Source organism: Anastrepha obliqua, chromosome 1 (assembly GCF_027943255.1).
Source record: "Anastrepha obliqua isolate idAnaObli1 chromosome 1, idAnaObli1_1.0, whole genome shotgun sequence".
Classification (NCBI taxonomy): Eukaryota; Metazoa; Arthropoda; class Insecta; order Diptera; family Tephritidae; genus Anastrepha; species Anastrepha obliqua.
This window is the reverse complement of record NC_072892.1, coordinates 74,890,278-75,092,769: the sequence shown is the minus strand read 5'-3', so window position 1 is coordinate 75,092,769 and position 202,492 is coordinate 74,890,278. Positions and strand designations below refer to the sequence as shown.

At 38.3% G+C, this 202,492-nt stretch overlaps 7 protein-coding genes and 1 long non-coding RNA gene across 17 annotated transcripts; 3 read left to right on the top strand and 5 right to left on the bottom strand.

Moving 5' to 3' along the window:
• Nucleotides 1-10,017: 10,017 nt before the first annotated feature.
• Nucleotides 10,018-10,414, top strand: LOC129247204 (molybdopterin synthase sulfur carrier subunit). Its single transcript, XM_054886219.1, has one exon. The coding sequence runs from the start codon at nucleotides 10,136-10,138 to the stop codon at nucleotides 10,412-10,414; it is 279 nt and encodes a 92-aa protein (XP_054742194.1). The 5' UTR covers nucleotides 10,018-10,135.
• Nucleotides 10,415-10,420: 6 nt separating this feature from the next.
• LOC129247195 (molybdopterin synthase catalytic subunit) lies at nucleotides 10,421-30,127 on the top strand. Its single transcript, XM_054886207.1, has 5 exons — nucleotides 10,421-10,552; nucleotides 10,606-10,897; nucleotides 22,069-22,374; nucleotides 22,533-22,819; nucleotides 29,826-30,127. Exons 1-5 carry the CDS (start codon nucleotides 10,421-10,423, stop codon nucleotides 30,000-30,002), a joined length of 1,194 nt encoding a protein of 397 aa, XP_054742182.1. The 3' UTR covers nucleotides 30,003-30,127.
• Nucleotides 11,410-11,904, bottom strand: LOC129247210 (uncharacterized). The gene is made up of 2 exons (XR_008582543.1): nucleotides 11,740-11,904; nucleotides 11,410-11,663 (listed from the first exon to the last, which is right to left on the bottom strand). It is a non-coding gene; the product is annotated as an uncharacterized LOC129247210 (long non-coding RNA).
• Nucleotides 30,128-33,856: 3,729 nt separating the features above from the next.
• Nucleotides 33,857-40,637, bottom strand: LOC129235396 (putative nuclease HARBI1). The gene is made up of 3 exons (XM_054869215.1): nucleotides 40,422-40,637; nucleotides 34,497-34,889; nucleotides 33,857-34,438 (listed from the first exon to the last, which is right to left on the bottom strand). Exons 1-3 carry the CDS (start codon nucleotides 40,635-40,637, stop codon nucleotides 33,857-33,859), a joined length of 1,191 nt encoding a protein of 396 aa, XP_054725190.1.
• Nucleotides 40,638-51,580: 10,943 nt separating this feature from the next.
• Nucleotides 51,581-152,042, bottom strand: LOC129242202 (tubulin polyglutamylase TTLL5). Of its 10 annotated transcripts, XM_054878964.1 has the most exons (6): nucleotides 116,794-116,919; nucleotides 116,514-116,720; nucleotides 89,195-89,242; nucleotides 70,068-70,838; nucleotides 69,801-70,014; nucleotides 51,581-53,678 (listed from the first exon to the last, which is right to left on the bottom strand). In XM_054878964.1, exons 3-6 carry the CDS (start codon nucleotides 89,233-89,235, stop codon nucleotides 51,912-51,914), a joined length of 2,793 nt encoding a protein of 930 aa, XP_054734939.1. In that variant the 5' UTR covers nucleotides 89,236-89,242; nucleotides 116,514-116,720; nucleotides 116,794-116,919; the 3' UTR covers nucleotides 51,581-51,911. The 10 variants fall into 10 exon arrangements, 9 of the variants coding, with proteins under 9 accessions (XP_054734939.1, XP_054734795.1, XP_054735090.1 ...); XM_054878820.1 differs by lacking the exons at nucleotides 116,514-116,720; nucleotides 116,794-116,919 and adding an exon at nucleotides 151,934-152,042; XM_054879115.1 differs by lacking the exons at nucleotides 116,514-116,720; nucleotides 116,794-116,919 and adding an exon at nucleotides 118,468-118,519.
• LOC129242725 (uncharacterized protein CG7065) lies at nucleotides 119,762-122,547 on the bottom strand. Its single transcript, XM_054879561.1, has one exon. The coding sequence runs from the start codon at nucleotides 122,507-122,509 to the stop codon at nucleotides 119,918-119,920; it is 2,592 nt and encodes an 863-aa protein (XP_054735536.1). The 5' UTR covers nucleotides 122,510-122,547; the 3' UTR covers nucleotides 119,762-119,917.
• Nucleotides 152,043-156,225: 4,183 nt separating the features above from the next.
• Nucleotides 156,226-193,102, top strand: LOC129246120 (protein diaphanous). The gene is made up of 5 exons (XM_054884675.1): nucleotides 156,226-156,344; nucleotides 160,767-161,077; nucleotides 174,978-176,182; nucleotides 181,317-182,571; nucleotides 191,609-193,102. Exons 2-5 carry the CDS (start codon nucleotides 160,774-160,776, stop codon nucleotides 192,085-192,087), a joined length of 3,243 nt encoding a protein of 1,080 aa, XP_054740650.1. The 5' UTR covers nucleotides 156,226-156,344; nucleotides 160,767-160,773; the 3' UTR covers nucleotides 192,088-193,102.
• Nucleotides 193,103-198,803: 5,701 nt separating this feature from the next.
• LOC129235642 (protein Peter pan) lies at nucleotides 198,804-200,554 on the bottom strand. Its single transcript, XM_054869587.1, has 5 exons — nucleotides 200,026-200,554; nucleotides 199,785-199,964; nucleotides 199,538-199,722; nucleotides 199,025-199,476; nucleotides 198,804-198,952 (listed from the first exon to the last, which is right to left on the bottom strand). Exons 1-5 carry the CDS (start codon nucleotides 200,356-200,358, stop codon nucleotides 198,849-198,851), a joined length of 1,254 nt encoding a protein of 417 aa, XP_054725562.1. The 5' UTR covers nucleotides 200,359-200,554; the 3' UTR covers nucleotides 198,804-198,848.
• Between the last annotated feature and the right edge of the window lie 1,938 nt (nucleotides 200,555-202,492).

Genomic DNA, 202,492 nt, shown 5'->3' with positions numbered 1-202,492 from the left:
GAAAATGAAATCAGAATTTGAAAATTCAAAATGGCGGACCCAAAATGGCGGACATTTTTCGCGAAAAGTGTTCAGATTTTACTAAAATTCACATTACCAAGGTTTTTGGGGTCGCTGATTGTGAATATGAGATCAGAATTTCAAAATTCAAAATGGCGGACCCAAAATGGCGGACAGTTTTTGCGAAAAGTTTTCAGATTTTACTGAAATTCACATTACCAAGGTTTTTGGGGTCGCTGATTCCGACAGTAGACGTACGATTTTCAAAAGAATATGCCACATTAAAAGGAGGGAAAATATATCTTGAAAAATAATACACTTAAACTGAAAGTGACGTATCATACATTTATTTATTTCAACGCAGCCAGCATACTTACTTACTTGCCGCAAGGATTAGCAGACGCGTCAATATAAAGGGGGATTTTTTAAGAGCTATAGGAAAGTTTTTCAAAAAAACACACGTAAAATTCAGAAAAATACATGACATTTTTATTTAAATCGATAGTACAGTACAGTCCATATAATTTAATATTTGAAGATTATTTTATGCAAATGTTGACCGCGACTGCGCTTAAAAGGGTCCATCCGCTTAGTCCAATTTTGGCATACTCTTTCCAATGTTTCGGCCGGTATCTCACATATAAATGCTTTAATGCTGTCTTCCAATGCGTTAATTGAAGCAGACTTGTCTAAATAGACATGAGCTTGAACATAGCCCCACAGAAAATAATCTAAAGGCGTTATATCGCACGATCTGGGTGGCCAATTGACAGGTCCCGAACGTGAAATAAAATGTTCACCGAACTCGCCTCTCAACAAGTCCATTGTTACGCGTGCTGTGTGGCATGTGGTAACGTCTTGCTGAAACCACATGTCATACAAGTCAAGCTCTTGCATTTTGGGCAAAAAAGGTTGGATATCATTTCACGGTAGCGCTCACCATTCACAGATACGTTACGATTCGCAGCATCCTTGAAGAAGTACGGTCCAATGATACCTCCAGCCCATAAACCGCACCAAACTGTGACCTTTTCTGGATACATTGGTAGCTGTTGCAATTCTTCTGGCTGATCTTCACTCCAAAATCGACAATTCTGCTTATTTATGTACCCATTGATCCAAAAATGAGCTTCGTCGCTGAACACAATTTTTCGCCTTTAAACTTTCTTAACAGAACACGCATTTTTATAATAAAATTTAATGATTTGCAAGCGTTGTTCGTTTGTAAGACAATTCATGGTTAAATTATAGACCAAACTGAAGATGTTTGACAGTGAAACAAAACACGAATTTTTAAAAAGATAAAGCTAAAAAATCACCCTTTAGATGAAAATATTTAATTCATCACGAGTTAACCAATTTAAATATTATCTATTTGGAGTAAATATTTTTTTTTTTCTCCTGCGACCCTTTTTTTAATTTTAAATATATATTTTTTCAAACACTGAAAATTTGGAATAAAAGCGCGCGATTTTTGTTTCGAAATGTACATACATATATACATGTTACAAAGAAAAAATATTTATTTTATAAAATGTGCGATTTTTTATTCCAACTTTTCGCTTGCACGAGAAAGAAACGACGGGCGCAAATATCATTTTTTTTCGCAGAGATATCGCATTTTGAAATTTTCATGTTTCTAAATTTTCCTACACCTGAAAACCGAAGTGGTTAGCCCACTTGTGTTGTGAGATATCTAGATAAATAGGACTTATTCTAAAAAAAAATGCGAGTAAGCGCTGTCCCCAGGGTTAAGTGGGTTAGCCTGCTTGCGGTATGATAGGGGTGGTTTCTAGGGGTTAGGGCTGTGTGTGACTCGGTACCCAAAGGTTAGATAGTGTAGGGGTGTGGTGAGTCAGCACACTTATGGTATGAGACAAAATTTTAAGAAAAATAAGACTCAATTCAAGAAAGTTAGTAATCGACTATATCATGTCTATGTTATCTTAATCGATTTTCAGGTGTAGGAAAATTTAGAAACATGAAAATGTCAAAATGCGATATCTCTGCGAAAAAAAATGATATTTGAGCAAACTCAACGCCATTTGAAAAAAGAAGGCTTGTATTTAAAGATGTCATCCTTGTCTGGTTTCTGGGTCTGAATGTTGGTTAAATTTTGTCGGCCTGTGTTATCAATATAAGAAACCCATAAATTGCTAAAAATATATACAAGTTACAATTGAGACATGAGGCAACATACTAAACAAATGAGTAATAAGATAAAGGATCAAAAGATTTGGCGAAGGTTTTTTGGTACTTATTTATAATCCGCAAAAGATGAGAGGAGATTCTCCAAAGCTGCATCCCGGAAAGTTCCGTATAGGGTGATTAAAAGATTGCATGATGCAGTGTATCATATACAGCAATGCAAAACTGGGCAGAGGAAAGTCAAAGTAGTTCACCTCGAAGGATTGGATCCATTGTAATCAGACTTAAGCGGAGAGCATGCAGAACACGAAAGTTCCCGAACCGACTTGTAAAAACCATTTCTCCTAAATATCAAGGACCTCTTTGCGCACCCTAGTTACAAATGTTGGTGTATTGCCAACATTAAAACTTTCTAATGGATTATAAAGGATAAGTTAAAGAAGGTACTCACCCCGCTTGCTAGTTTCCCTGCTTTCCCATGCCTCGTTTTGCGTACTGACCTTGCTTCCAAATATTAAAGACAACGTCCTATACCCGCTGTATCCTACCAGTTTGCGGATTCAATTAGGTGATACCTGAGTTTCATAGCTTAGTAAGTACGCTGATGTCCTACTAGATAATTGGCTTTGAGAGACGGCTTTGGTATGGGGAAGATTTATTTGGGCGATTATTGCCATCACTTTTTATACTTCTTCGGCTACCTTTCCTACTATCTTTCTTGCTATGTCATCTGCTATTTTAATCCCGGTGTTGACATCGGATTGATTGCTGCTGGATTTTTAGCTCAGGCTTTCGTTATTACCCGTCTTTGTGTATATTCTTGTTCTAGTATCAGGTCGGTCCATAAGTTCGGGCGTATTTTACCCATAACTTCACTTTTGTACGCTTTTTGCATACAAAAAATTATTCACGGAATATAACGGAACTATCATATTTATATTTTCTTTGATATATTGTGCATTCAACAAGTGATTTTAATCGCGGATAGAAGCACGTGTTGTTAAAAAATAAAATGGAATCTTCTTTTTTTTTACAAAAGCGGTAAAAATGCAACAACTGCTGCTGCAGAAATAAACACTGTTCTCGGAGAGGATACCGTGAGTGTAAGGACTGCGCAAAAGTGGTTTTCAAAATTCCGAAGTGATAACTGCGACGTGGAGGATGCCCCGTGCGCTGGTCGTACAGAAGTCTTTAACTCCGACGCCCTGCTCGAACTCGTGGAAGCTGAGCCAAATTTTACAATCTATGTAACAATTCACAGGCACCTGGTTCAGTTGGAAAGGTTTTGCTGCAACGGGTTGGAAATGAAAGTTTTTTGAACCGTATCGTTACTGGTGATAAAAAATTGGTCCTTTACAATAATCCTGTTCGCAAACGACAATGGTTTGATAAAGATGAAACAACAGAACCGACCTCTAGAGATGGCCTTCACCCCAAGAAGATTCTCCTGTCTATTTGGTGGGATATGGCCGGTATTGTTTATTATGAACTTTTGAAACCAAACCAGACGATAACTGCTGATTATTACTCCCATCCTGATTATTAATCCCATATCAAACCTGAATGAGGCACTTAACAAAAATCGACCGTCTTTAGTGAATAGACGCAAAATTTTTTTCACCACGACAACGCAAGACCTCATACCGCAAGGCAAACATTAGGCAAGCTGAACGAGCTCGGATGGGAGCTAATGCCGCATCCACCATACGCGCAGGATATTGCACCTTGTGATTCTCATCTTTTCCGTGGACTCCAATCCCATATGAGTAACAAGAATTACTCATCAAAAGAAGCTATAAAAAAGGATCTCGAAGCGTATTTTGCCTCCAAGGACAAACAATTTTTTGATCAGGGAATTAAAAATTTGCCTAAACGTTGGGAAGACATTGTAAATAATGAAGGAAAATATATTAGGTAGGGTGGTTGTCATAAGACGCACTTAGACCTTCCGCAGGTCCATTGTGAAGGAAAATATATTATTGAATAATAAATACTTTAAACATCTTTTTTATTCATTTTAAAACCACCATTAAAAACCGCACGAACTTATGGACTGATCTGATATATCCTATAGTTCTTCCCGTAGTTGTTTTTATTGACTAGTCGATTCCTATAGTTTAAAGTTTCCAAATCTTCAACTGCTTCCTGCTGAATACTTTCCACAGTGTGTGCATAGATGTCTGGGTGATTATGAAGGTCCAAGGCGAATTTATTATAGGTGACATCAACCACATATGAGTAAAACCCTACATGTATTTGTTGTTGCGTTTGGTCCAAGCATCACATCAAAATCAGCTGTTCATTTTCAGTGTGATTTGCTTGTGAAACGTACGCTGGAAATAGTCACAAAATAAAAAGTCGCCACATTTTTCACAGTTCATAGAAGATTTCGTATGTAGCTTATGTGCAAGGTGGATTTATTATGTGTGAATTGTAAGTAATTGTGGATATGAAAGAAATTATTTGAGCTTGCGGTATTTTAATTATTAATACATACATATTTCAGAATTTGCCACGGGCATGCATAAGGTGAAATTGAATTTAGAGAGTGAAGTTTGGACGCGAAAAAGTCTAAAATAGAGAAACATAACGCAAACAAACTTCGAAACAAGGGCAAAATTAAAATCTCATTGCGTACAGAAAGTAATTTCATTTCATTTCATTTATTGCCCAAAATCATTTTAACATAGGAGTTTACAGAAAGTAATGCATCTAATATTGAGCTCAATTGTATTTGAATCACATTTTTAATTTGCAATTTTTACATACATAGGTAATTCTATATCCTCATCCTTGGCTGCTAATGACTATGTTGACTTCATACTAAATACTGTTGAGATTGAGAATATTGCATAAAAATGTTTGTTTCATGTTTTTTGTGGAAAATCAATCGCTATGATTTACATTTAAAACTGAACAGTTAAAAATTCTGGATAACAAATTTGTAACATGCTTGTGAATTCATTTTATATAGTTCAACTTTATTGATGTTTATAGCTTGTGTTTAGAACATAAGTTCTTGAGCATTGAAAAATTGATTAAAAATAAATTATCTAATTTAATTAAATTTATATTAATTTTATTTCATCTATTTGGATATTTTATTTACTGTGCGCTGTGTGTTATCGTCCTCTAAATTTGTGAGCTCCTATGATATAGGAAACAAATTATTATTTATGCCGATTATTCGAATTGCACTAGTCTACAAGGAAAAGTATCCGAAATAATTTAAACTAATATCTGCTTCTCTGTCCATGCAAAATTCGAATTGATAACTAAAATTAATTTATTAGTTTGAGTTTTTACGATAATCGTATCTTTCGTGTTTAATGGAACTAGCCCGACAAAATTTAACCAACATTCAGACCCAGAAACCAGACTATATATTTCCGAAGGTTTATGATGCGCTGAATCCAAATCTGGCCTCAGAATTGCTCTATCAGCTCTGGTTTTCGAGATATCCTAACCTAAAAGTGCAAAAAACACCATTTTTGCCCATGAAAATTTCAAAATGCGATATCTCTGCGAAAAAAAATGATATTTGAGCAAACAAAACGCCATTTGAAAAAAGAAGGATTGTATTTAAAGATGTCATCCTTTAATTTTGGTGAAAGAAAACATCTGCAAGGCTACATAACCTCAAATATGGGCAAAAATGGGGTTTTTTGCACTTTTAGGTTAGGATATCTCGAAAACCAGAGCTGATAGAGCAATTCTAAGGCCAGATTTGGATTCAGTGCATCATAAACCTTCGGAAATATATAGTCTGGTTTCTGGGTCTGAATGTTGGTTTAATTTTGTCGGCCTGTGTTATTACACAGGTCAACAACGTTTTGTTCTAGGAAAGTGTAGGGTCATTTTCGAAGTAATTTTTTGCGTAGAATCCGAATCCAGGGTTTAAATTGCTCTATCACGTCAGGATTTTGAGATATCCTAACCTAAAAGTGCAAAAACGCTGTTTTCCCCATTTTTGAGGTTATGTAGCTACGCAGATTTTGCTCTTCATAAAAAAGTAAACATAGTATTTTAAAGTATAAGTCTTCCTCTTTTAAATGCCGTTGAGTTTGCTTAAATATCTTTATTTCTCACTGAGATATCGCATTACTTCGGAAATGACACTACACTTTTATAGAACATTTCGAACCCATTTTTTGCAGACCTGTGTTATTATGCATACCTGTTATACTCGATATCTGAAACTGAGTATTCGTTTCTAGCTTCCAACAGTGCATGTGGTAATTCGGCAGCTTCAATTAAGGGATTATGTTTGACGAACAAATACAATAGCTCTGGACAATTCGCCAACTGTTGGTATGCATGTTTTTAATAAATTACGTCAAACGTTTTTATAGCAAATTTCATCCCTTGTAGTCATCATATAGTCATTGCGGTATAAAAGCGTTGAGACTTAGCAGCTTGTTTGCTATATATTTACGTAAGCTAGTAGACTTTTCTAACTCATAATCATAAATGAGTTTTTGTAACGGTAACCGGTCCATATTAGTTGCTTTATTGCGATGAGGCAAATCTAAATTATAGAAAAAATCATATAGCAAAGAAAATGAAAGAAACTTATTCTCACCAGCCATTTAATTTTCTTGTAACCACGACCATGCTTCATTAGCGCCTTCCTTGTTACTGCGGTGTACCCACATGGGAAGAGGTGATAATCCGAAACCAGAAAGCAGCTTCAATGCAGCAGTATATAAACCACAACCAAATAAAATTATTGCCAATTCTTGTGGACCTTTGTACGTCTTTTCGATAAGAAGCGAGTCGAACCAGTGCTTTGTATGATTCACCACGGTCTAGCAATGATACAGCCACAATAAAATGTTCTAAAATTTTAAATGAATTAAATTAAAGGACAACTGCGAGTCAATAAATTGGCAAACGTGAATAAATGTTCCATTTGCACCAATAGCTCAGTAAGCATAAATGTAAACATATGTATGAATGTAAACATACCAATACAAACAAAGCATATCATTTTGACGTAAGCCATATCCACGTCGAAAAATTCAGCTGGGTGAATGCTGTCACCTATAATAAATCCACCTTGTGAAGATCCAAAATCTATGTCAACTGCTCGTAAACGAATTGGTTAGAGAGCGAATGACATGTTGCGAAACCCAGCAAGAATGATGGCAAACAAAATTTTGTCTTCCGAATTCGCTGTGAGGTCATGCCTGGAAAATATACAAACAAAATGAAGTAAAATAACTTGTTTGATAAGAGGAAGAATAAAATAACAGAGTGCGAAAGAAAGACAAAGAAAGAGGAAGAGACCCGAGAGACCCGAGAGAGAATGAGAGAGAGAGGGAGCGAAAAAAAGAATATATATCTAAATAATTTCCCATCATTTGCTGAGAATACAAATAGACAAAATTTACAAAAAACTTCAAGAAATTATTGCAGACACGCACATTCGTGCCACGGCGTCGTAGGCAAAAAAATTGCATTTGGAAGCTGTATATTAATTTGCGCTTTCACAATTGAACACGCGGCAATTCATTTTCATTATTGTCAAATCTTTAAATTACAGTATTACCACTGCTATTAATTGAATAAGTTATTTACAAAGACGTAATTGCTCTCCCTCTGTTTGTTTTATTAATTTTTTTATAGTTATAATTCATCCGTCGGTTATATATATTACGACAAATAAAGTAGCGGTTTTCAGAAAGCGACACCCTCTGAATTTTATTCGCCTTGTATCGCACCGCGGTTTTCCGATGTATTTAGAGCAAAATATCGATGTCTTCTGCAACGATGTTCTTTTGACTTCTCTATTTGCTTGTGAAAAGATTTTTAAAGGTGCCTTTGTAATAGGCCGTTATTCGGCTCTGAGTGAATTTGAGAATCGGCCTACGGGCTTATGTCACTTAGTTTGTGTTAGTGATATAGAAATAACATGGCATGAACATTGTCTGTGTTGATTTTTGCGTATATCACTAACGTAAGCTAAATTTCGATAAATATATCCCAAGTGACGTGACAGCTAAAATTCCCCTCAAGCATTTGTTTTTCACCATAGCTATCAGGCAAACCTTGTGTTGTTGGTATTCTGCTTTCGGCGGTCAAATCTCTCTCTCGTTACTGCAGTTTTGCTTACCTTTGGATATAATAATTCACTAAAATACCCATTTAAAGAAAATAAAACACCAAATTTTTATCCAATTACTTAAAGAACTTTGTATGCGTGACAAATTGTCTGTAGAATGTGCGTTTTTGTTTTTAATAAATGTGTTATGCTTATGTACAATTTAATTTATGAGTTTTTTTTTTAAGCGAGACTCTTTTGTTAAGGGACAGACTTATTTGCTGTATTTGAGGTTATGTAACTAGATAAGTACTCTTTTTGTAAAAATGTCAGTATGGTTTCTTTAGTATTTTCTGGTATTTTTTGCTTATTTTTACTATGAATACACTTCTTAGTGCCCTATGTCCCACTAAGGATTGATGGCCGGAAGAAACGATTACACCCCTATGGTTTTAATCCGCATTCAGTAAATTCAAACGCCTTTTAAAATGTGAAAGAAGGTTTTCAGTCTTAAGAAGAGTTGAGAGAGGGACATTTAATATTCTTGCGTAACCTTAAAAGGAGCAAAAAATTAAATTCACACTTTCAAAATATCAATTTTTATAAGAACCAACTTATTTTCATTAACACTGAAATCTTCTCAGAGTGGCCTTTTTTAACCTTCTTGTGTATAATAATACAGTTTGTTTTAACTTAAAGTTTCGGTAGCTTTAAATTAAAAAAAAATAAACAAAAACGAAACTTCAAAATTTTCGTATTTTTGGTATAAAAAAGCACTAAGTTTATTGCGAAGAGCAAATGGTTGGCAATACTGCACAACTCAGAAAAACGTGACGTCACGCACTCTTGATGGGCGCAACCTTCCTTCTATCATTCTTGCTTAAAATCTATCATCATTGGTGAAATTATTAAGCTAAATACACACCAGGCAACCGTTGAAGCAACGGTTGCAGCAACGTGTTGCCTTTGTTTAAGAAACACGTTGCGACCGTTGCTTCAATCTCAGTATTGTGTATAACTGTGGTGCAGGAAAGGTACGAGCGGAAGATACGTAAAATAAAATTTTTTAAATGATCGAGGAAATACGTAAAATTACTTCTCTTATTATAATTCACGAACTTTTGTATGAAAATGAGGAAGAAGAAATGCAAAAAAAGAAGAGAAAGAAAATTTGGTCCAAAAATTGGCTTTTAAAAAAAATCGAATTTTCGAACGAGAGGCTGCTGAAAGAACTGAAGGAAAATGAACCAGCGGACTATAAAAATTACATGAGGATGGACGAAGCCCTGTTTAGAAAATTGTTGGACTTCGTAAAGGCCAAAATAACGAAACAAGATACCATAATGAGAGAGGCAATATCAGCAGAAATTAGACTGGCAATAACTTTGCGGTATCTTGCAACAGGAAACGCTTTTGCGGACTTGAAATTTTTATCAATTTTATTGTATTCATTTTTTAATTGTTCGTATGATTTTTTTCTAAAATTTTTTTTTTTTATATTTTTCACTACTTATATCCCACAGCTCTCTCAAATTTTTATATTCGTTAATAAAATTAACATAATTTTCATTATTTTCAATTGCCATTTTTTCCTTTTTCACTTTATTTTACTCCGCACGAACCTTCTTCTTTGCTTGTGTTCAACGAACTGAACGAGTAAAAGCAGTAAACAATGATACACACGAAGCAACGGTTGCAGCAACCTATCCCAAAAATCAAATTTATTTGATATTTCAGGCAACGGTTGCAGCAACACGAAAATCGATTGGCTACACAGCTACACACGAGGCAACGGTTGCTTCAACATGGCCGTGTTGCTGCAACGGTTGCCTGGTGTGTATTTAGCTTTATTGTGCAAAGATAGTCGTGGATTCGGTCATCCGTCGCCAAAAATTTTAAGTGCAAGCAATTTTTAGCTTTTATTACGTACATTATAAAGCACTAATGAGCGAAAATTATAGGGAAGATTTCGTAAGCATTAAGATCTTGTTTTTTGCTAAAGCACGCGAATTGTCCGGTACGGGTTCTGCAACATTTTTGATAAAACGCCAAATACTTGCATCTGAACTAGCGAACGAGATCTGCAATAGCTTCAATCTACATTCTATCAGACATAGTTTTATAATCGCTATTAACGAAATATACTGTGAAGATTTAACGGAAAGTTTAGAACTTCATTCAGGGGACGAAATTGCAATTATTCCACCAATAAGTGGTGGCTAAGAGATAATGGCAAATTTCTTGGTAATAACTCGAGAGACTTTGGATGTTGGAGCGATTAGCACTTTAGTCGCGAATGAGAAGTGCGGTGCCATTTCTTTATTTGTAGGAACAACTCGGGATTCGTTTGAGGGAAAGAACGTATGTACCTGGAAGCGTAGCTTTTGTCACAATTAATAAAATTTCTGTCGTAGGTTCACTTCCTGGAGTATGAGGCTTATGAATCAATGGCTAAAAAAGAGTTGCAAAAGTTGTGTGATACGTTACGTTCTCGCTGGCAAGATGTATTAAATATAGCAATTTATCATCGTCTTGGTTTAGTTGCACCCAAAGAAGCAAGTGTTGTCATAGCAATTTCATCTCCACATCGACAGGATTCTCTTGATGCAGTATCATATGCGATTGACGAATTGAAGAAAAAAGTGCCAATTTGGAAAAAAGAATTATACCACAACGGTGATTCAGATTGGAAACAAAATAAAGAGTGTCAGTGGGTTAAGTAAATATAAACATTATAATGTGTCCTTTACACTTTAATGAGTAAAACTGCGCATTAATTCCTATGAGCGAAAAAAAAAAAATAAAAGAACTTTCTATAACATATTTTTAAATATAAATTTTGGAGTTAAGCCGAAGGCCCTGGCAGCCAGCGCTTAGTACTTACGTGTGACAGTTATTTATAATTGTTACTCTTGTAAAAATAAATAAATAATAATAAATTTTGGAGTTGGCTCGCCATTGTTACCAAGATAAATTTGCTTATAATGTCTAAGTGCGTGGATCGAATTTATTTATTCAGTTATTACGGTCTTAAGACCTAATTTATTCCATTATGTGCTAAATAGCACAATAATAATATTCCTACATAGATATATGTGTGCAATAAAATAAATTATAATTTAAAATAGTGAATGTAATGCATATTCCCATGGCTTGGAAAGGAAGGGTCTAGTTTCTATCTAATCGGCAACGTTTTATAGTGATTAAATAGCCGCCTCTTGAAAGTGCTCATGTTAACAGAATTTTTTATTTGAGTTGGTAGCTCTTTAAAACATTTTAATCATTTATAAAATATATTTTTCTTATCAACTTCTGTTCTAAACAGTGGTAGTCTAAAATTATTACTTTCCATGAAAGTTCTAAAATTCAAGTCTAATCATTTCTTGTATGGATGTATCATAACGCTTATTCAAAATGAATCGCATGGCTCTGTTTTGCATTTTTTGTACTTCTTTTCTCAACTTTTGTGTCGCTAGCAATGAAAAAAAATGGTTAAACAGTATATAAAACACGGCTCGACTATTGATCTATAAACCAAACTTGTATACCTCTTTTCTATGTACTTGCATGATCTTTTCACGAGGCCAATTTTTTTCGCAATCTTATTAACTGTATATTCAACGTGCTCCTCAAATTTTAACTTATCAATATAAATTCCAAGATATTCAATGACTTTTACTTTTCAATTCTCTCAATTTTTATCTAAAAGCTGTGTTTCCTGAAGCGGGCACTTATTGTTCTAGAAAAAATCATAAACTTTGTTTATGTCACATATAGTTTAAGTTTATTTACGCACAACCAATTGTATAAAGAGTCAAGATCTTCTTGCATTGTAAGCCTAATTTCGACTCCTACCTTTCTTGACATAGATGAATCTATAAGCGTTTGTTGCTTTCGATTTGACAAGAAACTACGGAACCATTTAAGTTCAGTGGTCTCTACACAATATATTCCAATTTTTTTTTACATTATTTCCCGGTCAATTGTCTCTTTTAATGTCAATAAACACTTCATTTTGGAATTGAGGTCTTCCTTCCACTGCAATAGTACCACGTTAAGTGCAGTTTCTCATGAATCCTTTGCCCTGAAACCGGATTGCTCCTTTAGGAAAATATTATTGGACTCAATATAGAGTATATTAGTTGGTTTTTAACCACCGTTTTCCAAATTAGGAAGGGTGTTTATAGGTCTAAGTTCCTTCGCTTTAATATTATTGAATTATATTTTTCAATTTCTTTACTGGTACCATGATGGAAGTTTTCCATTCCATAGGTATTGTTCTTGACCTAAAACTACTATTTACTAGTGTGGCATTGAATCCTTAATTACCCCTTCGGATAATAAGTTGTTTCCACCCAATTACAATATGAACGATATCATCTGTGCTTATTTCTTCAAATTTAAACGTAGTTGAGGTTTTCCTGCCTTATCAATTCATAATCAATATTTTCTATGTTACTATTTATGTCGATAATACTATCCATTTAAAAATTATAACACACAAATGTAGTCACTATATCGGCCTTTTGATTTATAGTACTTTTTATGAATTACCATTAAGAATTAAAAATGCCTAATTTTTGCATATACAGTAGGTTCTGTTTTTATGCGGTAGATACGTTCCGCAAGAAGCAGCATAAAAAAAAAACAGCATAAAAAAAGCTACTAGTTCTATAGTAAAACTATAGATACGTTTCAAATGCTAAAACCGCATAAATCTGAAATAATGTAATAAAATCGCATAAAAAAGGGCACTAGTCCCATATTATTACTATAGATACGTTCCATAGACCGCATGAATCTGAAATAATTAAATAAAATCGCATAAACAAAATATTGTATTTTTGAAAATTATATCTTTATATATCTTCCAAACTTGTAGGGTTAGCATTTCTGATGTAATCTGTGATGAGTTTTTGCTTAGCTGGTTTAGAATCTTGTTTATATGTACAATTCCCGATAGGTCGACATGCATTTTGTAATTTAAAAAAAAACCGCACTATTTCAAAACCGCATAAAAAAAAGCCGCATAAAAACAGAACCTACTGTACTTGAAAAAATTCCCCTGTTTACAGACGCTTATTTTACTTAAATACAAACACAGAAAAATAACAATATTCACTTATAAATATTCTTTATTAATTCAAGATTTGATTTAAAGCTATTTTTACCCAATAAGACTACGAATTTTATTAAAATTCTATTAGTACAAATGTTCTTCTAACGTTCGTAATGTCGTGCAAAGCAAATGTGAAGGACGTACTGTCGAAGGAACCATAGTGAGAAGAGAATAAAGCGAAAGCTGTACCTTGACATTTTAAGGTGCTGCCCCTGCGGTCGAGGGCTTCGTCGATGAGACGATACCGCACTGTGTGGTGGATTATAAACCACTGTCTCGCTCGCCATCCTTTCTGTGCACGTTATAGCCATCCTTGGTTATCAGGGAGGGATCAGCTATTTTGATTCCATTTCAGCTCATGAAGTCTACTATCACCTAAACTGTCCTCTGACAGCCTTCTTTCACTTTTTTAATGTTTTCATCAGTTTTCGATGTTGACGGCCTACCACTACGTTCGTCAGTCTCGATGGACTCACAATCTCTTCCACAGCATTCATGACATTCGTAAAAGGATGTTTTCGTTAGAGTATTATTAGCCATTCCAGGATCTTTTTGATCAAGGTAGTATTTAAATGAAATGGCGAAATTAGTCAATAACCATGCCCACCTCTATATAACTGTTATAAATTTGCTGAGTGATAAACAAACAAACAAAAAATACGATGATGTACAATGCGTGGACCTCGATATCGGCTTCATACATTTTACTGAAATATACGCATAAAATATAATAACATAAACTAAACGACCGCCGGAGCCGAATAGGTAGGTACGTGACTACCATTCGGAGAACTTAGGCTCGAAGCACCAAGATGAAGAAAAAGTTGTTTCTAATAGCGGTCGGCCCTCGGCAGGCAATGACAAATCTCCGAGTGTATTTTTGTCATGACAAAGCTCCTCAAAAAATATCTGCCGTTCGGAGTTGGCTTAAAACTGTATGCCCCTCCTTTGTGCAACAACATCAAGACGCACGCCACAAATAGGAGAAGGAGCTCGGCCAAAACACCCAAAGGAGGTTAAGCGCCCCATGCTACTGCTTTTCAAAGCATTGCTCCCAAAGTATTGCAAATAATAATAATTTATAATAAAAAGATCCCCACTTATGTTGTTGTTGTTGTAGCAGTACCTTTGCTCTGTCAGTGTATCGTAATCACCGGTCGTCTTTGTCTAGCTCATCTAACGGAGGCCCAGGAAACTAGCTGTTTCGACGGGTTGGGTCCAGAGGGAGAGGGGTGTTAGATGAATGGGTTTAATGGGGCATGTGAAAAGGTGGTTAGTGTCGTGCGGGGTGCCTTCACATGCTGAACATATGTTTAGTATGTCGGGGTCGATTCTGAATAAGTAGGAGTCTAACCTGCTACAATATCCAGAACGTAATTGTGCCAAGATTACGCGGGACTCTCGGGGAAATTGGAGCTCCTCGTCTGCCATTGGTGGTGGTTGGACTCCGATAACGGCATTCGGGGGTCGGGAGGTTAAGAAGGTGGTGAGAGTCTCCCGATGAATGTCGTTTATGGCCTGTCTGTACACTGCCCGATCCAGTAACTGTCTGTTTGGTTTGTCTGAGATCTCGTCCGCGTAGTTGAAGAAATGCCTCCTGATGTGCCTGGGAGGTGGGTCAGGCTCGAGCAGGTGTCTGCATGGGTGAGGCCTACGGTAACACCCTAGCAGAAACTGCTTACTGAGCAGTTTGTTGTGCTCCTTAACAGGCAGCATTTGGGCCTCGTTATGCAGATGTTGTATAAGTGACATCAGAAGGCATCCTGTCACGGTCCTTAAAGCAGTGTTTTGGCAGGTCTGAAGCTTCGTCCACTGCGAATCACAGGCGAAGCATAGTTTAGAACCGGTCGGCCTATTGCTTTAAAAGTCGACTGCACCATTTTCTTGTCTTTGCCCCAAGTGCTGCCGACGAGCGACTTGAGAACCTTGTTGCGATTCCATACTTTAGTTGCAATAGCGGTTGTATGCGCTGAGAAGGGGAGCAAGCTGTCAAAGGTAACTCCCAAAATTTTGGGGTTGTTAACCGTCGGAATTGGTGTATCATCGACTTTCACTTTGAGGTGTAGCTTGACCTCCTTTGTCCAGGTGGTGAAAAGCGTCGTCGTGGATTTAGTGGGGGAGAGTTGTAAATTCCTCGCAGTGAAGAAGCGGGAAAGGTAGTCGTTTACTTTGGCGCACAGGCTATCAATGTCATTGCCCGACGCCATTATCGTGCAGTCGTCGGCGTATGAGACCAGGGAGACTCCCTCTGGTGGCTGGGGGAGTTTCGAGATCTAGAAGTTGAAAAGCAATGGTGAAAGGACACCACCCTGCGGTACACCTTCTTTATTTTCCTCCATGGTAGCCGGTTCTACGTTACCGGAATGACTCGGGTTTTTCCCGACCAAGGGCTGCCGCCCCAGTAAACTAGCCCTGTCTAGTGTACCGTATCCCTACTTATACGTGGAGACACTGGTCTAAGCATATCGCTCACGAGCTAAGGGGCCATAAGGGAAGTCGCCTAATCCTCGATTTTACATAAAATTTGTTTGATTGGCCGAATTCTTTAGGGAGGTATGATGTGGTGAATCGAAAGCTGAAATTATATATATATTATTAAGCAATAAAGTTGGACAAAAGTTTTTTTTTGCGACATGTGACGAGGTCGAAGACGCTTGGCCGTTTCCACGACAGTCGGTTCTACGTTACCGAAACGACCCGGATTTATATCCGGCCAAGGACTGTCACTCCAGCAGCATTCACCGTACGTATGTAAGTATGGGGAATGTTTATGCTGCTACAACAACAACAACAACAAAACGCTTGGCCGTTGATCATCCAATGACGGGATGAAACCATTTGGCATACTTACATATATTGGGTGGGCCATGTAAAATTTGCTTTTTGAATCGGCTATAAAAAAAACTGATCAAGATTTTTTTAAACTTTTTTTTTTTTATTTTGAAGATTGAACATTGTCATTTATGAATAAAAAATAATATCGTTGAAATTAAATACTACCACGACTGGCTTTACAGTAGGCCATTCGATCAACCCAATTTTTAAGCACATTTTCGATTGTTTGGGCTCCAATTTCATGAATGGGAAGTTCGATTTCGTGTTTTAAAGTATCAATCGTCTCTGGATGGTTCGCATAGCATTTATCCTTAACGGCTCCCCACAAAAAATAGTCCAACGGGCTTAAATCACAGCTCCGAGGCGGCCAATTGATATCGGAATTTCAGCTGATTATTCGGTTTTCAAAAACGGTAGCCAAAAGTTCGAGTGTAACTTTGGCAGTGTGACAAGTTGCACCGTCCTGTTGAAACCAAATGTCGTCCATGTCATCCTCTTCAATTTTTGGAAACAAAAACTCGTTGAGTTTATCACGGTAACGCTCGCCATTTACTGTAACCACGGCTCCTCGCTCATTTTCGAAAAAAAATGGCCTGATGATGCCGCCAGACGAAAAACAGCACCAAACAGTGACTCGTTATGAATGCATTTGCTTCTGTACAGTATTTGTGGTGTGCGCCTTGATGTTCTTCCACAAATTTCAAGCCGACTCCGAGCGGCAGATATTTTTATGAGGAGCTTTTTCATGGCAGAAATACACTCGGAGGTTTACCATTGACTGCCGAGGGGCGACGGCTATTAGAAAAATGTTTTTATTAATTTTAGTGTTCTCACCGAGATTCGAACCGACGTTCTCTCTGTGAATTCCATATGATAGTCGCGCACCAACCCATTCGGCTACGGCGGCAGCATGTTATAATAAAAGAAAATTTTCGCCTGCGGCGCTATTTTATTTCGAAACGTACATATATACATACATGTTACAAAGAAAAAATATTTATTTTATAAAATGTGCGATTTTTTATTCCAACTTTTCGCTTGCGCGAGAAAGAAACGACTGGCGCGCGTGGCCAACCACCACCTACAGCAAATGAAGACCTCCAGCTTCCCCGTGAGACCCGCGTAACCTTCGCCCCATTACGTTTTGCATACAGTAGCTGGTTAAACTCCTAAACATATGTCCAGCATGTAAAGGTGCCTAACACCCCTTTCACTCTAAACACCCCTTCACTCTCGAAACAGGAAGTTTCCTAGGTCTTCCGTTAGATGAGCTAGTCGAAGATGACCGGTGATATACATAAAACTAACAGGGATAAGTATACTGCAACAACAACGAGACGTGATTTTATGAGCACGATACGCAATCCAGATATCAGAGGAGTGAGTGGAGAGCTCCGAATGAACCAAGACCGTTAAAAGAAAAGCGATGTTCGCGGTATTTATGGATTACAGCTTTCGTGTACACCACGAATTTTTGCCAGAAAGTCAGACAGTTCATAAGAACTTTTGATCGAGCGTGATTAGACATTTACGTGAAGCAATTCGCCAAAAAAGAAATGATTGGTAGGATAACTACTCTTGGATTTTGCTCCATGATAATGTACCGTCACATAGGGCCATCATTAGCGGTGAATTTTTGATCAAAACGAATACCATCCAATAGCCATCGAATTCACTTCATATGGCTCCCTCGATAAACAGCCGAAAGGAACTAATGGAAAAATCGAAGACGACTTTGATGGCTATAGCGAAAATAGAGTTCTTGAGCAGGATCAAACGCTGGCATAAGTGGTTTTCAGTTGATGGAGAGTACTTTGAAGGTGATATCACTTTTATGGAATAAACATCTATTTTTAAATTTCTGAATATATTCCGAAGTGGTATACTATTTTTTGCTCGAGTTATCGTACGTACGGACGGACAGGCATGGCTGAATTAACTCCTCTCATTTTTTCATAGGTATCTGGTTATTTATTTAAGTAAGCGTGGTGCAGTTAAGATGGTACTACGGACTGTTGCAAAGGGTTGTACCAGATCAAGATTAAGAAAATTGTTTGTCTCTAATATAGTTCTTGGTGAAGGTATAATTTTATGGTAATAGGCATCGGATGCCGCCGTATGTATGTACAGTATGTGTTAGAAGAAAACCGGTTTTTTTTCTTGTAACTTCAAGATATTTTTCGTCTTGCCTTTTGCTGCTTAATAGTCCCACTCAAGGGCTACGACGCCAGTGTTAACTCAGGTTAGGGTCGTTCGAAACTTTTTCGTAAACGGAACCAAACAAAATATAGTAAGAAGTACGCGAAGCGTTTTGAGTCGGTATTTTTATGCACGCATTCGAAAGGGCCGAAATTATCTTTCGCCGCGGCTGCGAAAGTTATTAAAAAAAGTTTTTTTGTGATGTGGAATCAGCTATAAAGTGTACAAAAATGTTGATGACTTTCACAAGCGTGCTTTAAAGCGAGTGACGACAAAAAAGCAGGGTAAAGTGATCGTCCAACTTTTTATGTGGGACCCTTCTTTGTGACTACGCCAAGCACGCACAATTCTTGCTAATAAGGGAATAGATGTGAGTATCAACACCATCGAATGACGACTGAGAAGGTGAACATATCCTATCGTCCCACATCATTAAAACTACTGCTCTCAGAAAAACACATTGAGAAACAACAAAACAAGAAAATGACGTCAAAGTAATGGACTGGCCTTCCCAGTCCTAAGACGCCAACCCCATTGAAAATATGTGGGAAATTATGAAAACGCATCTTTGCGAAAGCCAGTCCACGATTTAAAGCAACTCGTGCGTCAAAGTCACAAAATCTAGTTCTCTTTGTCGACGAGTTACGCAGAAAAGCTGGTTCAAAGCATGCCGAGAAAATGCCAGACTACGAGTATACTCGACAGCTATAGAGACTACACGGATTATTGAGTAATTGCGACTCGTAATAGGAGCATTCCATGGAAAATGGTAAATTTCGACCGCCGAACAAATTGCATTTCCGGATGATTATATTAGTGTTAATGTATTTAAAATATATCAATCTTCATTATAAACATCGACCTTTTACTTGACCTCAGTTTGAAGTATCTTTTTTTACAACAAAAACCACTCATAAAAATTTTATTTTCTTCTATCGAAATTTGGTCAAGTTTAAGCGCTTAGTTCTCATTATGTGTGACATATAGCGTGAAACTGATAATTGGTGTTAAAAGAACAAACTTTTACGTTTTGAAACGTAATATTAAAAAAAAAGTTTATTTATGAACAACGCAGATATGCTCTTTTAAAAAAATGGTTCGAAGATGTCCCGTACGAACGCACTTAACACTGTACAGTTATTTTGTGCTCATCCGAGTAACTTATTTGTTTCGATTACTTTACATTTAAAGCAAACTACTGGTGCTCTTTTTACTTATAAACCATTGATTTCAGTTTGCATCGCAAATAAGTTCAATATTCAGTCATTAAATTTTGTCCCGTACGAACACGGCATATAAGTTTTTCTTTTAACTAAAAAATGGAGAAAATTAGTGAAAATAATAACAACCATAGCGTGTCAAGTTATAAAAAATGGAGAGACGAGAAACGAAAGAAAGGTCCAGATTTCAAAAACAACGAAAAAGAAAGAGTGAAACAGTGGAGGAAAAGAAAAACTGAAGCCATGACCCAGGAAGAAATACAGAAGAGGAAGAAGTACGAAAAAGAAAAAAGAGAGTCCAAAGAGCTAAAAAGTTGATCCAAACCCAAGACAGGGAGGCTGGTTCAAATATTGTTGGTGATTGCGAATCTGAATGTTTTCCATACAAATGTAAGCGAACGTATGCGAAGTCTACCCAGTTCACCCACTAAGAAAAGGCTGTTGTAGCGGTCGTGGCAAAAAAACTGGACTTAGTATTGATAGCGTTAGGAATAAATCTATAAATGAACCAATTAACGATGACGAAACTACCAAAATGGTGAAAGATTTTTACTTTCGTCCAGATATTGTTTATACATGCCCGGGCATGAACGACACAATGGTCTGTTGGACTAACGGTAACAAACTTACATTACAAAATCACTACCTCACCGTATTTTTAAAAGAAGCTTTTTATATATTTAAGGAAGAGTTTCCGAACATAAAAATAGAGTTTTCTAGATTTTGTGCACTACGACCGAAAAATGTTTTGTTATTAACAGACACGCCATCAGAACAGTGCAAATGTATGATTCACGAGAATTTTATTCTGAAATTGAAGTGTTTGAAAATTTGATACGGCCCTTGATTCAAGCTGTTGGAGAAATGTGTGCGATACATGTAAAAATGGAAGTAAAATAGTAATACCTTATGACCCAGGAAAAAATATAATTTATAAGCAATGGAAAAAAGGAGACGATCAACGAGTAAAACTGAAGACAGAAGAAATTGGTTGTGGAGAGTTACACGAAAACCTTATATCCGACTTACCATATGTCATGTATCACATAAATATAAAAAGAGTACAAGCACAAGCATTCCAAAGCGATAAAAAAAAATGAACATGCAAGAATACTTCAAATTGATTTTGCTATGTCTTATTCTTACGCATATCAAAACGAGGTGCAGTCAGCTTTATGGAGCAGGGAAAGCGTTACTCTTTTTACCGCTGCTTCATTTTTCATGGCACAATGTAAATCTTTTGTGATATGCTCTGATACAAAGCAAAAAGATAAAGACAGTATATTCGCCTTCGTGACATATTTGCATGATAAAATTTTTGCAGCAGATCATGGCGAAAGAATTAAAGAAGTTATATGGAGTGATGGTCCTTCTTCCGAATTCCAAAATCGTTATATGGTCTCGTTATTGTTATTATATTTTGCCACTACCCATGGTAAGGGAGTTGTAGACGGCAATATAAAAAGACTTGTTAATCAAAAAGCCCGTAGCTAAGGAAGCAATACTGTAATCCAAAACGGAAATGATTTCGCAAAAGTTGCTGCAACATTAGTTCCTTCAACATCCATTTTTTATATTTCTGCATCCGAAATAGCTGACAAAATTCGGATTGTTCGTCCCTGGGAATCGTCCAAGCCTATACCCGGAATATCCAAATTTCACGAAATGTTAGCAAATGGGCGCGAAGTTATATGTAAAAGCCATGCTCAAGATAACAACAGCATCGTTAAAATCAAAATTTAAGAGCTGAATTTCGTACGCGTCCCGTACGAACACATTTTGTCCCGTACGAACATTTTCATTTTTACACTATAAGTCATTTAAACTAAATATGTTTTAAATGTTTTTGTTGTGTTAATAAACTCTAATACAATCACAATCAAATGTCATTTTCGTTTTCTTGTTAATATTATTAGTTTCGCTGAAATTTAACTTAATTCACTATAACTGAGAGTAGTGGTAGACTGGAGCTGTCCCGTACGAACATATAATTTTTTTTTGATTTTGCAAAGATATGCGAATATTTTAAAGCACGTTTATAGGTTTCATTTAGAAAACTACCACACAGTATTAGTGCCCTAAATAACTCGTTTTAAAAAGTTATGTTTTGTCTATAATTAAGGTTGTAAACTGTAAAAATTCGTACGATCTGTCCCGTACGAACCATGGAATGCTCCAATACTTTTGTACATACTTTCATGTAAAAAAAATATTAAATATATACCTTTAATACTTCATCAATAATCACGGTGCCTCTTTTCTGACACAGACTATGTATCTATCTCGATTCCTTTGTACTGTTAAATACAAGTGTGCGAGCGTACAAGAAGTAAGTATTTTCTACTGTGTTTCACGTTTGTGATGGAAATAGGTTATACTCGTATTATTCGTTTTGATTATATGTACTTATCCGCAATTCATTTCATCTTATGTTTATTTAAATTGGAAATTAATTTGGAAAAAATTCTTTATGAAGTATAAATTTCTCTTTTTATGTATTACAGTATATGGCAATTACATAGAAAAAGGAAAATTTAATATTTCAAAAGCTAAGTTACATACCGAAATTTCTGTGCCAAAGGAGCTAGTGCAAATAACAGCGGAAGAAAGTGAAATTTGGAATCGTGTAGTATGTTTTCTTAAAAAGAAACGCAAGGAGATTGATCAAGGCAACATTATTGACTACGTTAATACAGGAAGGCTTTCGAAAATCAAGGAAGAATCAGTACAAAGTTGTATACTTGGGGATACTTGCGCTAGAGTTAGCAGCACGATTGTAAAACAAGATAGCTCCAAATGTCTTTTAAAAGGTATGTAAAATTTGTCGGAGTTACACTGGAGAAGTATTTATTTTAAAAATGAGCTCTGTTGTGCGCAATTTGTCGACATTTTTTATATAACCATAAGTAGCACACATTTTAATAACTGGGTTTTATACGTTATTAAATCAAATATCATTATATTTCAGTTTCCCGAGTAAAAAACATCATCGGCCCCCAAACACGACCAAATTACTTCAAGACTTTAGATAAGCTAATAGCTCATGAACCATCAATGCATCTCAATTTCAAAAAGAAAGAAAAAAGTGGCAAATGCAAAAATATATCAACTGCAGCATGCAAGAGGCTAGAGGCTATGGAACAGCATTTGTTTTATTCACCAAAAAATTATTTACCAATAAACGTGCGGCTCAAACAAATTGAAGATAAGATATTACATTTGGAATCTATATCACCTGAGTACTGGCATTTCATGGTAATTACGATCGTTTTTTTATAAGTATAATGATTAAAACGAGGTTTTTTTAAAAATTATTAAATCTTGGAAAGGGCAAGGTATTTCCTGTATTTCTGGAAATAATCTCGAACTCTAGAAAATTTAGTAGTTTAACTCGGTTTTTCTTTTCTGATACAACGCAAATATTTTTACAATTGATTATCTTCTAGATAGAGCTCATGTTATAGAGTTTAGATATTTCATTTGGATGTTTTGAAGATTATATAAAGTTTGTGAATAGGTTTTTATTTTGTTCTAAATCCCACTTAATTGAAACAAAAAGCAGAAAAACCAAAGCTTGGAAGAAAAAAAATTTTGAAAGCTAAAAGCTGTTATTAAAAAATTTCCATTTACTTTTACGGTTAAAACTAAGAATTAAAATTTTAATTTCGATCAAATCGTTATTGATTGAAAAATGTATGACCTTCCTATTTAACGTTAAAAATGCTTATTTTTTTGCATAAGTTTCAAAAATGTTCTTTACACACACTTATTTTACTTAAATACAAATACCGAAAAGGAACGATATTCACTTATAAACACTCTTTATTGATTGAACATTCAATTTAAAGCTAAATAACACTTCATTATTTTATTAAAATTCTACTATTACAAATATTCTTATAAACGTTTGTTATACAATGCAAATTAAATCTGACAGTCATCCCTGTCAAAGAAACGATAATGAGAAAATAATAAAACATTCCCAGGGCAGCTGGTTCTACGTTAGCAGAATGACTCGGGTTTTTCCCAACCAAGGGCTGCCGCCACAGTAGCCTAGCCCTGTCTAGTGTACTGTATCCAACCCCAAATCTATCGTCACAGGATCTATCCCACGCAGCATGTTTGCTCCAAATAATTATCTTCAGGGCTTATATTGAACCCAACCAAGAACCAGAAGTTTCTATTGCTGCATATGCCACTCACAGCTCCACCCGAACTCCACCTTGGATAGGTGCTATAAGTGCAACGGTCTTAAGACACACAGGGAGTGGTCCACACGGTATACGGCCACGTGTTGGTCCCGCCACCAGACGACCCCTGCCTCAACTTCTACATCGTCGAATGTGCCGGCACGTCAAACTGCCGCCACTAATCAAACCTCAACGGTTAGGAACCCGTCGGTGCTCCAATCTTAGTGCGGGGACAAACCAGCAGCTATTGGTCCCCCGCACAGTCTGTTCCGTGTGTCAGACCAGAGTTCCTCGGAACGTAACAGTCAAGTGCAATTCTTGTAATGGCTGGTATCACTTTCGGAGATGATCTGGGCTGCGCACCACCCGTGAGTGGAGACGCGACTTTGTTGCCCCTTGCTGCAGAGCTCTGACTCGGCAACCGTCAACATCAGGCCACAACAACTACTGGGGAACGTACAGCAGGACCAACGCAGACAACCTCACGTGACCCTCACACCCCGTGTTACGACTATACTCCCGAGGAGCTTCAAGATCCTTCAACTGAACTGTAATGGGCTTATGAGCAAGATAGACGAGATAGTCGACTTCATGAGCCGTCATGGAATCAAGATATCTGCGGTCCAAGAGACAACACTGCACGCTAGCTCCTCCCTGATCACCAGGGATGGCTACAATGTGCACAGAAAGGATTGCAAGTGAGACAACGGTGGAGGCCTAGCGTTCACAGTCCACCATACAAAGCAGTATCGTCTCATCGATGAAGGCATCGACCGCAGGGACAGCACCTTAGAAAGTCAAGGTATAGCTGTCCGGTCAGGCGATGCCGAGCTCTAAATTTTTAATATATATATAACCCCTGTCACTGTGCGCTCATCAGGGTGAAAACCGATTGGTAGTAGGTGACTTCAATGCGCATCACGATCTTTGGCAAATGATCGTAGGGGGCATCAATAGATCAGGTGAGCACAGCTGCCCGGCTTGCTCATAACTGCCGGAAGGATCCGGGACATACGCTCCAATTTCCCAGCAAAAGTAGCTGTTCTGGCACACGAGCGTGACCACCTACGCCAGGCCGATCCCGGGGATTTCGCATAAAGGATCTCAATTTGGAGATCCGGCAACTGGTAACTTAACACACTCTAAGTGGGAACAGCACTTGAAGTCCTGCGACTTCACCTCTGATGTGAGTAAGCTCTGGTCCACCGGAAGGTCCCTGTCGAACCCGACGAAGTACAACGACACGGTGGATATCACCTTCAACGGTTGTTATTCGTCGGATCCGAAGAGATGCGCGAGCTATTTCAGCCGGCAATTCATACTGCATCCTTCGGTCAACAGATCCAAGCGTAGTGCCACCAGACGGCTGCACAAACTTCCGATCAACCGTGCGCCACTTGTTTTCTCCAGCGATGAGGTTCAGGGGGCCAGCAACCATATGAAATCTTCTAAAGCCATTGGCCCTGACGGACTAAACATGCTGATGTTGAAAAAGATGCGTCCGTTGGGAGTAGAGTATCTCACGAGGGTCTTCAATAGGTCTATGGTCACTCTCATTATTTCTGGCAAGTGGAAATCGGGGAGAGTGGTCCCACTACTGAAGCGAGGGAAACCCGCCAACCAAGGGGAGTCTTATCGTCCGATAACTCTCCTTTCCCCAGTAGTGAAGACTCTTGAAGCCCTTCTACTCCCACTCTACACGAAACATATGACCCCAGCCTCACACCAACGTGGCTTCCGACGAGCGCACAGTACCACCACAGCCCTTACCGTCATTAACACTCAGATAAACCGCGGGCTCCACCAAAACCGCCCCTCTAGTAGTGTTGGGCCTAAACAAGGCTTTCGATACAGTCAGTCATGCCTCGCTACTAGCTGATATTTAACAGTCGACACTCCCACAGGGCTGAAGATGTGGACCGCAAACTACTTGAGTGGTCGTTATTCGTCGGTGTTATTTCGATACCAAATCTCAAAACAGAGGAAAATGAAGCAAGGAGTTCCTCAGGGTGGTGTTCTTTCATTTTTGCTTTTTAACTTCTATATCACGAATCTCAATCAGCCACCAGAAGGAGTCTCTCTGGTCTCATACGCCGTCGGGCAATAACATTGATGGCCTGTGCGCCAAGGTAAACGACTACCTCACCTACCTTTCTCGCTTCTTCACTGTGAGGAACCTACAACTTTCGCCCCAAATAGACCACGGCGACCCTCTTTACCACCTGGGCAAAGGAGGTCAAACTGCCTCTCAAAGTAAAAGTCTCCCAGAATCTTGGGAGTTACCTTCGACAGTTTGCTATCCTTCTCAGCGCATACAACCGCTATTGCCACTAAAGTCCAGAATCGCAACAAGGTCCTCAAATCACTTGCCGGCAGCACAAAGAAAAGTTGCTATCGACATTTAAGGCAATAGGCCAGGCCGGCCGGTTCTACGGGCATAGCGATTAATCATATAATAATGCCATCAGCCTGCATACATACATTGTCTATGGTATTTTTAGCTACGTTATTGTAGGGACTTGTTCAGCGGCTTAAGCGGTTTACATGTTTCGCTATGTACGTATGTATATGAACACGATCAAGTGTTAGGAGTAACAACCTAGTACTACTAAACTTAACATGAGGAATTTACATAGAAAACCCAACAAGCCCAACATTGACCACTAAGTAACAACGGGGGTGACGTTAAGTCGAACAATATATATATGTATATATATTATATATTTTTTTTTTTTATCAACCACAACTATCATACAGTAACTGAAGCAGTATACAGGCAGACGATAGAAATGTCTAATGTAGAGTATATACTAGATTTAGATTAGATTAGATTTGTGGATGGCTGGACAAGTCCAAGCACTCAGTCAATAGACCATTGTACTACACCCGGATAGATATCAGTAGAAGGAATAGAGATAGGAAAGATAAAAGGTGGATGGTAAAAACGGATAAATTAGTTTGAGGGCGCTCTTCCACAAATCTCATTCATTGATGAACTTTAAGAGATCCGGAAGAGGAAGAGTATGAACTTTGTCCATAGTCAGTGTATCGCAACCAAATATCCTAAGTCTGATTCCCAGAAATTGCAGGACAGCTAAAGAAAAAATGCTCTTCAGTGTCGTCATCTTCAAGACAGAATAGGCATATCGGGCGGTCCACGACCCCCATGGTAGCCATATGCCGACCACAGACGTAGTGCTCTGTGATTACACCCACCAGTACTCTCAGACCCTTCCTGCTGAGCTTTCGGAGAAAGGTCGCTGTTTTCCTGTTTGGTTCTTTCACAAAGCACTTGGCAACTCTGCACGAGTTCAACTCAGACCAACGACCTCTGTGGGTAGGCCTCATGAAGACCTCAATCCATAGTTGAATCGATGCAGAATTGACACCTAGAACAGGTTCAGGGCCTAGTGGCATACTTGCAGAGCCTTCATTTGCCAATTGATCAGCCAACTCGTTCCCTGCAATACCACAATGTCCAGGCACCCAAATAAGCCTAACTTTGTTGTGTTTTGCAACACTGTTCAGTTCACTCTGAACTCGTTGAAAAATCGGAAGCGACAAGTACGTCATTGAGGTAAGGAAAACAAAAATGGCAGTCATTTATGGTTTCCTCGATGAAACGCTGGAAGGTTTGCGGGACGTTTTAAGACCAAAAGTCATATACTTGAACTCAAATAAACCAAACGGTGTGAATATAACTGTTTTCGGAATATCTCCAACGGAATTTAGTAGTTCGCTTTCTTGCAATTGATCACGGAAAAATGCTTTTGCCATACAAGTCACCATCGAAGTCTTGAATATGGCGAACCGGGTAGTTATAAGATACGGTCTTTGTATTCAGCCTTCTATAGTCGCAACACGGTTGCCATCTCTCGTTGGATTTTTTTACCATATGTAATGAACCGGCGCACTGGTTTTTCGAACGTTGGCAAATCCCTCGGTCCAGCAAATGCTCAAATTCTTTTTTAGCACACTCCGACGGCGAACTTTTTGTACTAAGGGTGCTCCTTTCGTCTTGATAAAATGTTGAACGTCCGTTACGGTTTTCCTAGCTTTCTTCCAATCATTTGCATGATCACCGCCACGATTGTATTTCTTCTGCCGTGCGCTACGACGGTTATTAAACTCCAATCGATCTAATCTGATCTCCAATTCTGTTCCACGTTACTATTCGTTTTTGAGCTTCCATTTTATTGTCAGCCTTCCTAGCTAACTCTTCAATATTGTCTTCAAACATTGTTAAAATCTATTGCATATGCACAGGCAAGCGTCGTAGCCAAAGCGATCTTAAAATTTCTTTGCCCAAGCGCTGGTTCGCTAGGTCTTTTATCTCACGTAGTAATGGTGGTGCCTTTTCCCCCTAATTCACATGCTTTGAACGAACGTTTTAGCCTTTTTTCATTTGATTTCACAATTAGTCGCTTCTTTAATGTGTCGTACTGGCCGCCAGCGGGAGGAGCGCCAATTCTATCTTAATACTAACTGCTCGAAATATACATTTTGCTGGGGAAACTGTAATGACGTGTCCGCTCGTCTTGTCGGCAAGTAAGTGAAGCTGGATGCGTTGAGCCGAAGTGACGTTTTTCTCTCGTTCTATTCGTTTACGCGCCTTTTTGGGTGTTTGGCCGGGCTCCTCCTCCTATTTGTGGTGTGCGTCTTGATGTTGTTCCAGAAATGGTTTCAAGCCGAGTCCGAACGGCAAATATTTTTATGAGGAGTTTTTTCATGGCAGAAATACACTCGGAGGTTTGCCAATGCCTGCCGAGGGGCGACCGCTATTAGAAAAATGTTTTTCTTAATTTGGTGTTCCACCGAGATTCGAACCAACGTTCTCTCTATGAATTCCGAATGGTAATCACGCACCAACCCATTCGGCTACGGCGGCCGCCTGGATAAGACCAGGATAATTAGATCATCTCAATGACATTCATTCTCTCAATTACAATGCTCCTGCGGTTTACAAAACTTGGTCTACAAAGGCTTTCTGGCTCTGAATTTTACTCTTAGTCTACCATTTACCTGATTTTATTGGAGCTTCTCTTTATTGATAATGTTGTCAGATAGTCATATCTAAGAGAATCCGTCACATGAAAGATTGCCACCTACATCACCAGTTAAAACTCTTCCAATATATTTGGTGAAACATTCTAAATGTCTTTTATATTGGTTTGTCAAGGTACACACAAGCACAATGCGACAGGGTTTCGAGAAAGAGCAATTTGATTTTATTAAAAGGTGGTTGAATTTCAAGGGCCGGTGTTGATTTTCAATAAAATACAATTTTTTTTGGGAAATTATTGTCATTTCTCTTTATTATGATAATATTGGTATAGCTCAATTACTTATGCAACAAAATATTGGCCAAATGGCCGCCGCGGCCTCGGCGGCACACGTCCATCCGATGGTCCAAATTTTCGATGACGCTGAGGCATAATTGAGGTGCTATGCCATTAATGTGCCAAATTATCTCATCCTTTAGCTTTTGAATTGTTGCTGGCTTATCGATGTACACCTTTTCTTTCAAATAACCCCGAAGAAAGAAGTCCAACGGTGTTGTTGACGTTTAGGTGTGGTTCACATTTAATAAATTTAACCCCCCTTTATAAAAAAACAAATTTTTGCATTGAAGATTTGCTCTCAGAAGAGGGTTTGTTTTTCGTAGTTCCTTTTGTTTAACCCGACGGTTGCTTTTGAGGTTTGCTCCTATCGGAATGGTACCTCCGTAAGACGTAGGCATGCTTTTTCTCTCTTTTTTTGCTGTCAGAGAAGCGTAATTCTATCAAAGTTTGCAGCAAGAGTTTTCACAACCCTCTTCCTCTCTTGACTGCTTTTGTCGAGTTGTGGTAGGATGCATAGGTCTTGGAACCGAAACTGCCCAGGTATCACAGATGGGTTATTCCATCTTCTTGATTTATTGAATTTTGCGCCCCATGAAAGAACAGTAGTTTAACACGGAGGCTTGTCTGAAATGTCTGACACTTTCTCTAACTAAATGTCCTTAATGCCCTCCACTTATTTGCTTTGCATGTAAAATTTCAGTTGAATATTAATAACGATTTTAATTTCAGGTTGATGCTAACAACTCTCCAACAACTTCAGGTAAAAGAACCACGAGCATGCCGGATAAAGCCATGACAAACGTAAACTATAAATCTTCTGTTAACTATAAGGCGTATACTGTCGAGGAATTAGTCCTTTTAATGCAGCAACTACATAATTGTAAATATAAGGAAGGTTTTAAATAAATCTGAATAGCGTTCCTAACTGATAGTTTATATGTGGGATAAACGTATGATCTTTAAAATGTCAATAATATAAAATCATAAATATATGGTATGTGCCTAAATAAAGCTTCCATTATATCAAGCAATGCAGCCTAAAACCACCACAGACAAGAAATTAACGCTTTGCATGGACCAACAATAACCTTTACAAAATAAGAGGTGGTAATGTATTTATGCCTATTATGGAAAAAATTCGTCAATGCAAGTAAAAGTAGGTATAATTTTTAATGTAACTATTATATTTAAAGACTTCAGGTGTGTGGGAAAGCCAATTACTAAGAACGCGAGCGGATTAAAAGCAACAGAGTATAACTGACCAAGTGACAAATCTATCACACCCCTCGCTATCTTTGCGCCCTTTTGGTGGAGCAGCTGTTGATGAAGGAGTACTTTGAGGCTAATACTCCCATCTCTATTTAGTGGTTTAAGTGCACCGTTAAGTTTTAATGAGTGGCTACACAGCCCAGTAGTACCACAAAGTTTCGACGATTTTCCGTTGTCAAGTTCACCTAGCCCGGCAGCTCTGCAAAGTCCGGGTCAGAAAAACGAGCAATTCGACGTCCAAAGTTCGAAAAAGTTTACAAAATGCTCTTAGAGAAGATACAAGTGAGAGAGACGTAGGAAAAGTTACGTGATGCCCAAACTCAAAAAATTATAGAACTTTTGCAACAATTAACTGTTGACTTTATTAAAATATAAATAGATTGTACTATTCCATATCTAACAAATACCATGCGATTCAAAAATTCAAACATTGTACGAAACGTATAAAAAATCGGCAAATTCATTAATTCATGTATAACATCAACGAGAGAGAGAAATTTGTTTTTATTTTTAATACTTTTAAAGGTTCGACAATATCGGTTTCTTGTTCTAGCATTTCGTTGGTAAATTGTTGTTTTCATTTCAATCATCTTCTATTGCAGTCTCCGCCGCACAGGATTTTGCCATTATATTGTGCAAAATCACACAAGATTCAATTACATACATATATCACTAGCAGTCTTGTGAGAGTAATGCAGCACTCGTTGTTTGAGTGTCTTCAGAATACCAAACGCACTCTCTATACAATTTCGTGCACCAGCGTGCATTTATTATATTTGATTTCTTGCGGAATATTTGGATTCCAAAAAATAACCTTGGTCTCCTATTAACCGATTTTCTTGCATATTGTTTGATCTGTCAATATGACTACATATGAGATGCGATCGAATGTCAGATATACTCCATAGTCCGGAGGCATGCGTTGCACCAAGAAAGTTCTTGTAGACCTAGAAAATAAGGGCATGATTATTACATGCAGTTTTTACATATATCGATTTAAAATACTATGTCTTACAACTTCTACAAAAATACTCTAGAACACTTTTTTGTTAATATAAATATATTATATATTCAAAGGCCGTTTGGCCAAACTGATTAAAAAACTACAGGACGGAAAATATTAAGTAAGACCAGTAGGAGCCGGCTTGAAACTGTAGGCCCTCCATTTGTGGAACAACATCAAGAGACACACCACAAATAGGAGGAGAAGCTCGGCCAAACACCCAAAAAGGTTGTACGCACCAATTATATATTATATATATATATATATATATATATTTATGAGTCAAACCACGTCAAGTGGGCCCCGAATTTTCCATCAAATTCCCGATTTTAAAATCAAATGCATTTTTGGATAGAGAATTTGTCACATAATAATTGCTGTTAATAGTTTTTTTTTATTTCGCTTTTTGTTTATGTTATTAACAATTGAATTTTTTTGCATGATATTCTTGTAAAATCAATATCTCAGAAACTACAATTGATATTTTGATGAAATTTATTTCGGTTACCGAAAAATGTTTACTCTACCGATTTAACGTCCAAAGACTGTGTATTTGTTGAAACAATAATTTTTAACAATGATTTTTATGAAAAATCGCAATTATTTTTGCGTTCTTCACGCCCTAAATGGACAATATTACAGTCAGATTAAGCGTACAATGCTCACCTTTAATAATCTGTAAAAAAAACTTTGTTCATCCAATCCGTTCTGAAGATATCGAATTTTTTGTCAAACTGTGTAAAGTTTTGATGCGCAGGATATTTGACCGACGAGCCGCCAAGGTGCGCGTGGAACGGGCCACAGTAGTCCAGTTCAGTTCAATAAAATGGAGGATCAACATGTACTCTAGAACCAGGAAGGGAAGCCATCTATCTGTTGGTGCTGACTTATCTTCTGGTAACGATGGTATATCGATGTACTTCCATGTATCCATTTCGACGACCAGTGTTGATTTTGAATAAAATACAAATTTTTTAAGAAATTATTGTCATTTCTCTTTATTATGATAATACTGGTATAGCTCAATTAAGTATGGAACAAAATATCGACCAAATGGCGCCGCGGCCTCAGCGGTACACCTTCATCCGATGGTCCAAATTTTCGATGACGCTGAGGCATAATTGAGTTTCTATGCCATTAATGTGCCAAATTATCTCATCCTTTAGCTTTTGAATTGTTGCTGGCTTATCGACGTACACCTTTTCTTTCAAATAAGCCCAAAGAAAGAAGTCCAACGGTGTCGTTGACGTTAAGGTGTGGTTCGCATTCAACATCGGGCCTTGAATATTAACCACCCTTTATAACACGTCAACAACAAGACACTGGTTATATGATAGGCTGTGTTCGTAAATGCAACATGACGCGCAAACTACAATTGCATAACAAACAGAACGTTCAGAAATGCCAATATGGCAGCACTGCAATAATCAAGCGTTCAAAAAGACATCAATTCTATCAGTTGTCACTCATAATTTCTATCAAAAAATTGTTTACTGCATTTAACTACGATGTCTGATGAAAAGTAAGTGCAAAATTGTTTTATTTTAATTTTTGTATTGAAATTTAGTTAAATTATGTTAATAATAATTGTATAAATTATTATTTTTAAATTTTTAGTGAAAATCTCAGTAATGCGGAGACACAGTTATTGCTGTGAGTACGGTTGAATATGGAGGACGAGTTTAAATCGGGTAGAAGGAAAAAAATGTATTGTGGAAGAAAGTTGTGACCGAAGTTAAAAATGTAAATCCCAATATAAGACTGGACAGCACCACAGCACAGAGAAAATTCTTAAATCTCTTGGTAACGTACAAGCGCATTAAGAAAAGAAATAATTCTTCCGGTAGAGAAGCTACATCCTGGAGGTATTTTGAGGACTTCGACGAAGTTTATGGTACAAGGCACTCAATGACTCCTCCAACAGCAAATTTGCAAGCCTCTTTGGATTTGGTACTGTCAAGGTCGTCCACATCTTCAAGTGAAATAAATAATGAGTCGCCAAATTCTCCACCGACTACCACTGAAACGGCCGCCAGTACTCGAACGACTTCGAATAACGAGCCACAACAACAGCAGCAGCCACCAGATTCTCCACCGACTAGCAGTCAGAGAGCCACTCGTCCTCGAGCGACGTCTAACAAAGACATTTTAAAGCTTTTGGAAGCAGACGCGGTTAAAGAAGAAGTTCGACATAACGAGGTCATGGCTTTGGAGAGGGAAAAGCTGTCGCTAGAAAAAGAAAGAATAAAAGCTCTACTAGACATGAAATCGGTGTTGGCAGATTATTAAAAAAAAATAGTGTTAATATAAATGGATAAGTAGTTGGTCTGTGGTAGAGAAATGAAATGTACCTTTTTATTTTTTAAATGTGTAAGAAGCTCGCCATATTTTTTTTATTGAAACTAGGTTAAGTTAAATAAATGTTTTTTCTTTTAAATGAAAACAATAAAAATTAAAATGAAGTTCATCAGAAAAAGTAATCAAAAAATTATTCAAATAAATGAAGGTGAGCTAAAGTAAATTTTTTATGATGAAAACATAGTTGTAAAATAGTTTCTTCTCCATTGATATCATCTGAATCAGCACGGCGAATGGGGGCATCTTGAATTCCTCCGATTTCATTGTTGGTTTCCATATCGGAATGTGTTATTGTATCGTTAATATGTTCAAAATAACCTCCCCTATTTATGATAAAATTGTGCAAGATAGCGCAAGCGAATATCACATTAGATGTGGCTTTAATGCTCGAAGCTTCAATATAATTTAAAATTTTAAACTTTTTCTTAAAAATCCCGAAAGCTTGTTCTATAAATACTCGCGTTGAGCTTAAACGGGCATTGAAAGTCTTCTGTTCCCTACTGAGATGCCCATTGTCTCTGTGAGGTATTATTAGAAATTGCGATATGGGGTACGCAGATTCCCCCAATATAACAGCACTTGGTGCCAGCTGTAACTCGCCAGATGTTATTGCTTGAAATATTGGACTATTTATCGAAACATTGGCATCGTGGCAGCTCCCTGGATATCCAATAAACACATCTAGGAAACGATATTGGCTGTCGCATATAGCCTGGAAGATAATAAATTAAAGTGATAAAAATAATGAGGTGGAAGCATGTAAATCAAACCTGCATGGATACTGAGTGGTTTCCTTTGCGATCATAATAACTAATCGCATCTACACTTGGGGTAGGTATGTTAAAATGCGTTCCATCTAAACATCCTATAACAAAAGGAAAGGGGCTTTCTCTGCTATTTTCAAAATTTGTCATGACCTCTTGCTGACGGTCAACAGATGGCCATTCTATTTCGCTTTTAAGATTACAAATGGCTTGGATTGTTTTGTTAAATACTCGGTGTGATGTTCCTTTTGCAATGTTGAAGCGATCCGAAAGCTGTCGGAACGTCACCCTGCTATTGCATAGCTTCCATAATGTCATGTACAGACAGTTCTCTAACGAATGACCATCACGGCCAAGCCTTGCAGTTACCCAGTGTGGAGGCAAAGCCTTTTCCAAAGCCTAATTAAAGTGAAACTATAAATTATTAATTTTCATAAAACTTATAAAACCTTACTTTAAAAGTGGCCTAATTCATTCTGAAATGGGAATAGAAAATGTCCTCGGGAAACGACTTTATTGTTTTAATAAACGATTCGTTTTTAGGTATTTTTCTTTTTAAAGACAAACATTTGTACCTAAACATTTTTCTCTTTGACTTCAAAAGCCTTCTTTTTCTTAAATTTAAAGAAAATCTATCTTTTCTTTGCTCACAAATTTCGTCTAGTGTTAGATTCAGCAAAATTTCCATTTTTGTACGCGTTCAAAAATGCAAACAAACGTATTTGCAATTTGTCAAAAAATGTATAAGAAGTATCAAATGTCAAACTTGCAGTGTTGCCACTGATGCTTATGCTGCAAGTCATGTTGCATTTACGAACACAGCCATAGTTGCGCAAGTTCCAGGCGTCCCCCTACGCATAGAATTCTATTTTCCAGAAAAGTTTAAAGAGAGAAGCTTGCTTCATGAATGGACGTTAAGGAGAATCGAGCGAATTTAGTTGGACTAATCCATTACGAAAAGTACGCCACAATTCTATCAAATTAGCTGGAAATGGTGCGTCCCAACACAGTTCTTGTATGAACAACACGCTTAGCACAACACTTTTAGCAAATTTTACCTGGTCTCGTCTACACGGAATAATGTATGACACTCATTCAAATCAATTTCTAAGGCGGACACCGCAAAGTCATTAAGAGCCTTCAAAACTTCTGCGCTATTGGAATTCCACTTACATAACTTTCATCAAAACATCATAAACGTCTCGACATCGAATCACTGTTTCGTATGTATCATCTCAACTATCCAAGTAGTAATATACGTAGAAATTGTGTGATATAGTGTTTTGTGGCGCTGCTGCCCGACTAGCATCAGTAATTATTTCGTAATTATCAGTCGTCAGGAGACTCCTTTCAAAGAATTTGGTAAAATTTGGTGCCCAACGCGAACGCTGAGATCTACTTCAACCTGTCGAAACATATTTTTGATATAACCAGTCATCGCCATTGTTATTTGCCGAAATCGGTGTAAAATGTCATCAAGGTTTTCGTGGAGTTGGGGATCAACAAAGTGTACATATATCGTTTAGAGATAGATATAATATTAGCATTGTGACTCATCGGTATCGAATATGATTCAGTGCCTCATATTCTCGCATGAATTTCACATGCCTCTTATGAATGCTGTACCATCCGTCGGGTCTACGCATGACAATTCTCATGAAGATGCGTTCACACTCGTATTCTGGAGAATTTTTTGATCCAAGTAAGCTATTTATTCCTCTCAAAACATCTGCAAAAAATCATCGAGTTGTTGTTCATTGCAGAGAAGTATATTAGACGTATATGCGCGTGCTGTTGGTTGGTTTGAGTTTGAGTATTGGCTGTTGTTTGACCGCTTACGATTCAACCGAGGCGATTGACTAACTTTTAACGATTCGACAATTTTATTTTGTCTACAGTATTTGCCGTTTGCACTAACGATTTTGCTATTCACAAACTTATGTTAACTATCACTAAACTGGCTGTCTTCTTCTTTTTATTCAAACTGATAGTGGCATCATTGTCAAAATGAGCAAATGAACGTGAATAAAAATAACAAAAACACAAACTAAAGCTGTTAAAGTCGAATTTTGATTTTTTTTTTAATCATATTTGCTCAAAGTAAGTAAAATGAAATAACTGTTTATTTGAAATTAATATTTACTTAATACTTTTTATATATATAATGCTTTAGTATATCATCGACAGCTTTAAAAGGAGCCGCGCCTCAATTCGATGAAAAATTTCTTTTGCCACTTATCGCTCCACGTATATCATCACTTTTGCGCAAAACATGGAGCGGTTGATTGCATCTGTTACGCGATGTATGCTAACGCTAACGGACGACTGGCTCAAGGATATTCCCCATTGCTCAACTACGGGCAGAGCCTAGAAGTAAAATTAAGGCAACCTAGCAATATTAAGGCAGAGTATAGAATTACCTTCAAGGATTTACCTGTTATTCTGCAACCTTGGAGATTACTGTTAAGCTGAGAAATTAGGTCAGTAGGTCGTAGTTATTGGAACATCGCTGCGGCCAAATGGAAAGAATTGTCAACATCTCGGAGCAAACGTCGATTCACTGTTTTAGAGCCCACTACCTCCCTTCGACGCGATGATTCATAAGCCAAATACTCGAAACGCATATTAACGTTGTTTTAATAAGCTATTGTACAACTTCACAATCTTATTTCAAACTATTAATTCTTGTTTTTTCGGTTATCAACTTCCGTGGCAAACGTTTTACTCTCGACGCACTAGAATGATAGCGGAGAGATATGCGAGAATACCAACAATGTAATCTCAAAATGCAACTGAAACTATTATTTGATTTGAACAAGAAAAGGGTAACCATATATGGGTTACGTGGGTACCACGGAAGCATGCCCGTAACCCAAGTACGGGTTGCGCGGGATGGAATGTGTTAATTTAACCACAACGAAATTGTTGTCGTTTAGTTTGCGATAATCGACTGGTTAACCTAACGGCTGATTTTGTTTTATCGATTACACGGTGTGACAAAAAAAAAAATTAAATATACTTTTATGGAGACCTAGCACGATTTGTGGCTATAGAAAAACTAAAAAAAATGGTATAGGAGAAATTTCCAATACACCCCCAAAATCTCATTTTATGGCCATAAAACCGTTTTTCAGTAGGTTGATGTGAAGAATCACTCCTAACTTCGCCAATTTCCATCCGATTTCGAATTTGTTTTTTTAGTTCGAAAGAACAAAAACAAGCCTTTTTGACAGTGTGTTGACAATTTTTCTGAAATGACAACTGACGAGACTGTAGACGGAAGTATTCGGAATTTTTTTATTTTTTCTCTATTTTTTCAACTTTGACATCATTTTTGCGATATTATCCGATATTGAGGATGTTTTTTAGTACACTACTGTTATAGTGAATTTAATTCTGCGTCGAATGAGCTATATTTGACTGTAATTGAATTAAAATTCATAAAGTTGTGCGAGTTGTGCGAGTTTTAAGATTTTATTTTTTTTACTAATTTTATAGCAAGTGTCAGTATAAACACATCATCAGTACGAAACAGTACCCTTGCTATCTTTGTGAGTGGGATAGCCGTGCCCCGAATCGCTATGCAAAATCTGAATGGCCAACACGTCAACTCTACAAAATTGGTCAAAAAAATGTTTTGAACCCTCCACTTGTCCGACCAGAAAATGTTATCTTGCCACCACTGCACCTGAAACTTGGGTATGCGAAGCAGTTTTTGAAAAAAACTAAAAGTCGATGGCGAAGCGTTCCGTCACCTGAAAGAAGTTGCATTCCCTAAAGTCAGCGATGCAAAGCTAAAAGGAGGTAACACATTATTCTCATATTTGTTAATAGTAGTAGTTGGCGGCCGCCGTAGCCGAATGTGTTGGGGCGTGATCACCATTCGGAATTCACTGAGAGGTCGTTGGTTCGAATCTCGGTGAAAGCAAAATTAATAAACACATTTTTCTAATAGCGGTCGCGCCTCGGCAGGCAATGGCAAACCTCCGAGTGTATTTCTGCCATGAAAAAGCTCCTCATAAAAATATCTGCCGTTCGGAGTCGGCTTGAAACTGTAGGTCCCTCCATTTGTGGAACAACATCAAGACGCACACCACAAATAGCTCGGCCAAACACCTAACAGAAGTGTACGCGCCAATTATTTATTTTTTTTTTTTTTTTAGTTTACAGTTTATTACAATTTTAGGGATCCTTTTCGGGCCTCAGATTCGAAAACTCATGCGAGATGAGAAATTTACGAGTAAGCTCAGTGCAGTGGAAAGACGGGCATGGGAAAGTTTTAAATCATTGTGTGAGAAGTTCCTTGGAAATAAAGAGAGCTCTGATTATGTTGAAGTCGTCAAAGAGTTTTTGAGTGCGTACGAAAAAATGGAATGCAATATGTCCATCAAGATACACTTCCTGCACTCACATTTGAATTTTTTCTCGGAAAACCTGGGCCAGATGAGCGATGAACAGGGTGAACGAGTAAGGAGATAGGAGTAATCCAAAAACGTTTTCAAGGGAAGAACTCCATCAACATGCTTGCTGATTACTGCTGGTCCTTGAAACGTAAAACAAGTGATGACTCTTATAAACGGAGCAGGTCTAGCAAACATTTTTGAAATGAAGATTAGTTTTTCCCGACATCTTTTAAAATTTTAAACCTGTACTGTTCGTACTGATGATGTGTTTATACTGACACTTGCTATAAAATTAGTAAAAAAAATAAAATCTTAAAACTCGCACAACTCGCACAACTTTATGAATTTTAATTCAATTACAGTCAAATACAGCTCATTCGACGCAGAACTAAATTCACTATAACAGTAGTGTACTAAAAAACATCCTCAATATCGGATAATATCGCAAAAATGATGTCAAAGTTGAAAAAATAGAGAAAAAATAAAAAAATTCCGAATACTTCCGTCTACAGTCTCGTCAGTTGTCATTTCAGAAAAATTGTCAACACACTGTCAAAAAGGCTTGTTTTTGTTCTTTCGAACTAAAAAAACAAATTCGAAATCGGATGGAAATTGGCGAAGTTAGGAGTGATTGTTCACATCAACCTACTGAAAAACGGTTTTATGGCCATAAAATGAGATTTTGGGGGTGTATTGGAAATTTCTCCTATACCATGTTTCTTAGTTTTACTATACCTACAAGTTGTACTAGGTCTCTATAAAAGTATAATTTCACTGTCGCACAGTGTTATCGTTAAGAAAAACAAAATCGTTAAAATTGTGGTTAAGGGAAGAAAACAACGCGAATATCGTTGAAATGTGTTAGTGAATTGCACTAGAGCTGTGTCAAATGTGGGATAGGCAAGTCGTAATTGATGTTTCCGGCGCTGGAGACGTAATTGTACACAAAACGTATAAATCTAAGTGGATCTCTAGGTTTTCGTTGACCATGGAATTTAACCTTATGATAGTTATGCCCTTGGTGTAAGCTGATGGAGTTCTTCCAATGCCCTGAACCTGCTCCTCGCAGGTGCGTAAATTCAGCGTATTAATCATTGACTCAGTTATAAGACTAACCTGAGATCCCATACCATATGGCGGTCAGTTATCCGTACATTACGAGCAACATAATACGATGACGATGGATGATGAAAAACTGAACGTTTTCGAATAGTCATTGACTCCGAGGCAACATTTGAGGGGGTGCATTGGTTGGAGTTATCATTTACGTTGAAGCGTTTGGTGAGACTTCTGCCGATGAAGTAATATCAGTCAAAATTGGTGTTCCTTATCTCCGTCGCGCAAAGTAGAGTGTTGTGCTTACGTTCTCACATAGTGCATAAAGCTGACGGAGAGTCATTTGACCCGTGCCCTGACTGAAAACAATTAAAACATTGACTTACTGTCGTCCAGCGGTCACTTACGATAGACTGTTAGAAACATGTACTGTTAATATAGAAACACGATATGACTGTTAGAAGGTTAATACTGTTGGTGTGCTCAGATGAACCTTCGCTAGCCGCTGAGGAGTTCGACGAGGCGTTGCTGCAACATAACAAGCATTGGCTGTGATCAGAATATTGTTAACATGGTGATCTGAGAACATCAGTAAGACCTCAAACTTTGGAATGCCTGTTGTAGGCAAACTCGTGCTCCATTCGTACTTGGTAGCATCCGGCAGCCTTGGTAGTACAACCGGAACCATGATAGCGTCACACTCATGAACACAAAACGTTTGATGTGTCAGCTAGATTGTTAGGTAATACGCTATATGTGAATTTGCGGCAGTAACATAGGGTTACCACAACGGCGTTTAAGCTCCGACCATATTTCTGCATAACCACCAATGTACAGTCCGCCGCTCAGGGGAACCTTTTCGGCCTTTGCATATAGGTGCAACTCACCAAGTTTATATATTGGATCGATGTCAATACGGTTAAGCACAGGGCTCTCATACATGCCCTTGAACATCAGCCGTTTCGACAGATGACCATCAATTTCTGGTATTGAAATAGGTTCTATCTCAAATCGCATGTGCATTGATGTGTAGAAACGACTTCTGTAACGCGCTCGGGTATCAGCTAAGGACGCAAAGACGAAGACAAGCCAATTTTGGACGATGCTTACTTCGTTATAGCCGGTCCCTGTCAACATTTTGGCGAAATTAATGCAGAGAAAGTACTTAAGGTTATCCGAGCACGAAGGTAGAGCAAATCGTAAAAATATTGCAGAAGAACGGCGTCGTACGATCGCCCACTGGCAAAACCGGTGGAACAGATCACCGAAAGGTAGATGGACGCATGGGCTAATACCCATTCTTACGACGTGGTTAGAAAGGAACCATGGGGAAACAAGCTTCCATCTAACCCAATTTCTTCCAGGGCACGGAGTGTTTCGAAAATACCTCCATAGGTATGGTAGTTCACCAAACTGCCCAATCTGCAAGGAGAGGGAAGAAGAGGGTGATCACGTCTTGTTTCAATGCCCACACTATGTTCCCGAATCCTGTAACATATAAAACGGAGAGAATATCATAGATTTTATGCTAAAATCGGGTGATAACTGGGAGCGAATATGCGCGTGTAAAATTTATTCACAATGAATTAAGACTCGCGGAGGTTCGTAGATGAAATAACTAGAAGCCTATGAGCTAAACAGCCCTGTGAGGTAATTCCTTTTTTGGACTGTTCCGCGGGGAGAGTCGTAGATGGTGAGGTGTTTAGTACGTAGGTGTAGCTGTGAGGCTACAAGTCGTGCATACTGCTGTGCCGGTATAACAGTACTCATAAGAGCTTCCTCTTCAAGGGCGTAATCCCGGAAAAGCCCTAGTGAACCTCTCTTCCGTCTCTGCGAATAGCTCATCGTGCACTTCTACCTCAGTAGGTACCTATGCCTATATTATAATGGTGTTCAACAAAACGGTCCCAATATTGCTCCAGAATTTGACTAGTACAGAATTTGACAAAAATCTGCCGCACCATACCCAGTGCGCGGGTGCTTGATGCTCGGGTGATTAATATTTAAAAATAACAACACAAAATGAAATCAGTCCTTACAAGAGGCACCAAATCTATGCGCAGTGGGAAAAACAACTGGTTTTGCAAGTGAATTTATTAATGCAGAAGCCGAACTGCTCTACCAATGTTCATCAATAACTGTCATATATGTACATATTTATGCACAAATATAATGGGTTGTTCAATAGGTGCGCTTCAACTTTTTTCCGATAGGGAGGGCGAACGACGCAATATTTTTTATTTTTCGCTTGTCATTTGTAAACTTCATTAGTATACACTTCATCATGGAGCGCTACACACTTGAGCAACGATTGCAAATCGTGCAAATTTTTTATGAAAATAATCGTTCTGTTGCTGCTACTTTAAGAGCATTACGGCCATTTTACGGTCCATTTAACAAGCCGTCCCGTTTTGGGGTTATGTGAAGTCATTGGTCTACAGTAACAAGTCGGCGGACTTCGTAAAACGTGCACGCAGTGGTCATGCAAAAGAAATCGAATTTCATACTTAAATGTATATGTTCAAACTCGATAATAAAAAAAAAATAGTTAAAAAAGTCAAACCGTTTGTGTTTTATTCAAAAAAGTTCAAAAGTTGAAGCGCTCTTACTGAAAAACCCTATACATATTCTACCTTAAACTGTGTAGCAGTAACTCAAACTCATCACGCGTTATATTGCCAAAGTGGGCATATCTGATTTTTATGCACATATAGTACTTATGATGCTTGTACGTACATACTATGTAGATGTAGAAGAGTAGAGAAACCATAACCCTCAGCGCATGTTGCGCGTAACATACATGTATTCGAGTAAGAGGGTGCTTCACAAGAACTCTGAACATTGTCAACGCACTATTAAGTTTAGTTTCACAAACCGGTTCAAAGAAAACTACTCCAAAAAGCAGAGCTCAAAAGAAGAGAGGTAATGCCTAAATTATGTTGTTGATTCTATGCCACCAATGGAGTCACATTAATAAAAATATATGCTGGCAGAGTGGCGTTTAAAAAAGAAGCTTTACGACTTTTATCTAAAAGAAAGAACTATACGAAACCTAAAAAAGACCAGTGCGATACATGTACTTGGTTTTCTATCGAAACCTTTCGTAAGAAGAATATACTATTCACCAAAAAATAAAGTAGAGGCCAGAAATGAAAAGAACAAAGCGCGGGATGAAGATACTAATTTTTCCACAGTAGATTTAATGTACTCAAAATCTCAATTCAGCAGCTTCTAATACGTTCACATATGCATTAATCACCTATAAATCCACCAAATTAATCTACCCGTTCACATATGGCAGATTACCTGCAAAATTTACAATCAGCTGTCAATACTGCTTTGAGATGTTTTTCTTCATATAAATTATTTTGGTGGAATATTTTGGTGTTTTTGGTTTCTTTAATTATTAATCTCGATATGAAAAAAATACAAGGAGGAGGAATAATATATTAATAGTAATTGGCTGCTAATAATAAACAGTTGGAGGAAGTCCGTATGCGACGTTTACTGAGGTTGCAAAAAATTATAGCATTTTATAATAAGTAATAAGAGGACAAAAGGTTTATGGACACACGCTTTTTTCTGTAAAATTAGTCCCTAATTAATAACATGACGCTTTTAAACACGCCAGTCATAGACCTTGCCTACGTCGATAGATCCACGGAAACTAGCGTGAAGTGACATATTTCAAGCATGTACACCCATAGTGATCACCATGCAATCATAATGGACCTGTACACAACTCGCATACCCAAGCCGACAAGAAAAGTACAAAGAATTTCTTGGAAGAGGAATGCTTTTGAAGCAGAATTTTTCCTAGCGACCTGGAGCGGGGCGTACTGTGCTGCTGAACCTGCAGAACAGGAAAGCGATTGGAAGAAGCCTGCGATGCAGCGATGCTGAACGGTATCTGATGATGCAATTTGCGCGATTGCGGGAAAAATTTCCCTGGATATCCGAGCACGTGAACTAAACCGTCTCTAACGAAGGCAAGGTGCAAAACTTACAAGGGACCAAAAGTTGAAACAGCGAATGGCGTCACTTGACGAATCGCAGCGAAGATGGGGTCATTCTTCTAAAGGCCGCTGGACGCACGAACTTATCCCTAACCTTAACACGTGGTTACGGCGAGGACACGTAGAAGTGGATGAGGGGACACGGGTGCTTTCAGTATTATCTGCATAGATTTGGTCTCTCCGATTCACCACTCTGCCCTACCTGCCCAGAGAATGTTTCTACTGTCCAAAATTTGCAAGAGAATGTGAGGAGTTAGCCACTATCCTTGGAAGACAGCCAAGTGAGACTCATTTAACTGGCAGTATGTGCATTTCAAAACATTGCTGGGATGCTGCATGCAAGTTTTCCAAGCAAGTATTGCGTACGCTACACAAGCAGGACGAAGAAAGGCGAACAATAGAGCTGTTTTAGTACCGGCAGCTAGAGCAAAATAATATTAGCGCCTTGTGCTGCGCCTGATCACACCGAACTTCCCGACAAGTGCTAAAACTAACATGAAGCAGTTTTCCAGAGGAGGTCGACTCAGACATACCGAGAACAATTACGGACGCTTGAGTTAATGACTCACGACCATATCATACGCAGACAAGACGGTAATGCACACAACATTACCGCACACTTTCGAAGTTCCATTTACTTCTTAATGGAGTAATGGAGACTATCACCGACGTCAACATTGTGTAGATACAACCAAACACATACACACACAAACCTGATGTATTGTGTAAATATGAAACTAAAAGAATGCAGTTGTTCTCTACGGGATGAGTTTTACTCAATTTTGTGCTCTCTCGGGGCTGCGGTAAGGGACTGCGTACGTCGGTGACTGTTTCCAGCATACATATGTCGTCGTAAAGCTCATTCAGCTCATTTTTCCATCGAATGCGATGTTCGCTGTGCAAAGGTTCAAAAATCTTTCCCTCTAACACTCCAAGTGATGCCTCATCGGACATTGTCATCGTCCAAGTTTCTGCGCCATACGTTAGGACGGGCATGGTGGTGTTACAAGGGTGTTAGTTTTGTTCGTTGAGAGAGGACTTTACTACTCAATTGCCTACTTAGTCCAAAGTAACACTTATTGGCAAGAGAGATTTCACATATTTATTCTATACTAGCAAACCCGGCCCCCTTCGCTGGGCACACTAAAATAGAATAGATATGGTTTAGAACAGAAAATATATGGTTTTCATATTATTTATTTCTTGATTCTTTATTCAAGCGCTTTGGCATAAACAATATTTTTTGTTTTTCTATTTGTTTTTGAGTAAATATAAAATATAAATTGAAAATCAGGAAAAAAGATTGTTTTTAAATTTCAAATCAACGCATATGAATAAACAATCGTCTTTTTCCCTGATCATCCATGAATTTTTCGTTTCAATTTATATGTTTTATTAAGCATTGGAGCTTTTTTAACCATTATCCATTTATATTTTTCAAAAAACAAAAAAACGAAAAAAATTGTTTTTTCCACGAACACATAATTTCATTCAGATTTCACATTAAATTCTCAAATTTCGTAAGAAATTATTCACTGTTCCAAAATCCACTTCAAAAAAACTCACAAAAAATGTTTACACTTTGCACTTACGTTTTTTCCTTATGGCATCCAAATCAGAAAGAAATATTGACACATTGTAACTCACACTGTCAATTTGACAGTTCAGTTCCGCCCCAAGCGTTAAAAAAGTAAGCGACATTATGGCTGGCTCAAAAGAACGATGTACCCGTTCCCACTGCTCCGAATTACAACCAAACTTTACGAAACCCATTTTCAATACTTACTTAACAATGTGCATAAGTTTGGTTTAATTCGGTGCAAAGACACGGCGGGTCCACGTTTTGGCATATATTTCGAGACCCTAGTCATCAATAGGTATGAAAATTACCCCGTATTAAAGCACTTATCAACAGCTTTCATTTGATACCCATATTGTACATACACAACCAAAGGTTACCCGGGTCCACGTTTGACCTATATCTCGAGACCCCAGTCACGTAGCGGCATGAAAAATACTCTGTACTAAGGCATTCACCAACAGCTTCAATTTGATATCCATATTGTACAAACACATTCTAGGCTCCACGTTTTGGTCTCTATCTCGAGACCCTAGTCACGGAGCGGCATGAAAAATACTCTGAACTAAAGCATTCACCAACAGCTTCCATTTGATACCCATATTGTACATACACGTCCGAAGGTTACCCGGGTCCACGTTTTGACCTATATCTCGAGACCCTATCTACCAATAGGTATTCAAACTATACGGAAATCATCTTCAATACCTACTTAACAATGTGTGTAAGTTTGGTTTAATTCGGTGCAAAGACACGGCGGGTCCACGTTTTGGCATATATTTCGAGACCCTAGTCATCAATAGGTATGAAAATTACCCCGTATTAAAGCACTTATCAACAGCTTTCATTTGATATCCATATTGTACAAACACATTCTAGGTTCCACGTTTTGGTCTCTATCTCGAGACCCTAGTCACGGAGCGGCATGAAAAATACTCTGAACTAAAGCATTCATCAACAGCTTCCCTTTGATACCCATATTGTACATACACATCCGAAGGTTACCCGGGTCCACGTTTTGACCTATATCTCGAGCCCTATCCACCAATAGGTATCCAAACTATACGGAAACTATCTTCAATACCTTCTTAACAATGTGTGTAAGTTTGGTTTAATTCGGTGCAGACACGGCCGGTTAGCGAACACACACAAAAAGTTGACTTTATTTTATATATAAGATTTTTTTCAGTTTGTGTTCGAAAAATCCAAATATCTTACGGAACCCTATTTTTTCCAAAATAAAATGTACTCCATGTTATTCGTGGATAATGTAGTTTTCGAATAGTGAAAGAATTTTTAAAATCGGTCCAGTAGTTTTTGAGCCTATTCGTTACAAACAAACAAACAAACAAAGTTTTCCTCTTTATAATATTAGTATAGATGTGTAAGATGACATGCTGCGTGCCTGTGTGTAAGTTTTTATGCATATATTGTATAATTACGTATTTTTGTATGTTATGTTTTTTTCGTGCTTGTATGAGGCATTTTTATATGAAGGAATTACTTTGATTTAGTTGAAGGAATTTAGCACTTATAATATTGTAACGAACATTTTAACTAATTACACAGTTGATATATTTTTGGATGATTAGCTCTTTAATAGCCACTACAGAATTTAGAATACTTGTTTTTCATGCTATTTTTATATTTGATTGACTAAGTAATGAAATGTGAAATAATTCAAAAAGAAAGATTTGCAAATGAAATGAGAAGTAAATAAAAAATAAATAATTAGCGCGCACATTCTGTAAGGTTTTTGTTGGGCTCCTCCTATTTGTTGTGTACGCCTTGATGTTGTTTCACAAACTTCCGAACGGCAAATGATTTGTATAGGAGCTTTTTCATGGCACAAGTAGATTATGAAAAGTAAATAGAAAAAATTCAAATAAATATTTAATACCAAGAATTTTACTAAACTGCTATTAAATTTGACCAGCTGAGTTAACTTTTTTTTAAATGCTTTTACTCGTTTGTATATTATTGCTTTGAACAACGAAATAGCGCAGTTCTATTTCAGTTATTAGTCAAGATAGTTAAAGCTGAAAAAGCTTACCGAAAATGTAAATTCTTGTTTTTATAATTGCAAATATATTTGTTTCGTTACTGGGCACGAAAATAGGAAGAGGACCTCACTGCTCACTTAACAGGAAGAACATTATTTGGCACCTTTTCGAAAAAGTTACTAAAATATTGATATATAGTATAAAATGAAATGGTATGCAATATAAGAGAACGTTGATTAGAGAAGGTTCAGGAAGGAATGGGCATGTTATATGCCAAATGCTAACAAAAACGCGCATACGAAATGTTTATTATTCTAACACGACGGGGCAAAACAACTACAAGAAAAAAATATATAATATTTATATATTTATAGGCGCAGCCGTGGCGGTCATTCTTTTGTAGTGACGGCAGCCCCGTCATAACAGTCTAACATATTTCACAACAAAAACAAATTCATTCATAAATTCTCTACTCATATTTCTAGAAAAAAAATACTTTCATTCATAAAATGAAGTGCTTGATCTGCCCATATGCCATATGCGTCTTGTATTTGCAAGGATGTTGATGGGCTCAGAAAAAGTGGTGCGAGACGAAATTTTTTAACGACTTTATCGAACACATTGGTCCTTGCGAACACCGATAATCCTATGAATAATCCAGCCGTTATTTCGCAATTCAATTTTCTAACAAACCAATTACTACACCTGGGAATATTGTAGTCAACTAACCAACTGGAGCCGATACACTCACAGCGAAGATATATTGCCGTCTCGTTGTCTAATATTGACAAATATTTCTATATTGACTATTTTCGAATCGTCGTCAGTGATTTCATCAATCTTTATTTAAATTTTTTGGTATATTTGCGGCTTAAGCGCGATCGTTTTATGAATGAAAGTATTTTGCTTTTAGAAATATGAGCTCGAACTTATGAATTAATTTGGTTTTGTTGTGCTGTACAATATTTGAAACTGTTCAGCGTCGTCGCGGCTAAAATAATCACGGCCGTTCCGGCTGCGCCTATGAATGTAATGGCCAAATGCAGGGTGGCTTTGCTTGCTGTACTTGTTTTGCTTGGCTTTAAAAACTTGTATGCACGCTTTTAACGCTATCATAACAATCAGACGGTTCGTAAAAGGAAACAAAGATCTTAACAATACTCAATAATACATAATACATTTTTGAATCATGATATTAATTTGAAACTGTGAAATTATATTGCGAATTTTCATCTCGCGCTGGGGCCAACTTATGGTGTCCAGCAATGAGGTCCGTTTTTTTGCTGTATTTGGCTGAAGAGCAACCCGAAGCCATTCTAGAACAGCCAGTACATCCATTGACAACAACCGTTTGGTGTGGCCTTTGGGCTGGAGGCTGATTGCAATGCAACAGTGAATGTCGAACGCTATCGTGTCATAATAAACGACTTTTGATGCCGAAAATCGAAGCCCGTGCTCTTCACAAGGTTTGGTTCCATCAAAACGGCCCTACTTGGCATACAGAGCGTGAAACAATTGGTTTGCTGCGTCGTCGTTTCGGTGAGAAATCTATCTCTCGTCCCGGACCAGTGGATTGGCCACCAAGATCGTGTGATATCACACTTTTGAACTTTTACGAAGTCTAAATGCTTTGTTGATAAACCAGCTTCGATTGAGGCAGATTATGGCCGATTGAGGAAGCCAACACCACTACAGTTATTCACGAGATACCAACCGAAGTCCTCCAGCAAGCCATTAAAAATTGGTATTTGCGGGTGGCGAATTACGGCGAAGTTGCGGTCAAGATTTGAAAGGGATTATATTTAAAAATATAAATGTCCTTAACGGTTCTACACAAAAATCATAAAGACTGTCCAATCAATTTGAATTTTAGTTGTTTTATTTCTATTTAAAATCCGATACCTCTAGAATAGTCATCCTTTATTTCTATATTATATGTACATATGTATATGTATGTACAGTTACTCACACCTTACTTAATGCAGATACAATGTTTTTTAAATATTTCATAACATTTTGCGAAAGTGGAAAAACACAGTTTGCAGATGTTTTACTTATGTGGTATGCTATGGTGCTAATAATACTTAAATTAAGGAATATACTTGTGCAAAAATAAGTGTTTTATTATGTATCCAGTAAAAATAATTATTATATATTATAAAGCATAACAATATACACGACTAGTAACCTCACAGTTACACTTACGTACTAAACACCTCTTCACAATCTACCACTCTCCTCGTGGAACTGTCAAAAAGGTATTACCTCACGAGGCTGATTAGTTCATGTCTACGAAGCTCCGCGCGCCTTAAATTATTATGAATGAATGAATGTTTTGCATGCTCGCAGATTCGCTTACAGTTATCAGTTGTTATGTTAAAGGTTTCGGGAGCATAGCGTGGGCATTGGAACAAGACGTGATCAATGTCATCTTCCCTCTCCGTCCAGATTGGGTAGTTCGGGGAACTTTCATAGCCGAATCTATGGGGTATTTTCGAGATACACCGTATTCTGAAAGGAATTGGGTTAGGCGGAAGTTTGTTTCCCCATTGTTTCTTTCTAACCACGTCGCTACAATGGCTATCAACCCATGCGTCCATGTACCATTCGGTGATCTGTTCCGCCGGTCTTGCCAGTTGGCGATCGAATGACGCCCTTATTATTCTGCAATATCTTTACGCCTTACTCTACTATCGTGTTTGGATAACCTTATATACACTCTCTGCATTTCTATCGCCAATGTCTACCGGGATTAGTCCTGCAATAACGAAGGAAGCGTTATCTGAAATTGTGCGGAGCAATAATTATTGATTTATCTGAATAATTCTCATTGGCTTTCATTTGTTGAATCTCCCTTGAATTCTGAGCACCTATAGCTCCCGGTAATATGATAGTATTCTCCTTCTGTCGGTATCGCAAAGTACACATTTTGGGCTATTTTTACAATCCTTGGCGAACTGAACATCAACACCACATTTCCTGCACTGTTTAGATCTAGTAAATACTCTAACGCAGTTACGCAGTAACGAGACGCATTCTCGGAAACGACAGAGGACCTAAATAATTTTGATTTGCCCATCTCTAACAATTTCTTCGCTTTCAGAGTGGCAGGATGATGGTCGCCGCTGGAGTGCCATCAGTGGTAAAGGGCGTTATTTCTCTGTTCAAAACTGTCTGTGCCTATGTATGTATGTACACGTTTACCATACGCTTAGTCAGTGCTTGAGGGAAGGCAAATCCCGTTGTATCGCACAGTGCTTTCTGAGCGAGTCAAATCAGTGGCCGTATTAAAAATAAGTTCGAAAAAAAGTTTAGCGGAGCGTCCAATTGGAGCAATCGATTACATCAAGGTTTTCATAAATAAAACTCATGAGAATCTTTGGTGCAGTACCGACCCCTGCAAAATAACTTAGACTTTCCTAAAAATTTCTGGGTAGTAGCAAAATTTCATCAAAATTTGGCAGTTCGAAGCAAAATTGTGAGAGATGAGAGTAACTTTGGCCGACCTCTGTTGTGAACGAACCGTCTGCATTCCTTCAAATTCGATGAGAACCGAATAACGGTTTGATGTTGGCCACACTTTTTTTATTCTGTACATCGTGTAATAGGGTTGATTATGGGGCACCATAAGAATCATTGACGATTCGCTGTATTCATCTTGTACAAAGTATTTTCTCTGCCGCTTTGAGATCTTGTCCGACATAGATGATACAATTTTGGCTCGTATATATTGAGAATGAGTGAGCTTCATTCTCTTTCCCTCTGCAAGCTGCTAAGATTCACAAAAAAGATTGGGAAGTTTGAAGAGTGGCAACGAACCTAATTGCCTTTCCCTATCCTTTAAATAAAAAATAATAGATCTCCAGCAGAGCGGAGCCTCTGGGAAAAGTATATGATTTTATACTTTTGCTATTATAATAAAATTTTTTAGTCAATCTCAATTATATACATATATATCAAAATATATCAAAATATAAATGTATTAAATTAAAACTACATTATAGTAGATATTATAAAACAATTTCAAACACAATTGAGTAAATATTATGTTTTATTTTATTTTAATTATAATGCCGTTGAAGCCATAAGAATAAGGTAGCACAATATACAAAATCAATAATTTGAGTAAATTTAGTTATTTAAAGATAAAATTTGTAATCGTTATTAGTATTAGCATATATAATTTTATAGAATAAGGTACCCACTATCTTAAAGAAAAACAAAGGTAGTATTTAAAGAGTGTTGGGACTTTCAATTCAAGTATTTCTCCCTTATTGCGCTTGCTTATAAATATTAAATAGGATGCAGATAGCGTAAATTGATCCAACCAACACTCTTTTCTTAAAAAATAATAACCAAATTATCTACCTACCAGGAAATTTTTTGTTAGTTGATACTTCAGGCAATTTTTCACTTTTAAGGGCAGGCAAATTCTTTTCGTTGCTCTTGTAATATCCATCACACTTGTTAAAATCTCTTGCAACTGAGCCAGTAAGCACCATAGCTGGCAAAGCTTTTAAAAAACCATGTAATCCTGATGGAATAGGAGGTGTTTGAGGTACAGATAACCCGAGTCTATTATATAAATACGGCATGTTTCCAGTCACATTTGTATGGAGTGATAGAACAGCCTCAAAATCTCCCTCTTGGGCTTGAGATAAGAAATCGCTAAATAAACTACTGGGTATCATACCAAAATGATCAAAAGCATCCACATAAGCTTCCGTATCGCGGTTATATTGCTCAAGAAAATCTCCTAATAGTTTCGCTACCATAGCCGATCGCGCTTTGCTGTTAACGCGAAAATTTTGTGGATTACGAAAAAATACTGGTGTTTTAACAGGCCCACCTACCCTATTTAAAAATTTTAAAATTATTTTTTCATGGAAATCTCTTGGCTCCTGTGAAAGCCGATGTAAAATTGCTTCTAGGTATAATGAAAAAGTTTGTCTCGCTTGAAGTTGTGTTAATTCTGAACCATTGTCAATCAATCTCAGAATCTGTTTGCGCAAACGCTTACCTTCTTCTATACATTTTGATTTGAGACCTGTTCCACTGAATAAAACTATAGTCCCAACTGGCAGAGCGCGTTCGTATTGATACATTCTTTCTATAGGAGAGTTACCTTCTTTTTTGCCATTAGCTGGGCCATATAAGAAATTAAATAGTACTTGGTTATAATTATGTGGTAGAATCATTGAGTAAGACATTTGGCCTTGTACTACAGGAGTAGATATTGGTATACCTGTAGAAATGTCAAGGAAGTTTCCATAACGTTGCATGCTATCATCAGTAGGAAAAATTCGAACAAAACCACCGCGTCGAGCATTTTGTAATCGAGCATTTCTCACAATTCTCTGTTCTTCCATTGTCAGCGATTGTTGTGTTGGAGCTAAACGTCGTACTCCGTTGCCGCTGCCGCTAACATTGGAGTCCGCTAATAACAGCCTTCGAGCAGAGTTTCTGTTACGAAATCGTGTCCATCTGTTGTCATACTGGGCGCGCATATCTATTGTATACGCTGGAATGCCAACGCATGTTAAGAGGTCAGTAATTAGACACGCTTTTACTTTTGAGTCCAAAGGGCTATCAACACCCATAGATGGCGACAAATTAACTTCTAAAAGCCAGGGTTTAAGACCTTCATCTATTAAGATATCAAATCCGTATAGTTCAAAACAATTGTTACCACTAGGAACAAACATCCGGCATGCTGATATAATAGTTTGAGCACAAGAAAATATCGATTTTATAATCAAATCTTCAATGTTCGCCATAAGTTGATGAGTATTACATCCTTGCGACTTTAAATGCCGGAGGAGGGCGGAAAGTGTCCACTTATGACCAACATCCTCTACCTCAGCATCTCGTGGCTTTATATAATCCGAATGGTACTTATTTATACTATAGTTACAAAGATGCATACAGGGGTTCCAGAGATTTTCAGCACCGCGATCATATTTTACAGTGGCTAATCGAACCAAGCCTTCCTCATATATATAAATAATTAATGGGTCAAATGATGTCACCAGTACATATACACGTAAATCGCATTTATGACCATCGATGCATAATGGATCTAAAACGTACTTGCAAACCAGCACTTGCTCATCTTGTGGTATTTGATCTGGCTGTAAGCAAAAAAAGATATTAATTGCAATCTTTAGGCATTATTACTGCATAATAATAATTATTGCTATAGAAAATTGGAGGAAAATTTAATATAATGTAACATTCCTTGCAAAAAAGGTTGTAAGGGAGGGATAGAGGGGTGTATCCCCATCTAAAATCTGAAAACCGTACCCTCCGGAGGCTTATAGTTTTTAAGTAATTTATTGTTAAAGTTGTGTAATTTAGCGAAAAATTGGTGTTGCCAGACACCAGAAATAAGAACGACGGACACGTTCAGTTTGTAAATCTGCAGTATTTTTGGCTTTAGTTTCGAATTGAAAAACATTTTCGAAAATATAAACACATAAAATTGAATTTTACGTAACTTTTGTAACGTAACTTTTTTGCGTAAACTTTTGTAAATTTGTAGATTTTTTGCTTAGAACTTTTTTCGAGTGGGCGGCCCACGGCTGGGCTTCAAAAAATATCTCTCATCAATCCAACTCCGGCTACGCAATCCACAGTATTTTTCCACAGAACTCCTTTCCACGTTGCGGCCTTCGGCCGCGCTTAAATAAAATTACCCTCACCAGTCCAACTCCGGCTACGCATGCACAGTATTTTTGTATAGAACTCCGTTCTGCTTCAAGAAATAACCCTCATCAGTCCAAATCCAGCTACGCCATCTACAGTATTACATAGAACTCCTTCCCACGTCAAAACCATTGGCATAATAACCCCATCATCAACACTGAACTGAAATACCTCATTTTTGTTTTTATTTTTATTTTCATTTCCAGACATCCGACAACACTAACTGTATCAATTCCAATTAATTCTTATTCGCGTATAAAATTGGAAAGTGATGATATGGGTAAATTGCATTTAATTTTCATTGAAATATTTCGAATACAAGTATAAAAATAAGTAAAAATACGCGTGAGAGTGTATATTTTATGAATTTAAGTGAAGTTTAGAAAAACACAGTCTGTGTCAGAAGAAAAGAACAGGTTTTTTCCAGTAACTTCAAGATATATTTCGTTGTTAGTCCAGTCAAAAGAAGATTTAACTTAGTAATTTTAGGAGCATGCGAGTTTATGGTTTTATTATGTAAAGCCCATCACTGTGAACTTAAGTTTGAGTTTTCGGGGTCGGGGGTTGTGTCCCGCGGCCGCCATCTTGGAAATAAGGGTGCAACTGGTTTTTTGCGTTTATCTCGTGAATTCCGAAAGTTACGAACATTTTGTAAAATACTTTTTTATAGATAATAATATTATCTACAACTTTCATTCAAAACTTTTTATTGTAAAATTAATCATAAAGAAGTTATAAACCAAATTACGCGAAAAATTAAGGGATGAATTTTTTTCAAGAGTAATAACTTTTTTTTATTGATTTTATGGAAAATATACATCAAAGCTTTTTTATAGAGCATTCTTTTGTGAACATTTTTGTCTATAAGTTTTTTTCGCTATCTTCATTTAATCTTATGATTTTGAGCTGCTAAGCGGAGCAACCAATACATAAGCGAAGCCTATAAGCGTATGCGAATATCATATACATTGCATTTATCTACTTTTCTTAGTGATGTTATTATGTTATTATTGTATTGTTAATTTTGTACGCAATTATATTTATATTTTATATAAATTACACTGTGGTACAAAAAAAAAAGTTGCAAAAAAACTTTGGATCGGACATGGTGAGGGTTGTAGCTTATGAAAAACTGAAAATAATGGTATAGTTGAAATTTCCAATACACCCCCAAAATCTCATTTTATGGCCATAAAACCGTTTTTCAGTAGGTTGATATGAACAATCACTCCTAACTTCGCCAATTTCCATCCGATTTCGAATTTGCTTTTTTAGTTCGAAAGAACAAAAACAAGCCTTTTTGACAGTGTGTTGACAATTTTTCTGAAATGACTACTGACGAGACTGTAGACGGAAGTATTTGGAATTTTTTTATTTTTTCTCTATTTTTTCAACTTTGACATAATTTTTACGATATTATCCGATATTGGCGATATTTTTTTAGTACCCTACTGTTATAGTATATTAAATTTAATTTTGCGTCAAATGAGCTATATTTGACTGTAATTGAATTAAAATTAATAGAGTTGTGTGAGTTTTAAGATTTTATTTTTTTTTACCAATTTGGTATGTAGGTACATTATAACTTACGATAAATGGGAATAAGGACGTGTTTTGATGCGTTATTATAGATACGTAATATTTATTTGAGTGTATATGTATACATAAGAGTACATTGTACTGCATACAACAGAACTGGTTAGAACTTACGAAAATATCTGACATATTATAGCACATTTTTTTCAATAGAAATATGGAAAAGCTCCCAAGTGTGCCAAAGTTCACACTGTACATTGATTAACAAAAGAAGTTTGTTATTATAATTTAACCTTATTAAAACGTCAAAGTTTTATTGTTTGTTTCATTGAAATTCAAAAGATATAAATCAAAACGTTGCCAGAAAAGTCAAATTTCTCAATATTCTCCGATGATATGGCATCATCAGCCTTATCATAAACCAGATGATTGTTATTTTTGTAAAACGGACGTAAACGGTCATCATTATAAAACTCGAAAGCACATAAAGTAGATATGCTGATGTTGCAACTGTTAAGAACCCCGTAGTCTTGGACGATATGATTGACTCAACTGCAGGTCATGAAGTGAAGGAAGTGCAACTCATTGCTGATGATGATCAAACTGATAACAATAAACCTGATGATGAAGAGTACTTTCCGTCTGGTTCTAAGTCTTCAGAACGACACATTGTATCAAATTCAGATTTTTAGGATATTTCTCGTGATTTACTTCTCTCGGGAAGACCATCTGAAACGCTCGCTTCTCGATTTAAACAATGGAATTTAGTTGATCACGACTTCAGATGAATGATGATGATCGAATTTCTTACAGAGAAGTATTCAAAACTGATGAAGAAATGACAAATGTACCGTACCATACTAAACTCCAAAGGGCCGTTTCCAATGCATTTTTAAGTTTGGAACCAGTGCCGTTGTGTACTGCACCGTACCATACCGTACAGTGCTGCACTGCACAATACTCCAATAAATATTATGCGTTTATAATGACACTTGTTATTATTTTCATGCTTCGAAACGCATACCAAATCTCGTAGTAAAAAAAGAAAAAATCTTAAAACCCACACAACTCTATTAATTTTAATTCAATTACAGTCAAATATAGCTCATTCGACGCAAAATTAAATTTACTATAACAGTAGTGTACTAAAAAAAATCCTCAATATCGGATAATATCGTAAAAATTATGTCAAAGTCGAAAAAATAGAGAAAAAATAAAAAAATTGCAAATACTTCCGTCTACAGTCTCGTCAGTTGTCATTTCAGAAAAAATGTTAACACACTGTCAAAAAGGCTTGTTTTTGTTCTTTCAAACTAAAAAAGCAAATTCGAAATCGGATGGAAATTGGCGAAGTTAGGAGTGATTGTTCATATCAACCTACTGAAAAACGGTTTTATGGCCATAAAATGAGATTTTGGGGGTGTATTGGAAATTTCAACTATACCATTATTTTCAGTTTTTCATAAGCTACAACCCTCACCATGTCCAATCCAAAGTTTTTTTGCAACTTTTTTTTTTGTACCACAGTGTTATTGATACACCTTTTCAACTGAGAGATGAGAGATCGCCAATTAAAGCTCGAACATATAATGAAAGTGAAATTATTTCTAAAAGCTATAAACGCCAACAAAAATATTGATGCATAAAACAACTTTAATTCTAATCTTGAGAACACTTAACTTAACTTATTCAATGAAATGTTAATTTGAATCCCTCTACTTTGGCGGAGATGGAGTAAATCCTCTGCTACTGCAAACAGAAATCTCTCACGTGAACCAAGATCCTGTATACTGGAAAGATCCTGCCGGAAAGCTTTGGCTTATGTCGGCCTATATGGCGCATGAGGACGATGTTAAGCCAGCTCCGATGATTCTGAGGGAAACCCTAGCTGAAGCAAGGCGCAGGAAAACCGGCGCAATTATAGGGACGGACGAAAACTCCCACCACATCTGGTGGTGAAGTTCGTATAAACGCGAGAGGGTAGTCTCTTTTTGACTTAATTTTAAACGAATACTTCTTTATTTGCAACAGGGCCTAGGGCCCCACTTTTATTACTGTACTCAGGAAAGAGGTGATGGAACTCACTTTGGCCTCTTCTTCAAAGTTACACCGAATATCCGATTGAAGGGTGCTTAGTATACTCACTCTTCTTCGGACCATAGGTATATTCAATTCTCTCTCATTGAAACACGTTACGAATCCAGTATCTAATGGGTGATTTTTTAGCTATTATCTTTTTAAACAGTTGGTTTAAGCAGCTGACGCAAGTTTCGTGTTTTGTTTCACTGTCAAACATCTTCAGTTTGGTCTATAATTTGACCATGAATCGTCTTACAAACGAACAACGCTTGCAAATCATTGAATTTTATTATAGAAATGCGTGTTCTGTTGAGAAAGTTTATAGCGCGCTTCTTCCATTTTATGGTCAGTTTAATCGACCCACTGAAGCAGCTATTCGAGCTATTGTGACTAAATTTAGAACCAAACTTACATTATTGGACATCAAACCACCAACACGCTTACGTAGAGTGCGAACTGAAGAAAATATCGCAGCTGTATCAGCCAGTGTTGATGATGACCATCAATTATCGATTCGTCGCCGTTCGCAGCAATTGGGCCTCTGTTACTCAACAACGTGGGAAATTTTGCGAAAGGATTTAGGTGTGAGGCCTTTCAAAATACAGCTGGTGCAAGAATTGAATCCGAACGACCTACCGCAACGCAGAATTTTTGGTGAATGGGCTCTTGGAAAGTTGGCAGAAGATCCACTTTTTTATCGAAAAATTGTGTTCAGCGAAAACTTCCAAAGTTGAGGATAACACAGCCAATGTGCTGAATGTTATATCAGTTGTCGATACAACCAATCATTTAGACATTCAAATTGTTCTTCTTGCTTTAATAGTAGCAATTTCGGCAGCAAATTTATTAATCAAAATTTACTTAATGTACAAACGTACTTTAAAAAAACGGTATCTAAGCCGTGCAAACGACTTAGATAAAGTCTAAAATTCATTTTACTGATTTAATTTTTTTTCCAAATTCAAAATATATTAATTCATTGCTGTCAACAATAGTTTTGGTAAAGTTGTATCGCTAAGAGTGATGGAATGGAAAGAATTAGCAAAACAAATTAATTCAATTAAGGAAAAATTTGAAAAATCTTATAAATGTATTAACAAAGATACAACAATAAGTGTAAATACGCTAATCCACCATACAACCATTCTAGTAGCTGAATATAACAATATCAGTCAATTAGCATCCTCTTACAAATACAAGATATCAAGTTTACATGTAGATCAATGTCTTAAAATATTACGCTCATTACAAACAAGATTGGAAAATGTAAGTGTAAGACACAAAATTACCTTACAAATACCAACAAATCCCTACTATCAAATTGAGTTTGACCCAAATCAATTCCAAAATTTGGACGAATCAAAACCAATAATTGAAGTAGAGGGTAAAGCGGAAAGCGACATTGATACACTTGAAGAAAGCGAAACAACAATAGCAATGGCACAAACAATTGTGGAATTCCTTAAGCTAGCCTCATCACTTATACCTGAGTTTGATGGAAAGGCCGAAAACCTACAAAGTTTCATAGATGCGCTGAATCTAGTAGATTCCCTTAAAGGCACACATGAAGCAGCAGCTATAAGTCTAATAAAGACAAAGCTCAAAGGCCATGCTAGAAACTTGATTAGTAATGAAGACACAGTAGCTGCAATAGTTGCGCAACTGTCAAAAGTAGTGAAAGGAGAATCGGTAGAAGTAATATCTGCCAAACTTCTAAATCTGCAACAAAAAAGTAAAACAGCTAATCAGTATACCCAGGAGGTAGAAAAATTAACTAAATCTCTTGAGGGAGCTTATATCAGTGATGGATTGTCACCTGAATTAGCCACTAAATACAGCACAACGCTTGCTGTCAAGGCCATACACAGAACTGCGCTTTAGATAAGGTAAAACTTATCATGCAGGCAGGCACATTCAATAATATGAATGATGCCATATCCAAGTTTGTGAACAGCTGTACCGAAGCAACAGGACAGTCAAATACTGTACTGCACTTCCAACAGCGCCAAAATGGATATTATCGAGGTAACCGAGGTAATTACCGAGGAAGAGGTAATTACCAAAACAACGGTTATAATAATAACAATAACAGATATAACAATAGAGGAGGTCGAGGTAATAACAGAGGTAGAAATTATTCTAACAGAGGCAACGACCAAAACAGAAATAATTATAATAACAATAATGTCCGAGTTGCCCAAAATACTTCGGGAAACTCCCAGACACCTCCAGATACACGAAATTAAATAATAAAATATATACTGTTAACTTAAGTCTCAACAATTTCGTATCATTCAAAAATGTTGCAACAAATAAAAAGATAACATTTTTGATTGATACAGGTGCAGACATTTCAATTATAAAAGAAAATTCTGATGTCTTTCATGACATCCAAATCAATAGAATTATAGACATTCGAGGCATAGGAGAAGGAGTAATAAACTCCAAAGGACTAGTCTCGATGGAATTACAAACAGACAAATACATTATTCCATACAAATTTCATCTACTTCATTCAGATTTCGCAATCCCCTGCGATGGAATAATAGGATTAGATTTCATAAAAAGATTTAATTGCCAATTAGATTACAATAGTTCAGAGGATTGGTTTATAATTAGACCGCAAAACCTAACGTATCCTGTCTACGTCCCAATAACATTTAGTTCTGGTACTAACTCGACACTTCTACCAGCAAGATCCCAAGTGATACGCAAAATAGAGTTGTCTTCAGCAGAAGAAAACATTTTAATTCCAAATCAGGAAATTAAACCGGGTGTTTATGTTGCAAACACTATTGCAACAGCCCAAAATACTTTTGTCCGATGCTTAAATACCACAGATACATGCCAAGTAGTAGGCATTAACAACTTAAAATTTGAATCACTTTCGAACTACGATTTAGTTCGAAATCCAAAAGAAAAGAGAAAGGAGTCTGTAATTAATAAATTAAAGAAAAAATTTCCAGTTTTGTTTAAGAAACAACTTGAAGAAATATGCACCCAGTATAGTGATGTGTTCGGACTTGAAACCGAACCAATCACAACAAACAATTTTTATAAGCAAAAATTGAGACTTAAGGATGATGAGCCAGTATACGTAAAAAATTATCGATGTCCGCATAGCCAAATAGAAGAAATCCAGCATCAAGTTGGAAAATTAATTGAACAAAATATTGTTGAACCGTCTGTCTCACCATACAATAGCCCACTTTTGTTAGTCCCAAAGAAAGCTCTTCCAGGCTCTAAAGAGAAAAAATGGCGATTAGTAATTGATTATCGCCAAATAAATAAAAAATTGCTGTCAGATAAATTTCCACTCCCCAGAATTGACGATATTCTCGATCAATTGGGTAGAGCTAAATATTTTTCATGCCTTGACTTAATGTCAGGTTTCCACCAAATTGAACTTGAGGAAAACTCAAGAAACATAACGTCTTTTTCAACAAGCAATGGTTCATATCGCTTCACGCGATTACCATTTGGTTTAAAAATAGCGCCTAACTCATTTCAGAGAATGATGACAATAGCATTCTCAGGCCTAGAGCCTTCACAAGCATTCCTTTATATGGATGATTTAATCGTCATTGGCTGTTCTGAACAACATATGATTATAAATTTAACAGATGTTTTTAAACTTTGTAGAAAAAACAATCTAAAATTGCATCCAGAAAAATGTTCATTTTTCATGCACGAGGTGACGTTTTTAGGTCACAGATGCACAGATAAAGGAATCCTACCAGATGACAAAAAATTTGATGTTATCAATAATTATCCTGTCCCTACGGACGCAGATAGCGCTAGAAGATTCGTTGCATTTTGCAATTATTACCGACGTTTCATTAAAAACTTCGCCGATTATTCACGGCACATAACTAGATTATGTAAAAAGAACGTTCCTTTCGAATGGACTGCGGAATGCCAAAATGCATTCCAGTACTTAAAAAATAAACTTGTTCAACCAAATTTATTACAGTACCCAGATTTTAGCAAAGAATTTTGCATAATCACAGATGCAAGCAAACAAGCATGTGGAGCAGTTTTAACTCAAAACTATAATGGACTCCAACTCCCAGTCGCATATGCATCTAGAGCATTCACTAAAGGTGAAAGCAATAAGAGTACTACAGAACAAGAACTAGCAGCAATACATTGGGCAATAACACATTTTCGACCATATATATATGGCAAACATTTTAAAGTTAGAACTAATCACAGACCTTTAACATATTTATTTTCTATGGTAAATCCAAGTTCAAAACTAACACGCATGCGACTCGAATTGGAAGAGTATGATTTTACAGTAGAGTATCTGAGAGGGAAAGATAATTTCGTGGCAGACGCCTTATCAAGGATAACAATATCCGAACTAATTGACATGAACCGAAAAGTCCTGAAAGTCACTACCAAGCAACAATATAGACAGAAAAATTCCTGCGCAGGAAATGTACAAGTAGATTTGCCTACGCAAACTCTTGACAACGCTTCTAAGCCCAACGTATATGAAGTCATTTGTAATGACGAAGTACGAAAAGTAGTGGCCTTGCTAATAAAAAATCAGATATGTTTTTTGAAACGTGGAAGAACAATTATAGCAAGAATTGATGTTAGCGATCTGTACACCAATGGAAAACTTGACTTAGGTCAGTTCTTCCAAAGGCTTGAAATGCAAGCCGGTATACTTAAGATTAGCCAACTCAAAGTGGCACCGAGCGAAAAGATCTTTGAATTAGTTTTAATTGAATCTTTTAAAAATATGGGCAATAAAATTCTGAATATTTTAAGAGTAGCGCTACTCAAGCCGGTGACCCTAATAGATAAAGAAAAAGATCAAGAAGCGATACTGTCTAAATTTCATGACAATCCAATTCAAGGAGGTCATAATGGCATTACAAGAACACTAGCTAAAATAAAAAGACATTACTACTGGAAAAACATGACTCGTTATGTCAAAGAGTACGTACGTAAATGTCCAAAATGCCAAAAATCCAAAACAACAAAACATATAAAGACCCCATTGACATTAACTGAAACACCAATTATAGCTTTTGATAGGGTAATTGTAGATAATATAGGTCCATTACCACTATCAGAGAATGGCAATGAATATGCAGTTACGCTAATATGCGATCTAACAAAGTATTTAGTAACCATTCCAATTTCAAACAAAAGTGCAACAACTGTTGCCAAAGCTATATTTGAAAACGTTATTCTAAAGTACGGTCCAATGAAGACGTTCATTACGGACATGGGAACAGAATATAAGAATTCAATAATAAATGATTTGTGCAAATATTTAAAGATAGATAACATAACGTCTACCGCACATCATCACCAGACTTTAGGAACAGTAGAACGAAGTCATAGAACATTTAATGAATACGTTCGTTCTTACATATCAACAGACAAAACCGATTGGGATGTTTGGATACAATATTTTACATACTGTTTCAACACAACACCCTCGGTAACACACGGCTATTGTCCATACGAACTAGTATTTGGAAGATTACCAAGACAGTTCACAGATTTTAATAATACAACTAGAATAGAACCATTATATAATGAAGAGGATTACGCTAAAGAAATTAAGTTTAGATTAGAAATAGCATATAAAAGAGCAAGAATAGCACTAGAGAATAGTAAAGCCAGAAATAAAAAATTTTATGACAATAAAATATCAGATGTAAGCATAGAAATAGGAAATAAAGTTTGGTTAAAAAATGAAGCAGGACACAAACTAGATTCTTCATATATAGGACCATTTGAGGTCATAGATATAGATAATAAAGATAATATAACAATAAGAAATAACAAAAATAAAGAACAGAAAGTTCATAAAGATAGGTTAAAATTGTTTAATAAATAAATAAAGACAAGAAAAAGGTCTGATCAACCAAAAAAAAAAAAAAAGAAAGTTAAATAAAAAAAAAAAGAAAATATATATATATATATACAAATAATATTTCCACTAATTTATAATACTAAATAAAATTAAAAATTTACATACATATATTTATAAAATTAAATAACTCCATAATATTACGCTATTTTTTTAAAAAGGGAGGTGTAGTATGTTGTATGCCTAATAAGCATATGCCCACAGTATTGTAGAGTATACAATACATCAAGTGGTCATATGCCATACTCACAACATAGCGACACTTTGTTGCTATGTTTATACAATCAAATATATAAGTGCAGCAATATGATCCGTCACTTATGCGGACTGGCCTGCAGCGTGGGATCTGCAGTGCAAGCACTTTGGCGCTTCGACCGCTAGCTCCAAGATCTTGGAGGGTCCTGAGGGATGTCTAAAGACAGGCCGGAGTTTACATGTTTCCAATAGGGATAATTGGTGCGTACACGCTTTTTGCGTGTTTGGCCAAGCTCGTCTTCCTACAGGGTGGGCCATATAGCGTTTACTTTTTGAACCACCTATTTTTTTGAGAATGGTAACACAAATGGAACGCTATACGCTTGAACAAAATTGGGAAATATTGAAAACCTATTTCCAAAGTGGTGAGTCTTCTTCTTCTTCCGCGGATACCGAAACGTTGCCGAATTTTCTTATATTCTCCGATGATATGGCATCATCAGCCTTATCATAAAGTCAAAGTTAAAAAAATTGAGAAAAAAACAAAAACTTCCAAAAACTTACAACTACAGTCTCGTCAGCTTTCAATTTAAAAAAATTACGAACATACTGTCAAAAAGGCTTGGTTTTGTTCTTTCGAACTAAAAAAAACAAATTATAAATCGGATGAAAAAAGTGGCGAAGTTAGGAGTGATTGTTCACTTCAACCTACTGAAGAACGGTTTTTTGGCCATAAAGTGAGATTTTGGGGGTGTATCGGAAATTTCTCCTATACCATTTTTCTTAGTTTTACTATACCTACAAGTTGTGCTAGGTCTCCATAGAAGTATATTTAGTTTTTTTTTGTTACACAGTGTAATCTTTGGTCTATGGCCTAATCGTTTGAAGGCTTGTGTAAAGGCGTGCACGCCTTTTATCAAGAAGAGTTCGATAATTGCAAAATTGAATTTGTTTTTAAATTTTATTTTTTATATGTTTTTACTTATAGATTGGATTTTCACTGCGCACTAATTTTAGTTTTTTTAATAAAAATGAACTGTTTTTGTTTTATAAATACTTATGTATGTAATATGGATTTCATTATTACTTCTATTGCATGGATTTATGGGAAAATATTTAGTGCTTTATCGTACACGATTTTTTAAAGTTGTAGAACACATCCATTAACCATATGTAGCATGTATTTCTTTACACAATTTTTTTTTTTTGCACGCTTTCCTAAGGAACGTATCTACCGTATAAAACGTCAGTTGGGTGTAAACAGTTAAGTCTCTTTTCGGAGATGCATCCCCAAACATGAACTTTAACTGAATACTTAACAGTTTGTTCAAGTTTTCGATTATCAGTAGTATACTAGGACCGACGTACGCAACTATTGGCTCAAAACTAATATTACGTTTACCCAATTCAGTTCTAAATTTACCTTAGCCCATTCAAGAGGTTTATGTGGCAGGTCCCAAACCCAGCGCATAACCAGCTATCCTGGGATGCTTCGCCTTCTCACGTTGGCTCGCTCGAGTGTTTGGAAGCTACCCAGAGAATACTTGGGCTAATCCTGGAAGTTGTGAGCTGCTTGAACCATATGTAGAAGAATCTTCCTGACCACCCCCAAGTGAATAAGTGAATGGCGATCAGTAACTTTCCCCACTTGCGTGGACTTCTACATATGAATCCATCCGGGCAGATCTACGTTAACGAATTGAGCTGCCTTTACGGAGGATTGTTTGAATACATTTCAAAAGGGTTTCTAAATGGATGCAATCTATATAGATTTTCCTAAGGCTTTTGATAGGGGATCTCACCCAATATTAATAGCTAAACTAGAGCCTTGCGGGTTTCACTCTCAATTTCTTAATTGGTTAATTGCCCATCTTAATAATAGGCACTGTGCCTTTCGACTTGATAATGTATTGTCTTATTCTTTTGTTGCTTCATGTGGTGCCCCTCAAGGTAGTGTCCTAGGCCCGCTACTATTTACGCTCTTCATTAACGATATTTCCTCCAGTTTTTCAATGTGTAATTTTCTTCTATACGCGGATGATCTGAAAATCTATTATGATATTAAATGTCCAGAAGATTCATCCTATCTCAAATGTGAGTTGAATAACTTATATAGTTGGTGTGTGCGTAATCGTTTGTTCCTTAACATTCATAAATATCACTATACTTCGTATCCGAAAGTCAACTTCACCATCCACATAAACTATATTCTTTCTAAATCATTCGCAATGTTAGCCTTTATTCGTCAAAATAGTTCTTCGATTTCTGATCCCTATATTCTGAAACTATTGTACTCGCCCTTAGTTCGTGCAGTCTATTGCTTACCAATAAATCTAATGTTCTTCTATATGTCTCGTATTTGATATTTGTCCGTATCTGCTCAATAAAATAAATTTTAATGTTCGATGACGCATTTTCCGTTAATGAATTGTTTTTTATGGATATTGCTAAAACTGTTTATGTAATGAATGCTCATTTTAGAAGGACGCTAGCTCAATTTAATGCTTATTTTTATTCCTCAGACATTGATTTCTCTTACCTTAAATTTACTTTTAAGACGTTACTTATAAGACTCTTGGCATAAGATCTTGTTTGCTGATGGAATAAATAAATATATCAGAAAAACTCCCATCTATATTATTATAAAATATATATATATATAAAGAGGAGTTTAGTAAAAAAAAGTGATTGTTCAGTTTAACGCTGCTATCTTTATATGAAACAATATCTGAAATATAACAAAATAGTACAGTATTAACAAAATACATATTTTTATACAAGACCCAAAGACAAGCAATTCATGGTACAAACTACTCACAAGAAATAAATGAGAAAGGAAAGTAGGACTCTTCAGTTGAAGTTATATTTAGACAACTCTTACAAAAATGTTAGCAATTTCAACAATTATAAGAAAAATGGTTGGAAATTTCCCAAAATGTAATATTTACATTCAAAGTCAGTGATCTTCACTAAACTTCTTTCCCAAATAACGTTTGCACATTTCTCAAAATTCTTCGATTGAGATTATAGTACTCAAATATCCATATGTAGAAGTCCACGCAAGTGGGGAAATTACTGATCGCCATTCACTTGGGACGATTATTCTGCATATGGTTCAAGCAGGTCACAACTTCCGAGATTAGCCCAAGTATTCCCTGGGTAGCTTCCAAACACCTGTCCGAGAGCGAGCCAATGTGAGAAGACGAAGTAACACAGAAAAGCTGTTTGTGCACTGGGTTTTGGACCCGCCACTTAAATATCCCCCCAATGAAAACACGAACAAAGCCTCGGATGGGAACTTTTTATACTGATGACGACCACTGCAAACGAATTAAGGTCTATGATTTTGGAGCATGCACCCGGAATGTCCGGTCCCTTATTGAGGAAGGTGCCTCTGCCCGGCTGGTTGATGTCCTCGTGAGAATAAAGGATGGCATCAATGCCATTCAAGAGATGCGATGGACGGGACAAGGCAAGAAAAACTTAGGGCCTTGCGACGTCTACTACAGCTGCCATGTAAAGGAGCACAAATTCGGAGTTGGATTTGTTGTGGGAGAGAGACTTCGTCTCCAGGTACTGTCCTTACCTTTGGTGGACGAGCGTCTTGCATTAATGCGCTCATTTGCGCCCAACGCGAGCCATGTGGGCTCGCTACCGCGAGCTAAGAAAGGAAGAGATACATATTACCAGAAATCTCGAGGGTTTACAGAATGTTTTAAGACCGGGGCGTTTTCCTGTAAGAACAAACACAGCGATCTGACGACGGAACGGTCGTTTCGCTACCCGACCATGTGAGACTAGCGACAACGCGGTTAGAGAACAACAAAGCCGCGGGCGCCGACGGACGACGAGCTGTTCAAACAAAATATGGTCGGATGAAAGCATGGTTACAGATTGGAATTTAAGTGTGCTCTGCCCAATCCATAAGAAAGGTGATCCTGCAATCGGTGCCAATTATCGCGGAATTAGTCTTCTAAATATTGCCTATAAGGTTCTAGCGAATATATTGTGTGAAAGGCGGAAGCCCACCACCAACCAACTGATTGGACCTTATCAGTATGCCTTTAGACCTGGAAAGTCCACAATCGACCAGATATTCACAATGCGCCAAGTCTTGGAAAATACCCATGAAAGGAGAATCGACACACACTATCTTTTCGTCGACTTAAAAGCTGTATTCGACAGAAAAGAAGTTACCTATATTCCGCGATGTCTGAATTTGGTATCCCCGTAAAAGTAATACGGCTATGCAAGATAACATTTCTCAATACCAGCAGCGCCATCAGAATAGGAAAGGACCTCTCCAAGCCATTTGGTACGAAACTAGGCTTCAGACAGGGCGGCAGGGTGGCATTTTTAACCTGATGCTGGAAAGGATCGTGCTAGCCGCAGAACTTAATCGCTCAGGCACATTTTTTTATAAGAGCGTATAATTGTTGGTGTATACCGATGATATAATATTAAGATCATCGGCCTTAACAACCATGCTGTTAGTTCTGCCTTTTCCAAACTGGATAAAGAAGCAAAGCGAATGAGGCTGGTGGTGAACGAGGACAAAACGAAGTACCTTTTGTCATCAAACAAACAGTCGTCGCTCTCGCGTTGTAAAAGGCTTCGTTTATTTAGGAACCAGCATTAACACCAATAACAATATCAGCCGGCAAATCCAACGTAGAATCTATCTTGCCAACAAGTGCCACTTCGGACTAAGTAGGCAACTGAGTAGTAAAATTCTCTCTCGACGAACAAAACAAGGCTTTCATCATGCATGTCGTATGGCGCAAAAGGTTCGACGATGACAATATCCGATGAACCGTCCCTTGGAGTGTTTGAGAGAAGGATTCTGCGGATGGAACGATGAGCTGTGTGAGCTTTACGATGACATAGGCAGAGGACAGCGAATAAAGATCCAGCGGCTATGTTGGGTGGGTCATGTCGTCCAAATGGAAATAAACGCTCCGGCTCTGAAAGTATTCGATGCGGTACCAGCTGGTGGTAGCAGAGGAAGGGTTAGGCTTGCTCTGCGTTGGAAAGATCAGGTGGAGAAAATCTTGACCTCACTTGGTGTGTCCAACTGGCGCCGGTTAGCACGAGAAAGAAACGACTGGTGCATTTTGCTAAGCTCGGTTAAAAGTAAGGTAAGCGGTTATCGCGCCAATTAAGAAGAAGAAGAAAAAGAATTGCTTACAATTTTTTCGCTTCGCCGGTGATTTGGTTATTAAGAATTGTATTTCTAAGCCAGAATTTGAAATGTGCTGGAAGTTTGTCATACATTTGTTTCCACCTTTGATGCTACGAATACCCTCTGGGAGGCAAATCCTGAAACGGATGTAAGAAGTAAAATGTACTCATGCTGTTACTCATCCCAACTCATCAAGAGCGAAATACTAAACGGCTCAGTAGATACATCATGTAGCAAAATAACAGCGAATTTCGGATGAACACGACGAATCATTTCATTGGCTAAAAAAATTCGGTTTGAATGTTATATTAAGAGTATTTTGGGGCATTTGGTTTTCTCGGGGACGACGAGGCACAACTTCTGAAGAATCAAGTGCGATGGTTTCATAGTTGGATTTGGGTGCAAAGCCTAAAAGTGTGAGACAGATTTGTTTTCACTATGTGCAACGGTATTAGTCAGGAGACTTTTGTCGATTTCTCCTCATATTTGATCCTGACCATCGTTTCCCTAATCGGAATATGTTAAAAAGATACGAAAGCAAACATAGGTATGTTATTAGTTGTTAAAAATTAATAACTTTGTTTAAGTCACTATTCTTGCATGGAATCTATTTTAATCACGGTTATTAGAGTAAAGGTGAAAATCAATATCACTTACTGTATTAACAATAAAAATACCGCGCCCTCGACTAGAGGCAGCTGGTTTTACTATCCACGGCCCGCGATTTTTATTGTGAGCTGATACTAACTCCTTGTATTCAATTGGCAGAATAAATGATTGCGGCACGATGTCAAAATGTTTTATGCCTCGCAGATGTTGCATCTTTTCGATATTTTTATATAAACGATCTTTGCGTGTTAATTCGTAGGATCTATAAAAGTAAATTAAATTTGTATCAAAATTCAACGAAAAAAGACTTCTTACCTTGGGAAATGATTGACGCGTTGATAAGGCGCAAGATTTCTTAATATATCCGGTTTCACGTGTATTCCCGTCCAAAGGATGCTGAAATTTTCATCATCTTTTGCCTCCGACAAACCATGACCAATAAAAATTTTTCTTAAAAGCTTTGTTTCAGTTTGTATAAATTTATACTTTATTTTCATTTTAAGAGCTGGCATATTAGGTGAATGTACAACATCTTTTTGATCATCATCATCACTAAAGTCATTTAGTTCATCCACACCTTCAAGAGTATTGGCGTGTCTCACATTACTTTTGCTATCCATTAGACTCAGCTTGCTATCACCTACTTCAAATTCATCAACAACAAATATTGAGCTATCTAAATGCTTATTTGTTTTGGACTGTTCTTTTTGCAGTGCATTTTGTGTAAAATGTTTCTGTATCGCTATATTTTTTTTAACATTTTCTTTTATGGAAGGTAGGCCTTTGTTATAATTTTTTGTTTTATTTTCTAATTGATTTGGTGATGGATTTTTGGTTTTTGTGTTCCCCGATATTTGAGCAGACTGCGGTAATATTTTAGATGTGGACATGTATTCGTTATCGCATAGATCTTTAGCGTGTTCCATATTCGAATGGATATCTGAAGTTTCTGCTTGATTTGACAATGAATTTTCTGTAGACTTCTGCTCCAAAAGACTTGGACGGAACATAAGCACGGCATCTCGAGATCCAATACTCCCACTAGTAATCCATTTACTATCCACATATATCTCATTATCTCCAAGCCTGCATTGAATAATAATTTGTGTTATTTGGCGTTGACTTACACATTTAAAATGGAAATGCGAAGCTAATCAAATTATATAATTTCGGCAAAATAAATTATTGTCACGTAAATCTTAGCATGAATTTATTCTAAAATAAATATGGCAGTACACATTTTGATATATAGCAATTGCCATGGGGTGACCGAAATGTATTAACTAAGGTGTGATTGATAACTCAGTGTGACTCTTTTAGGGGTATATAATGTTAAAAAATTGAAACAAACGAATTTAACCAGGTAAACTTTTTTCAATTTGCAATTATAGAATGGGCTTATTCGAAGCCTGTATTAAAAGCGAAAGTTTTGCATTTATAAATGTTTGCACCCCTATTGCAAATGATAAGCTGATACTACTGTGATGTTCGACACTTATTTTAGATATATAGGTGAAAGTTAATACGAGTACGTAAAAAGAAATAATGAAGTTTCATTTAGTCTTTAATGAAATACTATAACCTGCTTTTTCGATGAGTTTCTATGTATTTAAAAGGAATTTATGGAATTTACGTTATTATTTTCAAACATTTTATACTTTGCAACAATGTGATTTTTTTAAATATTCGTTGATAATTTCAGAAAGAAAAGGTGTATTTTTAATTTATAACAATATGTGAAAAGTGACAAAATACCAAAATCTAGCTGTGCAATTTTCTCGAAAATATGGACTGTTGACGCACTCCATTCATGTATATGTGTATATGTGAAGTGGAAGTAGTGACAGTGTGTCTCCACTTGGTGTAAGCAGATTTTTCCGAATCAACACAAACCTGATCCATTTTCATTTCAAATATATAAATATATAATTGGCGGTACATTCTTTGTTGGTTGTTAGGGCGAGGAGCTCCTCCTCCATTTAATGATGTGCATTTTAATATTGTTCCACAATTGAGGGGGACTAGCGCTTTACTACGCTTATACGAATGACAGATACTTTTGTATGTTGTATGAAGATCTTTTTTCCATAGCCTGTCGAGGCGCAGACCAATATTAAAAGCTATATTTTGATGTATTGTACTCATGATTCAATTATTAAAGATTTGCTCACTAGTGACATTCGATTTTTGGCACTCCCTTACAAAAGGTTGTATTTAAGAAGGTGAATAAAGTGGAACAACTTAAATACTTTTTGGTAAAAATGGTAGCAAAAAAGTTTTTTCTTACTTAAATGGAAACAAACTGCGAACAACTTAAAAAATTAATTTCAAGTAATATTTGAATGTAAATAATGCTACAAATAGAAGTTATTAGCGGAAATTTCCAAGTCTAATATTAAAACAAGAAATTATTTCACTTAATCCAAGACTTTATTTTGTGTATTAATTATTAAATTTAAAACCGATCGCCAATATGAAACTATTTTGTTAAAAATAAATAAATAATTGGCACGTACAATTCTGTTAGTTGTTTGGTGAGATCCTCCTCCTATTTGTACCGCGTGTTTGATGTTGTTTCGCAAATGAAAGGATCTACAGTTTTAAGCCCATTCTGGCAGATGGAGCCTTTTCATGCTGGTACTGTACTTTGCTAAGCCTCCTCTGGACATTTCATCCATCCATGGTAAGGTGGGCTCATTGGGAACAAGTTCCGTCAATCCCAACTTTTTTATAATGAGGTATGAAATGTTATAGGTCGCGTCGATACTATCCAATTATTCTCCCTGTCGTGACTCTTGGGGAAATGCTAGCTCCTTGCAAAACATGAATTACTTCTAAATCAACGCATCACAAGAATTAAAGCTTTGTAAATTCTCCACTCATCGATTACGTCAAATACTCTATCATGTCCTGACTTAAGCGGTATGTATTCCATGTCATACTACCATAGTCCTGAACATACCGATGAATACTCTTCAGCGAGTTGTTGCTCGTAAGCAGACCATTTTGAAAATGAAATGTTTTTTCTACACATTTTACTTTTCCTCCACTTTTACTCAAAATTTCTAGAGCGCTAGCAACCCAGGGTCTTGCTAAGGGAGCCAATTTGTCAAGACAGAACGAGAAAGCTGCAAACTGAGCAAACCTTTTATCATTGAATCATGTATTGTACTCATTCTGTAAAAAATTTTACAATGCATACGGCGTGAACAAATTCGAAGAAAAAAGTTCCGTTATTTTTGCTTTTGTTCGAATGCATTGTCACTCATAAATTATACTCAGTTTCGAGGCAATTTTCCTTTGTTAGCAAACGAGTGGGGAGTTAAAGAAAATCGCATTGCAGTGTGGTAAAAGTGCAAGTGAGTTTTACGAATTGATGAAAAAACCTAATATTTCGAGAATATTTGTTTACCTCCCGATCAATGGTTTTTCCCAAACGTCTGAAGTGACAGACAGAAACAGAAGTGGTCATCCTCGCGATTTTGGAACCAGTGCAGCCATAAAAGCTGTTTGAGAAAGAATTTGCAGAAATCCCCTTAGAAAGCAGATAATCATGCCCAGGGAAATTAATTTATCGACCAGATCCATGGCAAGACTAATTGGAGATGATCTCCACATGAAAAGCATCCGTCGCTCAACTGCTCATCTTTTGACAAAGCGCTTGAATAAACGCTCGACAGATTCAAGCAGCTTCTTCGGTGGCACACGCAAAACGACAAAATCTATGATAAAACTTCTAAAGACGCAAAAAATGTTGTTCCAAGGGTTCATTGTGGTCTCCAACCAGCCATTTTATTTCTGTGAAAAAGTGGTTAAGACCGGGGCAAAAGTGTACCGGGCGAATGTCTTAGAAGACGTGTTGAAGCAGTTGAGCAGTACTCTCTTCAATGTAGAGAGTGGGATCTTGCAGGAAGATTCCTCTCCAGCCCATAAGGCAAAAACGACCTAGCAGTGGTTAAAACCCATATTTCTGAGTTCATAGTCGCAGAAGATTGGCCGTCTGGAAGTTCAGATCTAAATTCTATTGCGCTGCAGTTTGTGTTCAGAATTGGAGAACATGGCCTGTCGAAGACCTCAAAAGAATTTTGGATAGTTTCAAATAATCTTTGGTTCGAACAACGGCGCCGTGGAAACCATGCGAGCTACAATAGCTGAATGGCTTAATCGTTTGAAGACTTGTGTAAAAGCCTTTAATGTTAAAAACGTTAAAGAAATAACCAAAATCGAAGTCAACGTCATAGCAAGCAACCAATCGAGCGCCGACATTCACATTGGTTCAGTATGTAGAAGGCAGCGAAACTTATCACCAGCAAATGTTAAAGGGCTAGCAATTTTTGACGGAGGTCGGATCAACCAGTTTTAAGGACGAGCCAGTGACAACAGGTTGCAGTCAATTCATAGGAGTCCATGAATTAAGACTATCATGTTTTACTGTGCTGAATTAATTTCAAGCGAAGACGCGTATTTACGACATACGATGGACTGTCGACGCAAAACCGGTTTTCAGCCAAATATTGGATTCACCGTGCGCGTTGGCTGAACGATTATCAGGAAATTCAGTGTTCATGCTTACTTTATAATGTCAAAACAACAGGGGAGTTTTCGCTTTTTGCTTAATTTTAATAACTTTAAACCGGTTCGGCATGACGCACATATACGACATTAACTAAAAAATGAACTTTTGAAATTGACGCATATATACGGCATAATCACTTAACAGGTTAACTGAAGTGGCAAATATTGATTGAATAAATTAATAATGCAGTATAAGCCAGTTATTTTTTAAGTTTAAATTTGTATCGTTTGGATAGAGTTTTCTTAACTAATTTGTTTGATATTTACACTATTTTGAAGCAAATCAAAATGATTTGTACACAAAAAATAAAAATATAATAAATAGATATCAAAACTCGATTAAGTATTTTATTAATCCCATGTCGTTGGCACCTTAATCACATGTCGATGTCGTGTCCGGCAAATTCGTCGAAGCATGAGTTTTTTATGAAACTACTGCACGGTGCATGTTTCATAACATTTTTTTATGATAAAATATTATTAAAATAAAAAACTTTGAAAAAATTTCTTCGGATATGTTTAGTTAAAGCTTAGAAGATACCTTATGATTTTTTTCTAAGGAAGGACCCATCGACAAAGGGAACGTCATGGTATTACATATATAGTATGTATTATATATTGTATACATACATATATAATTAGCACGTGCACCCGTTTTGGGTGTTTAATCGAGCTCCTCCTCCTAATTGTGGCGTGCGTCTTGATGTTGTTCCACAAATGGAGGGACCTACAGTTTCAAACCCGCGCCGAACGGCAGATATTTTTATGAGGACTTGTGATTAGGGTTAAGTAATTCACTTATAAAATATGAAATTGATTTGAATATTACTTAATTACTTACTATTATATTGTACTTGATATTGTAAAGGACATCGACATGGACATGGACGAAATTTTAGAACTGAATTTGAAAAGTCTCAAGAAAAATCTCATAGTTTTGGGGTTACCGACTAGGGGCAGAAAGGTGATTTTCAGGATGCTCTTTCAGAACACTTCGGCCACTCCAGAGATGGAGGCGCTGATGTAAGATTAGATTCGGGTAAGGATTGTGAAAATAGATGAGCTAATGCACAAAATCCAGTGCGGAATTATTTTAGTATTCGCGATTTCGAAGATCAATTATCATCATTCTCGGGGTGTGGGCAACTTGTCGTTAATTAGTGGTTGCAGCTGTCATCAACTGGAATGAATTGCAAAAACTTATCTACGGAAAACAGTATTTAGGAAAGCGGCAAAAATATTCGTGAGAAGTCAGAGAGTAGTCAAAAATCCTTAATTCGGGGTTAATTTTAACGCAAACGAAACTAATAGTAGACTAAAGAATAGGCGTAAGCGAATAAATGAAAGTTTATTGGAGTAACTATACTCATTCATGGAGATTCCCAGCCAGATCAGTATGGACGAGCGCAGATGATACCGCGAGCAGAAGGGAAGGACGAAAAAAAAGAGTAAATGTAGCAATCGATGGTGAAGAAGAACCCAAAGCGATGTCAGCGTTAAAAGATACGTCCCTATTCCGCAGATAAACGGTTATAGGTTATAGGTTTTCAGCATTATTAGTTACGGGTAGTGATATCTGCATTGCCAGATATGACACCCTACTTAATATTGGAAACGTCGTAATATTCTTCTTCTTGATTGGCGCGATAACCGCTTTACGATTTTGGCCGAACTTAACAAAGCGCACCAGCCGTTTCTTTCTCGTGCTAACCGGTGCCAGTTAGTAACACCAAGTGAAGCCAAGTACTTCTCCACCGAATACTTCCAACGTATAGGAGGATTTCCTCATCCTCTGCTACCACCAGCTGATACCGCATCAAATACTTTCAGCGCCGAAGCGTATGTTTCCATTCGGACGACATGACCCAGCCAACGATTCCACCGGATCTGTATTCGCTGTCCTATGCCTATGTCGTCGTAAAGCAACGCCTGCCATACTCGCCATCACCAACCTGTAAAGGTTCAAAGATCTTCCGCAGAATCTTTCTCTCAAACACTCCAAGGTACGCTTCATGGAATGTTGTTTTCTTACAAACTTTTGCGCCATACGATGCGACTGGCATGAAGAGAGCCTTATAGAATATTAGTTTTGTACGTCGAGAGAGGACTTTACTACTCAGTTGCTTACTTAGTCCAAAGTGGCACTTGTAGGCAAGAGAGATTTTACGTTAGATTTCCCCGTTGATATTGTAATCGATGTTAATGCTGGTTCCTAAATAAACGAAGTCTTTTACAACCTCGAAATCATAACTGTCAATGGTGATGTAGGTGCCGATATGCGAATGCGACGACTGTTTGTTTGATGACAGAAGGTACTATGGTGTGGCAGAAAGACTTAATCATACCATCGTTGAAAAAGTACGTTTTATGTTAATATATTCGCGACTAAAAAATAAATTTTGGGCTGAAGCCGCAAACACCGCAGCGTACTTACTAAATCATGTGCCGTTCGGTTCAAACGTGAAAAGTCCAGAAGAAATGTGGACGAATAAAACACCAAGTCTAAAGCATCTTAGGGTGCTCGGTGTAAAGCCATGGTACACGTGCCGCGTGAAAAGCGTAGAAAATTCGACGCGAAATCGGTTGAATGCATCATGCTTGGATATTGCACGGCCTCGAAAGCATATCGCTATTTAATCCTAAAACTCAAAATATTATGATAAGCCCTCATGTTGTTTTTGACGAAACGCAAAATGCTAATTCGGAACAAAAAGATTGTTCATTCAAAAAGCCGATGGTATGCGACATAAATAACAATCTCGATTCAGGTAGGCAACAATGTAGTAAATCGAACGTAAAGAAAGAGCATGTTACTCCTGAGCGGCAGATCGAAAGTGATTGCAACAATTCATCAAACATTCAGAAAGCAGAACAAAACTACTCGTCGGACCATGAAAAACAAGTCCATCGTCTACTGATTATGTAAGTGAAAGTGATTCCGAGGAACTTGAAGCAGTAGGCTAGAAAGTTATGAGGCGCTCAAAGAGAATTGAAGGTAATAAGGGGGATTACAAGTATTGTGTAACAGACTTCATTTCAGACGACCTCAAACTCTTATAGAAGCAATCAGCAGTGCATATGCAGACGAATGGAAAAATGCCGTTAACGAAGAAATAAGTTCTCTATGCGAAAATAAACATGGTTATCGGCCAGACATAATTTGTTCATCCACCAAATGGATGCAGTTACTGCTTTTCTTAACGCTGAGCGGAAAGACGAAATATATATGACTTAACCAGAAGTGTTCGACGATAATTCGGGTCGCGTGTGTAAACTTATACGGATTAAAGCAATCAAGCCGATTGTGGAACGATAACTTCAACAAAGTCCTCATTAGCATTGGTTTTACGCGCAGTGAGGTGGATCCATGTGTATATTATCGAACCTCAGGCAACGACCTGTTGTTTGTGGCAATTTATGTTCACAACGAATTGTTATTCGCAAGTAATATGGAAAGCTTGAACGAACTAAAAGCGCAGCTGTCATCGCGATTTAAGATGAAAGATATTGGTGTAGTTTCATCTGTTCTTGGCATACGCATAACAAGAGACAAATTCAATGGCATAATATCCCCTCGGCAGGCAATGGCAAACCTCCGAGTGTATTTCTGCCATGAAAAAGCTCCTCATAAAAATATCTGCCGTTCGGAGTCGGCTGGAAACTGTAGGTCCCTCCATTTGTGGAACAACATCCACACGCATACCACAAATAGGAGGAGGAGCTCGGCCAAGCACCTAACAGAAGTGTACGCGCCAATTATTTATTTATTTTTTTTTTAATATCAATCGATCAATCACAATATATTGAGGACATGCTGAAGCGTTTTAGCATGGCTGACTGCAATCCTGTGTCGACTCCAATAGATCTAAATCAAAATTTGAGCTCTAATATGTGTCCAACTGACGAAGGCGAACAACGAGAGATGGCGAAAGTACCATATATGCAAGCGATTGGGTGTTTACAGTTTGTTTCTCAAATTACGCGTCCTGACATATGTATGTTTCGTTGTGAATTTATTAAGTCGTTTTTCTGCCAAACCTGGTAAAGCCCATTGGCCCGCAATGTGCTTTCATCAACTGAAGCCGAGTTCTTATCTTTGACTGCAGGAATTCAAGAAGCGAGCCATGGAACGATTACAACATGAGCTGATTCCAAATGCAACTAAAAAGATCGTACTTCATTCCGACAATAAAAGGGCTATACAAGTTGCAGTAAATAATTCGTACTCAGCTCGTACCGAACATGTAGACATAAAGAGCAAATTCATTCGTCAAAACCTGGAGAGTGGTATGATAAAGTTGTCTTATGTACCAACCACTGCTGGCTGGCAAATATTTTGACAAAAGGCGTTCCTAAAGCTAAACATATTTTTCATTCAGAAGAATTTTGTTTATTAAATATTAACTAGCATTAGTTTGTTCCTTTAAATTTTCCTCAACTCATAATTAATGATATTGTATTGTTTTTGCTATAAGTACTTTGAAATTTTTGAATTTGATCTACTTTATATTAAAATGTTGTTCAGGAGAGTGTTGAGGTTAAACATTGAACAACCTTTATGTAATCCATTTAAATGCAACTCTGCTTATAATATTATATTCACTTCCGTTGTGGTATACATAATTCTTAGTTCTTATAAAGAGATGGTTCTAATAAAAAGATAATTCTAATAATAACCCTACTCGGTGGCAATCAACTGGTTCTGGTTATGGTGGCACTCCCAGCTGAGAGAACAAACCTAACTTTTCCATTTGCCGCCACTGGAATTAGCTAAGCAGCTAAGGCCATACATCTCGAACCCGTAAGCAATCTTACGACACAAGCTTTCATGGCCGCATTTGCAAGTTTCATTTCCAGGCTAGATTATCCCGCCGATCTCTACTCGGAAAACGGAACAAACTTCGTAGGAGCTTCCCAACTATTACTCAAAGATCGCCGAGAATTTCTTAAAACGCTACAAACCAAAGTAATAGCTAATTTTGGACACCAAAACATTAATTGGCATTTCAACCGCCCAGGAGGCGGGGCGGGGGGCGTTCACGTCTGGACAATGGAAGGCAGGAGTAAAAAGTTTCAAACCCCAAATAAAAAGGTATCACAAACCCCATCCTTTCGAGGAACAGGCTACTATATTAATCTGCATATAACGTTGCTTGAATTCTCGTCCATTAAGCCGTCAAATGACCCAACAAATTTAGAACCATAATAGGTACGCCATTATTAACACCCGCCGAACCCAATTTATAAGATACTAATCTAGGGATCATAAATAGATGGAAAAAATTAAAGGCCATCAACATTTCTCCAAAAGATGGAAAAAAATAATACCTCAAAATACTCCACAAGCGATATAAGTGGAAACTCAACGCAACCTCGAAGTTGATGATTAATTCGCCATCAGAAACGAAAATCTGCCCCCAAACGAGTGGAAATTAGGCCGAATAAAAAGGTGTACTTCAGTTCAGATAATAGACCTCCAGTGGTTACCATTGGTACCGTCCAATGCACAAAAACTCCTCCCATAACAAAAGAAGTCTATTACCCAGTAATTAAAAAGATTATTTCTCATAGGACAATAGCCCCCAAAACTCCAAAGAGGAAAAGCAGTTTATCGGTCAACAGGATTCGCCGAAGCAGCCCAACATTGAACATTCACTCCTTCAGCACGACCAGCAGTATGTCACCGCTCTCGGAGGAAAGAGCTTTAGGTTGGTTTAACAAACGATTTAATAGTAAGCGTCTTATTTTCAGTGCCTTATTGCAAAACATTCGCGTGGTTCTCAGGTGAAAAATATTGTAGAAATACTAATCATGGTAGAAAATCATTTATTGCCACTAACGTTTCAAGCATTGGCTGTGTTTTTCGTGACAGAAGATACCACGCTATGTATGCATGCACTCGTTTCTTGAGGAGGTCAAAAGCTTGCTTTGTGCTTAAACTGTCACAGAAAAGGTCATCGGTTTCGAACGTGCAATGCTGGTTTATGCCGTACATGTGGAGCCAAGCACCATATTCTGTTACATATTGACTCCTCTAAATCACAAGTAGCACCGCAAGACAATTTGCAAATCGTTTCAACTTCAGACGCATATCACTCCTTGGCTGTAATCTCACAAACACCGTCAACCGCATTATTTGCTCATAATCTCAGTCCTGAGGTTATGCTCCTGTCTTGCCATATTTGCAGTCGCAGATACATATTATTATATCTCGTCTAGCTCAGCAACTGCAGTTGTGCAAAACCAAGACTTCTACCGGATCTGGGTAATGTCAACCTCGCCTCTGATGGTATTACTGTCAATATTACTAAACCCTCACAAGACTCGAAGTATTATACTTGCATTACAACGTTGGTTGCTCCTAACATAACGGATATTCAACCACGTGTGGAATATTTCTTTGGTAGAGACTTCTTCAAATATCAAGGAATAGCCATGCTTATTGGAGGCTGGTTCCATGCCTTCTATGAACTTCTATGTATTGGACAAATAAAATTAGCTCATAGTCTAGCGAGCCTACAGAAAACTAGATTAGAGTGGGTTGTAACAAGGAAAGAATCATAGCGGCACTTCGAACTGTACAAATGTGATGGTATATGTAAATATCAGCTGCTTGTGGATATGGCACCAATAATAGATAACATATAGATCGTTATGGTTAAAGTAATGGTGCTATGGTATGGCACTTCTACTTTGAGCTCACATCGCACTATAAGTATGTTTTGTTACCCGCTCTGTTCACTTAGACTCGTCAGCGACCTGGCCACAGATGCATCCTTGGCTGCATTGAGGCGCTTTTTCTCACAGGAAGGATATTGCTCCCACATGTGCAACGTTTGCGTTACTACAGTTGAAAGCGGCAGCTCGATTTATTGATGTCGGAGGTTTTTCCTGGTGCTTCCTATTACCAAGATCTCCGAATTTCGGCGCCATATAAAAGCAAAATACCGTTTGAAATGCGTCATTGGGCGCGCAACGCTAACTTTTGAAGAATTCTTTACTGTTCTTAAGCAAGTGGAGGCAGCACTAAACTGCAGGCCTTTGAGTGCCTTAACTCAAGTGACTTAACGACACTTACTCCCGGCCACTTTTTGGTGGGTAGTCCACTTACCGCGATCCCGAAACCTCTAAATCTACACTAATCCGCTTAAGCGTTGAAAACTGTTGCAGCAAATATAGCAGGCTGTTTAGAGACTTTGGAGTAGCGAATATCTGCCACATTTAACATACAAGTGAGCTGCATTTAGTTTTACTTTGTCATGAACGCACCTTTCCTTTGCAGCGGTCTCTCGATCGAGTTGTAGCCATACACTCAGGAATTAATTAACACCTGATGGTCATTATATGCACTGTCAAGGAGAATGACATTGAAGCGAGTCCGAGTTGGTCGCCTTGTCTATCGATGGTGACATTGATTCACTCGGTAGATGGATCTCACTGGAACATATCGATGCACAAGATTTACGAGGTGGGCGGAATGTTAAAGATATATGCAACTCAGCAGCCTTAACTGCACAGCACTCTAAATAGACACATATTTTGATAGTGCTAACGTTGCCTGCGTTTTGTGCGTATTACTCGCTCTTGCGAGCTTTGTTGCGCTAACAGCTGGGTTAAGCCTAGTAGGCACATAGCGCCATTGCCTTCCCGCAACCAACTCCTGTGTAGTAAGTATGTGATTAGCTGTAAAGATTTTAAATCTTGATGGTTCGTCGTGGATCCAGAATAAAACTAATGCTGAATGAGACCAACAATAATATCGGCAGAGAAAAGTTTGAGTTACTTGATACACGAGTTACATAAAACGGCAGCCTTGAAACCGTACGAGATTTTAAGGGTGCGATACGACACTTTGAGCTTCACATACCCTGGTCAGCTGGATTGATAAACGAGAAAAGTTTAGTTGCGGTATGTGGCTAAGATCCGCACACAAACTAAGCCACGATGAATGTAATAATGAATACAAACTTTCATCCCAGTCTATTGAACGCTCGCAGTGTTTTGATGAAGGCTGCAATGGTGAAAACACGAAAAATGTCAATCTGACACGGGATCCCAAGTTAGGCCGAGTGTCTTAGTGGATTCAATCAGGATTATTGGAGCACCACTTTCTCAGCTTAAAACCTCTGTAAATTGTTTGTTCATAAATGGCTAATCGATGCATTGAACGAATTGAGAGAAATGATGCTTGTCTTGTACCATAAGCAACTGTATCAAGTTTGAAGACTTAATCCGGTTGCTGTGGTGAGTCATGTCAAGATGCACTGCAAATAACTATCGAGTTCTGAGCCCCGCAAACATCACACATATCGCCCGTACAACGACTGAAAAGGTTCTAAATCAAATCAATGTGTTGAAGAACTTAGGTTGTATGGTGGGTCCTGATGCGAATATTGGATTTGTATCCTATATCAAGTGTATATCCTTCTTATAGCAGAAGGATTTGGAGAATGCTCACATGCAGAAAGAAATCGCGCACTCCGTAGTCGTCCATTCAGTCGAAGGATACCATCTTCATCAAATTTGTTTGCTCTTCTTGCTCATCTTATTCATGCGCAGACACCTCAATTCATCATTAAGATGTGTGTGTTGAACATACCAATTCACCTGAAGAACACCATGGGGTATTTTCAACACCGCCGCTATGAACCGTTGCATAAATGTGAAAACTGCCAAAAATTTGCTAAGGTTTGAATACTCAGAGAGGAGAATGACGAGAAGCGACGGTGGTTGATTTGATGGCATTGTGGGTAACGAGATAACAGTTGTTTCAGTATGCATTGGCCTAATGAGAGGTTGTGTGGGCCATTAATAATATTGACAATGCAGCTGTAGTTGTGTAACGAACAAATAAAAAGCTCCATCAGTTGCGATGGCATAAATGCTGCGTCTTCAGTGTTGTTTGTCATTGCCACATACACAAGCCCAAGAATCAACAGAAGTATGTGCTTGAATTTTGCAGAATATAGCAAACAGATTTCAGCTCCACGTTTTCAACTACATATATACTTTCACCATGTGCCCTAAGGCTAAGTACTATGCCAGGAAATTTCGGGGTCATTTCGAAGCCTAGCTTGTTTAGACTAAAAAAGTTTATTTGCGTCAGGTTTGCTGGCTCGCTGAACAGCGGTTTTGAAAACTCCTTGCCTTGTGCCATTTTAGATTTAGGAGGAATATCATCAAATTCATGGGATTTCCACAATTGCTGAACGGAGCTGCTCAACTCATCAGTGGCTAGTGGCTAGCCAAGAAACATATTTACTACACACACTAGCAGAAAGAACATAGAAAGTCGACATAGAGTTTTGGATTGACATGCTTCAGTGGCAATAGGTTTCCAAAACTTGGTAAAATGAGCGCAGAGCAACTGAAACTGAAGTCAGATTCAGTAGGTGACCATAGAGCGAATATCATTACACCCTTTGATTCACCAATGCTGTGACCATTAAGGCCGGTAATGGAAATGTACAAACGGCTTATGCGAAGCCTTAATTGTTGAACAGCATACTCGCTTATGAAGGATGGTTGCAACCCGCTACCGAGTAATGCTTGCGTGTAATGTCCAATCAAAGACGGACCTTTAGTATATGCCGTAGCTAGCAAATCAACTGTAAGGCAGGTTTTAACATCGTTGGTGATTTGATCAACGCAGTGGTATGGACGTATGAAATGCAGCGACGCTACTACGTTGAGATGACAAGCTGTCATATGCGGTGCTTCTGTGAATAGCTCCAGCAGGTGTAAGATGATCGGCACTCATATGTAAAATGATTTGCTTTGAAACAATGTTTACATAGTTTGAATTTTAAATTTAGTTCAACCTTCATTGTTGGTTATTTTTTTTTTAAATCAGCGCAATACATTATAGCATGCTTACCTAAGCAGCACAGGCAACGACCTAAATTGGTCTAATGACTGTGAATGAGAGTAAGAGCTGTTGTTTTATTATTATTATTGTTGTTGTTGTAGCAGTTAACTTTGCCCTGTCAATGTAGTATAAATCACCGGTCATCTTCGTCTAGCTCATTTACCGAAACTCGCTGTTTCGACAGGTTTCGTCCAGAGGGAGAGCGGTGTTAGAGGGGTTTAGTGGGGTATGTGAAAAGATGGTTAGTCTCCATCCTGTTGGACATATGTTAAGTATGTCTGGGTTGATTCTGGATAAGTAGGAGATGAACCTGCTACAGTATCCAGAACGTAATTGTGTCAAGGTTACGCGGGTCTTTCGGGGTAGCTGGAGCTCCTCATCTGCTATGAGTGGGGGTTGGATCCGACAACGGCATTTGGAGGTCGGTAGCTTAAGAAGGTGGGTGTCTCCCGATGAATGTCGTTAATTGTCTGTCTGTACATTGTACGGTCCAGTAATTGTCGGTCTGTTTTGTCCTGGATCTCGCCTGCGTAATTGAGGAGGTGCCTTCTGACGTGCCTGGGAAGCATCTCAGGTTCAAGCAGGTGTCTGCATGGGTGGGACCTGCGGTTACACCCTAACAGAAACAGCTTGCTGATCAGTTTGTTGTGCTCCTTCACAGGTAGCATATGGGCCTCGTCGTGTAGGTATTGTAGTGATGACATCAAAAGGCATCCTGTCGCTATCCGGATGGCAGAGTTTGGCAAGTCTGAAGACAGAAGCAGCGTTGAGATTTTGGACTTAAGTGGCAATTGCGACTGTGTGCGCAAATAAGGAGAGAAAACTGTCGAAGGTAACTCTCACGATTTTGGGGTTGTAAACAGTCGATATGGCAGTGTCGTTGACTTTTACCTTAAGTTGCAGCTTGACATCCTTTGTCCAAGTAGTGAAGAGGATCGCCGGGGACTTTGTGAGGCGAAAGTTTGAGCTTCTTCGCAGTGAAGAAGCGAGAAAGGTAGTCGTTTACTTTGGCTCACAGGCTATCAATGTCATTGCCCGACGCCATTATCGTGCATTCGTCGGCGTAGGAGACCAGGGAAACTCCCTCTGGTGGCTGGATACAGAAGTTAAAAAACAATGGTGAACGAACACCACCCTGCGAAACTCCTTGCTTTATTTTTCTCCGTTTAGAGATTTGGTATCGAAATAGCACCGACGAATGAGATCACTCAGATAGTTCGCGGACCACCTCTTTACTCTTTACGGCGCTAGCAATTGCTATGTCGGGCGAGCTCCTGCAATTTCCACCTACCCTGGTAGGGGCAACGTCGTTCACTGTGCTGAATGTCGAATCGTCGATCTGCTCTGCCAATTGATGTCCCATACGATCGTTTGGCAGGCTTGAATGCCAAAGATCGTGATGCGTATTAAAGTCAGGGGGTATATATATGTTATAAATTTCGAGCTCGGCATCTGCTGACCGGACAGCTATACCTTAACATTCTAAGGTGTAGTCCCTGCGGTCGATGCCTGTATCGATGATACGATACAGCACTGTGTGGTGGACTATAAACGCTACGCCTCCACCGTTGTCTCGCTCGCGATCCTTTCTGTGCACGTTGTATCCATTCCTGGTGATCAGGGGGGAGCTAACGTGCAGTTTTGTCTCTTGGACCGCAGATATCTATATTTCGTGAGTCTATTTTGCTCATGAGTGCGTTGCAGTTGAGTTGGAGTAACTTGAAGCTCCTCGGGAGTATTGTCGTAACTCGGGGTGTGAAGGGCATGTGAGGTTGTCTGCGTTGATCCTGCTGTCTGTTCCGCAGTAGTTGTTGCAGCCTCATGTAGTCGGGAGGCCGCGCCACAAGAGGCGGTTGCGGATGCAGAGCTCTGGGCAACGAAGTCGCGCATCCACTCACGGGTGGTGCGCAGGCCAAGGCACCTCCGAAAGTGGCACCAGCCATTGCAGGGATTGCACATGACTGATGTAAGGTTTTCTGATTTGACATACGGGACAGACTGTACGGGGGACCAAGAGCTGCTGGTTTGTCCCCGCACTGGGATTGGAGCAGGAAGATTGTGGATCAGAGAGGCAGTTGTGTTGGACCAGTAGCTCCTAACCGTTGAGACTTCTCTTCTTGCTTGTTAGGAGACAGAATCCTAACACTAAGATAATTATTATCCATTTTCACATGCGCAACTTTCAAGCTAGTCCTCGCTATCTACTAGCATACATTAAGCTGCAGTATTTGCCTATTGGTGGAAGAAAAATTTTTTCAAGTGTTGTAGGAAATGCACTCTGTGCTATCGAGCTAAACCGCGCTTAGCGGAGCACATTATGGCTAACCTTTCCGAAGATGGGGTAAATTCATTTTATGCATTTATTGTCACAGGCGTTGATTATTGTGGCCGATTCCTTTATAAAGCTAAAATACATATCAAACAATCACTAAAATGTTACACCTGCATATTCAGATACTTCGTCACAAAGGCTGTGCACATGAAACTTGTAGCGCACTTATCAGCGAAGCCATTCTTAAATGCAGTAAAGCGAATCATCCGAACGCTTTGCAACTAATTTTATTTTTTTGTTCATGAAATTTATCTTGCCAATGCCATATATTGGCTCTTATCCACCTCGCTCTCCAAACTTTGGTGGACTTTGGAAAGTGGCCGTTAAAACTCCAAAATACCATTTTATCGTTCCGTCGGCTCGTCGTTGTTAAACTTCGTTGAATTGCGCATTTGCAGCAACCACAACTCAAGACCTTTGTTTCCACTTTCAGAGAATCCGGCCGCTAGACGTCTTAACGTCAGTGCACTTCAATGGCACTGCTACTATCTCTGCTTATATTGAAACGCATATCACGAAGATTAACTTTAACCGTTTGGGTCAATGGCAGCAGCGCTCAAAGTGGCGTACCCAGAAATTCGAAATCTGCGTCAACGAAAGACGGGAATCTTCCCCTTCTCAATTGGCAGCAAGCAAGATTCACCCACCTAATATATGGATCAGATCGAGTTTCACGTGTCACTGTACTAAAGATTGCAAACGGAATCATCCGAAAGCTATGCCCATTGTCAAAGCAGGATGAGGTTGAAAGCCCGAGTCTTCCAACGGGAGCAAGATATCTGGTTGTAGAAGCGTAAGCAATATAAGCGCTGCACTTGCTATATGCACTCCGATACATATACATGCTAAATTGTAAATTCCTCTTAGCAGCAATCAAAACAAGCTCCACCGAGGGGGGCATTAACTTTCTTATCACATAGCAGACCGCGCGGGCTATTTCGAGCTCGCCTACATCCCTTTTGAGTTCATTTGAACTGAAACTTGATACCTTTTTTTCTAATAAAACAGTCAACGGAAAGTATCTTTGACAACACAATAACTATATTGTATACTGCTCTTTAACTCCTAAACTATTGCACCCAAATTAATTATATTAACTATTACCATTAGAATAATTTTGCAATGAAGTTTTAAAATACAGTTTTTTTGATACTTATAATTAATGATTGTGTGAATAATTTTGTCGGTGTGTGTATACTCTTATGTCTCTTGGAGTTGCCGCGCAGTTGAAGCTTCTGAGTTCCATTCATCTTTAACCTCTAGCGACTTCTCTAACTCGCTTCATGGGCAGGAAGCTGCCTTACTTTCAAGTCAATCAACTCCCAGAAGTGCGAAAAAAGGTGTTATTTGCGACATCTGAGTACATTGATATAACGCTCAGGTGTAAATGTATAAACTCATTCCAAAAATTGCATGTCTTTGATTACATTACAGTATACCGTTCCATTCGAAAAACATCTATTTCAGTGTTCTCGGAACCAGTTTTACACTTACATACATATATTTAAACCACGTTTTGCGGTACTGAAATAAAACATATTTTATGACTTGCTTAATTACCGTAGCTTCTGTAGTTTCCAGATATTACCAGGAAAATATAAACAAAAATATCTTCCTCAGACAAATGCACCTCATAGAATTCATAGAAACAATAGAATACATAACATCCGGATGTTCCACATCGACCACAAAAAACGACATAATACAGTAGCAAAATAATATATCGAGAATTAATCAACATACAAAACTTGCAAATAAACAAAGACCCATATCAACTAAAAATCATTCTTGTAAGCAGTACATATAAGGTACATAGGAGTACTAAAAGAACTAAAAACAAATCCGTCTATACAAATCAAAATACAATAATACAACAAACGTGTAAAACGATGTATTGGGTTGGGGAATAAGTTCGTAGCGTTTTTACCGAAGACTTTTATTTAAAGAAAAAACAATAATAATAGGTTTCATCTTTGCGCCATCGAATTCAGAAGCCTTCCGCTGCGGGACGTGTCATCTACGTCAAAGTCGCCATTTTTGAACTTTGCAAACCATTTTTGTGCTGTAGACTCGACTATAATACCTTCTCCATACACGTCGCAAATGTCCCGGGCTGCTTCCGTAGCTTTTTGACCTCGATGAAAAGCAAAGAAGAGGAGGTGTCGAAAATGTTGATTTTTGCCTCCTGGGCATTCCATTTTTAAGCCTCAAAACTAATAAAAAATTAAATAACTCACAAATACAATTAACATAATTTTGTAGAGCAGAGTTCTATCCAATGAATACTTACCCTTTGCCAAACAGCAAATAAATCGTTGTAACATAAAAGAAAATATAAAAACGCAATGAACTTCCACCCAATACCTCCTAAATCTAACAACAGGAAAACAAGAATTGAGCCTAATACACAGCTCGGTACCAGAATAGGTGAATTCCAGCGATTATCTTATAAGTAGAATAAAAAATAATAATAATACCAATAAATTTTTCAAGTGCGGCACATATTTGAAGCGACAGAACGTTTAGACAGTTGTGGACTGTAATCTGAGAAAATTTTCAAGTGCTTCTTCCCGTATTTCTCTTTCGTTGCCATAATGAAGTTATCGTCATTAAGCTGATTCCCACTCCGACAAAAACGCGACACCTGCTATTAAAAAACAAACTTACCTTTTGAACATGGAAGCATCGCAATCGTCTTTAGTAGGCATTTTTAATCTGAAAATAAACGGATGTGTGAAGGAAAAAGTCTGGTAATCTTTTTAGTGTAAGAGGGACCGAAGAAGGTCAAAAAAGTCATTTTCTAATGCCTACAATGAAAAAAATTTTACGTCCGCCTCAGGGCAGTCTTGCCGATTTGACCTAAACATATAAACACAAACCAAAATATAGCCATTTGTATGTGGGGTGGAAACCTAAATCGTAAGAAGTGAAGAAAGCTGGCAACGACTAGAACGACGATGCAAGAAGAGTGTGTGGCAAAACGACACAGACAGTTGAATTTTTAAAAACATGTTACGAGAACTTACGTAACAATCTTTCATTTAATTTTTATGTAACTTAAAGTAATACAGTAGGTTCTGTTTTTATGTGGCTTTTTTTTTATGCGGTTTTGAAATAATGCGGTTTTTTTTTAAATTACAAAATGCATGTCGACCTATCGGGAATTGTACATATAAACAAGATTCTAAGCCAGCTAAGCAAGAACTCATCACAGATTACATCAGAAATGCTAACCCTACAAGTATGGAACCGCCTGCATAACTATCTAGATCAGACGTGTACATTTCCTCAAGTGACGAAAGTGATTTTACGCCAAATCCTAAACGAACGCGCAAAATGTGGGTATTGTCTGATTTTATTTCTGACTTAAATTTATTTTTCGATTCTGACGTTTCTTAAATAAAGATATAATTTTCATAAATACAATATTTTGTTTATGCGATTTTATTTAATTATTTCAAATTCATGCGGTTTTAGCACTTTTGAAACGTATCTATAGTTTTACTATAGAACTAGCAGCTTTTTTTATGCTGTTTTTTTTATGCTGTTTATTGCGGAACGTATCTACCGCATAAAAACAGAACCTACTGTATTGATAATTGAAAAAATAAATACCATAAATATTGGAGGCTGAACCGATGCCTTGTGGTATGTAATTTATAAAAGGATCTCATTTCCTAATTCGTATGAGCGAAAAAAATAGCAAACATTCCGTGACTGGATTAGTATGATTAAACGCATGGAATTTTGAGGCGTACTCATTTTACGCTCGTTTTACACCACAGACATGTTTTTCACCAAAAGTTAACAGAAATTACTCAACTGGTCAAATTAAATAGCAGCTGAGTAAAAATCGCTTGTAATTAAGAAGAGAGAATGTTAACTTGTAGGCTAGCACAGGTACTTTTTAATGTGAGCATAATAAGTATTACTCGTACTTCAATGTTTTCTATTTACTTTTCATTCAATTTATAAATCTTTCTTTTTGGATAATTTCGCATTTCGTTACTTATTCAATAAAAAAAACTTTGTTGAATTTCCTTCAACCAAATCAAATTCCTTCGCTAAAAAAATCTCAAGGAATCCAGCGCACATTCATACGCACAGCATTGTGTAAAAAATTATGAATTATGAAACGTAAACAAAATTTTTTCATAAATTTTTATTTTTAAAATTTTTACTTAAACAACTTTTTATGTCTTTACTATAAAGTACTACATTGTTATTCGATATATAACTTTTAATGATAAAGAGGAAATTTTATTTTAACGATTTGCGGCGTTGGTCCTTTTTATTGTGAACAGTACTGTATGTGAACACAGATCGCATAAGCTTCAGTCATTTCTTCAAATTTTTTTTTTGTTGTCGGGACAGACTAGCGCTTACACCACTCAGACAAACCATTAAGTCCATTGTGCTGCACTCGGGCTCCCTTTTTAATTTTCTTTAAATCTACCCGACCTCCGAATAAATCTGAGTAGATCTTGTGGCGCCAAAAAGCCAAGATGATCCTTCCTATCACATCAGTGCCAAAGACCTTAAGCCTGATTCGAGCGAAGGCCGGGTAGTGCACTGTCTGAGATGCCTACTTTTTCCATGTGCTTCGGCCATAGAAAGTGGCCCGTCATCAGTACAACCAGTTACGTACAGTCCCTTCTGCTTAATGACAGGAGGAACTGCAACAGTCGGTTGGAAATGATAGGTAACATCTGCACCCTCTCTCAGCCTGCGAAGCTAACTTGTGGGTTGATGTAACCCGTTTGCTAATCGTGGCTTTGATGGCTGCAGAAGGTAGTATCAGAGCTCATCCTAGCTTAAGAGTCAGAGATGATACCCACATGTCGCGGAACCCATGTTAGCATCAGGATATTATGATTACCGACATAGGTTAGCCTGGATTTACAAGACTCAACTACACCTCACGTATCATAGTTGGAAGGCTGTCTAAATCCATGAGTGCAACTTTGCTGTCGCTGCAGATACATACAAATCTGCCTCCCCATCTGTTTTCCACAACAAAGTTCATCGCTTCTTGAATAGCATACACCTCCGCTTTAAACACAGATGCGTGCATTCCTAGAGCAAAGTATAGTTTTGTCCCGCTGGATTCCACGTAGACACCACAGCCGGAGCCGTGCTCGGTCCTGGAGGAATCCGTGAAAATGCGAAACAGGCTCATTTTCAGGGTTTGACCACAATTGAGCCTCTGGGAGCACCATGTTGTATGTCTTTTCAAGTACGACTCTTGATGGCATGGAGTCAAGTGGCATGGAGAGAATCGTTGGATCGCAGTCCGATGCCGGACAGGGGCCGTACCAATTCACATTGTATTTCAGCCTGCAGATGGCCTTCGAGGCTTTTCCTTGGATGAAAACGTCAAGTGGTGGTAAACCAATCAGAGCATCTAATGCCGGGCCTGAAGTAGTCGGAAAAGCTCCGGTGCAACAGATGACCATAGTGCGTTGTAGTCTCGATACGGTCCTGCTGACTTTCCAACGTCTTTGTTTCAACGCGTTTCTTCCAAACAAGTTTACTATCGAGAATTCCTCCAAGATATTTCATTTCTTTGGGTAGCTGGACTATGACTCGTTTTAGCTTAGGCAGAATGAGTCCATCAAGCTTCCTCCTTTTCTTCAATATCAAATATATGACATTTTGGACTTCATGCGAGGGCTGAATGTATGAACAGTAACCTCCAAATAAGTCACACTCCTGTTTCAGTGTAAATTTCTAACTTTGCGACTGTGTACATATGTTTTTGTGCACTTTTTATAAATTGGAGAACCACCACACGAAAAAGGACATACTAATTTAATATTTACCTTCTTTAAAAAAAATAAATAATTGTTTCGAAACAGTCGAAATGTCCAGGACTGAATTTTTTATAAGACACTTGTTGTGTTATATGCATCTTACTGTACGCCCCTGCGCGCACTTCACGCATAGCAGCTGCCTTTGTCAACATGAACTCAAACCTATCAATGTATTTGTTTTTGTTGTGCTTTACAATATCTGAAACTGTTCAATGCCGCCGCGACTAAAATAATCATGGCCGCTACGTCTGCGCCTATGAATGTATTTTGTTCTTGTAGTCACAATCTTTGGAAACATACGCATGTAGAGGCATAAAGTGAGTGCTCTGTGTGTGAGGTTATGTCATATGTTATATAAAGAATTTGTGCATATAAAGAATTTGAAGTTTTTTGAATTCCCTTTAAATGCTGTGAATAAATATGGATCAGTACAAAAAAGAAGTCAAAGATAAATAAAGAGTGCACTTTTTTACTAATGAAGTCGAAAAATTTAATTTATTTTCTATTTCAAATGTTTTGCTAGGATTTCAGATTACATGTACTTGTGCCAGGGTTTCAAGGGTGCATAAGAACATACATATATGTACTTTATATACATTGGCATATGCCAGACAAGAATTCGATCATTCTAATATTTACGCCCTAATTATTGCATGTAGATATGATAAGGCGATGTGTCGTGAGGTAGGTCATGGTTGCTTTAGTACATTTCTCTTCTATTCGCCACTTCTTTGCTCGCTATCTTTCTGATCGATTAACTTGACGAAAAATTTGCAACAACAAAGTTATAAAGTTATATAGTTCCGACACTGCTTTTGACTGACGTAACGTGGGAAAGTTCCAAGGTGCCACAATGAGAGTACTGCATATAAACAAAATAGCAGCATATGTTCTTTTCGTGAAAGCAAATATCAGATTTCGTTTTATATAAACAGGGTTTTCTTGGTTGTGAAATATATCATAAAATGAATGCTTATTGAAACCAAAGAAGGTTTTAATAGAACTTATTATAGTTGCACACGGAGGGTGCGACCGTAAGTTGGGGTTCGGGACGCACATTCATTTTGCGGGACAACTTGGTTAAGCCTAGCCTTTTTTCTACTCTTTCAATCTTTTATCGAAAAGATAAGGGTGCATTTGAATTGACTCAATTAATTTAAATTCCATTTATTTTCTTCATTTTCATTTATATTACTATGATATACAGGGTTGGCCATATTAAACTGACCCATGTGATTTTTTTTTTTTTTTTTTTTTTTTTTTTTTTTTTTTTAACTTTCGTTTATTTGCAATCTATTTTTAAAATAATAAGCAAATTATCTAACTATTAACAATTTGACTTATATTATTGAGCTCCATTGAGGTCAATAATAATATATATGTATACTACGATTAATATACACTTATATTCAGACTTATGTGTTAGATTTTAATACATTTTAATATTAGATTTATCTATTAGGTTCTGAATGGAATGTCTAATACATGACGTCTTTTAAGTCTATTAATTTCATTAGTTTCATCAAGTAATGTAATTGCTAGCGGGTTATCGTGATAACTTAATCTCTGTAAATATTTTGTGGTAATTTTTTTAATTTCATCTTTTATAAAGGGAATTTCTAGATCAGTATGTATGGCTTTATTTGTGACGAACCAGGGTGCACTTGTGATAAGTCTTAAAGTTTTTGACTGATATCTTTGCAGAATTTCTATGTTAGAATTGCAAGCAGTTCCCCACAGTTGTACTGCGTAGGTCCATACTGGCTTTAGTATAGCCTTATATATTAATATTTTGTTATTTAGATTAAGTGTTGATTTTGGTCCTAGTAGCCAGTAAAGTTTGTTTGTTTTTATCTTTAACTGGGTTGTTTTTGCTTGAATATGGCATTTCCAGGTTAGCCGTTTGTCCAAATGTATGCCAAGGTATTTGACCGTATCATGTTTGGGAATTATATTACCATTTAGATAGAGTGAAGGGCATTCTTTCCGTCTCAATGAAAACAAAACATGCACAGATTTGCTTGTGTTAACTTTTAATTTCCATCGGTCCAGCCACGTCTGTATCTCGTTTAGTTCTATCTGAACTAGATTGGTTGCATCAATTGGGGACGGACTTGAAGCTAGTATAGCGGTGTCATCAGCGTATGTAGCCATTAGGACATTTTCGGTTTCGGGTATGTCAGATGTAAAAATCGTATAAAGTATAGGACCGAGTACGCTACCCTGTGGTACTCCAGCTTTTATGTATCTAATATCAGTTATTTCTTCATTTACCTTAACGTAAAATGATCTTTCGGTGAGGTAAGACTTTAGTGTTAGATAAAATGGTGCAGGAAGTATTTTTTTTAATTTATATAACAGGCCTTGATGCCATACTTTGTCGAATGCCTTTTGTACATCCAAAAATACGGCTGAACAATATTCCCTTCGTTCAAAGGAGTCGGTTATGAAATTAACAACACGGTGACATTGTTCAGGTGTACCATGGTATCGGCGAAAACCAAATTGATGTTCGGGTATGACCTTATTTTCTTTCAGTATTGGGAATACTCTGCGCAAAAATAGTCTTTCGAATATTTTGGAGAATATTGTCAATAAGCTGATTGGTCTGTAAGAGGATATTTGATTTTCAGGTTTTGCCGGTTTAAGGACCATTACTATTTCGGCGCACTTCCACTGTGTAGGAAAATAGTTTAATCTTAATATTGAGTTATATAACAGAGTTAAGAACATAACTCCTTTTTTCGGCAAACACATGGCTACTTTGGCGTCAATTTTATCATATCCAGGAGATTTGTTGTTACACAGGTTTTTAATTTCAAAGCGAATTTCATTCGGTGTAATATGTTTGATCGGTAGAGATAGTTGACATGGGGTATCGAGAAATGCTAACACATCATCATCGTTGTTGCTTTGGTTTATAAACGGAGAAAATATTGCCTCTAAATATCTAGCATATGCATAAGCCTTACTCTTGTCTGTCCTACACCAAACGTTGCCACAATCTTTTATAGGCGCATTTCTCTTTTTGGGATGTTTGAGATATTTTGTAGCATTCCAAATCTTATGATCATCAACATTTCTATCGTTTAGGCTGTGTATATAATCTGATACTGATTTATTTCTAAATTCTTTTAGTTTTTCTTTAACGTCAGTTGTTGCTTTATTTAGAGCAGTTTTGTCTCTTGGATTCCTAGTAGTTTGCCATTTCTTTCGAAGGCGTCTCTTATGCTTAATTAATGCTCTTATCTCTCCACATACATGTATACGGCTACGATATTTGATCTCATTACCTTTTTGGGGAGTAGAAAAAAAGGCCGCTTCGTGGATTTTATTTGTGAAATATTCGACTGCATTATCTAGCTCAATTGTTGTTTTAATTGAAATATTAAGTTCCAAATTTTGGGTTAGCCAATCTTGAAAAATTTTTATTTGACTCTTACTAGTTAATGTTTTGTATTTCTGTTGCCGTAAGCTAGTTAGAGTGTCGTAACTGATAATGACTGGAGTGTGATCTGAGCTGAGTTCTTCAGAACTGACAACTTCCAGTAATTGGGCTGGGATACCATTGTATACAGCAAAATCTAATAAATCCGGAATTTTCGATGGATCACTCGGCCAGTAGGTAGGCTCCCCCGTCGACAACGTTTTAAAATTATGTTTAACAATACATTTATAAAGCTCTCTTCCTTTTGGGTTAGGAGTACGTGAGCCCCACCAAGGGTGCTTCGCGTTATAATCGCCTCCCACTAGAAATCTAGGTCCGAATGAGTTAAACATGTTTTCATATTCAGTGGTTTTGATAGTATGCCGTGGAGGTGAATACAATGCATAAATTTGTAAGTCAGCATTGTTTGCTTTTATTTTGATTCCAGCGGCTTGTATTGATGCGGTTTGTATTGGTTCTAGCATATCATACTTTATACTAGATCTTACAATTACAGCACAACCCATGTGATTATTAAAAAAATATGGAAAAAGAAACATTTTTTTGTGTTTCATTGTGAAAAACATTTAATTTAGTTCAAGGAGATTCGTTTACATTACTTTTTGAATATGATATCGCGCAAGTGGTCGCCCTTAGCTCGTATAGCGTAATGTGCCCGTTTTTCGGCGTTTTCCATAGTTTTGGCCAGCGTCTCGGCCGATATGGCGGCTATTTCCCGTCGGATATTGGCCTTAAGTGCGCCTAGTGTCTTTGGCTTGTTGACGTAAACCTTAGATTTCAAATTACAGTAAAAAGTTATAAGGTTACTCAATGGGTCAGTTTAATATGGCCAACCCTGTACTCAAAAATGCCATCGATACAAAATTGCTTTTCTTTAAACAATTGTCATATTCACAGCACTTGCCGTACGGCAAAAGTAGAAAGTTGCTTTGTGTATTACGGCATGTATGTGGCGTCTTCGACTCAAATACACATAATCTATTTCCTGTCAGTCAAATTCGTTGCCGCAACGGACGAAACGGACCCATTGTGACGGGCCTATTATAGAGTAAGATTGGCCGCTAGCGAGTATGGTTATACCCCATTACTCACTGTCTTACAAACACATGTAATTTAAGACAACCCTATTCCAGCGTTGCCCAGATATGCCCTTTTATACCAATTGCTTCACTTATTCGCCATTTGCTAACGCTTGGCGAACAGAAGAGGCTTTATGTAACACTATAAGAATTAAAGATGAAATTGAACTTTGTGCAATCATAACTAGATAGACTCCTTATATTTATATATGTATATATAAATGTCCCAAAACAATGTACTTTCCCCTTGTCGGTGTGAATTCTATTTCTCTTTTACCAATAGCAGTTTCATATAAGTGAAAAATATATCTACTGTACTTTAAACCACAAGGCAACTTATTTGTGCGCTTATAATGTGGCTGCTCTGAAAAAAAAAGGCTAGCCGCACTATGTGCGCATATTTGAAGTGAAACTTCCTAATTTCTGGATTGCGTTGTGCAGCTGTTTGCGCTGGCGGTTTTTCTTGTTTTTTTCCGAGCTCTGTATTCTCGTGCACGTTCAGCAGGCGTTTTTGGCATATTGAAGTCTATAACAAATAGTAATACCAAATTGGAAATCAACAATATTTTCTATGGGCATCCAATACAATAATATGACTATTATAAAATTATACTTACAAATACTCAAATTAATGATGTCAAATCGGGTTCAGTAAGGCACAGCAGTTTTTCCTCAACAGTACCTGAGAACTGTGTAAGATAGATCTTTCATAATCAGAATATAGTGATATTTAATTTCTTCCTACAGATACAAAATTTGACATATTATATTTATAACAATTTATCAATACATACCTGTTCTAACTGGAAATTAATTTGCAAATTTTAACTTCACTTTCACTGAATATACATATATTCAAATATTAAATATTATTTAATAATAATTTTGGCGTCTGCCTCTCCTCGCCCCTGTAATATCACGCCAATGTGCGTGTATACGGATGCCACCATATGACATAGGCCGTAGGCAGCAGTATATGGCATATTATTAGCGTATATTATCGCGTATACTCTGTAATACGTATCTACAGAGTGGGGAGACTACGAAGCACCGTCGAGTGGCAAGCGGTAGACAACAGAAAGGTGAGACTACGAAGCACCGCACAAAGCGGAGAAAGAGAATAGTTTGTATGCCGTAGTCTTATACATTTCGTGACGGTTTTTCACAACGCTAGCTCGTGTGTTCTCTGACGCGCGTAAAGAAGTTTTACTTCAAAAGGTACTAGTGTGAAATTTTGTTGCGTTTGTTGTATGGTCGCCATAGCGGAATGAGTAGATGTTTGGCTAACATTGGAAAATGCGTGAGTTCGGATCTCCGTGGATGAAGCACCGAATTGATATGTAAGAGTTTTCTAATGAATAAAAAAAATATCAGTTTTATATATGTATTTCTAAATAAAACATTTTATGATAACGAAAATGAGGAGTTTTTGTCATCAGTCTTCATACTTTTTGATAACGAAAATGAGCAGCCCATCAGTGCTGATTACTTTTTGATAACAAAAACGAGAAATTTTCATTATTAATGCTGAGAAGTTTGTGATGACAACAATAAGGAGTTTAGTTGTCAGCAGTTATTGCATTGTAAGAATAAAAATGATTAGTTGTCTTGCCTTTTAGAGCATAGTAGTTATATTTCTCAGTTATAAGAAATTGCTATTGATAAAAAAAGAGATAGAATATCACACCGACAAGGGGAAACTATCAGTACTTTCCCATGGCTAGAACGAAAATTTGTAGTTTATTAGTATAGTGACTAACATTAATGTTATAGAAGTCTCATGATCTACGAATATTGTGAATTGTCAAAAATGAAGTCTAACCGCAAAGACTTTTTCACCTCGGCCAGCGCGACAGCGATGAAGTAATTGGCTCTGCACAGTTTTTGGCTTCAGTATGAAATAAATTTGATTAATTACTGACGGAATTTTGAATGTGCATTTCTATGTTCCTGTGACAAACGAAATTTTATTCAATTTACATTTTATTACAGGGAATAATATATGCATTAAGATTCTAGCTTGTATAACCCTTTAAAGAAACTTATGTATATATGGGATTATATGGGATAGCTAAGCAAAAGTAAAATGGCATCTGTAATTCGTATAGTGTTACACACATATGTACATACATATGCACTGAAGGAACCATGACATACATCACCTGGCATCGCCTTATCATATCTACATACCATAATTAAAGAATAAATACAATTCAATTCTCTTTTGCATATGCATATACTTCGCACTTACAGCGACCGTCGTCTACTGCGCTGTGTGGTGTGGCCACTAAACCGATCCCTCCTCTCCTTCTGGGGAGACACCCTTCCCGGAACTGCTTACTATATTACTTCGGGAGGGCCCAGAACAGCATCCCTAAAGGACCAATTCTATTCACCCACATCTGGGTCCACCATATTTGTAGCCAGCTTTTATGCTACAGCTTCGTCTTCTTGTGGCTCTATCTTTGCGGTTTCGCTTTGTTGCACTATGTCGAGTTCGTTCTACATTTTGCTGATTATGTTGCTCAGTGCGATGTCGCCAATCTGCTCCCTCAGAGCATTTCTGTTACAACAAAAAAACGTGTGTTCAACGTCATCGCTTCGCAGTATATGCACTTGGAATCGGTTATCTTGCCCATACGGTATAGGTATCTCCGGAAGTATCCGTGGCCCGAGAGGAACTGAGTTAAGATGTAGTTCACTTCTCCGAAGTTCCTTTGGACCCATTTGTCAATTGATGGAATAAGTTTCGCCGTCCATCTGCCCCTCGGTTCAGTGTCCCATCGGCTTTGATACCGTAGCATCTCCGTTCTGAGAAGCTAGTGATGACGTGTTTCTTCTTGGAGTCCCAAGCATCCACTCGTTCCCGGACCATGAGGTCGACGGGTATCTGCCTGCTGATCACGAAAATTGCTGCGCCTGAGACAGTGTGGTAGGCTGAGGCAACTCTGAGTGCCGCCGTTCGTTGTACAGCCTCTAGTGCTTTGGAGTTTAGCACAATTCTCCATACTTCGCTGCCATACAGGAGAATAGAGCTTGTGGCCGCCATAATAAGCTTTCTTTTGCTCTGTGTTGGCCCACCGATGTTTGCCATTAAACTACTTAGCATACCCGTGACCTTTGCTGCTTTGGTAGCCACATACCACACTGCAGTCAAATTGAATGCCTAAGTATTTCACTACTTTTTGCGTCACTAAGGACGTGTCGGTTATTTGCATGCTGACCTCGAGTGGCATGTGACCTCGTGTGATAAGCATGACTTCGGTTTTATGTTTGGCGAGTTCCAGGCCTTTGCGTCCTTATCATGACTTGGTTCAGCTTCCTTCTGCGTCCTCAGTGTCCTGAGCTGGTATGACCGCCACTATATCGTCCGCGTATCCCACTAGCATTTCTATGCTCAATATCTCATCGTAACTCACATTCCAGAGAACGGGGCCGAGAATAGATCCTTGAGCAGCGCCAGAGGTTTCGCTGTTTCTGACCATCTTGTGTGTCGTACAGCAGTTCACGCTCACTCAGGTAGCTCTGGAGAATCCGTAGCAGGTGTGCAGGTATTAGAAACCTTTTTCATAGTGCGTTTATAATGTCTATCCATCGTAGGTTGTTAAAGGCGTTTCGTACATCAAGCGTTGCCAGGACGGCGACGCGGTTCGGGCAGTAGCGTCTGCGTTAAACGCTGCTTGCCACCTCCTCTATTGCGTCAAGGGTTGATTTCCCGCGCCGGAAACCGTATTGCCTTGCTGATAATCCTCCTGCACTCTCAACAGACTCTGAAAGTCTGCAAGATTCGGTGCTGCCCAGCATGTAAAGCGGACGCCAAGCTCACGGTTGCGCCGGGTCACCCTTACCCTTACTGATCAGCATCAGTTTCTGTATTTTCCACAGCTTAGGGAATATGCTTTGAGCAATGCATGCATTGTAAACATCGAGCATCACATCTTGTAGGCTTTCAGCCACAAGTTTGAGAGCTTCAGCTTGGATGCCATCTGGGCCTGGAGCTTCGTTTCTTTTGAGGCTTCTTGCCGCGGTTTTAAGCTCTTCCTCGGGGAAGGGTGGGAGCATCTCGTCATCATGGTGGTATCGGTCCCCGCACAGCATAGAGTACGTGGGGAACAGTCTGTCCACTATTTTGCTAATAGCATCACTGTCTAGATGTACGGCTGTGGAGTTGGCGTTTTGCTTCTCCGTTACAATTTTATAGCCCAGACCCCAAGGGTTGCTATTTAGATCCCTTCGAAGTTCCTCCCATTTTGCCTTCTTACTGGCGATGATTGCTTGCTTCAGCGCTTTTCGGGATTGTCTGAAATCTGAGCTCTACGATTTCTGATGTCAACCAGTACACAAGTCGTGTTCTTGAGCGTAACCCCGCGCCGGGCGCAGATGCGTCGCAGCTTTTAGCAATGCGCTGCATCATGGCGCTTGCAAGGGAGCCAGCGTCACCACTTATGTGCGGCATGGATATTGCATCAAAGTGAGCTAGAAAGGCTTCTGCAGATAGCATGAGGGAAGCACGTACTTGCTCCCGCACATTCGGCGCCGTTAAGCAGTTTCCAGACTGCAGTTTCCACCTCCGCCTTGGCCGTCAAGGAGTCTGCCAGCCTTCATCCGTTTTCTCAGAGGGACCTTTTTTGTTCTCTGTGGGTCCATTTGCCCTGACTTTCTTAAAGCTCTCAGGGGCCGCCGGGCTGGTTGCCATTCCCTTCGGGCTCGTCGTCGCAGAGTTGGGAGTATCTGTTATTTGTTGAATGGCAGTGTTCTTACAGGGATTCGAGAGCGACCTTCCGCCTTCTGCTGTCTTCGGCGAACGTCTGTAGTTCAGCGTTACATCTAACAGATCAGCCATTTTGGTTACTCCAGCTTTGAATTCGTTGCTAATGTTCTGTTGACGTCTGAACGTCGGCTGCATAGACTTTATCACCAACTTACATTGGGAGATCGCATCTTCCTCCATCCTCCTCATGTTTTTTATTAGCTCTTTCCATCTGGCTTTGTGGAGGGCTCGCTTTCCAAGAGCATCATAGTGCTGGGAAGGATTCGTCCGATCCAAATTTCGCCAGTTGCTACACAAGGCCCAGTCTGACAACAGTGCAGTACGAACAGCCTCTTCAAAACATTCTACTGGAAGCTAGTGAGATATTACCATTAATCATAGCGGGTGCTTTCAAACCTGCGACTCTCCGCTTTGAAAATGCTCAGTTCTCGCTTTTCATTCGTAGTACGTCGGCCCATTTTTTATTGTCCACTTGGCGATCGCAAACATACTAAACATTGCATAGAACAATAACTGTGCGCTAGTTACATAAACTAGAAATTCAAAATACCGTTGACCAAGCGACTAGCCGCCGCCACAACATAAACAAGTGCTTGCATGAAATAAGCTGTGAGCAAAGTACCGAATTGTGGTTGCATTTCATCTCGTAGTGTGAGTGCGTCTATATTTACATTAAACATTTTTTTTAAATTGCGAAATTTTTTCATTCTGCAATAATTTAAATTCATAAACTGCAACTGCATGAAATACTGCACTGCAAGCGGAAGCAAGGAATATATGAAGAAAGCTGTGATTACCACAACAATACAATTACTAATCTGACAGCGATGATGAAATGGAACAAATTTTAGGGGACAAAAGAAAATCATGCATTGCTAAGCTAGTTATTTTGCATTTTATTTTTTTATTTAATACGAGGTATCTCAACTGAAAATTTGTTTACTTGTTGGAATTTTTCCCGCCCACAATTTAATCAGCTGTTTATAAAATTTGAAAATTTTTACTGCTTTTACGTTCATGTACTTTTTTGATATTTTTATCTTTGAGAACGAATTCTCGAAAATTAAGTTACTGGACAAATTTTTACATGAACAAACTTATTATAAAAACCTTGTTTGTAAATATATTACTTGAGATGTATCTTCCATGATAGAGCACCACCTCCTCTTTAGCATTATACAGCAAATATTAATTTTTTTAATTTTAGGTATTTTTCCCTTTTTATAGGGGTAATAGAATATATGAAAACCCCAGTATTGGCTTTTTAAATTATTTAAAACCTTCATGTGTTGCTTCAACAAATACTCTTACAAAAATATGTTTCTGTATTCCCTTAAATATAGTACTTTCGCATTTTAGGACGGCACGATATCTCCCTGAAATTGGTGCGCTCATCAGAGGTGAAAACCGATTTATACTGATTGTAGGTGATTTTAATGCGCATTGGTATTCAAGTCTACCAAACGATCGTAGGGGGTAGCACTTGGCAGAGCAGATAGACAACTAAGTTAACTTCAACAAAGCTAATTGGGCCGTCTTTACGAAATTTACTGAGGGCACCTTCACCGATGTACCCGTGCTTACAGCTGCTAGGGCTTGTTTCATTCCTGCTAGAAAGATCCGGGACATACGTCCCAATTTTCCAGTTGAAACAGTCATTCTAGTAAACGAGCGTGATCACCTACGCCTGGCCGCTCCGGGGATCCCAGCATAAAGGATCTCAATTTGGAGGTTCGACAACTGGTCACACAACATTAGCGTACGAAATGGGTAGAGCACCTGAAGACCTGTAAGTTCATTTCTGGTGTGAGTAGGCTCTGGTTCACCGTAAGGTCTCTGTTGAACCCGACGAAACACAACGACATGGTGACGTCGGTAATATTTATTTATTTATTAATGTCTAACAAAATTCAGAACAGACGTTTCAGATATAAATTCAAAACTGAAATACAGGGTGGGCCAAATAAGACCTACTAATGTTAAGCACAAATAATTTTTTTATTTTTTGACTTATTTATTTTTCTCTTTTTGTAGATTATAATTGAATTGTTGGAAATTTATTATGGAACCCTACAGTACAACAAAAAGAGTTAAAATTATCGAGTTTTTCTCACAAACGAAACTGTAGATTGTGGGGCTTTGAAAATCCATGGCAGCACACCAGCATCAGTTGCACCCATCTAAATGTACTGTTTGGTACTGCGTTATGGCCACTAGAATTATCGGTCCATATTTCTTCGAAAATGAGGATGAAACGCCGGAATCGATTTCAGGAGCTTTTTACAGAACATTAATTGAAAACTTTTTGCGATCAATGGTGGAGCAGTATCCTAATTTGAGGTTTCAACAAGATGGAGCAACTGCCCATACTGCTAGGCAAACCATGGACCTGCTGCGTGAAATTTTTGACGAACGTCTGATTTCCAAAAATTCAGATTTCCCTTGGCCACCTCATTTGCCAGATTTGACAAGTGTATCTTAAAGAGAATCTGAGAAAGACAAAGTGTATCTTAATAAACTAGAGCTGAAGCAAAATATTCGAGACGAAATACTGAGCCTTCAACCAGAAACATTATGTGGTATAATGGAAAACGCGTTAAAAAGAGCCAATCTTTATATCGAGAAAAATTATGGACATTTGTCTGATGTAATATTTCATACATAATTTCCATAAAATATATTCAATGTATAAAAACAATTAACCAAAATAAATGAATCTTGCAAAATTTATTAGTGTTTAACAATTAGTAGGTCTTATTAGGCTCACCCTGTACAAATTTATAATATTTAATACTAAAAAGTGTAGTAAAATTAGATTACCAACATAAGAAACCATTATGTTTACTTGTAGTACAGGGTGGCTGATGAAAGCCGCTACCAAAAAAAAATTGAATAACTTTTTTTCTTTTTAAGTTATCTGTTCCATTTTTGTTTTAATTTGCAGATTGATCTTTAAAATTTATTAAAATGGATAACTGGGCCACACAAACAAGAATTTGGATAGTCCGCCGCTATCACGCACTGGAGTCCGTAGTTTTGGTACAGAGAGAGTACAGGCAGATGTTTGGCGGCGATCCCCCGAGCAGATGGACCATAATGAGACTGGTGAATAATTTTGCTGAGCAAGGAACAGTCGCAAGAAGGCCTTATCATCGAAACCCACCAGTTCGGACGGAGGAAACGATCGCTGCTGTAGCTGCAGCTATACAAAGCAATCCAAGGGTTTCAACAAGAAGCTTATCTGCTCAACTTGGTGTCAGCCGACAGTCTTTGCAAACAATAATGCACAAAGATTTAGAGTTATTTCCCTACAAAATTCAAATGGTTAACAAACTGAATGCAGCAGACTTGCCGATTCGCTTGGAATTTTGCCAGAAGATCCTGCAAATGGTGGAAGAAGACCAAAACATGTTAAACTGCCTTTTCATGTCTGATGAGGCCCATTTCGATTTAAACGGCAATGTGAACAAACAAAATTGTCGAATATGGAGTACTTCTAACCCACAGATACTCCACGAGACGGAATTGCATCCTCTTCGCGTGACAGTGTGGTGTGCGGTTTCTTCACGCTGTATTGTCGGGCCTTATTTTTTTGAAGAAAATGGTCACACCGTTACGGTTACTGGAGACCGTTATTTGAAAATGCTGAAAGAATTTTTCTATCCAGAACTACGCCGAAAGAGAATTCCTTTCAACTCTGTGTGGTTTCAACAAGATGGGGCAACGTCTCACATAGCCCAGACTGTTATGAGAGAGTTGCGACGAAAATTTCCCAATAAACTGATTTCAAGAAACTCCGAATTTCGTTGGACCCCCAGGTCGCCTAACCTTACTGCACCTGACTTTTTCTTGTGGGGTTTATGTAAACAAGAAGTTTATAAAACAAAGCCAACAAATTTGGATGAACTAAAACAATCCATTCGGGAAACAATTGCGGCTATTCCTGTCGCAACTCTCAAAGCAGCAATGAACAACTTTTTACTAAGATGCCGCACTTGTGTCAACGAGCATGGGGGGCATTTAAATTCAATTATTTTTAAAACTAGTTAAGCTACATTTAATAAAATTTAATGACCTTCAACTTGAAAAAAAAAATAAATGAATTCCATACACTAAAAAAAAGTTATTTGAGTTTCTTAATGCAGCAAAATTCATCAGCCACCCTGTACTTGTTTGGCCCTAGAGAGGTCCAAGTCCAAAAAGGTTGAGAGATAATTAAGGTCAGACGACGTTCTAACAAGTGATGCATTGGCACTATATAATGTTCTACTAAAGCCAACGCGAAAAATTTGCAACAGCGAGAATTTCTACAACGAAAACTGTATTCTTTCTAGAAGGACCGGGTAGTCCATTTTGCCATTAATGAGATCAAAGATAAATGATACCGCTTGAAAAGTAACTCTATCCCGTAATGGAAGGACACTAATCAAACGACATGATTCGTATGATGGTTTCGATGACAAATTGAGAGAATGTGGTCCGGAACGCACAAACATTTGTTGAACCCTTTCCACTCGATTTATATGGACTGCATGATGAGGTATCCAAATAAAAGCAGCATAATCTAATTTGGACCGAACAAATGCAGAGTATAATATCTTAAGAGTATATGAATCAGTGAAGTGCGATGAGTGACGTCTAACAAAAGCGAGCATATCAAAAGAATTGGAAACGGCATAATTTAAATGCGTGATAAAATTAAGCTTTGCATCAAAGAAAACCGCTAAATCTCATCATGGGACGAAGCAAAATATGTATAATTAATAAGATGAGAGGTATTAGGGGGTTTCGAAGCTTAGAAAATGTGATTTTATGACATTTTTCAATATTAAGAAATAGACGATTCATAAGGCATCAGGAAAATAAATTATTCAACTGCGACTGTAGGACGGCTGAATCACTAGAAGTTTTATTTAATTTAAAGTACGAAACTTATGGGTTTTTTTTAGTTAACTTGAACTTCTTAAAAAACTTATTTGTCAAATTTTAATAATGTTTGAGTTCTTTCGCGCACCAACTAATCTTATAATTTACACGCTTAAAATTGGAACATGTGTAAAACATAGATCTAGGACTAAAGTCTTAAATATCTTAAAGCATACTGCAACTTCAATATTGCTTAAAGACAGTTCCCAATAACTTTCACGTAAAGCGTTAAAGGAAGGATGAGCGCTCTCAGGACTGTTTCCAAAAAATATTAAAAATTCCAAGTCTAGTTTTAAGGGAATATGGTGAACATTAATCGGCAATATTGAAGAAGCAGACTGCGATACAACAAAACTAATATTGTCATACTATTAGTTAACCCATTAATCTGTTATCAATAAAATAAGATTCAGTAGGACTATTGATATTTGATGGCGTTAGATATACGTTATTTTCCAGATGTAACCAACTTAGATCGTTTAAATTAATATCCCCTAAGACACATAATTGGTTATTCCCAATAAAATACTGAAGGCTAACTGTTAACATGTGACTTATACAAGCACTCATTAATTAAGGGCGAAATATAGGAAACACAAATATAAAGAGAAGTATGCGAACCACGTATTCGCGCCTATAGCTGGTCCAATACAGTATCAGTCTCTTGTAATTGAATAAGTGATGCGTAACGATTACAGCGAACTGCAATCATAACACCGTCCCTCTGTCACATCAGGTTTAACAGCATCTGTGTCTACGGAAAAGAACGTAAAGGTTCGAATCGAAAAATTCAGTATCAAAAAAGGTTGATTTGGGCCAAGTCTCAGTTATAACACCAACATCATATTCACAACATTTAGTCCGGACGCATTTTAGTAATAGATGTTTATCTGATTATTAGGCCTGTCGCGGGCAGCTAATTCTTAGGCAGTTGATTTTCTTGCTTTTGCTATTAGTTTCTCAACTGTCCAGCACTTATATAAAGGTTTCGCCACGAAAACAGGATAGAAGATAAGGCAGATCTGCGCCAAATAAAATATTTAATGATGCAGATAAGAGATGGAATGTTCGCAAAGTTAAAGAAAACCCCGATTTAAGCGATGCAAAATTAACGAACGAAGTCGGAAAATACTTAGGCAAGATCTGTAACCCTGAAACTGTTCGTAGAGCTCTGCGCGAAGAAAATTTTCATGGAAAGACTGCCCGAAATAAGCCGTTGATTAATGCTCGTAATAGAAAGCAAAGAAAAAAGTTTTGCAGACAACATTTGAATAGAGACATTTCGTTCTGGAAGTGCGTTGTTTTTGCGGATGAAAGCAAATTTATCCTTTTCAGGTCTGATGGGAACTCCTGCGTTTGGAGAAAACCAAACACCGCGCTTGAACCATGTAATTTGGGCTCTACAATTAAACACGGCGGGGCAGTGTGATGGTATGGGGTTGAAGCTCTATTCAGACGTCGGAGATTTAACATTTATCGACGGAAACATGAATAAGAGATGTATCTGGATCTGCTATAAGATAATTTAGTACAAATTGCGGATAAAATGGGCATTAGGTATTCGTTTAGGTTCTACGAAGACAACATTCGTCTGGTATTGTAAAAACTTGGCTTATCTGGAACTGACCACATGTAGTACAGACAGCTGCACAGAGTCCAGATCTCAACGTTATTGAGAAATTGTGGTCAGTGCTGGAAAATAAAATAAGTATTTCTAATGCTTCTGATCTAAAACCGGCACGACAGGAAGAATGGGTAAAAGTAGTTCCGATTATACAGCAAAACTTATAGAATCTAGGAGTTCCTGATTAAAAGCTGTTCCGAATCAAAAGGGATACCCCACTAAGTATTAGCCGTAATCATGAAATCGAAATATTTATGTTTTTTGAATCCTTTTAATTTAGTGCATCATTTAAGCTGTGACCTCAAAACTGTAACTGAATTAACACGTTCACGCCGGCGCGTACCACCGGTGGCTCGCACAAGATTGCTTCATGAGGCGGCGTGTACCAGCGGTGGCCCGCACAAGATTGCTTCATGGGACGGCGTGTACCACCAATGGTACTTTATTAGACGGTACCTATGAGATGAGAAGCCATAAACGACTACCCTTATGAAAAAATTTCGTTTTATATAACCGGCAATCGCTTCCGATAGAGCGAAAAGATGTAAACGTTGCCGTCCGTGGGCGAAGACCAACACATAATTTGTTATTTTTTGTTGTTAAATAAAACATGTTATTTAACAATGAAAAAATATAAGATTTTTTTCTGCAATGGAAATACCATAAAATATATTTGATATTTTAATAATTTTTTTCTTCTTCTTCTTAATTGGCGCTATAACCACTTACGCGATTTTGGCCGAGTTTAACAAAGCGCGCCAGTCGTTTCTTTCTCGTGCTAACTGGCACCAATTGGACACACCAAAGGAAGCCAAGTCCTTTTCCACCTAATCTTTCTAACGCAGAGCAGGCCTTCCTCTTCCTCTGCTACCACCAGCTGGTACTGCATCGAATACTTTCAGAGCCGGAGCGTTTGTATCCATTCGGACGACATGATCCAGCCAACATAGCCGCTGGATCTTTATTCGCTGCGCTATGTCTATGTCGTCGTAAAGCTCATACAGCTCAACGTTCCATCGTATGCGATATTCGCCGTTGCCAACGTGCAAAGGTCCAAAAATCTTACGCAGAATCTTTCTCTCGATCACTCCAAGCGTCGCATCATCGGATGTTGTCATCGTCCAAGCTTATGCGCCAGACGTTAGGACGGGCATGATGAGAGTGTTGAAGAGTGTTAGTTTTGTTCGTCGAGAGAGGACCTTACTGCTCAGTTGCCTACTTAGTCCAAAGTAGCACTTGTTGGCAAGAGAGATTCTACGTTGGATTTCAAGGCTGACATTGTTATCGGTGTTAATGCTGGTTATTAAATAAACGAAGTCTTTTACAACCTCGAAATTATAACTGTCTACAGTGACGTGGGTGCCGATACGCGAGTGCGCCGACTGTTTGTTAGAAGATAGGAGGTACTTCGTTTTGTCCTCGTTCACCACCAAACCCATTCGCTTTTCCTCTTTATCCAGTTTGGAGAAGGCAGAACTAACAGCGCGTTTGTTAAGGCCGATGATATCGATATCATCGGCATACGCCAAAAATTGTACGCTCTTATAAAATATTGTGCCTGAGCGATTAAGTTCTGCGGCTCGCATTTTGCTCTCCAACATCAGGTTAAAGAAGTCACACGACAGGGAGTCACTCTGTCTGAAACCTCGTTTGGTATCAAACGGCTCGGAGAGGTTCTTCCCAATTCTGACGGCGCTGCAGTAATGCAGTTGTTTAATATGCTCTTCATAGAAAGAAGCTCCGTTTGTAAGTTATCAAAATTTCCCAGTAGCAATTGTTTTTCATCATGAAGGGATCGAAGTAAAGAAAGCACACGAAAATTCCCTGATCTAAGCCCAGCTAATTCTTTTAAAACAGCAGTGAGCGTAGATTCTAGAACGGAACAGATGGCACTTGTTGTTTTTCTGGCACATGAGCTATAATAACATTCGAATTATCCACAGGCGGCAATGCTTCAGGTGTGTTGCGGGGTAGAGGCGGGGAGCGAATAGAGTTCCGCCACACTTTTGTACAAATTGCGCAGAAAAATTCACGATCCGACTTAACAGCATCGACTTCTGAATAATTAACACATTTTAAATGGAATAGTTATGTGCATTTAGAACAGTAAATTTTCGGCTGACCACGGTCAAGTTTTTGCTTGCATGTAGCATGTAGAAGGTATACTTAATGTGTCCATAAAAATAACGCGCCGAAAATGAACTAAGCGTAGCACATCCGAACAGCTAGACAGCATAAACGAACCTGCCGAACCGAATCTCTGAGCAGAGGAAGATAAAGCAAGGTGTTCCGCAGGGTGGTGTCTTACAACTCCTTCCATCTGGTCCCCCCATGAAGCAGCAAGTTTGCTGGGCCTACCGTTAGATAAGCTAGCAGAAGATGACCGGTGATCTACATAACACTGACAGGGATAAGTATATGTACTACTACAACAACAACAGCAGTGTGGAAATTCAGAATATTGCTTATAAGGAACCTTACGAAAGCCCCAAATACATATTTTAAGACGTTTAAAGTTTACGACATACAACAATACGACTCGCATGCACATTTGTCTTTTTATATGGACGCAACGCAAGTAAATAAAATAATAATAGGACTATGAATAAGTTCCTTGCGGTTTTACAACAGATGGCGTAACTTGATTATTATTCCATCGATCCACATTTCCAAACATTCATTGGAGAGCTACTGTCGTAAGGCACAAACGTCAGTATAAGTTTTTTATTTGAAGCGTAAACAACAATATTTTTACCACACTTGAAAATGTCGAATTTCGTGCCAAATAATGTGTTTTTGCGGGGAATTTTTTAATATGAAGAAAAAAGCAGCCGAAAGTCATCGTATCTTGGTGGAAGTTTATGGTGAGCATACTCTAGCTGAGCGAACGTGCCAGAAGTGGTTTGCACGCTTTAAAAGTGGTGATTTTGGCTTGGAAGACGAAGAACGCGAGGGTGCGCCGCCAAAGTTCATGGATACCGAATTGGAGGAATTGCTCGATCAAGATCCGGCTCTAACGCAAGAAGAGGTTGCAAAAACTTTGGGAGTTGATCAATCAACCATTTCCAAACGTTTAAAAGCCATGGGAATGATCCGAAAGGTAGGCCATTGGGTGCCGTATGAATTGAAGCCAAGAGACGTTGAACGCCGTTTTATGGCATGCGAACAACTGCTTCAACGGCACAAAAGAAAGGGTTTTTTGCATCGAATTGTGACTGGCGATGAAAAGTGGGTCCATTACGACAATCCAAAACGTCGGGCAACGTATGGATACCCTGGCCATGCTTCAACATCGACGTCGGCGCAGAATATTCATGGCCTGAAGGTTATGCTGTGTATCTGGTGGGACCAGCTGGGTGTTGTGTATTATGAGCTACTGAAACCGAATGAAACGATTACGGGGGATGTCTACCGACGACAATTGATGCGTTTGAGCCGAGCACTGCGAGAAAAACGGCCGCAATACGCCGATAGACACGACAAAGTTATTTTGCAACATGACAATGCTCGGCCACATGTTGCACAAGTGGTCAAAACATACTTAGAAACGCTCAAATGGGATGTCCTACCCCACCCGCCGTATAGTCCAGACCTTGCGCCATCCGATTACTATCTCTTCCGATCGATGCAACATGGCCTGGCTGACCAGCACTTCCGTAATTACGATGAAGTCAAAAAATGGATCGATTCGTGGATTGCGGCAAAACCGACCGAATTTTTCACAAAGGGAATCCGTGAATTGCCAGAAAGATGGGAAAAAGTAATAGCAAGCGATGGACAATACTTTGAATATTAAATTTGTAACCATTTTACGTCAATAAAGTTTCAAATTTCGAAAAAAAACCGCACGAACTTAACCATAGTCCTATTAATAAAATACCTACCATAATCAAACATTTTTAGATATTTTTTTCAGAATTTACTAACCCAATCTCACATTTTAATTTCTGGTATTTTATGGGAAATTCCTTAGCACAACGGGTAGATGTGCCTTGGCGGCGACAAACGCTAGAGCAGGGTGGCAGCAAGGAGAATAGGTATTATCAATACATATATATATATATATATAATTAGCGCGTACACCCTTTTTGGGTGTTTGGTCACGCTCTTCCTCCTATTTGTGGAGTGCGTCTTGATGTTGTTCCACAAATGGAGGAACCTACAGTTTTAAGCCGACTCCGAACGGCAAATATTTTTTATGAGGAGCTTTTTTCGGCAGGCAATGGTAAACCTCCTAGTTACTATTGCCTGCCGAGGGGCGGCCCCTATTAGAAAAATGTTTTTCTTCATTTTGGTGTTTCACCGAGATTTGAACCTAAGTTCTCTCTGAAATCTGAATGATAGTCGCGCACCAAACTATTCGGCTACGGCGGCCGCCGTAGGAACCAATAAGAATATTTCTACCACTAAATTTTGGCCGCCGTAGCCGATGGGTTGGTGCGTGATTACCATTCGGAATTCACAGAGAGTACGTAGGTTCGAATCTCGGTGAAACACCAAAATTAAGAAACACATTTTTCTAATAGCGCTCGCACCTCGGCTGGCAATGGCAAACCTCCGAGTGTATTTCTGACATGAAAAAGCTTCTCATAAAAATATATGCCGTTCGGCGCGGGTTTGAAACTGTAGGTCCCTCCATTTGTGGAACAACATCAAGACGCACACCACAAATATGAGGAGGAGTTCGGCCAAACACCCAAAAAGGGTGTACGCGCCAATTATATATATATTTAAATTTTAATTTAATTTTCAGATATCGTTATGCACTTTCGTATTGGCGATGACAAGAAAATGCAGCTGCCTCGTAACGCTAAGCCATGGAAAAAGAAGGGACAGGAAATAGCAAGAGTTCGATGTTATTTTGAGAGAACAGAAATCAGATCCTATTTTTGAAGCAAGTAGCTTCAGTAATTTTCATACAAAACTACTTAGTCTAAAGATTAAAGTCTGTCTAATAAAAACGTGGCCGCCGTAACAAAATGCATTGTATGGGCTTATAAAATTTATTATACGCAATATAATTTATATAATATATATGTACATAGTTACCACCATTAGCCATAATGGCTTCACATCGTCGAGTCATACTTTGTGTTAATTTTTGCGCAAATTGTAGAGGTAAACGGCTCCAAATCAACTGAATTTGCCTTGATAACTATTTGACCGTCCATATTTCTTTTTCTTTAATTTCCATCCCATTCATTTGACTGTTTCCACTCTACACATCTTCGACTTCGATTTTTGGGATTGCGCCTTCTTTTAAAATCGAAATTTTATTCATCAAAACTGCATTCGAATTGGCGGTAAACACAAATAAATGATCAAAGCCTCTTTCGGTGAAGCAGCCCAAAACATCCACCTTCCTATGGCAGCTGGTTCTACGTTACCGGAATGACTCGGGTTTTTCCCGACCAGGGGCTACCGCCCCAGAAAACTAGCCCTGTCTAGTGAACAGCATATCACCCCACCCCTTACGACACAGGAGCAACTCCTTGCAGCAAACCTTGCTCCAAATGCCTCTCCTCAGGGCTGGAATTGAATCCAACCCTGGGCGAGAAGTATTCTATTGCTGCGTCTGCCATAAACGGCTCCACCTGAACTCCATCTCGGTTAAGTGCAATAAGTGCAACGGGTGGAGCCACCTTAAGACCTGTTCAGGCCTTAAGACTCATAGGGAGTGGTCCACACGGTATGTGGCCTCTTATTGCTCCCACCAGCAGGCGTCTGATGCCTCCACGGCTACTACTCCCCCTGATAGGCTGGCACCACAACCCACACCTCCACGGTAAGGAGCCTATCAGAGCAACACAACTCCCCCGACTTAATCCATCCCATTCCCTCCAAATGAAGTGCGGGGACAAACTAGCAGCTCTTGGTCCCCCGCACAGTCTGTTCCGTGTGTCAGACCAGAGTTCCTCGGAACCTGTCCAGTACAATTATTGCAATGGCTGGTACCACTTTCGGCGGTGCTCTGGCCTGCGCACAACCCGAGAGTGGACACGCGGCTACGGTGCCACCTGCTGTAGAGCTCTGCACCCACAACCGCCCCCTGTGGCGCGGCCCGCCCAGCAACAACTATAGCGGATTGCACAGCAGGCCCAACGTAGGTGACTTCAATTCGCATCACGATCTTTGGCATTCAAGCCTGCCAAATGATCGTAGGGGGCGGAGCAAATAGACAATTCGACATCCAGCGCTGTGAACGACGACGCCACCACCAGGGTAGTGGGCAATTGCCCTGATCTAACAATAGCTAGCGCGGGTCTGATAAATAGCATAACGTGGCGACCTATGCTATCGCTTGCATCAGACCACTTGCCCATTATCGTCTCGGTTGAGAGACCTGCCGACTTTGTTTCCGCGAACCACCGGTCCTATTTTAACTTTTAAAAAAGCTAAATAGGCCGGTTTCACGGAATTCACTGAAGACACCTTCGCCGCTCTTCACATCCCCACTGATGTGCGCGCAGGCGAACGCGCATTCCGCAAGGTGCTCAAAACTGCTGCGGGTCACTTCATTCCAGCTGAAAGGTTTAAGGACATTCGTCCTAATTTCCCAGCCGAAGCACCAGCTTGGCAAACGACCGTGACTACCTACGCCAGGTCGATCCCGGCGATTCCCGCATAAGGGATCTAAATTTGGAGATCCCGCAACTGGTAGATCAACACAAGCGGACTAAATGGGTTGAGCACTTGAAGACCTGGAACCTCACCTCTGGGGTGAGCAAGCTCTGGTCCACTGATAGGTCCCTCTCGAACCCGACGAAGCACAACGACAAGGTGGCTATCACCTTCAACGGTTGCACTTCGTCGGACCCGAAGAGGTGCGCTAGCTATTTTAGCCAACTTTTTATACTGCATGCTCCGGCCGACAGATCCAAGCGTCGTGCTACCAGAAGGCTGCACAAACTGACGAACGACAGAACGCCACTTGCTTTCTCTTGTGATGAGGTTCAGGGGCCCTTCAATAAATCTAAAACATCAGAAGCAATGTCTGGTCGCCTGTCGAACGAGGCACAAATGCTCCCAGTAATGGAGCATAACAAACTGCTCAGCAAGCAGTTCCTGCATGGATGTTACCGCAGGTTTCACCCCTGCAGACACCTGCTTGAGCTAGAGTCGCCTCCCAGTCACGTCAGGAGACACCTCTTAAACTACGCCGACGAAATTCAGGACAAAACTGACCGTAATCTACTGGACCTGACAGTGTTTAGACAGTCAATAAACGACATTCACCGGGAGACCGTCACCACCTTCTTAAGCTCCCGTCCACAGAATGCCGTAATCGGAGTCCAACCACCTCCTATAGCAGATGAAGAGCTCCAGCTTCCTCGTGAGACACGTGTTACACTGGCACAATTACGTTCTGGATATTGTAGCAGGTTAAACTCCTACTTATCCAGAATCGACCCCGACATACCAAACATATGTCCGGCATGTGAAGGCACCCCGCACGACACTAACCATTTTTTCAGGCGCCCTCTAAAACCGACTCATCTAACACCCCTCTCCCTGTGGACACAACCCGTCGAAACAGCATGTTTCGTGGGCCTACCTTTAGATGAGCTAGACGAAGATGACCGGTGATATGCCCTACACTGGCGGGGCTTCTATTACTGTTACACACAAACAAACATGCACCTTAACTGGATGTCCAATCCCTTTCTGAATTTACCTTAGCCCTTTAAAATGTGTGATAAAGGGAGCATCGATTTTTTCAATGTGCTCCGAAATTTGAAGTCTTCTACACGTAAACGTCCTCGATTGGTGTCTTTGGATGCATTAACATTCTTTTTCTTTGAAATTGTTTCAACTTCACCCAACGATAAGTTGGGCTTTATCCTAAACATATCAATATGACTCATCCGGGGAAGTCATCGACGTTTTTAACTTCGGCATACCATTGCACCAATTTATTTATAGACGTCTTCGATTTCTTCAACTGATTCAAATCGTTTTTCATACGAGGAACTAATTTTTTATATTACGGAACTCTATGTTTGAATTTTGCCGGTCACGCTTCCATGTTGTATGTCGCAGCATGAAAAATGGGGGTAGTTAAGAAATCCGTAGTAAAAGAACAACAGAATCAAGATCAAAAGCAATGGGATAAAGTGTGCAAGAGCATCACATGTACGTATGGCAAGGCGGAAGACATTTATATACAAATATAATGGGGATAATAGGATCAAAATTACAAAACCAATAATGCCATAGTTTTGCACGTACATACTACACATGCATGCATAATATCTAAAATAATACGGCGTATTCATCCCTAACATGTGCTTAGGCCAAGATTTTCATCAAATGACAAGTTTTTACCCATTTTATGGCAGGAAACGCATCCAAAACCTACTGCCTTAGGTCATGCAATATAATGTTAGTTACGACGAACATGCATCCACAGGAATTTTTTCGTCACACAGAAATTTTGCGGCTGATTTGTGGCCTCTCTTTGCTTTGCTTCAACTATGCCTAACAGTGAAAATTTTGAATTTGCCGCAAACTTTTTTTCTTTCTTAAAGCTGCCTGTTCCACATACGGTCATATACATATTTTAATATAATAGTTTCAGCGAACTGTCGATTCTTGTAGTATTTACCTTAGATGCTAATAATTTCAACTCCTGCAATATCTGCCATTTAATTCTACCGACAGCATAAATACATTTTTAAGTATTTAACTTTCCATATAATAAATTTATCGATGCAAATCTAAATTGATGGTACCGCACCTTTGTATATTTGGAGGAGTATGAAACTGAAAGCATCAAAATAACAATCAAACACGTATATTTATTAGTTTATATTGAACTTATTTTTGCGAAACAAATAAAAAAAATTTTAATATCACTTTTAATTTATTTTTAATTGTTTAAACTTCACCGCTCATACAACGCGTACTATGTAAATTTATATTATTGTGATTGTTTTGGTTGCTATTCTTTTTGTTAATGACATCACTGGGTGGTAAACTATAACGGAAAGTTCGATGCGCAACCTTGTATTTTATCGTTCTTGCTGAAGTCGACTATTGGGGTAACACATTTAATCGAAAAGTCCATATTCATTAAATAAATACTAATCAATATTCTCACTGACCGTTAACAATGATGCTTACAAAAAGTGCTAAAAGACAACCACAAGCTAAATGAGCTGCTCAAAAATTTAGTAGTACTTTATGGGTTAAGGGGGTCTTCTGGTCTCGAGGCTCTAAAATGAAGGGTTTTTTTGGGGATTGATTATGAAAATCCTGTGAATATTTAAAAAAAATTTTTTTTTTATTTTAAAGGTACATGTCTTGGCTTTTAAAAAATGGTTTTGACTTTGAAAAAAATTAACACCCGCGACCTTGAAATGGCGCTGAAGACGTCCACCTCCAAACGAAACAGGTCTCCATTTTGGTCACGGTTTTTCCACCTGGGTAATCAGAAAGCAAAAATTAGATATGCGTTGTCTTCAGAGTTGCCCTGGTTAAGTTTTCCCGCGACAGATTTTTTTTTTTAATTTTTTTCAAAAGTTATGCAATTTTGCAAATATTTTTTGCTCATTTTTTGAACTTTAAAAGGTTATAAAAATGGAATGAAAAAAAAATTTCAAAAATCGTACACGGGGAAACTTAGCGGTAAGTTTTCCGAACCTTTTAAGACCAAAACCATTGAAATCGGAGTATAACTACTATGAAAAGTGTGACCAAAATGCTTAAAAAACACGATTTTCGGGGAAACGCGTTTAAAGATAAAGTTTATGATGAAAACGGCCGGAGGAGGGTACACTTCGGTGACCAGAAAAATTTGAAAAAATGCGATTTTCAAAAAATCCTTTCTGTGGCGTATTCTCGCATACACATACAACAAAATTATGCAAAAAAAAAATAGATTTTTTTTCGCTGGAGACCAGAAGACCCCCTTAAGCGCCTTCGCCATGCGTGTAAGAAACTGTATTGAGAACAAAAAGTAATGTTTGTTAATTATATCGTGCAACCACTTTTACATACCTCTATGACTTTACGTGCCTTCATTATTATTTGGGCTGTCTCCATCTGCGTAAATTATTCGAACTATTGTAAAACACCATCTCACCTTTTATAAAACAAAATCTGAACTCGGCGCAACTCAACGCGGGTTTTTTGGGCACTATAATACTAGATAATATTAAAGAAGAGTTCTATTTAATTTGACTATTAACTTAACGATTTAATGCATATGATCATTAAAATTATTTGTCATTTGGAACCCTCTTAGCAGCAACTAGCGAACTGTACCATGCTCACTTACCCAGTTCTAAATACAACATTTCGATGTGGATAGTCTCTTCGTACTTCACAGCTTAAATGTTTCTTCAAGAAATTCCAGAATATAGAAAGGCGGTCGTGAGCCTGCAGCAACACACCTCACCCAGTGCCTTTTCAGATTTGTGATCAAATACAGTTTCATGTATACACCGACCACAAACCGCGTATCGCCAGCTCTTGGTTAAGGCATATGATCAATAAGTGAAGAAACTGGCTCAGCAATTAAAGCAATACTGCATTATGTATTTTTTGATTGCCGATGGCTTGTAACCAGCCTGTGTAGGTGACGCAATAATGCAGAAGTTATTTCGCTCTGAATATGTTGCCTAAAAATACGATTCAATAACTGCGTTTCACTTAGACTTAATTTCGCGCTAAAAAAAAAAACATCGACATTATCAAATAAAAACTTAATTCCATTTCAATTCTACAGTGAAAACTTTTATATTACGTTTGATAAGCTAGCAATGACCATCAGATTATCAACATTTTACTGACAGAATACATAATGTTTCCTTTGTTGCAGAAATCTTGTGACAGAAAATGATGCCGTGTCATAAATCAGTTATTACATCTCGAACACTCATAACCTCACTGCGAAATTTATTAGACATTCGCCATGTCGAATATAAAAATAATCCCGCCACTGACTACCAGGATATTCGAATTGCTTTAGTTTGAGTAAATATGGTTTCTCAACTAACTTATGTATACTTGCTGAATAACCTACCTACATGAATAACCTACTGGCTCCCTTTGTTGAACTTGGCTTCGCTTGGGTGGTTCCTGCCCCAATATAAAAGAAGAATATTTGGTTACATTTCTTAACACTTTTTAATTTTAACTCTCATGTAACCATTGACAACTTTGATCTCATTCGTCAAAAATATTTTATAAAAGCACGTGGATTTTGCTGACAGCACTCATTCGATTTTTTAAAATAAATTTTTATTAGCAATATGGTATATTATATCAAGACAAACCTAAATATATGGGTTATTCATGAACGAAGTATTATAGTATTTGCATGATTTGCTTACACTTTGGCTTCGGTTTCTTGCCACACTTATATTGTTTTTCTGACTGCAGAAATCTGCCGTAGTACTGTCGCTGCTTGTCTTAAAATACTTTTGATTGAAATAGGTACTTCCATACGACTTTTTTCTATCGTCAATCGTATAGTGCAACTATAGTACTGTATTTACGAACAAACCCTGTATTATATGACAGGTGCATACATGTTTGCTATATTTTTGGCCAAGAGAATAACTACTACATATGTGGAATTAGTTATTTTTATTTTTCGCAAAATAGTTTCCAATTAAATCAAACACGTTTATAAACCTTAAAGACATACATATACAATATGTTCGCTATGCCTTGGATTTTAATACAGTTATTATTTACATATTTAAAAATATTTTAAAAGTACTTTAAAATTTTCTCCAATGCGAATTATTTCCATTCCATTTATTGTTTCGCTTATTTTGTCCTTTCGGTGAATGGGTAGTCCAATTAATATTTTTTGTCATTGCGTCAACTTGTTGTCTGGATTGAGACCCGCCGCTATTCATATATTGTTGATAACTATTTGCAAATATCGCACTTCCGTTACTATTATAATGGTTGCTGTTACAAAATGTTACATTGCTAAGGTTTTCACTTGAAATTATATCAGTATGTTTGTTGCCATATACAGGAAATTGAGAATCTGTGCTTCCTTGTGAACGACTTGGTTCAAAGAATCTCGAATAATTTCCTGATGTCTGGTCACATATATTCTTTTGGTTAAGTAAATCTCCTGATTCGCCTTTGGAAATAATTAAAGACTCTTGTTTTTTTTTCTCAATTAGCATATAAACTGATATAATTTTTTGAAGCTGAATGGGATCAATATCAGTTTTTCCTTGAGCAGCAAGCAAGTTGGATAATTTCAATGCCAACTCCTTTTTATCTACTTGTGCTGCGAACAGCTGATTTTTGCTGGAAATGTAATTTTGTTTTGGAATTTCCGCCCAATTCGTTATAGAATCAGATTTCTTCAATCTGTTAGCATTTTGATATAATAGATCCCTTACTTGGTCTACAGCTTTCCTCAAAACTTTCTGCTTAACGTCATCTAAAATGTCAGTAATAATTATACCTTTAAATTTCTCCATGGCAGTTTCTAATAGACTACAGTTTTCTGATGTCATTATTAGGGAATCCAATTGAGACGGATTATTTTTCTCTACTTGAAGGGCTTTAGATAAGAGCTCTACAATTTTCGGGCCTAAACTACCCAAATAGGCTTCTAAAGCTGTAAGTAGGCGAAGCACCGAGACTACTTGCGGTTTTGTAGTGTATTCTTCAATACCAAATTTTAACTCTTTTATCGGATGTTTATTATATTCGAAATCAGCGGCAGTCTTCATATCGTTCATTTTTTCATCTAATGGATTTTCATTTGACATAGGTAAATATAACCTTTCACGCGCATCAATTTTAATGTTTTCCACAGCTTGATTATATAACTCTTCAATACGAATATTAAAAAACCTTACCCATTCTGGCTGATAATTGTATGTTCGATGATCTAATCCCGACACGATTAATTCGTTTTTACGCCGCTTCCAAAACATTTCCCATTCTTGATCATAATCTGGATGTGTTTCGGGATTATTCCGATAGATTTGAAATAATTCATTTAATTCCATAACTTTCTGGTCAACAAAGTGCCGATATGCCTGCCCAATGTTATTCTCACGTAATGGAGAAAGGGATTTATGCTTTGAACTCAATTTCCAAACTGGTGAAATATGGCGTGAAGAAGAATGACGTGGCCTAAATGGTTGTTTGCAAGTATTTTTCAAAAAATCGTCTACCATAAGTTTATGAGTATCAATATCTAGTGTTTGAACTCCAGATACTACAACATTATCATAACGGTGTAATAATGAATTGTACGATTGTGCTTCATGTCCAGTGTCTACGTAAGAATTACAATTAACTCGTTTTCGATTTACAGTATTTTGATATTTAAATGGAGTTGCATTCGCACGTAAATCAAATGAAATCTTTTTAGAAATATTAGGGGGTGGCTGGTATTTATCAAGATCCGATATCAAAGCATCGACCTCCTTTGAATCAATTATATGTGTAAAAGTAGGTCCGTTTTGCTCAGAAGCATGACGACTTGAAAAAACTTTTGATAATATCTCGTGTCGATTTATGTTAAATTCATTTTCAAGACATTCATATGGTAAATCCCGACCATGGTGCTGCTCAATCCCAATCGCTAACCTTTTTAATATGGGTGTCATAACTTTGTAAACTTCATTGGGTTTCACATTACGTATATATTGACGATACTGACGTAAGGCTGTGGGAAAATGTCTTTCACAAAACTTAAGCCGATGATTGTAACCAAGTAAATGGTTTTGCATGCCTAATCCATCATCAGTAACCTCACAAAGGCCGCATTCGTAATTCGACTGGTTATGATTTGGTTTATTAATTTTAACAACATATTCCACTCCTACTAAGCCTTGAAGGTCATCATCAAACCGATTACAACTAAATTTTTTGGTGGAAAAAGCTGGTTTACTGGAATGTCCCAATGCGACACATGTCTCTTCCTTGTGTTTAATATTTGTCGGTAGTATGTTGATATTTGATTGATATTTAGGTTTTCGATCATCTGCGTTGAATGCTTTTATAGTTTCATCCACTTTCTTTATATGCACAGCTGCGGGATTTAAGACCATTTTAATTTTTTTAGTAGGGGGCTCGTTATGGACGTGTTTATCTAAATCTTCAGCTCTACTATTAGCTTCTTCCTCTTCGGCTAAACAATCTTCTTTATAATCGTCAATCGCAATGACGGTTGGCAAAACATCAGGTTCTTCTGATTTATCTGAAAACTTTTCAGACTCCTTTGGCGAATACTGTTTGTCCGTCTTTTGTATTGGTTCTAATATATGTACGTCCATGGAACTTTTCATTACATTATAGTTTATACCTCCTTTAATTTTTGGCGAAGGCATTTTATCTTTATCCGAAAAGTTTAAGGACGCATTTTTAATATTTCGAATAGGGTTTCCTGGCATACTATTATTGTTTAAACTTATCGACTTTTCGATATTATTTTTTCCGTATGTATATTTTGGCTGATAAAGTTGTTTTATCGAACTCATTTTAATTTTATGCTTTTTGCCGTCCACATGGGCAAATAAATTTTTAATTCCAGACTGTACCACATTACATACAGAGCATTGATATATGTTTTTGCTTGGATATTTCAATTGTATTAACGGTTTCCACTTACTATCCAATCTGTACTCAGTTGAAAGCAAGTCCTCAAGTGGTAGATGGGGTATGAGATCCAAAAATTCTCCATTGCTCAATTTTTCATTTTCGGTATAGCAATCGTTACTTTTTATCATATTGGATTAGCAGTGAAAGGCTTTACGGTGCAATAAGTTCTGTATATTTCAGTTCAAAAGAAAACAGTATTCAATATCTCTGGAACTGATGATCTCGAACACTTGCGAACTATAATTCAACGTTTGTTTTCCAACTAAAATGGAATGAAAAAATACTTTATAATTCGTTTAATTTCGCAAATCAATTGAAATACACTTTACTTATACTTGTATAACTAACATAAACTTATTTTCTTCTAAATCTACTTTAAAAGTGGAAGCTAAAATATTGTATCCAATAGGGAAATTTTGACTCGATACTTGCTCTATTTTGGTACTATTACGTTGTTGTTAAAGTATATTCCATGACTATTAACAAATAAGTATTACAATTATTATTTTATGTATTATACAAGAGAATAGTAGTTGTTTGCTCATTTCGTAAATGCGGTTCGTAACTGCGGACCGTATCAAAGTAATGTGCTGATCAACAAGGTCGGAACAGAATACTCAACTTTAAATATATACAGGGTCCGGCACTCGAAGTGTAACCATCCTCACACCGCTCGCGCAGCTGATGGGCATAAGCTGTCTGTTAGTTAGCTAAATGACAGTCTAGAGTATTGTTTACAAACGCGCGGAAGCATTTTATTGAGAGTAAACATGAAAAACGAAAATCAATAATGGATTTCACATGTAATAGTGTGATTGCATTATATTTGGCTAGAAAATTGTATTCTCCAATCTTGCAGTAATTGTTCGTGAGCTCGAGCACCTTAAAGTAAATAAAGTTTTTGTTTATTGCACCTTTACTCGTTACAATGATACTAGTAGCATCACAAAAAGTCATGGAGGTTGTCATCAGACTGCAACGTTACGTGAAATGGTTCAAAAAGTGAAGAATCGACTTGAGCGAAACCCCCGACGAAGTGCAAATCAAATGACGGAAAAACTGAAAATATCTGACCGTAGCATCCGCCGCATACTGATGTCATAGTCAAGCCCTACAAGATCCAAAAGGCACATGATCTCACACCAAAGCAGCAACAAATCAGAGAGCGAAGAAGTTTCTTTGCTTGGCCGAAAGCGATCAATTTCCGATCATTGTGTTTTCTGACAATATTTTTAAAATTGAACAATTCGTAAACTTCCAAAACGATAGGGTTTATTTGACCGACCGTTCATAGGAGAATTTGAATCATCGGTTGGCCACCAGGAGGCAGCACCCGCCACAGGTAATGGTTTGAATCGCTATAATTGCATATGGGCGCTCTCCAATCGTTTTCATTGAGCCTGGCGTCAAGGTAAATGCGAAATATTATCGGGAAAGTATTCGGGAGGTTGCTTTAAAACCGTGGGCAGACGAAAATTTCGGTGGTAGACCATGAAAGTTTCAACAGGACTCGGTACCGTCTCACAAAGCTCGAGTGAACCAAGAATGGCTAAAAAACAACGTTCCGAACGTTCACACAATGACTTTCAAGTTCACCAGACGCGATTACGATGGATTATTCTCTTTGGTCTATTTTGGAGAGCAAGGTCCAAACTAAAAGATGCACCAATCTCAAGGCGCTGAAAAAGACCATTGTCCGCGAGTGGGCCAAAATACCTACAAGTCATATTCGGGTAGCTTCCGATTTGTTTCTGGACCGTCTAAAGGCCATAGTCAAGGCAAAAGGTGGTCATATCGAGCAAAAGTAAATTGATTTTTTACTTTGAAAAAAGTAATTCTCCAAACTAAATTTATGTCCTTTTTAATTGGTTACACTTCGAGTGCCGGACCTTGTAGAAATCAGCTTCAACTACACCAACCGCGGTGTATTTGTTTTTTGAATGGAGCTCGAGAATTAAAGTTTAGTATTGGGTTTTAATGTAATAAAGTGACATGCTGCAAAAGAACTGAATAAGAAACTGGTATAATATAAACGAAGATTGTAGCGTTTTTAAATCTTAAAGTCAATAAAAAAAGAAAAAGGAAAGGACAGAAACAATTCGGTTAAACAGGGTGTTCCATATAGAGATTTATTTCTAAGAATTAAAAACATAAAAAAATAATAATTTGTTTCGATATACGAGGCTGTCTTTTATATTTTGCGGTTTTATAACGCTACGTGTGATGCGCTGTAATTCGATATTTTTATCGAAAAGTTTGGCAATTTCTTAGCTTAAACTTACATTGGATGTTTTCCCTTATGAGCTTTATTTGTTCTGTTTTCAGTGCGTTGAAAAATTCGTAGGTGGAATTAGTTTTAGAAAATTTGTGTGAGATAATTTGTTACGACTTTCGACGTGGATTGTCGAGACAAGAGTGCACTGATCAGCTTACTTTGACATTTGACGTTGAAGCACCACTATACTTGACCATTGCGAAACGCTGATATGAATTCTAATATGACCGTCGATGCTTGAAGGATGAATGACGCAAGATAGAGCTATGTGGCATATTGCGAGATAGAGGCATCTTTGGGCATTAGTGGGACCAGCATAGATTCAATATGAACACGACCAAGACAGCATGAACATTTGGTTGTCCAGAAGATTTGTTCTCGTTGGGTACCACATAATTTGACAATTGCCCAAAATACGAATCATGTCGATTGGTGTGAAGAAATATTGAAGAAGGATTACTCAAAAAATCGAATAAATGGGACAGCCGCCCTACACCGCTGATTTGGCAAATATTAATTTTTTTTTTTGTTCCCGAACATCTAAAATAAAATGCGAGGTCAACGTTTTCAAACTGTTGAAGCCTTCTGAGTGAGAAAAGTGTTTTGATAATTAGTGCAAGCGAATGCAGAAGTGTATTGACTTTCAAGGAGAATAATTTAAAAAAAAATTAAAACCATTTTACTGTGTTTTCATTATTGGGTCCAAAATATAAAAGGCGAGAGAGCGAACTATCCCGTTGTACCACCAATGATACAACCGCTCCAGAATCCGCATCAAACTGTCAGTCCCTTAGAATTCATTGGCTTTTCGACGATCAAGTGAGGGTTTTCCGATCTCCAGAAGTGGAGTGGGTGCAATGTTGATATCGATGGCGAGTCCATGTTCCAGGACTGTATCGCACACTCTAGGCTACGGAAACCACAATCTCGTCCGTGCACATCGTACGACGGCGGAGACGGTGAATGTTATATATATAGCATACATGGCAGTCTCAACTATATTTTTTTTGCACAAACTTGCGTATAGCAGGCGCGCGGTGAGTGCCTCATTTTGGCTGAAACCTGTTTTCAATAAATGCGCTGTTTGGGCTACACAACATTGGAAACAAGTTTGCGATATTTTCCAATGGTGATCAAGCGTAAAACGATTTATTTCACTCCGCGGAGATCGGATACCGAATTTCTGTCAAGATTTCGGGAAAAGAAAAGAGAAACGGGAAAGAGCTGTCACTGCCAAAATAACATATGGTTAAAAACCAAAACACTATATGGACCACCCTGAATATGATACAGTAGTTTAAGCCGCAAGGTGTTTTATTAATAAACATTCACTTCAAAATAATTTATTGGAACGACCTCGCAGATCTTACTGAGAATATCTTTAGTGCATCTTCTTATTTATACGGCCACAGCAAGGACGCAGCTATTTTAACAAATGTTAATGACAATCTGCGCCTGATACCCCAACATCTAGACACAACGGGAGTAAACTGCCTCAACAAGGTCATTAGACTGTCGTTGACCTCCCAAAGGGAGTGATATTGTCCGACACCTTGATACTCCCCTAATTCACGAACCGCTTGAGGCCAGAAAAACATTACCTCGTTAAGTGCACAACACTTAGAAGACAGCTCCAGGAATATGGGCGAAGGCCACATGATGCTAGTATGTACAATTAATTGTGGTGTCCTTAAATTGGTTCAGAAATGCTGAACAAGCAATAATTAATTATATTCTGCTGCAATGTCACAACTACATTAATTTGACCATCTATTTTTGTAGTACACAAAATAACAAACAAAAAACAGAAAGGGTTTAATTTCAGCGGGTTTTCCTTTACTATTTCTATAGACTATTACTTTGGTAGTACATAAGGGATGTTTTTAAAAAGCTTTGTAGAATGTAGGCAAAATTTAAAAATGTAGAAGATTTTTGTTGAACATCTTACGAGCGGAAACGCTCAACTCCTAGACGCTACGGTGAAATCATTATTCTATTATACGGAAACTATCTAATGTTTTTTAAGAAAACCCTGAATTACGTCTTAAAAAAATATCCCTTTATTCTTGAATATTACATGCTACATACAAATCATCCAACAAAACAAAAGTTCCTCCAAATTAAAAAAATCCATATAAATGTCAATTAGTTTCGATTACCTTAAATAATATTGTTGGTCCATAGATACTTATAAGTACATGTGTACGTTGTATAATTAACAACAAAAAGAAAAAAAACGATTTTTTAAAGTTCTTCTTGTAAGAGCTGTTTAATCAAGCGATAGTAATTAGAGCCTTATTCGAGTTGACCGACTCATTTAATCTAAAACATTTTTTATATAATTTTATCTGTATTTCAAAATCAGCATTGCTGATTATTTAAAGAGACATTTCTCTTAATGGCACCAACGAAGTCATAATTTTGATAATTTTGTGCTACACTTATTGGTTTATAATTAGGATTCGGTCTATTTCCAAACGTCCCAACGTTGCCAATATTGCCAATATTGCCAGGTGTATTATTCACACTATTGTAGTTCTGATTATTCGTAACGTTTTTAGCAGCTCCGTTAAAACTTCTTTCAAAACATGTAGATTTGGTTAAAAAGTAAGAAGAATTCAATTCTGGATTTTGCCAGTGACTACCTCGGGAATTCGCCTTCTCACCAAATTGATCTATACCTGGACCACATATTCCTTGACTTTGGTCGTTGTATGTTTTTTGATTATGGGAGTTGTTAAAAGCAGAGTTGTTGTTATTTTTCTGCATTGATAACAGTTCCATTAGTGTATCAGATAACAATTTTTGAGTAGAAGGGAATGTATTAGCCGCCCTAGTACTTTCCACAGCGCCAGCTAATTTTAGAAACACCGGGTTTTCCACTTTATTTGAAAAGGATGTTTGTATGTTACGCCATCCCATTTTATCAGCATGTTTAAGTAAATCGGTGGTAAATTGAATAACACGGTTAAATCCCTGCACTTTAGATCTATCTAATAAGCCAGCAAAGAGTAGTCCCTTCAACTTCTCTACTGCTGTTTCCAAAAGTGTGCAATTATGAAAGGTCAAAATTTGTTGTTCCAACTGACTGTTATTACAATTTTTTTCTATCATTAAAGCTTTAGAAAGTAAATCCATTATTTTAGTCCCCAAACTGCCAAGGTAATCTTCTAAAGCTGTCAAAAGTCTCAGTACATGGATAACAGTAGGTTTACCATCCTGCATTTCATTTTCCAAATAGCGAGAACTTGCGGATTGTGATATGACATCTGGAGACCTCTTTTCATTTTGCAATTCATAAGTATTATCAGACTTTAGACCAAAGTCTTTTATATGTGCAAGCAAATTTGATGAATTGTTTATTTCATAGTCTGATAAGCGATTTCTTATTTCCCTTTTTGAATCACTTATTTCCTTTTTATAAAGTTCCTCCAAACGATTTTTGAAGTATTTAACCCACTCGGGTTGGTAGTTGTAGGATCGGTGGTCGATTCCTTGTGAAACAAGTTGTTCCTTACGACGACGCCAAAATCCATTCCATTCTTCGTCGTAAAGAGGATGACTTTCAGGATTTTTCCGATACTCTTTATACATGCGCTCAATTTCAAATGTCACGACTGCTACCTCATCTCGTTGAAATGAGGAGACACTTGCACCATACGCTAAATGTTGCCTAGATTCTTTATTTCTTTTTGTTGGCGCAATCTGATGAGGTGACAGGGAACGTAAAAGAGATTTACTGTATTTTTTCGGAGGAGAAGGTGAGCGTTTTCTTTTACGAATGTCAAAATTATCCCCATTTCTTTTGTTTGGATCATGGCATCGTTGATTTAAATAAAGTTTTTTCTCTGGTTTTTCCACGAATCTGGCATAATTGTTAGTATGCGCCACGTATTCGGTTTGTTCTCTGATTATCTGTTTAATCTCTTCATCCGTCATAACGTTTGTGAATGATGGTCCATGTTGCTGGCAAGCGTTAGGATAGCTATATATTTTTGCTATCAACTCCGTCCTCATTTTGGTAAATATCGATAATAAAACCACGTAAGGGGTACTGCGACCATGGTGTTGTTCAATTGCAGAAGCAATCTTTGACAAAATATGGTTCATTGCATTGAAGTAATCAATATACTTAACATGCCCAATTGCATTTTTAAACTTTTCTATGGTATTAGGGTAATGCAGTTCGCAATATTTAAGTCGATGATTATATCCGGTAAGATGGCCTTGCATACGGTTTTCATTAAGTACGATTTCACAAAGGCAACATTCGTACATCGGATATTTATCTGTTTTTGTTTTTAGTATTTTAACAACATATTCCACTCCTATGAGACCCTCCACATACTTATTCTGAACTCGCATTTTTTCTTTTATATTTTTAACTTTATTAGCAATTGTAGCAGATAAAGAGGGCTTTATATTACTTTCATGTACTTTTTGAATACTTCCTAAGTTTTTATCTTCATCGGTATCTTCAATTTTTTTTAACTTCTCAACGTCGTTCGAGTTTGGTGATGATTCTTTTTCAAAATTCTCCGTTTTTTGTATATTAATGCAAAACGTTTCCCCATATCCAAAAATACAGTTTTTAGTTAGATTTTTGTAACTAGAACAGCGAACGCCTAAGCATGATATTTGGGCTCGTTTATGTGTGAACCCTTTGAGATGACAGTCCACAGTTATAATTCCAAAACAAAACTTTGAGCACAAAGCACAGTAGAACTTGGTGTTTGCAGTTTTGTTCACGGTTATCATCCGAACCCACCTCCCTTTTTCTGCACAAAATTCGATATTTAATATATCTTGAAGTGGCAATTTAACATCTACCAATAAGTCTTCAGGTTTGGTTACATCTTTTTTTAGAATTATATTAATAAAATTCTCATTATCTGTAACCAAGTCTATATCGCCTTCGGATTCTCGAATGCATTCAGCAATCATTTTCGATGTCGATAAGGTGGATCGCTCTTCACTTGAAGTAATATTTTTAGTTCGTACGGTATCAGTTTCAGTATCTCTATCAGAAATATTTTCATCACTTTTAATATTTCCACATTCCTTGTCATATGTATAATAGGGATGATAAAATTGTTCGACATTTTTCAGGGATTCTTCATGAGACTTTTCTTTTAAGTGACTGCTAAACTTCTGGCATTTTATTAATTCTTGACAAGCAATGCACGTAAGTGAACTAAGCTTGTTTTCTTTCTTAATGGAAGCTTTAAATAAATAGTCCCAAGATCCATTTGCTTTAATTTGAGTCATTAGAAGTTCTTCTAATTCAAGATGTGGTATGTAGTTTAGAAATTCATTGTTATTTAGCCGAGGCGGTTCTGATACACCCAGTGCCGCCATTTTTAATTTGAATGTGCTTTTATCTTCAAAAAAGCTCAACACTGTAGTAGAAGTAAATCAATGCGCGATTGTGGTGTTAAATATGGATATTTTAAATTTTTACTAAAATGGCAAAAGAAATAAATATAAATGTTAGGTTTGTGATCAATTAAATTTGTTGTAATCAACGTATAATTTATATACATGAAATACGGCAATATTTAAAGAAATAATGCGACTATAAATCTTACATTGCTGTATATTTAAATACGAGTGAATATAAGAGAAAAACGTACTATACTATATATATATATACTATACGACCGATAGCCCTGGTAGGTAGTTCTGTAAACATATTACTTTATAATTTTAAATATAATTTAATAAATAAATAGTAATAAAAATATACGACCGAAACTACAGTACGTAATGAAATTGAACAAGTTAAAACTTTTTGTCAATTTCATATATATATTATATTATATATTGTCTTTACATAAGCAAAGTTTAAAAAATTTAGACAAATTCTTCATTCAAAGATTTTAACCTGCATTTTTTTCTGATTATGCACCTTTATAGTTGAAGAATATAATACTATCGAATAATATAGCATAAAACTTCAAAATACCATCCGCAAAACTAAATATTTTAAAAAGTAAAAAAAAAAAATGTTTTTTTTTTTTTTTAATTAATTTAAAAGCACTTTAATGTTCTAAAGATAAAACTCTTCGAATTTTTTATGAATATTAATAACATTTTTCTAAATTTTGGATAATTGTTGAAATTTTGTCTAATATGGTCTTGTTTATAGCAAGAACAATATTTTTATAAGAAATTAACAAAAGCACTTTTAACTTGCTCAATTTTGTTACATACAGTATTGTGGTTTCGGTTTTGTTATTGTTGTTGTAGCAGTATCTTCGCCCTGTCAGTGTAGTGTAATCACCGATCGTCTTCGTCTAGCTCATCTAACGGTAGGCCCAGGAAACTAGCTGTTTCGACGGGTTGGGCCCAGAGGGAGAGAGGTGTTAGATGAGTGGGTTTGATGGGGCATGTGAAAAGGTGGTTAGTGCCGCGCGGGGTGCCTTCAAATGCCGGATACATGTTGAGTATGTCGGGGTCGATTCTGGATAAGTAGGAGTTTAACATGCTACAGTATCCAGAACGTAATTGTGCCAAGGTTTCGGTCGTAAATAGTGCATAGTAATGAAGTAGTACGGTCGTAATATAGTAAAGGGTGATCAATTTAGAGGTATCGGACTTAATATTGAAATACAAAACGTAAATTCAAATTTATTCGGCAATTTTATTATTTTGCTTTAGAACCATTCATGAAATTTATTTGTTAAAGATATTTCCTTTCAAATGTTGGCCGCAACTGCGCCGTAATTCGGCCATCCGCATCCCCAATTTTGAAGGAATCGCTGAAGGACTTCGGTCGGTATATGATAAACAACATGACGCGATAGCGTTCGCCATTCACTGTTACATTGGCACCAGTGTCGTCTTTGAAGAAATATGGGCCGATGATTCCTCCAGCCCAAACGCCGCAACAGACAGTTGTTTTCAATAGTACACCATAAGTCGATTTTCATAATGCAATTGTACGGTTTGTGAACATTATTGAGGCGTAAGTCTTTCCATGATGAAATGCCAATAAATACTGAAAAAAATTATGTACAATATTTAATTTCACAGTAGTCACGCGTGATCCGTCAAAAAAAACCTATTGGAAAAAGTACCTCCAATCTGATCACCCTTTAGTATATAATATTAATTTGTTGACTACTTGCTGTAAAATAAAATGGAATGTTAAAATAATAAGCTTAAGCTGTAAGCAAATGTTTATATATATATTATTTACAGTATATCAAACTTTATTAGTCTTAAAATATACCAATTGAAACTATTGACGATCACGAAATGATCTTATCTCCAGTTTTGGATTTATAATTCGTTGCGTGACTACCATTTGGAATTCGGAGTACGTTGGTTCGAATCTCCGTGAAAAATGAAGAAAAAGCTTTTTCTAATAGCGGTCGCCCATCGACAAAACTCCGAGTGTATTTCTGCCATGAAAAATCTCCTCATAAAAAAAGATATCTACCCTTCGGAATCGGCGGTGGAACATCAAGATGCACACCATAAATAGGTGTATATTTCAAAATTACTAAATAAGATAACCGATGATGGAATTTATATAATAAACAATCGCGCTATTTTTCATATGGGAAAAATTTAAGTTGGAATATCTTGAGAGACATGACTGTACATAAACGGTTAATATTTGGACAAATAGATGTAATATGGCTCCATGGTTTTCCATCGAATGTCGCGAGGAGATTCATTCCACAATGAAAGTTGCATATTTCTATGCAGTTTAAAAGAAAAATAAAATTTGAATGCTATACTTTGGTGAAAGTTCTCTGGCCATAGGTATAACTGTTTTGCATGAGGGTAAATAAAAAGATATTGACACTACAATCTACACATTTTGCAGACTTCAGAAAATGTAAATTTCTGTTTAGACTGTGATGAAAATTCACCCTTTAAACCATGGCGTATAATTTAAATGGGCATAGTTACAAGACGAACCGAAATATTGATCTTAATGAAAAAAAACTAAAGGTCGGCTTTACAAAGAAAACTTAAGTTCTATTTAAGCCAAACCTTAGCTAAGTAGAACTTAATATTTCTTTTAAACTTGCATTGAACAATGCATACTTAAGTATCGAAAATATTTAATATTATTAGTATCGTAAAAGAATGTCTTGTGCACATATTTAAACAATTACCAAATGCGAAATATTTGAAGAGATAGAGGTGGCGGTTTTTTTCTTTTTAATTTAATATATCAAGCTAAGATAAATGCAAATACATTTCTTAAATTTACAAAATAACAACAAAGTTGAATTGAAAGTATAATTGAAATTCGTGAACGGTCGGCTATCGCCTGGTTGTCCGCAATACAATTATATTTATTATTTCTTCATATAATATATTTCTTGATGAATTTCTTAAGTTAGAGAAAAAATTTATTGTAATACTGTACATGTTTTATTGTATTTATTTTTTTAATAATTTAAAAAATTGTATGTCCGAAAAAAGTTTCACATAATACTATGGGAATTGTAACATAAGAAACATACATATCACAATTTAAACAGATTTATTTGAAGGGAAACAAAATTGATTATATGTAAATTAAAATTCTAAACCGATTTTGAGTATTAAGTCAATAATTTATTTGAATGCTTTATTGCACCATACATTGATTTGTGTTATACAGAAAGTCCTGGAACGGACGCGCAAGCTAAGTTACTGTGGATCATACAATCATACTCCAATTGGCTGGGTCATGTCGTCTGAATGCACCAGCTGGTGGTAGCAGAGGAAGAGAAAGGCCTCCTCTGCGTTAGAAAGATTAGGTGGAAAAGGACTTGGCTTCCTTTGGTGTGTCCAATTGGTGCCAGTTAGCACGAGAAAGAAACGATTGGCGCGCTTTGTTAAAGTCGGTCAAAATCGCGTAAGCGGTTATCGCACCAATTAGGAAGAAGAAGACACTCCAATTATTTATGGAACACGATTTCATTTATACGGCTGGTTTCACAGGATTGCACCCTGTTAACCCAGTTTTCCTAAGGCTTAAAGGCTTGAATTGTTAATAGAGTGTTCACATAACACCGGTTCTTCTCAACGTCCTACAAAAAAGTCTAACGGCATCACAGCTCCGACATCGCCGACACGACTGATAGCATAGTTCGTAAAAGAACAATTGTGGCATAGGCTGTGTGCCACAGTCCGCTATAGTCCAAGTCGATGTCTTCAATTCCCAACCACAAAATCGCTTATCACGCCTCTGTAGCTCTCATCGTTCACCGAAATTCCGTTTTATTAGAGGTCCACAAAAATCCAAAGATACTTAGTCGTGCCATAAGTTCTGTTACAAGTTAAGTCCGTTATACAAAGGCAATTATAATACTTTTTTAATGAAGTTAATCTTATTTCATCATATAAATATTAAAAAACAATTTTTAGGAAGGAACTTGGCTTAACTTGGTGTGTCAACTGTCGCCGGTTAGCACGAGAAACAAACGCGCTTTGTTAAATTCGGCCAAAACCGCGTAAGCAGTTATAGCGCCAATCACGAAGAACACAACTAACTGAAAAAGAAGTGAATGCAATAAATCTATGTGTTAGGCCATAGACTTTTCAGCCCAAGTGTTATATATATACAAAGATGAGAGCACCTGTCATGACAAAATTCACAATTCACCAAATATTTTGGTCTTCCTCGGAAGAAATAGATTTGTGGATAGCTCAGGCGCGTGAGAGAAGATGTGGTGTGCTGTGCTCGTTTTATGAATGAATGAGCATTAACTTGCGTTTATAAATGAAATAGTTTTTGTTGTATTAAAGAAAATTTAAGAATGCTTTGCGGCAAAGCGGTCATGGTGCTGTGCATGCTGCCGCTTCTGCGCCTACAAATGTATTTTGGTTTTGTAGGTGCAATATTTGGAATTTCGCCTAAGGGGCGACAAATTTCATTTAATGAATAAAGTGTATATTTTTTTATAAACATTTTTGGATATATAAAAATATGTATGTACTTGTATGACAAGTATAAAATTATCTACTTTTATGTGACAAATATTAAAATAAAATATCCGCATCCTTGTATATATATACATAATAATAAATAAACCTCTTACAATAACTCCTCTGAGTGCGATCACTAGATTCTCAAATAAAATCACAAATTAATAGTAACACACTTGCTTTACATTTTTTCCAACACTTTACCCTAATTTTACACGTTCAGCTTAAGACTAAATAACTCTATTACTTTTCGTTTCTTCGCTTACAAGTTCAATTTTCAACTGACTACCCCTTGCGCATGCACCTTGGCTTATATACATGTGCTTAATATTATATCTATTTTGGCAACTTCTGTTCAAGACTTATCTATAGAAGAACTGATTAATACGTCTTGGGCGAATTGGCACTTCTGTCAAAAATTTTTGCCAAGGAGAATTCGCTTTATTTACAGATTTCTTTGTCTCTACATTGTTATTCAAAATACGTATATTGTTATATATACAGTTATATTGAAACGCAAAAATAAAGATTATCCGTATATATCATAATATATTATTTCATTGTTATTTTGAATGAAAATATGGTGAAATGTGTATTGTGCGGAAAAACGATGTTAAACAACATGGTTTATTTTTCCTTTCTTTTTGTCGTATGTTTTTCAATTTATGTTTCAGATCTTGGTATGGTAGATGCATATGCTGCGGAATGCGATGTGTTTGTTTTCCTATATTGAAATATTGAAGTCAACCATGTCCATGCAGTGAAGCAAGAAAACTCCACTATACCAATACCGGTTATGGATTTCATTAGTCCCGATACGTTTGGATAGAACGCAAGTCGTTTGGTGTGTGGTGGCTTGAATTGGGGGTTACATTACAAATGAATCACTTTGCCAAAAGACACTTTGAAGGATTATGAACATTTTAAATGTCAATTTAAAACACCAACAATGTCTGGTTGCTTATTTGCGGTAAATCGACAGTGTTTCGAATAGACTGGTGCCTACGATGACGGAATGAATATCTGGGGTGGTAAAAATATTAAAATGTACTTTCGTGTCTGGTAATATTATGCCACTAAAGAATATATCCGTGTTTGCGTGTAGGACACAGTTTCAAACACATTTTTGAAAAAGACGATTTCGAGTGCTGATGCACTGCCATAAGCTAGCTGTTATTTGGCTAAATGACAGTCCAGAGTATTGTTTACAAGCGCGCGGAAGCGTTTTGTCGAGAGTAAGCACGAAAAAAGAAAATCAGTAATAGATTACACATGTACTAGTGCGTTTCATTATATTTAGCAGGAAACTCACAAACAGCGATTGTTCGTGAGCTCGAGCACCTTAAAGTAAATAAAGTTTTTGTTTATCGCACCTTTACTCATTACAATAATACTGGTAGCATCACAAAAAGAGGTTGTCATCTAAAGACTGCAACGTTACGTGAAATGGTTCAAAAAGTGAAGAATCGACTTGAGCGAAATCCCCGACGAAGTGCAAATCAAATGACGGAAAAACTGAAAATATCTGACCGTAACATCTGCCGCATACTTATCTCATAGTCAAGCCTTACAAGATCCAAAAGGCACATGATCTCACACCAAAGTAGCAACAAATCAGATAGCGAAGAAGTTTCTTTGCTTGGCCGAAAGCGATCAATTTCCGATCATTGTGTTTTCTGACAATATTTTTAAAATTGAACAATTCGTAAACTCCCAAAACGATAGAGTTTATTTGACCGACCGTTCATAAGAGAATTTGAGTCGTCGATTGGCCTAACCAGGAGGCAGCACCCGCCACAGGTAATGGTTTGAATCGCTATAACTGCATATGGGCGCTCTCCAATCGTTTTCATTGAGCCTGGCGTCAAGGTAAATGCGAAATATTATCGGGAAAGTATTCTGGATGTTCTTTTGAAACCGTGGGCAGACGAAAATTTCGGTGGTAGACCATGAAAGTTTCAACAGGACTCGGTACCGTCTCACAAAGCTCGAGTGAACCAAGAATGGCTAAAAAACAACGTTCCGAACGTCCACACAATGACTCTCAAGTTCACCAGACGCGATAAAGATGGATTATTCTCTTTGGTCTATTTTGGAGAGCAAGGTCCAAACTAAAAAATGCACCAATCTCGAGGCGCTGAAGAATACCATTATCCGCGAGTGGGCCAAAATACCTTCAAGTCATATTCGGGCAGCTCCCGATTTGTTTCTGGATCGTCTCAAGGCCATTGTCAAGGCAAAAGGTGGTCATATCGAGCAAAAGTAAAATGATTCTTAATTGTGTATTGTTTTCACACATTTTTTACTTTGAATGAAATAAAAATTATTTTCCAAACTAAATTTAAGGAATGTGTTCTCCTCATAGCCACTTACTTTGAATGAAATAAAAATTATATTCCAAACTAAATTTAAGGAATGTGTTCTCCTCATAGCCACTTATCTATTTGGTACATATACATAGAGTTTGTCAAGAATATCTTTGCATAGTGAAGAAAAATTTAAAATTTTAGCTTTGATCGAGAATTCCAACAACAAATAAAAAAGCAAACGAAAAATTTATACACACATTCCATTACTGTACTTGTCTACGACTTTAGGCGCCAACAGTTATTAAATAAACATACACATTACAAAAACAACAAAAAAAAAATATGTTTACTCTATTTAAAAAGTGTCAAAAAAAATCTTTCCATAACTGATGAAAACAAAAGAAAATCGGTTATTTTCCGCGAATTTCATTCATTTGGGTTTTTTGCAAGTGGTATGGAATGAGAAAGGGGTAAGAAATTATTTAGTTCATTTAATTAGTTGGCGATCTTTTTCCTACACTTTGTTATTATGAATGCTGTAACTTCGTGCTCAGGAGTAAATAATATCCTAGTTGTTAATTATTTTTGCTATTTTATTTACAATTCGCCTCGGATATAATTATTTTTGACACTTGTGCCAAAAAAGCAAGAACGAAATACATGTAACATTTTGTTTTTGTACAACTGCTATCACCTTCTATAGATACCGCTTGGTTCTGTTGTAGCAGCAGCTTACTAGTCACTTGTCGTCTTCGTCTAACTCATATTAGTCCAGTCAAAAGAAGATTTAACTTCGTAATTTTAGGAGTATGCGAGTTTATGGTTTTATTATGTAAAGCCCATCACTGTGAACTTAAGTTTGAGTTTTCGGGGTCGGGGGTTGTGTCCCGCGGCCGCCATCTTGGAAATAAGGGTGCAACTGGTTTTTTTGCGATTATCTCGTGAATTTCGAAAGTTACGAAAATTTTGTAAAATACTTTTTTGTAGATAATAATATTATCTACAACTTTCATTCAAAACGTTTTATTGTAAAATTAATAATAAAAAAGTTATAAACAAAATTACGCGAAAAATTAGGGATGCATTGTTTTAAAGCGTAATAACTTTTTTTTTATTGATTTTATGGAAAATATACATCAGAGCTTTTTTATAGAGCATTCTTTTGTGAACATTTTTGTCTAAAAGTTTTTTCCGCTATCTTTATTTAGTCGTATGATTTTGAGCTGCTAAGCGGAGCAACCAATACATTAGCGAATCGCGTACATGATTACACAGGCCGACAAAATTTAACCAACATTCAGACCCAGAAACCAGACTATATATTTCCAAAGGTTTATGATGCGCTAAATCCAAATCTGGCCTCAGAATTGCTCTATCAGCTCTGGTTTTCGAGATATCCTAACCTAAAAGTGCAAAAAACACCATTTTTGCCCATATTTGAGGTTATGTAGCCTTGCAGATGTTTTCTTTCACCAAAATTAAAGGATGGCATCTTTAAATACAATCCTTCTTTTTTCAAATGGCGTTTTGTTTGCTCAAATATCATTTTTTTTCGCAGAGATATCGCATTTTGAAATTTTCATGTGACCGGGAACCCAAATGAACCTAATTTCCAGGAATTCCGATGCAATCGAGAGAAAAGTCAAGCATTCCCGCCGACTAACGAGCCCAAGGCTCTAATTGCTGTTTGGCTGTTGGATTAGATATTTACATCCTTTTCAGTAATTGCAGAAGCAAGGAACTAATCCACTGCTTCCTTAATTGCGGCTATTTCCGCTTGGAAAACACTACAGTGCTCCGAAAGTCTAAATTTGAGCTTGATGGGGGCTCCTCGCAGAATACTCCCCCACCAACTTTCCGACCAACTTAGAGTAAACATGTGTACCATGCCCTAGCTCCAAATTTTGCACTGAGGGGCGTATTTTGGTGTTTCATGTACGGAGATTCGAGCCTACGCACTCTCGAATGGTAGTTACGCACCAACCCATTCAGCTACTGCGGCCGCCAACAACGTATGCATGCACATATTAAATGTCATTTCTGCGGAAAAATGGGTGTAGAACTCCGAGACATATTGCATCGGCTTGCACTGGATGACAGAAATCCGCCCCCCAAAACAAGATACATAAGTATCTGAGACGTCCAGCAAAAGGTTTGGCATTAAATTTGGCAGGGTAGTAAACACAGCTGTCAGACTTTTGGATACTTAGACTAAGAATTATAACTAATATACATTTTACTTTTTGACAGTTGCATTTTTTCAACTGTATCAGTCTCAACACAACAAATATTTTGTATCTATAAAGAACCTTCCGAAGAAAAGCTTATAGACTCAAACTCTATCAACCCCTCATTCGCATTCCCATCAAAAAAAAATCTAACCTTTTCAGCCGAAGCACACGTTTTGTCTTAAAAACCTCAGTTTAATCTTTGTTTTTAGTTTTACGTCACTTTTTCACTAAGAGGCCTATGGCCAAAGTTTCACTGCTAGCGCAAAAATCCTACTATCATCTGCTGAGTACGATGCCGAAGGCGTTGATGCCAGCATCAATTTTTTTGTGGCTAACCGCAGGCACTCTTGCGGTAAAAAAAATAAACGCTACGCTCACTTAAGGGGGGAGCCTGGTTTATAAGGTCAAAAAAATCAATTTTTTTTTTCGTTTTAAGCGATTCCTAATATATTTCAGAATATTCACACAAAGTTACAGAGCATTATTCTCAATATTTCCGTAGATACTAAGCCAAAGGTAGGTGAGCGTTAGGTAATTACGCTGTGACCGGACAGCTATAGGACAAACTTTATCTTCTTTTCTCGACTTTTCATTTTTATGATTTCTTTGAATTGGCGTACATGAATGAAAAAAACGAATGAACCTTTTGAAATGAATCATAGCTTGTTCCCTTCAGTATTAAATTCTCTTCTATTTGAACTAACAAAATAGATAAAAAAAAATTTTTCAAGATTTTTATACCAAGTTGAAGTGAATTTTTTTTTTATAGAAAGGCATTTTTTTCTTTAAAACCTCCAAAAAGTTGTAATTTTGGAATTTCTCTCAGTTTTCTTAGTTCATCTAGAATAAAAAATCATGATAAATAGGAATCCATTTGAATTTTTTGCTTTAGATAATAATTACGAGCTGTATCTTGTACTCCAGTTGGAAACTCCAGCGTTGCAGCGCTCTACTAATTTCTATGTTAAACATTTTTTTCAACTTATTTTAACCAGTACAAAAATTTTTTATACTTTTTAAATGTTCATTAAAAGATAGAAAAAACTTTGCAGTGCTAAATTAATTTTTTCCTTAAAAAAAAATCGCAAAGAGATGCAATTTTTAGACCCATAAACCAGGCTCCCCCCTTAACAAGAAAAACTGCTAAAATCAAATAACCCCGAAGTTTTCACAAACAAAAATATCACAGCAATATCCACCGAACACTGCCAAAACAAAATCACAACCTACTGAACCCTGCAAAGCATTGTAAAAACCCATCTAGATACAAATATGTTGCAACCGGAAGAGATTGAATATTTTAACAAGCAAATATCTTCTACTGAATTTCGATACCATTCTTACGAGCTTGAAACATCGTAATTAACTCGATGAAAAATTTCCGACATTATTTGAATGACCGAAACTTTACTATGTTTGTTTACCGCTTGCATTCCCTAAAGTTTACGAGAAATAAAATTCAACTCACACCAAAAGTTCATGGATGGTGGGCATACATGCAGTCATTTGATTTTGATATTCAGTATGGACCGGGAGCCAAAATGCCTCACATTAATTTCTACTCACCTAATCCAGTACTAATTGGTATGCCCTCCCATGTTCATACGAATACAGAAAATAAGCCTTCCCTGTAGGCAGAAATAACAGAGAATTGGCTCCTTGCAGAGCAACAGAAGGGCTCAGAAACGTCAATTATTTCAAAAATTCAAAATAAGAGAGAGTGACAAAAACTTATGAAGTACGCTTAAAAATGCTTCTTTGTAAAACTATGTAACTCCCAGTTGTCCCTAGATCATTTAGGTGGTCAGTAGTGAATTTAGTTAGTACATCTTGGAATCCATGGCATACAATACACATTGATATCACCGGTAAATTAAGTGGTAAAAAGGATCAAAAGGAGTACATTATAGATCAAATAGGCACGTTTACTAAATAAGTTTAACTATACCAGGCCATAGATATTAATAGCGAATGTGGTAAAGTCAGCAATATCAGTGTTTGGCGTACCAGCACGAATCATTGCAGACCAAGGTAGATCTTTTATAGGAACTAGTTTCAGTGATTTTCGATCTATGCAAGCTACAGGAGCTACTAGAACGCATCACGTGTATATTAAAAGGCATGTTAATCGCTGCCGAAAGTAGTCAACGATCGTGGCAAGACGCCTTAGGCGAAATACAATAAATTGTACCGTACACCGCATAACTAAATGTAGTCGTTTAGAATTACTTATTGGCAATTAGTGATTAAATTTTGCTTAAAACGAGGAGAGACATCAAACAAAGTTGAGTCAAAAATTTAAAGGTCCATTCCTATTGACAGAAATACTAGGAGATTCATATTTTTTAAGGTTGAGTGAGATGCTGAAGGACATTGGTAGACTCCAATGTAAACGAAGACGTTGATAGAGACGTCATAGATGGGTTAGTGGACTCCAATCAAAACACGGCATTGATGCATTCAACGCGGCATTCCAGACATCAAACCTTTGAGTCAAGCCGTAATCCTGATTTGCCACGGGTACACAAGTTAAGGTGTTGACTTGTTTGTTGCCTGATGACTATTATTGCAATAAGACCCTATTTTGGTGAGTGTCCTGGATACGTTACAGCGTGATCCTTTGAGAATTCTCTGTTTAATTGGTATCTAGAGAATTGAAAAAATAAAATTAAACAAAAACAGCTACGATGGATATAATCCGTTAATTTGATCTTTCAGATTAGGTTTGACATGATTTGAAAAACAGTTTTTTGACAGTGTCGAAATAGTGTTAAGTTCAACTTTAATTCATACGTACATTCTTACATACAACAACAACAAATAGCACACTCCAAACATTCCTATGACAGCCGAGTCTACGTTACCGGAATGACTCGGGTTCTTCCCGACCAAGGCCTGCCGCCACAGTAAACTAGCCCTGTCTAATGTACCGTATCCCACCCCCAATCTTTCGTCACAGGAGCAATCCATTGCAGCTCTTCAGGGCTGGTATTGAACCCAACCCAGGACCAGAAGTATTTTACTGCTGCATCTGCCACAAACGGCTCCACCCTGGTAGGTGGAATAAATGCAATGGGTGGTGCCATCTTAAGACCTGCTCAGGCCTTTAGACTCATAGGGAGTGGTCCACCCTCTGGCGGCCCCTGCCTCAACGGCGATACCGCCCTCAGTACGCAACACAACTCCCTCACTGAGCCACAACCCTCCTGCGCCTATCCCAGTGCGGGGACAAACTAGCAGCTCTTGGTCCCCCGCACAGTCTGCTCCGTGTGTCAGACCGTAGTTCCTCGGAACTGCACAACAGTTCAATGCAATTCTTGCAGTGGCTAGTGCCACTTTCGGAGGTGCTCCGGCCTGCACACCACCCGTGAGTGGACACGCGACTTCGTTGCCCCTGCTGCAAAGCTCTGCACCCGCAACCGCCCCCTGTGGCACGGCCGCCCGTCAACGTCAGGCCACAACTTTTGCGGAACGCACAGCAGGACCAACGTAGACAACACCACGCGTCCCTCACCCTCCGCGTTACGATTACACTCCCGCGAAGTTTCAAGCTATTACAACTGATCTGCAAAGAACTCACGAGCAAGATTGACGAAATAGTCGACTTCATGAGCCGGTACGGTATGAAGATAGCTGCGGTCCAAGAGACAAAACTGCACGTCAGCTCCCCCCTGATTACCAGGGACGGCTACAACGTGCGTAGAAAGGACCGCGAGCGAGACAACGGTGGTGGCCGAGCGTTCATAGTCCACCATACAGTGCAGTATCGTCTCATCGATGAAGGCATCGACCGCAGGGACAGCACCTTAGAATGTCAAGGTATAGCTGTCCAGTCAGGCGACGCCGAGCTCGAAATTCATAATATCTATATACCCCCTGTCACCTGCTGCCCGATTGGTAGTAAGTGACTTTAATGTACATCACGATCTTTTATTCTGCTTAACTAAGCGTCATGCCACCAGACGGCTGCACAACCTGACGAACAACAGTGCACCACTTGCTTTCTCCGGTGATGAGGTTCAGGGTCCCTTCAATAAATCTAAAACATCAAAAGCCATTGGCCCTGACGGATTAAAAATGCTGAAGCTGAAAAAGCTGGGTCCACTGGGAGTAGAATATCTCACCAGGGTCTTTAATCTGTCCTTGGCCACTCTCATCATCCCTGACAAGTGGAAAGCAGGGAGAGTGATCCCACTACTGAAGCCAGGGAACCCCGCCAACCAAGGGGAGTCTTATCGTCCGATAACTCTCCTTTCGCCAGTAGTGAAGACCTGCGAGAGACTGTCCTAGTAGCGTTGGATTTACAAAAGGCTTTCGACACAGTCAGCCACGCCACGCTACTAGATGACATTTTACAGTCGACACTCTCGCCAGGGCTGAAGAGGTGGACCGCGAACAATCTGAGTGGTCGTAACTCGTCGGTGAAGTTTCGAGACCAAATATCTAAACAGAGTAAAATAAAGCAAGGAGTACCGCAGGGTGGTGTCCTTTCACCCTTACTTTTTAATTTCTATATTTCGAACTATTGAATATGGGTTGAGCACTTGAAGACCTGTAACCTCACCTCTGGGGTGAGCAAGCTCTGATCCACCGTTAGGTCCCTCTCGAACCCGACGAAGCACAACGACAAGGTGGCTATCACCTTCAACGGTTGTACTTCGTCGGACCTAAAGAGGTGCGCTAACTAACGACTCTTTATACTGCATGCTCCGGCCGACAGATCCAAGCGTCGTGCTACCAGAAGGCTGCACAAACTGACGAACGACAGTGCGCCACTTGCTTTCTCCGGTGACGAGGTTCAGGGGCCCTTCAATAAATCTTAAACATCAGAAGCAATGTCTGGGCGCCTGTCGAACGAGGTACAAGTTCTCCCAGTAATGGAGCATAACAAACTGCTCAGCAAGCAGTTCCTGCTAGGATGTTACCGCAGATTTCACCCCTGCAGACACCTGCTTGAACTAGAGCCGCCTCCCAGGCACGTAAGGAGATACCTTTTAAACTACGCCGACGAAATCCAGGACAAAACTGGCCGTAATCTACTGGACCTGACAGTGTTTAGACAGTCAATAAACGACATTCACCGGGAGACCGTCACCACCTTAAACTCCCGTCCACAGAATGCCGTAATCGGAGTCCAACCACCACCTATTGCAGATGAAGAGCTCCAGCTTCCCCGTGAGACTCGTGTAACATTGGCACAATTACGTTCTGGATATTGTAGCAGGTTAGACTCCTACTTATCCAGAATCGACCCAGACATACCAAACACATGTCCGGCATGTGAAGGTACCCCGCACGACACTAACCACCTCTTCACATGCCCCCTCAATCAGACTCATCTAACCCCCCTCTCCCTCTGGACCCAACCCGTCGAAACAGCATGTTTCCTGGGCCTACCCCTAGATGAGCTAGACGAAGACGACCGATGATATACTTACACTGACAGGGCTAACTATGCTGTTAAAACAACAACAACAAAAGATAATCGACTTTATGAGCCGACACGAAATTCAGCGAATCACCGATCCTATATTATCTTCAAAAGCTAATTAGGCCGGTTTCACGGAATTCACTGAAGACACCTTCGCCGCTCTTCCCATCCCCACCGATGTGCGCGCAGGCGAACGCGCATTCCGCGAGTTGCTGCGACTCACTTCATTCCAGCTGGAAGGTTTAAGGACATTCGTGCTAATTTCACAGCCGAAGCAGCCAGCTTGGCAAACGAGCGTGACCACCTACGCCAGGTCGATCCCGGGGATTCCCGCATAAGGGATCTAAATTTGGAGATCCGGCAACTGGTAGATCAACACAAGCGGACTAAATGGGTTGAGCACTTGAAGACCTGTAACCTCACCTCTAAGGTGAGCAAGCTCTGATCCACCGTTAGGTCCCTCTCGAACCCGACGAAGCACAACGACAAGGTGGATATCACCTTCAACGGTTGTACTTCGTCGGACCTAAAGAGCTGCGCTAACTAACGACTCTTTATACTGCATGCTCCGGCCGACAGATCCAAGCGTCGTGCTACCAGAAGGCTGCACAAACTGACGAACGACAGTGCGCCACTTGCTTTCTCTTGTGATGAGGTTCAGGGGCCCTTCAATAAATCTAAAACATCAGAAGCAATGTCTGGTCGCCTGTCGAACGAGGCACAAGTTCTCCCAGTAATGGAGCATAACAAACTGCTCAGCAAGCAGTTCCTGCTAGGATGTTATCTACCTGGCAGTGTTTAGACAGTTAATAAACGACATTCACCGGGAGACCGTCACCACCTTCTTAAACTCCCGTCCACAGAATGCCGTAATCGGAGTCAAACCAGCACCTACAGCAGATGAAGAGCTCCAGCTTCCTCGTGAGACTCGTGTAACACTGGCACAATTACGTTCTGGATATTGTAGCAGGTTAAACTCCTACCTATTCAGAATCGACCCCGACATACTAAGCATATGTCCGGCATGTGAAGGCACCCCGCACGACACAAACCACCTTTTCACATGCCCCCTGAAACCGCCTCATCTAACACCCCTCTCCCTCTGGACCCAACCCGTCAAAACAGCATGTTTCCTGGGCCTACCCCTAGATGAGCTAGACGAAGATGACCGGTGATATGCCAGACACTGACAGGGCTACTATTACTGTTAGCAAACAAACGCACCAGATAAACCGTGGGCTTAACCAAAACCGCCACTGCGAGAGGACTGTCCTAGTAGCGTTGGAAGAAAAAGACTTTCGACACTGTCAGCCATTCCACGCTACTAGATGACATTATACAGTCGACACTCCTGCCAGGGCTGAAGAGGTGGTCCGCCAACTATCTGAGCGGTCGTCACTCGTCAGTGATTTTTCGACCTGTTTAACTTCTATGTCTCGAAACTCAACCAGCCCCCAGAGGCAATCTCCCTGGTCTCATACGCTCACGACTGCACGATAACGGCGTCGGACAATGACATCGATGGCCTGTGCTCCAAAGTGAACATCTACCTCACCGACCTTCAAACATGGCGGCGAGGAGCTGGTGATTTTGCAGTATGTGTCAATTAATACGGGTTTAGTCTTCTAATTATCGTGGAAAAAAACATGTTCTAACATTCTCATCATGCTCGTCATAATGTATGGAGCACAAACTTGGACGATGAAAATATCTGTTGCGGCGTCCCTTGGAGTGTTTTAGAGAAAGATTCTGCGAAAGATTATACCTACGGTACACTATCCCATGTATATATCACAATTATATATAAACAGCACACAAAATAACAAGACTAAAAATATTAAAGAACCTATATGTAGTGGCGTAGAATGTACAAAGTTTTTGGAATCAAGACAACACAATCAATGAATTTAACAGACTAAAACTTTACTGCCTCAGTATGAGTGAAACCTGGTGGCAATCAAACGGCTGCATTAAAGAAGATGAATTATGCAAAATGTCGATAAACGGCAAGATGCTAACAAAAAAAGACGAAATCCACAAAGTGGATTTATTTTTTTTTAAAAGCGTAAAAGAAATTAACAATAGCAGTATGAAGACGATATATATATATATATATACGTTTCCACGACAGTCGGTTCTACGTTACCGAAACGATCCGGATTTATATCCGGCCAAGGACTGTCACTCCAGCAACATTCACCGTATGTAAGTATGGGGAATGTTTATGCTGCTACAACAACAACAACAACAACAACAACGATAAAAGCAAAGCGCTGAAAACCGGCGAGTTCCCCGATAAGTGGAAAGTCTCAAAAGTCATAAAAAAAAAATAAAAAACACAGATAAGCCAGAGGAATTTCGTCCATTAACATGCTGATGACTGAAAATAAAATTCTTAAGAAGGTTGTACATAAACAATTAGAAGAGCATATGGAGAATAACCCATTACTATCTGAAAATCAATCTAGATTTATACAACACCATAGTTGTGAGTCAGCACTAAATTTAGTGATCACGAGGTGGAAATCAGAAATAGCTGAACGCAGATGTATATTGGCTGCATTCCTAGACTTTAAGAGCATTCCAAAAATCGACAGAAGCATTCTTATAAAAAAAATGATAAATGCGGAATATAAAGAGTAGAACCACATATCATTCGAAAGCTATTTAGGCAACAGAAGGCAGTGCACAAAGATATCGGGGTAAATGTCTGGCCAGAAATCCATTGCGTTGGGAGTACCACAAGGAACGGTGCTGGGAACACTTCTATTCCTCAAATACATTAATGATATGGAAAAAGTGTCACGTGGAGTCGAGATCTGCCAGTTTGCTGATCACACTACTGTATACAACTGGTAGTTCAACGTATGAATGCATCGACAGATGCATGAACAGGTTAAAACTTAATGTTAGCAAAACAAAGGCTATCAGAGAGACGGCTGTATGCTTGCAAATCCCCACCTACAACGAAATCAAATTGACTACATCTTGATTAACAAAAGATTTAAATCATCAATGATACGCGCAAAATACTCCCAGGTGTAAATGTTCCTTACGATTATACCCTAGTAAAGGCAACGATACGAATTTGACTAACACTACTGGCGAAAATCCGATCGGCTGCTAGAATAACAATGCTGACAAAGTAAGAGGTCTTATAGCTCCTGGTGACGCTCAAGCATTCATGTCCTGCAGCTTATATTATACGAAGCAAGTTCGTGTGTCACCCGACACGCACACATATACGCTGCAGGACATGTATGCTTGAGCGTCACCAGGAGCTATAACAACCAATACACTAGTCACAAAAATAAATATAGCCAAAGAAAAATGGATGGATGACGATAAATTCTGTCAGAAAAGTACCGGGATTTGTTCAATAAAACGGAAAATAATTGTTTAATCATCAAAATTTATTTTGTCGCCTTCAAAATAGGCTCCATTCGAAGCAATACACATATGCCAACGATTAGTACAGTCACCTTTTAAACGCGTTTGAAGAGACCTACTTCAGCTCCTTCAGCGAATTCTCCTTAATGCAACATTTTCAACGATTCGGCATACGAAATTCCGTTCAAAACATAAAATTTAAGACAAATTCTTTGTTCGATATTTTTATCCATAGTGAAAATCGCAGAACACACCTGCGGTGGATTGATATAATTAAATGCCGAAAACAAGCTACTTGACAGATCACGCTCAAGCTCTGCGACACTATATGTTGGTACAACATTCCAGCAAAAAAAATTTAGACATATGTGTAAGGCGAGCTTTTTAAATGAACAATTCCCGATATTTTTTAACAGAATGTATATTGGATTTGATGAATGAGGAAAAGAAATATCCGAAGATGAACATCATGAACGAAGGAACAAAGAAATCAGAGACAAATTAAAAGACGCCATAAAACCGTTGAATGAAAAGGCAATGTAATGATATCGAACGATGTGAGAATTTTTCGACAGTTTTAACTTACACAGAAAACTAAAGAAAATGTTCAATTGAAAAGACACAGCAATTAATACATAATATAATACAAGCAACAATGTTACAACAGACGAAAACGAAAAACATATACATACATATATGAAACTACGGAATATCCATACTCATGTTGAAATCTGGTATTACTATACCAAACAAAAAAACCAATGCAAAAAGTCTGAATCATGCACTAAGAATTTTCCTCCAAATCATTCATAACATAATGCTTATATATAAGAAATTCAAGATGTTAGGAGCAACACAATTTGGCTTTATAAAGGTTTAAGGATCCCGGAAGCAATGTTTAGCCTTCAAATGATTACACAAAAATCATAGGACGCCCATCAAGATTACGAGAATGCCTTTGACAAAATACAACATAACAAGTGAATTCAAATAATGAAAGCACTGGACATAAAATTGCCATCAAATATATACAAAGCTTATATTTGGACTTATATCAGACTGCAGAAATGCATATACATATGTACATATAAATAACATTCGCTATGCAGACACTACAACGCTAGTTAAAAATAATTTGCAGGATCTCCAAAAAATTTCCAAAATGGGAAAACACAGCAAATACTACGGGCTAAATATGAATATGGATAGAACTAAATTTATTATGTAAGTAGCAGATACTTCTCAAATGGTTTCTTCTCAGGGGTTTTCCTCGATTCAAAGCTTAATTTTATCGCGCACCTAAATTATGCCGTTTCCAATTCTCTTGTTATGCTCGCTTTTGTTAGACGTCACTCATCGCACTTCAGTGACCCATAAACTCTTAAGATTTTATACTCTGCGTTTGTTCGGTCCAAATTAGATTATGCCTCTTTTATTTGGAGACCTTATCATGCAGTCCATATAAATCGAGTGGAGAGGGTTCAAAAAATGTTTGTGTGTTTCGCACTACATTCACTCAATTTCTCAGACCCGACGCCTCTTTTATTTGGAGACCTTATCATGCAGTCCATATAAATCGAGTGGAGAGGGTTAAAAAAATGTTTGTGTGTTTCGCACTACATTCACTCAATTTCTCAGACCCGAAACCATCATATGACTCACGCTGTCGTTTGATTAGTCTCTTTCCATTAAGGTACAGGCAACAGAGGTACTTTTCAGGCAGTATCATTTATCCTTGATCTCATTAATGGCAAAATGGACTGCCCGGTTCTTCTAGAAAGAATACAGTTTAATGTTCCTTGCAGAAATTTTCGCCGTTGCAAAATTTTTCGCGGTGGCTTTAGTAGGACATTATATAGTGCCAATGCGCTTCTCGTTAGAACGCTGTCTGACCTTAATTATATCGCCTCCCTTTTGGATTTAGACTTCTCTAGGGCCAAACATGTACTTCAAACACAATTAAAAAATTACTTTCTATGTAAGAAATCTAAATAATACCTATTATATATGTATCTGTTATTTTAGTTTCTTAAGTATTAATTTTGTTAATAACTTCCATATATTTTTAGCAATTTAATTTTCTTATGTTGTTAATCTAACTTTTCTACACTGTTTAATATTAAATATTTTAAATTTGTATTTTAGTTTTGAAATTTATATCTTAAATGTCTGTTCTGATTTCTGTTAGACATTAAATAAATAAATAAATGCGAGAAAATAATAAGAATAAGTTGAACTGACAAAATATCAAGTGGTATAGCGCTAAATAGGATGCAAACTTCAAGGACCATGTCCGTTATGGACATAAAAATAAAGAGTTTCTTATTTATACATATAATATGTAAGAGGCAACAAATACGATATGATAAAAGAAAGGAACTGGCAGGGGGGGAAATTACTTGGCTTGTCAACATTTAAAAGTGGGATGTCTCAAAACCATTGGCGAAGTAATAGACTGCAAGATACAAACACAATTTTAATGATTTTAATATGATCTTACATCGGTATGGTTAAGATCAAAATTGCGTTTTTTGTATAGGAAGACCGAACAAAAAACTCATACATTATAGCAAAATTATATATTTTTATTCATGAAACGAGCTTAAAAATAAGCTTAATTTTCAAGTTAAAAGACGGATATTTCGGTACAGGTTGCTAGAAACCGGATTAATAGCAAGACCACCCAGAAGAGTACCGTTGCTGAGATTACATTCCAAAACAAAATGCTTCAATTTGCAAGAAAACACCTCTACTGACGAAACTGGAAAAATATTCTATGAACAGATTAAACAAAAATAAATTTTTAAATCTGACGGAAAATAATACGTTCGACGATAGACAAGTATGGCTTGATCCCAGATATACGAAAAAACAGTAAAATATGGTGACAAATCAACGGTGTGGGGTTGCTGTTCAGTATGTATAATATTTTTGGATAAAATATAAAAATGTGAGCGATAGACCAAGTGAGAATTCAGCAAAGGAGTTGCTTAAAAGAAAAGTCTAAGTTTCAGAGTGGCCTTCGCAGTCTCCCAACATAAATCCATTGAGCATTTTCGGGCCACAAAATATCACCAGTTACCAATAAATTGCAAAAAATGACACGAATATATTTTTTTATTATATTTTCCAACCGTGTATGTAGGTAAGGATTTACGTACACAGAAAGTTTTATTTTCAATCGGTATAAATACATATATATATAAATTTCCCCACACAATGCATTAATATATCGTGAAAATTTAGATGAACAAATCGCGATTGTGTGGTCATAAAGTTTGCAGAACATTTTAGAGTGAAACGCCTAATTAAGAGAATGTATTTACCGATGCCATGCGTACAATTGCAGTGACTATCGATTTTACCGTACATCTTCTCTACCTAAAGTATTGCCCATACATCCATGTAATAATCACATATGTATGTATATTACATCTTCCTCTTCCTAAATAAGAATGTAATGAGGAACTTTAAAAGGCATCGCATCACTAGCTACTAACAATATATACAGTAAATACGTATGTAAAGACGCGCGAAATTAGTAACAAAACGAATTTACTGTGAAAAATCCATATACATACCTTCCAGAATCCGTAATAAGTACTAAAGAAATTCTTTCAGATATTTTTCACCAAGGAGTAATTTGTACCACTTTTCGGTGAGGATATCCACAACAGTTAACCAAAGATTAAAAATTATACTTGTTAGTAGAGAATTTCCAAATATATCGCTGTTGTGGAACTATTCGATTTTTATTATCGATATGTCGGGAGTATAAAATGTTTTCACGGAGAGTTTTTCCAATACTTTTTTGAAAACCGAATACACGCAAAATTATATATAATATATATGTATATAATTGGCACTTACACCATTTCTGGGTATTAGGCCGAGCTCCTCCTCTTATTTGTGGTGTGCGTCTTGATGTTGCTTCACACATGAAGAGACCTACAGTTTCAAGTCGACTCCAAACGGCAAATATTTTTTATGAGGAGCTTTTTCATGGTAGAAATACACTCGGTGGTTTGCCATTGCCTGCCGAGGGACGGCCAAGGAAAATATTAGGATAATGCATATAGCTTTGAAAAAAAGGTTAAAAGGGGGGGATAGAGCGGTGTATCCACATCTTAAAACTGAAAACGCACCTGCCGGAGGCTTATAGTTTTTAAGTAATTTAATGTTAAAATTCTGTAATTTAGCGAAAAGTTGGTGTTGCCATACACCTGAAATAAAAACGAAGTTCGTATGCAGGGATTTTCAGTGGAAGGTTCAGTGTAAAACTGCAGTATATTTTGCTGTAATTTAAAATTGAGAAATATTTTTGAAAATAAAAACATACAATTCATCGAAACTTAAAAACAATGATATTAAGCGTATCACAAAAATTAATAAAGTAATTAAAAGCCACAAATTGCGGTTTAGTGTGTTGCTTCGATCAGTATTACAAACGGGTCCTCATGCCTTTTATACACATATTTTCTCCACAAAAACTCGATTGTCATGTATGCAAAACAAATAGGGTGGTCGCAGTTGTCTTTATTAAAAAACTCGTTCTTTTCAAAAAAAAAACCTTCCAAAAGCACAATGCTTATTAATATACACATATGCATGTACATACATACAACCTCACGGTTGTTTGTTTACTCCTCGGGGTTGAACGACTAAGCTGGACTCTAAGCTACTGTGGGGGTCGGCAGGTTGCGGATAGCCGGAAGGCCTGTGGTAACAGGTTATATATATATATAATAGGCGCGTACACCCTTTTTTGGCTACGGCGGCCGCAGGTTAGTTGCGAAATAAGTTTAAACAAATAAGCAGTCCCCGACAATGAGCGGTCTGAAGCGGAGGATGCGGCTAAATGACAGCCAATCCGATGAGGCTTCCACTGACAGAGGCCCAAAGTCAATGCCTCTGAGAAATAGTTGCTTCCCTAATCATACAAGGCCATGGGGAGCAAAACAAAAATCCCAGCGCGGCGGTTTCCATAATGGACGGATTCCTGGTCAGCGTCTGTTCACCATGTTAGTTGTGGTTGGCAACTGACCGGTATATGCCGTAGCGCACTGGGAGTGTCTATCACTTTAAGAACCATCTCTGTTGTTGAAGTGAAGGGAGTGATGTGAGCTTGCTTTGCCGAGGTGTTAGCCACGGGGTGTATCAGTGACCAGCCCCTTCGGGCCCTAGTCAGGGAGTGTGTATTGGACGCAGAGCTAATGGTATCCGTTGCACCGGGTGAGCTCCGGTCCGTTCGTGTTTTCCGGGACCGGTAAAGCGACGAACAGGCCTCAGGGAACTGGGGTAGGTGCACCGACCACAAGGGTATACCCGTTCCTGTTTATTTCGGCCCGCCCCCCTACACAGGATGCGCTGGTAAACAAAAAAAGGATGGAAAACAAAATGAGAAATTCAACAAACAATAGCAGTTACATTAATGGAACCATTATGGGTAGCGGAAATGAAAGCCTGAAAGAGGCTAACAGAAAGGTACCAGGTGCAAGTGAAGGGTCCACTAGTATACCTAACTGAGGAGTACAAGACCCCCAAAGGCCGTATAATCACGGGGGCTGATCCTTTTAAGCGCGCATCAAAGCTGAAACGTAGGCCTATCAAGACGCTCAGTGTAGAAAGAAGCAAAAGAGAGAGCAAAAGCAATGAGAAAGCAGCAAATCCGGTAGTGATATCTTAACGTTTCTTGGTGAGACGATTGGGAAGTTGACTGAAGCAATGCGTCTACTGCAACGCGATTAACAACCACATAAGGGAAGTCCTCGAAACGATTACTAAGCTACACTCGAGAGCTCAGGAAGATGCGAAAAGCAAGAAAGCCAAGCGAAACGTTCTTGGAAGTGTAATGGCTGAAGGCACACCAAAAAGACCACGCGACGATAAACTGCCGGGCAGAAAAATGCCAACCAAGAAAAGCAAAACCTCGCACGAGGAAGAGCACAAAGTGTCAGCAAGTGCAGACAAGAAAGACAAAGGAGAGAGTAATGCCAAGAGGACAAACGGCCAGCCAAGAAGAAAGTGAAAAATAAACCACCTCCGAGGCTGGATGCGATTGTCATTGCGCGTGCCGGAACAATGATGTACAGGGACATTCTCAGGGTGGTTAAAAAAGATGATGTCCTGCAAGAACTCGGCGAAAACGTTACGCGCATAAGAAAGACGGCCAAAGGCCAAATCCTGCTTCAATTGAAAAAAGAACAGATGGCCAATACAGGAGTATACCAGAAGAAGATTGGCAAGGTGCTACGTGACCAGGCGTAAATCAAGGTCCTAACCCACGATAAGTTGGTGGAGATCCGTGATTTAGATGAAATCACAACCAAAGGGGGCATCGGTGAGGCAATACGAACGGAAGTTAACGAGCTTAACCTATTTAGTGAAAACGCAATAAAAAGCGTTAGAGCGGCGTATGCAGGCACGCAAACAGCGGTGATAAGCCTACCAGCACTGGACGCAAGACAACTGATTGATAAGCAAAAACACCAAATCGGCTGGGTGGTATGCCGAATAAGAGAAAAAGCTGACTTGAGGAGATGCTACAAATGCCTGCAGTATGGACACGTGGTGGGGGCGTGTACAAACGAAGACGACAGAAGCCCAGAACTGTCTCAAATGTGGAGAGAAGGGTCACCAAGCCAAAGTATGTGAGAAAAAGCCCTTCTGCGGAGCTTGTAAAAGAAATGGAAGAAAAGATACAAGCCATCAGATTGGAAGCCGAAAGGTAGATGTTGTGCTAGTCAGCGACCAGCATAAAAACCTAAACGTCGGAACGTGAGTCTCGGACAGGAAAAGTAAAGCTGCTATTTGGGCCTGTGGAGGAAACACCCTGCAGAACAAATGATTCTTATACCCGAGCGAAAATATGTGGCATCTATTTCCGAAACTTACGCAAACAGAGGTCGAAACCCCACTGGATGAACTTGTGCAAAACGCTCGTGGTACCACACCAAATGTGATTGCGGGTGATTTCAATGCGTGGGCTGTGGAATGGGGTAACAGATACACCAATAAAATGGGAGATGCCTTGATTAAGGCATTCTCACTGCTTGATGCGGTTCTGCAAAACACTGGGGGAAAAAGCACCTTCGAAGTGAATGGTCGTGCGTCAATAATCGACATAACTTACGCCAGCAGGGCTCTAGTACGATCAACAAGCTGGCAAGTGTGTGATTTTTACACAGGCAGTGACCACTTTGCCATTAAGGTGGACTTTTTGCATGGAAAAGAGCCGTACAGAAAAAACAGAATACGAGCTGGAGGGTGGAGACGTAGAGAACAACCGCGTTCTTTTAGTTATATATTTACACAATACATCGGTTTGCGTGTGTATGTGTTTAGTTGTATAAACAGAATGCTGCCATTGATATTTTTGCTTACACACTTTTTCACCACATCCGTGTTATCAATTACAATTTTTCATTGTTTAATAAACCAAAGCCAAAAACCAACAAATGCAAGTAGTTCATTTATCGATAATTAACATTATTCAACAGTGTTTTTAAGTTATTTTAATAAAAATTTTAATTTTTCTAAGTTTATTTTGTAAATGATTTCGAAATGTACTGCTTGGCAACACTGTGTGGTGAGAGAGCAAATAGCTGACAGGGTTCGACGGGAATGTTTAAATATCGTGAAATAAAATTTACGTTACTACGATACGAAAGGAAGGAATATTTCATTTACATGGGGTTCTCATCAGCTTGATACTAACAGCTGATAGGGGATTACGTTTACGTCGTTCACTGTGTTCAACATGCAGTATGAATTATATGCCGTGGGAACGTGTTACTAGAATTGATTAATCGATTGCAAGGTATCGTAGTGTATAGCAGTTTCTTCCATTTCTATGTGTTATAAATGTTATTAATTTGGTAAAAAGCAAAAGCAACTAACGATCGCGAAACTAGATACTTAATCGGGGAAATATATTTCTTTAATTTTAAACTAATTTTTCTTTAGTTATTTATAAAGAGTTTAACATACGTGGTAAGCAAATGATAAACAGTCTCTATTTACTATATAAATTACCGAGTTCAGCTTTTAAGCAATTTGATAATGCAATTCTTACTCCTTAAAAATGTAACCATTTAAGCAATAATGATCTCACCAAATATATAAACTTCATTTGAGTTATACAGCGTTTATCTAGAAAAAAATGTATATGCAAATTTTTACGGTAAATGCAACGAGAGTTAAAACTTATTGAAAAAGGGCCTTTTTCAAATTCAGTTTGTCAACATTATGTTTGCATGAAGAAAAATATAAAATTTTAGCTTTGTTGTTGTTGTTGTTGTTGTTGTTGGTGTTGTAGCAGCAGCAGTACCTTTGCCCTGTGAGTGTATCGTAATCACCGGTCGTCTTCCTCTAGTTCATCTAACGGTAAGCCCAAGAAACTAGCTGTTTCGACGGGTTGGGTCCAGAGGGAGAAAGGTGTTAGATGAGTGGGTTTAATGGGGCATGTGGAAAGGTGGCTAGTGTCGTACGGGGTACCTTCACATGCTGGACATATGTTTAATATGTCGGGGTCGGTCCCAGGCTTCAGTAGTGGGACCACTCTCCCTAATTTCCACTTATCTGGAATGATGAGAGTGGCTATAGACAGGTTGAAGACCCTGGTGAAATATTCTACTCCCAAAGGACCCAGCTTTTTCAACATCAGCATGTTAAGTCCGTCAGGGCCAATGGCTTTTGATGGTTTCATGTGTTTGATGGCCCCCTGAACTTCGTCGCTGGAGAAAACAAGTGGCGCACGGTTGTGTGTCAGTTTGTGCAGCCGTCTGGTGGCACTACGTTTGGATCTGTCGGCAGGAGGATGCAGAATAAATTGTCAGCTAAAGTAGCACGCGCATCTCTTCCGATCCGATGAAGTACAACCGTTGAAGGTGATATCAACCTTGTCATTGTGCTTCGTCGGGTTCGATAGGGGCCTTACGGTGGACCAGAGCTTGCTCACACCAGAGGTGAAGTTGCAGGACTTCAGATGCTCTTCCCATTTGTTCCCCTTGTGTAGGGTTACCAGTTGCCGTGTCTCGGAATTGAGATCCTTTATCCGAGGATCCCCGGGATCGGCCTGGCGTAGGCGATCACGCACGATACGAAAGGAAGGAATTTTTCATTTACATGAGGTTCTTATTAGTTTGATCTTTAAATCACGTGATCTCGCCAGAGCCAATTACATTGCAGTATTATTCGACGCAGAGAGCTGCCGATATACGATCTCACTCACACTTAAGTCTAGGCATAGTGCTGTTCACTCGCACTCACGAAAATATTGTCGAACACCTGGCAGGTAGAAAGTCCCATCAAAACATTTTTGGCAAAATTTTTTTTTTAATTATAAATAACTAGCATTTCCCAGTGGGCTTCGCACCACCATACATAAAATGTTTTTTTATATCGCAAGAAATTTTTTCATATTAAGTTTTCTTTATAGAACTCGTAAAATGTTGAAACAGTTGTATTAGTTGATTTTTTTCATTCAACATACTTTCTAAAGATGTCACAATAGCCTTTTCTGTACTTTTTTAAAATTTGATTGTGGTGGTCACCTATATACAGGTAAGGTGAAAGAGCCGATAAAAACTTGTAATTAAACTTTGATTCTTTAATTTCCATTTCAATTTTTTACGCTAAATAAATTATGCTAAAATAAATAAAGTTAAAAATGTTTTTCCAGTTCCTTGAATGCTCCAGTTTTTATTATATTTTCGTCCAAAATTAATATTAACATAATACACTTACAACCACAACAGTACAACAGAAACGCTCATAAGCGGCTGTGTATTTGTTGTTGTTTTTCCCATACAGGCATTTCGTATGAGAGGAAACCATTACTCACATAAAATGTCATAACTCAGGAACGGCTCCACCGATTTCAATCAAACTTCACACAAACCACCTCCTCAAAGATAGAAAGGACTCTAATTTTTGTGTCAATCGGTTTGGCGGTTCTTGAGTTATAAGATTACCAAGGAAATGTAACTTCTTTTTATATATATAGATATGTAAAAATTTCATCGCACCTCAAAAACATTTTTTCATTTTCTAAAAAATTATATTGCAATCACCTGGCAAAGTTTCAGACCCAACCAATAATCTGTTTTTTGTTTTTTTTTTTCAAACATTCAATTTTAATATACAGTACAATTCCTCTTAACCGGTCACCTCGGGACTGCATACCTGGCCGGTTAATCCGAAGTGTACTTGTATAATATATTGTATACATACATACAAAAAATGGAGAAGCATTTTTTACATATTTATGTATTTCATATTTACATATGTTAATGTGTTACATGAATAAAATATAAGTGTAATAATTATTTTTTGAAAAAGTCTGATTTTCTTCTGTTTTTTAACCTTCAGTGAATTTCTGAATGCGACATCCACCATTTTCTAATCACCAAAACGTCTAATGCTGTTGACTCATGTTGCTGCTCAATGTATTTCAATGCAATTTCCATCACATTTTTGGCTTCTTCATGAGAAACTGTTTTCTCCTCTTCAACGTCACTACTCTCATCATCTTCCTCTTGTTCTTTGTTTGCTAAATCTATGATTTCGTCATCATTCAAAAATTCATTTTCAAGGTGTTCGTCACAGTTTATCATTCAGTTTTCCACATCTTCTGCCTGTAATGATTCGTTACCCGATAACTTTTGAAGGTCTTGTAAAGTAGATTTGTTTTCTTCTTCTTCAGTCCCTGCAATATTCGAGATCACAATTAGATTCTCAACATCTGGCCAAAGTTTTCTCCAAGACTTAACGTTGAAGAAGGCATTTCTTGAAATGCTGTAGCTAACATATAGATAACGTCCTTGATATTAATCTTTTTGATGGCTTCTAAAAGACCTTTGTCTTCACTCTCCGAATGTTGCAGAATTTCAGAAACAAGTTTACGCCTGTAAAGCTTTTTAAGCTTTCGATCACTCCTTGGTCCGTTGGTTGCACTAAGCTTGTCACATTAGGAGGAAGATAAACTTATTTTATGTCATCTACAGCGCAGTCATGAGGATGGGTTGGAGCATTATCTAACACAAGAATTGCTTTAATAGGCAAGTTTACACTTTTTAAATGTTTTTTAACTTTTGGAACAAACTCCAAATTAAACCACTCTTTAAACAAGTCTGAATTCATCCACGCTGATTTTTGTGACTTATAATAAACCGGAAGGGAAGATGGATTCAAGTTTTTGAATGCCCGTGGTTTAGCAGACTTGCCAATAACGAAAAGAGGAATTTTATGAGTCTCTGCTGCATTCGAACAAACGGCCACTGTAATACGTTCTTTGTTCTTTTTGAAGCCAGAGGCAGACTGTTCATGACTGCCTAGAAAAGTTGTTTCTGGTAACATTTTAATGTTTAGCCCGGTCTCGTCCATATTAAAGACTTTTTCTGGAGATAATTCCTCTGTTTTAACCATTTCACCAAACTTAGTCTTGAATTCTGTCGCACCAGAAGTATCAGCAGATATTTTTTCTCCACTTACATGTGCGAAATGAATTCCGTGTCGCTTCTTCCATCGATTAAGCCAACCATCACTTGCCACAAAGTCACCTTCAATATTAATCTTCTGGTGGATAGCCAAAGCTTTTTCTTTCAAAATTGGGCCGCCAATCGGTGTACCTCTTCGACGTTCCTGAAGAAACCAGATCCACAAAGCTTCATCGACGACCTCGCAAATCGGTTTTTTTTTCTCGTACAACGGCTACCCAGATTTCTATCATATTCCATTTTCGAGCAAAACTCTTCAATGGAACGCCTATCTCTTCGCCAGTTATTTACAGTGCTTTTTCCAATATTAAATTCTGCACATATTTTCGCTACGGATTCACCATTATCAATCCGCCTTAGCACTTTTTAATGTGTATCCATCGAAACCACAATTCGTTTGCGCTTTGCATTCATTGATAAGGAAAGAACTATGTTATGTCCGTACCCACAGCAAAAACAAACCAAATTGATCAAAACGGCAAACGACAAAATTCTATCTAACATCGTTTATAGTTTACTTAGCCGGGATCTCTCCGTAATATCGGGGGAATACCAGCCGCATCGCCTCGCCGGTGAATTTCTTGAAAAATATTGCATTGCGCTCGGCTGTTGTGAACAGGCCGGTTAATCCGTCGACCGGTTAATGCGAAGCTGGTTAAGAGGAATTATACTGTATTAAATTTTCAAAGTGCCTCAAAAATAATTTTTGCATACAAAATTATTATTTTTTGTTTAATTTAAGGGTTGGTTTAGCCCCGCCACCCCTTAGCCAGGCCTGCGTTTCTGTATTTAGAAAAGTATTCTAGATGATTTTCATTGTGTCTCAAATACCTGCTCAAAAATGCTTACCAGCTCTCTTACTATAAGCTAAACAAAAATTTTGAAGTAATTATATATATGCTTTTACTCTTTTTAGATACAATATGTCAAAGCAAGAAAAGTTTAAAACTGGGACTACGGATGGATGGTTTGAGGGATGGTTTAGCCGTCCCAAGATAAAAAGCAATAACAATAATGCCAGCATTTCTGTCAAATCGAACATGATAGACAATGAAGCTATTGATCTGCAAGAGCTTGAACTTAAGATTCGAACATTCAGTGACTCTGAAATAGATTTAAAATTTTTGGAAATCCTTGAAGATATGAATATTCCAAAAGATAAACGTGAACCTCTTCTAATGAAAACTCTGGCTGAAAAGCGCAAAATGATATTTATGCATCTAAAAGGTAAGTTTAAAATATTGTTTCGAATTTGTTACGTTTTTATCAGAATAATTTCCCTGAGTTCGATTACTGGATCCTTAAATAAAAATACAGAAAAGTCACTTTATCGTTTACTTTACACTTGGACACTTAGCTCATGACCTTATGCGCGTGTACCTCTAAATTTGGCAACTCGTATGTTCTGGCGACTTCTGTCTCGCTTTGTTCTGTCTTATAAAGACAGACTGTCATGGTTTTGTTTTAGTATCTCATTCGCTCGTTATTAATCGCGAAGCTTTTTAGTTTTGCTACAATGTGTTTACCTCGAAGAAACGAATTGCTAAAGACTACCATAATGTTATTATTATATATTATAATATTTCTTTTTATATAATTGTTTTATTCGAAAATAAATTGGAAGAAAATCGTGTCGCGGTGTTCCTTTGGAAAAGTGCAGAAATGGTGCAAGTCAGATATACACGATGCTATAAAAATCAGTATATTATAAATGTTTGTGTATCGTACCTGATAAATAGATAGATTTTCTACGTTTATTGACTGTCTAAATACTGTCCGGTCCAGTAGGTTTCGGTGAGTTTTGTCCTGGATTTCGTCGGCGTAGTCTAAGAGGTGTCTCCTGACGTGCCTAGGAGGCGGCTCAGGCTCAAGCAGGTGTCAGGGGTGAAACCTGCGGTAACATCCATGCAGGAACTGCTTGCTGAGCAGTTTGTTGTGCTCCGCTACTGGGACCGCCGACCAGACAGGCGCAGCATAGTTTAGAACCGGCCGGCCAATTGCCTTAAATGTCGAAAGCAACAGTTCTTTGTCTTTGCCCCAAGTGCTGCCGGCCAGCGATTTGAGGACCTTGTTGCGATTTTGGAGTTTTGTGGCAATTGCGGTTGTATGCGCAGAGAAGGAGAGCAAGTTGTCAAAGGTTACACCCAAAATTTTGGGGTTATTTACCGTCGGAATTGGTGTGTCGTCGACTTTTACCTTAAGGGACAGCTTGACCTCCTTTGTCCAGGTGGTGAAGAGGGTCGCCGTGGACTTGGTGGGGGAAAGTTGAAGATTCCTCGCAGTGAAAAAGAGAGAAAGGTCGGTGAGGTAGTTGTTCACTTTGGAACACAGGCCATCGATGTCATTGCCCGACGCCATTATCGTGCAGTCGTCAGCGTATGAGATCAGGGAAACTCCCGCTGGTGGTTGGGGGAGCTTCGAGATGTAGAAGTTAAAAAGCAAGGGAGAAAGGACACCACCCTGCGGTACACCTTGCTTAATCTTCCTCTGCTTTGATATTTGATCTCGAAAAAGCACTGACGAGTGCCGACCGCTCAGGTAGTTCGTGAACCACCTCTTCAGCCCTGGCGGGAGTGTCGACTGATAAATATTATCTAGTAGCGTGGAATGGCTGACTGTATCGAAAGCCTTCTTTAGGTCCAACACTACTAGGACAGTCCTCTCGGTTTTGATTAAGCCCGCGATTTATCTGGGCGTTTATGGCGGTGAGTGCCGTGGTGGTGCTGTGCACTCGTCGGAATCCGTGCTGATGTGGGGCTGGGGCCAGGTGTGTCGTGAAGAGTGGGAGTAGGAGGGCCTCAAGTGTCTTCACTACTGGGGAAAGGAGAGTTAACGGCCGATAAGACTCCCCTTGGTTGGCGGGTTTCCCAGGTTTCAATAGTGGGACCACTCTCCCTGCTTTCCACTTTTCAGGGATGATGAGAGTGGCCAGGGACAAATTGAAGACCCTTGTGAGGAATCCTACTCCCAGGGGTCCCAGATGCTTCAGCATCAGCGCGTTTAATCCGTCAGGGCCAATGGCTTTCGATGATTTCGACTTGTTGATTGCCCCCCTGAACCTCATCACCGGAGAAAGTACGTGGCACACTGTCGTTCGTCAGTTTGTGCAGCCTTCTGGTAATACGACGTTTGGTTCTGTCGCCCGGAGGATGCAGTATGAAAAGCCGGCTAAAATAGCTCGCGCATCTCTTCGGGTCCGACGAAGTGCAACCGTTGAAGGTGATAGCCACCTTGTCGTTGTGCTTCGTCGGGTTCGACAGGGACCTAACGGTGGACCAGAGCTTACTCACCCCAGAGGTGAGGTTACAGGTCTTCAGGTGCTCAACCCATTTGATCCGCTTGTGTTGATTTACCAGTTGCCGGATCTCCAAATTGAGATCCCTTATGCGGGGATCCCCGGGATCGGCCTGGCGTAGGTGGTCTCGCTCGTTTGCTAAACTGGCTGCTTCGGCTGGGAAATGAGGACGAATGTCCTTATAACTTCCAGCTGGGATGAAGCGAGCCGCAGCAGCTGTGAGCACCTTGCGGAATGCGCGTTCGCCCACGCGCACATCAGTGGGGATGGGAAGAGAGGCGAAGGTGTCCTCGGTGAATTCCGTGAAGCCGGCCCAATTAGCTTTTTTAAAGTTAAAATAGGACCGGTGATTCACGGAAACGAAGTCGGCAGGTCTCTCAATCGAGATGATAATGGGCAAGTGGTCTGATGCAAGCGATAGCATAGGTCGCCAAGTTATGCTATTTATCAGACCCGCGCTAGCTATTGTTAGGTCAGGCGAGCTGCTGCAATTGCCCACTACCCTGGTGGGGGCGTCGTCGTTCACAGTGCTGAGTGTCGAGTCGTCTATCTGCTCTGCCAGTTGCTGTCCCCTACGATCAGTTGGCAGGCTTGAATGCCAAAGATCGTGATGCGCATTGAAGTCACCTACAACCAATCGGTTTTCACCTCTGATGAGCGCACCTATATCAGGGTGGTATCCTGCCGGGCAGCAGGTGACAGGGGGTATATATATGTTAAATATTTCGAGCTCGGAATCGCCTGACCGGACAGCTATGCCTTGAAATTCTAAGGTGCTGTCCCTGCGGTCGATTCCTTCATCGATGAGACGATACTGCACTGTGTGGTGGACTATAAACGCTAGGCCACCACCATTGTCTCGCTCGCGATCGTGTCTGTGCACGTTATAGCCATCCCTGGTGATCAGAGATGACATAGCGTGCAACTTTGTTTCTTGGACCGTAGCTATTTTAATACTGTGCCGGCTCATAAAGTCAACTATCTCGTCGACCTAACTCGTAAGTCCGTTGCAGTTAAACTGGAGAACCTTGAAGCTTCTCGGTGAGGTCTGTGTAATTCGGGGGGTGAGGGACGCGTGGGGTTGTCTACGTTGGACCTGCTGCGCAATCCACTGTGGTTGTTGCGGCCTGACGGTGGTGGGCGGCCGCGCCTCCGGGGGCGGTGGTGGGTGCAGAGCTCTGCAGCAGGGGGCAACGTAGGCAGTTGTCCACTCACGGGTGGTGCGCAGGCCGGAACATCTCCGAAAATGGCACCAGCCATTGCAGGAATTGCATTGGACTGATACCAGATTCCGAGGTATTACGGTCTGACACACGGAACAGACTGTACGGAGGACCAGGAGCTGCTGGTTTGTCCCCGCACTGGGGTTGGAGCAGGAAGGTAGGGGGGAGGGGTTGAAGGGGAGTTGTGTTGCTCCGATAGGCTCCTCACCGTGGAGGTGTGGGTTGTGGTGGCGGTTGGTAGCACACTTCTCTAGAAATCCCGCGGAAAACTCGTCGACACACATGATTACCCTACAACATTCCTATAGCAGCCGGATCTACGTTACCGGAATTGCTTTGGTTTTTCCAAACCAAGGCCTGCCGCCACAGTAAATTAGTCCTGTCTAGTGCACCCTACTTTACTGAAGCAGATCTGTGCAGCAAAACTGCTCCAAATACTTCGTATGCCAAAAATAATTCCACCCAAACTCATCATCGGTTAGGTGAAATCAGTGCGAAGGGTGGTACCATCTTAAGACCCGCTTAGGCCAGAGATTGGTACACGCGATTTGTGGTACGTGCTGCTCCTGCCATCTGGCGCCCCCAGCCTTTACGGCTACCACCTCGTCAAATGTGTTGGCACAAACATTCACTACCACAAACCAAACCTTAACGGTTTCCAGGAGCTCATTAGAAAATCGCAACTGCTCGACTACTTCCCGCTCTAACCACAGTGCGAAGAGTAACCAGCAGCTCTTAGCTCCTAGCACAGTCTGTTCGGTGCCAGACCAGAGATCGCAGATCCAACCTTTAATTGTAAATTATGCGGTGGCATGCTTGGCAAATCCAGTGAGTTCAAAAACTCTGTGGGAAAATTTACTGCTTCGCTGTCGTCGCAAACTGTACCAATAGCAACAACATTTGAATCTTCAGATTTAAATTGTCAACGTCTAAATTTTTTGCCGCTAAAATTGCTCTTTCTGCAAGCCACTCATGATCTATGTACTGTGTGTGTACATCGGCAAATATTTGTTCAATGAGAGTATCTTGCGAATCAGCGATTGTGCAGACATCTTCTTCTCTTCTTAATTGGCGCTATAACCGCTTACGCGATTTTGGCCGAGTTTAACAAAGCGCGCCAGTCGTTTCTTTCTCGTGCTAACCGGCGCCAGTTGGACACACCAAGTGAAGCCAAGTCCTTCTCCACCTGATCTTTCCAACGCAGTGGAGGCCGCCCTCTTCCTCTGCTACCACCAGCTGGTACCGCATCGAATACTTTCAAAGCCGGAGCGTTTGTATCCATTCGGACGACATGACCCAGCCAACGTAGCCGCTGGATCTTTATTCGCTGCGCTATGTCTATGTCGTTGTAAAGCTCATACAGCTCATCGTTCCATCGTCTGCGATATTCGCCGTTGCCAACGTGCAAAGGTCCAAAAATCTTACGCAGAATCTTTCTCTCGAACACTCCAAGCGTCGCTTCATCGGATGTTGTCATCGTCCAAGCTTCTGCGCCATACGTTAGGACGGGCATGATGAGAGTCTTGTAGAGTGTTAGTTTTGTTCGTCGAGAGAGGACTTTACTACTCAGTTGCCTACTTAGTCCAAAGTAGCACTTGTTGGCAAGAGAGATTCTACGTTGGATTTCAAGGCTGACATTGTTATCGGTGTTAATGCTGGTTCCTAAATAGACGAAGTCTTTTACAACCTCGAAATTATAACTGTCTACAGTGACGTGGGTGCCGATACGCGAGTGCGCCGACTGTTTGTTTGAAGACAGGAGGTACTTCGTTTTGTCCTCGTTCACCACCAAACCCATTCGCTTTGCCTCTTTATCCAGTTTGGAGAAGGCAGAACTAACAGCGCGGTTGTTAAGGCCGATGATGTCAATATCATCGGCATACGCCAACAATTGTACGCTCTTATAAAAAATTGTGCCTGAGCGATTAAGTTCTGCGGCTCGTACGATGCTCTCCAACATCAGGTTAAAGAAGTCACACGACAGCGAGTCACCCTGTCTGAAACCTCGTTTGGTATCAAACGGCTCGGAGAGGTCCTTCCCAATTCTGACGGCGCTACTGGTGTTGAGCAACGTCATCTTACATAGCCGTATTAGTTTTGCGGGGATACCAAATTCAGACATAGCGGCATACAGGTAACTCCTTTCCGTACTGTCGAATGCAGCTTTGAAATCGACGAAAAGGTGGTGTGTGTCGATTCTCTTTTCATGGGTCTTTTCCAAGATTTGGCGTATTGAGAATATTTGGTCGATGGTAGACTTTCCAGGTCTGAAGCCACACTGATAAGGTCCAATCAGTTGGTTGACGGTGGGCTTCAGCCTTTCACACAATACGCTCGCTAGAACCTTATAGGCGATATTTAGAAGACTAATCCCGCGGTAATTGGCACAAATTGCAGGATCGCCCTTCTTATGGATTGGGCAGAGCACACTTAAATTCCAATCGGCAGGCATGCTTTCATCCGACCATATTTTGCATAGAAGCTGATGCATGCACCTTACCAGCTCCTCGCCGCCATGTTTGAATAGCTCACCCGGTAGTCCGTCGGCGCCCGCGGCTTTGTTGTTTTTTAGCCGCATTATCGCTATTCTCACCTCGTCATGATCGGGTAGTGGAACGACAATTCCGTCGTCAACGATTGGGGTATCGGGATCTTCACTTTCTCGGTGACATGCGCAGCTGTCACTGTTCAATAGGTTCGAGAAGTGTTCCCTCCATAATTTAAGATTGCTCTGTACGTCAGTCACCAGTTCGCCGTCTTTGTTCTTACAGGAAAACGCCCCGGTCTTGAAACCTTCTGTAAGCCGCCGAACTTTCTGGTAGAATTTTCGGGCGTTGTTCCTGTTGGCCAGCATCTCAAGCTCTTCGCACTCACGTATTTCGGCCTCTTGTTTCTTCTTTCGGATAATACGTCTCTCTTCCTTTTTCAGCTCTCTGTAGCGATCCCACATGGCTCGCGTTGCGCCCGATCGCAGCGTGGCTCTATAGGCGGCATCCTTTCTTTCTGCGGCAGCATGACATTCCTCGTCGTACCAATTGTTTTTTCGGGCTCGCCGGAATCCGATTTCTTCTTCGGCGGCGGTACGTATAGAACGAGAAATGTTGCTCCATTGTTCGTGGATGCCGGTTTGTTGGGCAGTGCTCTCCGAGAGCAGGAGTGAGAGTCGAGTGGCGAATCTTCTGGCTGTCTGTTGTGATTGCAGCTTTTCGATGTCGAACATTCTTTGCGTAGGTAGATGCACGTTTTTTGCTGCACAGAGGCGGGTGCGCAGTTTGGCTGCAACAAGGTAGTGATCCGAGTCAATGTTGGGTCCTCGGATCGTACGTACATCTAATACACTAGAAGCGTGTCTTCCATCTATCACAACATGATCGATCTGGTTTCGTGTTTTTCGATCAGGAGACAGCCAGGTGGCTTGGTGAATCTTCTTATGCTGGAATCTGGTGCTGCAGACTACCATGTTTCGGGCCCCGGCGAAGTCGATCAGCCTCTGTCCGTTACCGGATGTTTCGTTGTGCAGGCTGAATTTTCCGACTGTGGGACCAAAAATTCCCTCCTTGCCCACCCTGGCGTTGAAGTCGCCAAGCACGATTTTTATGTCGTGGCGGGGGCAGCGCTCATAGGAACGTTCCAGGCGCTCGTAGAAAGAATCTTTGGTCGCATCGTCCTTCTCTTCCGTCGGGGCGTGGGCGCAAATTAGCGATATGTTAAAAAAACGTGCTTTGATGCGGATTGTTGCGAGACGCTCGTCCACCGGAGTGAACGACAGTACTTGGCGACGAAGTTTCTCTCCCACAACAAATCCGACACCGAATTTGCGCTCCTTTACATGGCAGCTGTAGTAGACGTCGGAAGGCCCTATGGTTTTCTTTCCTTGCCCCGTCCATCGCATCTCTTGGATGGCAGTGATGTCAGCCTTTACTCTCACGAGGACATCAACCAGCCGGGCAGAGGCACCTTCCCCATTAAGGGACCGGACATTCCAGGTGCATGCCCTCAAATCATAGTCCTTAGTTCGTTTGCAGGGGTCGTCATCAGTATAGGGAGGTCTCATCCGAGGCTTTTTTAAAGTTTTCATTGGGGGGGGATTTTTAAGTGGCGGGTCCCAAACCCAACGCACAACCAGCTATCCTGGAATGTTTCGCCTTCTCACTTTAGCTCACTCCCGAACGGGTGTTCGGAAGCTACCCAGAGGATACGTGGGCTAATCCCGGCCGTTGTGAGCTGCTTGAACCATATGCAGAAGAATCGTCCTGGCCATTCCCAAGTGAATGGCGATCAGTAACTTTCCCCACTTGCGTGGACTTCTACACATGGAACCATCCTCCATTGTGCAGACATAGGTCGGTAATTTTACGTATCCAGTTTCATCTATAGCAACTTTTCCATCACTGATATCTAAGAGTTGTTTTGAAAATGTTTCAGCGGATGGGTCTTGAAGCATTTGAACGCGCATATTTACTTTCAGCTGTACTTTTTCAACATTACGCCACAATGGAGATGATTTTAAGCAAGCGTTGATCTCATCAGCGTATGTTGAACGTGAAATGGCTGGAAGTGTTTGCCTGAAATCACCTGAAAGAACCAACAGAGTTCCGCCAAATAGTTTGTCGTTGTTTTTAATAATATCTTTCAATGTCCTGTTTAACGCCTCAAGCGAATGTTTGTGTGGCATAGTACATTCATCCCAGATGATAATTTTACACTGTTTCAGCACGGTGGCCATGGACGGTTAATTCTTAATGTTGCATACTGCGTCAGGGTTATTCTGAATATTTAGTGGCAGCTTAAATACTGAATGAGCTGTTCTGCCTCCACCCAATAAAGTTGCTGCAATGCCCGATGATGCAACGGCCAATGCGATGCCAATATTTGAGAAAAATACACACTGACCGTTTTCAAGATGGACGGTTAACTGAACAACTGCTGGATCCCGTTCATGAATTGGAAAGCCAAAGATACGCCAAGCAGCTTCATTGCACCTGCAGACAACTGGCGGGAATAACTAATTAAATGAGGTTTGATCAGTTATCGACCGGGGATAAAAAATGATTAAATTACTAAAATGGCTATTAAAAAATAGGGGTTGATGATAAAAAGCTAAAAATTTAGGGTTGTATGTATTTTTAATGCGCTACCGTCCGCACTTCAAACTGTCGCTACCAACAATACCTAAACGGTAAGGAGCCCTCAGGCGCAACACACCTCCCCCACTGACCCACAACCCTCCTGCTCCTATCCCAGTGCGGGGACAAACCAGCAGCTCTTGGTCCCCCGCACCGTCTGCTCCGTGTGTCAGACCAGGGTCCCTCGGAACCTGACAACAGTCCAGTGCAATTCTTGCAATGGCTGGTACCACGGACATTACATTATTTCTTTTTACCAAAGTCGTCTGTAATTTTGTTTACTACTCTGTGAATCTGTTGCACAGTTGAATGTTGTTTTCGGAAACCGAACTGGTATGAGAGGATAGCGTCTTTTTGTTTTAGAATCGAGTCAATTCTGTCAAGCAGTATTTTCTCAAACAAGTTGGAGAGGATGGGCAGCAAGCTAATTGGTCTGTACGACCTAGCAACAGTGCCCTTCTTGTTTGGCTTGGGGATCGCTATAACTTGTGCAACTTTCCATGCTTTGGGAAAGTATTGTAGCCTAATTATTCCGTTGAAGAGATCTCGTACGTAGTTTATTATAGTATCGGGTAGCTCCTTTAGTATTTTTCCGTTCCGGGTGTATTTTTGTGTTTAAGTTTCTTTATATAATATTTTATTTCTTCTTTTGTCGTGTTTTGTATTGTGTGGTCTGCATTTTCAATTGAGTTTGGCAGCTCAATGTTTTGATCCTTATCTTTGCTTGTTATTGCCCATGTGTTGGAATTTGTTTTTATTGGAGACTTGCATACGGTTGTTTTAGTAAGTTTTTTAGTTGCTTTCCATAGGGAATAGTTGGTAGCTGTAATTGTTTCGAGGCTGTTAAGGTACTTCTTCAGTTGATTGTCATTAAGTTCTTGGAGAATTTTTTTAAGTTTATTTGATGATTTGTTTCGTTTAGTTTTATCGGCTGGGTGCTTGGAGCGTAGCTAGTCTTTTCTAAGTTTGCGTTTTTGTTGGAATTTTGTCTAAAATAAAAGTAGGGACTTTCTTTGTTGTTAAAGTGTGTAACATTGAGGTCGATTGTGTTACTGCTTTTATTATGTTATCGTTTAAGTATTCAATTGCATAGTTCAGTTCGGTGGTGGATTTCAAAAAGACTCTAGTTTCCATGTTTTTACTTATGACATCACGAAATATATTCCAGTTCGTCTTATGGTTATATAGCGAGGTGATGACTTTTCCAACAGGTTTATCCTGGAGCGCTATTATTATTGGTGAGTGGTCTGCTGATAAGTCAAGGCATGATTTTATTGCAATGTTTTCATGAGTCAGGTTTTTCGTTTTTCCTTTAAGATAATCGAGGTATTGATGTTTTGTATTATTATACTTGGGTGGACAATAAACAGCTGATATTATATATATCAAAGTTATGCAATAAAACACAGACTTTGAAATTTTCCCGAGAAACTATTAAAAGCTCAATTGACTGCAATGTATCTTTTAAAACTGAAGAACAAAACGACGGCGCTATTGCGTTTTTCACCAATGCAATCATTCCCCTAATAACTTTATCAACACCAACAGTCAAACACACAACCAAAAGATAATAAAGATAAAATGTAAAAGAAAACTGCGGAAACAATGGCAAACAACTTGACATCCAGGCGACAAAACAATCTTATACAAAATGACTAATGATATTAAAAAGATGTTAAAGGAATTTGAAAATAAAAACCTGGTGAGTATAGGCTCTACAATAAAATAACCAATTCTCACTATCGAAAGCTACGAAGAACATTAACAAAACAACACTTCACCAACATGCAATTCTGACCGAAAATATTACGTGGGCTAAAACACATTTGGATAAAGCCTTTGATAATTTAATTCAAAATAGGCAACAAAATAACTTACCTGATATATTTGAATTCAAAGATAGAAAAATAAGAAAAGTGACCCTACATGAAATACTGACAAAAATTAAGAATATACACAATAAAAAATCTTCAAATCACGACAGAATTAATGGACAAATTATAAAGAATCTACCCGACGATGGAATTAAGTATCTAAGGCATATATTTAACTCGTCAATAAGACTCAAATATTTCCCTTTGCCTTGGAAAGCATAGAGTAACAAATAAAATACAAAAAGAAATTGACAACAAAAATTATTGCGTCGCAGTCTATCTTGACGTGGCTAAGGCCTTTGACACCAGACTATTGTACAAATTAAAAAAAATACTTCCAACTGACTATTATCTACTTTTGCGGAGTTACCTTAATGAAAGATATTTTTATATTAAATATCAGGACGAAGGCTCTGATGTACTACTCATGGAAGCAGGTGTTCCACAAGGAAGTGTTTTTGGACCACTCTTATACATTATCTATACACACGATATACTCTGCCCAAGTGACGATAGCATGATTGCAACCTCTGCTGATGACACCGTTTTAAAAACCTCTAATAAAAACATAAATGTTGCCACAAATAAATTACAACAGCTACTTAACTCAACGCTGGCCTGGTTCAATACATTTTTTTATATATGTATATGTATATATATATACTATACTATACTATATATACTGTATATAATATATATACTATACTACTGTAAAGCCAGTCGTGGCAGTCATTTGAACGATATTATTTTTTATTCATAAATGACAATGTTCAATCTTCAAAATAAAAAAAAAAAGTTTGAAAAAATATTGATTATTTGTTTTTTTATAGCCGATACAAAAAGCACTTATTTAGTCCTGTCGTAAATTCTGTTACAAATTAAGCCCGTTATAAATTATATGAAATTATAATACTTTGTTTTTTAATGAAATTAGTTTTATTGAATCGTATAAATATAAAAAAAAGTTTACTTTTCGTTCGAAATAGTCACCATATGCTTTTACACAAGCCTTGAAACGATTACGCTATTTCAGTATACATAGGTATATGTAACAGGTGGCGCTAAAGTAATCCTCCTATCAGAAAATGCTATAAATTTTGCCTTTGGCCCCTAATGTCAGTTCTGTTTTGACATTTGTGTAGTAAACACATGCGAAATACACGTTAATAAACAATGTTACGCTACACTGCTCCAGAACGCGGAGTATTGCTCACTATTTATTTGACCAATAATCGGTCGGTGACTTTGGCACAACGTGAATTTCGTCGCAGATTTCCTCGCCGTACAACGCCTACTGGTGAAACACTGCGACGTTTAGCCGCTCGCCTCGAAGAGGCTGGCACAACAGATGCTGCTGTGGCAGACCCCGGAGTAGCCGTTCTGCAGAGAATATTGCTGCTGTAGCCGAGGATGTCATGGAAGCGCCGTCGACATCGACCTGACGACGTGCCACGCAAATGGGTATCAGTCGACGGTCTTTACAGCGAATTTTGGTACAAGATTTGAAGATGTTTCCGCACAAAGTCCAGACGGTGCATCAGAGTGATGAGTCCAATTCCATCTTAGCGGGTACGTAAATAAGCAAAATTTACGCTTCTGGGGCACTGAAAATCCGCGTGTAACCCACGAAGAGCCATTACACCCGCTCAAAGTCACTGTTTGGTGTGCTGTTTTCGCTGGAGGAGTCATCGGACCTTTTTTCTTCGAAGATGTCGCGGGCCAAACGGTTACTGTGAATGGTGAGCGCTACAGAGCAATGATCAACGAGTTCTTTTTGCCGCAACTTGACGAATTGGGATTGAAAAACATGTGGTTCCAACAGGACGGTGCAACGGCACACATTGCACGTGCCACAACCGATATGCTGAAAGATGCATTTCCCGGGCGCCTAATCTCCCGTTTTGACGATTTGCACTGGCTAGCAAGATCGCCTGATTTGACCGCTCCAGACTTCTTTTTGGGGGGCTTTTTGAAGTCGCGGGCTTATGTCAACAAGCCTCAGACTCTTGCAGCTCTTAAAGACAATATCCGTCTAGAATGTGAGGACCTATCGCCGGAAGTTTTGGCCAAAGTGATGGAAAATGCCGTAAAAAGGGCTCAAATGGCAATCAATTGTGGCGGCGGCCATTTACATGACATCATATTCTCGACTTGATGTAAAAGAAATTAAAAGACGAAATAAAAATAATCCACAAGAAGAATCAAAGTTTTTCATTTTTTTTTAAATTACAGCCAAAAAACATCGCAAGGTTACTTTTGCGCCACCTTGTGTATAGTATATTGGTAAGGAAATGCAGCGAAAATTGGTCATCGCATTTAGTGACACGGCAACCGAAGACTACCTCCACCAAGTCGTTTGAGCTTCCAGGCTCACCATGACATGGTCGGCGACTATGCGAGGTAACCGTGCCTCAAACTCTGACCACTTGTCAAGCACTGGTTTACCGCCTATGGAATATTAATCTCCCAATGTCATTTGAAGAATAGAAATAGATGTACACGGTCTCCGGTGCAGAATTAGGAATTAAAGAAAAACTAGTTGATTTAATAACTATTATGATATAAAGAACACACGTGCGGATTTTATATTTCGAAAATTATAATATTTCCTCTAAATGTTGACAATTCCGTCGGAAACACTCTTGGAATCTGGGCTTCGATATGGCCTTCGAGAAGTGATGTCAGGATACCATTAACAATTTTTTAGTGTCTTGGCAAGGGCTTGTCCTTGGCATTGGCAGAAAATAATCGTTCAGCATACCCCGATAAGAGACATCGTCCACAGAAATTGCTTACACTCGACGATTTTCAAAAATATACTGTCCAATTATTCCACTGCTTAAACCGTCACTTTGGGACTATGAAGTGGCTGTTGATGTTTTAATTGTGGGTTTTTGTCCTTCAAGTGACCAATAACGGCACATTTTCATTTGTTCTCGAAGTCCGACTGGGCTAGGGTCGTGAGCTTTTTGCCACCGAACTTGCCGCCCGGAGCCTTCCCATACATGAACGAATCAAATCTTTATCTGGAGTATCACGTAAACATCGAATCTTGAGAAGTGAACAAAGACGAGCAATTGCACACAAATCATTGGTCTTGAAATACGTTTCGTTTACGACCGCACGTTGCTAACTCGTCCACTGCGACATGGTGACTAAATAACCCACACAAATATCGAAGCTAGGGCTCATTCGCTTTAAATTAAAAAGTTAAATTAAATTCTGCCACCGAACACACTATCGCTTTTTTTTGTAAGAAATGCCCTATTTTCCTGCGACCTCTACTTTTCGTATCACATTTTATGTTTCGAGCGCATATAGAGTTTAAGTGGAGTTTATATTGTAATATACCTGATAAGCGAGCTTGCAAGTGCACAGACTGGGAGTGTGAGATCGATCTTTCAAGTTGATCTAAGTACACTGTGCAAAATAATTTCGATTTGGCAGCTTACAGCGCGTATCATAAATTTTATTCTAAACTTTTAAAACATTTATGTAAGTAGATGTACATATGTATATATGTTATTTATCGGTAATTTAAAATTAATATTACTGTTTGATTGATTGCTTGTTTTTGCATTGATTTGATGTTTTTTCCTTTGATTTCAGGAAAAAATTCGAACGAACACCGCTCAAGTTCACGATTTGAGAAACCGTATGATTACATAGAGTATATGCGTAATAAAGAACACAGCGAAAATAAAATATATCAGTGCCTTGAAAGTTTACGGGTAGCACTTACAAGCAATCCTATTTCATGGATAAAGGAGTTCGGAGAAGATGGGATAAATGAAATAGTTTTATTGTTAAGACGTTGCTCGAAAGAAAGTGGTTTTGATAGAATTGAATTTGAGTGTATTCGCTGTTTGAAAGCTGTAATGAACAATACATGGGGCTTGAACTTAGTATTGACACCTGAGCTGCATACAGTTGTATTATTATTAGCACAGTCGTTAAACCCCCGAAAACCACATACAATGTGTGAAGCTGTCAAGTTACTGGCTTCATTTTGTATTGTTCCAGAGCGTGATGGCTATGATAAAGTTCTGAGAGCAATAACTACCGCCGCATCAAACAAATATAAAACGAGTGAACGTTTTAAGCCCATCGTTGATGCATTATTTATTGAAGGAAAAAGTGATTTAAAGAGAGATTTAGCTTGTCACAGCCTTATATTTATTAATACTTTAACAAATACGCCCAGTGACTTAAACTTTCGTCTGCACTTGCGCTGTGAGATAATGCGAATGGGACTTTATGAAAAGTTTGATCTGTTTAAAGACATTGTTTCAAAAAGTAATAACGATGCTTTAATGCAACATTTTACAATATTTAATGAAATACGAGAATATGATTTTGAAGAGTTTATACAAAGGTTCGAAAATGTTAGTTTTAACATGGATGATATGACAGACTGTTTTGAAGTACTTAAAAATCTTTTAACAGATACCAGCTCCGAACCTTATTTTTTGTCAATACTGCAGCATTTACTATATATAAGAGATGATTTTTATTTCCGCCCAGCTTATTATCAACTAATTGAAGAATGTATACAACAAATAGTTTTGCACAAGGGATATTGCGATCCGAACTTTGAAAATCGTACATTTAATATCGATACATCATTAATTTTAGACGATATTGTTGAAAAGGTAAAGGTCAAAGAAATAAAACGTTCTGAGGAGTATGAAAAAAAAATTGAAGAACTAGAAATTTCAAAACAAGAAGCTGAAGCCAAAGTAGCACATTTAGAAGAACAAATGAAAATTTTAATTACTACCGAAGCTGCCAATTCTAACGGTAATATATCCAAGGTGAGTAGGACTCATTATTTAGTGAACAATTTTATTAACTATGGTCTAATTTATGTTAAGACATGTTTAAACCATTTTATAATATGACTGCAGTATGTGAGAAAAAGCTATTTGATGCATTCTATTTACTAACAAGCATGTTTCTTAGAAATCTTGTCTTACAATATTTGTGAAGTAGTTCCAATTTAGGAGTTTAAATGATCTTATTTGCAGCACTTGTAATCGCTTGCAACCCTGCTGCAAATGCTATGCCGATTCTTTTCGAACGTGCGGCAATTTTGCATAGTACCCAAGTAAAATAATCTTTTCCTAGTACACCTTCATCGGAATTGTGTTTCATGCATGTTAAGATTATATAGTCCGGTTCACTTGATTATATATATATGTGTATATATATTTATATAATTCGCGCGTACACCCTTTTTGGGTGTTTGGCCGAGCTCCTCCTCTTAATTTCGGCTTGATTTATTGGTTCACTTGAGTTATTTGCGCATTAAAGTTGTAAAAAGGATCGTTTTTTAAGCACTCATTGTGTGTGCTCGAAAACTTGGTAATTCTAATAAAATGGGAAAGCAGAAAGGTTTAACAGATCGTGAAAAAGGACAAATCGATATCTTGACCACAGGGGGACTTTCCAATCGCCAAATTGTTAAAAAGATTGGTTGAAGTCCAAACGTTGTGGATCTTGACGTGAAACAAGGTGTCTTCTATGGTAAGAACTAAAGGGGGATTTTTTAAGAGCTATAGGAAAGTTTTTAAAAAAAACACACGTAAAATTCAGAAACATGCATGAAATTTTTATTTAAATCGATAGTACAGTCCATATAATTTAATGTACAGGGAGGTTTTGTGGAACTGCTTTGACTAAGTTTTTAGTTGCTTTCCATAGAGAATAATTGTTAACTGCCGTGACTTCCAAGTTATGTATGTAATTCTCAAGCTTTTTATCTTGGTGTTGCTTTAATAATGTTTTTAATTCAGTTGTCGATTTGTTAAGTTTTGCGTTATCTTCGGGATGTTTAGTAGTTTGCCACTTTTTACGGAGTTTCTTTTTTTGTTGTATTTTTTGTTTGATATGTTTTGGAATAGACTCTTTTTGTAGAATTTTTATAGTGGGTGTCGAAAGGGTGAGGGCTTTGATGATGGAATAGTTGAAAAAAGCTATTGCTGAGTCAATTTCGTTTTCCGTTTTTAATGAAATATTTATAGTAAATTGTGCTTCCACACTTTGTCGAAAATATATATGTATAGTCCTGTAAAAGTTTGTTGGTGCAGAGTTCCAAGAATTGTCATTAGGAGTGATGAATGATCCGACGATAGCTCCTAACATGGCTAAGCATGGTTAAGTCCACACTCCGGGATCTATACAGGCTGCAAAGAAGTGTATTTTTATGCATTACGGGTGCCATGAGTGCAACCTCTGGTGATGCCCTAAATGCTATGCTTGATTTGCTCCTCTTGGATCTTAAGATACAACAGATAGCAATAAAAACAATGTATAGATTCCATAAATATGGTTTCTGGCTAGAAGATGGAACTTCGGGACACAGAGAAATCTTTAAGTTGCTATCTAAGCAGTATCCACTGTTTTTGTCACTTTAAGACGACCTGATACTCATAGTTTCATTTGGATCAATGCACAGTGGTCCCGCCGCGTAGGAAGAGCGGTCATAAGAACTTTTGGCGTGATAAATTACTTTTTAGTACGTTTTTAAGTTGAGAAATGTTTTTATTTGTTAAAAAAACATTAAGACATATAAAAAGTAATATATATAATATATAATAAGAATATATATAAGATATAATAATAATAATATATAATAAAGTAATATATAATTAATATAAAAAGTCAAAGGAAAATTAGGTACACACATTTTTTATATAAAATTTGTTTGTTTCGTTTAAAGTTTTGCATAAATCTTAAATTATAAACAATAATAGAAAAATACATTAAATTCCGGAAGGATGAGCATAAAGTATACTTGGATGCCAGTTAACTTATTCTTATTTATGAAAACAATAAAACATTCACTTCCAAAAAAGTTAATGGACTTAGAAATACAAAACTTTTAACTCAATAAATCTAACACTTCTCTTGACATCATAGATTTCTTTTTTCATGGTAATTTTCGTAGACCAGATATAAATGGATCGGAATTAAGAAGAAGCCTGTGCAAAAGATCCGTGTTAGTTACAGTTCTTGAGTGCTTTCTGGTATTGTCACGTCTGAATTGTTTCACTAATTTATTACATGATTCAGCTGCCTCCTTTGATAATTCTCCAATTGATAATAAACAATGATCGATCACCTCCGGCCCATGAATGAGCACTTATGAACTGATGCAGGTAAATTATACCATGAATATTTACTAACTAGAATTTAAGCAGTGTCTAGTGCGTATATTTTGAATTTATTCGAATTAATTTTAAGACCAGTTGAAAGACATTGTAGGAGATAACTACATCTGTCTATAACGTGTTTGTCTATTCCTGTGATTTCAGATGATATGGTTGAATGAAGGAAACATTTTCGTGCTGTATCTCCATCATTAGAGGTGCCACTTCCTCCACTTTGCGGTTTGTCAACTATCAAACCTAATTGTTCTCTAAACTCCCTCTGAACAAATTCCTTTCTCTTAGCTAAAAGTGCTTTTTTCTCAGATGAACGTGCTTGCCACCTTTTAAATTCGATTCTATAAGAAACATGAATAAAGTATTCAAAAAATCTAGTCCAAGAATGCAGGGGTAATAAACAAAATTCAAATCTACTGGAGTTTACTTGTTTGTTTCTACACTTTTCTAAGTCATTCATTTCTGTAGATGTCGCACCACAAATATAACATTTACTCGTAGATGAGTCACATAGGTACAGATTAGACCCTATATCAAGCGCAATCGCAGGTCATCGCAGCTGGAAATTATTTTTCCTTAAAGAGGACATACGTAAGAATATTTTAATGTATGTTTCATTTGTGCAGATTCGTGCGAACTTAGTTAAAACTTTACAAACTTCTTATAAAAAAAAATAAACGGCAAATTTTAAAGTACGTATTTCGTACGGTCAGAAAACCTATTAAATAATAATTGAAAAAGATAACAAAACGGTTAACATGTCGTACATACCTTCAACTTGAATTTCCATTGTACAACAGGTCATAAACACAGTAATGCTTAGAAAAATAACACTTCCCGAAACTGCGTAAGTACGGAGCGGAGACCACGCTAACTATCACTTTTCAAATTCTCTTACTTTGGAGGCACAATTATAAGTGAATTGTTTGTGCAGTTGAAATTTCTTTTGTACTCTAAGTTACTATGACTAATGAACTAACATTTAGCTAAATATTGTTGCAACACTGTGCAATGGAACAATCCAGAATGCATTCAGGGAGGTTTTAGGGATATTTTCTTTACCGTTGGGTCCAAGAATGAAATAGGATCTGGAGCCGGATGGCACTTAAACGATAGTAATAAGTATCACTATGCTATGGGGGAAACGGCAACTGTTTTTCAAACGGAAAGTTTTGCCATCCTGAAAGTAGCCGAATGGATAATGGAGAGGAGATGGATCGGGAAACAGATTGAAGTTTTCAGTGACAGTCAGGCTGCACTGAAACTTCAAAGATTGTACAAGAATGTAAGAAGAAGCTTAATTCTGGCTTATATTTATATGGGTTGCAGGACACTCCGGTGTTCAAGGAAACGAAATTGCCGATGAATTGGCCAACCGTGGATCAGCGATTTTTCCCACAGTAATTGGAATCAGTTCCACAGGAATCATGAATTGGATCAGCGATTATGTACGCAATTTACATAAAGGGTGATGGTCCGGTCTAGAACGCTGCAGAACTGCAAAGTGTTTTGTGACAAGTCCGAACAGAAAACTGTCAAACTTTCAACTAAAACTTGGAAGGAAAGACATTTGGTTGATGGTCAGTATTATTACAGGAAACAACCCATGGGGTCAGCATATGACCACCATTGGAATCATTGAGGACCCAATGTGCCTGTCTTGCTTGGAGGAGACGGATAGCACTGAGCAGTTTCTCTGTGAGTGTCCTGCCTTTGCTAGAGCAAGGCTATGAGTTTTGGGTTCCGATGTCGTGAGAATGAGTAATATTCGTTCTCCAAAACTGGAGGATATTTACAGATTTGCTAAAGAATCTGGAAAATTCTCACAGGCCTAACTACCTTTATCCCTGTCTCTATTCTTTCTCATCTCTTTCTCTGATACTTTTCTCCTTCCCTCCTTGACTATTTACCATCTTTCCAGAACACTAAATACAATGAACTTGGTACTCTTTGGCTATTCAAATTTCGATATTTCAATTTCAGTATTTGCTTAATGAATATATTATATAATTATATTATATACATATCTTATACTGTTCATATAAATCTCTTACGATAACTCTCTGAGATCCTTCACTGGATTGTCAAATAAAATCCCCCAAATTAAGGGCAACTTGCTTTACTTTATTTTCAGTACTTCTGTACACGTCTACCTTAAGTCTGAATCATTTTATTACTTTTCGTTTATTCGCTTACACGTTAACTTACTACTGAGCCCAGAAAGCGTGCACTGTCTTGATATCTGCTGTCACCATCAAGGCAAATTCATATTCGCTTTTCTTACCAGTCGGTTCGCGAAGCTTCGCGGTTGCAACAAAATATATTGTATTATTATGTGTTTATATTATATATTCTATTATATATGATATTATATATGTTATTATATATGCCAACAAAAATTTTCAGTCAGTATGGCTCGATAGCGCTCTCTCAGTTTTGGCGAAGAAGAATTTTTCGTGTGATTGTTCATTTCTGAGACTACGAAAGGTTTAAATACCGGTACTGTTTTCTGCGTTGTATTGTCCATAGATTGTTGTTGATAGTGTTGAACTTTTATCTTTTGGTCGTTGGATAGCCTTGAATACTTGGCTCTTCACTTCGCGGCTGTCAAATTTGAATTACAGATACCAAAATTTTCGACAAAGAAATTACTTTCGACAAACATTCAATGTTACCAGTTACTGCTATTAATTCAACATTTACTGTAATTTATATAAATAGATATCAGTGTTTGACGTTGATAACAAATATAGCATGTAGTAAAATTTTTCTATATTTTTAGTCAATCATTCCACCATCAGAATGTGCCACACCAAAGACATTTGTTGTACCGCCACCACCACCTCCACCTCCGTCAGCATCAACTACAACAGGAATCATTATAAGGCCACCACCACCTCCGCCAATGCCGAATTTAGGGATAGGCGCACCTCCACCCCCACCACCACCACCAGGCACCTCAGTGCCTTTACCTGGAACTAAATTTCGAAATCAACTTTCTTCTTCGATTAACGAGCTTCCAATGGGTTTAAAACCAAAAAAAAAATGGGAGGTCGGAAACCCAATGAAACGCATTAATTGGAAAGTTATAGTTCCCCATTCTATGTCGGAGAAAGCATTTTGGCTTAGCTGTCGAGAAGACGGTTTAGCGTCAGATCAATTTCTTTCCGAACTTGCTGAAAGGTTTTCCTCAAAACCCATTAAAAAAGATCACAAAGATGCGGTTGATAAGGCAATAACTGTAGTTAAAAAAAGTATTGAGTTGCAAGTATTAGATTCAAAAGCGGCGCAAAATTTGGCAATTTTGCTTGGTGGACCATTAAAACACTTATCGAATGAACAAATTAAAGTTTGTCTATTGCGCTGTGATACGGATATTTTATCATCAAATATATTGCAGAATTTGATCCAGTACTTACCGCCGCCAGATCAATTGAAAAAACTGCAAGATATAAAGGCCAGGGGAGATCCATTGTCACCAATTGAACTATTCGCGGCAACCATTGGTGAAATAAGGAGACTATTGCCTCGCCTTCACAATCTTAATTTCAAATTGATTTATGCTGATTTAATTCAAGACATTAAATCCGATATTGTTGCTGGAACAGCAGCATGTGAAGAGATTCGAAACAGCAAAAAGTTTGCCAAAATTTTAGAATTAATTCTATTAATGGGAAATTATTTAAATTCCGGATCAAAAAGCGAAGCAGCGTTTGGATTTGAAATGTCATATCTTGCAAAACTCTCCAATACTAAAGATATTGATAACAAACATACTCTACTACATTATTTGGTAAAAAGTGTAGAAGCTAATTTTCCTGATTTGTTATATTTTTATAATGACATGACACATATAGATAAAGCCTCTCGAGTAAACCCCGATTCAATTCAGAAGGCTATGCGTCATATGACTTCGGCTATAAAAAGTCTAGAAACAGATTTACAAAACAATAAGGTCCCTCAATCCGATGATGATAAATTTAACGAAGTCATGGGCAAATTTTCATATGAGTGCCGTCAACAGATTGATGTTTTAGGTAAGTAGTTTTTTTTTTTTTTAATTTTATTTCCATAAATATTTGTAATTCAAATGCACCGCAAATTTAAGTTTTAGCATTTTTTGTCTTTTTTAATTTAATTAAGTTGGTCCATTTTTAATAATTTAGTGGCCTAGTCAACATATATCAGCTAATATATTATTTTGACGTTCCTCCTCACTTTCTCCTTCAGCATAAATCGGGGTGTCATCAGCACATAGTATTATTTTAAATTTCTTGATAATCATTAAAAAAAAAAAATGACGAAACATTTATCAAATTCATGAAAGATAGATATGTTCAATTTCGATTGTGCAACAGACGTTAATAAGTCAACAATACTAAGAGGCAACATTATCGATTTGCCTTTTTCAAGACACATTACACTCGAAACACCCTCTTTCATTTCCTACTTTTTCTATCATCGTCCTATTCTCAACAGAGAAATGGTTCATTACCATGCACACAGGAAGAAGGCATATGCAAATACAAGTATGTGAATTTATATACAAATGCGCATATACATACATATACATACATATATATTCTCACTCAAGTAGGAGAGAGCCAGATGTCGAACGTTGCCGAACGCGGGGGCCGATTGTGCTCTTTGTCGTTCGTTCCGCGCTCTCGCTTGCAGTTCAAGCAAGGTAACGGCGCATGAGCAAGATAACGACGAATGAGCATCGAATTATAAGACGTTATCACATAAAAAAAAATAATTGACGCATACACTTTTGTCAGGTGTTTGGCCGGGCTCCTCCTCCTATTTGTGGCGTGCGTCTTGATATTGTTCCACAAATGGAGGGACCTACATTTTTAAGGGAAATGGTTTTTATGAGGAGCTTTTTCATGGCATAAATACATACACTCGCCATTGCCTGCCGAGGGGCGACCGCTATTATTAGTAAACAACTTTTTCTATCATTTTACTGTTTCATTTGCAGACGTGTCAACCCATTCGGCTACGGCGGCCGCCATGTACAGTCTGTGTCAGAAAACAGGAACCGCGACTATTCATGAAGTATAAAAGTTATGTATTTCAAATTTTTTTACATGAAAGTGTGTATAAAACTATGAGTCACAATTACTCAATAAGCCGTGTAGTCCCCATCGTTGTCGAGTATAGCCTGGCATCTTCTTCATGCTTTGAACCATGCGTAGCTCGTCGACAAGATTTTTCGAACTTGACCCACGAGTTGCTTTAAATCATGGACTAGCCTTCCGGCAAGATGCTTCATAGTTCCCCACAAATTTTCAATGAGGTTGGCGTCTGGGGACTGGGAAGGCCAGTCCAATACTGTGACACCATTTTCTTGTTTTGTTGTTTCTCAATGTGTTTTTCTGAGAGCAGTGGTTTTGATGATGTGGGACAGTAGGATATGTTCGCCTCCTTCAGTCGACGTCCGATGGTGTTGATACTCACATCTATTCCCTTTTCAGCAAGAACTGATCTTCCTTGACGTAGTCACAAAGAAGAGCCCCGCTTAAAAAGTTGGACGATCGCTTTATCCTTCTTTTTTGTCGACACTCGCTTCAAGCCGCGCTCGTAAAAGTCATCACCATTTTTGTACAGCTAAACCACTGATTCCACATCATAACAAACTTTTTTGATTTTTTAATTACTTTTGCAGCCGCGGTGTAAGATAATTTCGGCCCTTTCGAATGCGTGTGTAAAATAATGCTTCGCGTACTTCTAACTCTTTTTTGTTTAGCTGCGTTTACGCGAAAGTTTAGAACGACACCAACCTTAACACTGGCGTCGTAGCCTTTGAGTGGGACTATTATGCAGCAAAAAGCAGAACGATATACACATGCCCCACAAAGTCTGCGTTCACCCTACAATAACTGTTTAGTGAATGAAACACACAACCTGATTTTGTAATTTTTATAAATTTGTATGTTTATTATATGTTTAAGTTTCAAAAACAAAAATAAATTTCAAGATTCCTCACATAAGTTTTTAGATAACGGTGAATAATGGTTGTAACAAGTAAATAAAGCGACCATAAAGTCTGCGTTCAGTCTTAAAGTCTAATACAAAAACATGATATGCTATATGCAAAAATTAAATATATTATTTAGTTGGATATCCACGTTGCTTCAGGACTTCACTCAGCCTGTCCTGTGTATGTACCAGTTGTTGGATTTATCATTGGTATGTTGATATGATAGCCATCGTCCCCTCTCCAAAACAAAATGGGGTATTGCAATGCATCATAACAGCGATGGAGGTCTGAAATACGTTGTAATTGCTCATTTCTACGATACAAAACAATATCTCGTGGCCGAAACTGTTCACCAACCACAACAATAGCTACTTCATCAATCGTTGGTACATTGAATCGTCTGGCGTGCTCCCCAATTGGTGTTTTATCGGCTTTTATTATGATTTTGTGGCCATTAGTGGGCATCAGATCGAGTGCCACTTGGAACAATTTCACCAATTCATTGTGTTGATGGAACATTGTTTGCAATTCATTCACGATTAATCTTCTCGTATTCGTCGAAATTGCACAGCGCTGATCTAATTCACGATTCTCATCACCAATAAAATATATTTGCAAAAACTGAATTCCAACGACAGCAAATTAATATTAACATAATACACTTACAACCACAACAGTACAACAGAAACGCTCATAAGCGTAAAATGTCATAACTCAGGAACGGCTGCACCGATTTCAATCAAATTTCACACAAACCACCTCCTCAAAGATAGAAAAGAACTCTAAAATTTGTGTGTCAATCGGTTCGGCGGCTCTTAAGTTATAAAATTACCAAGGAAATGTAACTTCTTTTTATATATATAGATATTTATATAGAAATCGAAAAGCTAGAAAAATAAATTCGAAATACCATAGTACTCGACGATTTTCGAATTGGTGTTCGTAACTTTGCGAGTTCAGCAATACCACTCGTAGAATTTACTAAAGTCGAGCCTTCGGTAGCTTAGATAAAGCAAATTATCTAATCACTATTTAAATACATTTCAGGTTTCACTGTTGAAATAAAGCTCAAAAGTATTATTTTCAAGCACAAACTTTGATGGTATAAACTTCTCTCCAGTCTACAGTGCACACGAGCTTTATGAGACGGTGCCGAGTCCTGTTGGAACGTCCATGGTCTACGACCGAAATGTTTGCGTGTCGACGGCTCTAAAGCAGCTTCTAAAACATTTTCCCGATAATAAGTGCCATTCACTTTGACACCAGGCTCGATAAAAACGATTGGAGAGCGTCCATCAGCGGTCACTGCGGCCCAAACCATTACTTGCGATTGGAAATTGCTTCTCGTATGAGCGTTCGGTCAAGTAAACACGATCGTTTTGAGTGTTTATGAATTGCTCAATTGGGAAATTTTTTTCATCAGAAAACACAATGTTAGGAAATTCGCCACGTTCGTGCAAGCGCAACAGCTCCTTTGCGCTTTCGCAACGAACTTTTTTTTGCTGGGGTGAAAGATCTTGTGCTTTTTGGAACTTGTAAGCCTTGACCTTGAGCTCATTTTTCAATATGCGTCGAATGCTGTCTTGCGATATTTTCAGTTCTTTGGCCATTTTTCTTCCACTTCGACTTGGATTTCGTTCAAGTCGAGGCTTCACTTTCCGAACCATTTCTGGCACTGTTGCGGTTTTTTTTTTTGGTCCACCTCCATAGCATTTTGCAATGCTACCAGTATCATTGTAACGTTTTATAGTGCGATACACAAACATTTTATTCATTTTGAGGTGACTGAGCTCACGAAAAAAGGCTGATTGTGATTTTCCAGCCAAATATAACGCAATCACACTATTACGTTTGAATTCCATCACATTCCATCAAAAAAAATGCAACAAAACTGAGACGCAATGCTTTTGATGGCTTATAAACGATATATTGAACTGTCATAAGAACAACTTTGACGTTGATGTCATGAGCTGTTTTACAGATACAAGCACTGTGAAGTTGGTAACACTTCATATCGTTCACTCTGTATACCTATTTATTAAGGGGTTATATACCTTGCGAGCCCGAAAAAATTGATTTTTTAAATATTTTTTAGAACTTTTATTTAAATGAGACATAAATCTCGAAGAATACATTTTCGTGTTTTTATTTAAAAAACGTTATTATTTATTGTTGATATCGCCTCTCCCTCGAAACGCCGTTTTTTAGAAGAGGCTTGCGATGATCACGGTAGCGCATGAGCAGCTCAACTGAAATCAAAAAAATTACATGATTATTATAGAAAAATGTTTTTTAGTGAATCTGAACGGTTTATTTAGCCAAAAAAAAATTTTTCTCGATATGAAAACCGTTTTGCACCAAAAAAAAAAACGATTTTTGAGGGGTTGAAAAATTAAAAACAAAATTAATATAATTCCAGCGAACTAATATTTATAAAAAGTGAACCGTTCAGATTCACGAGGTTGTAACTTCGAATAATTAAAAAAGAGCTTATGCAAATCAACTTCGAGATAATAGCGTCTAAATTGCGCGCTTCCACGGTCTGTAACTTTCGTTCTAGTGCTCCGATCTTTATGATTTTTTGAATTTATATTTTTAAGATGATGTACTTTTAAATAGTTTCGATTTTTTAGTCCAACACAAGGTATATAACCCCTTAAATTAATTGATGTGACTTAACATTTTCGCGTGTAACAAAAATTTGTTGCGAAATGTTTACTTTGGACGCACAATAAGTCATAAAATTGAATTGATAAAAATATAAAATGGTAGAAAATACAGAAAAACCGAGTTGTAAATTATTTTATGTAAATCTCATAGTATATTACAAGGTTTTCCATCTATACTTGACACATGAGAACTATAAATAATTTAGTGCAAAATGCATAAGTTTCGACTTACTCCGATTAGAATTTCAATTTATTGGGTTAATAAACATGAATAATATCGACAAAATGGTCACCATTTCCAGTGGCTCTCTTTTTTTGCAGCTTTCATAACATACTGGAGCATTTTTAAGCGAGCGAATATTGAACTTCAGATAATCCAGCGCTTGAGGACCATTAGTGTACACCTTAACCTTTATCTAGCCTCACAGTCAAAAAATCCAACGCTATCTAATAACGAGAAAAAAAGTCAGTCGAAATAGACGTTTTTGGAGATGAACCGCCGAGGAAACATTGTCTTGAGTAAAATCAGCGTCTGCCACGCCGTATGTACCATCAGTGCATTAGTGTGCTTCAACTATTATAATTTTCCTCGATGAAAGAACGCGAAAATTTGGTGATCATGGAGTGATATCTGTCACCATTGACAGTTAGGCAGGTGTTTTTAAAACGAAAGAAAGTCGAGCAACAAATGTCTTAGTTATTCAAAGTTTTCATCTATTCTCTATAGCGAAATGAATTACAGTGGCGAATGAATTTTTGCTTAGAGATAATTGTTTTTAAAACGAATTTTTAATATTTGCTTTATCCCAAAGCGTTTCGTTTCAAAGAACTTTTTGACTGTAATATTTCAGTGTTGATCTTATGTGGATCGTTATTCCTGGCATTTTAATACGGATATATTCAAGGGTATACAAATTACACAACAATGGAAGTGAAGACAGAGTGAAATCTGGATGAAAAGATCGTAGAAGTAAATATTGCACATTTTATTGTTGATAAGTAAGCCATAAAGATACTCAATAGAAAATAATAGATAAAGCTAGCATTTGAATTCGAACTCCTTTACTTCAAAGAAAGAAATAGGAAAATTATGAATGCAATATGGAGTATACAAAAACTGAGTATCACTTTGCGGCCGAAAAACAAATAAGGTGCTAAGCAAATTCAAATAGGTATTAGTACATAAACATACTTGCATTTGATTTTATGTATGTGCTTGCCCTTGTCTTTGTATTATTTGCAACTATTTGTATCTTAATGTTGTTTCTTTTTTTATTACGTTATAATCAAGGGGTTGCCCTTCATTGTAATCTAAATTTTTTATTATAAATATTTGACGCCATATAGTCTATAATTGGTGTGATCCTTGTACTTTCTTGCATTTTATGTTGTAAGCCATTGCCAATTTTGTCTTTGTCATTTGTAATTGGTGTCTATACACCAATTTATATTAGAATCTCCTAATATTACTAAGTTATTACATACTTCAATCAATTCTTCCATATCGTATTTGAAAAATTCGCAAAATTCTTTTTTTTTAACTGGTCAGTGATCTTTAAACTGCTAATATGACTACTTCATTTTTACAATTAGTACATCTACATGATAGCCACCAAATTTTTGATCCGATAATTTTTTCTGATATTACGTTCTCCGGTTATTTTTAGTTAATATTACTTAGTCCTGCCATAAGTTCTATTAGAAGTTAAGTTCATTATAGATATGCAATATAAACCTTTTTTTAATGAAGCTAGTTTTACTTAATCATACAAATATTAAAAACAAAATCAATTTTCATTCGAAATGATTGCCATTCGCTATTGCAGCACGCACGGTTTCCATGGATATTCGAGTCGCTGCTCGAACCAAAGATTGATTGAGACTCTCCCAATTTCTGTGAGGTCTTCGACAGGGCATGTTCTCCAATTCTGACCACAAACTGTAGTCCAATGGATTCAAATCTGGACTTCCAGTCGACCAATCTTCTGCTGCATGAACCCAGAAATATTGTTTTTTAGTCATTGCTGGGTGAATTTTGGTGGTTTTTGCCTTATGGGCTGGAGCGGAATCTTGCTGGAAGGTCCCACGTTCTCTGTTGGAGAGATCTGATTTTCTGCTTCCTCAGGTCGCTGAGGGCCCTACAACAAGTGTGGTGGTTGCGACTGCGAGGGTTGCTTACAGCCAGGTGGCCAGGGATCACCTCCAAGTATCCCTTGTAGACCAATTAACTGGCCAATTGGGGTGCCATTGAGGGACGGCTGTCAGAAATGATTGCCAAATACCTCATGGTAAACCAGGGATAGGTACCTCTTTTCGACTCGGAAGATATCTGCCGTGGTTGTAGGGTGATCAAGTGCGCCGATGAGTTCTCCAGGGGCCTTTGAAGAAGTGCGTTGCTGAGGTCAGAAATGCCTGGGAGGGGCTCTCGTTCAAGTCCTGCTTCGGAGATGCCTAGAATAACCAGAGCGCGCGTTTGGCTACCGAAAGTAAAGCTGGAGGGTCCGAAGATCCACAGGCCGGCCAAACTTAAAATCTTCCTCGCATGTGGTTCTCCGGATCTCGAACTGGACGGGATAGGGAAAGTAGCAAATCAGCTCGATGAAATACGGCCGCCTGTGACGGACGCTGTACCCGAAGCCAAGAGCTCCATGAAATCCTCAGAGCTTGGAAAGGCCATAAAACAGGCTTAGGAGAGCATCCTGCAACAAAGAAATGTTAACCTTCGCCACGCTAGTTTAGCCGATAACCTCTGTGCCATCCTCAGGGAGGAAGACATGATATCTGCCTGATCCAAGAACCCTGGGTTCGGCAGTGTAAGATCATGGGAGGCTTGAAACATTTTAAATTCAAGGCCACTGACTTACGTGCCGCTTGATTCAGTTGAAAATGAAACTCTTACGCCAAACCATTTTCTGATGGGACACTCTATTGGTATTCGAGAACTAACAGATAATGCCAACTCTGGATCGGCTCTCCGGTAAAACTTTAAAATTTCTAGCCAGTTGGGTAACCAATTTTGGAGACGCTGGGTCTAGGAGTATCTCCCCTGTTTTACCAGACGTGCAAAGTGATATCAGCCACCAGCAAACCCAATCAAATTGAACGACGTGGTTGTCATCGTAGACGAAAACTCCAAGAGAAATTCGTATCCGAAAGGAGTAGTAATAGATATGCATTTTGGTAAAAATGGTCAAGCTTGTAGCGCAGTAGTCAAGACAGTAAATGGATTATGTAGTAGTAAAGTTGACGAAATTGGACGACGAGGCTGAGAAACGTGTGGTAAACGTCATGCATAAAACCGCATAAGATTTACGAAAAAATAGATACCTCCACCCTTTCGACTTCCCAAATGAAACAACCACGTTCTCGCGCTTTCATCCGAATTTAGGTATCTTGGAGTGATACTTGACTCCAAACTCCATTGGAAGCTACACATTAAAAATCGGGCACAGAAGGCCAGTATAGTCTTTTACTTATGCAAACCTGTGTTCGGTAAAAAATGGTAACTCAAGCCACAGGTCGTGCTGTGGATGTACAGCGCAGTGGTTTTACCAATTTTAACGTATGGATACCTGGTTTGGTGGAAAGCTCTCGGAAGGGTTATAATATCACTACACTGGGGAGGGTGCATTGGCACCACCGGAGCATGTAAAACTTGCCCCAGTGCTGACCTGAATGTCCTTTTTGCACTCGATGGGAAGCGACTGTTACGTTATTTCCTTCGCAACTCAAAGTGCAATCAGGTTAAAGGAGGTTGGCCTCTGGAGGCAATCTTTCAAGGGACGTGGTAGCATTTTCGGGCAGTTAACACCGTATTTCTGCGGACTTCGAACATGTCTCTCTATCCGCAAATTAGAGTTTGAGGATCGTGCTAAGTCAATCTTTCCAAATAGGCACGATTGGATCGAGAGGAAAAGCTGCACCGAAACCTGCAACTCTATCTTTACTGACGGTTCCAAGATGGAATCGGGAGTCGGAGCAGGGGTTTTCTCTAAATCAGCCAATTTATCTATCTCCTTTGTCTTAGCGATCCTGCAAGTATGCAAAATGCTTAGGGAACGCGGGAGCGAGGGAGATATTAACAACTTCTCCGATAGTTAATTAATAAATAATTTTGTTTTTTATGTTGGTACACTCGTCTCGAAAATATGTTCACGGTTTTAGCAATATATCATAGTTAGTTTGTTTGTGAGAGGCATAAATAAGGCAAGCGTTTTGTGTGTTCGACGATTTTCTGCTATCGAAAAAAATTAATCAAAGAAGTTGCGAAATTTTAAAATTCGCCTTATCTGTTGTACACACCTCGTATATATTAGCGGATGAAGTTAATTCATCTTTTAAAAATTATTAACGTTAAAACTGATGTACATATGTCATAACTTAAAGTGCTTTTTTATCAACATTTTATTTTTGTTTTAGGAAAAATGCAGGTTCAAATGGAAAAACTTTACAAAGACTTGGGGGAATATTTTGCATTCGACCATAAAAAATATCCTATGGAGGAATTCTTTACGGATATAAAGGCATTTAAGGACGCGTTTATACAAGCATATCAGGATAATATCCACCAACGGGAAGAAGAAAGTAGAAAACGAAGACTCCAGGATGCTCGAGAACAATCGTTACGGGAGCAATTAGAGCGCCAACAGCTTAAATTAGCACTCGTTGACATGGATTCTACACAAACACAAGAAGGAGTTATGGACAGTTTGTTAGAGGCTTTACAAACGGGAACAGCTTTTGGAAACCGGATTCAAAGGCAAAGGCGGCAAAGACCTTCAGGTGCAGAACGACGTGCTCAACTAAGTAGAAGTCGGTCTAGAACACGTATTATTACAGGGTCCTTTGCGTCTTGTGAAGCACTCGCAAACGATAACTTGATGCAGAAAAAGCATTAATTGAAAAATAATTTGTATGATGTATAACAAATACTCTGAAAAGTCCCGATTCTAACGAAGAAAACACATTTGTTCAAAATTAGCTTTATTCACCAACGTAATTTGATTCAAGAACAACGCAATCATTCCAGCGCCGCTCTAACATTTCGATACAACTTTTATTTATTTATTTATTTATGTTTTGCCTCAAAATAGACCGCAGTTTCAGCGATAACCCCTTCATTCGAGCGAAATTTCTTACCGGCAAACATTTTTTTTAGGTCTGCGAATAGCCAGTAATCGTTGACTTGTGACACACTGTGTGTTTTGAAAGTGACACCCACTTTGAACAGAGCTTTCTCATAGTCAAATGCTCATGCAATATAAAGCCAACAAGTTCTATTGATATCTTTACGATATCAGCAAACTAACGCTTTTTCACGTTTCAATCATCCAAAACGATCATTCATTTGGACGTCCACAGCGTTGATCATAATCGGTAACTCTACGATTACGTTTGAAGTCAACAAACCATCTTTTTATTGTTGTTTTTAATGGAGCGGAGCTCGCATAGAACTTATCAAGCCATTGCTTCGCTCGAACGGTATTTTTTCCCAACAAGAAGCAGTGTAAAATTAAAACACAACTTTTTGATCTACTGTTTTGAAAATAACAAAAGTACCGCCACTCTTAGCAGAATAACTCGCGAACTTTAAAGACAGTACTAACTGAAAAAGAGGTCAATGCAATAAAACTGTTGGAATCGGGACTTTTCAGCCCATGTGCTACATAAAATAATAATAATAAAATTAAAAACTGTATTAATAATACCTAGTAATAGTAATAATGAACTCAATATAAATAGCCGTAGAGATGAAACCTGACTTATGAAATTTTTGAACTCAAGAGTTATCTTTAGAAGTTTGCCTTATTTTTGTACAGTTTTCTCTAGAACTTACATACAGATGTCATATAAATTATTGAGTCTAATGAAATGAAAATTAAATACTGCAAAATATTATTTTTATAAGACATTTTTGGTTGTGTTTTTTTTTATTGAAGCAACTGTATTTGTATTACAAAAAACTAGTTGTAACTGTAATGGATGCCGGCAAAGAAAACAGGTTTGTAGACATAATTCTAATAAAATGTTTGTTAGGTTATTATTAATATGCATTCATATAAAAATAACAAAAGCATGTGTCCATTGACGTTTTGGTCTTTATTGCTTATTATAAAATGTAATATAGAATTTTGAATGCGTATTTTTTGAAACCTCAGTAAACGTCGCTTACGGATTTCCTTGGATTTTCCTGTTTATTATAAGCAGCCAATTGCGCAATTAAATTAGTAATTAAATTAATAATAGTTAAACAAACCAAAAACACCGAAATATTCCGTAAAAATAATTTGTATGAAGAAAAACTTTCACAACAGTATTGTGACAGCTGATTGTACATTTTGAAGGTAATCTGCCATATATGAGGTAATCACCATATGTTGAAAATGGTGGACATGTAAAGCTGGTGGACATAGGTGAACCGGGTGAAAAGTGAACATAGCAGCAGCAGGAGTGGTTGCATAGGGAAAATGGTGAACATGTACAGCTGGTGGACATGCGTTAACCGGGTGTTAAATGGTCATAACAGCAGTCGGATTTGTAACTGGTGAAAAGGGGACACAGCAGCAGCAGGAGTGGGGTGCATGTGGAAGATGGTGGGCATGTGGAGCTAGTGAACCGGGTGAAAAGTGGACATAGCAGTAGCAGGAGTGGCTGGATGTGGAAAATGGTGGACAGGTACCGCTGGTGGACATGAGTGAACCGGGTGAAAATTGGGCATAGCAGCAGCAGGAGTGGGTGGAACTCGGTGGATGTGGAAAATGGTGGACATGTGAAGCTGGTGAACCTGGTGAAAAGTGGGCAGTGCAGGAGCAGGTGTGGTTAGAAGTAGGTGGATGTGGAAAATGGCGGAGATGTGAAGCTGGTGGACAAGGGTGAACCGGTCGAGAAGTGGACCTAGCAGCCGCAAGAGTGGGTGGATGTGGAAAATGGTGCAGATGTGAAGCTGGTGGACAAGGGTGAACAGTAGAAATAGAAACAACAGGAGTGGCTGGATGTGAAAACTGGTGGACATGTGAAGCTGTTGGACATGGGTGAACCGGGTGAAAAGTGGACATAGCAGCAGCAGGAGTGGGTGCATGTGGAAAATGGTGGACATGTGAAGCTGGTGAGCCAGAGTGGGTGGAAGTGGGAGAAAAGGGGTTGTTGGGAGCAGCACCCGGTTTTGAAGGATATATTGTAGTTTAATTTTAAATTAATTATGTAGTTTAATATCATAGTTTAGTACTATAGTTAAATTTATAATATGGTAATATTTTGTTACTGTTGTTGTTGTTGTAGCAGAATAAACATTCCCCATACTTACCTACGGGGAATGCTGCTGGAGTGACAGTCCTTGGCCGGATATAAATCCGGGTCGTTTCGGTAACGTAGAACCGACTGTCGTGGAAACGATACTCGTTTGTTATTCGTTACATTTGATCACCTTAATTCTTGTTCTTGTACTTGCATTGTACTAGTATACATTTTCACATATTTGTCGTTTTGTAAATTTGTATCGGCTTACATTATCATATACATATATTATACATAAGCTCAGTAAATATTTCGACACTCGAATTGCGACATCAGCTCGGATCGGTGAACTTGACAAATTGTAAAATAGCAAACACAGGACCACTTAACTTTTAAACTGTGAAATAAATTGTAAAGTTTTTCCAAAATTAAAGTGTTTTAAATTAATTTTAAAGGTAATAGCTGCCAAAAAAACTTGGTCGCTGAATATTTTTGGTGGCCCCAACGTGATTATCGTTTGTTTTACTTGTGTAAAATAAAAATTTATAAATATAATATTAAATATAATAATATTGTTAATGCCTCGAAAATATTTTGTTACGGTAGTTAATTATTGTCGCGTAGAGGTGCTCTATATAATAAATAAAACCGCTTGGTAATTTTTTGCGGGACTTGTAAAACGAAGCAGCTAAAACCGCAACCTATGTATATTAGGGCGGGTCGATTTAAAAATCGCTCATTGCTCTGTGAAAATCGTATTCTAGGGATCAAAATAAGAACGAAAAATCCCACTTTGACCCAGTTAGAATGCTCCAATCGAGTCCAAATGTATGACCGACCCCCAATAACTTTGGACGGCCGATTCACCCATGCCAGTGGCACACCCCCTGGAACTCCCCTGGGGGGTTCCCCATACAATCATTTCAAAATATCACCATTTTTGGCCTTTACATGAGAAAAGAAACTAAAAAGTTCGACCAAAATTGGGGGACATCAGAATTCGTTTTAGAGGTATGGTTCCTTCGGCAAAGTTTCTTATTTTGATCCCTAGAATATGATTTTCAAAGAGCAATGGGCGATTTTTTTGCCTCCCCACAAATCGACCCGGCCTACTGTATATATGGCTAAAAATTAACATGCACCATTCCTATTTATTGATTTTTTAAGGGTTTTCGTGTACATAGAACCGTGTCTGTATATTTGTGCGCTATCGATATAACCGGTCAGTTAATTTTTTAAGGCAAACATTCAACAGGTCGCTTAGTCCATGTAATGGTACCTTTATTAGAAGTGATTCACCAAACTTCAGATCGAGTGTCGTTTTTAAAGCTGATAATAATGCCAGTCTTTAGTCGACTTCAGCATATGACAGCAGAAATGAACACCGAAATACTACAAGGCATGGATTAGTACGGCTTGTGGGCAATTGTCGAACCATTGGGAGATTTAAAATCAATATTCACCAGTTTGGAAGAATTGGACTTCGTGTCTAATGCCAGTGACCTACCCTACGTTAGTGAAACTTAAGGCGAACCTGCAACGAGAGATGGGGAGACGTAGCACAGGTCAGCACTGTTCGACATTTAGAGCAAGCACTGGTGACTCGCAGTCGATCATCGTGAATGCCATTCGTTCTCGCTTGCCTTTGCTAATGCTACCCAAATTTATTGGCGCCTACACCAAGTGGAGCAACTTCTTCTCTATGTTCACCTCCGTCATTGCCAACGATGGCGGCCTAACGCAAAGCAATAAGCTGCAATACCTGCGTTCCTGCTTGAGTGGTGCTGCTTTGGAGATAAACGAACCTAATTATAAAAATGCATTAGATCTACTTAAAAAACTTTTTGATAATGCGAATTATATTTCAGGCATACATCAGACAGATCTTTGGGCTGAACGGGGCAGATGCATCCGCAAGCAAACTGCGGGAGTTGACGGACGAGGTCACATCAAACATACGCCCGTTGCACTCGTTTGGGTCACAGGAAGGAACTGCCGTCGTGGGACCAGTTAGCTGCATTTTAGGCAAGGGGTGTTGGACCCTGAAAAATGTGGATCATGCCATACAAACCCAAACGGATGAAGTAGACAGAAACGGAAAAACTGTGAGTACAACTAAAAAAAAATCATTTGTCGTTTTGAATACCTCAGTAGGTTGTTGCGCGTTTTGTCGGTGCTCTAATCATAGAATTTACCACTTTCGGTGAATTTCCAATCTGTCTCCAAACCCAGATTTCCAGTTCTTCTTCTTCTTTCGTCATTTGTGGCCAATCAAAGGTCTTCGAGAGACATCGACTCTGATACCCGACTAGACGATTTGGTACGTCGCTTCTGGGAAGTAGATCACGTTTTTGATCCAATCATTAAAAAAGCAATGGAGGAGCTCGGCTGCAAGGCACATTTTTAGCAAAATGTTTCGCGTTAACCTTCAGGCAAGTACTCGGTTCGCTTACCTTTGAAACTCGGCTGAATCACATGTCACTGGTCTCCGGCGCTGATGTCCACGAATGCAAATATTTCTTACCACATCACTGCGTTGTCAAGGAAGATAGCTCCTTCATCATGATGCAACGCTTTTTTGGATACGTACATAAGTTCATCAGCATCGCAAAATCGTTAAAATCATCGCATCTTGCATCCCAAAACATACATCGTGGAACTCAACTGCTAATTCTGCGATTCATACATCGTGGAACTCAACTGACTACTGCGGTCCATTTAATTTCAAGCCTGAAATCCGCAATAAATCACCCTAGAATGCTACATTAGCGTCTTCATCTGTTTTGCAACCAAGGCCGTGTGGATGGAGCTAGTGAGTTATCTTTCAACTGGTGCTTTCTTGGAAGCTCTTAAGCGATTTACTTCCACACGCGGCATGCCAAGCTATTTGGTTTCGATGAATTGCGTACATTGGTATGTCAAATATCTGCTGTAATTAGCTCTCGACCTCTTGTAACTCTTTCAGAAAACCCAGAAGACCTTGATGCCTTAGGCAGGTAGGTAAGATGGCAAGAGTACCCCAGGCACAGCATGGCACTTACTTCCAACAGCTATTTTGGAGACGATGGAGCGAAGAATATCTCACTCTTCTTCAACAAAGAGCAAAATGGTGTACCCCTCACCTCAATGTAAAAATCAACGATATTGTGTGCATCAAAGATGAAAATTAGCGCCTCTTAAGTGGCCTCTTGCGCGAGTTACCAACCCAACACCCTCGCCACTAGTTCTCTGGAACGGGACTCAACAACACACAAACACATACACATTGATTCTTTGTAAAAACACACAAACACATATAAATGTAAGAAACTGAAATAAAAATAACTTTGGTTTTTGCATTTGAATTGACCAGCCGTTTAATCATCCAGCTCCCGATGGTAACGCCGCATTTGCAAAGTGTGTGTGCATTGTTGTTGTTGTTCGTTAAGTGACACCCGCCGAAAAGTCCAGCGCCACCGATCTGCTAAGCAAAGCTGCAACGGGCAGACGACGCTAGCACAAGTAACAGCCTTTTACTTTACACTCATTTGCGAAAGTTATCTCGAGTGAAAAGGCCTAGTCAAATTAAAGTGTGTCTAAATTTTTTGTGAGACTAAATATTTTAAAACTTTTGCAGTGGGAAGTATCGATTGCTTTAAATGTTGCCAGCAACGTTCTTTTGTTTTTGTCCAAAGTAGTGCCGGCAAGCGATTTGAGGACCTTGCTGCGTTTTGGACCTAAGTAGTAATTGTGGTTGTATATATTAAAAAGGAGAGCAAACTATCAAAGGTGGCGATCAAAAGTTTGGGGTTGCTTACCGTCGATATTGGTGTGTCATCGACTTTTACCTTTAGCTGCAGTTTGACCCTCTTCGTCCAAGTGGTAAAGAAGGTCGCCGTGGATTAAGTGTTGGGAAGTTGGCGATTTATCGTAGTGAAAAGGCGAGAAAGGCTAGCGAGATAGTCGTTCACCTTAGAACACAAGCTATCGATGTCATTGCCCTTTCCTATTCTGAAAGCGTCCTATTCCACATAACAATATGTTTGTAGATATACATATATACATATAGTATAATTATGTTTGGGTATTTGGCCGAGCTCGTCCTTCTATTTGTGAAGAGCGTTTTCAAGGCAGAAATACACTCGGAGATTTACATTGCCTTCCGAGTAGCGACCGCTATTAAAAACAACTTATTATTCAATTTGGTGTTTCACAGGGATTTGGACCTACGTTCTTCCCGAATTCCGAATGGTAGTCACACACCAACCATGTGGCTACAGTTGGAAATAATACAATTGGCCAATGTAAAAAAAGCATATAGAAACTTCTGGTAAAAATGTTAAAAATTTTTCAGAATTTATATAATGCTTTTTGTTAAGTAATATAGTCAAAACTAGAAATATAAAAGTGTCGCACACCTCTTTTATTGTCCATGTATGTACACATATTATTTTATTTTTTCTTGAGTCCTTTTCAACTTTTTGTTTTTAAATTTTATACTTCGGGGCAGGCTTGCTCGCTTCCTAGACTTATTATCTGCTTTAAAAAGTTCTGTAAATTAAAATAAAAATTGTTTCAATACGTATGACTTACAAGTAATAATAATAATCATGTAATAGTTACCTTCGTCAGGCTCTTCACCCACTTCCTCTTTGTAGTATTCAACATCATTTTCAGGTTCGCTATCCTCCTTCGCATCATCTCCAATAGCTGCAGTATTGTTTTTATTTTTCCTGCGCTTCCCTAGCAATACTTCTTGTTCACGTAAATTACGTGCCCGATTATCTTCTTGCACTTTCTTGCGATACTCTTTGAGTTTACGTTTCTTCTCAATGTTTTTACGTAAAGATTCTTTCTCTTCTTCCGTTTTGAGTATGTGATCGTGATATAGTACTTCGCCGGTCAGCAGACCTTCCTCAATTTTTATCAGCTGTAGGGTTAGACGTGGACCAATTTCATGCAGCCGTACTGCGGACTTATTATCTTCTAAATTACTTTTCCGCTTAAGAGTTTGTGGAAGCACAATCTGTGAATGCTCATCATCTTCCATTTCTGATTCTGAAGCTACCCCGTCTCTTCATATATAGTAAACATAAGAATAAATGCAAGAAAGCACTAACTGAAAGTTAAACTTACTGCATTATGAAGTCAGCAATATCTTCGCACTTGCACAAATTAGGAACTTTGCCCATAACAAGTTTTTTAATGCCGCGTGTTAATCCCACCGGAACCACTTGCACAGAATAATGCCGCATTTCTATTAAATTTGTATCTGGTATATAAGAAAATAACACACAACGTCGAATTGTAGCTATATTTACCTAAATAACAATAAAAATTAATTATAGCATACTGAAGGAATTGGGAAGTATTTAATGCATACTTGGGCCAAATTAATGGCTGGGAACATATTCTGGAACGTACTGGCCATTAATTTCAAGTGTTTACCATCACCAGTGAAGTTGTTCATGATAACTAATGGCGAGGTCTTGAACATGTCATCGTCCACAAATTGTCGTTTGTTGGTGGATAGTACATCGCGCGCCAATGTGAACTGGTGTACCTGGCATAACAAAAATTCGTTTTATAATCTGTTTCCAGAAAACTTTTGACAGAAAAATTACCTTAAAAGTCAACGTTGGACCACGAGGCATGCGTACGATTTTAAATGACAATTGTGATGTTGCCTTATTAAATATTCCCATATGGGAGATATGAAAGAAACCACTCATTGCCACAAAATCTTTAATGCGATTAATTTTCTTTTCCTTCAGCTGGGATGCAGTAAAAGGTTCCATTATTTTACGAAAATCCAATGTCAAATCAGTTATGTAGGGGCAGGAGAGACCCCGATGGATTATGAATGAATGTGGTGCTTCTACAAGCTCGCTTGACTCCTTCTCTTTGAAGGCGGCAGTGCGTTTTCTCGGATGTGCCTTTTTTTTTGCCTTGCCCATTACTATTACAACTAATTATTTTTATATTTTATTGTTTTTATATTTATTAGAAGAGTACACACGCGGATTAACACCAAATTACAATTTAATTGAATTAAGAGCATGCGAAGTTCAGAGTTTACAATAATAACATTCTTACTGATTATGTTACATTCACAATGGCGTTTAAGATGCAAATGCTCTCAAGGCGAATTGAGTACCATAAGTGGCGTCTTTTCAAAACTCTTTATTTCACGATTTTGACAAGACTGACGTCAGCTCCTTTTCCTATACAAAACAAACGAAGCATAATCCCTCCTACATGATTGTGAAAATTCAGGGAATGGCTTGATAATTTTTCGATTTGTGAGATTTAAACTAAACAAACTAATGAAATCAAAGTGCTGTGTGTTTAGTTCGAAAGCACAAACTAATAAAAAGCCTCCAAATGCAGTTTGTTCGTCTTTTTATGCGTAAGAAGCCGTGACAATATAATTTATTGTTTTTGGTTGTTTCTATTGGTTTCGCCTACTCTTCCTCTTCAAAAACAAGTACTTCCCTTTCCTTCGCTGACACAGCGAATTCGGAAGGCGCAATCTTTTATTCTACCATTCTTGAGTTGCTCTGAATCATGATGAAAAGAGTTTTATGTGAAAGCTGCAGCTGATAAGCAGACCAAACAGGAGACTTGTTCCGAAAAATACTCAGCTGGTGCTAGTGAGATATGACGTTGTTACAACGTTGCGGCCTGAACAACGACTGATTGGACTAGTGTGCGAATACGCGTGGAACGGCCGGGTATAAATCGGCTGTTGAGGGTTTTGTGACGGGGCAGCCAAAGTTGCTCGTACATTTTGATATTTCACAATAGCTATTGGCCAATATTGGTAAATCTATCAACCATTGAATTACTTAATGTAGCGAGTAGGGTCAATTGACTCGAGGTGACCTTGCCATAGTAGCTGTTTTGATTGATGGTGAAAAGATTTTTAAATGTGTGGGCTATATCAGACCGTTAACCGGCTCTCTTTATGAAAAAACTAAGATAGTGTTAGTGATATACGATAAAGATCAATACAACACATCATATTTCGTTTCCGTCTAAACAACGACTGGTCGGACGTTCGTCTAGAGGTGTGAAATGAGCGGGCAGAACTCGGCTGCCTAGTATTCGACATAGCTAAGGGCAAAACCTGGTAAATTTATCATCCTTGGTTTTGTAGACAGCGCAGCCGGTGTTGAGCTGATGAGGATTTTTTTTGGAGCGCTGCCACAGGCTGGCCACGCAAAAAGCAATTTTACGTAGAAAAAATTAAGTGGTGCTAATTGTTAGTGCTAATGAGGGTCATGTGTTCGAAGGGCTAGTTCTATACAAAACGACAACCCCACTGGATAGGCTAAGCCTCAATCATCGAAAAACGCTTTTTCTTTTAAGTAAATCAAATCAAATACTCATAAGTATATCAAATATCAACAAAATAGTGCAAATTTGGAGTAAAAAATCGTTTCGAATTATATTTCATTTATTATAATCTATAGTACTTGAATTGTTTTTTTTTTAATCGTCTGGCAGCATTTCTGATTGCTGAAAAACCACAATAAGGAACTGCACAAATTTTGGAACCAAATAATGTCTAACTATAACTCTTCTTCTTCTTCTTAATTGGCGCGATAACCGCTTACGCGATTTTGGCCAAGCTTAACAAAGCGCACCAGTCGTTTCTTTCTCGTGCTAACCGGCGCCAATTGGACACACCAAGTGAAGCCAAGTCCTTCTCCACCTGATCTTTCCAACGCAGAGGAGGCCTTCCTCTTCCTCTGCTACCACCAGCTGGTACCGCATCGAATACTTTCAAAGCCGGAGCGTTTGTATCCATTCGAACGACATGACCCTGCCAACGTAGCCGCTGGATCTTTATTCGCTGCGCTATGTCTATGTCGTCGTAAAGCTCCTACAGCTCATCGTTCCATCGTCTGCGATATTCGCCGTTGCCAACGTGCAAAGGTCCAAAAATCGTACGCAGAATCTTTCTCTCGAACACTCCAAGCGTCGTTTCATCGGATGTTGTCATCGTCCACGCTTCTACGCCATACGTTAGGACGGGCATGATGAGAGTCTTGTAGAGTGTTAGTTTTGTTCGTCGAGAGAGGACTT

Excerpts from the sequence above, each read along its gene's own strand:
- LOC129247204 (XM_054886219.1), top strand. The coding sequence starts at position 10,136 with ATGAGCGAAAATTATAGGGAAGATTTCGTAAGCATTAAGATCTTGTTT.
- LOC129247195 (XM_054886207.1), top strand. The coding sequence starts at position 10,421 with ATGGCAAATTTCTTGGTAATAACTCGAGAGACTTTGGATGTTGGAGCG. Across the intron at positions 10,553-10,605 it reads ATTCGTTTGAGGGAAAGAAC|GTTCACTTCCTGGAGTATGA; the intron begins GTATGTACCTGG and ends TTTCTGTCGTAG. Across the intron at positions 22,820-29,825 it reads CTGAGTACTGGCATTTCATG|GTTGATGCTAACAACTCTCC; the intron begins GTAATTACGATC and ends TTTTAATTTCAG.
- LOC129235396 (XM_054869215.1), bottom strand. The coding sequence starts at position 40,637 with ATGGTTCCGGTTGTACTACCAAGGCTGCCGGATGCTACCAAGTACGAA. Across the intron at positions 34,890-40,421 it reads TTCATCTGAGCACACCAACA|GCTTTGGAAAAGGCTTTGCC; the intron begins GTATTAACCTTC and ends CACTTTAATTAG. Across the intron at positions 34,439-34,496 it reads ACCACTCAGTATCCATGCAG|GCTATATGCGACAGCCAATA; the intron begins GTTTGATTTACA and ends ATTATCTTCCAG.
- LOC129242202 (XM_054878820.1), bottom strand. The coding sequence starts at position 89,235 with ATGCCTACTAAAGACGATTGCGATGCTTCCATGTTCAAAAG. Across the intron at positions 70,839-89,194 it reads GATGCTTCCATGTTCAAAAG|GCTTGGAGATAATGAGATAT; the intron begins GTAAGTTTGTTT and ends TATTCAATGCAG. Across the intron at positions 70,015-70,067 it reads CGCGTCAATCATTTCCCAAG|ATCCTACGAATTAACACGCA; the intron begins GTAAGAAGTCTT and ends TTACTTTTATAG.
- LOC129242725 (XM_054879561.1), bottom strand. The coding sequence starts at position 122,509 with ATGCCTTCGCCAAAAATTAAAGGAGGTATAAACTATAATGTAATGAAA.
- LOC129246120 (XM_054884675.1), top strand. The coding sequence starts at position 160,774 with ATGTCAAAGCAAGAAAAGTTTAAAACTGGGACTACGGATGGATGGTTT. Across the intron at positions 161,078-174,977 it reads GATATTTATGCATCTAAAAG|GAAAAAATTCGAACGAACAC; the intron begins GTAAGTTTAAAA and ends CTTTGATTTCAG. Across the intron at positions 182,572-191,608 it reads TCAACAGATTGATGTTTTAG|GAAAAATGCAGGTTCAAATG; the intron begins GTAAGTAGTTTT and ends TTTTTGTTTTAG.
- LOC129235642 (XM_054869587.1), bottom strand. The coding sequence starts at position 200,358 with ATGGGCAAGGCAAAAAAAAAGGCACATCCGAGAAAACGCACTGCCGCC. Across the intron at positions 199,965-200,025 it reads GTCCAACGTTGACTTTTAAG|GTACACCAGTTCACATTGGC; the intron begins GTAATTTTTCTG and ends TTGTTATGCCAG. Across the intron at positions 199,723-199,784 it reads CAGCCATTAATTTGGCCCAA|GTAAATATAGCTACAATTCG; the intron begins GTATGCATTAAA and ends ATTGTTATTTAG.